The 240450-nt window shown below is 50.4% G+C and overlaps 11 protein-coding genes and 1 non-coding gene across 30 annotated transcripts; 7 read left to right on the forward strand and 5 right to left on the reverse strand.

Annotated features, from left to right (window-relative positions):
- Positions 1-21987: 21987 nt before the first annotated feature.
- On the forward strand, positions 21988-31870 carry CYP2A24 (cytochrome P450 family 2 subfamily A member 24). The gene is made up of 9 exons (XM_073016429.1): positions 21988-25106; positions 25385-25547; positions 26514-26663; positions 26902-27062; positions 28230-28406; positions 29191-29332; positions 29802-29989; positions 30512-30653; positions 31316-31870. Exons 1-9 carry the CDS (start codon positions 24927-24929, stop codon positions 31495-31497), a joined length of 1485 nt encoding a protein of 494 aa, XP_072872530.1. The 5' UTR covers positions 21988-24926; the 3' UTR covers positions 31498-31870.
- Positions 31871-54273: 22403 nt separating this feature from the next.
- Positions 54274-76011, forward strand: LOC103235509 (cytochrome P450 2F1). The gene is given in 11 exon segments (XM_073015735.1): positions 54274-54408; positions 57174-57323; positions 61725-61806; positions 63212-63372; positions 63720-63896; positions 64500-64638; positions 72189-72379; positions 72962-73046; positions 73049-73102; positions 75725-75763; positions 75766-76011. Coding segments are annotated over 11 exon segments (1350 nt in total). The 3' UTR covers positions 75903-76011.
- Positions 76012-83742: 7731 nt separating this feature from the next.
- On the reverse strand, positions 83743-97161 carry EGLN2 (egl-9 family hypoxia inducible factor 2). Of its 4 annotated transcripts, none has more exons than XR_497682.3 (7): positions 97071-97161; positions 94929-95996; positions 89673-89792; positions 89047-89183; positions 88770-88837; positions 88108-88509; positions 83743-85242 (listed from the first exon to the last, which is right to left on the reverse strand). XR_497682.3 is itself a non-coding variant. In XM_007996876.3 (6 exons), exons 2-6 carry the CDS (start codon positions 95763-95765, stop codon positions 88454-88456), a joined length of 1218 nt encoding a protein of 405 aa, XP_007995067.1. In that variant the 5' UTR covers positions 95766-95996; positions 97071-97161; the 3' UTR covers positions 87888-88453. The 4 variants fall into 4 exon arrangements, 2 of the variants coding, with proteins under 2 accessions (XP_007995067.1, XP_037847652.1); XR_497683.3 differs by lacking the exon at positions 83743-85242 and adding an exon at positions 85254-86034; XM_007996876.3 differs by lacking the exon at positions 83743-85242 and having other exon boundaries at positions 87888-88509.
- On the forward strand, positions 84196-86767 carry LOC140711768 (cytochrome P450 2F2-like). Its single transcript, XM_073015736.1, is given in 9 exon segments — positions 84196-84254; positions 84329-84413; positions 84910-85072; positions 85490-85639; positions 85805-85859; positions 85861-85963; positions 86181-86244; positions 86247-86344; positions 86552-86767. Coding segments are annotated over 9 exon segments (993 nt in total).
- A 2191-nt stretch (positions 97162-99352) lies between the features above and the next one.
- RAB4B (RAB4B, member RAS oncogene family) lies at positions 99353-117254 on the reverse strand. The gene is made up of 8 exons (XM_007996874.3): positions 117094-117254; positions 115432-115512; positions 115033-115147; positions 111576-111638; positions 111342-111496; positions 108372-108467; positions 108154-108284; positions 99353-99727 (listed from the first exon to the last, which is right to left on the reverse strand). Exons 1-7 carry the CDS (start codon positions 117107-117109, stop codon positions 108169-108171), a joined length of 642 nt encoding a protein of 213 aa, XP_007995065.2. The 5' UTR covers positions 117110-117254; the 3' UTR covers positions 99353-99727; positions 108154-108168.
- A 739-nt stretch (positions 117255-117993) lies between these two features.
- Positions 117994-128793, reverse strand: MIA (MIA SH3 domain containing). 2 transcript variants are annotated; one of them, XM_073016436.1, is made up of 5 exons: positions 120460-128793; positions 120100-120232; positions 119884-120017; positions 118397-118507; positions 117994-118087 (listed from the first exon to the last, which is right to left on the reverse strand). In XM_073016436.1, exons 2-5 carry the CDS (start codon positions 120224-120226, stop codon positions 118064-118066), a joined length of 396 nt encoding a protein of 131 aa, XP_072872537.1. In that variant the 5' UTR covers positions 120227-120232; positions 120460-128793; the 3' UTR covers positions 117994-118063. The 2 variants fall into 2 exon arrangements, with proteins under 2 accessions (XP_072872537.1, XP_007995060.3); XM_007996869.3 differs by having other exon boundaries at positions 120100-128793.
- Positions 128794-128903: 110 nt separating this feature from the next.
- SNRPA (small nuclear ribonucleoprotein polypeptide A) lies at positions 128904-145168 on the reverse strand. 5 transcript variants are annotated; one of them, XM_007996864.3, is made up of 7 exons: positions 144932-145168; positions 144387-144481; positions 138686-138858; positions 135680-135859; positions 131843-132016; positions 131249-131337; positions 128904-129285 (listed from the first exon to the last, which is right to left on the reverse strand). In XM_007996864.3, the coding sequence occupies exons 2-7, from the start codon at positions 144457-144459 to the stop codon at positions 129126-129128; spliced, it is 849 nt and encodes a 282-aa protein (XP_007995055.1). In that variant the 5' UTR covers positions 144460-144481; positions 144932-145168; the 3' UTR covers positions 128904-129125. The 5 variants fall into 5 exon arrangements, with proteins under 5 accessions (XP_007995055.1, XP_072872534.1, XP_007995056.1 ...); XM_073016433.1 differs by having other exon boundaries at positions 138686-138823; positions 144932-145108; XM_007996865.3 differs by having other exon boundaries at positions 144892-145107.
- Positions 145169-145339: 171 nt separating this feature from the next.
- Positions 145340-155464, forward strand: ACTMAP (actin maturation protease). 4 transcript variants are annotated; one of them, XM_073016431.1, is made up of 6 exons: positions 145340-146394; positions 151076-151144; positions 151586-151710; positions 152073-152202; positions 152294-152364; positions 152468-153048. In XM_073016431.1, exons 1-6 carry the CDS (start codon positions 146072-146074, stop codon positions 152671-152673), a joined length of 924 nt encoding a protein of 307 aa, XP_072872532.1. In that variant the 5' UTR covers positions 145340-146071; the 3' UTR covers positions 152674-153048. The 4 variants fall into 4 exon arrangements, with proteins under 4 accessions (XP_072872532.1, XP_072872533.1, XP_007995059.2 ...); XM_007996868.3 differs by lacking the exon at positions 152468-153048 and adding an exon at positions 153491-155464 and having other exon boundaries at positions 145342-146394; XM_073016432.1 differs by lacking the exon at positions 152073-152202 and having other exon boundaries at positions 145341-146394; positions 152288-152364; positions 152468-152487.
- A 2-nt stretch (positions 155465-155466) lies between these two features.
- On the reverse strand, positions 155467-181268 carry ITPKC (inositol-trisphosphate 3-kinase C). 2 transcript variants are annotated; one of them, XR_012093168.1, is made up of 8 exons: positions 180004-181268; positions 172740-172839; positions 169226-169439; positions 164878-165082; positions 160342-160443; positions 159657-159728; positions 155825-156958; positions 155467-155620 (listed from the first exon to the last, which is right to left on the reverse strand). XR_012093168.1 is itself a non-coding variant. In XM_073016430.1 (7 exons), exons 1-7 carry the CDS (start codon positions 181156-181158, stop codon positions 156755-156757), a joined length of 2052 nt encoding a protein of 683 aa, XP_072872531.1. In that variant the 5' UTR covers positions 181159-181268; the 3' UTR covers positions 155467-156754. The 2 variants fall into 2 exon arrangements, 1 of the variants encoding a protein (XP_072872531.1); XM_073016430.1 differs by having other exon boundaries at positions 155467-156958.
- Positions 181269-181328: 60 nt separating this feature from the next.
- COQ8B (coenzyme Q8B) lies at positions 181329-207406 on the forward strand. Of its 6 annotated transcripts, none has more exons than XM_037991711.2 (15): positions 181329-181432; positions 183659-183763; positions 183897-184016; positions 184159-184225; positions 188480-188557; positions 193262-193384; positions 193528-193613; positions 194853-194993; positions 195086-195167; positions 196025-196118; positions 198261-198402; positions 198538-198645; positions 203353-203418; positions 206384-206470; positions 207059-207406. In XM_037991711.2, exons 2-15 carry the CDS (start codon positions 183662-183664, stop codon positions 207395-207397), a joined length of 1635 nt encoding a protein of 544 aa, XP_037847639.2. In that variant the 5' UTR covers positions 181329-181432; positions 183659-183661; the 3' UTR covers positions 207398-207406. The 6 variants fall into 6 exon arrangements, with proteins under 6 accessions (XP_037847639.2, XP_037847641.2, XP_037847643.2 ...); XM_037991713.2 differs by lacking the exon at positions 181329-181432 and adding an exon at positions 182169-182372; XM_037991715.2 differs by lacking the exon at positions 181329-181432 and adding an exon at positions 183161-183262.
- LOC119621807 (U6 spliceosomal RNA) lies at positions 190578-190686 on the forward strand. Its single transcript, XR_005238410.1, has one exon. It is a non-coding gene; the product is annotated as a U6 spliceosomal RNA (small nuclear RNA).
- A 235-nt stretch (positions 207407-207641) lies between the features above and the next one.
- Positions 207642-233375, forward strand: NUMBL (NUMB like endocytic adaptor protein). 2 transcript variants are annotated; one of them, XM_037991719.2, is made up of 10 exons: positions 207642-207746; positions 212503-212587; positions 214897-215036; positions 216601-216675; positions 216767-216841; positions 218527-218667; positions 221219-221408; positions 225529-225834; positions 229496-229618; positions 231699-233375. In XM_037991719.2, the coding sequence occupies exons 1-10, from the start codon at positions 207681-207683 to the stop codon at positions 232355-232357; spliced, it is 1860 nt and encodes a 619-aa protein (XP_037847647.2). In that variant the 5' UTR covers positions 207642-207680; the 3' UTR covers positions 232358-233375. The 2 variants fall into 2 exon arrangements, with proteins under 2 accessions (XP_037847647.2, XP_037847648.2); XM_037991720.2 differs by lacking the exon at positions 207642-207746 and adding an exon at positions 208716-209009.
- The last annotated feature ends 7075 nt before the right edge of the window (positions 233376-240450 follow it).

Below are 240450 nucleotides of genomic sequence, written 5' to 3' on the forward strand. Positions count from 1 at the left end.
TAACAATATGACAAGAATAAAGCCTAGCATACCAATATTAACCTTGAATAAATGGATTAAATGTTCCACTTACAAGATATGTATTGGCAGAATACTTTAAACAACATGATGCTCAGCACTTTAGGTGGCCGAGGCGATTGGATCACCTGAGGTTGGGAGCTCGAGAGCAGCCTGACCTACATGGAGAAACCCTGTCTCTACTAAAAATACAAAAATTCGCCGGGCATAATGGCATATGCCTATGATCCCAGCTACCTGGGAGGCTGAGGCAGGAGACTTGCTTGAACCTGGGAGGCAGAAGTTGCAGTGAGTCGAGATCATGCCATTGCACTCCAGCCTGGGCAACAAGAGCAAAACTCCATCTCAAAACAAATAAACACACACACACACACACACACACACACACACACACCCCATGATGCAACTATATGCTGCCTATAAGAAACTCACTTTACCTGTAAAGACACATATAGACTGAAAGTACATAGTTGGAAAAAGATATTCCATGCAAACAAAAACCAAACAAGCAGGAATAGCTATATCTTATACCAGTTAAAACAGATTTTTAAATCAAAAACATTAAAAACAAAACAAAGAAGGTCATTATGTAATGATAAAGGGATCAATTTAGCAAGCGAATATAACAATGCTGAATATATATGCACCTAACATCACAGCCCCTAAATTTACAAACAAATATAACTAGACCTAAAGAATGAGACAGACAGAATACAATAATAGTGGGGAACTTCAACATCCCACTCATACACTAGACAGATCATTGAGAGACAAAATTAGCAAAGAATCATTAGAGTTTCATATGCTTTGGATGTGTGTCCCCTCCATATCTTATGTTTACATGTGATCCCCAATGTTGGAGGAAGGGCCTAGAGGGAGGTATCAGATCATAGGGGTAGATCCCTCATGAATGGCTCAGTGCCGTCCCCTTCGTGATGAGTGAGTTCTTACTCAGTTTAAATGAGATCTGGTTGTTTAAAAGAGTCTGGGACCACCCCCTTCCATCTCTTGCCAATGTGATACACTGGCTCCTCCATTGCCTTCCACCATGATTGTAAGCTTCCTGAGACACATATCAGTAGCAGATGCCAGTACTGTGCTTCGTGTTCTGCCTGCAGAACTGTGAGCTAATTAAACCACTTCTCTTTATAAATTATGCAGCCTTGGGTGTTCCTTTAGAGTGATGCAAAAATGGACAAATGCAGACTTAAATTGGACTTTAACCCAATGGACTCAACAAACACTTACAAAACATTTTACCCAACAACTACAGAATATACATTCTTTTCATCAGCATATGGTATATTCTCCAAGATAGACCATATATTAAGACCACGAAACATGTCTTAACAAATTTTTTTAAAATCAAAATTATATCAAGTATCATCCCAGATCACAGTGGATAAAGTCAGAAAAGGATTCCATTCCATCAATACTAGGAGGAACTTTGAAATGGTATAAATACATGGGCACTAAACAGCATGCTCCTGAAAGATCACCAGGTCAACAAAGAAATTAAGGTGGAAATTAAAAAAAAAAAATTTAAATGAGTAAAAATGAAAATACAACATACAAAAGCCTGTGAGATACAGCAAAAGCAGTACTAATAGGGAAGTTTATAGCACTGAATGCCCACATCAAAAAAGTAGAAAGGGCCAGGCATGGTGGCTCACTGCTGTAATCCCAGCACTTTGGGAGGTTGAGGTGGGTAGATCACTTGAGGTCAGGAGTTTGAGGCCAGGCTGGCCATATGAAGAAACCCTGTCTCTACTAAAAAATATAAAAATTAGCAAGGCATGTTGGTGCATGTCTGTAATCTCAGCTACTCAGGAGGCTGAGGTGGGAGAATGACTTGAACCCGGGAGGCAGAGTTTGCAGTGAGCCGAGATCACGCCCCTGCACTCCTGCCTGGGTGACAGAGTGAGACTCCATCTCAAAAAACAGTAGAAAGATCACAAATTAACAACCAATGTCACACCTCAAGGAACTAGAAAAAGAACAAACCAAACCCAAAGTTAGCCAAAGAAGTAACAAAGATCAGAGCAGAACTAAATGAAATAGAAACCACAAAAACAAAAAAAATCAACAAAACAAAACTTGGTTCTTCAAAATGTTAAACAAAACTAATAAACCACTAGCTAGACTAACCTAGAAAAGAAGAGAAAATGAAAATAAAAACAATCAGAAATGAAGAATGGGACATTACAACTGACTGAATAGAAACACAAAACATCACGAGAGACTATTATGAACAGCTTTACCCTCACAAACTAGAAAACCTAGAGGAAATGGATAAATTCTTGGACAGTTACAATCTATCAAGATTGAACCAGGAAGTGGAACTCTTGAACAGATCAATAATGAATAGCAAGATTGAATCAGTAATTAAATGTCTCCCAAGAAGGCCAGGCATGGTGACTCATGCCTGTAATCCCAGCACTTTGAGAAGCCAAGGAGGGTGGATCACTTGAGCTCAGGAATTTGATACCAGCCTGCTCAACACAGTGAAACCCCATCTCTACTAAAAATACAAAAATTAGCTGGGCGTGGTGGTGCACGCCTGTAATCCCAGCTACTCGGGAGGCTGAGGCAGCAGAATCGCTTCAACCCAGGAGGTGCAGGTTGCAATGAATCGAGATCATGCCACTGCACTCCAGCCTGGGTGACAGAGTGAAACTCCGTCTCAAAAAAAAGTCTTTCAAGAAAATAAATTCCAGGACCAGATAGATTCACAGATTAATCCTACCAAGCATACAAAGAAGAACTAATACAAATCCTTGTGAAACTATTCCAAAAATTGAGGAGGAGGGAATTCTCCCTAACTCATTCTACGAGGCCAGTATCATCCTGGTAACAAAATCAGACAAGAACACAACAAAAAACAAAACTATAGATCAATATCCCTGAATCACATAGATACAAAGAGCCTTAGCAAAATACTAGCAAATCAAGTAAAAAAGACCATACACCACAATTGGGTCAGATTTAACCTGGGGATCCAAGGATGGTTTGACATATGCAAATCCATAATGTGATACATTCCATCAACAGAATTAAGGACAAAAGTCATATGATCATCTCAATAGATGCAGAAAAATTATTCATTAAAAATCAGCATTTCTTCATGATAAAAATCCTCAACAAACTAGGCATAGAAGCAACATATCTCAATGTAATAAAGGCTACATATGACAAGCCCACAGCAAACATAACATTTAATGGTGAAAATTTGAAAGCGTTCCCTCTAAGAACCATAATAAGACAAGAATGCCACTTTCACCACTCTTATTCAACACAGTACTGGAAGTCCTAGCCAGAGTAGTTAGGCAAGAGAAACAAATGGAGGGCATCCATTTGTTGGGCTTAGATTGAAAATGAAGTCAATTATCCCTGAAAATGAAGTCAAATTATCCCTGTTTGCTGATGAGATGATCTTATGTCTAGAAAACTCTAAGGACTCTAAAAACAACTCTTAGATTTGAGAAAACAATTCAGTAAAGTTTTAGGATACAAAATTAACGTACAAAAATCAGTAGCATTTCCACACACCAGTAACGATCTAGCCGATCTAGCCAAGGACCAAATCAAGGAGGCAATCCATTTGCAATAGCTACAAAGAAAATAAAATACATAAGGATATATTTAACCAGGGAGATGAAAGATCTCTGTAAGGAGAGCTACAAAACACTGATGAAAGAGATTGTAGATGACATAAACAAATGGAAAAATATCCCATGCTCATGGATTTGAGGAATCAATATCATTCACATGAACATACTGTCCAAAGCAATCTATAGACTCAATGCAATCTCTATCAAAACACCAACGTCATTTTTCACAGAATTAGAAAAAGCCATCCTAAAATTCATATAGAATCAGAAAAGAGCCCAAATAGTTTAAGCAATTCTAAGCAAGTGGAACAAAGCTGGAGGCATTACATTACCTGACTTCAAATTATACTTCAAGCATATAGTAACAAAAACAGCATCATACTGGTATAAAAATAAACACATGTATCAATGGAACAGAACAGAAAACCCAAAAATAAAACCACCTACCTACAACCAACTAATCTTTGACAAAGTCAACAACAATATACACTGGGGAAAGGACATGCTATTCAAATATTTCTGGGAAGATTGGATAATCCTATGCAGAAGAATGAAACTGGAGCAGTATCTCTCATCAGAGACAAAGATTAACTCAAGATGGATTAAAGACCTAAATATAAGACCTGAAAGTATACAAATTTGAGAAGAAAACCTAGGGAAAATTCTTTTGGACACTGGCCTAGGCAAAGAATTTATGATGAAGTCTTCAAAAACATATGAAATAGGCCGGGCGCGGTGGCTCAAGCCTGTAATCCCAGCACTTTGGGAGGCCGAGACGGGCGGATCACAAGGTCAGGAGATCGAGACCATCCTGGCGAACACGGTGAAACCCCGTCTCTACTAAAAAATACAAAAATCTAGCCGGGCGTGGTGGCGGCGCCTGTAGTCCCAGCTACTCGGGAGGCTGAGGCAGGAGAATGGCGTGAACCCGGGAGGCGGAGCTTGCAGTGAGCTGAGATCCGGCCACTGCACTCCAGCCTGGGCGACAGAGCGAGACTCCGTCTCAAAAAAAAAAAAAAACAAAAAAAAAAACATATGAAATAAAACAAAAAATACACAGATGGAACTTAAAGAGCTTATTCACAGCAAAAGAAATAAATCATTTTAGGCGAGGCGTGGTGCTCATGCCTGTAATCCCAGCACTTTGGGATGTTGAGGAGGGCAGATCACCTGAGGTCAGGAGTTCGAGAACACACTGGGCAACATGGTGAAATCCCGCCTCTACTAAAAATACAAAAAATTAGCCCGGCATGGTGGCACACACCTGTAGTCCCAGCTACTCGGGAGGGTGAGGCAGGAGAATCACTTGAACTGGGGAGGCAGAGGTTGCAGTGAGCTGAGATCGTGCTGTTGCACACTCCAGCTTAGGCGAGAAAGTAAGACTCCACTGCAGAAAAAAAGAAAGAAAGAAAGAAAAAAAGAAAACAAACAAAAAAAAAAAAGAAAGAAATCATTTTATAAAACGGATACCTACACTTGTATTTCATTGTAGCAGTATTGATAATAGCAAAGCTATGGAATCAATCTAAGCCCAACAATAGAGGTTTGGATAAAGAAAATGCGGTATATGTATAACATAGAATACTATTCAGCCATAAAAAGGAATAAAATCACGCCTTTTGTAGCTACATGGATGGAACTAGATACCATTACCCTAAGGAATGGGTAATGCTTGGTAGATCTTCCTCCATTCCTTTAGTTTGAGCCTATGTGTGTCTCTGCATGTGAGATGGGTCTCCTGAATACAGCACACTGATGGGTCTTGACCCTTTATCCAATTTGCCAGTCTGTGTCTTTTAACTGGGGCATTTAGCCCATTTACATTTAAGGTTAATATAGTTATGTATGAATTTGATCCTGTTATTGTGATGTTAGCTGGTTATTTTGACCATTACTTGATGCAGTTTCTACCTAGCATTGATATTCTTTTCAATTTGGCATGTTTTTGCAGTGGCTGGTACCAGTTGTTCCTTTCCATGTTTAGTGCTTCCTTCAGGAACTCTTGGAAGGCAGGCTTGGTGGTGACAAAATCTCTCAGCATTTGCTTGTCTGTAAAGGACTTTATTTCTCATTCACTTACAAAGCTTAGTTTGGCTGAATATGAAATTCTTGGTTGAAAATTCTTTTCTTTAAGAATGTTGAATATTGGCCCCCATCACCTGGCTTTTTTCAAGGTTTTTAGCTTCCTTGAGATGGGTTCAAACATGCTCCTTTAGCTTGGAGAAGTTTGTTGTTATTGATCTTCTGAAGCCTACTTCTGACAACTCATCAAAGTCATTCTCTGTCCAGCTTTGTTCTGTTTCTGGTGAGGAGCTGTGATCTTTTTGAGGAGAAAAGGCACTCTGGCTTTTAGAATTTTCACCTTTTCTGCTGCGGTTTCTACCCATCTTTGTGGTTTTATCTACCTTTAGTCTTTGATGTTGGTGACCTATAGATAGGGTTTTGGGGTGGATGTCCTTTTTGCTGATGTTGATACTGTTCCTTTCTGTTTGTTAGTTTTCCTTCTAACAGTCAGGTCCCTCAACTGCAAGTCTGTTGGAGTTTGCTGGAGGTCTACTTGTGACCCTGTTTGCTTTGGTATCACCAGCAGAGGCTGCAGAACAGCAAATATTGCAAAACAGCAAATATTGCTGCCTGATCCTTTCTCTGGAAGCTTCATCCCAGAAGAGCACCCACCTGTATGAGGTGCCTGTCAGCCCCTACTGGGAGGTGTCTCCCAGTTAGGCTACACAGGGGTCAGGGACGCACTTGGCAAGGCATTCTGTTCATTCTCAAAGTTCAAACACCATCCTTGCTGCTTTATTTACATACTGAAGTCTCAGCAATGGCTGACACCCCCATCCCCCACCAACGCCTTGCTAATTTTTGTATTTTTAGTAGAGGCAGGGTTTCACCATGTTGGACAGGCTGGTCTCAAACTCCTGACCTCAAGTGATCCATCTGTCTTGGCCTCCCAAAGTGCTGGGATTACAGCCATGAGCCACTGTGCCTGGCCTGCCATCTTAAACATTTTCAAGGCTGGGCATGATGATTCATGCCTATAATACCAGCAGTTTGGGAGGCCAAGGTGGGAGAATTGCTTGAGCTCATGAGTTCAAGACTAGCCTGGCCAACCTAATGAGACCCCATCTCTACAAAAAATAAAAATAAAAAATTGTTGCCCTGGCTGTAGTGCAATGATGCAATCTCGGCTCACCACAACCTCTGCCTCCCAGGTTCAAGTGTTTCTCCTGTCTCAGCCTCCCACGTAGCTGGGATTACAGACATGCACCACCACACCCAGCTAATTTTGTATTTTTAGTAGAGAGGGGATTTCTCCATGTCGATCAGGATGGTCTCGAACTCCTGACCTCAGGTGATCCGCTGATCTCAGCCTCCTAAAGTGCTGGGATTACAGGCGTGAGTCACCTTGCCCAGCCAATATTTTTACTGTTTAAAGAACCTCTATATTGTTTTCTATAGTGGTTGCACCAATTTACATTTCCACTCTCTTCCCAATAGAGCACAAAGCTTTTGATTTCTTTGCATGCTCACCAACACTTGTTTTCTATGTTTTCTTAATAGTGCCCATCCAAATGGTTTGTGAGATGATGTCATATTGTAGTGATATTACATTTCTCTAATAATTAATGATGTTAAGTTTAATATACTTATTGGCCATTTATATATCTTCTCTGGAGAATTTTCATTTCAAGTCCTTTGCTCATTTTCAAGTCAGGTTATTTATTTTTGGGGGGTTGAGTTATAGGACTTCTTTATATATCCTGATATTAACTGATTATCAGGTGTATGATTTGCACTTATTTTCTTCGATTTCATAGGTTGCCTTTTCTCTGTCTTGATTATTTTCTTTGATGTGCAGCAGTTTTAAAGTTTGAGGTAATCCTATTTGTCTATTTTTGGTGTTATGTTCAAGAAATCATTGCCAAACCCAATGTCTTGAAGCTTTCCCTCTACGTTTTCTTCTAGGAGTTTTATATTTCTAGTTCTTACTTTTAGGTCTTTATGGTTAATTTTTGTATATAGTATATTGTAAGGGTCCAACTTTGTTCTTTTGCAGGTGGATATCCAATTTTCTTAACATCATTTGTTAAAGACACTCTCCTTTTCCCCTGTGTTTGGTCTTGCCACCCCTTGTTGAAGGTCATTTGATAACATACATGAGGATTTATTTTGAGGATCTTTATTTTTTTCTTCCAATTTTGGTGTGTTTTATTTATTTTTATTTTCTAATTTCTCTGGCTAGGACTTCCAGTACTATGTTGAATAGAAGTGGTAAGAGTGGGCATCTTTGCCTTTCTCTTGATCTGAGAAGAAAAGGTTTCACTCTTTCACCCTTAGCGTGATATTACCTGTGGGATTTTCATAAATGACCTTTATTATGCTGGGGAACATTTCTTCTATTCCACTTCATTGAGTGTATTTTTAATCATGAAAATATACTGAATCTTGTCAATTCCTTTTTCTGCATCAATTGAGATGATGATGTAGTTTTGTTCTTCATTCTGTTAATGTTGCGTTTCACATTGATTACTTTTTGTTCAATCATACTTGCATTCTAGATGTAAATTCAACTTGGTCACCATATTATAATTATAATCCTTGTAATGGGCTGTTGAATTTGGTTTGCTAGTATTTTATTGATAATTTTTGCATCAATATTCATCAGGGATATTGGTCTATATTTTTCTTTTCTTTTTGCATCATTGTCTGGCATTGGTATTGGGGTAATTCTGACCTCATAAGAATGAATTCAGAAGTGCCTCCTCCTTGTCAATTCTGAGGAAGAGTTTGAGGCTTGGTGTTAATTCTTCTTTAAATGTTTTGTAGAATTCAGCAGTGAAGCCATCTTGCCCTGAGCTTTCCTTATTGAATGGTTTTTGATTACTATTTCAATATCCTTATTAGTTATAGATCTGTTCAAATTCTTAATTTCAACATAATTCAGTCTTAGTAAATTTTATGTTTCTGTAAATTTTTCTTTTTGTTCTGAGTTATCCAGCTTGTTGGCATAGAATTTTTCATAATACTTCCTTACAATCTGTCTTATTTCTGTAATTAATTGTAATGTCTCCTTTTTCAGTTCTAATTTTAATTATTTGTGTCTTCTCTCTTTTTTCTTAATCTAGCTAAGGATTTTTGAATTTTTTTTTAAACCCAAAATGTTAGTTTCACTGATGTTTGCTATTGTTTTTCTATTTTCTACTTCATTTAACTCCACTTTAAACTTTATTATTTTCTTTTGCTAACTTTTGATTTAGTTTGTTTTCTTTTTTCTAGTTCCTTGAGTTGTAAAGTAAATTTGTTGATTAGGGATATTTTCTTTACTAATGTCAGTGTTTATCATTGTAAACTTCCCTCTTGGTACGGCTTTCACTGTACCTCCATGGTACGGTATGTTGCATTTTCATTTTCATTTGTCTCCAGGTATTTCCTAATTCCCCTTGTGATTTCTTCTTTGATCTTTTCATTCTTTGGGAAGAAGTTAAATATTCCCACCTATTTGTGGATATTCTTGTCTTCCTTCTGCTATTGATTTCTAGTTTCATTTCATTGTGGTTGAAAAAGGTACTTTGTATTAGTTCAATCTTCTTATATTTGTAAAACTTATTTGTAACACGTGGTTTGTTTTGAAGCACATTCTATGTGCACTTAAGAAGATAATTTATTCTGCTGTTATTGGGTGGAGTTTTCTGTGTATGTCTCTTGGGTCCAATTGATCTATAGTGTTGTTTAAGTCCTCTGTTTCTTTATCCTCTGTCTGGTTATTCGGTCCATAAATGAAAGTGGGGCATTGAAGTCTTTCATGATTTTTTTTTTATTGTCTAGACCTCCCTTTAATTTTGTCAATATTTGCTTCATGTATTGGGGAGCTCTAATGTTGAGACCTCTAATATAATTGTTTTGTTGTTGAAATGATGCTTTTATTATTATAAAACGTCCTTCTTTATCATTTGTAGCAGTTTTTGTCTTAAAGTCTATTTCATCTGCTGTAAATATGGCCACCTCTTCTTTCTGTAGGCTCCTGTTTACATGGAATTTTTTTTTTCATCATTTCACTTTTAACCTATGTGTGTCCTTTAGATCTATAATAAGTTTCTTTCAGACAGCATATAGTTAAATCTTATTTTTATTTCAATCCATTCAGCCAATCTATGTCTTTAAAATTTTTTAAATGTATATTGATAATAATGCTATTATTATTTGTTTTTTTAAAGAATTCAACTTTTTTTGGACTCAGGGGGTACTTGTGCAGGTCTGTTACATGGGTATATTGCATGATGCAGAGGTTTGGGGTATGGATGATCCCATTTAGGTAGTAAGCATAGTGCCCATTAGGCATTTTTCAACCCTTGCTCCCTTGCTTTCTGTCCTTTCAGGTAGTCCCCAGTGTCTGTTGTTCTCATTTTTTGTGTCCATGTGTACCCAACATTTAGCTCTCACTTATAAATAAGAATATGTAGTATTTGGTTTTCTGTGCCTGCATTAATTTGCTTAGATATAATGGACTCCTGCTGCATCCATGTTGCTGCAAAGAACAAGATTTCCTTTTTTAATGGCTGTGTAGTATTCCATGGTGTATGTGTAGCACATTTGCTTAATCCAATCCACCACTGATGGGCACCTAGGTAGATTCCACATCCTTGCTATTATGAATGGTGCTGCAATGAACACAAATGCATGTGTCTTTTTGGTGGAAGAATTTGTTTTTCTCTGAATATATACCCAATAATAGGATTGCTGGGTTGATTCATAGTTCTATTTTTAATTCTTTGAGAAATGTCCAAACCAGAGTGGCTGAACTAATTCGCATTTCCACACACAGTATATAAACATTATCTTTTCTCTGCAGCCTCACCAACATCTGTGATTTTTTGATTTTCTAATGATAGCCATTCTAAAAACTGTGAGATGGTATTCTCATGGAGGCTTTGAATTGCATTTCTTTGATGATTAGTGATGTTGAGCATTTTTTCATACGTTTGTTGGCCGCTTATATGTCTCCTTTTAAGAAGTGTCTGTTCATGTCCTTTGCCCACTTTTTAGCATATGTGCTGCTGAAGCGAGCACCTTTGCCCACTTTTTAATGAGATTATATATTTTCTGCTGTTAAATTGTTTTAAGCCCTTTGTAGATTCTGGACATCATACCTGTGTCGGATGCATAGTTTGAGAATATTTTCTCCCATTCTGTAGGGCACCTATTTACTCTGTTGATAGTTTCTTTAGCTATGCAGAAGCTCTTTAGTTTAATAAGGTCCCACCTGTCAATTTTTGTTTTTCTTTTAACTACTTTTGAGGACTTAGTCATAAATTCTTTGCTAAAGCTGATATCTAGGAGAGTGCTCCCTTTGTTTTCTCCTAGGATTTTCATAGTTGTAGGTCTTAATTTTAAGTCTTTACTCCATCTTGATTTAATTTGTGTATGTGGTGATAGGTAGGGATCCAGTTTCAGTCTTCTGCATATGGACAGCCAGATATCCCAGCACCATTTATTGAATAGGTAGAACTTTCCCCATTGTTTGTCTTGTTGACTTTGTCAAAGATCAGATGGATGTAGGTGTGCAGCTTTATTTCTGGGTTCACTCTTCTGTTCCATTGGACTATGTGCTTTTGTACCAGTACCATGCCATTTTGGTTACTGTAGCCGTGTAGTATAGTTTGAAGTCTGATAGTGTGATGACTGGCTTTGTTCTCTTTGCTTAAAGATTGATTTGGCTATTCAGGCTCTTCTTTGGTTCCTTATGAATTTTAGAATTTTTTTTTCTAATCCTGTGAAAAATGATGTTGGTAGTTTGATGGGAATAGCATTGAATCTGTAGATTGCTTTGGGCAGTACGGCCATGTAAAAAAATTGATTATTCCAATACATGAACAAGAAATGTTTTCCATTAGTTTCTGTCATCTGTGATTTCTTTTAGCAGTGTTTTGTAGTTCTCCTTGTAGAGCTCTTTCACCTCCTTAGTTCGATGTATTTCTGGGTATTTCATGTTTTGTATTGGCCATTATAATGGAGATTGCATTCTTGATTTTCCTCTCAGCTTAAATGTTACATGCTATGATTTTCTACATACCAATGTACAATGGTATATAGAAAATCATAGCATTTCTTATCATTTGACCTAGTGATCCCATTTCTGGGTATATATGCAAAGATTTATAAATCATGCTACTATAAAGACACATGCACACATATGTTTATTGCAGCACTATTCACAATAGCAAAGACTTGGAACCAACACAAATGTCCATCAATGATAGACTGGATTAAGAAATGTGGCACATATACACCATGGAATGCTATGCAGCCATAAAAAAGGATGGGTTCATGTCCTTTGCAGGGACATGGATGAAGCTGGAAATCATCATTCTAAGCAAACTATCAGTTTATGGCTCACCTGTTATCCAACGTGGCAGTAAAGAAAGAAGTTGCCCCACCATTGGGCCCATGGGGATGGTGTTCATTGTGGTGCTGTTAGCTGGCTGGGTTGGCCTGACCTGAGGCCCTGGAAGAAGTGGTAAGGTGCCAGCAGAGTTGGGATGGACTAGGTAGTTCCCCAGTTCACAGGCCAGTAGATGGGCCACTGGCCAGAGTGTATCTGTTCTGAGGGGGCTGGACTGGGGTTGGACTGGCCCAGAGTCCAGGTGCTGGCTGTGATGGGGAGGGCAGATTGGTCCCTGGGTCACTGGCTGAGCTCTTAGGCAGGGGCAGGTAAAACACTTCGGTGGTGGATGCCCAAAGGAAGTTCACAAGCCTGTTGGGGTTACAGTTTTCAGAAGGGCACTGGGCTGCAGCCAAAATGCTCACACAGGGGTAGGATGGGTACACTGAATGCCAGAAGGTGGCAAACCACATTTGTCAGAGAACAGCAGACGTAGGGAGCTGTGGCATGCACAGTTCTGCTGGAAGTGCACAGAAGTGTCCAGCCTCCTTGTTCTCTCTTAGCCTCAGGGCAGAAGGAATGAGGACAGCTGCTGCCAGCAACTGCATAGGGCCTGTCAGTTACCTTTGGAGTTCCATTCCAGAGGAATGCAAGAGCCATGACCAACCAGAGTACCCAGGTAGGGGCAGGGTAGCTGTACTGGGAGCCCAAGCTGGTGAGCCCTGTCTGGCAAGGAGCAGCATAGGTGGGGGATCACGTGGTCCACAGTTTTTCCACTCCTCAGTGTCCTGTTGATACAGGAGGTAGAAAGAAATTATTTAAGCAGATAGTGAGGGCAACAGAGTCCTTGACAGAGCTTCCCTTCTAACACAAAGCAATCCCCAAAATAATTTCTTTTCTAACAAAGAGCAGCCTGAAAAATCCAGCTGCAAAGATAGATAAGTGAGCTGGAAGCTTGCACTGGGGAATGCTGACAGCTGTACCAATAGAAAAGGGCTACCTAGGAGCCAGGTATGTTCAGCATGGAGGCTCCATCTTCCCCCTTTTTTTCTGTTACCATGTGTACAATACAGGGATGGGCAACATGGTGCAGGCCAGGCAGAGGACCTGCCTGCACAATAAAAGATTAGGGTGGAAGCAGCCAGAAATTTGTGTCCTATGCAAATGGAACACCTAGTCTTAACCAGTTTTTCATGCCCTATGCAAACGGCACATATGGTCCAACAATCTTTCACACCCTATGTAAATCAGACACCACCTCCTCACCAGGCATCTATAAAATCTCCTGCATTTCACTGTGGATCCAGCCACCCATTTCTCTAGGATCCCTCTCTCCAGCAGAGAGCTATTCTCTTTCTTTCACCTATTAAACTTTCACTCTTAACCTCACTCTTTGTGTGTCCCCATCCTTGATTTCCTTCGCTGAGACAGCAAACCTTGAGTATCACCCCAGACAACGTGGTCACTTCACTGTGACACATATCCTGGGGTGTGTGAAGGAGTCTGTCCTCCCTTGGTGGGGCTATGGAACCTGGTGCAGGGCTGCTCCAGATTTAAGGCCCCTGGAGCTCTGTGTGGGCTTGAGCAGTGCCAGAGAATCATTCCTAGGTTTTATTACCTCCTTCACAGGAGAAAGGAGGGAGAAGAGGAGGATGATCTATCTTCCTGCTTCTGCTGTTTTCTCAAAGGCCAAATACTATATTTTGGGATAGTTGTGTCCTGAAGCCCATCAAGATCAACCTTTAATACATTTTTTCCTTCCTTCTTTTCTTCCTTCCCTTCTCCTTCTCCTTCTCTTTTCTTTCTTTCTTTCTTTCTTTCTTTCTTTCTTTCTTTCTTTCTTTCTTTCTTTCTTTCTTTCTATTGTGTGTTCTTTCATTCTTTCTTTTTTTACCTTTTTTTTTTTTTTTCTGACAGGGTCTTGCTCTGTCATCCAGGCTGGAATGCAGTAGTGTGATATTGGCTCACTGCAACATCCACCTCCTAGGCTCAAACAATCTCAAGCAATCCTTCCACCTGATCCTCCCACTTCGGCCTCCCAAAGTGCTGGGATTACAGGCATGAGCCACTGTGTTAGCCTAATACAAGTTTTTTGGTTTTTTTTTTTTTTTTTTTTTTAATATAAGAAAAAGTCACAGTGAGAGAGATCGGAGACAGAAAAGCAAAAGACACACACACACAAAAGATGAGGCAATGTGAATATGGAGGCAGAGACTGGAATGATGCAGTTCATAAACCATGGAATGCAAGAATTGCAGGCAATTCCCAAAGACTGGGAGAAAGACACGAAGCGACTTCTCCCTCCAAGCCTTGAGAGGGAGTATGGCCCTGCTGTTACGTTGATTTCAGATTTCTAGCCTCCAGAACTGTGGGAGAACAAATTTCTGTTGTTCTGAATGACCCAGTTTGTTGTAATTTGTTATGGAAGCTTTAGGGAAACTAATACGGTTTACTTTACCCAAAAACAAACCATTTAAAACCTGGGTAATAATAAAGATACACAAATACTCGGCAGCTCTGCCCTTTGGTTTGCAACCCAACATGGCTTTATTTTTTTGTCTGATGCTGGAATAATGCACACTTTATTAAAATAATTTAAACAATACAGAAAATGTAAAGAAGAAAGTAAAAATTACTCCTATGGTAGATAAATTATTGTTCTGAAATAGTTTTTCCTCTCCTTCCCTCCACATCTCTCCCCATCCCCATGTACAAGTATACATCCTCACACCTTGATTTTGGGGCATGACCCAGTCTCATGTGAAGTTGGAATTCTTATGCAACCCCTGTCAATTGTGCTAACTCTGACAGCAGTAGGGGTGAGGATGAGCAGTTTCATGATGACTCATCAGCCAATTTAAATACTTTTGAATTCATGGTTTATTGTGAGACTTTCACACACCAACGATCATGCAAATATTTTCTTTTTTTAGTTTCGATTTTAAGTTCTGGGTATGTGTGCAGGGTGCACAGGTTTGTTACATAGGTAAATGTGTGCCATAGTCGTTTGCTGCCCCCATCAACCCATCACCTAGGTATTAAGCCCAGCATCCACTAGCTATTTTCCCTAATGCTCTCCTCTCCTCTCACCCCACCCCTGACAGGCTCCAGTGTGTGTTGTTCTCCTCCCTGTATCCAGGTGTTCTCATTGTTCAACTCCCTTATAAGTGAGAATGTGCAGTGTTTGGTTTTCTGTTCCTGCATTAGTTTGCTGAGGATGGTGGCTTCCAGCTCCATTCATGTCCCCGTAAAGGATGTGATCTCGTTCCTTTTTATGGCTGTGTGGTATTCCATGGTGTATATGTACCACATTTTCTTTATCCAGTCTATCAATGATGGACATTTGTGTTGATTCCATGTCTTTGCTATTGTGAATAGTGCTGCAATGAACATATGTGTGCATTTATCTTTGTAATAGAATGATTCATTTTCCTTTGGGTTTATACCTAGTAATGGGATTGCTGGGTCAAATGGTATTTCTGGTTCTAAATCTTTGAGGAATTGCCACACCATCTTCCACAATGGTTGAATTAATTTACATTCTCACCAACCATGTAAAATTATTGCTATTTGTCTGCAACCTTGACAGTATCATGCAAATATTTTCAACACACACCTGCAGTAGTTGAGGAGACCAGGCTGACTGACAAACCAGGCAGTCAGGTTTTCCCTAGAAAGGCTAAAATGAGAGGGGGCAGTTAGGGGAGGATGTTGCTCTCTCCCAGCAGAGCTTCTGGCTGCTGCCTCCAAGAAAGAAGGGATCTGGCCAGGCGCAGTGGCTCATGCCTGTAATCCCAACACTTTGGGAGGCCAAGGCGGGTGGATCACCTGAGGTCAGGAGTTCACGACCAGCCTGGCCAACATGGTGAACCCCTTTCTCTACAAAAAATACTCTATATATATGTGTGTGTGTGTGTGTGTGTGTGTGTGTGTGTGTGTGTGTGTATGTATGTGTGTGTGTGTGTGTGTGTGTGTATATATATATATATATCTCCTGAGCAGGTGTGGTGGCAGGTGCCTGTAATCCCATCTACTGAGGAGGCTGAGGCAGGAGGATCACTTGAACCCCAGGAGACAGAGGTTGCAGTGAGGCGAGATGGTGCCTTTGGACTCTAGCCTGGGCGACAACAAAAAAAAAAAAAAGAAAAGAAAAGAAAAAAGAAAGAAAGGAGGCCGGGCGCGGTGGCTCAAGCCTGTAATCCCAGCACTTTGGGAGGCCGAGACGGGCGCATCACGAGGTCAAGAGATCGAGACCATCCTGGCTAACACGGTGAAACCCCGTCTCTACTAAAAAATACAAAAAAACTAGCCGGGCGAGGTGGCGGGCGCCTGTAGTCCCAGCTACTCGGGAGGCTGAGGCAGGAGAATGGCATAAACCCGGGAGGCGGAGCTTGCAGTGAGCTGAGATCTGGCCACTGCACTCCAGCCTGGGCGACAGAGCGAGACTCCGTCTCAAAAAAAAAAAAAAAAAAAAAAAAAAGAAAGAAAGGAAAGAAAGGAAAGAAAGAAAGAGAAAGAAAGAAAGAAAGAAAGAAAGAAAGAAAGAAAGAAAGAAAGAAAGAAAGAAAGAAAGAAAGAAAGAAAGAAAGAAAGATCTCCAGATTCGATGCACTCCCCATCAAAATTCCAATGTCATTTTTACAGAAATAGAAAAAAATCCTTGAATTCAAATGGAACCGTGAAAGACCCTGACTAGCCCAAACAATCTTGAGCAAAAAGAACAAAACTGGAGGTATTACACCACCTGATTTCAAAACCTATTATAAAGCAACTGTAATTCAAACATCATGTCCTGAAGGGGAGGCTTCAAAACAGCTGACTGGAGGCACCTGCCTGCACTCCTCCTCTTCCACAAAGAAGAACCTCAACAGCCAGCAGATCACCACATCTAAGAGGGACTAGGATTGAGCAGAGAAGTGACAGGTAACACCTGAGGAATGGAATGAGAGGGAGGGAATTGGCTGGTGGGGGCGGGGAGGGAAGGTGAGAGACTCCTAGAAGCCCATATTGCCACCATGGACTCCCACATTCCTGGCTCTGGGAGAGCCCCTTGACACTCTCAGGCCCTGAGACCAGTATAAAGAACTGCCTGGAGACCACGCAATGATATTTTTCCAGATAGGGAGCTCACGCTGGTCCCACAGGCACTGAGACCCAAGCAGCTGCAGTACGGTGCTGTTGTGAGAGCCCAGCCCCGACTCTACCACATCCTGCCATGGGCTGCAACAGCCCTGGGGTGGGGTGGGCATGGTGGCTCACACCTGCAATCCCAGGACTTTGGGAGGCTGAGGCGGGTGGATCACCTGAGGTCAGGAGTTCGAAACCAACCTGGCCAACATGGTGAAACCCAATCTCTACTAAAAATACAAAAATGTGCTGGGTACAGTGATGGGCACCTGTAATCCCAGCTACTTGGGAGACTGATGCAGGAGAATTACTTGAACCTGGGAGGTGGAGATTGCAGTGAGCCGAGATTGCGCCATTGCACTCCAGCCTGAGCAACAAGAGCAAAACTCTGTCTCAAAAACAAACGAACAAAAAACAGGCCTGGGGCGTCAACAGCCCTATCATCTCCAAATCCCTAGAGCCCCACTGACATCCCTCCGTTTGCCTAGAGGACTGTAGCAGGATACAGCAACATGGCTGGGTCCCCAGCACTCTAGCCCATGTAGTGGGCTTACACCCTGAGGGATGGGTGGTGCAGCATACTGGGAAGCTGCCTCAGAGACAAAGGGAGTCAAAGCACATGCTCCCCAGAGCCTGAGAGCTGCCTGTCTGGGGCCACTGCCACGAACCTTGCACCCCCAACAGCAAGGCTGCTGCACAATCGTTCATGTCCTGAGGACAAGCTCTCCCTGCCCACCATGCCACTGCCAATGCCACCAACACCACCTGAGCATGCTGCTTGGGCTGTGAGTTGGTACATAGTGTAGGATATAATAAATCCCTCATCAAAGGTTTTAGCCTGTAAATTGTTAAGTACAATGAGTTCTGAGATCCTCTCCAAAGGACCAACATGTCAGTATGTTCAGCTCCCCTGTTCTTTGTTCTTCATTTTAAAGTTTAACTTTCTCATTCTCTTTGTCTCCTTGCCCCTCGTTTCAGTAAACTACCCTCTCCTAGCCTCTATCACCTGCTCCATCCTGAGTCACCCCTCATCACCTGCTCTGACCTGAGTCATCCTGAGTCACCTGTTCTGTAACTGTCCTTCCCACCAAACTACTCACCCCGCCACTCCAACTCATACTCCTGCTCTCTTTAAAATCACCAATCAGAATTAGCTTAGACTGTGCGATCCAACCCTAGCCAGTCAGGGAATGATGTAGCAGTAGGGGTTACCTGCATCAGGAATAAGAGCCCCTTCCCCTCCCTTGTTCAGGTGTGCTCTTGCCCTTGCTCCATCCGTGAATCACACCCTTCTGTAGTAGTAAAAATTGCCTTGCTGAGAAAATTAAATTTGTGTTTGAGTGCTATTTCTTTTGCGGCACTGAAAATTTATTTCTAACAATAGCCTACTACACACCTAGGCTATATTGTAGAGCCTATTGCTCCTAGGCTACAAACTTGTACAACATGTTACTGTACTGAATACTGTGGGCAACTGTAACACAATGGTAAATATCTGTGTATGCAAACATATCTAAACATGGAAAAGGTACTGTAAAAATACAGCATGAAAGAACAAGTGGCACCCATCTAGGGCACTCACCATAAATGGAGGTTACAGGACTGGGAGTTACTCTGGGCGAGTCAATGAGGGATGAATGAATGTGATGGCCTAGGACACTATTGTACACTATTGTAGACTAAATTTATCTTTTTAATTATTTTAAATAAATTTATTTTTAAAAATATTTTAATAATAAATTAAATTTAGACTGGACACAGTGGCTCATGCCTGTAATCCCAGCACTTTGGCCGAGGTGGGTAGATCACTTAAGCCCAGGAGTCTGAGACCAGCCTGGGCAAAATGGCAAAACTCTGTCTGTAAAAAATACAAAAATTAACTGGGTGTGGTGGCACATGCCTGTGGTCCCAGCTACTCAGGAGGCTGAGGTGGGAGGATTGCTTGAGCCCAGGAGGTCAAGGCTTCAGTGAGTCATGATCTCACCACTGCACTCCAGCCTCAGTGACAGAGCAAGACCCTGTCTCAAAATTAAATAAATGAGTAAATATATTAACTTTAGTTGACTGTAACTGTTTTATTTTATAAGCTTTAAAAATTGTTTAAATTGTTGACTCTTTGGTAATAACACTTAGCTGAAAACACAAACGCACTGTACAGCTATAACAAAATATTTTCTGTCTTTATATGCTAATATATATCCTTTATATCCTACAGTTTTTTTTTTTCTATTTGTAGGATTATTTATTTGTTTATTTTACTATTTAAGCTTTCTTGTTAAAAACTAAGACATAGGCCAGGCATGGTGTGTTCATGTCTGTAATCCCAGCACTTTGGGAAGCTAAGGCAGGAGGATCACTTGAGACCAGGATTTCAAGACCAGCATGGGCAGCCCCATTTCTACAAAAAAAAATGAAGATAAAAAATTAGCCATATGCGGCCAGGTGCAGTGGCTCACACCTGTAATCCCAGCACTCTGGGAGGCCAAGGTGGGTGGATCATGAGGTCAGGAGATAGAGACCATCCTGGCTAACACGGTGAAACCCCATCTCTACTAAAAAATACAAAAAATTAGCTGGGCATGGTGGCAGGCACCCGTAGTCTAAGCTACTCAGTAGGCTGAGGCAGGAGAATGGTGTGAACCCAGGTGGCAGAGCTTGCAGTGAGCCAAAATCGCACCACTGCACTCCAGCCTGGGCAACAGAGTGAGACTCCGTCTGAAAAAAAAAAAAAAATTAGCCATATGCGGTGACATATGCCTGTAGTCCCAGCTACTCGGGAGACTGAGGTGGGAGGATCATTTGAGTCCAGGAGGTCAAGGCTGCAATGAACTAAGGTTGCACCGAACCAAGGTTGCACCACTGTACTTCAGCCTGGGTGACAGAGTGTGGCTGTGTCTCTAAAAATAAAAATAAGAAAACAAAGAAGCAAAAAAAAAAAAAAAAAATTAAAACATCTCTATCTGGGATTAAGCCACCCCACAAGGCACTTTCCAAGGTCTGCCTTTAGGCTGAAAGCATTAAAAAAAAAGAAACACCCAAAATAGGAAATCTCTTTCATCCAACCTCCTTCAGTATCTGCTGGTTTTGTTCACTCTCCAGTAATTTCAGAGAATTGGGTTCTTAAAAATGTTTTACTCAGAGTTAATAGCCGTTATTCACAGGATGCTTGATCCAGTAGAAGCTACTCAACAATTACCAGAAAAAACTCTCCAGAACACTTGGATACTGACACTTCACCCTGTTATTTAAAAAGTTGTTCATCTCTGTCATCTACCCAACTTCTTTCCTGCCTCTCTACTCTAAGCCCTGACATTCTACTGGTAGGGAAGCACTTTCTGGCCATGGATGTGAGCTATCCAAACACTCAGAAAGAAAGAATCTTGACTTTCTTCTTTTCTTTGACCTTCTTCACTCTATTTCAGCCAACACTTCCACAGGCCCACCTTCACCCTTGTCATCACTCTGAAATATGAAACACAGACATTTCACTCTCCACCCACAACGGCTAGTTCCCCAACCCCTGCACTGTCTCACTGCCAATGGCCTGAGGGGTATGCCAGCTGACCAGCTCTTTGGTTAATCTTCCAAAGAACACAAAAACTATAGAAGTTGAAGTCTCCCTCCTAACAAAAGACTTTTCTTCCCCCCTAACATTTTGAAATGTTTTGTTACAGGCTTACAGGGAAGTTTTTCAAGAACCACAGGAGATTAGGGGTAATTTTCTGATGTTTCATAAAGAAAACAGGTGGAACTTGGCAGTCCAGAGTGGTAGTTCACAGCATGGACTTGACAGTCACACAAGGCCATACACCGGCTCTACCTTCATTTGCTGTAGAATCCAAAGCAAGGAACTTCCAATTTTGGAAGACTTATCCAACTCATTTGCAAAATGAAGATGATAAAACCAACGTCACAGGCTTGCAGTGCAGAGTGTAATTAAGATCATACTCATAAAAAGCTTCACACGGTGTTTGGTTGTTGTTGTTGCTTTGTTTTGTTTTGAAGAGAAATGGGTCTGGGCTAAGGCTATTTTTGAATCCAAACACAGACAGGTACACATAAATACCAGATGTTCATGCGTACACAACAGGGCCCACGTGCCTGCATACAGACACCAGAATGTGTGCACAAAAACATCCACACACGTATATGTAGTCACCCAGTTGTGCATGCATCCACACAAATGTGAACATGCAGCCATATATCAGGTTGGACAAAGAAATGCACATCATAGATACCCCCCAAGGGATAAAACCCAAAGCATGCACTCGGACTACATGCACAGACAGACAGAGACTGGCAACATTCAGGAAGAGTGGCATGGACATACATCAGGTACTCACACAAATGTGCATGTGCAGACATAAGTTGGAATGGATGCCCACTTATCCAGCACAAACACACACCCCACAAAGCCTGGTGCGTGCATAAATTCATTATCAACAGGGACATGCTGAAACATACATGCACACAGAAACCTCAGGCATGCACCCAGAGTGACACACACACAGACAGACATGTAAATAAGGATAAACATGGCAGAGGCATCTAGGAGAAACCACTGGATAAAATGACTCAAACTTGCAAAGTTGCAGGAGCACACAGGGTGTTTGAGGAGAAAGGTGACTTGCAGGGAAGGAGAAAGAGAAAGACAGAAAGACAAGATCAGAGACAAAGGGAGAGAGACAGGTGGGTGAAGTCCTGGCCAGGGTTCCAGGCCCATCCAGAGTAATCTGAGGGCCTAACACTGGCCTTTCTTCCTGCGAATATTACTTAACTCAGCGCCATGCTCTAGGAGGCAGCCTAAGGTCAATTTCCTATTCACAGCTTCACGGGGTAAGGCTTGGCTATGCTAAGGAAGGGATGGGGAGAGAGGTTCCCAAAAAACTCTGTCTCCCTTCCCCCTTCTCAAAGGAAAAGCTTTGGGAACATTAGACCAGAGAATTGCAAAAGCCAGGAGGGGGCTTAGAGAACATCTCATCCATTCTGTTCATCCTTAATAAGAACAGCCAATATTCATTGCACACTTACATGTAACTCCCCTGCATTGACCCATATGCTTCTCACCTAAACAGCTGAAGAGCTAGGAGCTGTTTTTGGCTCCATAAGGTTCAGAGAGATGAAGTCAGCTTTTCAAGGTCGCACAACAAAGAAGGGATAAGGTTTGGATTCCAATCCATGCCTTAACCTTGCTCTTAACCACTGTACCATCCATCCAGAAAGGGAAACACAGGCCCAACAATGGAAAGGGATTTTCCTGGGTTCGCCACTAACTCACTCTGAAAGCCTGTACCCAAGTCACTGCCAATGGGACAAGTCCCTCCCACGTAATTTCAGACACCATTCTCTTACTCCATGCTCCAGAGTAATCAACAGGGCCAAAATTGCCAGACCTCTATGTCCCCAAATACTAGAATTCTCCCAACCTGAGTCCCCACGCCCTCCCTGGCCAGGTCATGGCAGCCTGTCTGAACACTCAGTGCCCTTCCTAGTGCCAACCTCATTGAGAAACAAACTCCCCACATTTCTACCTCTCTCCTTTTTAAGAAATGAGGGAGAAGAGGAAGGACCCAGGCTTGTGGCCAGCCTGAGTGTAGGTTGGTGACCAGGATTAAAGGGATTGATGTCTGTCCCACAGGTGCTAATCCTTCTTCCCACCTCTTCCCCCACAAAATCAATAAATGACTTCCCTCTCCCTGCTTTGTTCTCTGCTCTTTGATCCCTCCACATAAGTCTCAAAGCTCAACAGCTAATTTGAGCCAGTTAGAGCCAGTCCTGGGAGTGTCAACCTCACCTACCTCCACTTGTCCAAAGTTGGTGACCCAGAGGACACGTGCAACCCTGGAAGGACCAACCATCAGAGCCCGTCCTGCGGCCATCTGGGGCCCCTCTCAGGATCTGGCTGAGGCTTATCTCAGACCCACCTAGGACCAGTCTCAGCACCTGCCTAATGCTCATGTCAGAGCCCACTGGAACCAACCTCAGACCATAGATGGTGCCACTCTTATGCCCTCCTGAAGCAGGACACTCTTATGCCCTCCTGAAGCAGGACACTCTTATGCCCTCAATGACACCTGAGATAACACACAGAGTCCTCTTGGCACCAAACGTGACTTTAATATTCTCCTGCTGTCAAGTTCAGTGCCAACTTGTTTCCCATCCTCATGTACACCTGGGGGCAGTCCCAAAGCCAACACGATGCCTCCCCTCCCTGGCCATATCTGATGCTGATATCAGAGCCCACCAGTGTCATCCCTGTGTCCACTGCCGATGTCAGTCTCGGCACTCACCTCCTGCTAAGCCTGGCCCGCACTTGACTCCCAGGGTGATCTAGGCCAGACACTGAAGGGGAAGGAGGAGAGAGTTCATATCCCCGCTCCCTCACTTACTCCCTGTGTGACCTCACTCAAGTGGATTTATGGAGTCTAGATCTGCTCATCTTCAAAATGAGGATGATGATGAACCAACCTCATTGTTACAAAGATTCGACCAGGTCATACACACCTAGACTTGATCTTCCCATATACGATCGTGCTCACCAAAGGGTAACTGTCCTGTTTACTAAGGAAGAATTTCCCTGAGGGAAGGAGAAGAGGGCTACTCATCGCTTCTCCACTCCCACCCACCCCAGGCTCTGTCTCTGTGCCTAACACTAGAGTTTACCCCAATCTCTTCTGCTATTGTTCCCTCTGCCTGCTAATAGTAGTAGCCCCTGACAAAGCAGGAATCACCCTTAAAGGAGACTTAACTCACCCTCAAATATGATCTTCTCTTCCTAAATACACCCTTTCCACTGGCGGGAAAACCAAACCCACAAAGTGGAACTAGTGGGTTTCCCTAAGGATCTGGGTTGGAAACCAGTGGAGGTCTTTGTAAATTCCAACCCTTGGGACACTTGAGATTTTTCCACCATTTGGGGGTTGTTATTACTATTTCTCCAGACCTGGCCAATCCCTCTGCTAATGGATAACTCGAGGTACTCTCCTCCAGGTGTGGGGAAAGTTCCCCTGAAATACGACTCTGGTCTTCCACCCCTTTCCCAACCAGAGATGTGCAGTGGAGATTCTATGGCACCCATCCTGGCCTCACTCTGAGGTTCCAGTGAGGATTCTGGGCATCAAGAGACAGCTCTGGGCCAAAGCAAAATCGAGTCAGTCCCTGGGCCCAGTGCTGAGCTGCGGGCTTTCTGGGAGGAGCTGCTGGGCTTGCTACACACTCCTCCTCCCAGAAACTCCACACCCACACCCTGGGTCTTCCTAGCCCCAAGACTCTCAAGTCCATATGGCTGGAATCCCCCCTCCTGAGACCCTTAACCCTGCATCCTCCTCACCAGAAGACCCTCAAAGACACAGCCACACTTCTGTCTCACATTAATAAAACCTAGACCTTTGGATTCCTCTCCCCTGGAACCCCCAAATTCACAACTTTGGGGTACATTCTCATTCTCAGACCAAAAATTCAAAGCCCAGGTGCTCCCCTGTGCAAATATTCCAAACTCCTCAGTTCTACAGTTTATCTGTTGCCCCCTCCTAAATCCACAGCCCTGGGGCACCCCTCCTGAAGTACCACAGACTTAGTCTGGAGGCCCCCTCTCTGTTCAGCTGCCCTGGGGTCCCCCTCCTCCTCCCTTGCTGACTGTGTCCCAAGCTAGGCGGGATTCATGGTGGGGGGTGTAGCGGGGAGGTGAAATGAGGTGATTATGTAATCAGCCAAAGTCCACCCCTCTTTTTCAGGCAGTATAAAGGCAAACCACCCCAGCCATCACCATCTATCATCCCACTGCCACCATGCTAGCCTCAGGGCTGCTCCTGGTGGCCTTGCTGGCCTGCCTGACTGTGATGGTCTTGATGTCTGTCTGGCAGCAGAGGAACAGCAAGGGAAAGCTGCCTCCAGGACCCACCCCATTGCCCTTCATTGGAAACTACCTGCAGCTGAACACAGAGCAGATGTACAACTCCATCATGAAGGTGTCCCAAGGCAGGGAGATGGGTGGCACGGGGTGGCGGCTGCCCAGCTGGCTGGGGCTTTGTGATAGGGGATTGACCAGTGTGGACCAGAGGCTTAGGAAAGGGAGTTTTGGAGGTTAAGCGTCAGGGTCCTAGCCAGGAAAGACAGGATCTTGGGATGTCCAGCTCCCTGACTGTGAGAACCTGGGGATGAAGGATCCCAGTAATTGACATCTCCGTGCTGGGCCCATTCAGAGTGGGGGCTGCTCCCTCTAACCACTCCCACCCGCCTCCATCAGATCAGTGAGCGCTATGGCCCGGTGTTCACCATTCACCTGGGGCCCCGGCGGGTCGTGGTGCTGTGCGGATATGATGCTGTCAAGGAGGCTCTGGTGGACCAGGCTGAGGAGTTCAGCGGGCGAGGCGAGCAGGCCACCTTCAACTGGGTCTTCAAAGGCTATGGTGAGGGGGTGTCCAAGACGGGGAAGGCGGCCAAGAGAACTCAATAGTCTCAGTGTCCCCAGCCCTCTCCCTGATTCTCCTGCCCACTGGAGGCTATGGCAGAGCTCCCGGTCTGGTCTTCTCTCCCCATCTCCCTTCATTGTGGCCTCTCCCTGTGTGTCCCTCACCTGTCTCCAGCGTCCCTGTCCTGATTCCTCCCTGCCTCTCTCTGCCCCTTATTCTCTCTCCTCCTCTCTCACTGGAGTCTCCTCTTTCCCCTCTCTCCATCTCTGAGGACATCCCGGGTTTCTGTTTTCCAACCCTGGTCCTCTGTCTTCATTTGTCTTTTTGTCACTCTCTGCTTCTGTGCTTCTTAGTGTTTCTCCTCTCTCCGCTTCCCTCTCCCACTTCCTCCTCTGTCTTAGGATTTCATGGTATTCCGACTTCCACACCTCCAGCCTCCATCTCCTGGTAACAGTTTCCCTTCCTTCCAGACCCTCTCTGTTTCTGTCTCTGTATTTTTCTCTCTTCTTTAGCTCAGCTTAAGAATCTTTCACCATTTTTATTTCCTCCTCCCAGATCTCCCCATATCTCACTTCCCCTCCCTCCATCCTCTTCCTCCATCTCTCTTTCTCTTTCTCTCCCCCCTTCCTTCCCTTCCTCCACGGAGTGTCCCCCTATTCCTCTGTTTCTCTGGGCATCTGTCTGTCTCGACTTTCTGCTTCTCTTCTCATTCTCTTTTCTTCCTACCCGGTCTCTCTCTCTCTCTCTCTCTCTCTCTCTCTCTCTCTCTCTCTATTTCTCCCTCTCTCCCTCTCCCTCACTCTCTCGTTTCTCTGAGTTTGCAGCTCTCCTGGGCACTCTCGCTGAATTCATCTCTCTCCCACCCCACTCCCTCTCTGCTCCACCCTTGGGGAGCACGCTGGGACTGGTCTGCTCCTGCCCCCGCCGCCCCCTGACCTCTCTCCACCCCCACGTTCACCTTAGGCGTGGCGTTCAGCAACGGGGAGCGCGCCAAGCAGCTCCGGCGCTTCTCCATCGCCACCTTGCGGGACTTCGGGGTGGGCAAGCGCGGCATCGAGGAGCGCATCCAGGAGGAGGCGGGCTTCCTCATCGAGGCCCTCCGGGGCACGCATGGTGAGCAGGGGACCCTGAGTGCGGGGGCAAGAGCAGGAAAACGCCCAGGGCTAGGGACCCGCGCGCGCGCGTTCTGCCTGAGGATGGGGACTCGGTGGGGAAAGGCCCCGGCACTTCCAGCCCTGGAGTCTGGCGCTGGGAATTTGGTTCAACAGGGCCCCGCCTCCCGGAATTCTGCCTCTCCCCAGGCCTCTGAGTTGACTCTCTCCCCAACCCTCTTCTCCGGCCACATCTGCAGGCGCCAATATCGATCCCACCTTCTTCCTGAGCCGCACCGTCTCTAATGTCATCAGCTCCATTGTCTTTGGGGACCGCTTTGACTATGAGGACAAAGAGTTCCTGTCACTGCTGCGCATGATGCTGGGAAGCTTCCAGTTCACGTCAACCTCCATGGGGCAGGTAACCGGCTGCAGCCCGGCCTGTGACGCCCCTACTACAACCTGTCAACTGCTCCCCTACCTGGAGACAGGTGCCCCAAACTCCCACCCCCCTCCAGACAGTGTCCCCTCAAAATCAGCCCCCAATATTGGACAACTGGGCAGTTGCAACAGAACCCAAGATGGGTGCCCAATACCCAGTCTCCAGGAGCACCTGGATAGCTCAACAGATGCTCCCCAGAACAGAGCCTGCCGGCAGGATGCAAGCCCTCAGCTCAGCTCTCTCACCTGGGCACGTGTTCCCATCCCCAACTTACTGTAATTTGTAACAGGTGCTCCCTACCCTGTTCTTCTGAATATTTTAACACCTGGACAAGTGATTGCCTCAACCCGCCTCCTGCATACCTGAACACCTGGTGCTGCAAAATCCAGCCCATCATAATCATTTCACATCTACACAAATGTCCCAAATTATCCCACTGGAATATCTGGCCAAGCGCCCTCTACTTCACCCACTGAAATACCTGAAAACATGGACAGCTGCCCTAACCAACACCCTAAACACATAAATATCTAGACAGATTATTCCCCAAACACCCAAATAAGTGTTCCCCAACACTTTCCTATCACACACCTTACAGAGGAGCTCCCAATGCATCCCACTTGGCTAGGTAAAGACCTGAACAGGTATCCCCTCCACTTCAACATCTTCACCAGCCCCACTTTAATACCTGAACACCTGAACAAAAGCCCCCAATCCAGACCCAATAAGTACCTGGGTAATTGTCTCCAGCCAAGCCCACCTGAATGCCTAAATACCCGGACAGGTGACACTCCCCTCACACCAGCCCCACCTGAGTAGCTAAACACCTGGGCAGGTGACTTCCAACTCAACTTCACTTGAATATCTGAACACCTAGATGTGTGCTCCAATCCAGCCTCATTTGCATACCTGAAACCTGGATATATGCCTCAGTTCTTCTCACCTAAATTACTAGACCGTGGCCCTGGCACCTAACCCACGTGAAAACTAGATATAGCTTCCCATCCAACCCCACTGAAATACCTAAACACCTGGACAGATGCCTTTAACTCAGTTCCTTCCTTGCTATGAAACAAGTCCCATTCCCATCAGCTCCTGCCCCCTGACAACGGTCCTTCCCTTCCCATCCTCTCTCTGCAACCCCAGCTCTATGAGATGTTCTCTTCGGTGATGAGACACCTGCCAGGACCACAGCAACAGGCCTTTAAGGAGCTGCAAGGGCTGGAGGACTTCATAGCCAAGAAGGTGGAGCACAACCAGCACACGCTGGATCCCAACTCCCCACGGGACTTCATCGACTCCTTTCTCATCCGCATGCAGGAGGTACACCCCAGCAGCCAGTGCGGGGAGGTGCAAAGCGAGGCAGAGGGAAATCAGGCTGGGAGTGGGGCAGGCAGACAACAAAGGCCCATTCAAATTAGCCCTCATCATAATAATCCTCACAATTGGCCAGGCACAGTAGCTCACACCTGTAATCCCAACAATTTGGGAGGCCGAGGCAGGTGGATCAGCTGAGGTCAGGAATTCAAGACCAGCCTGGCCAACATGGTGAAACCTCCTCTCTACTAAAAATCCAAAAATTAGCTGCGTATGGTAGCGTCCAGTGGGGCAGAGGTTGCAGTGAGCCAAGATCACAGCACTGCACTCCAGCCTGGGTGACAGAATGAGACCCTGTCTCAAAAAAAAAAAAAAAATTAATTATTTTTTAAAAAGTAACAAGTGAGCCTGCATGGTCATGTGCATGTGTAGTTCCAGCTCTTCAGTGAGGCTCAGGAGGCTGAGGCTGGAGGATTCCTTGAGCCCAGGAGTTCGAGTCCGGCCTGTGCAACTTAGCAACACCAAGTCAGTATAAGAAAAAAAAATTGACAGCTAAGTTGATAATTAAAGGAAAGATGGTCAGCAAGGTAAAGAAGGTGAGAAGGAAGAGCATTTTGGGCAAAGCCAGCAGCCAGGGCAAGGGCTGGAACCTGGAGCGAGTCTGGTAGATCTAGGGTCCCTCTTTCCACCTTTCACCTGGACCAAAGAGAGGTAGATCCAAAGGAAAAGCCCTAGAAGGGCCCTGAAGGCAAGAGGAGTGAGGTTGGCCTAAAGCTCCCTCTCCCTGCAGGAGGAGAAGAACCCCAACACAGAGTTCTACATGCAGAACCTGTTGATGACCGCGCTGAACCTCTTCATTGCAGGCACCGAGACCGTCAGCACCACCCTGCGCTATGGCTTCCTGCTGCTCATGAAGCACCCAGAGGTGGAGGGTAAGGCTGGAGGGGGAGGGAAGTGGAGAGCCCCAGACCCTCAAAACTCCACTGACCCTGGTGCAATGTCCCCACCTGTCCCAGATCCCAGGACCCTGAGACGTGCTTTGCTGTCCAGAGACAGGGCAATATTCAGCTGATAGGAATCAGCTGAGTCTCACTAGTTGGTAAAATGTTGAAAATGTCTGCAGTGATTGGTCAGTCACTCCTGTCCCAAGCCCACTGAGTGCCCTGCTACCTGCTCCTCCGGATCATCCCCTAAGTTCCTCTCTGTGCCTCCCCTGTGATTCTGGCACAGTCTGGTTAACAGGATTCTACTCCAACAATGAGAATGGCTGAGGTCTGTTATGAATGGTCTACCTCTGTATCATATGTAGAGCCCTGTCATCCACCCCGTTTTACCTATTCGGACTATCATCCCTGCCCTGAGACCTCTAGACACCCAAACGCTTTCCCCATCCTCCCCCAGCCAAGGTCCATGAGGAGATTGACAGAGTGATCGGCAAGAACCAGCAGCCCAAGTTTGAGGACCGGGTCAAGATGCCCTACATGGAGGCAGTGATCCATGAGATCCAAAGATTTGGAAACGTGATCCCCATGAGTTTGGCCCGCAGGGTCAACAAGGACACCAAGTTTCGGGATTTCTTCCTCCCTAAGGTGCTACCTTCCCCATCCTCCCAGACTATGGGGACTTCCAGCCTCTCTCTGTGTCCCCAACATCCCACCCCCATTAGAAGCTTCCTAGACCCTGTCCCACTCCCTCAATCAGTCAAAAAGGACTTCCCCCACCACCACATCCGTTCCACCTTCCCACTTAGAGACTCCTGAGTTCTGCATCTCCCCAGATTCTTTGTATCAGGAGAATCAACCCCATGTTCCCAAACTTCCTGTCTTAAGAAACAGGAGCCCCCTTTCCATTAGGCCTTTTGCTTTAGGGACACAAGTCTCAGGTCCCCCAAACACCCGGCCTAGCAGGACATGGACCCCATGTCTCCCAAACTTCCTGTTTCAGAGACATGAACCTTCTATCCCCCAAATCTCCTCCCTCAGAGGACCCCAACTCCTCCATGCCTGCCACTTCCCCTTACCTGGGGCACCCTAGTTCCCCCTCTAGCCCCTGTGTACTTTCACCAGTCCCCCAACCTGCCTCCTCACACACACCTTCCTCCTCCCTCCCAGGGCACCGAAGTGTTCCCTATGCTGGGCTCTGTGCTGAAAGACCCCAAGTTCTTCTCCAACCCCCAGGACTTCAATCCCCAGCACTTCCTGGATGAGAAGGGGCAGTTTAAGAAGAGTGACGCTTTTGTGCCCTTTTCCATCGGTAAGAGACTAACTACTGTTTGCCGCCAGGCCACTGCTCACACCAGCAGGCGCCTCCCTCACCCAGCTCCCCTCTGTGTGGTGTAGCCTGGTATTTCTCCAGCTTGGAAGTTCCTGTTAGAATCTACCCTTGAGCCACCAGCTGATACTTCCTTAACTACCAAGCACCCACTACCTACGCCCAGATAAAAGGAAAGGAAACATCTTTCCCCGTAGATTTATTTGTCTAGGGTCACACAGCAGATGCTTCAGATCCCTGAAAAGGAGATGACGGCACAGCACAGCAGTCATATTTGCAAGTGTATCCTGCAGGAAGGGACACCTAAACCTCCCATTGCTACACCTGGCATGGATCACCCCATCTATGATGGATGCGTGACACTATGCCTTTTTCAAAACCCATAGAAATGTACAACACAGATAAACCCTAATGTAAACTATGGACTTTGGTTAATAATAATATATCAATATTGGTTCACCATTGTTATATCTCTTATAGAAATAAACTGAGGCTCAGGGAGGATCACAGCCTCCTCTGAAAGTCTCTCAAGCCATAATATTCCATCCCTCCTCCCTGGGAGAGCCGCAGCTGGAGGTCGGTAGTGGGGCGAGGCTGCACTGAGAGTGGGCTTCACCTCCACCCCTCCCGCCTCTCCTCCTCAGGAAAGCGGAACTGTTTCGGAGAAGGCCTAGCCAGAATGGAGCTCTTTCTCTTCTTCACCACCATCATGCAGAACTTTCGCTTCAAGTCCCCCCAGTCGCCCAAGGACATCGACGTGTCCCCCAAACACGTGGGCTTTGCCACGATCCCACGAAACTACACCATGAGCTTCCTGCCCCGCTGAGTGAGGGCTTCGTTGGTGCAGGTCTGGTGGGCGGGGCCGTGGAAAGGGCGGGGCTAGGGGCAGGGCTCGTGGGAGGGGCGGGGCTAAGAATGGGGACGGCATGGGGGAAAGGAAGCGGCGAGGTGGTTAGAGGGAAGAGAAGAAACAGAAGGGGCTTAGTTGACCTTGATAAGGTGCTTCCGAGCTGGGATGAGAGGAAGGGAAACCTTACATTATGCTATGAAGAGTAGTAATAATAGCAGCTCTTATTTCCTGAACAAGTACCCCCATGTCAGCTTTGTACAAAAAGCGTTTGTTCACAAAGCGTTGCACGCTCACCTCACTTAATTGCCACAAACCTCTGCAAAAGAGAAAAACGTTCATGCCCATTTTACACGTGACAAAGCTGAGGCTTAGAAGTTGTCTGTCTGATGTCTCACAAAACGTAAGTGCCCAGAAAATCTTTGAACACAGATCTGTGCCCATAGCCCTCTAGAAAGATTCTTAAAAAGCACCCCTTCCTCACGTAAAACAGCTTCGTATAGCATCACATGGCCTGAACATCCCTGTCCTGGGGGTTTTTCCAGAGACCTGGTGAGTGGCTGTCCTGCCTTCACCGCCCACATGCCCACACTCTCACCTACTCAACATGCTTTGAATACCAGGGTGTAATCTGTGCTCACTACCAGGTAAGGCCACTGTGGCCCATTCAGAGTCAGTCCGGGGACACAACGAGACATGAATCGACATACAAAGTCAGTCCATTAACAATTCTTTCGCAGAGCAGAAGTTTTTAATTTTAATGACATTCTGTCAATATATCCCCTAATGAAGAAGTTGAAGGAGAGAACCACTTACAGAGAGTGATGAGAGAACTCTGGATCAGGACATACCATATGCATGTGTGTGATCACGTGCAGGTGTGCATGTGAGCATATGACTACATATTCTCTTCTGTGTATCCATGAAACACATTCCACTATGGGTTTCTGAAGGTTGGGCTCTCCGGATGGATCTGGAGTCATTGTAAGACTCAGCTAAGAGTTTCACAATCACTGCCCACTCTCAAAGAAGTTAGTGTATGTCCCCCTTAGAAACTCCCTTACAGCCTTCATGAAAATTAACTCCAAGTTTATTGTAGACCTAAATGAAAAATGAGTATCTATAAAACTCATAGAAGATAATGTAGGAGAAAATCTAGATGACCTTAAGTTTGGTGATGACTTCTTAGATACAACACCAAAAGAACAATGCTTGAAAGAAGCACTTGATAAGTTCTGTGTCGTTAAAATTAAAAACTTCTGCTCTGCAAAAGATTTGTCAGGAGAATGACAATACAAGCTACAGACTGGGAGAACATATTTGCAGAGGACATACCTGATAAAGGACTTACATTCAAAATACAGAAAGAACTGTTAAAACTCAACAATAGAAAAGAACCCAATTAAAGAATGGGCAAGCGATCTGAGCAGACACCTCACCAAAGAAAATATACACATGGCAAATAAGCATAAGAAAAGATGCTCCATATCATATGTCAGTAGCCATTTCAAATTGAAACAATAATGATGTACCACTACCCACCTATTAGAGTGGCTAAAATCCAAAGCTGACAACACCAAATGCTAACAAGGAGGTGGCTCAACAGAACTGTCATTCATTGATGGTGGGAATGCAAAATGGCATAGCTACTTTGGAAGACAAATTGGCGGTTTCTTGCAAAGCTAAACATATTCTTACCATGTGCTACAGCAATCATGCTCTTCGGTATTAACCTAAATGAGTTGAAAACAAATAGCCACACAAAAACTTCTGCACAGATGTTTATAGCAGCTTTACTCGTAATTCAAATCTTGTAAGCAACCAAGCTGTTCTTCAACAAGTGAATGGATAAATGAACTGTGATATGTTCATACAATGAAATATGGCAGGGCGTGATGGCTCACACCTGTAATTATAGCACTATGGGAGGCAGAGGCGGGCAGATCACTTGAGGTCAGGAATTCGAGACCAGCCTGGCCAACATGGTGAAACCCCATCTCTACCAAAAATACAAAAATTAGCCAGGCACGGTGGCATGCGCCTGCACTTCCAGCTACTTGGGAGACTGAGGTGGGAGAATTGCCTGAACCCATGAGTCAGAGGTTACAGTGAGCTGAGATGGAGCCACTGCACTCCAGTCTGGGAGACACAGTGAGATTTTGTCTCAAAAAAAAGGAAAAAAGAAAAGAAATATGATTCGACAATAAAAAGAAATCAGGCTACAGAAAGACATGGAAGAACCTGAAATGTGTGTAGCTAAGTGAAAGAAGCCCATCTGAAAAGGTCACATACTATATGATTCCAACTATATGACAGTCTGGAGAAATGAAACTGTGGAGACAGTACAAAGATAGTAGTTTCCAGGAGTTTAGGGAGGAGGGAGGTGTTTGTTCTTCCCTTTGCTGTGGTGAGTTCCTCCAGGCCCCAGGCAGGAAGAGAGATGCTGTCCAGGAGCCAAGGCCTTAGCAATCTACCTGGTGCTCTAGTCTATTGCAACTGAGCTGCACCTCAAATCAATCCGTGTGATACATCATATCAACAGAATGAAGAAGAAAAACCATATGATCATCTCAATTGATGCTGAAAATGCATTTGATGGAATTCAACATCCCTTCATAATAAAAGCCGTCAAAAAACTAGGTATAGCAGGAACATAGCTCAACATAATAATAGCCATGAATGACAGACCCACAGCTAGTATCGTATTGAATGGGGAATAACTGAAATTCCTCCTCTAAGATCTGGAATATGACAAAGATGCCCACTTTCACCACTGTTATTTGATATAGTACCAGAAGTCCTAGCTAGAGCAATTAGACAAGAGAAGGGAAAAAAAGGGCATCCAAATTGGAAAGGAAGAAGTCAAATTATCCTTGTCTGTAGATGATATGATCCTCTATTTTGGAAAAACCTAAAGGCTCCACAAAAAAAACTATTAGAACTGATAAACAAATTCAGTAAAATTGCAGAATACAAAATCAACATACAAAAATCAGTAGCATTTCTATCTGCCAACAGCAAACAATTTGGAAAAGAAATTTTTAAAAATCCAGCCTGGGCAACATGTCGAAACCCCATCTCTACTAAAAATATTTTTTTAATTAGCTGGACCTGGTGGTGTGCACCTGTAATCCCAGCCACCTGGGAAGCTGAAGTAGGAGAATCTCTTGAGCCCAGGAGGTCTAGGCTGCTGTTAGCCAAGATCACATCACTGCACTCCAGCTCTGCATGACAGAGCAAGGCCTTATCTCAAAAAAAGGTAATCCCATTTACAATAGCTACAATACAATGAAATACCTAGGAATTAACTAAGAAGTAAAGGATCTCTATAATGAAAACTATAAAACACTGATAAAAGAAATTGAAGAGGACACCAAAAATTGAAAAGATATTCTGTGTTCATGGACTGGAAGAAGCAATATTGTCAAAATGTTCATACTACTCAAAGCAATCTACAGATTCAATGCAATTCCCATCAAAATACCAATGACATTCTTCACAGAAATAGAAAAAAAAATTTTTTTAATTTAAACAGAACCACAAAAGATCTAGAGTAGCCACAGCTACCCTAAGCAAAAAGAACAAAATTGGAGGAATCACATTATCTGACCTCAAATCATATTATAGAGCTATAGTAACCAAAACAGCAAGATACTACCATAATAAGTTATGTAGACCAATGGAACATAATAAAGAGCCCAAAAACAACTTCATACATCTACAGTGAACTCACTTGCAACAAAGGTGCCAAGAATATTCATACATTGGGGAAATAACAGTCCCTTCAATAAATGATGCCAAGAAAACTGGACATCCATATGCAGAAGAATGAAACTAGACCCATATTTTTGACATACACAAAAATCAAATCAAAATGGATCATAGACTTAAATCTATGACCTCAAACATGAAACTACTAAAAGAAAACATTGAGAAAGCTCTCCAGGACATTGCGCTGGGCAAAGATTTCTCGAGTAATACCCAACAAGCATAGGCAACCAAAGCAAAAACGGAAAAATGGGATCACATCAAGTTAAAAAGCTTCTGCACAGCAAAGGAAACAATCAACAAAGGGAAGAGGCAATCTACAGAATGGGAGAAAATATCTGCAAGTTATCTGACAGAGAATTATTGACAAAAATATATAAGAAGCTCAAACAACTTAATAGGAAAAAATCTAATAATCCAATTTAAAAATGAGTAAAAGATCTGAATAGACATTTCTCAAAAGAAGACATACTAATGGCAAACAGGTATATGAGAAGGTGCTTGTATTAATCCATTCTCACACAGCTATAAAAAATACCTGATGACGTGGTGGCTCATGCCTGTAATCCCAGCACTGTGGGAGGCCAAAGCGGGCAGATCGCCTGAGGTCAGGAGTTCGAGACCAGCCTGGCCAACATGGTGAACCTTGTCTCGACTAAAAATACAAAAAAATTAGCCAAGCGTGGTGGTGGGCGCCTATAGTCCCAGCTACTTGGGAGGTTGAGGCAGGAGAATTGCTTGGACCTGGGAGGTGGAGGTTGCAGTGAGCCGAGATCGCACCACTGCACTCCAGCCTGGGGGACAGAGTGAGACTCCATCTCAAACAAAAGAAAAGAAATACCTGAGACTTGTATTAATCCGTTCTCACACTGCTATAAAGAAATACCTGAGACTGGGTAATTTATAAAGAAAAGAGTTTTAATTGGCTTACAGTTTTGTAGGCGGTATAGAAAGCATTCTGGGGAGGCCTCAAGAAACTGCCAATCATGGCAGAAAGCAAAGGGGAAGTGAGGCATCTTAGATGGCGGGAGCAGGAGCAAGAGAGAGTGAGGAGGGAAGTGCTGTACACTTTTAAACAACCAAATCTCATGAGAACTCACTCACTATCACAAGAACAGCACCAAGAGGACAGTATGAAACCATTCATGAGAAATCCAGCCACCCTCCACCAGAGCCCACCTCCAACATTGGGAGCTACAATTCAACACGAGATTTGGTGGGGACACAGATCCAAACCATATCACTGCTCATCATAATTATCACCAGAGAAATGCAAATCAAAACTACAATGAGATATCATCTCACCCTAGTTAAAATGGCTTTTATCCAAAAGACAGGCAACAACAAATGCTGGCAAGAATGTGGATAACAGGGAACTCTCATACATATCTGCTGGTGGAAATGTAAATCAGTACAACCACTATGGAGAACAGTTCGGAGGTTCCCCATAAAACTAAAACCAGAATTACCATATGATCCAGCAACCCCAGTGTATATATCCATATTACCATATAATCCAGCAATCCCACTATATATATCCAAAGAAAAGAAATCAGTATATCCAAGATATATCCACACTCCCATGTTCACTGCAGCACTATTCACAGTAGCCAAGATTTGGAAATAACCTAAGTGTCCATCAACAGATGAACGGATGAAGAAAATGTGGTACATTCACACAATGGAGTACTATTCAGTCATAAAAAAGAATGAGATCCTGCATTTACAACACAGATGCAACTGGAGGACATTATCTTAAGTGAAACAAGCCAGGCACAGGAAGACAAATGTCACATGTTCTCACTCTTACAGGGGAGCTAAAAAAAAAAAAAAAAATTGACATCTGGGAAGTGAGGAGTGCCTCTGCCTGGGCAGCCCCTCTGGGATGTGAGGAGGGCCCCTGCTCAGTTGACCATCATCTGGGAAGTGAGGATCCCCACTGCCAGGCTGCCCAACTCACTAGGAAGTGAGAAGCCCCTTTGCCCGGCTGCCCACCCTCTGGCAAGTGAGGAGCGCCTCTGCCCAGCCTCCGCCCCGTCTGGGAAGTGAGGAGCACCTCTGCCCAGCTGCCCCCAGTCCCGGAAGTGAGGAGCGCCTCTGCCTGGCCTCCACCCCGTCTGGGAAGTGAGGAGCACCTCTGCCCAGCTGCCCACAGTCCCGGAAGTGAGGAGCGCCTCTGCCCGGCCTCCGCCCCGTCTGGGAAGTGAGGAGCACCTCTGCCTGGCCTCCACCCCGTCTGGGAAGTGAGGAGCACCTCTGCCCAGCTGCCCACAGTCCCGGAAGTGAGGAGCACCTCTGTCCAGCTGCCCACAGTCCCGGAAGTGAGGAGCACCTCTGCCCAGCTGCCCACAGTCCCGGAAGTGAGGAGCACCTCTGCCCAGCTGCCCACAGTCCCGGAAGTGAAGAGCACCTCTGCCCAGCTGCCCACAGTCCCGGAAGTGAGGAGCACCTCTGCCCAGCTGCCCACAGTCCCGGAAGTGAGGAGCACCTCTGCCTAGCTGCCCACAGTCCCGGAAGTGAAGAGCACCTCTGCCCAGCTGCCCACAGTCCCGGAAGTGAGGAGCACCTCTGCCCAGCTGCCCACAGTCCCGGAAGTGAGGAGCACCTCTGCCCAGCTGCCCACAGTCCCGGAAGTGAGGAGCACCTCTGCCCAGCTGCCCACAGTCCCGGAAGTGAGGAGCACCTCTGCCCAGCTGCCCACAGTCCCGGAAGTGAGGAGCACCTCTGCCCAGCTGCCCACAGTCCCGGAAGTGACGAGGCCTCTGCCCGGCCACCAATTGTCTGGGAAGTGAGGAACACCTCTGCCCAGCCACCAATTGTCTGGGAAGTGAGGAGCACCTCTGCCCGGCCACCAGTTGTCTGGGAAGTGAGGAACTCCTCTGCTCGGCCGCCAACGGTCTGGGAAGTGAAGAGCGCCTCTGCCCCGCTGCCCACCTTCTGGCAAGTGAGGAGCGCCTCTGCCCGGCTGCCGTTCCCAGGAGCACCTGTGCCTGGCCGCCGCCCCATCTGGGAAGTGAGGAGGCCTCTGCCCAGCTGCCCACAGTCCGGGAAGTGAGGAGCGCCTCTGCCTGGCCGCAAACCATTTGGGAAGTGAGGAGCGCCTCTGCCTGGCCGCAAACCATTTGGGAAGTGAGGAGCGCCCCTGCCTAGCCACTAACCATCTGGGAAGTGAGGAGCGCCTCTGCCTGGCCGCAAACCGTCTGGGAAAGGAGGAGCGCTTCTGCCAGGCAAGCACCATCTGGGATGTGAGGGGCGCCTCTGCCCAGCTGCCTACAGTCCCGGAAGTGAGGAACGCCTCTGCCCAGCTGCCTACAGTCCCGGAAGTGAGGAACGCCTCTGCCTGGCCGCTGAGCCCGGCCGCTGAGCCCGGCCGCTATGCAACCTTCCAAGTGTGAAGTGACGGCCTTGTGTGTGATCTTTAAAAGTTTTAAAAAATTGAACTCTTGGAGGTAGAGAGTACAATGATGGTTAGCAGAAGCTGAAAAGGGTAGTGGAAGGGAGGATAAAAAGGAGATGGTTAATGGGTACAAAAATACAGCTATATAGAAAGAATAAGATCTAGTGTTTGGTAGCACAATAGAATGAATGTAGTTAACAATGATTTATAGTATATTTCAAAATAACTGAGAGTGGAATTGGAATGTTCCCAATACAAAGAAATGATAAATCCTTGAAGTTATGGTTATCCCAATTTCTTTGATTCGATCATTGCAAATTGTGTGTATGTGTCAAAATATCACATGTACTCCATAAATAGTACAACTTTTATGAAAGAAAAAGAAAAGATTGACCAGGTGCGGTGACTCACCCCTGTAATCCCAGCACTTTGGGAGGCCAAGGCAGGTAGGACCACTTGAGCTCAGGAGTTCAAGACAAGCCTTGGCAAAATGGTGAAACCCTGTCTTTACAAAAAATACAAAAATTAGCTGGGCATGGTGATGTGCACCTGTAGGCCCAACTACTTGGGAGGCTGAGGGGGGAGGATGACTTGAGCCTGGGAGGACAAGGCTGCAGTGAGCTGTGATCGTGCCACTGCACTCCAGCCTAAATGACCGAGCGAGACTCTGTTTTTAAAAAAAAAAAAAGAGAGAGGGAAGGAAGGAAGGAAAGAAGGAAGGAAGGGAGGGAGGGAAGGAAGGAAGGGGAGGGGAGGGGAGGGGAGGGGAGGGAAGGGAAGGGAAGGGAAGGGAAGGGAAGGGAAGGGAAGAAGGAGGGAGGGAGGAAGCAAGGAAGAAAGGGAAAGAAGGAAAAAATTCCTCAACATGATACAGCAATGTTTAGTGGGTTTTACTGTGTAGGTCTTACACTAAATGGAAGCCAAATATAATGCTAGGTATGGCATTTTTTGTGTTATTGCTTATGTCATTTTTATTTTAATTTCCAAATAAAGAAGTATGATCGATTTTTCCATTTTAAAAATCTTTGTCTACCCCAAGGTCACACAGATTTTCTCCTATGCTTTCTTTTGAAGAATTCACAGTTACAGCTTTTACTTTTAAGTCTGAGTCATTATGAGTAAATTTTTAAATATAGTGTGAGATAAGAGCAAAAGCATATTTTTTCCTTAAGGAAATTCAGTTATTCCAACACTTTTGTTGAAAGACTTTCCTTTCTCCCATTGAATATCTTTGGCACCTTAATCAAAAATCAGTTGATTATATAAGTGTCCCGTTTCTAGACATTCTTTTCTATTTCATTGATCAGTATATGCCTACACTACTTTATTGTAAAATAAGGTGAGCCCTCTGAATTTGTTACTCTTTTATAATTACTTTGACTAGTAGTTGTAAAAGATATACATCTTAGAATTTTTTTTTTTTTTTTTTTTGAGACAGAGTCTCGCTCTGTTGCCCAGGCTGGACTGCAGTGGCACGAACTCGGCTCACTGTAATCTCTGCCTCCCAGGTTCAAATGATTCTCCTGCCTCAGCCTCCCAAGTAGCTGGGGTTGCAAGTGCCCGCCACCATGCCCAGCTAATTTTTGTACTTTTAGTAAAGACAGGGTTTTGCCATGTTGGCCAGGCTGGTCTCAAACTCCTGACCTCAGGTGATCCAGCCCTGCCTCGGCCTCCCAAAGTGCTGAGATTATAGGCATGAGACACTGTGCCCGGCCACAGCTTAGAATTTTAAAATCAGCTCATTAGTTTATACCAAAACAAAAACGGCCTACCGAAATTTTGGTTGGGATTACAAATAATCTATCAATCAATTTCAGAAGAACTGACATCTTAACAATATTAAGTCTTCTAATTCGTGGGCATGATATATCTCTTTTTTAGATATTTAATTTCTCTCGTCAATGATTTGTAGTTATGCTATTGCATAACTTTTGTTAATTTTACCTTTAAGTATTTTATGTTTTCAATGATATTATAATAAAAGGCCCTCAATATCTCTTAAAATCTTAAATCTTGGCCGTGCGCAGTGACTCACACCTGTAATCCCAACACTTTGAGAGGCCAAGGTGGGTAGATCGCTTGAGCTCAGAAGTTTGAGCCTAACCTGGGCAACTTGGCAAAATACAAAAATACGTAAAAACTAGCCGGGCATGGTAGTGCACACCTGTGGTCCCAGCTACTCAGGAGGATGAGGTGGGAGGATCGCTTGAGCCTGGGAGGTGGAGGCTGCAGTGAGCCGAGATCGTGCCACTGCACTCCAGCCTGAGTGACAGAGAGAGACCATGTCTAAAAATAAAAAATAACAAAATCTTAAATCCAGAGTCATACAGAATTTTATAATAAGAGATTCTTCTGTATTCTGTTTTTAAGAACTACATTCCCCAGTGGCTACAAATTTCTGTTCTAAGAAGCTATCATTTATTTTGTTACCTATTGATCACGACAGGGAATGAAAATGGGTCCAGTGTGGTCTTGTCAATCCAGGAATTTTTCAGAGGAAGGATTTAATATTCGTTGAATGCCCAAGAATCCAGCTTACATGGGAGGAACAAAGGGAGTGTGGGTTAATCATCATAATCCCAAAACTAGCACAGAAAGTGGGTATGGCCTCAGACATCACCCAAGGTGCTGAAAGGAATCGCCTCCCAGCCACAACACACCTGCTCTTTCCTCTCCAAACCACTAATGCCCATCCCAACTCCAGATTTTTGAAAGGGTCAACTCCCACTTTTCAAAATCCTGTTTAAAAGATACTTCTAGCTGGGTGTGGTGGCTCATGCCTGTAATCGTAGCACTTTGGGAAGCCGAAGAGGGTGGATCACTTGACGTCAGGAGTTCAAAACCAGCATGGCCAACATGGTGAAACTCCATCTCTACTAAAAATACAAAAAATTAGCCGGGCATGGTGGTGCACATCTGTAATCCCAGCTACTTGGGAGGCTGAGGCAGGAGAATCGCTTGAATCCGGGAGGCAGAGGTTGCAGTGAACTGAGATGGTGACACTGCACTCCAGCCTGGGCAACACAGCAAGACTCTGTCTCAAAATAAAATGTACTTCTGAGTGTGTTGCTTGTATCTGTGTGTATGGGGAGGTGTGTGTGCATGTGTATGTCTGTTTCTGGGATCCTTCTAATCTTATTAGTAGTAGCTTTTGTCTCCTTGGGATTTTATATATATGATAATATCAGCTATGAATAAAAGTTTTTTTTCCTCCTTTTCAATTTGTACTGATTTCTCTTTTGTACTTTACAGCAATGGCTATACTGTTTAATATAAATGGTGAGAGCTAATATCACTGTGTTTGTTGTGTATGGAGAACCAGTCAGCCAAGAAAGTACCTGTTAAGTACGATACTTTAGACAGTTAAGAATACAAAGTATTTTTTTCATTTATTTAGCATCCTTTTGGTATGTTTTTGAGGGAGTGGTAAGTGGGTATGGGAGCTAGTATAGAGGATTAAATGTGTAGGAAGTTATGACTTTTTATCCACTCATATATATATGGGAGAGAAAAGGCTATATTTTATTATAGAGTAATGTAATTCTTATTTTCAATTGTTTGTTTTGCATAGAAAATTTCAAAATATTAAAATAATACTCTCCATAAACTAACATTCTTCTGCACTTTTTTTTTTTTTTTTTTTTTTGAGACAGAGTCTGCTCTGTTGCCCAGGCTGGAATGCAGTGGTATGATCATGGCTCCCCGCATCCTTGAACTCCTAGGCTCAAGTGATCCTCCCACCTCAGCCTTCTGAGTGGCTGACTGTAGGCACATGCCACCACATCCAGCTAATTTTTTTTTTTTTTTTTTTTTGAGATGGAATTTCACTCTTATCACCCAGGCTGGAGTGCAATGGCCTGATTTCAGCTCACTGCAACCTCCACCTCCCGGGTTCAAGTGATTCTCCTGCCTCAGCCTCCCAAGTAGATGGGATTACAGGTACCCCACCACCACACCCAGCTAAATTTTTGTATTTTTAGTAGAGATGAGGTTTTACTATGTTGCCCAGGCCGGTCTCAAACTCCTAACCTCAGGCAATCCACTGCCCACCTTAGCCCCCCAAAGTACTGGGATTACAGATGTGAGCCGCCACACCAGGCCTAATGTTGCTGATTGTTTCATTTTGGTTTGTTTCATTTTGTTTTGTTTGGTTTTGGTAGAGACAAGATCTCACCATTTGCCCACGCTAGTCTCAAACTCCTGGCCTCAAGCCATAAGCAATCCTCCCACCTCAGCCTTCCAAAGTGCTGGGATTACAGGTGCGAGCCACCGTGCCCAGCCTGCACTCTTAATTTATAGAAAGAGATAAGATAAATGAACATGTATCAGAGAATCATTGAGAAATAAGTATCTCTATGCCATATGGATCAAACCAATATATTAAACATCTTCTATTTGCATTATAAAATTACTAAATATAACTATTCAAGGTGGTTATGAAAATATGATTATTCTAAAAGGCTACACCTTTTTCTTAAATATTTATAGATAAAATTATTGTAACACTAGGACTGGGGAGGAATTTCTGTTGTTTTTTTGTGTGTGTGGGTTTTGTTTTGTTCTTGTTTTTGTTTTACTATATCTGTAATGTTTTTAAAAGGTGATTTCTCCCCTAATTTTGAGCTGTGCAATTAATTTTTTGTTTGTTTGTTTGAGATGGAGTCTTGCTCTCTCACCCAGGCTGGAGTGCAGTGGCATGATCTCAGTTCACTGCCTCCACCTCCTGGGTTCAAGCGATTCTCCTGCCTCAGCCTCCTGAATAGCTGGGGTTACAGGCACGCGCCACCATGCCCAGCTAGTTTTTTGTGTGTGTATTTTTAGTAGAGACGGGGTTTCACTATGTTGGCCAGGATGGTCTCAAACCCCTGATCTCTGGTGATCTGCCCCCCTCAGCCTCCCAAAGTGCTGGGATTACAGGCATGAGCCACCGTGCCTGGCCTAAAATCTTTTTTTTTTTTTTTTTTTTTTTTGAGACGGAGTCTCGCTCTGTCACCCAGGCTGGAGTGCAGTGGCCGGATCTCAGCTCACTGCAAGCTCCGCCTCCCGGGTTTACGCCGTTCTCCTGCCTCAGCCTCCCGAGTAGCTGGGACTACAGGCGCCCACCACCACGCCCGGCTAGTTTTTTGTGTTTTTTAGTAGAGACGGGGTTTCACCATGTTAGCCAGGATGGTCTCGATCTCCTGACCTTGTGATCTGCCCGTCTCGGCCTCCCAAAGTGCTGGGATTACAGGCTTGAGCCACCGCGCCCGGCCGCCTGGCCTAAAATCTTAAAAACAGTAAAAGAAATGTTTAAATGCTATTTGTGACATTAATTGAAATCCAATCAGAGCCTGTGATGTAAGATATAAATACAACCTGCTCCACTCCTAAAAATAACAACAAAGTAATACTAATAACTAGCAACTCTGGTGAGTGCTTACGTAGCAGGATTTGGAATTCTAGCCTAGTTTTGCCAAAACTCCTTATTTAATCCTAGGCCTGTCTGTGAACAACAGTTTCCTATTTTGTGATCTGGGGGGTGGTGATAATTACTGCCCTCTCCATCAAAAATGAGATCAGATCACAGAGGTGTGAAGAACTATCAGTGGCCACAGGGAAACCAACAGTTAACATGAGCTGAATGCCTACAATGTGTCACACACTGTTTTAAGCAATTTATACTTTTCTTTTCTTTTCTTTTGAGATGGAGTCTCGCTCTGTCACCTAGGCTGGAGTGTAGTGGCACAATCTTGGCTCACTGCAACCTCTGCCTCCTGGGTTCAAGCAATTCTCCCTGCCTCAGCCTCCCAAGTAGCTGGAATTACAGGCACCTGCCACCACGCCCAGCTAATTCTTGTATTTTTTAGTAGAGACGAGGTTTCGTCATGCTGGCCAGGCTGGTCTTGACCTCCTGACCTCAGGTGATCCGCCCACCTCAGCCTCCCAAAGTGCTGGGATTACAGGTGTGAGCCACCACACTCAGCTGCAATTTATACTTTTCATTTAGGATTTTTTTTTACTTAATCCTGACAAAACTACCAAGTGGCTGGTGGTCTTCTCACCTTCACTTTAAAAATGGCAGTCTGGCTCCAAGACACTTCCTCCCAGCCATGTGAGGCTGGAAGGCTGGCGTAGGCTATTTGTGGAATCACATGTCTCATCCACCGAGGTCTGTCCCACCACAGTCTGTGACATAAGAGAAATACTACCTGTTCCAGCTCTAAAAATAACCAATTAATAGGTTCTAATAACAAACAACTTTGTTGAGTGCCTATTTTGTGCCCAATCTGAATAAGAAAGATAATAATTACTTTTTTTTTTTTTTTTGAGATGGAGTCTCACTCTGTCACCTAGGCTGGAGTGTAGTGGCACAATCTTGGCTCACTGCAACCTCTGCCTCCTGGGTTCAAGCAATTCTCCCTGCCTCAGCCTCCCAGGTAACTGGGATTACAGGCACCTGCCACCAGGCCCAGCTAATTCTTGTATTTTTTAGTAGAGACAAGGTTTCGTCATGCTGGCCAGGCTGGTCTTGACCTCCTGACCTCAGGTGATCCGCCCACCTCAGCCCCCCAAAGTGCTGGGATTACAGGCGTGCACCACCGCACCCAGCTGCAATTTATACTTTTCATTTAGGATTTTTTTACTTAATCCTAACAAAACTACCAAGTGGCTGCTGGTCTTCTCACCTTCACTTTAAAAATGGCAGTCTGGCTCCAAGACACTTCCTTTCAGCCACGTGAGGCTGGAAGGCTGGCGTAGGCTATTTGTTGAATCACATGTCTCATCAACCGAGGTCCCTCCCAGCAGAGTCTGTGATGTAAGAGAAATACTACCTGCTCCAGCTCTAAAAATAACAAAGTAATAGGTTCTAATAACAAACAACTTTGTTGAGTGCCTATTTTGTGCCCAATCTGAATAAGAAAGACAATAATTAACTTTTTTTTTTTTTGAGATGGAGTCTCACTCTGTCACCCCAGGCTGGAGTGCAATGGCGTGATCTCGGCTCACTGTAACCTCCACCTCCTTGGTTCAAGCAATTCTCCTGTCTCAGCCTCCCGAGTAGCTGAGACTACAGGTATACACCACCACACCTGGCTAATTTTTGTATTTTTTAGTAGAGACAGGGTATCACCATATTGGTCTGGCTGGTCTTGAACTCCTGACCTTAGGTGATCCACCCGCCTCGGCCTCCCAAAGCTTTGGGATTACAGGTGTGAGCCACTACACCCAGCCCAACTTTTTTTTTTTTTTTTTTTTTTGGAGACAAGGTCTTGCTTTGTCACCCAGGCTGGAAGGCAGTGGCATGATCATAGCTCACTATAGCCAGGACATCTTGGGCTCAAGCAATCCTTCCACCTCAGCCTCCCAAGTAGCTGAGACCACAGGCTAATTTTTTTAATCTTTTATAGAGACAGGGTCTCACTACATTGCCCAGATTGGTCTTAGACTCCTGGGCTCAAGCAATTCTCCTGCCTTTGCAGCAGGATAATTTAGGAATCAGAGAGACCGAAGGGTTGAGGAGGATTTCTTATTATTATTTAGGTGCACCGGCCCAGTCAGATTAATATTCAAAAAGACTGAGCCCCGAACAAAGAGTCCGGTTACCTTTTTTTTTTTTTTTTTTTTTTTGAGACGGAGTCTCACTGTCTCCCAGGCTGGAGTGCAGTGGCCGGATCTCAGCTCACTGCAAGCTCCGCCTCCCGGGTTTACGCCATTCTCCTGCCTCAGCCTCCCGAGTAGCTGGGACTACAGGCACCCGCCACCTCGCCTGGCTAATTTTTTGTATTTTTAGTAGAGACGGGGTTTCACCGTGTTCGCCAGGATGGTCTCGATCTCCTGACCTCGTGATCCGCCCGTCTCGGCCTCCCAAAGTGCTGGGATTACAGGCTTGAGCCACCGCGCCCGGCCCGGTTACCTTTTAAGCATTTCATGGGGCGGGGGGAGATCTGTGCAGGGGGAAGCATATCACAGAAGTGAGAAACAAAGACAGTTATTCAATTGAGACATGCATTATATCATTTCTTACTTTTCAAGGAACAACATGTTTTATGACTTCAGATTATCTGTCTAGTGACCTTGCAGCTGCACAGCTAGAGAAACAGAGTCTTCACAATGCCTGGGAAAGGCAGAGATAAGGCTCACTAACCACAGAAAAACAGGCAGTTAATTTTAAAGGACTCTAGGTCTTTCTCTTCCTCAGGGGGAATTGGGTTTTCTTACATACAACTGAGTTTTTGCTTACACATTCTTTAATTTGTTTTAATTCCTGTTCCACCTTGGCCTCCCAAAATGCTGGGGTTACAGGCATGAGCAACCATACCTGGCAATAGTTAACTTTTTTTAAAGTAAAAATTTTTTTTCTTAAAGTTCAAACTATCTTTAATTTTGATGTATTTATTTTGGAAAAATAAATTCTGACATTAAAACATTGTAAATGTTTCATGAATAACTTGTACAGTGTATTTTTTAAATGCTTATCTGAAACTAGAGCTGCTTGCCCTTCCTCTAGTCTCTTATTTATCATGATCACTCAAAAAATAAAATAAATAATTGAGAATTGACATGTTGGTTTTTTGGTATCAGTTACTGTGAAAGTTACTCTTGGGGGTAATATTTCATCTTTGAATCAAGCCATAAATCACAGATAAGACAAATGGAAACTGTCTTTATCTTGAACTGGAAAGTGGAAAATCGGCCCTGCCACTCATCAGCATGAGTGAATAGTTACAGGTGGATCCAGATGTAAAGTCAACAGGAAGCAATATTTCTCCCAAAAACATGCTGCAGCTGTAAACTGTCACAGCAATCTTCTTTGTTGTATGACTCTTATTTTATTACTCACTGAGAAATTTTGGTCTCTAAAATCATAGACTATCAGAAACTTGGATGTTTGAAATTATAAAGATCAGAATGAAATATCCCACTCTTGATCAAGATCCTGAAGCAGTTCTTCAAAGAATTGTAAAAGGTGGCCAGGTGTGGTGGCTCATGCCTGTAATCCCAGCACCTTGGGAGTCAGGAGTGGGTGGATCACTTGAGGCCAGGAGTTTGAGATCACCCTGGCCAACACAGTGAGACCCCATCTCTACTAAAAATACAAAAATTAGTCAGGCATGGTGGCAGGCACCTGTAATCTCAGCTACTCAGGAGGTTGAGGCAGGAAAATCACTTGAACCCAGGAGGCAGAAGTTGCTGTGAGCCAAGATGGTGACACTGCACTCCAGCCTGGGTGACAGAGTGAGACTTCGTCTCAAAAAAAAAAAAAAAGGAAGAAGAAGAAGAATTACAAAAGGAGATGAAACGTGGCTTTACCAGTACAATCCTAAAGATAAAGCACAATCAAAGCAATGACTACCAAGAGGGAGAAGTGGACCAGTCAAAGCAAAAGTGGACCAGTTAAGGGCAAAGGTTAAGAGCAACTGTTTTGGGGGATGATCAAAGCATTTTGCTTATTGACTTTCTGGAGAGCCAAAGAACAGTAACATCTGCTTATTATGAGAATGTTTTGAGAAAGTTAGCCAAAGCTTTAACAGGAAAGTGCCCAGGAAAGCTTTACCATCAAGTCCTTCTCCACCATAACAATGGTCCTGCTCATTCCTCTCATCAAATGAGGGCAATTTTACAAGAGTTTCCATGGGACATCGTGAGGCATCCACCTTACAGTCCTAATTTGACTCCTTATGACTTCTGTTTCCCAATCTAAAAAAAAAAAAACTATAAAGACATCCATTTGTCTTCAGTTAATAATGTAAAAAAGACTGCATTTATATGATTAAATTCAAAGGACTGTCAGCTCTTTATTTTCTCAGTTTTGCTCTTTATTTTCTCAGTTTTGCACTTGCTGCCTCACCTCTCATGATTGCCTCACCAGCCACCTGCTGTCAGTTGACCAAGTCCTCTTCCTTATCCCTCCCTAATGCGTGTTTTCCCACACGTAATTACTTTTGTTCTCTGCTGTTTAAGCCGGGAATTCAGGAGAGAGATTTCTTCCCTAATTTTAATTGATTGGGGAGATGTATATGAGACTGATCTCCTGTTCTCCTTGGCTGTAGTACCTGAATAAGGCCTTCTACCCTGGCAATAGTTGTTTATTATTTTTTTAAGTAAACAAGAAATTGACCATCCCAGTTTTAAAACTTGAGAAACTTAGATTCGTCTTATCTGAGTTCCTTTCTCAGGAAACCAATCATCAGGCCTCCCAGGTAATACCAAGGAACTGAAACTGACCAGATCACTGCTTCTGGACAAGGAGATGCCAGACAGCTCTCATGTGAACTAATAGAGCAAGAACTCACTCACTGTACCATGGGGATGACACCAAGCCATTCATGAGGCGTCTGTCCCCATGACCTGAACACCTCCCACACTAGGCCTCACCTCCAACATTCGGGATCAAATTTCAACATGGAGACTTGGAGGGGACAAACACCCAAACAATATCACTATCAACACAGCCTTTCCAACCCAAAACACCTGCTGGCTCAGAAAACACCACCTAGTTTGGTATAATTCCACCCCACTCCCATATAAATTGTGGCACCATCCTTACCCACCCATTGGAACATTGCCCTTGTCACATCCTTTCAACCCTTGCATGGGCTCTTTCTCCTCCCAATCTGACTGAACAGTTCTTCCGTTATTCATTCAATAAGTATTTAACATGCTGTGTGTACTGCCAACTTTAATACTTCCAACAAATTTGTGAGGCAAGGATTGTTTACCCTATTTCAGAGAAAAAGAAGGCTGTCAGAGGAGGACATGAGAAGAATGTATTCAACTAGTCAGCCAGTCCACAAACACAAATGCATGCCTCTCTTGTGTCTGTGGAAGACTAGGCAATGCTGGTCACATATCACTGACCAAGATAGGACTAGCCTCTCCATCTGAGTTTATTTAACCAGAGAGTGACAGCAGGCTAGGGTGGAGGAAGAACAGGGGGGCCAGAGTAAGCCCTTAACCAAACCTGCCAGATCATTAGCTTTCTGTAATGGATAACTTCTTTTTTTAGTTTAATTTTACTTTTTTATTTTATTTTATTTTATTTTATTTTATTTTATTTTATTTTATTTTATTTTATTGAGACAGGGCTGGCTCTGTCACCCAGGCTGGGGTGTAGTGGCATGATCTCAGCTCACTGCAACCTGTCTCCTGGGCTCAAGCTCTCCTCCCACTACAGCCTCCCGAGTAGCTGAGACTACAGGCATGTGCCACCATGTCCAGCTAGTTTTTGTATTTTTGGTAGAGAAAGAGTTCCGCCACGTTGCCCAGGCTAGTCTCAAACTCCTGGGCTCAAAGCCTCCCTGGGATTATAGGTGTGAGCCACTATGCCCGGCCCCTTCCTCCATCTTCAAAACCTGAAAACACAAATTGGCCGGGTGGCTCACGCCTGTAATCCCAGCACTTTGGGAGGCTGAAGTGGGCACGTCACGAGGTCAGGAGATGGAGAACATCCTGGCCAACACAGTGAAACCCCGTCTCTACTAAAACAGCAAAAATTAGCTGAGCTTGGTGGCGTGTGCCTGTGGTTCCAGCTACTCGGGAGTCTGAGGAAGGAGAATCGCTTGAACCCAGGAGGTAGAGATTGCAGTGAGCCGAGATTGTGCCACTGCACTCCAGCCTGGCAACAGAATGAGATTCTGTCTCAAAAAAAAAAAAAGAAAGAAAGAAAGAAAGAAAAAAGAAAAAGGAAAGGAAAAGAAAACGCAAATCTTTTTTCTGAACCTTTTCTATCATTACATTATTCTTTTCATTTTCTCTCTCTCTCTCTCTGTCTCTCTCTCTTTTCCTTCTCTCTCTTTCCATGGCTTGAGAAAGTTTCTGCACTTCTTAGGAATTATGATTGACTTCCTGGATGAACTGCAATAATCTTCTCATCTCAAGATTCATACCTTAGTAACATCTCCTAAGTCCCCTTTGCCATGCAAGGTAACCCATTCCCGAGATTGGGATGTGTACATCTTTAAGGGTGGGGCGTTATTCTCCCCACCACATCATACAACCAAGAAATACCATTATTGGTCCCATTTGTTTCTATTTCTTCAGATTCATTCTTAGTAAATTGCATGTTTCTAAGAATGTACCCATTTCTTCTAGGTTATTCAATCTGCTGGTATGTAACTGTAGACATTTTAAGTAAAGTATGCTTATTAATGTGAAACATAATTTTCAGAAATTCTACTTGATGTGGTTTGGATCTGGGCCCCTGCCCAAATCTCATGTTGCATTGTAATCTCTAATGTTGGAAGAGGGGCCTGATGGGAGGTGATTGGCTCATGGGGGCGGATTTCCCCCTTGCCGTTCTTACAACAGTGAGTCCTCATGAGATCTGGTTGTTTAAAAGTGTGTAGCAACTCCCCCTTCGCTCTCCTTCCTCCTTCTCTAGCCATATAAGATGTGCCTGCTTCCCCTTCACCTTCCACCATGATTGTAAGTTTCCTGAGGCCTCCTCAGCCATGCTTCCTGTACAGCCTGCAGAACTGTGAATCAACTAAACCTCTTTTCTTATAAATCACCCAGTCTCAGGTAGTTCTTTACAGCAATGTGAGAACAGATTAATACACTACTCCTAGGCTGGGGGCAATGGCTCACGCCTGTAATCCCAACACTTTGGGAGGCAAAGCGGGGTGGATCGCCTGAGGTCAGGAGTTCAAGACCAGCCTAGGAAACGTGGTGAAACCCTGTCTCTACTAAAAATACAAAAATAAGCCAGGTGTGGTGGCGTGCACCTGTAATCTCAGCAACTCGGGAGGCTGAGACAGGAGAATTGCTTGAACTCAGCAGAGGTGGAGGTTGCAGTGAGCAGAGATCATGCCACTGTACTCCAGCCTAGGCAACAGAGTGAGACTCCATCTCAAAAAAAAAAAAAAAGTCATGTCTGTTGGCCAGAAATACGAACATCCACAGTAGAAAGTTACTGTCTCTCCCTCAGTTTCCAGGCCTATAACAGTTCACAGTTTTGGAGTCTCTTGACTGAAGTGGAGGTTGGGTCCCCTTGTTCTTGCTTCAGACACCAAAGACTATCAAAGCCCTCAGAATCCAGCTGCCATAGAAGTTTGACTGTTAGTGTGCCCTCAAAATTTGTACGTTGAAGTCCTAATCCATAATGTGATGGTATTTGGAGCTGGAGCATTTGGGAAGTAATTTGGTCATGACGGTGGTGACTTCATGAACGGAATTAGTGCCCTTGTAAGAAGAGATGGGAGCCCGGCACAGTGGCTCATGCCTTTAATCCCAACACTTTGGGAGGCTGAGGCAGGAGAATCACTTGAGCCCAGGAGTTCGAGACCAACCTGAACAATTCCAATGGTGAGACGCTGTGTCTACAAAAATTTAAAAATTAGCCAGATGTGGTGGGATGTGCCTGTAGTTCCAGGTACTCAGAAGGCTGAAACAAGAGGATTGCTTGAGCCTAGGAATTCGAGTTGGCCGTGAGCTATGATTGTGCCAGTGCACTCCAGCCTGGGGTGACAAGGAGAAATCCCATCTCTAAAAAAGACAGAGAGAGAGACATGAGAGAGAAGATCTCTCCCTCTACCTCTCGGCCATGTGAGGATACAGCAAGAAGGTGGCTGTCTGCAAACCAGGAAGTGTGCTTTCACCAGGAACCAAATTGGCTGGCACTTTGATCTTGGTGCCCCCAAAATTGTAAGAAATAAATTTCTGGCCAGGCAAGGTGGCTCATGCCTGTAATCCTAGCACTTTGGGAGGCTGAGGCAGGTGGATCACCTGAAGCCAAGAGTTCAAGACCAGCCTGGCCAACATGGTGAAACCGCAACTCTACTAAAAATACAAAAATTAGCCAGGTGTAGTGTTGGAGGCCTGTAATACCAACTACTCAGAAGGCTGAGGCAGGAGAATCTCTTGAACCCAGCGGGTAGAGGTTGCAGTGAGCCAAGATTGCGCCACTGCACTCCAGCCTGGGTGACAGAGCAAGACTCCATCTGAAACAAAAAAGAAGGAAGAAATTTCTGTTGTTTAAGTCACTCATCTATGGTATGTGTTATAGCAGCAGGAGCTCACTAAGACACTAACCTTTCCAAGATCCCCAGATTCCTAGGACTCTTGGAAGACCAAGAGACCTTCAGAGCACAATAAAAGTGTCCATGACTTTAAGTCCTTTAATTCTTTCCACTATAGCAAAGAAATGGAAAAATATTGGCATTTTCTGATACCCTTGGATTTCAGTTAGCTTCTTCAAGACTGCACAGAGTTCTTCTCCTCCCTTATAGCAGGTGGTCCACAGATTCTGTAGATTCCTTACCTCTGAAATTCCAGAGATAATCCAATATCCATCAGAATGTCTTGAGACCCTTGGATTCCTGTGGGACCATCCAGCCTCTCCAAGATCTGTGGATCCCTAGTAACTGCTCAGACTCACAAAATCTGTGAAATCCCAGAAGTTTCAGGACTTGCCTTCATTCGAGATTCCTGAGAATCCCCAGGCACACTTAGATAGCTACAATCCCTTCTGCATATTTCTCCAATATGCAGCTTCTACTAGGGCCCTGGATCCTAGCTTCTACTCGGTCCCTGGATCCTTCAGATATTGTAATTTCCACATAAACCCGGTTCCAGGTCTTCCTCCTCTCTTTCTCCAACTAAAGTCTATAAGGAGATTGCTGAATTTATAGGGCCCAGAACACAAACTTGAGGATCAACCAAGATTTCCATGAAGTCTGTTATCTAAGAAGTTCAGGGATTTTAGGACAATGAATTGCAGTGCAGAGTCTGCAAGAACACTAAAGCTGAAGATTGGCCAGGCACAGTGGCTCACATCTGTAATCCCAGCACTTTGGGAGGATGAAGTGGGTGGATCACCTGACATCAGGACTTCAAGACCAGCCTGACCAATAGGGTGAAACCCTGTTTCTACTAAAAACACAAAAATTAGCCGGATGTGGTGGCTCGCACGCTTGTAGTCCCAGCTAATCGGGAGGCTAAGACAGGAGAATTGCTTGAATCCAGGAGGAAGAGGTTGCAGTGAGCTGAAATCGCGCCACTGCACTTGAGCCTGGGTGACAGTGAGACCCTGTCTCAAAAAAAAAGTAAATAAATAAATAAAAATGAAGCTAAAGATTTCCTCATTACCAACGTACCAAGGGAAGGTCCCAGAATCTTCCAATAGCCATGTTGCATCTTCCTTCACAGCCTAGAATCTCCATGTTCATCCCAAACTTCCTCCCTCAGGACCTCGCAACAATACGCATTTCCAAAGCCTCCTACACCAGAGGCGACCAAATATACACCAAATACCCACTCCCATGTACACCAAATACCCACGTCCTGACCTCAAAACCCTTTCCTAATGGACCCAAATAGCCATGTTCCCCTACACAGTCTCCCTCAAGACAGAATTAGTGTGCAGGTGTCAGCCCCTTGTGATAGACAAGCAGAGGAAGAGCAGCAGTGGATCTAAGAACGGGTGAATGTCCGCCACATGTCCCAATAGTGTGGGTTTGGCCTCCAGGATATCCTCTTCTTCCTGGACCCTTGACTTTCAAGAAAGGAATAAACATGGAGGATCAAGAGGGAGCAATAAGGAGGACAAGGAATATCTTAGGGACCTAGAAATAAAAACAGCAGCTTCAAGGTGTTGAGCTTCCCTGTGCCTGATGCTGTGCAAAGCAGAACTTTTCTTGGAATATGCTATGCAGTCTTTAGAAATCCGTGATAAAAGTTCTATGATCGTCCACATTTTACATGTGAGCAAACCGAGAGTCAGCACCATTAAGGTTCAACCACCGAAAGTACCTAGCACAGATGTAGTAGTCAGATCTGTTTGACTCTAGAGGCTATGCTTTTATTTTATTTTATTTTATTTTATTTTTTTTGAGACAGTCTCACTCTGTCACCCAGGCTGAGAGTGCAGTGGCACAATCTCGGCTCACTGCAACCTCTGCCTCCCAGGTTCAAGTGACTCTCCTGCCTCAGCCTCCCGAGTAGCTAGGATTATAGGCACCTACCACCACACCTGGCTAACTTTTGCATTTTTAGTAGACATGGGGGTTTCACCATGTTGACCAGGCTGGTCTTGAACTTGTGACCTCAAGCGATCCACCCACCTCGGCCTCCCAATGTGCTGGGATTACAGGCGTAAACCACCACGCCCGGCCGAGGCTATGCTCTTAATTACACTTACTCTGCTTCCTGCCCTTTCCCCTCAATCTGCAGACAGGGTACTAAGACCAACCGGGAAGAAATTCAAACTCCAGGGCACTTCATGTTTCATAATAAACCACAGAGCTCAAGTTTCAAACATTTTCCAATATGTGTTGGCAGCTTAGATGTCATTTGTTGACTCTTCTACCAAGGACGAGTTGGGGGAAGGTAATAAGAAGCCCTAAAGCTGTGTCTGGTTTTGTAACAAGCACGTGAGTCCATAAAACCATAAAACCAAATGCCTGCATGAGATGGTAATCGTCCACGTGCTCTCTCCCCTGGAAAGAGGCTGAAACCTTTGACTCAGCGATTCTTCAACATCAGGAATTTAGCAGATGTTCAAACCACAGTCTCTAAATCAAAACTTGAGCTGTTAAGATGACTGGGTGTGAAATCATGGCCTCTTGTTTTGTTCATTGTTTGGGGTGGGTTTTTTGGTCTTTTTGAGACAGTGTCTTCCTCTGTCACCCAGGCTGGAATGCAGTGGCACAATCGAAATTCACTGTAGCCTTGATCCCCTGGCTCAGGCAATCCTCCCACCTCAGCCTCCCAAGCAGCTGGGACCACAAGTGCGTTCTGCCACACCCTAGTAGTAGAAAAATTTTAAAATTTTTTTGTAGAGATGATGTCTCACTATATGGCCCAGGCTGGTATCCATTCCCGCCTCAGCCTCCCAGAGCAATCCTTACTCTCAGTTACGGTCCATGGAACTGTAAATTGGTACGGCTTCAGAGGAGAGTAATGTGAACGCTTTTGTCTAAATTAAAAAAGAGCATACTCTTGGATTCAGTTAACTCCACTTGTAGTAATGTCTCCTACGATGTACATGAAAGTGTGCAAAATCACCCAGATTCATCAAATAACTGTTTACGTAATGCAAAACGGGAAATCAAAATGTGCACCAAGATATTGGTTAAACAAATTATGATGCATTCATTTGATAAACTTTGTCCATCAGAATCCCAGCAGAAAAACATGAGCGCCTAATGGAGGGACGGTTTTTTTTTTTTTTTTTTTTTGAGACGGAGTCTCGCTCTGTCACCCAGGCTGGAGTGCAGTGGCACGATCTTGGCTCACTGCAAGCTCCACCTCCCGGGTTCACGCCATTCTCCTGCCTCAGCCTCCCAAGTAGCTGGAACTCCAGGCACCCGCCGCCACACCCGGCTAATTTTTTGTATTTTTAGTAGAGACGGGGTTTCATCGTGTTAGCCAGGAAGGTCTCGATCTCCTGACCTCGTGATCTGCCCACCTCGGCCTCCCAAAGTGCTGGGATTACAGGTGTGAGCCACAGCGCCTGGCCAATGGAGGGACATTTTACAAAGTGGAGGGCAGTGTGAGGGAAACCTATAAGATGTTGAAGCATTTTATGGCTTACAATAAGGAAAAGCCATCATCGTCCCTAGGTTGAAAAGTGCAGTGAGAGGGAGCGGTATCTGAAACCGAGACTGACTGTATCGGGGTAACAGAGAACCCCCAGCACGAGGCCATGGTTCTGGCAGAGGAATACAACCGCTGCTATCACACGGCCAAGCAAAATAATCTGACATTGCTCTTCTCTCAACCTTCCCTTGGCCCAACCCAACAATTTTTTTAATGTAGAGGTGAAGGGAGCACGGGTGGTACAGTTTATAGAGGCCGCCCTTCTAAAAGACAGGTCGGCCAGGCACGGTGGCTCAAGCCTGTAATCCCTTACAGGCCGAGACAGGCAGATCACGAGGTCAGGAGATCGAGACCATCCTGGCTAACACGGTGAAACCCCGTCTCTACTAAAAAATACAAAAAACTAGCCGGGCGAGGTGACGGGCGCCTGTAGTCCCAGCTACTCGGGAGGCTGAGGCAGGAGAACGGCATAAACCCGGGAGGCGGAGCTTGCAGTGAGCTGAGATCTGGCCACTGCACTCCAGCCTGGGCGACACAGCGAGACTCCGTCTCAAAAAAAAAAAAAAAAACAGGCCATGGTGGAGAGTAGAGATGGTAGTGCAAATAGAATACCCACCCACCTCGGCCTCCCAAAGTGCTGGGATTACAAGCATGAGCCACCACGCCCGGCCTCATTATGCTCCTCTTAACCAAGTTCTAGGGTAAGGGAAAAGTTGCTTACAGGGTTGGTGTGGATCCAACACTGCACCCTCCCTTTAGAAGTAGGGGGTAGATGCCAAGGGAAACTGGAGCTATATAATGATATAATGCCATCATCAAGCCTTCAGCCCTCTTCCAGGCCTGCCCCAACCGGCCTTTCCAGAACTGAAACAACAGCATGGGTGCCACCTCCATCCCACCATAATCCTGGGACTTAGGGTGTCAAATTCCCCAGGACCTCCAAACACTTCCTCCTCTGCCCCTCTGGGAACAGCAATCCTGGTGCACACCCACGAACCTGCAGGGGTACCCACACCTCCACCTGGCCTCCCAGACCCTTGACCTCAGGGGCTTTCCACCCAGCCTAGCCCCTGGCACCAGAGCCCTGGCCCAGCTCAATATGCCCTTGCGACCTGGCCAGGAGGTAGGTACCTAGGGCCAGTTTCTTTTTTTTTCTTTTTGAGACCGAGTCTCACTCTGTTGCCCAGGCTGGAGTGCAGTGGCATGATCTCAGCTCACTACAACCTCCGCCTCCTGGGTTCAAGCGATTCTAGTGCCTTAGCCTCCTGAGTAGCTGGGACTACAGGGAGTGAAAACATGACACAGCCACTTTGGAAGCAAGTTTGGAAGTTTCTTATAAATATACACTTATCATAGGACCCAGTAGTCACACTCACAGATATATCCAGATACATGAAACATAGATCCCTATAAAGACATATGCATATACACCAAGAATAATACATATTATTATTTATAATAGCCAGACCTTGGAAACAATCCACACTTCCATCAACTGGTGAAAAGCAAATTGTGTCACATCCATATGCAGTGACATGCTACTCCATAATGAATAGGAATGAGCTTCTGATGTATGTAACACATGGCTGACTCTCAAAAGCATTACATATGCTTCCCAGAAGCAGCCTTAGCATACAGAAGAAATGCTGTATATTTTCTTTCTTTCTTTTTTTTTTTTTTTTTTTTTTTTTGAGATGGAGTCTGTTGCCCAGGCTGGAGTGCAGTGGTGTGATCTCAGCTCATTGCAACCTCCGCCTCCCAGGTTCAAGCGATTCTCTTGCCTCGGCCTCCCAAGAAGCTGGGATTTCAGGTGCCCGCCACCACACCTGGCTAATTTTTGTATTTTTAGTAGAGATGGGAGTTTTGCCATGTTGGCCAGCCTCGTCTTGAACCCCTGACCTCAGGTGATCCACCTGCCTTGGCCTCCCAAAGCGTTAGGATTACAGGCGTGAGCCACCGCACCCTGCCCTCTCTGTGGTGTTCTGAGCCCAGCTGCTGTAACTGTGGTGGATGATGATGATGACGTTCTTGGGACCACACCCTGTGTGTGGATCTGTGCTAAGCACATTTTCACACGTAAGCCCCTAAGCCTCAGAACAATCCATTTTGCAGAGGAGGAAATGGAGACAGAGAGATTAAGCAAGTGCCTTGAAGCAACAGAGCTAGTAAGCAGAGGGGCTAGGATTAAATTTATGTCTAACACCAAAGTCCAGTCCACAACCGAATGCCCATTTATTGAGCACTTACTGGATACCAGGCATTATGCTAAAGTCTTGACATGTGTGAACCCGTTTCACCCTCCAGTAATCCTAGGAAGTGGGTGTTGTTACAGGGGAGGGAACTGAGGCCCAGAAAGGTTATATCACATGCCCAAGAAGTGGCAGAGCTGGGATATTTATATTTATATATGCTTACGCATGGGGAAAAAAAAAAGTTAATAAAAATATTCAGGCCAGGTATGGTGGCTCACGCCTGTAATCCCAACACTTTGGGAGGCCAAGGCAGGAGGATTCCTTGAGCCCAGGAGTTTGAGAGCAGCCTGGGCAACAAAGTGAGACCCTGGTATCTATAAAACTTAAAAACTACCTGGGCACAGTGGCATGCACCTGTTGTCCCAGCAACATGGGAGGCTGAGGCAGGAGGATTGCTTGAGCCCAGGAGGTTAAGGCTGCAGTGAGCTATGATTGTGCCACTGCACTCCAGCCTGGGTGACACAGCAAGACTCCATCCAAAAAAAAAAAAATCACATTGACATGATGCCTCCATATGCCAACACTGTTCCAGCACTTTGTGTAAACTGCCTCCTTGAACAAAATCACCCAAATCTAGGAAGTAGGTCCTACTATCAGCGTCATTTTACAGGAGAGGAAATTGAGGCAAAGAATGCTAAACAGCCCTCTTCTCTGATCTCCAAATCATGGTGGCTTTGGGCAAAAAATAATAATAATGTGGGCCAAGCATGGTGACTCATGCCTGTAATCCCAGCACTTTGGAAGGCCAAGGCAGGAGGATCACATGAAGCCAGGAATTCAAGACCAGCCTGGGCAACACAGTGGGACCTCATCTCTACAAAAACTGTTTTTTTTTTTTTTTGAGACGGAGTTTTGCTCTTGTTGCCCAGGCTGGAGTGCAGTTGCACCAGCTAGGCTCACTGCAACTTCCGCTCCCCAGGTTCAAGCGATTCTCCTGCCTCAGCCTCCTGAGTAGCTGGGATTACAGGTGCATGCCACCACGCCTGGCTAATTTTTTACAAAAACTTTTTTTTTTTTGAGACGGAGTATCGCTGTGTCTCCCAGACTGGAGTGCAGTGGCACGATCTCGGCTCACTGTAAGCTCCACCTCCCAGGTTCACGCCATTCTCCTGCCTCAGCCTCCCGTGTAGCTGGGACTACAGGCGCCCGCCACCACGCCTGGCTAATTTTTTGTATTTTTTGTAGAGACAGGGTTTCACCGTGTTAGCCAGGATGGTCTCGATCTCCTGACCTCGTGATCCACCCGCCTCAGCCTCCCAAAATGCTGGGATTACAGGCGTGAGCCACCACGCCCGGCCACAAAATCCAGATTAGCCTGGTGTATGACCAGGCACAGTGGCTCATGCCTGTAATCCTAGCACTTTGGGAGGCCAAGGCAGGTGGATCACGAGGTCAAGAGATCAAGAGCATCCTGGCCAACATGGTGAAACCCCATCTCTACTACAAATACAAAAATTAGCTGGGCATGATGGTGGGCGCCTGTAGTGCCAGCTACTTGGGAGGAGGAGGCAGGAGAATAACTTGAACCCCAGAGGTGGAGGTTGCAGTGAGCTAAGATCATGCCACTGCACTCCAGCCTGGAGACACAGCAAGACTCCATCCCAAAAAACAAACAAAAGAAAAAGATTGGCCATGTGTGGTGGCATGCACCTGTAGTCCCAGCTGCTTGGGAGGCTGAGGCAGGAGGATCGTCTGAGCCCAGGAGTTGGAGGCTACAGAGGCTATGATCATGCCACAACACTCCAGCCTGGGTGACAGAGCAAGGCCCTGTCTCTTAAAAAAAAAAATAATAATAATAATAATAATAATAATGTGGCAAGTGATACGGAAGGGATTAAATGACATAAGTGAAATAATAACTGCCTGTATTAGTTTCTTATTGCTGTTGTAACAGATTACCGCAAATTTAGCAGCTTAAAACAATGCAAATTTAGTTTGTCATGGTTCTAGAGGTCCAAATTCTAAAGTGGGTCAGTAGGTCTGTTTTCCTTTTAGAATCTTTAGGGGAGAATTCATTTCTTTTTGTTTGTTTGTTTTGTTTTTCTAGATGGAGTCTCACACAGTCGCCCAGGCTGGAGTGCTGTGGCTCCATCTTGGTTCACTGCAAGCTCCACCTCCCAGGTTCACGCCGCTCTCCGGCCTCACCTTCCTGAGTAGCTGGGACTACAGGTGCCTGCCACCATGCCCGGCTAAATTTTTTTTTTTTTTTTTTTTTTTTGTACTTTTAGTAGAGACGGGGTTTCACCGTGTTAGCCATGATGGTCTCGATCTCCTGACCTCATGATCCGCCCGCCTCGGCCCCTCAAAGTGCTGGGATTACAGGTGTGAGCCATAGCGCCTGGCATTTTTTTTTTTTTAGAGGGAGTCTCGCTCTTGTTGCCCAGGCTAGAGTGCAGTGGTGCAATCTCAGCTCACTGCAACCTCCACCTCCCAGGGATTCAAGCGATTCTCCTGTGCCCACCACCACGCCTGGCTAATTTTTGTACTTTTAGTAGAGACGGGGTTTCACCATGTTGGCCAGGCTGACCTCGAACCTCTGACCTCAGGTACTCCACCCTCCTCGGCTCCCCAAAGTGCTAGGATTACAGGCATGAGCCACCACGCTTGGCCAGGGGAGAATTCATTTCTGCACCTTCTCTAGTTTCTAGAGGCTGCCTGTATCACTGGGCTTGGGGCCCCTTCCTCCATCTGCAAAGCCAAAAAAATAGCATTTTCAATCTCTCTGTCCTTCTATCACCACATCACCCATCACCTTTTCTTTTCCCTCCCTCCCTTCCTTTCTTTCTTTCTTTTTTTCTTTTTTTCTTTTTTTTTTTTTTTTTTTGCCAGGATCTCACTCTGGCACCCAGGCTGCAGTGCAGTGGCATGGTCTGGGCTCACTGCAGCCTCGACCTCCTGAGCTCAACTGATTCTCCCACCTTGGCCTCCCAAGTAGCTGGGACTACAGGCATATGCCACCACATTCAGCTCATTCTTTTTAATCTTTTGTAGAGAGGGAGTCTTGCTGTGTTGCCCAGGCTTGTCTCAAACTCCTGGGCTCAAGCAATCCTCCTACCTCAGCCTCCCAATATATTCTGGGATTACAGGTGTGAGCCACCGCACCCAGCCTACATTACCTTTTCTTACTTGGTCCCTCCTGCCTGTCTCTAAAAAGGATCGCTGTGATTACATTAGGCCCAGCCAGATAGTCTAGAGTAAACTTCTCATTTAATTAATTCAACTTAATCCCACCTGCAAAGTCCTTTTTACCATATAAGGGAACGAATTCACAGGTTGTAAGGATAAGGACACGGACATCTTTGGGGGCCATCACAGCCTGCCACGACACCGTGATCTGTGACAGCCCCGCACTGGGTCAGGCCCTTCACTGACTCCCAGTCACACACTCACTGACTCCTTATAGCAGCCCCATAACGAGAGAAGTGCCATCAGACCCATTTTACAGATGAGAAAACTGACACTCAGAGAAAGGAAGTCAGTTTGCCAAGTCACACCAAGACTAAGAGACCAATGAGGATTCAAACCGCGTCCATCTAACTCCAGATCTGGTTTTCTGGGCTGTGCTATTGTGTCCTGGGTGCTGTGTTGAAATGTGTTGTTTTGGCCAGGCATGGTGGCTCACGCCTGTAATCCTAGCACTTTGGGAGGCCAAGGTGGTGGATCACTTGAGCTTGGGAATTCGAAACCAGCCTGGGCAACATGATGAAACCCTGTCTCTACAAAAAATACAAAAACTGGGTCTGGCACGGTGGCTCATGAGTGTAATCTTAGCACTTTGGGAAGCCAAGGCGGGCGGATCACTTGAGGTCAGGAGTTCGAGACTAGCCTGGACAACATGGTGAAACCCCATCTCTACTAAAAATACAAAAAAAAAAAAAAAAATAGCCGGGTGTGATCTCAGCTCCTTGTGAGCCTGAGGCAGGAGAATTGAACCCAGGAGGCAGAGGTTGCAGTGAACCGAGATCGTGCCACTGCACTCCAGCATGGGTGACGCAGCGAGATTTCGTCTCAAAAAAAAAGAAAGAAAGAAATGTTCTGTTCGGTATTTAGTATGGTCTGTTCAGCTGTTGGACGGCCAGATGCTAGGTGTTGTGTTATTTCTGGGTGAGATTGTAGAGTTGTCAGGCGCTGCATGTGGTTTTGCATTGTGTCATCTGCTGGCTGCCAACGTTGTTGCGTTGCTGCATAGTGTGTCCTTTGTTCTGCTGCCTTGATTGTACGTGTTGTGATGTCACATCGTGTGTTGGGTGCTGTCTGCTGGGTTGCTGTGTACTAGTGTGTGTTGTGTGACAGGATTATGGAGCTGTATGCTGGCATTATGTGTTGGTGTGTGCTTACTGTGTCTTGGGATGTTTCCGGGCTGGTTGTTAGGTCACCGAGTGTCCTGTGTTGGCATCTACTGTGATCCTATTTGCTGGGTGTTCTGTTGCCCTGTGTTGTTGTGTTCCGTGATGCCTGATGATTGCCTTGTGCTATGTTGCGTGCTGTGTGTTGTGTCGCCACGAATAGCCGGTTCTGTGGTTGGTATTGTTGCTGTGGATGTGCTGCAGGAAGTTGTGGGTTCTGTGCTGTCTGTGGCACTGACAGATGCTTTTGGGGCGTTGTTAAGCAGCATGTTGTGACCATGTGCCTGTATTCTGCACCGCAAAATACATTGCCATGGTTGAGTCGGATGTTGTGCAAATTAATGGTGTTGCTGCATGAGGTCTGGTGTGCTGCACATCGCGTCTTCCTGATCCATTCCATTCCCCACCCTCAGGCGAGCCCTTTGACCCCACGTTTGTGCTGAGTCGCGCAGTGTCCAACATTATCTGTTCCGTGCTCTTCGGCAGCTGCTTCCACTACGATGATGAGCGTCTGCTCACCGTTATCCGCCTTATCAATGACAACTTCCAAATCATGAGCAGCCCCTGGGGCGAGGCCAGCCAACTGAGTCCAGCAGGCACGGGGTGTGGGGTCCGCAGGACCTAGGAATGAAGAGGAAACAGTGGGCGGGGAAAGGGCTGCGAATGGCTCTCCCAGGGCCCGCCCCTCCCATCTGACCCCACCCAGAGTTACACGGCCACGCCCACTCCCCTCCGCTGAGCATTTATGGCCGCCATTCCCTCCTTCCCACTCCCCCTCAGCCCCAACCCCAACCCCGACCTCTTCAGAACCTGGCTACCCTTCGAGACCCAGTCCTTGCCTACCTAATCCACACAGAACCCGTTCGCCCCTGAACACCCTTCGTGCTCCTCCAAAACCCTCCCACTCTGTCTGGTCCCCAGTTGTACAACATCTTCCCGAGCCTCCTGGACTGGGTGCCCGGGCCGCACCAACGCATCTTCCAGAACTTCAAGCGCCTGAGAGACCTCATCGCCCACAGCGTCCACGACCACCAGGCCTCTCTAGACCCCAGATCTCCCCGGGACTTCATCGACTGCTTCCTCACCAAGATGGCAGAGGTAATCCCTACCTGGAAATCCCACCTCTAGTCTGACCTGAAATTCTCCTGCTGCCCCTGCCTCAAACCCACAGGGACCCCAGATGGGGCAGGGTTGGGGGACCTTTTCCCTGGAGAAGCTGAATCATCTGGCCCAGCTGGGCTGGAGCCAGGAGCCACTCGCAGCCACAGCCAATTTACAGCTCGTTAAGAAGTCATCAAAGGCTGTGGGGCGGGGCAGGGGAGGGCGCGAGAGGGCGCAGTTGCTCACCCTTGTAATCCCAGCACTTTGGGCTGCCTAGGCAGGAGAATGGCTTGAGTCCAGGAGTTCGAGACCAGCCTGGACAATATAGTAAGACTCAGTCTCTACAATACATACATACATACATAAAACGTATTTTAAAAAAAACAAAAAACAAGAAGTCATTCAAGCTCTATCCAAGAAGTTAATTATAGGCCCTACAGCTGAGATTTTCCCAGCCCTGCCCTTCTGCTTCCCCAGCTCTCCTAGGGAAAGAAAGTTAAACCCAGCTGGGACTGAATGGGCCCCCAGCAGCAGTCCTACTGGTCTAGAGGGAAGGGGTCTCCATCCCTGGCTTACGTCCCCACCCCTCCACCCCGGCAGGAGGAGGACCCGCTGAGCCACTTCCACATGGATACCCTATTGATGACCACACATAACCTGCTCTTTGGCAGCACCGAGACGGTGGGCACCACGCTGCGCCACGCCTTCCTGGCACTCATGAAGTACCCGAAAGTTCAAGGTGAGGCCCACCCACACAGCAGCGCGGAGGTGCCCATGTGTTCCAGCCTCAGCCCAGAGCAGGGAGCCACGGCCCGCCTCCAGCCCTGCCTCCCAGGTCTGAGATAGCCTCCTGCTGACACCAGGAGTCCACAGCCAAACCCACAAACCCACACGGAGGCCGATCCCACCCACACAGACCATGAGGTCCACGCAGCCTGCCCGAATCTCGACCCAGATCCCACCCGCTTAGTTGTTTTTGTTTTTGTTTTTGTTTTGTGTTTTGGAGACGGAGTCTCGCTCTGTCACCCAGGCTGGAGTGCAGCGGTGTGATCTTGGTCGGCTCACTGCAACCTCTGCCTCCCGAGTTCAAGGGGTTCTCCTGCCTCAGCCTCCCAAGTAACTGGGATTACAGGTGCACACCACCACATCCAGCTAATTTTTGTATGTTTAGTAGAGACAGGGTTTCACCAATTGGCCAGGCTGGTCTTGAACTCCTGGCCTCAAGTGATCCACTCGCCTCAGCCTCCCAAAGTGCTGGGATTACAGGCGTGAGCCATTGCACCCAGCTCTGCTTAATTTTTTGTTTGTTTTTGAGACAGAGTCACTCTGTCGCCCAGGCTGGAGTACAATGGTGCAATCACAGTTCACTGCAGCCCCTCAGGCTCAAGAGATTTTCCCACCTCAGCCTTATCAATAGCTGGGAGGACAGGCGTGCACCACCACACTCAATACACTCAGCTAACTTTTTATTTTTTGTACAGACAGGGTCTAGCTGTGTTGCCCTGGTGGGTCTCCAACTCCTGGGCTCAACCAATCCTCTCACCTCGGCCTCCCAAAGTGCTGAGGTTACAGGTGTCAGCCTCCGCTCCCCACCTCCACCCGCTTAGTCTTGCCTTGTTCCAACCGTGTCCACCACTGCATATGTCCACCTCCGGCTTCAGAGCCCAGCTACCAGTCCTCCCGGAGCCCAGCCACACACCTGCCAGGGACCCCTACCTCTCCCACACAGCCTGGCCCACACACACAGCTCTGTCTGCTATTCCACCTCCCCAAGCTCCACCTCTGGGTATATCCCCTGCTCTGCCCCTGATCTCCAGCCCTCCTGCACAGTTCACCCACTCGATCTACTGTCCAGCCAGTAGGGTCCCAAAACTGCTCCTGAAATCCCATCAGGTCCTGGATTCCAGGCCTCCCGGAAGCCCCGCCCACACAACCCAATGCCCAGGGCCTTGCACAAGCCAACCTTTTGCCCTCACTGACGCACTTCCTCCCAGGCCCTGGCTAATTATTATCTTCCCCCCCCCCTTTTTTTTTTTTTTTTTTTTTTTTTTTTTAAAGACAGAGTCTCCCTCTGTTGCCCAGGCTGGAGTGCAGTGGCCCGATCCCGGCTCACTGCAACCTCTGCCTCCCGGGTTCAAGCGATTCTCCTGCCTCCACCTCCCAAGTAGCTGGGACCATAGGTGTGCGCCACCATGCCCAGCTAATTTTTCTGTTTTGTTTTAGAGACGGGGTTTCACCATGTTGCCTGGGCTGGTCTCTAACAGGGGCCAGCCCCTCCACACCTGTGGGTATTTCGCGTCAGGCAGGATGAGAGGTGGAGAAAAGAAATAAGGCACAAAGACAAAGTATAGAGAAAGAACAGTGGGCCCAGGGGACTGGCACTCAGCATACGGAGGACCCGCACCGGCCCCAGTCTCTGAATTCCCCCCGTATTTATTGATTACTATTTTCACTATCTCAGCTAAGGGAATGCGGCAAGAGAACAGGGTGATAGTGGGGAGGTCAGCAGGAAAACGTGAGCAAAGGCATCTGAGTTACATATAAGTTCAAGGGAAGGTACTGTGCCCAGATGTGTGCCTAAGCCAGGTTTATGCTTCTCTCCACCCAGACGTCTCAGTGTAGCAAAGAGTAACCAAGCAGCATTGCCACTAGCATATCTCGCCTCCAGCCACAGGGCTTCATTCTATTCTCCTATCTCAGAATAGAATGAATGCACGATCAGGTTTTACACCGAGACATTCTGTTCCCAGGGACATGCAGGAGTCAGAGGCCTTCCTCTTATCTCAACTGCAAGAGGCTTCCTCAGCACAAACCCTTCATGTGTGTCAGGCTGGGGGACAGTCAGGTCTTTCCCTTCACATGAGGCCATATTTCAAGCTGTCTTAGTTGGGGGAAACCTTGGACAATACCCAGGCTTTCTTGGGCAGAGGTCCCTGCGGCTTTCCGCAGTGCATTGTGCACCCTGTTAATCAAGAATGGAGAATGGCGATGACTTCCAAGCATACTGCCTGCAAACATATTGTTAACAAGGCACATCCTGCACAGTCCTAGATCCCTTAAACCTTGATTCTATACAGCACATGTTTCTGTGAGCACAGAGTTGAAGTTAAAGTTACAGATCAACAGCATCTCAAGGCAAAACAATTTTCTTAGTACAGATCAAAATGGAACTTCTTATGGCTTCCTTTTCTACATAGACACAGTAACAGTCTGATCTCTCTTTCTTTTCCCTACATATCCCCCTTTTCTTTTTGACAAAACCGCCATCGTCATTATGGCCCGTTCTCGCTGGTCACTGTCTCTTCGGAGCTGCTGGATACACCTGTAGACTAACAATAGACAGAACAGGCATAGAAGGATTAATATGAAATTTACAATAGTGGAACTTCTAATGATTTTAACCCAACTGACCGGGTTAAGATTGGCGAGGCCATCAGCAGCGTTCGCGGTTGCCTCAGTTCCTGGCACCACATTTAAATGGGCTTTTGATGCCTCAAAAATGTGTTCTTTTAATTTTGAAAAGTCTAAAGTAAGATTATCTTCTCTTCCTTGTAGGTGGTGTCTAACCATGTCCCGGTAATGCTCAGACTCATTATAGGCTTGGGGTGTAATACAAAAATCTGACGTATTCCAGTCACACTGTGACTGAAAATGATGTTCCAAGCTCATGAGCCTATCTTTCATCCAAATGACAGTTTGTCTAAGATCATTAATTTGGTTTGCCGATTTTTGATCTATTTGGGTCTGAGATTTTCACAATTTTGAGAAATTCTTTTGCCAATCATGGACATATTTTGCAGTTTGAACAGAGGATTGTAAAGCAATTCCAGCAGCCGCAGCAGTAGCTGTCACTGCAATAAGGCCCATAATCACTGCAATCAAAGTAAAAATGAATCTTTTGGATCAAGTTAGAATTCCTTTTAATACTTCCATTAATGGCCGGGCGCGGTGGCTCAAGCCTGTAATCCCAGCACTTTGGGAGGCCGAGATGGGTGGATCACGAGGTCAGGAGATCGAGACCATCCTGGCTAACACGGTGAAACCCCGTCTCTAGTGAAAAATACAAAAAATTAGCCGGGCGAAGTGGCGGGTGCCTGTAGTCCCAGCTACTCGGGAGGCTGAGGCAGGAGAATGGTGTGAACCCGGGAGGCGGAGCTTGCAGTGAGCTGAGATCCGGCCACTGCACTCCAGCCTGGGCGACAGAGCCAGACTCCGTCTCAAAAAAAAAAAAAAAAAAAAAAAAAACTTCCATTAAAATATGGATGAATGGCGAGGCCTCCCACGGTTGGTCCATGGACACAGGATCCACACGCCCTCTCTTGCTCTCACTAGTAGAATATGGTGCTGCAATTAAAAGTTGAATCAATGCAAGGAAAAAAATCTACAATTTTCACAGGTTATAGTTTGGGAATCTGGTTGAGAACTATGTTTCCTACAACTAGCATATAAGGGGGTTTTACACTACTTTGCAAAGAAATTGTCAGACTGGAATTTAGGTTGATAGTATAATATGGCTTATAATCTCTTGTTCCTGTGGCTTGATTTCCAGACCAAATTCTAATGTGGTGCAAGGCCACAGTAAACTTCCATAATTCTGGATGTTCAGGACCAGTAACAGGACTAACTAACTTTGGTCGAGGTGATGAAATTCCCTTTTCACCCCATTTCCATGGATAGGATGATTCGAACCTTCTATAAATCTGGTCCAGTGTTTCAGTTAAATCACTATCATAGGCCGGATTAATGGGCAAGATGGATGGGGCCTGTGAATATGAGTGAGTCTGGCCCGTACAATTATGATATAATTGGCCTCGAGGGGCCATCAGTAAACACCGTCAGAGCATTTTCTAAAATTTGGTAATTTTAGGTAAAATCCAAGTAGTCAATTTTAAAAACTGGAAGATTTTTGTTTTTGGGTATTGATTGTCAATAATTCCCACAAAATCAGTAAGACCAATCTGCCAAGCACCAGAATGGATAAAGGCTTGTCTAAACTGTTCCTTGTTTAAAGGAACGATGATTTTGTCTGGGTCACTTGGACACAATTTTATTATTTGTAGTTTTGCCTGACCAATTAATGTAGCCATTTGATCCAAGTACAATGTAAAAGTCTTAATTGTACTGTGAGGAAGGAACAAGCACTCCACAGGATCAGTATTTTGAACAATGATGCCTGTTGGAGAATGTGCAGTAGCAAAAATCAAAAGTTGGAGTGGGGCCAAGAGATTTACTTGTGCTGATTGAATTTTTTCTTCCACTAATTTAATTTCTTTAGTTGCCTCTGGAGTTAATGTTCTTTTGCTGTTTAATTCCGGGTCCTCTCTTAAGATAGAGAACAAATTTGACATGGCGTAAGTAGGGATGCCTAGAGTTGGCCGAATCCAATTAATATCTCCTAGCAACTTTTGAAGTCATTTAATGTTTTTAATGTGTCTTTTCTTATTTATATTTTTGGTGGTTTAATTTTCTTTTCCTCTACCTGCATTCCCAAGTAATGGAAAAGAGTAGAGGCTTGAATCTTATCAGATGCTATTGTCAGTTCTGCATTGGCAACCTCTGTCTGCAGAAAAGTGTAATAGTTAATTAATTTGTCTCTCGTTTCTGCAGCACACAAAATATCATCAAAATTATCAATGATATAACAGTCTGAAAATTTATCTCTAACTGGTTGAAGAGCTTGAGCTACAAAAGTCTGACAAATAGTTGGACTATTAAGTATTCCCTGAGGTAACACTTTCCACTGAAACCTGGTGGCTGGTTCTTTATTATTTATGGCCGGTATAGTAAAGGCAAATTTTTCAAAATCATGTTTTGCCAGAGGAATGGTAAAAAAGCAATCCTTCAGATCAATCTTTTTTTTTTTTTTTTTTTGAGATGGAGTTTCACTCTGTTGCCCCAGCTGGAGTGCAGTGGCACAATCTCGGCTCACTGCAAGCTCCACCTCCCAGGTTCACGCCATTCTCCTGCCTCAGCCTCCCAAGTAGCTGGGACTACAGGCGCCTGCCACCACATCCGGCTAATTTTTTGTATTTTTAGTAGAGATGGGGTTTCACCGTGTTAGCCAGAATGATCTAGATCTCCTGACCTCGTGATTTGCCCGCCTCAGCCTCCCAAAGTGCTGGGATTACAGATGTGAGCCACCACAGCCAGCCTCAGATCAATTATAATTAAAGACCAGTCTTTGGGGATCATGGCCAGAGAGGGCAACCCGGGTTGGAGAGCCCCCATGAGTTGAACTGCGGCATTAACAGCTCTTAAGTCGGTCCGCATGCGCCATGTGCTGGATTTGTTTTGAATTTCAAACACTGGAGAATTTTAAGGAGAGAAAGTGGGTGAAACATGCCCTTTTTAAAGTAGTTCTTTTAATTATTTTATGTAGCGCCCCCAACTTTTTCTTAGGGAGCAGCCACTGTTCAACCCAGACAGGACACTGCGGGGTGAGTCTGAATTGCTCTTTTACCATAATGAACTGCAGGTTGCGCAATAATGGGCGCAGTGAGCCAAGTCGCAGTGAGCGGGGTTTCGGGCTCCCTCCCCCAGCATTCACTCCACTGCGGAGGAGGTGGCTGTTGTGGTTTTAGCACTGATGGCCCCAGTGGTTCTGGATCTTCTCCTCTCAATTTTAATGTTTCAGGATATTACCTCCTGTAATTGATTGTAGTCAACATTTTGAGTTGACCCAGCCTTTACAGACTTTGCTACATATTTACAATGTGAACTTTCCGGGATTTTGTCCCTGCCTTTTCTTCGGAATCTATTACACAGCTTTCAGGGGCATCAGAAATTGAAATGCTATCTTCTCTTCTTTGAAATAGTGTAATTAGATTTTCTGTAGAAGCTCTAATTCCCCCTCTTCTTAAAAGAATTTTAATAAAGCTGAGATAAGAGGCATATTCACTTTCAGTTTGTCCCATTGTTACCCTGGGTTCCTCCAAGCGCACAAGCTTACTGCAAGGCTGACCACGGACGTACTCGGGAATCTCTCATCCACTTGTCCTCAGCGCTCATGTTCTTAGCGTACCCTCGCCTTAGAGAAAGGCACCCATGTTGGGCGTCAGATGAAGGGGGCCAGCCCCTCCACACCTGTGGGTATTTTTCGTCAGGCAGGATGAGAGACGGAGAAAAGAAATAAGGCACAGATACAAAGTATAGAGAAAGAACAGTGGGATCCAGGGGACCGGTGCCATACAGAGGACCCGCACCGGCCCCAGTCTCTGAGTTCCCTCAGTATTTATTGATTAGTAATTTCACTATCTTGGCTAAGGGAATGTGGCAGGAGAGCAGGGTCATAGTGGGGAGAAGGTCAGCAGGAAAACATGTGAGCAAAGGAATCTGGGTTACAAATAAGTTCAAGGTAAGGTACTGTGCCCGGATGTGTGCCTAAGCCAGATTTATGCTTCTCTCCGCCCTACGTCTCAGTGTAGCAAACAGTAACAGAGTAGCATTGCCGCCAGCATATCTCGCCTCCAGCCACAGGGCAGTTTTCTCTTATCTGGGAATATAATGAATGTACGATTGGGTTTTACACTGAGACATTGCGTTCCCAGGGACATGCAGGAGATAGAAGCCTTCCTCTTATCTCAACCACAAGAAGCCTCCCTCTTTTACTAATCCTCCTCAGCACAGACCCTTTACGGGTGTCGGACTGGGGGAGAGTCAGGTCTTTCCCTTTCCACGAGGCCATATCTCAGGCTGTCTCAATGAGGGGAAACCTTGGACAATACCCAGGCTTTCTTGGGCAGAGGTCCCTGTGGCTTTCCACCATTCATTGTGGCCCTGGTTAATCGAAAATGGAGAATGGCGATGACTTTTACCAAGCATACTGCCTGTAAACACATTGCTAACAAGGCACATCCTGCACAGCCCTAGATCACCTAAACCTTGATTCCATACAGCACATGTTTCTGTGAGCACAGGGTTGGGGCTAAAGTTACAGGTTAACAGCATCTCAAGGCAAAACAATTTTCTTAGTACAGATCAAAATGGAACTTCTTATGTCTTCCTTTTCTACATAGACACAGTAACATTCTAATTTCTCTTTCTTTTCCCTACAGTCTCAAACTCCTGGGCTCAAGGGATCCGTCCGCCTGGGCCTCCCAAGTTCTGGGATTACAGGCATGAGCCACCCAGCGGGCCAGCTCTAGCTAATTCTCACGTGCACCCCAAGTGGCGCCCTGCGCTCGGAGGCTTTGACTAGACCCCTCCCCACACAAGCACACACCTCTTCCCAGCCTGGTTGCCCTGTGGCGCCTCTGATATCCTTGACCCCTCCTCCCCCACCCCTTCCAGCCCGCGTGCAGGAGGAGATCGACCTCGCAGTGGGACTCCCGCGACTGCCAGCAGCGCTGGAAGACGGCACCACCATGCCTTACACAGACCCGGTGATCCACCAGGTGCAGCGCTTTGCAGACATCATCCCCATGAACTTGCCGCACCGCCTCACTCAGGACACAGCCTTTCGCGGCTTCCTGATACCCAAGGTGCGCTAGGCCTGGCAAACGACATCAGGCAACCTAAGAGGAGGCATCGCAGGCTCTTGCAACTCGCAAGGAGTATCCCAGGCACTAGCAATCAACACCTCAGGCCTTAGCAACTGGCATCCCAAGCCCGAGCTACAGACATCTCAGACCCTCAAATCCAGAAGCTCAGGCCTTTCCCAGGACCCCATCTCATATCATAGTGGACTAGACCCTTCACCATGACAAATCCCCTTCCTAGAACCCCTTCCCTGGAAGCCCTGGGGTCTGGAACTTCATCTTGAGGATCCCCTGTGGCTAAACGCTATTCTCAGGGACCCCTCCTTTTTCCCAGAAACCCCATATCTGCTCCCACAAAGGATGGGGGTTTCCCACATCCCGGCCAAAGTCCCCAATAACACAGCATATAGCACCCATCGCTTGGAACCCTAGACACCCACACTTCCCTGGCCCCTGATTGAGTCCTATACCCCACCCACCCACCCCTTATCAAGTCCCCGGGACACCCAGCCCGATAAAATGGAAACTAGTTTGGGAACCTCCCAGCCCTCCTGCACTGCTAACTCCACCTCCTCACCCACACAGGGCACCGATATCATCACCCTCCTTAACACCGTCCACTACAACCCCAGCCAGTTCCTGACGCCCCAGGAGTTCAACCCCGAGCATTTTTGGATGCCAATCAGTCCTTCAAGAAGAGCCCAGCCTTTATGCCCTTCTCAGCTGGTGAGGGCAGGAATCAGAGTCTTTCTGGCCCAATTTCTGCCTACATTCCTCATCCTAATTCCACTTGCCAAATCTTCTCACTCCTTCCTTCCACTCATTCTCAGCTTTGGATGTACAGAGACATTTATTCCTCCTCTCAACTCTGCTCCTATAGGCAAGTAGTGACTAAAATCCTCATGAAGCGAGGTGGGGAAGTTGATTAATAATTTAACTTGGGGCTGGGCACGGTGGCTTACACCTGTAATCCCAGCACTTTGGGAGGCTGAGGTGGGCGGATCACCTGAGGTCAGGAGTTCAAGACCAGCCTGACCAATATGGTGAAACCCCGTCTCTACTTAAAATACAAAAATTAGCTAGGTGTGGTGGCGGGCACCTGCAGTCCCAGCTACTCTGGAGGCTGAGACAGGAAAATCGCTTGAACCCGGGAGGCGGAGGTTGCAGTGAGCCGAGATTGCACTATTGTACTTCAGCCTGGGTGACAGAGCGAGACTCTGTCTCAAAAAAAATAATGATAATAATTTAACAGCCAGGAGCGGTTGCTCACGCCTATAATCCCAGCACTTTGGGAGATCTAGACGGGCAGGTCACCTGAGGTCAGGAGTTCAAGATTAGCCTGACCAACATGGTGAAACCCTGTCTCTACTAAAAATACAAAATTCACCAGGAAGGCACACCTGTAATCCCAGCATTTTGGGAGGCCAAGGCAGGCAGACCACGAGGTCAGAAGATTGAGACCATCCTGCTTAACATGGTGAAACACCGTCTCTACTAAAAATACAAAAAACATTAGCCAGATGTGGTGGCGGACGCCTGTAGTCACAGCTACTCGGGAGGGTGAGGCAGGAGAATGGCGTGAACTCAGGAGGCAGAGCTTGCAGTGAGGGGAGATAGTGCCACTGCACTCCAGCCTGAGCGACAGAGCGAGACTCCATCTCAAAACAAAAACAAAAACAAAAACAAATTAGCCAGGAAATGGTGGCACATGCCTGTAATCCCAGATATTCTGGAGGCTGAGACAGGAGAATCACTTCAACCCAGGAGGCAGAGGTTGCTGTGGGCCAAGATTGCGCCATTGCACTCCAGCCTGGGCAACAAGAGCAAAACTCCATCTCAAAAAAATAAATAATTATTATAAGAATTATTTAACTTGGGCCAGGCACATCAGCTCACACCTGTAATCCCAGTACTTTGGGAGGCTGAGGCGGGAGGATCACTTGAGGCCAGGAGTTCAAGACCAGCCTGGACAACATAGCAAGATCCTTTGTCTACTGAAAATGTTAAAATTACCTGGGTGTGGTGGCGGGCATCTGCAGTCCCAGCTACTTGGGAGGCTGAGGTGGGATTATCGCTTGAGCTCAGGAGGTTGAGGTTACACTGAGTATGATCACGCCACTGCACTCCAGTCTGGGTAACAGAGCGAGATCCTTTCTCTACAATAAAAAATACTGACTAGCCAAAACTAAAAAATATATAAAATGTTTAAAAGAAAAAAAATAAATAATTGAACTTGGGAGTGGTCATTGTCTACCTCTCCACTGGGTGGCGCAGTTGAGGTGGTTCTAGGGGGTTTTTTTGTTTGTTTTTTGTTTTTTGGGTTTTTTCTGGCTTTTCTCTTTACCCTGCTGAAAAATACTTCCCTCTTTACTCAGTGGCAGGAAAAGAAAAAACAAAAAACTGGCGTAATAATAGGCAACTTACCATGTTGCCCACTGTGCATCAAGTGCTGGCTGTACAAGAGCCCAGCTAAGAACTTGTGTTTTCCTCTGGGAATGTGCAGCCCTGATTCCAGCAGGGTTTGCATCCCATCTGTCACCCCCTAGCTGTGTTGCCTTGGGTATGTTACTTCACTTCTCTGTGCCTCAATGTCCACATCTATAAAATGGAGATATACTAAGGCCTGCCTCTTGGAGTTGTTAGAATTAATGGTGATCTAACGCTTAGAGTAGTGCATGGTAAGCTACTTATAACCTCACTGCTTTCCCTGTGTTTACCATTCACAGCAGCCTCATGAGGCACTATTACTATCCCTCCTTTTATTTTCATTTCTGAGACAGGGTCTTGCTGTCATCCAGGCTGGAGGGCAGTGGTGCAATCATGGCTCACTGCAGCCTTGATCTCCTGGGCTCAGGTGATCCTCTCGCCTCAGCCTCCCAAGCAGCTGGGACTGCACACATGTGCCACCTTGCACATTTAAAAAATATATATTTTATTTATATATATATATATATATTTATATTTAGAGATGGGATCTTGCTGTGTTGCCCAGGCTGCTCTCAAACTCCTGGGCTCAAGAGATCCTCTTCCCTCGACCTCCGAAAGTGCTGGGATTACAGGCCTAAGCCAGCGTGCCCAGCCTTCATAGCCCCATTTTAAATACCCAGAAAGTGTGGTTTGTCCAGGATCACAAAACTAGTAGTGACAGGGCCGGGATTCGAACCCAAGCAGCCCGGGTCATTCCACTCCACAGTTTAAAGCATCTTTCCCAGATCTTCAGATGGGTGAATCTGTGACGTCCCCAGCTGTTGTCTTCCTTTCCTCTTCTGTTTTCCTCTGGGAATGTGGGGTTGCAGCCTCTAACTTCATCTTATCTCACCGCCACTCCCCACCCTGCCACCCCCGCAGGGCGCTGTCTGTGCCTGGGCGAGTCGCTGGCGCGCATGGAGCTCTTTACCTCACCGCCATCCTGCAGAGCTTCTCGCTGCAGCCGCTGGGTGCGCCCGAGGACATCGACCTGACCCCGCTCAGCTCAGGTCCTGGCAATTTGCCAAGGCCTTTCCAGCTGTGCCTGCTCCCATGCTAATGCCCCGGCCTTTCCAGATTAGCCTGTGGGTGATGAGGCCCATCCATGTGGGTTGCTCCGTCTCCTTCTTGGTCCACAGTCTGCCCCCGTCCCTCTGGCAGTCACGCTGTCTTCCCTACACGCTGTGCCTGCCACGTGCCCATCCCCCATCTCTCCAATCTGTACCCGGTCTGCAGGGCAGAGGGAGATGTGTGGAAGATGTGTACCCACAGAGCTTGTTCTATGGCACGCCCTTTTCTAGGCTTTTCATATCATTTCTTAGTACATTTGTAATAGATTCAAACCAGTCTTGGCTGAATTAAAGGGAGGATGACAGTCATTTAGGATGGGGAGAAGGGAGCTGGCTGCAGAGAGGGAGACACTGGCTAGTTCTGTGAAGGGGTGGCCTGCCCCTCCACACCTGTGGGCGTTTCTCGTTAGGTGAACGAGAGACTTGAGAAAAGAAATGAGACACAGAGACAAAGTATAGAGAAAGAAATAGTGGGCCCAGGGGATTGGCGCTCAGCTTACAGAGGACCCACGCCGGCACCGGTCTCTGAGTTCCCTCAGTATTTATTGATCATTATCTTTACCATCTTAGAAAAAAGGAAGTGGCAGGATAATAGGATCATCGTAGGGAGAAGGTCAGCAGTAAGACATATGAATAAAGATCTCTGTGACATGAGTAAGTTTAAGGAAAAGTTCTGTGCCTTGATATGCATATGCAAACATCTCCATAAACCTTTTTAGTGCATAAAGAGCAGCATTGCTGCTAGTACGTCCCACCTCCAGCCCTAAGGTGGTTTTCTCCTTTCTCAGTAAACAGAACATACAATCAAGTTTTACAGTTTTACACGGAGATGTTCCATTGCCCAGGGACAGGCAGGAGACAGATGGATTTCTGTATCTCAACTGCCAAGAGACCTTCTTTCCTCTTATACTAGTCCTCTTCAGCACAGACCCTTCATGGGTGTCAGGCTGGGGGACGATCAGATCTTTCCCTTCCCACAAGGCCATATTTCAGACTATCACATGAGGAGAAACCTTGGACAATACCTAGCTTTCCTAGGCAGAGGTCCCTGCGACCTTCTGCAGTGTATGTGTCCCTGGGTACTTGAGATTAAGAGAATGGTGATGACTTTTAACCAGCAAGCTGCCTTCAGGCACTTTTTTAACAAAGCACACCCTGCACAGCCCCAAATCCATTAAACCTTGAATCACCACAGCACATGTCTCTTGCAAGGACAAGGTTGGGGATAGGGTCACAGATTAACAGCATCTCAAATACAGAACAAAATGGAGTCTCTTATGTCTACTTCTTTCTATATAGACACAGTAACAGTCTGATCTCTCTTTCTTTTCCCCACAGTTCTGCCCTCACCTTTAGGGTGGCTAGGGTGGGAGAAATTGTATCCTGGTGACAGACTTGAAGGTAAAGGCTGTGAGGACCTGAAACCAGAGAGGCAGAGAGACCAAGACAGAGAAAAAGACAGCAGGACCAGGCGAGGTGGCTCACACCTGTAATCCCAGCCCTTTGGGAGGCTGAGGCAGGAGGATCGCTTGAACCCAGGAGTTCGAAACCAGCCTGGGCAACAGAGTGAGACCTGATTCTACAAAAAGTGGGGCAGGAGGATTGCTTGAGCCTGGGAGGTCGAGGCTGCAATGGGCTATCATTGCACCATTGCATTCCCGCCTGGGAGACCGGAGTGAGACCCTGTCTCAAAAAAAAAAAAAAGAGGAAGAAGAAAAAGCAGAGATAAGAAGAAGGAAGAAGGAAGAAGAGGAAGAAGAGGAAGAGGAAGAAGGAAGAAGGAGGAAGAAGAAGAAGAAGAAGAAGAAGAGGAGGAGGAGGAGGAGAAGAAGAAGAAGAAGGAGGAGGGAGGGGGAAGGAGGAGGGGAGGAGGAGGAGGAAGAGGAGGAGGAGGAGGAGGAGGAGGAGGAGAAGAAGGAGGAGGAGGGAGGGGGAAGGAGGAGGGGAGGAGGAGGAGGAGGAGGAGGAGCCAGCAGAGAGAGATCAGAGAGAACATGCAAGAGCTGCAGGGCACTGTAGAGAGATGGAAGCAGGGGAAAGTGAGGCTAAGAAGGAACAAATACTGACACTAAATGACACTCCCTATTTGCACACTGTCTGAATGCCTCATTTAGGTCTCCCTATGAGGCAAAGCCGTATTTTTTGCTTTGGTTTGATTTGGCGGCTTTTTTTTTTTAAGACAGAGTCTTGCTCTGTCACCCAGGCTGGAGTGCAGTGGCGTGATCTCGGCTCACTGCAACCTCTGCCTCCCTTGTTCAAGTGATTCTCCTGCCTCAGCCATCCAAGTAGCTGGGACTACAGGCGCCTGCCACCACACCCGGCTAATTTTTTATATTTTTAGTAGAGACAGGATTTCACCGTGTTAGCCAGGATGGTCTCGATCTCCTGACTTCATGATCTGCCCATCTCGGTATCCCAAAGTGCTGGGATTACAGGCGTGAGCCACTGCGCCTGGCCTGCTTGTTTCTTTTAAAGGCAGGGTCTCCCTCTGTTGCCCAAGCTGGAGTGCAATGGCACAATTCAAGGCTCACTGCAACCTTGAACTTCTGGGTTCAACTGATCCTCCTGCTTCTGCTTCAGCCCACCAAGTAGCTGGAACTACAGTCACTGTGCCTGGCTAATTTTTTTTTTTTTTTTTAATCTTTTTTTTTTTTTTTTTTTTTTTTTTTTGAGACGGAGTCTCGCTTTGTCACCCAGGCTGGAGTGCAGTGGCGCGATCTCGGCTCACTGCAAGCTCCGCCTCCCGGGTTCCCGCCATTCTCCGGCCTCAGCCTCCGAGTAGCTGGGACTACAGGCGCCCGCCACTACGCCCGGCTAGTTTTTTGTATTTTTAGTAGAAACGGGGTTTCACCGTGTTAGCCAGGATGGTCTCGATCTCCTGACCTCGTGATCCGCCCGTCTCGGCCTCCCAAAGTGCTGGGATTACAGGCTTGAGCCACCGCGCCCGGCTTTTTTAATCTTTAGTAGAGACAGAGTCTTGCAGTGTTGCCTAGGCTGGTCTTGAACTCCTGGTCTAAAGCGATCCTCCCACCTCATCCTCCCAAAGCACTGGGATTTACAGGCATGAGCCACCACACCTGGCCACAAAGCAGTATTATTATCACGTTTTTACAGATGAGCAAACTGAGGCTCAGAGAGGTGAAGTGAGTTGCCCAAGATCATACAGACACAGGCAGAGCTGGGATCTAAATTCAGACTCCGAGGTTACAAACACTGCTCTTCTTCTTCTTTCTTCTTCTTCTCCTCTTCTCCTCTTCTCTTCTCTTTTCTTCTTCTTCTTCTTCTTCTTCTTCTTCTTCTTCTTCTCCTCTTCTCCTCTTCTCTTCTCTTCTTTCTTCTTCTTCTTCTTCTTCTTCTCTTCTTTTTCTTCTTCTTCCTCTTCCTCTTCCTCTTCCTCTTCCTCTTCTTCTTCTTCTTCTTCTTCTTCTTCTTCTTCTTCTTCTTCTTCTTCTTCTTTCTTCTTCTTCCTCTCTCTCTCTCTCCACAAGCTCTCACTCTGTCTCTCATGCTGGAATGCAATGGCTTAATCACAGCTTACTGAAGTTTCAACCTCCTAGGCTCAAGCAATCCTCCCACCTTAGCCTCCTGAGTAGCTGGGACTACAGGTTGCACCACGACCACAGCTGGCTAAATTACTTTTATGTTTATTTTTTGAGTTGTTTTTTTTTTTTTTTTTTTTTTTTGAGACGGAGTCTTGCTCTGTGCCCCAGGCTGGAGTGCAGTGGCGCGATCTCGGCTCACTGCAAACTCCGCCCCCCCCGGGTTCCCGCCATTCTCCTGCCTCAGCCTCCCGAGTCGCTGGGACTACAGGCGCCCGCCACCTCGCCCGGCTAATTTTCTTGTATTTTTAGTAGAGACGGGGTTTCACCATGTTAGCCAGGATGGTCTCGATCTCCTGACCTCGTGATCCGCCCGTCTCGGCCTCCCAAAGTGCTGGGATTACAGGCTTGAGCCACCGCGCCCGGCCTATTTTTTGAGTTATTTTTTGAGACAGGGAGGGTCTTGCTCTGTCACCCAGGCCAGAGTGCAGTGGCTTGATCTCAGCTCACTGCAACCTCTACCTCCTGGGTTCAAGCAATTTTCGTGTCTCAGCCTCCCGAGCAGCTGGGATTACAGGTGCCTGCCACCACACCCATCTCTCTCTGTGTGTGTGTGTGTGTGTGTGTGTGTGTGTGTATTTTTAGTAGAGACAGGGTTTCACCATGTTGGCCAGGCTGGTCTCGAACTCTTGGCCTCAGGTGATCCACCCGCCTCAGCCTCCCAAAGTGCTGGGATTACAGGCGTAAGCCACTGCACCCAGCCGATAATTTTTTTATTTTTATTTTTTGTAGAGGAAGTCTCACTATGTTGTCCAGGCTGGTCTCGAACTCCTGGCCTCAAGTGATCCTCCAGCCTCAGCCTCCCAAAATTCTGGACAACCCGTGCACACCACCATGCCCTACTCAGACACTGTACTTCTAACTACTACCTTTTAATTCACAAGTAAGAGACCCAGAAAGAAAGAGGAAGACACCATTAAATACAGAGAAAAGCAGAAAAACACAGACACTAAGAAATGGGAGGCAGGGGGAATCCAGAGAGAGAGAATGGAAAGAAACAGAGAAATGACCAGAGAAAGACAGATGAGCAACGACAGTGGGAGTTCCGAGGACTGAGGCTCTCTCCCTCAATCCCCACCCCCTCTTTTCTTTTCTGTTTTTTCTTTTTTTTTTTTTTTTTTTGGACAGTCTTGCTCTGTTGCCCAGGCTGGAGTGCAGTGGCACGATCTTAGCTCACTGCAACCTCCACCTTCAAGGCTCAAGTGATTCTTATGCCTCAGCCTCCTGAGTAGCTGGAATTACAGGCACACACCACTGTGCCTGGCTAATTTTTGTATTTTTAGTAGAGATGGGGTTTCACCATGTTGGCCAGGCTTGTCTTGAACTACTGGCCCCAAGTGATCTGCCCACCTCAGCCTCCCAAAGTGCTGGGATTACATGCGTGAACCACTGCACTCGGCCCTCCCACCCGCTCACTGAAACTCTCCCCTTTGGGGTGAGGATAGCAACCCCAGGCATGTACCCTCCCAACCTGGGACCCGACCTAATACCCTAACATCCTGCTGGCAGTGGCTGTTCTTGCTGGGCAGGCGTCCCAAAGCACATCGAGCCAGATTCAGGCAAAGTGGAACTGGCCCCTCAGCCATCAGTGGAGGTGGCCTGGGAGGCCCTACCCTGAATGGGGTCTCCCCAAGGCGATGCAGAAACTGGGACACGCTCTGCTGAGCATGGGGCTGGCTGGAGTGAGGCTTGTAGGTGGTCCCCATGTGGGGATTAAGATGTCAGCTCTTTAATCCCAATGCTGTTCCCATCACAGGCTGACCAGGGTCGGTCCCAGGGCCCAGTCAGGGACACAGAGGTGGGAGAAGAGAGGGAGAAATAGACTCAGAGGTCCTGAGAAAGACAGGCAGAGAGAGATGATGGAGAAAAACACGTGGAGACACTGAAAAGAGTTGGAGAGGAAGAGGAAGAGACAGATACGCAGGGAGGGCAGAGAGATCCTGGAAAACAGAGACAGGGAGGAGAAAGAGAGCCACTGTGAAAAGGGGAAGACAGCGATGTCCAGAGAGAGGAAGGACAGAGACCCTAAAACAAAGATAAATAAAGAGAACAGAAATGAAGAGAGATAGAGAGACCTGAGAGAAAAAGAAAAAGGGAAGAAAAGGAAAACAGAGAGAAACAAAGAAATCCAGTCTAATTACAAAGAGATAGAAACACCAAGGCAGGAGGATCACTTGAGCCCAGCAGTTTGAGACCAGCCTGGGCAACGTAATGAGACCTGGTCTCTACAAATATTTTTAAAATTAGGTAGGCATGGTGGCACGCACCTCTAGTCCCAGCTACTTGGGAGGCTCAGGTGGGAGGATCACTTGAGCCCAGGCGGTCGAGGCTGCAGTGAGCTGTGGTGTCACTGCACTCCAGCCTGGGCAACAGAACAAGACAGATGAAAGGGGAGAGAAGAAGAAAGGGAAAAGAGGGGAGGGGAGGGAAGAAAGAGGCTGGGCACAGTGGCTCACGCCTGTGATCCTAGCACTTTAGGAGGCTGAGGCAGGAGGATTGCTTGAGACCGAGAGTTGAAGACCAACCTGGCCAACCTAACAAGACCCTGTCTCTATAAAAAAACAAAGAGAAGTAGGGAGGAAGAAAAATTGGACATTCTTTCAACAAATACGTACTAAGCGCCTACTGCTGTACTGAGCACTATTTTAAGCGCTGGGATACAGAAGCGAACCAGACAAAATCCCTGCTCTAGAAGAGCTGACGTTCTGGAGGACAGCCCACCCAAGCAAAACAGAGGAAGAGTCAGGAGCTGGGGAGAGAGCCAGAGGCCCTCTCCGATAAAGAGGATCCATTAAAGCCTGTCACAGAGGGTGGGGTAGGGCTGGGGGAGGATGCTGCTTACCGTGCCCCGCCACTCCCCACTGTCCGTGGAGTCAGCAGCTCTGAGCAGGGGCCCTGCCCCACAACCCCTGTCAGTCACCAGGTTCCAGAAAGGCTGACAGGTAGGAAGACCCAGGACAGGGCAGGACAGAATATGGAGGTACAAGGGGGTCAACATGCAGAAAGACACCCTGAAGACATAAGGAGAGGCGCAGAAGTGCCAGGCTGAGACAAAGGGAAGCACAGACTGGGGGAGATACAGAGAGAGGAAGACACGGACATACTGAAAAGAGAGACAGAAAACAGACACAAACAGGCAGAGACTGAGAGAAGAGAGAGATGGGAAGAGACAGAAAGAGGAGAGAGAGAGATGAACACAGAAACACAGAGACTGAGAGTGAGGGAGGCTGCGTGCGCTGGTTCACACCCATACTCCCAGCACTTTGGGAGACCAAGGCAGAAGATTGCTTGAGCCCAGGAGTTGGAGACCAGCCTGGGCAACACAATGAGATCCTGTCTCCTCAAAAAATACAAAAATTGGCCGGACGTGGTGGTGTGCACCTATGGTCCCAGCTACTTGGGAGGCTGAGGTGGGAGGCTTGTTTGATCCCAGGAGGTAGAGGCTACAGTGAGCCATGACTGTATCACTGGACTCCAGCCTGGGGGACACAAGCCAGACTCTGAGAGAGACAGAAAAGAGGGAAGGGAAAGGGGGGGGAGGGGGAGAGCAAGTGAGACTGAGATGAAACAGAGATACACAAGAGAGACCCTCCCAGAGACAATGCCAGTCCTAGGCTCTGCACAGTCCCCCCACCTCCCCAGGTCTGGGCCCTGTGCCAGACACTCGGAGGAAGGCTGGATTTGGCCAAGCAGGGGCAGGCAGGAGGGTGGACCACATTCCTGAACAGTCTGTTCCAAATACAGCCCCAACCTCACTGCTCCCACCACCCCAGCCCTGGCCCATCCAGGCCTGAGTCTGCCCCCTCTTGGGGAACAAGCGTAGCACACAGGGTCCCGAGAACAATGGAAGTGACAAGGGCTCAGGTGTCAGCTCCTAGGAATCACAGGCACAGAGCACAGGAGTGTCAGGGGTGTCTTTAGAAGTGTATTTGAGCCAGGCACAGTGGCCTGTAATCCCGACACTTCAGGAGGCCGAGGCAGGCGGATCACCTGAGGCCAGGAGTTTGAGATCTGCCTGGCCAACATGGTGAAACTCCGTCTCTACTAAAAATACAAAAAGTAGCCAGGCCTGGTGGTGCATGTCTGTAATCCCAAGTACTCGGGAGGCTGAGGCAGGAGAATCTTGAACCTGGGAGGTGGAGGTTGCAGTGAGTCAAGATCGCACCGCTGCACTCCAGCCTGGGCAACAAGAGTGAAACTCTAAGAAAAAGAAAAAAAACAGAAGAAGAAGTGTATTTGAGAGTCAGTGTGTATTTAGGAATCAGAGGTCCAGGGTACAGCATTCAGGGGGCCCAGAGGTGGCCTGGAGATTGAGGAATACACACCTGCAGGCCAAGTAAATTGGACTCAGAGGTGCTAGGGACTCAGGAGGCTGCACCTGCTGGCCAGGTGTGTTGACATGAAAATGCTAGTGCACGAAAGTTGCTAAGTAGGGCAGGCTGAGGCAGGCACACACAAAAAAAGCCAGGGGGAGCCAGGGCACAGTTCCACTAGGGCTGGGGGCCGGAGATGGGGAGCCAGGGCACAGTTCCACTAGGGCTGGAGGCAGGGTGGAGATGTCTGGTTGGGGAATCCACGGAATGAGCAGCCCAGAGACGCCCACTCTTCCCACGTCGGGTCTCCGCCCCTGCTCCACCCAAGACCTTTTGGAAATCAAATAGAGGTCCAGGCGTGAATTGTAGCCATGATGATCACGGGTATTGCAGCGCTGCTGTTGTGGCTTCTGGTGCTGGCGCTGGCGCGGTGGGGGTAGGGTGGGTGCCGCGCTCAGATGCGAGGATCCCTACCTCCCCGGCCCAGGCCATTCCCATTGCTAGGGAACTTGCAGCTGCAGTCCGGAGGCACGGACCACGCACTCCATTCCCTACAAGAATCGGGGAACGGAATTTTGGATCCGTGGAGGTGGGGCTGGGGACTAGAACTCCTCCTGAATGAAGACAGCTAAGGGCTTGTACTCTGAGACCCTGAGGAAGGACAGGAAGGATGAGTGCTCCGGACTCCTGAGTTCTAGGAAAGGAGACTAGGGAGTGGAGAGCTTGGGGTCGGGACACTGGGTGGTAAGGAAGGAGCCCAGAGCAGGAAATCAGGTTGTGGGAAGAGGGGAGCAGAGCGTCTGTTCCCCTGGTTCAAGGTGGGGAGGCTGAGTACTGAGGGCCCAAAAGCCCGACTCTGAGGGTGCAGGAGGCTGGGAAGTTGGACTTCTAGGTCCCAAGGGAAAAAGGAAGTGGGGGCCTGGTCTCCTGGATCTCAGGGAGGAAGGAGCTGGGGATCTGAACTCCTGGGCCTGAAGAATGAGGGCCCGAGACGAGGACTCCTGAGTCTGAAGGAAGAGAGAGCTGGGGGCGAGGGCTCCGATGAGAAACCCGATGGGCACCAGCTGAGCACCGGCTCCCTGTAGCTCTCCGGCCGCTGGGGCCCGGTGTTCACAGTGCAGCTGGGCCCGCGCCCTGCAGTGGTGCTGTGCGGCTACGCAGCGCTGCGGGACGCGTTAGTGCTACAGGCGGAGGCCTTCTCCCGCCGCGGGTCCATGGCAGTCTTCGAACGCTTCACACGCGGACACGGTGAGGCCCGGGCGCTGGCCGTGCCGGCCTGCACACCTCAGGCTGGGCCCGTAAACGGTAGAGACGGGCAAATGGGGGCGGGGCCTAATAGAGACTCCAGCTAATGAGGTGCAAACGGCCGAGAGAGGGCGCGGCGGCGCTAAAGCGTAAGGTTCGAATCGAGGTTCATCCTGCAGCCAAGAGGAGAGAAGAGCCTAAGAGTCAAAGCCCGAGAGCCAGCCTGGGTCAGCAATCGAGCCCAGCAAACGCGGGGCCAATGTGTGGATAGGGCACTTAGAGGTCTGGTAAAGAAGCAAAGCGCAGGAAGTCGGCCGCAGGAGTCGGAGGCCCCGAAAGGGATGTAGCCAGTGACCTGGCGCTTCCTGGATGGGGCGTGGCCAACTCCCGGGCCCGCCTCCTTTCCTGTCCCTACCACAGGAATCTTGTTTTCTAACGGGCCGCGCTGGTGGACACCGCGCAATTTTGCAGTTGGAGCGCTGAAGGAGTTGGGGTTAGGTACACGGACCATCCAGGCGCATGTCCTGGAGGCAGCGTCTTGTCTGCTAGACGAAATTCAAGCCACCATTGGTGCGGCCTGGCCGGGAGGGCAGAAGGGCCTGGTGTGGGAGTGACCCTTGGACTGCCAAGATGCGGCCACGGGAAGGTATTTGGGTGGAAGGAAGCCAGTAAGCCCATGGGGCTGGCTGGGGGCAGGACCATGCGTTATGACCACTGTCCTGTTCCTACCCCCAGGAGCCCCGTTTGACCCCGTGCCACTACTAGATAATGCTGTATCCAATGTTATCTGTTCTTGTCTTCGGGAACTGCTATGGCTACGGGGACCCGGAGTTCCTGAGGCTCCTGAACCTCTTCAGTGACAACTTCCGCATCACGAGCTCCAGATGGGGCGAGGTGAGAGGGCCGGCCACAGTCTCTCCCTTGTGCGTCCAGCCTTATGCCAAATCCCGAGTACACAGACCTACCTACAGTGGATCATTAGAATGGGGCAGTTAGATTCTTGGAAGAGTTCTAGAACCCCCAATATCAATGTCCTGGTCCAATCTCCCTGAAGGGAAACTAAGACCTAGTGGCCTTGTCCAGGGCCCTTGTTGAGACCCTGTCTCTCCAGATGTACATTTCCCCGTCCCTCATGGACTGGCTCCCAAGCCGGCACCGCCGAATCTTCCGAAACTTTCGGAGCTGTGGGTCTTCATCTCTGAGCAAATCCAACAACACTGGCAGATGCGGCAGCCGGCGGAGCCCCGCGATTTCATCAATTGCTTGACCAGATGGGTAAGGCGTGGTTCCCAGCTCCCTAAACTCTATCCATGCCTCCCACTAACAGGTGCCTGGTACGCGGCAGCGCGTCTCCTCTGCCCACAGTAACAGCAGGACCCAGAGAGCCACTTCCAGGAGACGTCAGTAATGATGACGCACCTTTTTTTTGGTGGCACCGAAACGAGCACCACCCTGTGCTATGGACTCCTCGTTCTGCTTAAGTACCCAGAGGTGGCAGGTCTGCGAGCTGGAGAGACCCAGAACGGGAGGCTGCGGTCTGGGGATGGCTGGAGGGTCCTGGAAGTGCGCAGCTCACAGCCTACCCCGGCCCCGGCCAAGGTGCAGGAGCTGGACCCTGTAGTAGGGTGGAGGCGCGCCCCAAGCCCAGACGACCACCAACGACTGCCCTACACCAACGCAGTGCTGCTCCAGATCTAGTGCTTCATCAGCGTGGTGCCGCTGGGGCTACCGCGCTCACCCTCGACACCCACTTGCACAGCCACTGTCTGCCCAAAGGTGCCCACTGAGTTTGGGAATCCTGTGCGGGGCCCGGGTGCATGAGGTGTATTCCGAGATCAGCCAGAATCGATGGGTGTGCGCTGTGCAAACTGAAGCACAATCAGTTACTCCTAGAGCAGGATAGCAGGCCTGCCTTCCCTTCGGTTTTTGTTTTTGTTTTTTGATTTTATTTATTTTTTAAGATAGCCTCGCCTTGTCGCTCAGGCTGGAGTGCAATGGCATGATCTCCACTCACTGCAACCTCCGCCTCCTGGGTTCAAGCAATTCTCCCACTTCAGCCTCCTAAATACCTGGTATTACAGGCACCTGCCACCACACCTGGCTAATTTTTGTATTTTTAGCAGAGACAGGTTTCGCTGTGTTGGCCAGGCTGGTCTCGAACTTCTTGACCTCAAGTGATCCATGCTCCTCGGCCTCCCAGAGTGCTGGGATTACAGGTGTGAGCTACCTGCCTGGCCTATTCCCTTGGGCTTTTAAAAAGGGCCTTGAATGGAGGAGGTACACATGCTCACCAAGCCCACAGGTAAACCTAGTTGCACGTACCCCCAGGGCACCTTTGTGATTCCCCTGCTTGTGACTGCACACTGACCCCACTCAATTCAAAGACCCAGAATGCTTCAACCCTACCAACTTCCTGGACAAGGGCAAGTTCCAGGGCAATGACCCTTTCATGCCCTTTGCCTCAGGTGCGGGCAGGGGAGGAAGGGGACCAGCCTGGACCAGCTCTGGGGTGCATGGTGCTCACTAAGCACCCGTGTACCCGGGAAAGCAGATGTGCCTGGGCGCAGGCCTGGCCCACTTGGAGATCTTCCTATTCCTTACAGCCACCCTACAGAGGTTCCGCCTGCTCCCTGTGGTAAACCCTGGCATGATCAACCTCACCTGCAGTGCACTGGCCTGGGCAGTGTCCCCCCAGCCTTCCAGCTCCAGCTAGTGGCCTGCTAAGGTCAGGTTCCACTGTAGTGGGCTCACTGGCCCTCAAACCTCCATACCCTCCTTGGTCAATAAAGGCCCTAAATTGCAGATGGAGTCAGGTATGTGCAGCTCTGAGGTAAACTTTTATTTCTTGGCTGACAGGACTTCCATACCCATGCTCCTCCTGGCACCTTTTACTCTGCCCAAGCAGTGGCAGCCCAGTCCAAAAAGGTGCCTGCCATGGCCAAAGGGGCTGGGGAGTCACTTCACATTCCAGGCTGGAGGAGTGAGAAGGTTTGGGGGTACTCCTCCCACCCCATTGCCAGCAAGAGGCCATGACTCACCTCAACCCCAAGTCCTGCATCCTGGTGGGAAGTGACAATGCCTCCTCCCAGCTCTCCACACCTAATGGGGTCATGACCAGACAGGGCAGGACCCAGGCCCCAGCTTCAGTTGGTAACGGTTGCCTCCAAGGCTGCCCCCTGTCCAGGTCACAACCCCAACCCCCATCATGGGGCAGCAAAGGTCTCTTCTCCTTGGTCCTCAGCAACAGACAGAGCCCTCCACGCCAGGCAGGACAGAGGCAAAGTCAGAAGCAGCAGCGGTGGCAGGGAAGGAGCAGCCAATACAGGCCCAGGGCTCTCCTGAAGTCAGGGCAAGCTGTCTGCCATGCGGCTCTGGGACTGGCCACTAGGTGGGCGTAGGCGGCTGTGATACAGGTACTTGGACACCTTTCTGTCCTGATGCTGGGGGTGAGAGGGGACAGGAGACAGTGAGTCATCAGGAGAGGGACAAAAAAGCCAAGGGAAACCTGGGGAAATGGGGAGAGGACCAGGAAGAAATGGGGCTCCTGTTGGGGTACCAGAAGAGTGGGCTAAGGAAGGTGGGCAGAGATGAAGAAAAATGAGTGGTGAGATTTAACAAGAGGCTGATGAGGGGGATGGGGTGGCGTGAGGCCCAACAGGGCCCACGGAATACGAAGGACTGGAGGGAGGGAAGCAGGTACCTAGCTGATACTTGTCTTTGGCTGCTGCCCGCTCCTTGGCATCAAAATACCAGACAGTGATGGCGTACCTGGGGACCAGGATGGTTGGACATCAGTTTTCTGCAATTCCAGCTACCATATCCACACATGCTAGGAGGCCATCCTTTTCAGCCACCCGGTTCTGCTCCCCCCTAGGCCCCCTCTCAGTACTTGGTTGCTCCCTAGTCACTCTGAGGCTCTGACAGGACATTGTCACGGGGGGAGCACCTGGGTGCATCCCCAGAAGTACAGGTCATACCTGGTGGCATAGGCTGGCTTCACCTCGTGGGGGTTCCGCCGGTCAGACCAGAAAATGAGCAACCGGTCAAAGAGTGGTTCGATGTTGGCTACCACCGGCCGGCCCTCAGGGAAGATCTGCAGCAGGCCGCCATGCACCTGGGGGCAGGCCACAGGATGAGGTTGGCCAGTCCAGCCAGGAGCCGCTGCCTCCCACGGCACCCGGGAGCCCACTAGGGGGCGCAGCGTCCGCCCGCATCACTCCCTCCCACCCCTCGGGCTCTCAAAATGAATGACAACCCAGAGTCTGCATCACCATGGAGATGGGCAGGAAGCTACTAAAGACAGGAAAAGGGGGAAAGTGTTCATTACAAGGCCGGGTGGGGCTGGGCAGACAGCACCATTCCCGGAAAGAGGGGAGTTCCCATCACACAGTCAGATAGAGAGGAGGAGGTGCCATTTCCCAGGAAGAGCCAGCAGATTGCACCCCTGGCTGTGTGCTGAGAAGAGGAACAGGAGAATGCCAGAATCTGGGCTGAGAGTGGAAAATGGAGTGGATGCACGCCCCATCTACCCCGGTTCCAGCCCCACCTGCCCCGGCCCCAGCCCTAGCCCTGACCCCAGCCCCACCCTCGCCCTCACCCCTACCTTAACGTCCCAGTTCTGATTCAGGTAATAGATACAGGTGATGCAGCGCCCATCGCCGTGGGGATTGTCAACGTGCCTTACGTACCCGAGCCCGTTGCCTGGGTAACACGCCACCATGGCCTGGCAGGAATGGAGGGAGGTAGGTTTACTGGGGCTAGGCAGGCACATCTTAGAGAAGCAGCCATGAATTACCTATTTTCCCACCCCTCCTTGCCCTGTATTCCTTGGGTCAAGGGTTCCAAGTGCCTGCCCCAAAAGAATTTCTCCATTTTCAGCCAAAATCCCATCTCCAAGTCCATCAGAAACCTCAGCTCCTGGGTCTCAAGAGCCCACTCCCTCCCACACACATACCTGGGGCCTGGCACCAGCTAGGGCTCAATTAGTAACAGACGGTTTGATTTGTTTCAAGATGTCCCAAACCCTACCTCAGCTATTTCAGAATAATATCAATTTAAACATTTTCAGGTGTGCAAGGAGGTGGCCTCACAGCCCTAGACCAGGAATTCTTACCCTTGGCTGTGGAGTGGAACCCCCTGGGGAGCTCTGAGGCTCTGAGGCTCTGATGTACCTGGTCTAAGGAAGGGCCTGAAATTGGTAAAGGTTCCCTGGTAATTCTACCATGCAGCAATGTGAGAACTGCTGCCCTGGATTACAAAGAATCCCCACTAAATTATCTGTCCCATAGACATCCGAACAGGAGCCAAAACCTACAGTCTGAATAGAAAGTGAGACCTAATTCCAACGCCAAGGATAATCTGCTGGATAACCCTAGCCAGATCCATCACCTGAATGGGCCTCAACTGCCTGATGTGTACAACAGGGGTAATAAACACCTGCTCTGTTTACAGCAGTAGCAATTAACCCCTCTGAGAACATAACTTGGGAGGTTCTGGACCCCCATCCCCCGGAGACCTAACAGGGCTTGGTTTCTCTGTCTACAGGGTTCTTTCCTCTGTCTGACAGTTGCCACTCCCCAGACCCAGCCCTACCATGCTGCAGCCAGGGCCCCGGGATGTTTGTCATCAGGGAGCTGGCAGAAAGGTGGCTGAGAGGTAAAGGAAATGGCCCAGCCACCTCTGCAGACCCAATTCCCTGGTTCAAGTCTCAGTGCTGCCACGGGAGCTGTGGCATCAGGCAGGTGACTTCCTGGTCTCAGGTTCCTCGTTCATGGATCCAATGGAGCTGACGGCTATTTCACAGGTTGTTGTGGAACAAGTGAACAAGATAACAAGTGTCTGGGAAGACAGCCAGCACAGTGCCTGCCACATGGAGCACAGGCTGAAATGCCATTTAAAAATTTAAACAGGTCCCTGTCTTACCACTGCCCAAAGTCACTGCAGTAGCAGACAAAAAGGGGAGGACTGGCACAAAGACCCTTCAGCTTCTCCCCAGCCTGGACCATCTGTCTGGACCTCTCCGCCCTGGTACAACTCTGCTGGCATCTGCTCCCCATGAATGCTCAGCTACACCTATGGGCCCAGCCCAGCAAGACAGCCCCAAGATAAACATTCATGATCAAACATCAGTGGCTTCTGCCACAACAGGATGCTTGCCAAGCACGCACACCACGGCAGGCTGGGCTGCTTCAATCCTCACTCTCCCCAGGACGCCTCCCAACACATTATCCCAGGGCTCACCCTCTGTGGTGGATGTTAAGCTGCTCTGCATTAACCATGTGCACCCTCGTCCACCAGACCTTGCCCTGGAAAGAGACGGTTGCCACCATCTACGGCCACCTAGCAGTGGGAAGCTGACAACCTTCTCTCTGGCAGCACCAGAGTACAATTAGTGAGAAGGCCCCCAGGAAAAACCTTACACCTCAAGATTCAGGAAGGGGCACCTTCTTTGCACTGCTCACTCCCTGTAGATGGGTCGACACTCTGAGCAACCACCTCACTGGGAGAAGAATTTGGCCATGGCCCAGGAGGCTTGGAATCAGTGAGTTACTGACTAGAGATGGGCAAGGCCTCCCCAGTTAGGAATCCAATCAGAGATTACACTGATGATGCACGTGGATGGGTGACAGGGAAGGGGTCCAGTGCTGCACCCTCTTCCACCACAATCCTTCCCCACACAGCAGCCAGAGCCCCTCTTCTCCAGGTCTTCGCTGCATCCCAAGAAAATACGAATTCCCAGCCACAGCCTCAAAGGCCCCCAACCTCATGTGCCACTCCCATCACTCCGCTCCGTGCCTCAACAGGCTGAGCTCATCACCACCACAAGGCCTCTGCACCGGCCTGGGACACTCTCCCTTCTGACCCTCCTTGTTATTCAGGATTCAGAGGCCAAGGGTCACCTTGAGTACTCCAGCTGATTTTGTCCATTCCACTCCTAGCAACATGGCATCAGCACAGGCACCTGTTTACCTAGTACTGGCCTGGAAGGCAGCCACAGCGAAGCCCCTGGGGCCACGTCAGTCTCCCCAGTGCCCAGTGCCATCAGTACCTGCTAACTGAGCGCACTGCTCTGGGCCTCCTCTGCACCCCAGCCCTGCTGTGTTCCCTCCTGTCCTGCACATTCTCACACAGCACCTCCCACCAAGCACACAGGACACATGCAGAAACAGGAACCTGCTCTTTAGGGCCCCACCCTTCCCCCACATATACACACCTTGGGGGTGAAAGCATCCTCTGGCCCCAAGGAAAGTATCTACTTCCTGCCCTCACGGGAAGGCCTCAGGAAACTTGCTCTCAACCCCTCCCACCTAGGGGAGGGGCAGGTGGGACCAGGGCCAGGAGACTAAAGACTTAAAGGCTATTGGTGACAATGGGCCTGCCAAGAGACCCAACACCACTACACACACACCCCAGTCAGAAGCCTGTGACTGTCCCACCTCCAAGTTGCTCTTCAAGGAGTAAACCAAGCAAGGTGGACCCTCCCTGGGGTCCCCTCTGGTGGCCCTTGCTGCCAGTGGGAGTCAACTCTCTCCCAACTACAGGTCAACTGAGCACCTGTCCCCAGTCAAGGAGTTGGGGGAAGGTAGAACACAGGAGCTCCACTAAGAACGACTAAGAAGCAGATTCCCACTGGCTCTAGCCCGCCACACTGGTGATCCATGTCCCCACGGCAACTGCTGTGGCCCACCTCAGCACCCTACAGCCTTACCCTGGAGTCCAGCAGAGTCCAGATGGCGCCCTCTAAAAGCAGAAAAGCCTGGAGTTGTTTCTCACTGGGGAGGGGACGGCTCCTCCCCTATGTTCCCAGTCCAGCCTGGCCTATCCTTACCTCCCTAGGACAATTAGGGTCACCTAGGGCTAAAAAGGTCCAAACACTTCCCCTCTCTAATCCTCGCTGGGGCCCCGTCCCCAACCCCCTGGAAGGTGGGCACCAGAGGCGCCAAAAGACAAGAGATCCGGCCGGGCACAGTGGCTCACATCTGTAATCCCAGCGCTTTGGGAGGCCGAGGCGGGCGGATCACGAGGTCAGGAGATAGAGACCATCCTGGCTACCACGGTGAAACCCTGTCTCTACTAAAAATACAAAAAATTAGCCGGGCGAGGTGGTGGGCGCCTGTAGTCCCAGCTACTCGGGAGGCTGAGGCAGGAGAATGGCATGAACCTGGGAGGCGGAGCTTGCAGTGAGCCGAGATCTCGCCACTGCACTCCAGCCTGGACAACAGAGCAAGACTCTGTCTTCAAAAAAAAAAGACAAGAGATCTTCTCCTTCTACTCTCCCCACCCCAAACTGCCACAGACTCGCTGGAGATGTAACCTGGTTTTCCTGTTCCGTGGATCAGCAAACTGAGGCTCAGAGCAGTGTCCCATCTGGGCCACTCAGCCCTTCTGGTCTCCCCCTGACGAGGACAACAGCCAACCTGGTGTGAAGATGCTGAGCCAGGGAGGCCACTGATCCTGCCCGCAGGAGCCAAGCCCAGGGAGGGGCCGGCTCTGGCTCAGCTATCAAGTAACGGGAGGGAGAGGGAAGTAGAACAAGTTCCAGCTGGGGTGGGGAGGAAACAGGCCTTGGCCCCAGGGGAGCCCTGGTCCCTGAGCCAGCTCCAGCCTGAGAGGAAAGCCACACAGAGGCAGAACCCAAGATGGGATCTGCAGGAGGAGGCAGGGGACATCAGGAGCTCAGTCTCATGCCTGCAGGGCACAACACAGCCCGTGCCATCGGCCAGCCAGGCATCGCTGTGTTGAGCAGTGGGCACTCCCCACAGGGCCCTGTCCAAAGGACACCAAGCCCTGTACTCAAGGCCAGGCCCCCACACCACCTATGAAGACAGTGATCCTGTCAGCACGCCGGAAGGGCCCTGTGGACCACTGTCCTGTGCTGGGCTCCTGACCCCAGGTTCCTGAACAGGCAGCTGGAGGCCATGAGGCCTTGACAACTGCCCGGAAACTCCAAGCAAATGAGTATTTGTCTTAAGAGAGGATCTGTGGCCTCTGACAGATTCTCAAAAAGACCCAGACTCCAAAATACAATTAAGAACTACTGTTCTAAAACAAAAAGAAAAAGAGACTAAGAACAAACACATAAAGGCAGAGAGAAGAGACAAACATGGGTAGGGAGGAAGTGACACACAGGACAGGGGGAATGGATGGCAGGGACTGGGACGGGGAAGGGTGGGAGACATGGGGATGAGAGCTCCACAGGGGTCAGCAGGCAGCGACCCAGTACCAGCCCCAGGAGACTGTCCTCGATGCAGATGCCACAGTAGGGACCCAGGGCACAATGCAGTCCAGGGCCAGGCACTGGGCCTAGCGGGCAGCACCCCTTTCCCTCCCTCAGCCCAGGGCTCACTCATCACACCCTACCCGTTCTGCTTCTCCTGCCTGGGAGACAGGATGAATGAACTAGAGACACGGGCCAGCAAACAGGGATGGACAACAGGAGCACAGGGAAGGATGCGGACAGGGACAGACAGCAACAGAGGACGGACAAGTGAACTGTGTGCCTGTCTACACCACCGCACTTGGTCTGGGGCCCCCGACAGACACCAGGAGGCCATGAACCCCACCAAGGCCCATGCTGTGAATGTCAGCAACTCTCATGAGTTTCTTCAAGAGGGTTCCTGGCAAAGTCAAGAACCACTGTGGCTCCAGGACAAACTCCTAGCTTACAGGTGCACACATTAAGGCCCACAGGGAGGACAAAGACCCCCCGAGTCCCCACAAGTGAGCAACCCACTCCACTGAACTGCCTAAACCCAGAAGCCCCCCAGAAGCCTGTCTCCAAACCCACTGTGCTCAGAGCACTGAATGCCAAACTGGGATGCTGCAAAGCCCCTCGAGAGAGGCCCCCACCTAGCCTTACCTTGGTGCGCCCGTTGATGACATAGCTGCCCAGCCGCCCTGCGCAGTGGCGGATGACGGCGTCCACGTGGGCCATGAGGGCACCAATGCTTCGGCAGCCTGCTTCATGGCCTTCCACCCAGGCAATCTGGTCCCCACGGATGCTGCGCGGCGGGATCGCCCGCTGGCTCACTAGCTGCCCGTCTCGCAGGCGCCCACCCCGTTTGAGGGCCTCCACCTCGGCCAGCACGCGGCCACCCAGCGCTGCCCCCAGGAAGCTGTCCTTGACGCAGATGCCGTAGTACCGCATGCAGGGCACGATATAGTCCAGGGCCAGGCGCTCAGGTGCAGAGGGCAGCACCTCCTCCATCAGCCCAGCACTGGCCTCACCACTGCCACTGCTGCAGCCGCAGCTCATGCCACCCTCCCGCTCTGCCTCCTGGTTCTCTTGCCTGGCCCAGGGCCGCTTGCTGGGTGAAGGGGCATCCCCACCATCCTCGGCCCATTTCCGTTTGGGGGCCTCAGGCCGGGCGCCCTGGGCTGCCAGTCGCTGGCACCCCTTGGTGACCAGCGCTGCAGCGCCTTCACTCTGCAGCGGCCGCAGCTCACCACCATCCTGCCCGCCAAAACCGTCCCGAAGGGGGCTGGCAGTGGTAGAGGTGGCTGTAGCTCTGGGAGTCCCACTCCCCGCCGAGGCCTCACTAGGCACTCCTGGGCAGTGGTAGGAGGGGAGCAGGGGACAGGGCAGGTAACTCTCCACCCCCATCCTGGCCCGGCCAGGCTCCAAGGGCTCTGACGAAGACCCTGGTAACTGAGGGAGAGCCTGACTTAGGGGCTGCGACTGGCACGGGCTGTCCATGGCAGCAGTGTCTTCATCCCCCGGGCATGGAGGGCACCGCCCGGGCCCATGGTGCCACCCTCCTCCGCCTCCTCCTCTGCCTCTTGATGCAGCTGGGGGCCACCAGGCCTGGCGTGGGGCAGGGTGAGGCAGGGCAGACAGCAAGAGCTCTTCTCGTGCCCTGGGGGTTGCTTGCTGGTCCCCAAGTCCTCTGCCGTCCCTAAGGGCTTGGGAAGGGACCCTTCAGGGTGGCTAGAAAAAGGAAAAAGAAAAGGGATGTGAGAGGAGCTAGAGACAGGCAGGGTAGGGAAAGAGGGGATGGTATGGGCAGGAGTGGGGAAGACGACCAGTACAGACTTGACTATAGAGGTCCCCCAAAACCTGAGGCCAAGTCGGGGAGAAGACCCTGAGAATCTGGAGGTGTGAGAGTCCGCTGACAGACAAGGGACAGTGATAGGGAAAGGCTGGAGACCAGAGGCTGGGTAGATGACCCTAAGACAGAGGACTGTGGTGCGGGTTGTGGGACGCGGTAACCAAAGACAGAGAAAGGAGGGCTGGAGTAGAAAAGGGTGATGTGGAGGGGTGGGAAGGAGGGAGTTTGGAAAATAGGAGGGATCTGCCTCGGCGTTCCAGAGAGAGACAGAGAAATGTGGGGGATTCTGAGAGAATCAGAGTTGGGGGCGGGGGGGTCAAAAGACAGAGGAAACTGGGGAGTCCAAAGACAAAGAGAATGAGGGGCCCAGAGACAGAGAAACAGACCGGAGGGAAGCTGGGAGGGAGGGCCCGGGACGGAGCGGGGCGGTAGGGTCGACCCGAGCCCGACGGGAGGAAGCCGGCCGGGGGCGGACACACGCCCAGGCGGAAGGGAGGTCCCGAGACTGACCGAAGGGAGGGGCCCTCGGGGAGAGGGTCCGCGGCGGCAGAGGGAAGGACGGAGGAGGGTGCACGCACCCGGAGACAGGACGAGGGAAAAAGGCACCCTCCTCCAGGGCACCCCCACGCCCCCAACCCGGGCGGGCCCTGAGGCCACTTTGGAGAGCAGTAGCGACAGGGACAGGGCCTAGGGGCCGCTCGGACCCCCTCCTCTCCCCCTCCCCTCGGCCTCCGCCCGGCGCGCGCTCCCCGCCCCCACCCCCAACCCCCCCAACGGCCGGCACCCAACGTCCCCGGCGCGCGTCCCCTCCCCCGCGCCGCACCCACATCCCCCTTACCGGGGTCGCCCCGGCAGGCCCCGGCGGGCGCCCCCACACCCCGCCCTGTTCGCGTCGGCGCCCCGGCTCCGACTCAGTCTCCTCCCGCTCCCTTCTCGCCCCGCGACCTCCTCACCAAGCTTTTTCCTCCGGCCCCGGCGCCGCCGTTTGTGCCAGCCGCCCTGCGCCGCACAGCGCGCCATACCCCGCCCCCACCGCGCGCGACGCCCCGCCCCGCCTCGCCCGTTGGGCACGTGACCGCGCCCCCGCGGAGGCAACGGCGCCTGCGCAGACCTGAGCCGCGCTGGGCGAAGAAGTTCGGGACAAGCCCCCAGCCAAGGAGAAAGGAAACAGGGCTCCGTGGCCGACACGAGGTTCATTTGCATCATCCTCCGCCCCGCCCCCTTTGCGCGGGAGGGGGATCGCAGTGTGAGGGGCCGGGTCTGGGAGGGGGCGTTTCCTGCATGTTGGAATCAAGTGGCGTTGGCGGGGCGGAGCACGCAAATGATGTGATTTACATGAACAGGCCCACCCCGCGTTCCCCCTCAGCGCGGGCACCGGGTTCGGCAGCGCGGTGCGCGTGACTTCATTTACAGGGTCAGCTCCTCCTCCTCCTCGCTGCCCAGGAACGGGGGTGAGATGGATAAATGGCTGCGCAGTTAGTTGGCAAATGTATGTAAATTCGCACGTCAGTAAGTAATTTACATAAGTATCTTTTATAACGGAGGAGAAAAAGTGCGGGATGCCCTTGAGAAAAGGGAACGCGGACTAGAAGGGATGTTGTGCCAATGTGTATTTTCAAGACCCGCTCCGCCCTGCCCCCTCGGGACAATCGTGGGAATCAGAATAAAGAACCAGGGAAAGTCTGGGCAACAGAGTGAGACCTTATCTTTACACAAAATTAAAAAATGAAATAAAAAAAAAATCCACGGAACGCTACAGAGCTGGGAACATTTTGGGGGACTAAGGTATAAGGTCATTTTGAATGCCCCGCCCCCTCCACCGTAACTCTGGAGAGCTGGGACTCAAGGCTCCCGCGGGGTCGGTAAGGCGGACGCGGAGGTGGGAGGGCGACGAGCAACTGGGAGTGTCTTCAGGGGGCTGCACCAGTCCCCAGCAGGCCACCTGAGGGCGTAGGGCAGTTCGCGTGAGCACAAGGACATGCATACTGGTATCTACACATGCGTGAGAATTGCACAAAAACCCGCAGTCCTCAGGGCACACACAGGGTTCATGGCCACACAAGGGTGTTTCTTGTTTAGTTTTGTTTTTGAGATGGGGTCTTACCCTTCTGCCCAGGCTGAAGTGCTGTGGCACGATCACAGTTCACTGCAGGCCCAACCTCCCAACTAAAGTGATCCTCACCACTCAGCTTCCGGTGTAGCTGGGACTTCAGGTGTGTACCATGACACCTGGCTAACTTTTTCTGTTTTTTATTTTTGTAGATAGGGTCTCTCTGTGTTGCCCAGGCTAGTCTCCAACTCCTGGGCTCAAGTGATCCATCTGCCTTGGCCTCCCAAAGTGCTGGGATTACAGGCGTGAGCCACCACACCTGGCCACACATGGGTGTTTAAAAGGAGCCAAATTCACACCGAAACACACACAGACCTCAGGGGCACACATGCACAGGCACACAAGCAGTAGTGAGCCACTGCCTCTGATTCTCAGGCATCAGGCATGCACAGACCGGAGGCCCACCGATAGGTTCAAATTCCCAAACAATACCAGCCTCACCAATACACTCACCAATACAATCACCAAGGCCACAGAGCAGTTACAGCTATCAGCATCACACACAACCAGCACACATTCCTATAGACATCATCCCATACGCAGGTACTGGAAACATGTACACGTCACAAACACAGGGACATCAGCATGTTTACACACTTGAGCTTAGAACACAGATTGTCACAAACTGTCCACACAGTAACAAATTCCCTCCCTCCGCAACAGGCACCTGAGTCATCATGCTTGGCATACCCCACACCATGTCCAATCAGGAAACAAGGCCCCCAAGGCCATGCTGGTGGCTCACACCTGTAATTCCAGCACTTTGACAGGCCGAGGCGAGTGGACCACCTGAGGTCGGGAGTTTGAGACCAGCCTGACCAACATGGAGAAACCCCATCTCTACTAAAAATACAACATTAGCCGAGCATGGTGGCGCATGCCTGTAATCCCAGCTACTCGGGAGGCTGAGGCAGGAGAATCTCTTGAACCCGGGAAGTGGAGGTTGTGGTGAGCCAAGATCGCGCCATTGCACTCCAGCCTGGGCAACAAGAAGGAAACTCCCATCTCAAAACAAACGAACAAACAAAAAACAGAAACAAGGCCCCCAAACACCATGATATTTGATTCTTCCATCAGGGACCTCTTCCATCTCCCTGCCATCTCAGAATAATGGAGGCCAAGACACAGGTGTAAACAATGCTTTATGGGGGTAGGGTGGGTGCTGGACGGGCCTCCAGGTAATAAATAACAGGTACTAGCAACAGCAGGGCCAGGCAGGGAGGTAGGGACAAATGACCCTGGTCTCAGGCTTTGGGAGCTCTGGGGTATGGTTAGGGGTTCAGGGGGACAGAGGTTAGCCAAGACAGAGGAAGCAGCAGCAGGTACGGGATCCCCCTTCCCCTGTGGCTCAGTCTTGCCCCAAAGCCAGGCCCCACCAAGGAAGGGGGACAGGTGGCGGCACAGCTTCTCCGGGGCCAGGGCAGGTTGGGACACGGCCTCTCGGAGCCTGGGCCTGGGCCCCAGCCGGAAGGGCAGGGCTGGTCCTGAAGAACAGGTGAGCTGAAAGAGAAGGGTGTGGTGACCTGCAGGGTCCCTGGGGTCTGTCCAGCTAGTCTCTATCTCATTTCCAGGTATTTCCCTGCCCTCCTATCTGCATTGGTCTGTCCATACCTTTCTTCTCCCAATTTCTACATTGTCTGATTTTCCGTCTCTCCCCTGCAGGTAATTTGGGGCTTGCGCTGAGGGTACCTGCATCTCCCTGTTTGTTTGCCTCAGAAAGCTAAGTCTGTAAAGCCACATTTCAACATCTAAATATCATGAATCTGGCTGGACGCAGTGGCTCACGCCCGTAATCCCAGCACTGTGGGAAGCCAAGGCAGGAGGATTGCTTGAGCCCAGAAGTTTAAGACCAGCCTAGGCGGCACCACGAAACCCCATCTCTACAAAAAAATACAAACATTAGCCAGGCGTAGTGGCATGCACCAGCAGTCCCAGCTACCTGGGGGGCTGAGGTGGGAAGATGGCTTGAGCCTGAGAGGTGGAGGTTGCAGTGAGCCAAGATTGTGCCACTGCACTCCAGCCTAGGCAACAGAGTGAGACTGTCTCAAAAAAATAAATAGGCTGGGCACAGTGGCTCACACCTGTAATCCCAGCACTTTGGGAGGCCAAGACGGGCAGACCACAAGGTCAGAAGTTCAAGACCAGCATGGCCAATGGTGAAACCCCGTCTCTACTAAAAATACAAAAATTAACCAGGCATGGTGGCAGGCGCTTGTAGTCCCAGCTGCTTGGCAGGCTGAGGCAGGAGAATCGCTTGAACCCAGGAGGCGGAGGTTGTAGTGAGCCAAGATCACACCACTGCACTCCAGCCTGGGTAGCAGAGGGAGACTCTGTATCTCAAAAAAAAACTAAATAAATAAATAAATAAAATGAACCTGCCTTTGTATCTTTCTGAGTCCCTCTATGTTCCTGGATCACCCTGGCTCTAAGTCTCATTTCAGTGTTCCCCAAACTGGGGAGACGTTAGGTTAGTGTTTCTCGCTTTGGTTGTATATAGCATTAACTGAGAGCTTCCAGAAATGCTGAAACTGGCTGGCTCATGTCTTTAATCCCAGCATTTTGGGAGGCCAAGGCGGGAGAATCGCTTGAGGCCAGGAGTTTGAGACCAGCCTGGGCAACATAGTGAGACCCCATCTCTATTTATGTTTTAATTAAGAAAAAAAAAGTCCTGAAACCACTTCAGAATCTCTGGGCATCAGTATATTTTAAAGTTCTCCAGGTAATTCTAACGTGTGTCACTACCTTGGTGGGGAAATCAGTTTGGTGGGCCTTGACCAATTTTTAAATTCAAATAGAATAGCATAGAACAGCAAATATCAGAGTGCATCCCATATAATAAGAATATTCTATTGGTTAGGCGGGTGCAGTGGCTCAAACCTATAATCCTAGCACTTTGGGAGGTAAAGGCAGGAGAGGATCACTTAGGCCCAGGAGTTCGAGACCAGCCTGGGCAACACAGACACTGTCTCTACAAAATTAAAACATTATTTAAAAAAAAATTTTTTTTTTTTTTTAAATGCAGGTGCATCACCTGAGGTCAGGAGTTTGAGACCAGCCTGGACAACATGTTGAAACCCTGTCTCGGCCGGGCGCGGTGGCTCAAGCCTGTAATCCCAGCACTTTGGGAGGCCGAGGCGGGTGGATCATGAGGTCAGGAGATCGAGACCATCCTGGCTAACACGGTGAAACCCCGTCTCTACTAAAAATACAAAAAACTAGCCAGGCGTGGTGGCGGGCGCCTGTGGTCCCAGCTACTCGGGAGGCTGAGGCAGGAGAATGGCGTGAACCCAGGAGGCGGAGCTTGTAGTGAGCTGAGATCGCGCCACTGCACTCCAGCCTGGGCGACAGAGCGAGACTCCGTCTCAAAAAAAAAAAAAAAAAGAAACCCTGTCTCTACTAAAAATACAAAGAAATTAGCTGGGCATGGTGGTGGACACTTGTAATCCCAGCTACTAGGGAGGCTGAGGCAGGAAAATCACTTGAACTTGGGAGGCGGAGGTTTCAGTGAACCGAGATCACACCATTGCACTCCAGCATGGGCAACATGAGCGAAACTCCATCTCAAATAATAATAATAATTTAAAAAGATATATTATATTGGTTGGCTGGGCTCGGTGGCTTATGTCTGTAATCCTAGCACTTTAGGAGGCTGAGGTAGAGGATTGCTTGAGGCCAGGAGTTTTTTTGTTTTGTTTTGGTTTGGGTCTTTTTTTTTTTTTTGAGACGGAGTCTCGCTCTGTCACCCATGCTGGACTGCAGTGGCGCGATCTCGGCTCACTACAACCTCCACTTCCAGGGATCAAACGATTCCTCTGCCTCAGCCCCCTGAGTAGCTGGGATTACAGGCGCATGCCACCACGCCCAGCTAATTTTTGTATTTTTAGTAGAGATGGGGTTTTACCATGTTGGTCACCCTGGTCTCGAACTCCTGACCTCGTGATCTGTCTGCCTCAGTCTCCCGAAGTGCTGGGATTACAGGCGTGAGCAACCACACCCGGCAAGGCCAGGAGTTTAAGACCAACCTGGCTAACATAGTGAGACCGTATCTCAAAAAAAAAAAAAAGAAAAAAAGAAAAGAAAAAAGGAAAAGAGGCCAGGCATGGTGGCTCCCACCTGTAATTCCAGCACTTACAGGAATGCTGAGGTGGGTGAATCACGTGAGTTCAGGAGTTTGAGACCAGCCTGAGCAACATAGTGAAACCCCATCTCTTCAAAAAACAAAAATACAAAAATTAGCCGGGCGTGGCGGTGCACACCAGAAGTCCCAGTTACTTGGAGGGCTGAGATGGGAAGATGACTTGAGCCCAGGAGGTCAAGGCTGCAGTGAGCTGAGATGGTGCCACTGCACTCGAGCCTGGGTGACAAAGTGAGAACCTTCTCAAAAAAAAAGATAAAGGAAAATAATATTATATTGGCCAACAGAGACAGAAAACAAATTGGTAGTTGCCAGGGGCTGGGGGAATGGAGAATGACTGCTTAATAAGTATGGGGTTTCCTTTTAGTGTAATGAAAACATTCTGAGGCCGGGCACAGTGGCTCACGCCTGTAATCCCAGCACTTTGGGAGGCCGAGGCGGGTGGATCACCTGAGGTCAGGAGTTCGAACCAGCCTGGCTAACATGGTCAAACCCCGACTCTACTAAAAATACAAAAATTAGGTGGGTGTGGTGGTGCATGCCTGTAATTCCAGCTACTCCAGAGGCTGAGGCAGGAGAATCGCTTGAACCAGGGAGGCGGAGGTTGCGGTGAGCCAAGATCGCTCCACTGCACTCTAGCTGGGTAACAGAGCGAGACTCTGTCTCAAAAAAAAAAAAAAGGAAAACATTCTGGAACAGCACAGAGGTGGTGATTGCACAACCCTGTGAATGTCCTGAATGCCATTGCATTGTACACTTTGAAAAGTCACGTAAATGTATGTTATGTGACTTTCACTTCAGTGCCAAAAAACGAAAGAATACTGGTGGTAGGAAAATGTGTCTGAGTTTTATATGTGGGTGGGATCTTCTACAGTCAGTCCTAGATCAACACGTAAAATATATTTCTTCCTGCAGATTGCAGTCCACAAAGTGTGAAAAAGGCTTGCCTTGTTACATTTGACCTACTGAGGGCGAACTCTAGGACAGAGTCTCTGCTTCGCCCTGAGGTGAAGAGGGCACACCCATTCCTTTGAGCTCAGCCCAAAGATGGCTAAGAAGAAAACTTTAAAAACAGCCCTCATCGATCAAGTCTTGACCACAAGGCGCCATTCTGAGCACTTTCGTGAATTAACTTATTTCTTCTCAACACCTATAGAAGCAGGTGCTATTATTAGCCTCATTTTACAGATAAGCAAACTTCTTGCCCAGGCACAGCAGGTGCAAAGTGCTGGAAGGACAAGAGAGCACTTTCTGAAGACATCATCCTTGATTCCTCTCTCTCTTTCAGATTACACATCCATTCCATCAGGAAATCATGTTGGCTCTGCCTTCCAAGTAGATCCAAGGTCTAACCACCTGTTCCCCACCTGTCCCACCCTGGAGCTGCCAAGGGCTGGGAGGGGATTGAGCATGAAGTATAGAAGGGAGAATTGGCAAGACATACACATCCCCCAGAGAGGGGGTATGGGACCAAATCCTGCAGGGTTTTGAAAGCCTGTCAAGAAGTTTGGGTCCGGGTGCAGTGGCTCACGCCTATAATCCCAGCACTTTGGATGCGGAGGTGGGTGGATCACTTGAGGCCAGGAGTTTGTGAGCAGCTGGCCAACATGGTGAAACCCTGTCTCTACTAAAAATACACAAAATTAGCAGGCATTGGTGGCCGGTGCCAATAGTCCCAGCTACTCAGGAGGCTGAGGCACCAGAATTGCTTGAACCCAGGAGCGAAGGTTGCAGTGAGCTGAGATCACGCCATTGCACTCCAGCCTGGGTGACAGAGTGAGACTCTATCTCAAAAAAAAAAAAAAAAAAAGTTTGGACCAAGCATGGAGGAACAAGTAGTGCTTCCTGGAGGAGGGAAGGAGGTTGCCAGGGAAAATAGGGTAGGAATGGTGTTGCAGGCAGAGGCCCAGCATGATGAGCAAGGGCCCAGAGGAATGGGAAGAACTTCAGTGTGGCTGGAGTGGCCTGAGAGGTAGGGAGACGGACAAGTGGCTGAGGCCGGTGAGGCTGGGCTGGCAGGGGCCAGTCCCTGCAGAGGGTCAAACACCAGGCTGAGGAGTTCTGCTGGGTCCTGGGACCCTGAGAGGCATGGATGGTTTTGAACAAGGGAGCGAGAGGAGCAGATGTGTGTGTTAGAAAGACCCAGGGGCCGCATCAAAAGGAGACAGGATTGGTCGGGCGCAGTGGCTCAGGCCTGTAACCCCAGCACTTTGGGAGGCCAAGGCGGGTGAATCACCTGAGGTCAGGAGTTTGACACCAGCCTCACAAACATGGCAAAACCCATCTGTATTTAAAATACAAAAATTGACCAGGTCCAGTGGCTCACGCCTGTAATCCCAGCACTTTGGGGGGCCAAGGCGGGTGGATCATGAGGTCAGGAGATCAAGACCATCCTGGCTAACACGGTGAAACCCCGTCTCTACTAAAAATACAAAAAATTAGCCAGACATGGTGGCACGCGCCTGTAGTCCCAGCTACTCGGGAGGCTGAGGCAGAAGACTTGCTTGAACCCAGGAGGCGGAGGTTGCAATGAGCCGAGACCATGCCACTGCACTCCAGCCCAGGTAACAGAGTGAGACTCCGTCTCAAAAAAAAAAAAAAAAAAAATTAGCTGGCCATGGTGGTACACACCTGTAATCCCAGCTACTTGGGAGGCTGAGGCAGGAAATTCACTTGAACCCAGGAGGCGGAGGTCACAGTGAGCCAAGATGGTGCCACTGCACTACAGCCTGGGTGACAGAGTGAGATTCTAAAACAAAACAAAACAAAAAATGGCTCACGCCTGTAATCTCAACACTTTAGGAGCCCGAGGCAGGCGGATCACGAGGTCAGGAGATCGAGACCAACCTGGCTAACACGGTGAAACCCCGTCTCTACTAAACAAAATACAAAAAATTAGCTGAGCGTGGTGGTGGGCGCCTGTAGTCCCAGCTACTTGGGAGGCTGAGGCAGGAGAATGGCGTGAACCTGGGAGGCAGAGCTTGCAGTGAGCTGAGATCACGCCACTGCACTCCAGCCTGGGTAACAAAGCGAGACTCTGTCTCAAAAAAATAATAATAAAAAAGGACTGAAGAAAAAAATATATATATTGGCCAAAACTGGAAGACAAAGAGTCTAGGGAGGACATGGACCCTATTCCTTTCTCAGCCATTCCTCTACCTGCCCCTTCGTCCTGTCCTCCACCATTTCTTCCCTGGACTTGGCAGCAGCTTCCTCTCTGGTGTCCTGGTGACCCCCTCTGCCCCTCACAGTCTCTTCTCTTTATGCAGGCAGAGGAACTCTGTGAACCCCTGAATCGGATCCTGTCCCTCCTCTGTTCAGAAGCTTCCCGTGGCTCCCACACAGGGTATAAGCCAGAGGCTTCCCCAGGGCCTACAGGCCCTAACTGATCTGCTTCCTCCAACCCCTGACCCCATCTCATGTTGTACCCGCAACACACACACAGGTCCTCCATGACGCCCACACTGGCTGCTTCGGTCACCCTCACCCACGCCAGGCATGCCCCTCACTAGCAGCGTTGCACTTGCTGTGCTCTCAGGCAACGCTCTTGCCCCAGATCTCCACAGGCCTCCCTGTCTCCCCTCCTTTACTCAAATTCATCTTCTCAGTGAGGCTTCCATCATCTTGTTTAAAAGTACACTCTAGGCCAGGTGCGGTGGCTGACACCTGTAATCCCAGCACTTTGGGAGGCTGAGGTGGGTGGATCACGAGGTCAAGAGATCGAGACCAACCCGGCCAACATGGTGAAACCATCTCTACTAAAAACACAAAAATTAGCTGGGCATGGTGGCACACACCTGTAGTCCTACCTACTCGGGAGGCTGAGGCAGGAGAATCGCTTGAACCCAGGAGGCAGAGGTTGCAGTGATGCCACTGCACTCCAGCATGGTGACAGAGCGAGATTCCATCTCAAAAAAAAAAAAAAGAAAAGAAAAAAAGGACGGGTGCAGTGGCTCACGCCTGTAATCCCATTACTTTGGAAGGCCAAGGCGGGCAGATACAAAAAATTAGCCAGGCGTGGTGGTAGTCACCTGTAATCTCAGCTACTCATGAGGCTGAGGCGGGAGAATCACTTGAACCCCAGAAGCAGAGGTTACAGGGAGCCGAGATCGTGCCACAGCACTCCATCCGGGGTGACAGAGCGATACCCTGTCTCAAAGGGAAAAAAAAGTACACTCCTCCACCCTATCCACCCGTTTGTGCTTGTTTTATTTTTCTCCATAGTTCTTACCTTTCTCACTACTATCTACTTTACTTATGTATTTCTTTTCTTTCTTTCTTTCTTTTTTTTTGGAGACAGTCTCGTTCTGTCACCCAGGCTGGAGTGCAGTGGTGCATGGTCACAGCTCACTGCAGCCTCGAACTCCTGGGCTCAAGTCATCCTCCCACCTCAGCCTCCTGAGCAGCTGGGACTCCAGGTGCACACTACCACGCCTAACTAATTTTAAAAAACTTTTTGTGGAGATAAGGTTGCTTTGTTGCCCAGCCTGGTCTCAAAGTGATCTTCCCATCTCACCCTGCCAAAGTGCTGGGATTACAGGTGTGAGCCACTGCACCCAGCCGACTCACATCTCGTTTATCACCTGTCTCCTCCAAAGAGAATGTCAGCACCATGAGGATGGGAGTCTGTTTTACTCCCTGCTATATCCCCAGTGCCTTGAGCAGGGCCTGGCACACAGCAGGCGCTCAATGAATTGTTGCAGAACTATGAATGGAAGGGTCAAGGTCTAGGGCAGGAAGCTGGCCTGGAGCTGCAGGGGACAGGTGGATTCCCTGTGGCCTGGAAGATGTCTCCTTTTTTTTTTTTTTGAGACAGAGTCTTGCTCTGTGGCCCAGTTTGGAATGCAGTGGCTAAATCTCGGCTTACTGCAACCTCCACCTCCCAGGTTCAAGTGATTCTCCCGCCTCAGCCTCCCGAGTAGCTGAGAATATAGGCATGTACCACCACGCCTGGCTAATTTTTGTATTTTTAGTAGAGAAGGGGTTTCACCATGTTGGCCAGGCTGGTCTCGAACTCCTGACCTTATGTATTCCCCCGCACCACATGCAACCCCTCTGCCTGTGTCCCCTCATCCCACCCTGACCCCTCTGCCTGCCCTATCCCACCCCCGATCCCTCTGCCTGTGCCCCGACCCTCGCCCTGACCCCCCTGGGCCTCTCCCCTGCTGGCTCTGACCCATCTCCCCCAGTCTCCCAGTGCTTCCCCATCTGGTCCTGACCTTTCTTTTTTTTTTTTTGAGACGAAGTCTCGCTCTTGTCACCCAGGCTAGAGTGCAATGGCGTGACCTCAGCTCACTGCAACCTCCACCTCCTGGGTTCAAGCGATTCTCCTGCCTCAACTTCCCAAGTAGCTGGGATTACAGGCGCCTGCCACCACACCCGGCTAATTTTTGTATTTTTAGTAGAGAGGGGGGGTTTCACCATGTTGGCCAGACTGGTCTCGAACTCCTGACCTCAGGTGATCTACCCGCCTCAGCCTTCCAGAGTGCAGGGATTACAGGTGTGAGCCACTGTGCCCAGCCTGGCCCTGACGTTTCTGAGCTGTCACTGTCTGGAAGTGGGTCCGTCCCTCCACCCCCACCCAATGAACTGCCTCCGCCCACCTGGGCCTCCCAAAGCGCTGAGATTACAGGCCACTGCACCCAGCCAGATGCCTGCTTTAGCTTGTGTGCTTTTGCATCTTTCTCTCTCACTCTGTTTCTCTTGCCATGACATGTTCAGTGTCTTTCTCCACACCACCTCCCCCATTCCCAGGAGACCACCCTGCCTCTCTGAGCCCCCAGTGTCCCACCTGGCTCCGCAAGGCTCAGCAGCCACACGGCTGAGGGGCCACGGCCTGGGCACTCCGAGGCTGCCGAAGCTGGCGGAGGGACGCGTCCCCGTACTGGATGCCGGATCCCATCCTCTCGGGGTCTAGCTCGCCTGTCGGGGAAGGGGAGAGGTCAGCACTGTGGCCTGGAGACCCCCAGGCCTGCCCTCCGCTCCCACTCGGGCCGGTCGGGGCCTCACCTGAGTCAATCTTGTTGAGGATGGTGCGGGCACACTTGAGGAACGCCTCTTCCACGTTCTCACCTGTGAGAGCGCTGGTCTCCAGAAACATCAACTCTGCAGGGGCACACACTCTGAGGTCAAGGCCCCAGTCAGTCCCCACCCTTCACTGAGCTCTCACCTGCTGACTCTCATCCTGTTCCTCCAATGTTCCATCTCTGCTTACCCTTACCTCAGGCCTCCGCGCATGCCATTTCCCTGCAACTGATGTCCACTTCCCCGCCACTGATGTCCACTTCCCCATATGCCCACCCAGCTCTTCCTTCAGAGCTCAGCTCACACAGCTCCTCCTCCAGGAAGTCCTCCCTGACTGCCTAGGCTGGGTAAGGTGCCTACTTAGGGCTCCCATAGCTTCTTGTGGCCCCCTATCCTGGCCCTGACCCCTCTACTTGTGCCTCCTCATTCTGGCCCCAACTCTCTGCCTGGGTCCCCGTTGTACCCCCCAGACCCTTCTGCCTGGGCCTGCCCCATTCCACCCCTGGCCCCTCTGCCCATGCTCCCCCATCCCATGCAAACACTCTGCCTGTGCCCCCCAAACTTGGCCTTGACCCCTCTACCTGGGCTCCCCATCCCACCCCAACCCTCTGCTCATGCTCCCCATTCCATGTAACTCCTCTCCCTGTGCCCCCTTATCCCACCTGACCCCTCTGCCTGTGCCTGCCTTATCCGAGCCCTGACCCCTCTACCTGTGCCTGCCCTATCGCAGCCCTGACCCCTCTGCTTGTGTTCTCCATCCCACCCCAATCCCTCTGCCTGCTTCCCCAATCCTGGCCCTGGCCCCTCTGGGGCCCTCCCCTGCTGGCTCTCACCCCTCTCTCCCGGTGCTTCGCCATCAAGCCCTGGCCTTTCTGGGCTGTCACTGTCTGGCAAGCGGGTCTGTCCTTCCACCCCCACCCACTGAACTGTGAGCTCCAGGCAGGTTGGGCCTAGGGCTGTCTCCAACACTGTGTCCCTAGCACCATCTAGGACAGGCACAGGCCAACCAGAGTTACCCATCAGCCTCGTGACAAGGTCCCACAGTCAGAAAATCAGAGCTGGATTCACACCCACACCTCTCTGATGGTAAAACCTCCTTTAAAACCTGGAGGTTGCAAACCAGGGGAACATAAGCAGATCTCAAGCCACCAGATGTGGGTGGTTTGGCCAACACAATGTTTTCAAACGAGTTTATACTTGCAAACCTTTTTTCTTTGTATTTTTCTTTGAGACAAAGTATCTCTCTGTCCCCTAGGCTGGAGTGCAGTGGTGTGATGATAGATCACTGCAGCCTCGAACTTCTGGGCTCAAGTGATCCTCCTGCCTCAACCTCCTGAGTAGCCCGGACCACAGGCCTATACCACCACACCCAGCTATTTTTTTTTTCTTTTTTTGTAGAGGTGGGGTCTCCTTCTGTTACACAGGCTGGTCTCAAACTCCTGACCTCAAGTGATCCTCCTACCTTGGCCTCCCAAAATGCTGGGATTACAGGTGTGAGCCATTGTGGTTGGCCCTTGCAAGTCTTTTGGTGTGGGTTGTCAGTATGCTGCACTCCCCTTAACACTAGTGCCTGTTACTCTAGGATCTACCCCATCCCATCTCCTATATTCAAAAATGTGCCTTTTGTCGGGTGTGGTGGCTCACACCTGTAATCCCAGCACTTTGAGGGGCTGAGGCGGGCGGATCACAAGGTCAGGAGTTCAAGATCAGCCTGGCCAATATGGTGAAACCCCGTCTCTACTAAAAATACAAAAATGTGTGGTGGCGTGTGCCTGTAGTCCCAGATACTCGGGAGGCTGAGGCAGAAGAATCACTTGAGGCCGGGCGCCGTGGCTCACGCCTATAATCCCAGCACTTTGGGAGGCCGAGGCGGGCGGATCACGAGGTCAGGAGATGGAGACCAGAGTGAAACCCCATCCCTACTAAAAATACAAAAAAGTAGCTGGGCGCGGTGGTGGGCGCCTGTAGTCCCAGCTGCTCAGGAGGCTGAGGCAAGAGAATGGTGTGAACCCGGGAGGCGGAGCTTGCAGTGAGCCGAGATTGCGCCACTGCACTCCAGCCTGGGCGACAGAGCTAGACTCCGTCTCAAAAAAAAAAAAAAAAAAAAAGAGGTTGCAGTGAGCCGAGATTGCACCACTGTACTCCAGTCTGGGTGACAGAGCAAGACTCCGTCTCAAAAAAAAAAAAAACTGCCTTTCACCTAGGGCCATCGGGGGTTGCAATCTCTACATTAAACCAATACCCGGGAAGGTGTGGTAGGAGGGAAAAATAGATAAAATAAAATATAATAAAATAATTAAACCAATACCCTGTGCTGCCTCCCCACTGTAGGCGAAACCTTAGCAGCCAATATTAATCTAGCACCCGCTCTGTGGCAGGTGCTGAGGACTTTCCACAGACAATCTCCCTTAATCATCACAGCACACTGTGAGGCGGAAACACTGTGATCCCACTTTCCAGATGAGGAAACTGAGAACCAGCATAATCACACAGCTCACTGGTGGCAACACTTAGGGTTTTTTTTGTTTGTTTTTTGTTTTTTTTTTTGGAGACAGGGTCTTGCTCTGTCTCCCAGATTAGAGTACGATGTCGTGATCACGGCTTACTGAAGTCTTAAACTCTCAGGCTCAGGTGATCTTCCTGCCTCAGCCTCCACTGTAGCTGGGACTACAGGTATAAGCCACCTAATTTTTAAAATTTTTTGTAGAGATAGGATCTCACTATGTTGTCCAGGCTGGTCTCAAACTCCTGGGCTCACGCAATCCTCCCACTTTGGCCTCCCAAACTGCTGGGATTACAGGTGTGAGCCACCATATCCAGCCAACACTCAATTTTGAACCCAGACCTCTGAACCTCCACGTTCCCCTGCCAGGCACACCACTCAGAGCCAGTAAACCCACGGTCCCTGTGGACTGTCCACCCCCACCACCACCTGGTCCACGACACAGCCCTCACCATTCTCCTGGGCAAAGCGGGAGGCCTCCAGGAAAGTGACCTCCCGCTCAGGGTCCAGGTCCTTCTTGTTGCCACAGAGGATGACCACGATGTTGGGGCTGGCCAGGGTGCGGGCATCCGTCAGCCAGGCAGCCAGTGAGTTGTACGTCTCCCGGCTGTGGAGAAGGGAGAGGGGAGGGAGGCAGTGCAGAGAGGAGCCACCCATGCCCTGCCCCACCCACCCCGGGCACCCACCTGGTGATGTCGTACACCAGCAGGGCTCCAGCTGCCCCTCGGTAATAACTCCGCGTCACCGACCTGTGGGGCCAGGGGGACCCAGTCACCCCCAAGGCTGGGGCCTGCCCCGAGAATGCCCCCCTCTGCAGAGAGACTGGTGGTTCGGAGGTCCCCCTTCACTGCTGGCCCATCCCCCAAAACCTGGCCTTGGTCGGGTTGCCATGCAATTCCTCTCTGTTCTTGCATCCTTGCAGTCCCTCTCTCTTTGCCTCTCTCAGCTTCTATCTCACTTAGCTGGCCAGCTGCCTCTGTCTGTAAGTCTCCCGTCTTTGTCTCTCTCTATGTCCCTGTCTTTCCATTGGTCTCTTTTTCTCTCTATGTCTCGTACATGTGTGTCTTTTTTTAAGTTTAATTTTAATTTTTTTGATGGTCTTGCTCTGTAGCCCAGGTTGGAGTGAGTGGCACAATCTTGGCTCACTGCATCCTCAAACTCCTGGGCTCAGTCTCCCAGGGGAGGGATCCTCCCACCTCAGCCTCTGGAGTATCTGGGACTACCAGTGTGCACCACCACACCTGGCTAATTTCTTTTTTTTTTTTTTTTTTTTTTTTTGAGACGGAATCTTGCTCTGTCGCCCGGGCTGGAGTGCAGTGGCCGGATCTCAGCTCACTGCAAGCTCCGCCTCCCGGGTTTACGCCATTCTCCTGCCTCAGCCTCCCAAGTAGCTGGGACTACAGGCGCCCGCCACTTCGCCCGGCTAGTTTTTTGTGTTTTTAGTAGAGACGGGGTTTCACCGTGTTAGCCAGGATGGTCTCGATCTCCTGACCTTGTGATCCGCCCATCTCGGCCTCCCAAAGTGCTGGGATTACAGGCTTGAGCCACCGCGCCCGGCCGGCTAATTTCTTAATATTTTTTGTAAAGATGGGGCTTTGCTAGGTTGCCCAGGCTGGTCTCCAACTCCTGGGCTCAAGTGATTCTCCTGCCTTAACCTATGGGCCTTTTTTTTTTTTTTTTTTTTTTTTAGTAAGAGTCTCACTCTGTCTCCCAGGCTGCAGTGCGCCATGATCTCGGCTCACTGCAACCACTGCAACCGCCACTTCCTGGGTTCAAGCGATTCTCCCACCTCAGCCTCTTGAGTAGCCAGGATTACGGATGCATGCCACCACATCGGCTAATTTTTGTATTTTTCGTAGAGATGGGATTTTGCCATGTTGGCCAGTCTGATCTCAAACTCCTGACCTCAAGTGATCCGTCCACCTTGGCCTCCCAAAGTGCTAGGATTACAGGCGTGAGCCACTGTGCCCAGCCCTACGTGTCTTTTATTGATTGATTGATTGATTGAGATGGAGTTTTGCTCTTTCACCCAGGCTGAAGTGCAATGGCGTGATCTCGGCTCACTGCAACCTCTGCCCCCCGGATTCAAGTGATTCTCCTGCCTTAGCCTCCCAAGTAGCTGGGATTATAGGCATGCACTGCCACGTCCAGTTAATTTTTGCATTTTTAGTAGAGATGGGGTTTCGCCATGCTGGCCAGTGTGGTATTGAACTCCTGACCTCAAGTGATCCACCCGCCTAGGTCTCCCAAAGTGCAGGGATTACAGGTGTGAGCCACCGTGGCTGGCCCTATTTAATTTCCTATTTCTCCCTGTCTTTTTTGTTTGTTTCATCTCTCTGGCTCTCTCATGCTTACTTTTGCCTTCCCATGCATTTGTGCATTTATTCATTTAACATTTTCTGAGCAAATCTGCCCTTTGCCTGGCCCTGCCCAAGCGCTATGCAACATCTGCTTATCATTGTCCTGCTGTGTCAGGTGGAGGCTCCTTCCCAGTGTAGCCAACTCTGCATTCTCAGTCTCACCAGTCTGGGTCCTTCTGGAACTCATGCAATCATTCCACAAGCATTTACTGAGCACTCACCGTAAACCTAGCCCATGCCACACACCTGTCTATCCTTCAGCCCCTCTCTCTGCCTCTGGGCTCTGTGCACCTCAGGCAGTGAATCCATACACGAGTATTAACTCAGCAGCTACTAAGTGCTGCCACAGATCACACTTTTCCACGGACTGAATTCCCTCTATTTCTCTCCCTGCTCTCTGTCTCTGTTTCTCAGACTTGCCTAAGGTTTCTATGTGTCGATCCACTTTTCTGCCGTCATTTCCTGAAGACCTACCATGTGTTGAGCCCTATGCATTTCCCTCTCCCTCTCCCACAACACGTCCATTTCTCCATTTCTCTTTTGGAAAGATGGGATTTCACAATGTTGCCCGGGCTGCTCTCAAACTCCTGGACTCAAGCGGTTCTCCTGCCTTGGCCTGTGTGTTGTCTTCAGTTCCCTATTTCTCACTGTCTCTCTTTCTGTTCCATCTCTGTGGCTCTCATGCTCACCCTTGCCTTTCCATAAATCTATGCATTCATTCATTCAATGTCCAACTACACCTGTCCGACTTGCCCTGTCTCCCTCTCTGCCTCTGACCTCTGTTTCTCTGTGTCTCCTCACCTCCCTTATTTATTTATTTATTTATTTATTTATTTATTTATTTATTTTTGAGACGGAGTCTTGCTCTGTGGCCCAGGCTGGAGTGCAGTGGCCGGATCTCAGCTCACTGCAAGCTCCGCCTCCCGGGTTTACGCCATTCTCCTGCCTCAGCCTCCTGAGTAGCTGGGACTACAGGCGCCCGCCACCTCGCCCTATTTATTTATTTTTAAGACAGAGTCTCACTGTGTCACGCCAGCTGGGGAGAACTGGGGCAATCTTGACTCACTGCAACCTGTGCCTCCCAGGTTCAAGCAATTCTCCTGCCTCAACCTCCCGAGTAACTGGCATCCACCACCACACCCTAGCTAATTTTTTTTTATATTTTTAGTAGAGACAGGGTTTCACCGTGGTGGCAGGCTGGTCTTGAACTCCTGACCTCAAGTGGTCCACCCACCTCAGCCTCCAGAAGTGCTGGGATTATAGGTGTGAGCCACTGTGCCAGGCCTCCTTACCTCCCTTATCATTCTCTTCAACTCTCTTAGTCTTTGTCTCTCTTGCTCTTTTCCTTTCTGGGTGTGTGTCTCTCAAGTTTCCCCTTCTCTTTCTGTTTCAGTGTCTCTCAGTCTCTATCCCTCACCCCCTCCCCAAGCCACTTTCTCTCTCTCTTTTTCTTTGTTTGAGATGGGGTCTCGCTATGTTGCCTAGGCTGGTCTTGAACTCCTGGGCTCAGGCAATCTTCCCACCTTGGCCTCCCAAAGCACGGGGATTACTGGCATGAGCCACTGCACCTGGCCCCTACCTCTTTTTCTCCGCCATCTCTTTCTCTCTCCAGTATTCCCTCTCTCCTTGGATATATATACCTGCTAACTACGGTGTCTCTTCTCTCTCTCTCTGCCTTGTCTGCCCTCTCAGTGTCTCCAAGAGACTCTACACACACGTCTGTCTCTCTCTTTCCTTCTCTCTCTCTCTCTCCTCATCACCCTTGGGAGCCCAGCCCACCTACCGAAACCGCTCCTGGCCAGCCGTGTCCCAAATCTGTAGCTTCACAGTCTTCCCACCCACGTTGACCACCCGGGATCCAAACTCCACGCCGATCGTGTGGTTGGAGTCCTGTTTGACTGGGAGTGGGAGGAACAGAAGGGGCAGTGCAGGGAGAGAGGAGGCAGCTCAGAGGATCCCCCATCCTCCAAGGCCTTCTCAGTCTCTACAAACCCATTCTCATTGCTGGAGTGACTGAGGTCAAGGAGAACCTAGTAAAGGACATAGGACAAAGCAAGGACCAAAAAGCCAGGACTGGACTTGTACCTATGGCCAGCCCTGCCCTCCCCACCAGCTGCCCACCAGCCCACACCATGCCCATAACCACAGCTCAGGGTTCCCAGGACCACTGCGGGAAACTCACACTTATTCTCAATGAACTGATGAAGGAGACATGATTTGCCAGTTCCTGCACTGCCAATCACCAGGAATTTGAAGAGGAAGTCTGACCAGATGGAGCCAAAATCAGGGATACCCACAGGGAGAGAAAGATACAGGGAAAAAGATGGATTCCAATCCAATCTGTCTCTCTAACCATCACAGTTAGAGGGAGAGAAACAGACATAGGCAGAAACAAACCAATAGGTAACAGTAACAGATAACTCTTACGTAGTACTTGCCATGTGCCAGGCACATTCTATATATTTTTTTCAACTTTTATTTTAGGTTCAGGGGATACATTTGCAGGTTTTTTTTGTCCTTGTTTTTGTTTTTTCCAGACAAGAGTTTCACTCTTTGTTGCCCAGGCTGGAGTGCAATGGCGCAATCTTGGCTCACTGCAACCTCCACCTCCCAGGTTCAAGCAATTCTCCTGCCTCAGCCTCCCGAGCAGCTGGGACTACAAGCATGCGCCACCACGCTCAGCTAATTTTGTATTGTTAGTAGAGACGAGGTTTCTCCATGTTGGTCAGGCTGGTCTCAAACTCCCGACCTTAGGTGATCCGCCCGCCTTGGCCTCCCAAAGTGCTGAGATTACAGGCATGAGCCACCGTGCCCAGCCCACACGTGCAGGTTTGTTACTGTGGGCCAGGAACAGCTCTAAAGGTCTTTACTCACATCAACAGCTCACATCATCCTCAGGAAAACTCTATGAGGGAGGTAGCCTAAAAATTATTCCCATTTTCCAGATGAGGAAACAGGCCAGAGAGGTTAACTGACTTACCCCAAGTGACAGAGCTAGGCAGAAGTGAGATTCAAACTTAGGCCAAGGGCTCCAGAGTCCATCGCTAAAGTCTCTTGAAAGCTATTTAAACAAGGACTACCATCTAGCCCTTGTTCCTCTTCACCTCCTACCACCCTCTGACTCATTCACTCCACTATAGCTCCTGACCTTCAGTCTATTCCCTGAAAACGACAAGCTGGTTCTCACCTCAGGGTCTTTGCACTCTTCTCTTCCGTATTTGTTGAACGAATGCGGCTCCCTCTGACTCCTAAACCTGCGCTTCCCCCGCCTCCAATCACCACCTCCTGTGCTGCATCCCTACTGATTTTCCACTTCCCCACCTCTCCTTCCCTCCCACTGCCCAGACCCTGGCTCCATTCTCACGCATAAGCCCCACCCCTTGCCACTAAGTCCTGCCCCTAACTCAAGGACAGCCCATACCCAAACCCATTCCAGAGCTCACTCCAGCCAGATCAGCCCCAGGGTCCCGAGCTTCCATCCATGTTCCCTCTAGCCCATAAGCCCGACTCCTGCCATTCAGGCAGTCAGCCCCGCCCCTTCACTCAGGCTCCGCCCAGATCCATTAAGGCCCACCTCTTCCCTCAGGGCCTCCCTGAACCCCTAAGGACCAGCTCCCTCAAATCCCGCCCCAGATCTATTTAACCCACTCACCAGACCCTCAGGCTCCACCTAAATCAATTAAGCTCAGCCTCAGACCCACTAAACCCCTCCCAGCATCCACTTAGGCCCTGCCTCCATAACACCAGACCCCGCCCCCTGATCTACAAAGCCCCGCCCATTCCCACAGGCCGCATCCTCCCTGGGCCCAGACCCAGGACCCCGGCTTCGGCCCACCACCCTCACCGTAGGTCTCGGCCATGACTCGGTCGCGGCCGCTGAGGGCCGCAATATGGCGCCGCGGCCGCGCCTGCTCCTCGGCTGGCAGCCGCTCCACTCCGGCTACAGCCCCGGCTTCTTCCTACTCCCCGGGCCCGGCACCGCCACTTCCGCCTCCGCCCCCCTCCAGCGCGACCCGCTCCAGCAGCTGGATACCAGACCACGCTTTCCGAAGGGCGGGATTGGCGGACTCGCGGGCAGGGGGCGGGACAAAAGGCGCGGATTGGTGGCATGAGAGGGGCCAAGCCCAAAGGGGAGGGGCCGAGGCCAGCGATTGGCTGAGCAAGTGAGAAGGGACGTGCAGAGCTGCTTTGCCGAGCCGAGGAACGGATTTAGTCTGGAGTCCGGGGGCAGAGTCGAGTCTCCGGATTGGATTGGAGCGGACTTGGGGGAGGGGATACGAATGCAAAGAAGGGAGCACGGGCAGGATTGACAGAAAGAGGCTAGAAGAGGAGCTGATCTTGAGCTGGCGGGAGCGATTACTGGTCTCAAAGGCAAAAAGAAGGAAAACTCGGAAGATAGGCGCAGGTTACTTCCCGCCTCCCTTTGCAGATAATCTTCCAAGAAAACCTTTGCTGTGCGATTTATATTCTCCGCGTAGTCCCATTGGCTCCCTCCCACTGGTCTAGAGAGGACACTACAACCCCCTAGTTGGACTGCTTAGGTTTTCCTTTGCTTGTGTCCGAAACCTAAGCTTAGGAGCCCTCCTACCGCACAGGGCTTTCATCAGTGAAACACGGCCTAGCAACCACTGACGTTACCATATGCAGCGGGTTAATTGGTTAGATTCAGGAACCCAGAGAAACATTTCATTTGTATAGTCCCCACCCCACCCGACCCCACCCCAAAGACCACATAGACAGGTCGTTTGCACTGGGCTGACTGTATTTGCATAAAGCCAAGGAGGGGAAACGGCAGGGCCAGCGGTAGGCTGAGCTCACTGGCAGTAGAAATCCCATTTCTGAAAAAGAGAAAGGGGAAACAGTGAAGAGAAAACCAGCGGTCACACCACAAAGGATCTAGTGGTTTTAGCAAAGGCTGCAGCTGCAGGGCCCAGGTCTGGCCACACAAGTGCTACGCAAATTAGCCTAGAGCCCTCTAATCTTTGCACCTCCCAACTGGACCCATTTTACTGGTGAGAAAATTGAGGCAGGGAAAGAATTTCTCCCAGCGCACACACCTAGGGAGCCAAGGGTGGGAGCATGTTTGCCCATCCCCACAACCTAAGGGTCCTCCCCCCAGATTTTTTGCCAGCCCCCATGACACTCACGTCTGTCTTCACATCGACTTTGCCAGGTTTCAGGGTCTGGTCCTCCCGGACAATGCTACTGGGGAAATAGCCCAGGCGAGCGGCCAGATCTCCATAGTAATCTCCCTGAACCTAGGGAAGAGGAGTTAAAAGCTAGGGTCTGGAAAGATGGCAAGCTTATGCCTGCTGAAGGCCTTTGCATCCTCCCTTGTCCCTGATCTCCACACAACTGGCTCCATCCTTGTCATACGAATCTCAGCTTAAATGTCACCTGTTCAGAAGCCTTTTCTGACCACCCAAGTCGGTCTCTGTTAACTCTCACAGCAGCGCATATTTGCTTTTATTATTATTATTATTTTGGAGACAGGGTCTCACTGTGTCGCCCAGGTTGGGGTGCAGTAGCATGATCACAGCTCACTGCAGCCTCAACTTCTGGGCTCAAGCAATCCTCCCACCTCAGCCTCCCGAGTAGCCGGGACCACAGATACACGCCATGATGCCCAGTTAATTTTTAATTTTTTTTTTTTGTAGAGATGGGGGGGTCTTGCTGTGTTGCCCAGGCTGGTCTCGAACTCCTGGGCTCAAGCTATCTTCCCAACTTGGCCTTACTTGGGATTACAGGTGTGAACTACCGTGTCCAGCTGCTATTTTTTATGACTTGCTTTTTGCTCATTTCCCTCCATTAGAATAAAAAGGATCATTTGTTGTTGTATCTTGGTGTCTAGAACAGAATGTGGGACCATAGCAGGTGCCCTAAAATTGGTAAATAAAGTGAAAATAGGCTGGGGGGGCAGTGGCTCACACCTAGAATCCCAGCACTCTGGGAGGCCAAGGTGGGCAGATCATGAGGTCAAGAGTTCAAGACCAACCTGGCCAGTATGGTGAAACCCTGTCTCTACTAAAAATACAAAAATTAGCCAGGTGTGGTGGTGCATGCCTGTAATCCCAGGTACTCGGGAGGCTGAGGCAGGAGAATCGCTTGAACCCAAGAGGTGGAGGTTACAGTGAGCCGAGATCGCACCATTGCATTCCGGCCTGAGTGACAGAGCAAGTCTCTATCTTCGAAAAAATTAAAAATAAATAAATAAGGGCCGGGCGCAGTGGCTCACGCCTGTAATCCCAGCACTTTGGGAGGCTGAGGTGGGCGGATCATGAGGTCAGGAGTTCGAGACCAGCCTGGCCAATATGGTGAAACCCTATCTCTACTATAAATACAAAAATTAGCCGGGCGTGGTGGCGCATGCCTATAGTCCCAGCTACTCAAGCACGAGAACTGCTTGAACCCGCGAGGCGGAGGTTGCAGTGAGCCGAGATCGCGCCACCGCACTCTAGCCAGGGCAACAGAGTGACACGCTGTCTCAAAAATAAATAAAGTAAGTAAGTAAGTAAGTAACAATATCTCCCCACAATGTCTATTTCAGTTCATCCCCCTCAAATCTTCTCTTCATGGGGATAATGAGTCTACCCCAGCCCTGTACCCTTCCCTCTTTCACTCTCCCAAGACTCACGCTGCCTCCCCAGAAGAGCCGCCCACGGCCCTTCAGCTTGGAGAAGACATACACCACTTGGCCCTGGTGAATGGTCAGGAATCGGCAGTCGGGGGCCATGTAGTCCTGAAGGGCCACAGCCATGGAGATAGGGTCTAGGGAAGGAATAGAAGGGAATGCAACACCCTCCACACAGGCTAACACCCCAAGCCCCCAGTTCTCCCTCCCCACTCTTACGGCTGCACTCCTGGTCTGCACACAGCTTCCGGTCAGCTAGCTTGGGCATGGGGCCACCCCCAACACCTGGTCCGGAGAAGGCAGACAGCAAGACGATGACACCGAGGAACACCAGGGACCAGGCCATCGTGGACTGTGAGCAAGAGAGTGAGCAAAGGGGTGCTGAGGTCTCCAATTTCCTCCCCTCCCTCTCTCCCATAGCTCAAGGAAACTTGTGTTCTTGGTCTTATCCCCGCCCTAAACCAGTCCCAAATTTCGCCCACACCACCTAGAAGTTGCTACCCAGCCAGAACCATTTCAAGGATAGGGTAAAGGCTGCAAGCCCAAGGAAATTCCCAGATAAGGTCCAAAGCAGCTCACAGCTTTCCCAGTGACAGCCCCCTCCTCAACAATCACAGAGGCCCAGACAAGGTGGTTGAGATATTCAATTCCATCTTCTCTTGAGTTGGCTTAGGTACCTGGGCTCCTCTGCTGTCCCCTCTGGCGACAGAAGCAGGAGGAGCCTGTAAGGAAAACCACCTTGGAATTTCCTGTGCTGTGGGGCAGGAGAACAAGGCAGCCCTTTGATGACCAGAAACAGCTCAGCCCTGGAGTACTGACTGAATATTGTATGCTGAACCTTAGGCTAGGCAATGTCCCACCACGATCACTGTTTATCTGCACCAGCCGCTTCCCACTGGATGACCTGGGCTAAGCTATTTCTCCTCACAAAGCCTCAGCATCCTTATATGTAAAATGGGAACAATAAAAAAAGCCAGTAGTTACAGAGCATTCACCAAGTACGTATTTATGTTATGAACTCAAATGGATACTCTGTATCATGTCAGGAGGAGTGATTATAAACCCTCCCTTTCTTTTTTGAGACAGGGTCTCACCCTGTTGCCCAGGTGGAGTGCAATGGTGCCATTGTGGCTCACCGCAGCCTCAACCTCCTAGACTCAGGCAATCCTCCCACCTCAGCCTCCTGAGTAACTGGGACTACAGGCACAAGCCACCTATGCCCGATTAATCCATTTTTTTAAAATAGTTATTTTGAGGTAGGGTCTTGCTCTGTTGCCCAGGTTGGAGTACAGTGGCATGATCCTGGTTCACTGTAGCCCCTATTTCCTGGGCTCAAGCAGTCCTCCCACCTCAGCCTACCGAGTAGCTAGGACCACAGACATGCACTATTATGCCCAGTTAATTTTTTGTATCTTTTGGTAGAGACAGGGTTTCCTCATGTTGCCCAACCTCGTCTCAAACTCCTGGGCTCAAGCAATCTGCCCACCGTGGCTTTCCAAAGTGCTGGGATTACAGGCATGAGCCACCAAGCCCAGCCTAATTTAATTTTTTGAGACAGGATCTTGCTGTTGCTCAGGCTGAAGTACAGTGATGTGATCATGGCTCACGAAATCCTCCCCCCTCAGCCTCCTGAGTAGAATAGTAGGCGGGTCACCATTCTTGGATGATTTATTTTTATTTTTATTTTTCTAGAGCCAGTGCCTTACTATACTGCCTGGGCTGGTCTTGAGCTCATGTCCCGAAGTGATCCTCCCGCCTCAGCCTCCCAAAGCACTGGGATTACAGGCATGAGCCACCAATGCCTGGCCTATGACCCCTTGTTACATGGAAATGGAAGTGTGGAGTTAAGGAACTTGTCTAAGGCTTACAGAGCCAGGAAGTGGAGAAGTGGAGGGGCTAAGACTTGTATCCAGGCCCACAGCCATTGCTATGTTTTTTTTTTTTTTTTTTTTTTGAGATGGAGTCTCATATTGCAGTGGTACTATCTCGGTTCACTGCAACCTCCGCCCCGGCTTCAAGCAATTCTCCTGCCTCAGCCTCCTGAGTAGCTGGGATTACAGGCATGCACCACCATGCCCAGCTATTTTTGTATTTTTAGTAGAGACAGGGTTTCTCCATGTTGGCCAGGCTGGTCTCAAACTCCCAACCTCAGGTGATCCACCTGCCTCGGCGTCCCAAAATGCTGGGATTACAGGCGTGAGTCACCACCCCCGGCCTGAAAGATTTTTTTTTACAGACAGGGTCTCACTCTGTCGCCCAGACTGGAGTACAGTGCCACAATCACAGCTCACTCAGCCTTGAATGACTGGGCTCAAGCTATCCTCCCACCACGGCCTCCTAAGTAGCCGTGACTATAAGTGTGAGCCACTGCACCTGGCTTCGAAATGCATTTTTTTTTTTTTTTTTTTTTTTTTGAGACGTTGTTTCGCTTTTGTTGCCCAGGCTGGAGTGCAATGGCGCGATCTTAGCTCCCTGCAACCTCCCCTTCCCGGGTTCAGGTGATTCTCCTGCCTCAGCCTCCCAAGTAGCTGGGATTACAGGCGTGCGCCACCACGCCCAGCTAATTTTATATTTTTAGTGGAGATGGGGTTTCACCATGTTGGTCAGGCTGGTGTCTAACTCCTGACATCAAGTGACCCACCCGCCTTGGCCTCCAAAAGTGTTGGGATTACATGTGTGAGCCACTGCACCCGGCCCCACTTTAAAACCCTCTTTAAAAAATTATTTCTTGGCCTGGCACAGTGGCTCATGCCTGTAATTCCAGCACTTTGAGAGGCCGAGGCGGGTGGATCACCTGAGGTCAGGAGTTTGAGACCAGCCTGACCAACATGGAGAAACCCCGTCTCTACTAAAAATACAAAAAAAATTAGCTGGGCGTGGTGGCACATGCCTATAATCCCAGCTACTAGGGAGGCTGTGGCAGGAGAATTGCTTGAACCTGGGAGGCAGAGGTTGTGGTGAGCCGAGATAGTGCCATTGCACTCCAGCCTGGGCAACAAGAGTGAAAACTCTGCCTAAAAAAAAAAAAAAAAAAAAAAATTATTTCTTCATTCAGGCCAGGCATGGTGGCTTACTCTTGTAATCCCACCACTTTGGGAGGCTAAGGCAGGCGGATCACTTGAGGTCAGGAGTCTTGAGACCAACCTGGCCAACATGGTGAAAATACAAAAATTAGACAGGTGTGGTGGTGCACATCTGTAGTCCCAGCTACTTGGGAGGCCGAACCAGAATCACTTGAAACTGGGAGGTGGAGGCTGCAGTGAGCCATGCCACTGCACTCCAGCCTGGACAAGATCCTGTCTCAAAAAAAAAAAAAAAAAAAATCAGCTGGGCGCGGTGGCTCACACCTATAATCTCAGCACTTTGGGAGGCCGAGGCGGTCAGGTCACAAGGTCAGAAGCTTGAGACCAGCCTGGTCAATCTGGTGAAACCCTGTCTCTACTTAAAAATACAAAAATGAGTCAGGCGTAGTGGCACGTGCCTGTAGTCCCAGCTACTCGGGAGGCTGAGGCAGGAGAACTGCTTGAACCTGGGAGGTGGAGGTTGCAATGAGCCAAGATCATGCCACTGCACTCCAGCCTGGGTGACAGAGTGAGACTCCTGTCTCAAAAAAAAAAAAAAAAAATCATTTCTTCATTCATTAAAGATTTCATGAGTACATAAAGTATGCTAGGCCTTGATCCAGACCCTGGAGATTCATCAAGGAATGAAAAATAAAGGGGAGATAATCAATGAACAAAGTTCAGATATATGATAGTGTGTGAAGTATTAAGGATACTCAGAAAGAACACTCAAGAATCAGCTGTGGGGACTGTGCCCCCTGCCCCATATTACTGATGAAGCCACAAAGAAGTAGAAGTGACTTCAATTCCCAAAGCCCAATGCAGGTATCTCCTGTTGCATACTTAGCCTAAGGCCAACATTGGCCCAGTGCAGTGGCTCATGCCTGTAATCCCAGCACTTTGGGAGGTTGAGACAGGAGGATTGCTAGAGCCTAAAAATTTGAGACCAGCCTGGGTAACACAGCGAGACCCTCATACCTACAAAAAGAAAAAAAAAGAAAAACTAGCTGGGCATGGTGGTACACACCTATAGTCCCAGCCACTCAGGAGGTGGAGGTGGGAGGACCACTTGAACCCAAGCGGTAGAGGCTGCAGTGAGCCATGATCATGCCACTGCACTCCAGAGCTAGACCCTGTTTAGAAAAAAAAGAACAAAATTATCAACTTTTCTATGGGTCGAATATCTCAGGCTCAAGGTCTGCTATAAGGCTGCAATCAGCCTGTCAGCCAGGGGTACAGTTTCATCTGAAGGCTGAACTGTAGGAGGACTGCTTCCAAGCCCATTCAGGCAGCTGTTGTAGAGATTCAGTTGTTTGTGGGAACTGGACTGAGGGCCTCTGTCCTCAGTTTTCTTGACACATGGACCTCTACAGACAGCTCACAACACAGCAGCTGGAAGTACCCCCACTTTGTACTCTCCCTCCATATTGCAGCCACAGGAACAGGGTCACTGAGAAGCACAAATTTTTAAAAATTTTTTTAGACTTTTGAGACAGAATCTCGCTCTGTCACCCAGGCTGGAGTGCAGTGGTGCAATCTTGGCTTAGTGCAACCTCTGCCTTCCAGGTTCAAGCAATTCTTCTGCTTCAGCCTCCATGTAGCTGAGACTACAGGCACATGCCACCATGCCCAGCTAATTTTTGAATATTTAGTAGAGATGAGGTTTCACCATATTGGCCACACTGGTCTCGATCTCCTGACCTCAAGTGATCCACCCACCTCAGCCTCCCAAAGTGCTGGGATTACAGAGGTGAGGCACCGCGCCCGGCCTCTTTTTTTTCATCTCTCACCTCCAAAGTGTGCTTCGGAGATCCACAGGCTGAGCATCCTTCTCCAGAGGGTCTGCCTTGCTCCCAGGGCCCCTCACCTCTAAACTGGCAAGTCCAAGCGTTTTTTAGAAAAGAATGGACACACACAGGCTTGGGGCCAGTGAGGAGTTTGTCAGGGATGAAGACTAGGTCTGTGCCATGTCTATAAACCCAACACCAAGCACCATGAGCTCAGCTCAAACGCACCTTCTCAGAGGGGTTTTGTGGACCACTCATTACTGTTCCCAGCCCCACCACCCACTTCACATCAGGATTTTTTTTTTTTTTTTTTGGACAGATTCTTGGCCTGTCACCCAGGCTGGGGTGCAGTGGTGAGATCTCGGCTCACTGCAACCTCCATCTCCCAGGTTCAAGCGATTCTCCTGCCTTATCCTCCCGAGTAGCTGCGATTACAAGCACACACCACCACGTCTAACTAATTTTGTTGTTGTTGTTGTATTTTTAGTAGAGATAGGGTTTCAGCATGTTGGCCAGGATGGTCTCAAACTCCTGATCTCAAGTGTTCCACCTACCTCAGCCTCCCAAAGTGCTGGGATTACAGGCGTGAGCCACCATGCCCGGCCCAGCCAAGGTTGTTTTTTGTTTTGAGATGGGGTCTCGCTCTGTCACCCAGGCTGGAGTACAGTGGTGCCATCATAGCTCACTGCAGCCTTGAACTGGGCTCCAGTGAACCTCCTGGTTCAGGCTCCCAAGTAGCTTGAGACTATAGGCATGTGCCACCACGCATAGCTAATTTTTAATTTTTTTTTGTAGAGATGAAGTCTCGCTTTGTTGCCCAGGGTGGTCTCCTTGCCTCAAGCGACCATCCCACCTCGGCCTCTCAGTGTGCTGGCCCCACCACATCAGTTTTGTTTTCATCACAATACGATATTGGAAATTGTCCATTTTATTCATCACTGCGTATCTTATCCCTACAAAGGTATGTAGCACACAACAGGTACTCAGCAAATATTTGCTGAACTTATTGTTTGCCAAGTGCCTGAAAGGGGGAGAGTGTGTGTTGGGGGGTGGGTAATAACTACAAACATCATCATGGTATTAATATAGAGGGACTACTCTTTACACAGGAAGTAAACAAAACTCAGACAGGGGACATCAACTGCCCATAGGCTAACAGCTAGGAAGTCCCCAGAAAGCAGAAACCAGGACCGGCTGACCATGGAACCCACATACTTAATAGCCAGTAGGCCTGTGGTTGCCAGTGTGGTGGGCGAGACATTTCCCCTTGCCTATTGGCAATAAACGTCATTTACTGCAGACGGCAATTCCTCTCTTGTTCCCACCTTTCCCATCACACGAGGTCTGCATGGGGTGCCTTGTATCTTCACTGCTTCTAATACTGACATTCCTTGTGAACGGGAAGAGCAGAGCATGAGCAGGATTGGGTTTTGAGCCTTGACAGGAAAATAAGAATTTAGTATGTTTAGCCAGGTTCATTAGTGGCTCACACCTGTAATCCCAGCACGTTGGGAGGCCGAGGTGGGTGAATCATTTGAGGTCAGGAGTTTAAGACTGGGAAGCGGAGGTTGCAGTCAGCAGAAATTGCACCACTATACTCCAGCCTGGGCAACAAGAGCAAAATTCCATCTCAAAAAAAAATTAAATAAAAATAAAAATTAGCCAGGCATGGTGGCAGGTGCCTGGAGTCCCAGCTACTTGGGAGGCTGAGGCAGGAGAATCACAAGAACCTGAGAGGTGGAGGTTCCAGTGAGCTGAGATCATGCCACTGCACTCCAGCCTGGGCGACAAGAGTAGCTGGGATTACAGGCATGTGCCTCCACACTCAACTAATTCTTGTATTTTTAGTAGAGATAGGGTTTCACCATCTTGGCCAGGATGGTCTCAATTTCCTGACCTTGTCATCCACCCGCCTTGGCTCCCAGAGTGCTGGGATTACAGGCGTAAGCCACCGCACCAGGCCTACTGTATTTAGTGGTAGATCTCCTACTTTTTGCCAAAAGATTGCCTTTTTCCTTGTACCTGGTGTGAGAAAGGGTTTTAATGTGTGCATGCGTATACACACACACACACACATATATACACAATTTTTTTTTTTTTTGAGATGGAGTCTCGCTTTTTGTCGCCGAGGCTGGAGTGCAGTGGTGCGATCTCAGCTCACTGCAACCTCTGCCTCCCAAGTTCAAGCAATTCTTGTGCCTCAGCCTCCCGAGTAGCTGGGACTATAAGCATGTACCACCATGCCCAGCTAATTTTTTGTACTTTTTTTTTGAGACAGATTCTCGCTCTGTTGCCCAGGCTTCAGTGCAAGCCTGGATCACTGCAACCTCCACCTCCCAGGGGCAAGTAATTCTCCCACCTCAGCCTCATGAGTAGCTGGGATTGGCACCTACCATCATGCCAGGCTTTCTGTATTTTTGTAGACAGTTTCACCATATTGGCCAGGCGAGTCTTGAACTCCTGACCTCAGATGAGTCGCCCACCTTGGCTTCCCAAAGTGCTGAGATTACAGGCATGAGCCACCACGCCTGGCCAATTTTTTATGTATTTTTGATAGAGATGGGGTTTCACCATGTTGCCCAGGCTGGTCTTGAACTCCTGAGCTGAGATAATCTATCCACTTTGGCCTCCCAAAGTGCTAGGATTATAGGCGTGAGCCACAGCACCGGGCCATGCGCATGTTATTTTTGGTCAATTTAAAATTCCCCAGGACAGGAGTGTGACAACCTGCTAAGGACAGCCTCCCCCCCCAGCCAATCTCCCTTTTTTTTTTTTTGAGACAGAGTCTTGCTGTTGCCCAGGCTGGAGTGCAATGGCACGATCTTGGTTCACTGCACCCTCCGCCTCCCGGGTTCAAATTATTCTTCTGCCTCAGCCTCCTAAGTAGCTGAGATTACAGGCGCGCACCACCACGCCTGGCTAATTTTGTATTTTCAGTAGAGATGGGTTTTTTTTCCATGTTGGCCAGGCTGGTCTTGAACTCCTGACCTCGTGATCTGCCCACCTCGGCCTCCCAAGGTGCTGGGATTACAGGAGTGAGCCATCACACCCGACTCAAATCTCCCTTTCTTTTTTTGTTTTTGAGACAGTCTCGCTCTGTGGCCCAGGCTGGAGTGGAGTGGCTTGATCTTGATTCACTGCAACCTCCACCTCCTGGGATCAAGCAATTCTCCTGCCTCAGCCTCCTGAGTAGCTGGGATTACAGGCACGCACCCCCATGCTTGGCTTATTTTTTTCATACTTTTAGTAGAGACAGGGTTTCACCATGTTGGTCAGGCTGGTCTTGAACTCCTGACCTCGTGATCTGCCCACCTCAGCCTCCCAAGGGGCTGGGATTACAGGCATGAGCCACTGTGCCCGGCCCTAATGTGCCTTTCTTATCCAGAGTTGCAGCTGGGTATGTGGCCGTACAGCCAAAAGTCACATATCCTAGACTTCCCCGCAGCTACACACTGCAGGGGAATTGGGGTCAGGCACCTGCCCAAGGATCCTGGCTGGCCACTGGCTAGGAAGGTAGATCACCTGTGTGTGAGGCGGCCATACCCCTCATACCAGCATCAAGTCAGTAGCTTCCCAGGAGTGATCAAATGAGTCCAGGCGCTGCCAGAAGTCAGAGTAGCATCCCGCTAAACTCTAGCTAGGAGTTCATTCAGGGGTTTCAAACTCGAACTCAAGAGTCTCAAACCCAGACTGCCACTCCTACCAATCACCCTCTGCATGATTTCAGCAGCACCAAGTTTCCTGTATTAAATTCCTTTCTGCTTGAACTACCTACTGTGGTTTCTGTGGGGCCATTGCTACAACAGGCTGCACTTTTGTGAAGAGTAGAAAAAGGTGAAGAAACACCTCTTCCTTAACACTCTTGTCATCTGTTAGAAAACTGGTGGCGTAAACATGTAACATTCTTGTGCAGTACCCAACCTGCCTAACTGTACGTGGCAGCCCTGACTTTCCATTTCCTGACCTAGGATTCCATTTCCTGCTGTGAATCGGGATAATATACAAAACTGCCAAAGCAGTAGTTGTAACCCAAGTTTGAACAATATTACTACACTATCCTGTGCTTCCCCAAGGTTGCAAACCTCAAAATGCCAAGAGGTTAAAAAACCCAGGATGGGCTGCTCAAGTGGAGGAAAGGAACCATGAAGAGCAAGAAAATCAAACAGACAAATGATTGTGAAAAACCAAACCTCAAAAAACCACTTTAATTCCGGCCTAACAGCGCCAGGTGCAATGTCTGGGGACAGACTCTGGGTACAATGCTGTGTGGCGACCACTCACTCACACACGGCTCCAAGAAGGCCCCCAAGGGGGGACTTACCTTCAGGGGGCTGAGCCAAGGGGGAAAGGGGTGGCCCCAGAACGGGGGAAGGGGCAGGCATGGGGGGAAAAGGTGCTACTTCTTGGCAAAGGAGATCTTCATGGCGTTGTTCTGCGTGATCTTAAAGCCCTGCAGGGCATCACGAGCTGCCCCTGCCTGTACCTCATTGTCAAACTCCACGAAGGCGATGTCATGCCGCCCAGGGACCAGGCGGACCTCCTTGAAGCCAGGGAATCTATAAGAGAATGACAGACCTCAGGGACTCGGCATTTCTCCCTAACATAATGACATCAAGTGGACACAGGCCAGAAATGATGCCAAGTAGCCTCCAATGCACAGGACAGGGCCCCATTACTCAGAATTATCCAACCCAAAATGCAGATAGTACTAAGTTGAAAAACTCTGGCCGGGCGCGGTGGCTCAAGCCTGTAATCCCAGCACTTTGGGAGGCCGAGACGGGCGGATCACGAGGTCAGGAGATCGAGACCATCCTGGCGAACACGGTGAAACCCCGTCTCTGCTAAAAAAATTACAAAAAACTAGCCGGGCGAGGTGGCGGGTGCCTGTAGTCCCAGCTACTCGGGAGGCTGAGGCAGGAGAATGGCGTGAACCCGGGAGGCGGAGCTTGCAGTGAGCCGAGATCTGGCCACTGCACTCCAGCCTGGGTGACAGAGCAAGACTCCGTCTCAAAAAAAAAAAAAAAAAAAAAAAAAAAAAGGAAAAACTCTAATGTAAACATAGCATTTCATGAAAAATTTAAACACAAACACCCATGCAACTACAACCTAAATCAAGAAACAGTACACCGCAGTCCCCTAGGTCCTTCCTAAATCATAACCCACCCGCCATACCAATAATAACTGATATCCTCACTTTTTCCATTTTTATTCTTGTATTTTTAGGAGAGAAAGGGTTTCACCATGTTGCCCACGTTGGTCTCGAACTCCTGACCTCAAGTAATCCAACTGCCTCAGCCTCCAAAGATACTGGGATTACAGGCATGAGCCACCGCGCCCGGCCTTACCCTCACTTTTCTGATCTGCTGTTTCTAATTTCCCTCTTCTCATTCCATACTTCTTTCTCCATTAAGCAAACATCCTCATGTTTACTGGGGATCCTTTTTTCCATTGGCATTCTCACAAAATATACAGCTTTGTGGACATGCTGCACATGTGGTACTGTTCTTCTATATTTTTCAGGTTCTCACAATCTCCTCTTGGCACTATTATAAAGTTGCGCTCTCCGTTCTTCCAAGTGCCATGCAGTGCAGCATGGTGAGACGCTGCATGTAGCCCATCCCTTCTCCCAGACAGCCTTCCACTCCCCACCACAAACACTGTGACGAATGCTCCACTCACAGCCTCTGAAACAGAACCACCAGACGCACTCACCCACACGCACAACTTCACTCAACACCGGTGAACAGCCCCTCTACACATTGGCTGCACTGGACTCCACTGTGACGCCAGGCACAACAATTCACAAATCCCCATCTCCCACACTTGCTGTTTTTGAGCACGCTGACTTCTGCCAGTCTTTTTTTTTTTTTGAGACGGAGTCTCGCTCTGTCGCCCAGGTTGGAGTGCTGTGGCCGGATCTCAGCTCACTGCAAGCTCCGCCTCCCGGGTTCACGCCATTCTCCTGCCTCAGCCTCCCGAGTAGCTGGGACTACAGGCGCCCGCCACGGCGCCCGGCTAGTTTTTTGTATTTTTTTAGTAGAGACGGGGTTTCACCATGTTAGCCAGGATGGTCTCGATCTCCTGACCTTGTGATCCACCCGTCTTGGCCTCCCAAAGTGCTGGGATTACAGGCTTGAGCCACCGCGCCCGGCCTCTTTCTGCCAGTCTTAACTAGTGTTCAAGGACATCTCAATGTAGTTTTACGTGTACCTTACCTTGCATGCCCCCATTTTCAGGGCTGGGAAAATGAGGCCCAGAGCTGGACTCCCTCAGCCCTCAATTAAGGCTGAAAAAAGCCGGCAAGCCCTGGCCATGGAGACCTTTCCAGCCTCATCCCCACGTCCCCCACAGGCCATGGGCCCAGCCACAGCCTCCTCCTTTCACATCTTTGGTCGCTGTCCCTCCTGCAAAGCCTCACTTGGCTCAGAGCTCTGCTGGCAGAGTTCTGAGGCCTGTTTCCATGGAGATGCCTCCTGGCCATCACCCTCCAGGGACCACCCAGCCACAGGCCCCACTTACTGATTGAAAAGCATGGACAGCATGAGCTCGTTGGTCTCCTCTGGCAGGTTGGTGAGGAACAAGATGTGATTCGGTGGATTCTCGGAAAGCTGCAAGGGTGTAGGGGAGTCGGTGAGCACAGGAGCCCTGAATCCAGTGGGAGACCCCTAGTGCTGCCCCTTCCTCCATCCCTCACACTGCTTGAATTCATTCTGGTACGTTCTCCCAACATACCACATATTGTTGCCTGTCTGCCTCCCACCTCTTTGGCCCTACAGACTGTGGGCCACAGGACAGCAGAGGTTTCTGCATGTCCCTCCTGCAGCCCTACAGTGCAGAACGGGGCCTGGCACATAAGCAGGCGCTCAATAGCTCGTGGAACCAATCTAGGTGCTGGCACCACTCCAGCCTACCCTAACCTTCCGGACCGTCCAACCAGATGCCAATTCCTCTCTGCCCAGGGCCCACCCCCACTGCTACTTCCTCATTCAGTACCACCTCCTCAGGGGGCCTGCCCAGACCACCCAACCTACAACAGCCCCCAGATTGGTCCCTCTCTAGTTGTGTATTCTGACTATTTACATGAGACCTGGTGGGGTGGGACTAGATACTCACAGGCTGGGCAGGCGGCATCTGTCCCGGCATAAGCTGCTGCGGGGGCATGGCCCCTGGTGGGATCTGGCCAGGTGCAAGGCCTGGCGGTGGGATCATGCCAGGGGGCGGCATGTAGGGCGGCTGGCCCGGCATGTGGTGCATAATGCGGGGCGCCTGAGTCATCGGTGGCATGCCCTGTGGAGAGAGGGAGGACACAGTGTGGTTACAGCAGCCCCAGGAGGCACAGAAGAGGCCATATCAGAGCAAACCCAGCAGGTGAGAGATATAAGGAAAAACAACCAGAAAGAGGTGAAAAAGGCACCAGAGAGGGCTGGACAGAACAAAACAAACCCAGGGTCTAGTGGGACATTAAATCAGAAAGAGTTCAATGCTATTTGGGAGCTAAATGCTGGCAGAGTTCTGAGGTCTGTTTCCATGGAGATGCCTCCTGGCCATCACCCTCCAGGGACCACCCAGCCACAGGATGGGAGGAGGGAGGCTGAGGTAGGAGGATCTCGCTTGAGCACAGGTGGTCAAGACTGTGTGCAGTGAGCCCTGATTGTGCCACAGCACTCCAGCCTGGGAGGCAGAGCAAGACCCTGTCTCTTAAGAAACAAAATCAAAATAGGGGAGAGATGGAAAGGGACAGTCAGGGCAGGTGCAGAAAGAAATGTATGGTAGGCCGGGCGCGGTGGCTCACTCCTATAATCCTAACACTTTGGGAGGCCGAGGCAGGCAGATCACCTAAGGTCAGGAGTTTGAGACCAGCCTGGGCAACATGATGAAACCCCATCCCTACTAAAAATACAAATATTAGCCAGGTGTGGTGGTGGGCACCTGTAATCCCAGCTACTAGAGCGGCTGAGGCAGGAGAATCACTTGAACCTGGCAGGAGGAGGTTGGAGTGAGCCAAGAGTACACCACTGCAGTCCAGCCTGGGCAACAAAGTCTCTGTCTCAAAGAAACAAAAACAAAAACAAAAACAAAGGAGGGCAGAAATGGAAAGGGACACTCAGGGCAGGTGCAGAACGAAACGCATGGCAGCAAGGGGAAGAGGGAAGACAACAGATGGCAGGCAGCACACTCCGGCTGGAAACACAATCTGAAGTCAAAAGTAGACAGAAAACTAGGTGCAGTGAAGAGGAGAGAAGTTAATAACAGGAGTCTACAGTAATCCAGACACCATCACCAACTTGGAGAAAGTGTGAGTGGCATCGAATAGAGCATGACCCAGAGCCACGAGACTCATGAAAGCCAGAGAGACACGGAGGCTCAGAGACCTAAGGAGTGGGCCTGATTCGTCCATCTTTTTTTTGTACCCAGTGCTTTTTGTATCCTGTTTGGAAAACAGGATGTTTCCACTTTTCATGCCCTCATCAAGGTCATGAAGACATTTTCCTGTTTTCTTCTAGAAACTTTATTGTGTGAGGGCCGGGTGCAGTGGCTCATGCCTGTAATCCCAACACTTCAGGAGGCTAAGGAGGGCGGATCACTTGAGGTCAGGAGTTCGAGACCAGCCTGGCCAACATGGTGAAACTCCGTCTCTACTAAAAATACAAAACTTAGTTGGGTGTGGTGGCACGCGCCTGTAGTTCCAGCTACTCGGGAGGCAGGGGCAGGAGAATCGCTTGAACCCAGGAGGCGGAGGTTGCAGAGAGCTGAGATTGCACCACTGCACTCCAGCCTGGACTACAGAGAGAGACTGTCTCAAAAAAAAAAAAAAAAGAAAAAAAGAAAAAAGAGAAAAAAGAAGCTATATTTTGTGAGTTGTCACATTTGGATCTGCAATTCACTTCAAGTTATATTTTGCATATAGTATGAAATAGGGCTAATTTTTTCTCCTTGCAGATATCCAACTGCCCCGCATCATGAAGTAGGGGAAAAAATTCCTTTCCTTAGTCAAGTGCAGTGGTACCTCCATCACACATCAAGTAATTGTACAAGTGTGGCTGTGCCTAGACTCTTCACATCCTTTCCCCTTGGTCTGTCTTCCTACCCTTCTGCCAACTGTATATCATCCTGGTTGGTTGCTGCAGATTTTTTTTTTTTTTTGTGCACATAGACATGGTGGCATATGCCTGTGATCCAGCTACTTGGGAGGCCAAGGCAGAAGATCACTTGAACTCAAGAGGCAGAGGTTGCAGTGAGCCAAGATAGCACCACTGCATTCCAACCTGGGGAGACAGATTGACTGAGACTCTCTCTCAAAAAAAGAAAAGAAAAAGAAAAAAAAGAGACAAGCTTTCACTCTTTTACTCAGGCTGGAGTGCAGTGGCAAAACCATTGTTCACTGCAGCCTCGACCTCCGGTCCTCAAGTGATCCTCCCACCTCAGCCTCCTGAGCCACTGGGACTACAGGAATGAGTCACCACACCCGGTTCTCTATTTTATTTTTTGTAGAGATGAGGTCTTGCTATTTTATGGAGGCTGGTCTTGAACTCCTGACCTAAAGAAATCCTCCTGCCGGGCGTGGTGGCTCACGCCTATAATCCCAGCACTTTGGGAGGCCGAGGAGGGCAGATCACGAGGTCAGGAGATCGAGACCATCCTGGCTAACAGTGAAACAGGAGATTGAGACAGTGAAACCCCGTCTCTACTAAAAATACAAAAAAATTAGCCGTGCGTGGTGGCGGGCACCTGTAGTCCCAGTTGCTGGGGAGGCTGAGGCAGGAGAAGGGCGTGAACCCGGGAGGTGGAGCTTGCAGTGAGCCAAGATTACACCACTGCACTCCAGCCTGGGCAACAGAGCAAGACTGTCTCAAAAAAAAAAAAAAAGAAAAAGAAATCCTCCTATTTTGGCCTCCCAAAGTGGTGGGATTACAGCCATGAGCCACTGGGTCTGGCCTGGTTGCTGGAGCTTCCCCTGGTCATGCAGGTCCGGGTGCTTTATTATCCTCGCCTGGCTTAGCCTTGTCTTTCCACACATTTACAAAGAGCCAATCAGTGTCCAGTGTTTACCAAAATACCTGTTGGGATTTTGACTGTAATCACGTTGAATATTCATTAATTTGGATGGAACTGACCTCTTGACAAGACTGAGTCCTTCTATCCATTGCTGAGTCTCTGATTTCTCCCAGCTACGTTCTGTGATTTCAGTGTAGTCATTCTGCAAACCTTTTGTTGGATTTACCCCTCAGTGCTACTTCTCAATGTGAAGTCTACTTGTCTGTTACTGGCATATAAAAATAAAACTGGGGGTCGGCCATGGTGACTCATGCATGTAATCCTGGCACTTTGGGAGGCTGAGACAGTGAGTTTGAGATTAGCCTGGATGATATAGCTAAGCCCCGTCTCTACAAAAAATGCAAAAGTGAGCTGGGTGGGGTGGCATACACCAGCAGCTCCAGCTGCTAGGGAGGCTGAGGCGGAGGTTGCAGTGAGCTGTGATGGCACCACTGCACTCCAACCTGGGTGACAGTGAGACCATGTCTCAAAAATAATATTAATAAATAATAAAACTAATTTTTTCCATATTGCCCTTATATCCAGCAACTTTTCTAAATGAAGTTCACTTATTAATCCTAACAGTTGCTTAGTAGACACTTGGACTTTCTACATGCACAATGAGTTACAAGACACAGGCGACAAAATCAAGGCCATGGAGAGAGCGAAACCAAGTCACAGCCATGAAGAAAGACCTTGAGAAACATTCACAAGGAGGGAACAAGCGTTTCAAGAGGATATAGCATCATCTAGGTGCTCAACACCCCAAAAGAGAGACACACATCTCTATAAGGAAACAGAAAGGAGGGGTCTGAAGCTCCAAGTGGAGAACTCTCCCCACCCTGTCCCAAAGCCAGTCCATGTGGCTGAGGAAGGCCTGGCAGTGGGAGGGCTGGTCTCCAGGGCCTGGCTTACCGGGACAGGCCCCTGGACAGCCCCCACCACAGGGGCAGCTCCCCCGCCTTGCACAGCCTTCTTGGTGGCTGGGGTCTCCTGGCTCTTGGGCTTCCTCTTCTCCCGCTTGCGGTCCCGCTCCACGAAGGTGCCTTTCATCTTGGCAATGATATCTGAGTCAGTCTTGGCGTACTGGATACGCTACCAAAACAGAGAGCAGAACGGGTTAAGAGTGTGGATTCAGAGCCCAATTGCCAAGATTCAAAACTGGACCTTTATCAGGGGCCAGGTGTTGTGGCTCATGCCTGTAATCCCAGGCCTTTGGGAGACTAAAGGGAGCAGGTCACTTGAGGTCAGGAGGTGGAGACCAGTTTGGCCATTGCAGCGAAACCCCATTTCTTTGTCTGTCTCTCTCTCTTTTTCTTTGTTTCTTTTTTTGAGACATTGTCTTGCTCAGTCACCCAGGCTAAAGTGCAGTGATGAGATCTCAGTTCACTGCAACCTCCACCTCCCAGGTTCAAACAATTCTGCCTCAGTCTCACTACTAGCTGGGATTACAGGTGTCCACCACCACGCCCAGCTAATTTTTGTATTGTTAGTAGAGACAGGGTTTCACCATCTTGGCCAGGCTGGTCTCGAACTCCGGACCTCGTGATCCATCCACCTCAGCCTCCCAAAGTGCTGGGATTACAGGCACCAGCCACGGCGCCTGGCCGGGAAACCCCATTTCTACCAAAAATACAAAAATTAGCTGGGCATGGTGGCATGCACCTGTAGTCCCAGCTACTCAAGAGGCTGAGGCAGGAGGCAGGAGGCAGGAGAATCGCTTGAACCCGGGAGGCGAAGGTTGCAGTGAGCTGAGATCACGCCTGTGCACTCCAACCCAGGCGACAGGGCAAGTCACTGTCTCAAAAAACAAAACAAAACAAAAACAAAAAACAAAAAAATCAGATCTCATCAGGAGCTTACTGAGAAACACAGAAATATAAATATCTTGGCTTTAACCTCCTTGTCTGAAAAACGGGGATTATGATACCTCCCACTTCAAAGGACTGTTATGAGGACTAAATGAGTTAAAGTGCTTGGAACAGTACCTGACACACAGTAAGTAAGTGTTCAGTAGAAAGGCTGTTGGTATTTTCAAGGGAAGCTGGAACAGCAATAAACGTCAGGCCAAAGGCCCGAGGAGACAATGCTAGGAGAGCAGTGCAGTGCACGGAGATTTCCTATCACACAAGAATACACCTCAGTCTTCCAGGTTCAATCTCATTCACTTAGCTGTTTAAGAAGAACCTGCCAGATGCCAGGCACAATTCGAGGCTCTGGGAATAAAGCAATGAACAAAATAGACAAAAACCCCTCTTTCATGGTGCTTATTCAGTAGGGGAAGGTATGTTAAACATTCTTAGTGTGGCACAGTAGCTCACGCCTGTAATCCTAGCACTTTGGGAGGTTGAGGCCGGCAGATGACTGGAGCTCAGGAATTCGAGACCAACCTGGGCAACATGGCGAGACCCTATCTCTACTAAAAATACAAAAATCAGCGTTTCCAGGGGAGATAGCATCGTCTAGCTCATCAAAAATAAATAAATAAATAAATAAATAAATAAATTTAAAATTTTTTTTTAAGATTTTTTATTTTTTTTTTTATTTTTATTTTTTTTTTTGAGACGGAGTCTTGCTCTGTCGCCCAGGCTGGAGTGCAGTGGCTGGATCTCAGCTCACTGCAAGCTCCGCCTCCCAGGTTCACGCCATTCTCCTGCCTCAGCCTCCCAAGTAGCTGGGACTACAGGCGCCCGCCACCTCGCCCGGCTAGTTTTTTTGTGTTTTTAGTAGAGACGGGGTTTCACCGTGTTAGCCAGGATGGTCTCGATCTCCTGACCTCGTGATCCGCCCGTCTCGGCCTCCCAAAGTGCTGGGATTACAGGCTTGAGCCACCGCGCCCGGCCTAAGATTTTTTAAAATTTATTTTTTTTTATTTTTATTTTATTTATTTATTTTTTTTGAGACGGAGTCTCGCTGTTGCCCAGGCTGGAGTGCAGTGGCGCAATCTCGGCTCACTGCAAGCTCCGCCTCCCGGGTTCACGCCATTCTCCTGCCTCAGCCTCCCGAGAGGCTGGGACTACAGGCGCCCGCCACTGCGCCCGGCTAATTTTTTTCTATTTTTAGTAGAGACGGGGGGTTTCACCATGGTCTCGATCTCCTGACCTTGTGATCCGCCCGCCTCGGCCTCCCAAAGTGCTGGGATTACAGGCGTGAGCCACCGCGCCCGGCTTATTTTTATTTTTTGAGATATAGTCCTGCTCTATCACCCAGGCTAGAGTGCAGTGGTGCGCTTTGGCTCACTGCAACCTCCGCCTCCCGAGTTCAAGCAATTCTCCTGCCTCAGCCTCCCAAGTAGCTGGGATTACAGGTGCCAGCCATCATGCCTGGCTGATTTTTGTATTTTTGTAGAGACAGGGTTTCGCCACATTGGCCAGGCTGGTCTCGAACTCCTGACCTCAGGTGATCCACTCGCCTCAGCCTCCCAAAGTGCTGGGATTATAGGCATGAGCCACCATGTCCAGCCAAATATACATATATATACGTATTCTGAGACAGTCTCACTCTGTCAGCCAGGCTGGAGAGCAGTGGCAGGATCTCGGCTCACTGCAACCTCTGCCTCCCAGGTTCAAGCAATTCTCCTTCCTCAGCCTCCCGAGTAGCTGGGACTACAGGCGCATGCTGCCACACCCAGCTAATTTTTGTATTTTAGTAGACGGGGTTTCACAGTGTTGCCCAGGCTAGTCGCAAACTCCTGAGCTCAGGTAAACTGCCTGCCTCGGCCTCCGAAAGTGCTGGGATTACAGGCATGAGCCACCGCACTCCGCCAAAAAAAAGATTTTTAAAGGAGGCAAGGTGCAGTGGGAGCCTGGTCCAGTCTCACCTTGGCGAATGAACCCTAATATCCCCTCCTCTAATCCAGGCCCGCTCAGTCTCCTATAACATTTCACACACCCACACAGCCTCCGTACCCACAATGCTCACCATGGGCTTGTCATAGAAGGGGAAACCCTGCATGGAGCGCAGGGCGTTGGTGGCGCTGCTGACCTCCTTGAAGATGACAAAGGCCTGGCCCCTCATCTTTAGGCTCCGTGATACCAGGATATCCAGGATCTGGCCAAACTGGGAGAAGATGGCATACAGGGACTTTTTTAGCTCTGCAGTGGGGAAAGAAAAGACCTCTGAGCTCCCCTTGTTAGAAGAAGCGCAGCCCAGATAGAAGACCATCAGCCAATTGACAGGGTACCCAGAATGCCCCAGGTCCATAATCTCTCAAGACCTAACAATCACAGAAGCGGCCAGGAACCACTCAAGTAGCCAAGTACACTCTTCTGTAAGATGTGCTTACAGAGAGCTGCTATATAACAAACATGTGCACATACATGCAAAGTGCTCAGGACAGCATCCGGTACATAGTAAAGACTCAGTAAATATGAGTGATTCTTTTCATTGCCACCAGCACCCTGACACAGGCCTGCATGACGTGGCCCTGGCAGATTTCCCCCAACTCACTCCTGCCCACATTCCACTGTGCTCCTGAGTCCCCAACCACACTGGCCCCTAGGTCTGACACACCAATTCTGCCCCAGGGCCTTTGCACTGGCTGCTCCCTTTACCTGGAACATCCCTCCCCTGAGGTTTACATGGCGGCCACCTTCTAGTCACCCAAGTCTCAGAGGAAACGTTGCCACCTCTGACCACCATGTCTAAATGTCTTCCCATGTCATTCTTATTCTACTTCCTTTTCTTTCATGACTATTTCCCACCTCCTGTCATGGTACGTTAACTTGTCTATCTTGCCTGAGGAGCAAGAAGCCTGTCCCATTTGTTTACTGCAATATCTCCATGCCTAGCACAGACTCCACCACACATTTTTATTTTTTTTTTTATTTGGCAACAAAGTCTCACTTTGTCACCCATGCTGGAGTGCAGTGGTATGATCATGATTCACTGTAGCCTCAACCTCCCGGACTCAAGCGATCCTCCCAGCTCAGCCTCCTGAGTAGCTGGGACCACAGGTATATGCCACCATGCCCAGCTAACTTCTGGATTTTGTGCAGAGACAGGGTCTTGCTATGTTGCCCAGGCTGGTCTTGAACTCCTGAGCTTAAGGAATTAGCCCACCTTGGCCTCCCAAAGTGCTGGGATTACAGGAGTGTGCCACCACACTTGGCTACAAACATTTGACTACAGATACCATCAAGTGCTTTTTTTAGACAGGGTCTCCTTCTGTTGCTCAGGCTGGAGTTCAGTGGCATGATAATAGCTTACTGCAGCCTTGACCTCCCAGGCTCAAGCAATGTTCTCACCTCAGCCTCTCAAGGAGCTGGGACTATAGGCACGCAACACGACGCATGGTTAATTTTTTATTTTTTTGTAGATACAATCTCCTATGTTGCCCAGGTTGGTCTTGAACTCCTGGGCTCCAGTGATCCTCCTGCCTTGGCTTCCCAAAGTGCTGGGATTACAGGCATGAGTCATCGCACCCCCATCAAATGCTTTATAGAGGTAACTTCCTCACAGCAACCCCACGAAGTGGCAACTATGACTGTCCCAGTTTTACTCAAATGGAAACAGGTTCTCAGAGGATTCCTCACTGGACCAGGGCAACAATCTGGAGGGCACAAGGGCATGGCAGAGCCCAGTCCACGAATTCCATCTGAATCCGGTACCACCACATCTCACCAGCAAAGGGCATCACTTGACAGCAAGTGGGGTTCAAGCTCAACAAGGATGGATTCCCTCTCACCACTCAGGTCTGCAAAGGGTACCAATGTCTTATGCAAAGTTGATGGCTGAGATGGCCAAGCATGGTGGCTCACACTTTAATCCCAGCACTTTGGGAGGCCGAGGTGGGCAGATCCTTTGCGCTCAAGAGTTCAAGACCAGCCTGGGCAATATGGTGAAACCCTGTCTCTACAAAAGATACAAAAATTAGCCAGGCATGGTGACGCATGCCTTATGGTCACAGCTACTTGGGAGGCTGAAGTGGGAGGATCACTCTAGCCTGGGAGGCAGAGATTGAAGTGAGCCATGATCCCACCACTGGACTCCAACCTTCGTAAAAACTGGCCAGGCATGGTGGCTCATGCCTGTAATTCCAGCACTTTGGGAGGCTGGGGCAGATCACTTGAGGTCAGGAGTTCAAGACTAGCCTGGCCAAGACGGAAACTCCATCTCGACTAAAACGACCAAAAAAAAAAAAAAAAAAAAAAAAAAAAAAAAAAAAAAAAAAAGAAAGAAAGAAAGAAAAAATTAGCTAGTCGTGGTGGAGTGCGCCTGTAATCCCAGCTACTTGGGAGGCTGAGGCAGGAGAATAGCTTGAACCAGGGAGGCAAAAGTTGCATTGAGCAGAGATTATGCCGCTGCACTCCAGCCTGGGCAACAGATCGAACGTCCATCTCAAAAAAAATACGTTGAGCTGAAGCAGAAGCCACTTGGTAAAATAGATACTAGGCTAGGAAAGAAGCAAGAAAATGTGTGTAGGCTGGGTGGGGGCAGGGACAGCAGTCAAACTTGTTTTTAACCAATTAGTCAAAAATTCTCCTGGGGGTAACATCTCTGGTTTTCTTCTCTATACTCCATCCCCATGAATCTCATTCAGACTTCACTCATTCCACTGGACTCTGGGCCTCTCTCTACTCTCCAGCCTCCTCTTGCCCATTCGCATTTACCCTCCACAGCTGGGAGGATGGTCCTTCAGGGAGGCAACCAGGACACGGAAGCAAGCTGGCTCCCCAACACCCTCAGGGCAAAGTCTGACACCTCATAGCCATAGCCACGAGCCACCAGTGCACAGCTCGCTGGAAGCTTCTCCATGATTTACAGGACTCTAGGCCTCAGGCCCACAAAACTACTTATAATATCCAGAATGTGCCAGGCTTTTACCCCTAAACATCTACACAAGCTGGCCCAAGTTAATAACACTCTTCTCCCTCAATGTAACATAAGTACTGCTTCCTCTACCTAGCAGGCTCTCCAAAATGTCTCCTTTGCCAGGAAGCTGAATGGATCCCTCTGTCTTTCTAAGGTCCCAATCCCAGCCCTCAACACTCTGCCTAAGCTTCCTGCACGATGGCCCTGACTACTCTGGGCTGTCACTGCCCTAAAGAACCAGGGTTCCGGCCGGGGGCGGTGGCTCACGCCTATAATCCCAGCACTTTGGGAGGCTGAGGCAGGTGGATCACAAGGTCAGGAGTTCGAGACCAGCGTAGCCAAGATGGTGAAACCCTGTCTCTGCTAAAAATACAAACATTAGCCGGGCGTGGTGGCAGGTGCCTGGAATCCAAGCTACTCAGGAGGCTGAGGCAGAGAACTGCTTGAATCTGGCAGGCAGAGGTTGCAGTGAGCTGAGATTGTGCCACTGCATTCCAGCCTGGACAACAGAGCGACACTCCATCTCATCTTAAAAAAAAAAAAAAAAAAAAGAACCAGCGTTCTGTCACCAGTGTGTCCCCAGCACTGCCCAATAATGGTTGGGCACCACACCCTAAAAGCATATGCAAAATTTACATTCCTGGTTTTGTTTTCCTTTTTTTTTTGAAAGTCTATCACCCAAGCTGGAGTACAGTGGTGCAGTCTCAGCTCACTGCAACCTCTACTTCCCAGGGTTCAAGTGATTCTCCTGCCTCAGCCTCCCGAGTAGCTGGGACTATAGGTGTGCGCCGCCACACCCAACTGATTTTTGCATTTTTAGTAGACACGGGGTTTCACCATCTTGGCCAGGCTGGTCTTGAACTCCTGACCTCAAATAATCTGCCCACCTCACCCTCCCAAAGTGCTGGGATTACAGGCGTGAGCCAGTGCCCCGGCTGCTGGTTTTGCTTTCTTCAAGAGCAACTTCACTGGTAATCTCAAACTGAATCCCAGTAAGCTCCTTCGGTTCTCCTGATAATTTTCTTGAAGTGATAAGAGCTAACATTTATCCAGCCCTTACTAGCTGCCAGTTACCATAAAAAAGAAATACCGCAAAGTTTAGCTAATTTAATCTTGCCCAACATCCATGCAAAAAAGGTATTATGATTCTGCTCAGTTTTTAGATGTAGAAAATGAGATTCAATAAAGGTGATAATTTACTTGAGAACATGAGAGGGTCTTTCCGATTTCAATAACTGAGTTCTTTTTTTTTTTTTTCCTTTTTTCAGATAGGTTCTTGCTCTGCCCAGGCTGCAGTGCAGTGGTGCAATCACAGCTCACTGCAGCCTCAACCTCTCTAGCTCAAGCGATCCTCCCACCTCAGCCTCCTGAGTAGCTGGGACCACAGACATACCCCACCCACGCCCAGCCTTTTTTTTTTTTTTGTAGAGACAAGGTCTCACTTTGTTGCCCAGGCTGATCTTGAACTCCTGTGTTTAAGTGATCCTCCTGCCTCTGCCACCCAGAGTGTTAGGCTTACAGGTCTGGGCCACCATGCCCGGCCAAAAATTGGGTTCTTAAGCAAAATTCTATACCGGTGGCTTCAACCACTTTACCTGCTATGTGACCCTGGGCAAGTCACATCACCCTGTTTCTTTTTCCTTTCTTTTTTGAGACGGAGTTTCACTCTTGTTGCCCAGGCTGTAGTGCAATGGTGTGATCTCGGCTCACTGCAACCTCTGTCTCCCGGGTTCAAGCGATTCTCCTGCCTTAGCCTCCAGAGTAGCTGGGATTACAGGCATGCGCCACCACCACGCCTGGCTAACTTGTTTTTTTTTTTTGGAGACGGAGTCTTGCTCTGTCGCCTAGGCTGGAGTGCAGTGGCCGGATCTCAGCTCACTGCAAGCTCCGCCTCCCGAGTTTACGCCATTCTCCTGCCTCAGCCTCCCGAGTAGCTGGGACTACAGGCGCCCGCCACCTCACCCGGCTAGTTTTTTGTATTTTTTAGTAGAGACGGGATTTCACCGGGTTAGCCAGGATGGTCTCGATCTCCTGACCTTGTGATCCGCCCGTCTCGGCCTCCCAAAGTGCTGGGATTACAGGCTTGAGCCACCGCGCCCGGCCTAACTTTGTATTTTCAGTAGAGACAGGGTTTCTCCATGTTGGTCAGACTGGTCTCGAACTCCCGACCTCAGGTGATCCGCCCGCCTCGGCCTCCTAAAGTGCTGGGATTACAGGGGTGAGCCACCGCGCCCTGCCTCAATTTGTTAGTTGAGGAATGGGAATAACAATAGCCTTCTTCCTACAAGCTTGTTGTGAGAATTAAATGTCATCAACATTTATATAAAAGCACACAGATCAGCCCATGATACAGAGCGTTAGCCACCATTATGGTACATTTTCATTGTGAGCTGATCACTGAAAAAGCCGGTGACCAAGAAAGCCCCAGTCCTTGCCCTCACAGAGCTCAAAGGCCACTGGGAGGAGAGAGAGCCCCACGACAGCTCAGAGGAATCAGGACGTGATGGGAGATGGTCTCAGCGTATGGGAGGTCTGCGGCAGCCACGTGAAGGGACAAGGGAAGGCTTCCTGGAGGAAGGGTCCTGTGACCTCAAACCTTGTAAGATGAGCAACAGTGACCAGGTTAAAGGGCAGAGTGTAAGATGAACTAATGGAGTGTTGAAGACAGGAAGTAGTTTGTGTAAAGGCCAAGGGGTTAACTCGAAGTTTGGCTGGAGGAACACTTAAGAAAGAGAAGCGGATGCAAGGGGTGGAAGAGGGACCAGCCCGTGCGGGACAGTCTGGAGTCCGGACTATCCCGAGAACTCACCATCCTTCTTGATCTTCTCATTGAGGTTGTTGATATAAATAGTGTGGTTAGGGCGGGTCTCGGGAACTGCCATGGAGTGAAGTGTTGAGGTAAGGCTTAAAGGAGGAAAAACGTGACTTTAGCCCTGGGTTTCGCCAAATCCTTTGTCCCACCGTTGGCTGCTCAAGGATCTTCCTCCCAAAAGGAAGTCAGGTAAGGCTGGAGTACGGGGAAGGACCGAGAGAAAGCGCGGGCAACAAAGCGTGCGTAGGACCCGCTTCTACAGCCCGCGTGCAGAGGGAACTCTCGAGAGATTTACTACGACTTCCAGGATGCTCTACGCGACCCCGTGGGCGGAGCGCCCTAAATGGCGATTCCCATTGGCCCACGCATCCGAAGGGCCGACCCGGAGAAAAACCCGGATGTGGGAGCCAGTATAGAAAAAAGGGGACAGGTCTTGGGCAGCCTGGCCTCAAGCAGCAAGTTTCCTCAGACGGGCCCAGGAAGGCCCGGACGCCAAGCGTACCGCTCGCCCGCCGCCGATGGTCGTTTGCACCCAAGGTTACCTTCCGACAGGACCGCAGTTCTCTCAAGCTCCGCCTGCTATTTTCCTGAGACCAAACCACGAAGCTTTCTCTCTTGGCACCGCCACTGCCTTTCTGCCAGGCAATCTCCGCGCGGAAACGCAGTAGCTTGACCAATCAGAGCAAGTCTCGTTTCTGGCCTCAGCTGTTGCCAATCAAAATGATATTTGAGTTCCCGCCTAGGTAGAAAAACCCCGCCCGACTCTGAAAGCCCACCTCCTTCCGTGACTCCCGGGTCTACGGACCAATCAGTGAAGGTCACTAGTATTTTTGCCAATCGGGGCGCGTCTGGCGCTATGGTGTCTTCCGGAGGCAATCCTTTTTGAAGTCCCGCCTCTTCCCCCCAGAGCTGCGTTTTCTGTCACGTGATCGCCAAATGGGCGGGCACTGTTGCGTGTAATACCCCGTGATATGGGAAAAGCAGTGTGCGGGGGCCGCCATTTTCCGGGAGTGGGAGGTGTACCTTACTTCCTGACTCCCTTCCCTTTTCCACCGGTTATCACGGCGCCCACCGGCCTCTCATCTCTGAGTCTTCTCCAACCCACAGACGTTTTTGTTGCTCTGGTTCCGGGACCTTCTCCACAACTAGGCCATTTTTCCTGCCAGGTGTCTATTTTGACCTCTTGACCTCTGACTCAAAGGTCAGCCCAAAGGTTCCAAACTCGGGCCTGGGATGTGAGGGGGTAGTGAACCTAAGTTCTCCGAATCTTTAGCCCTGGGCTCCTAAGTCGCACCCTTAAGGCACCTCACTTTAGGTCTGAGCCTTCATATCCCAAACTTACTCATGTGTTTCCACATCTAGCCCCAAAGAATGAGTTAACTCCTACTAACTGTCCACCTAAGACTCCCGAGGTAACCCAACCGGTACCACAGATCCGGTTCCGGATTTAAGGACCCCACCCTGTTAACTGTCAGGTGCCTTATGACTTGAGTCACCCTCACAATTCCTGCTCCCATGGTTTCAAATATTAGCTGTGGTCCTGTCACACCCACTGCTCAGCCCCCAGATTCTGGAATTCAGCTCGTAAATTTTTAAAATTTCCATCCCTGAGACCGTTCTCTGTTGGAGGATCCTTCTCTCCCCACTTTCTGAACCTCTCAGCCCCTCCTGTAGACCCCAAAATGACTTCTCCATGCTCTCCTCCCCTAAAGCCACCAATCCCTCCTCCAAGAACCCCTGTACCCCAAGCCAGCAGCATTCCATCTCCTCCTCTACCCCCAAGTCCCCTGGACTTTTTAGCTATACCGTCCCCTCCCTGGAGTCAGCAGACCGCTGTTCCCCCGCCGCCCCCACTGCCTCCTCCACCCGCTGCCATGGGGCCTGCTCCCCCTCATGTCTTCGGCCTGGAGAAGAGCCAGCTCCTGAAGGAGGCTTTGGAGAAGGCTGGCCCGGTCCCCAAGGGCAGAGAAGATGTGAAGAGGCTCCTGAAACTGCACAAGGACCGGTAGGGTCTCCATGCCCCACCCACCACCCAGGCTCTGCCCTAGTCGCTTCTCCACAGATCACTTCAGCCATTTCCTTTTTTTGGGGGGGGGGGGGGGGCGGTTCCCGTGTCCTCACGATCAAACAGCCTGACTACTTAGGTCCCCCGCCTAGATCCCGTCCATGGTGGTGTGCCTCCAGCAATGAAGAAAGCTGTCCTCACAAGTGCCCAGTCCATGCTGGGTGCGTTGGCTCATGCCTGTAATCCCAGCACTTTGGGAGGCCGAGGCAGGTGGATCACCTGAGATCAGAGACCTGCCTGACCAATATGGTGAAACCCCATCTCTACTAAAAATACAAAAATTAGCCGGGTGTGGTGTCATGCGACTGTAGTCCCAGCTACTTGGGAGACTGAGGCAGGAGAATCGCTTGAACCCCGGAGGCAGAGGTTGCAGTGAGCCAAGCTTGTGCCACTGCACTCCAGCCTGGAAGACAGAGCGATACTCTGTCTCAAAAAAAAAAAAGCAAGTGCCCAGATTAGTGGGGGAAACAGATCCCTCCACCCCTCCAGACAGTGACAACCCAGAGTGGACAGGGCTGTCATGACGAAGCCCAGAGGGGTGTATGACCCAGGCTGGGGAGTCAGGGGGAGCTTCTTGGAGAAGGGGAACCCTGAGTGCTGTTGAGCAAGTCGTGCAAATGCTGTGTGATGAGAGTAACCAGCTGTGCAGGGGCCTGGAGTGAAATGAGGACATGTTCTATTCAAGGAACTGCAAATATATCCTTAACTTGCCGGGAAAAGTGGCAAACATGAGGCTGTGAAAGCGGCAGAGCCAGCCCACGCAGGACAGAGCGGGCTCTGCGAAGGGACTGGGACTTTCCTGAGGGCATGGGGGAGCCCTGGAGAGGCTCTGTGCAGGGAAGGAGGCGTCCTGTGGAAGTGGTACTTAGGAGCCTTGAGAAAACTGGGACATCCAGGGACCCAGGTGGTAGGGGAAAGGAGAGCGCCAGACCTGGGCTGGGGCTGTGAGGCTGAGGTTTAATGATTGCCTGGCTGAAAAGAGGGGGAAAAGACTTGCCCAGACTCACATTGGAACTCTAAGATCTCTAGACACGTTTTTTTTTTTTTTTTTTTAAATGGGGTTTCTCTCTTTCATCCAGGCTGGAGTGAACTGGCGTCATCTCAGCTGACTGCAGCCTCCGCCTGCCCGCCCCCCTTCTCCCCGTTCAAGCTATTCTCCTGCTTCAGCCTCCCTAGTAGCTAGGATTACAGGTGCCCACCACCATGCCCAGCTAATTTTTGTATTTTTAGTAGAAACAGGGTTTGTCATGTTGGCCAGGCTGGTCTCGAACTCCCAACCTCAGGTGATCCACCTGCCTCAGCCTCCCAAAGTGCTGAGATTACAGGCGTGAGCTACCGCACCCAGCCTGCGGACACATTTATAATCTTCCCTAAATGCCCACACTGAGATGAGGCAAATTTAATACAAATTATAGCCACCCTTTACTGAGTGCCTACCCTATGTCAGGCGCTGTTCCAAATGTTTAAATATTAATTTATTGAATCCTCTCAACAACCCCATGAGGTAGAAACTGTTTTTGTCTCATATTCCTGATGAGAAAACTGAGGCTCATAGAAGTGAAGCCCTTTAGCTATAGTGCAAAAGAGAGAAAGAGTCCAACCTGAACTCTGGTGGCAGGGCTCCAGGCTGTTTGTTTGTTTGTTTGTTTGTTTGTTTTGGGGACAGGATCTTGCTCTGTTGCCCAGGATGGAATGCAGTAGCTGTATCACAACTCACTGCAACCTCAACCTCCCAGGCTCAAGTGATCCTCCCATCTCAGTCTCCAAAATATCTGGGACCACAGGTATGCACCACCATCCCCGGCTAATTTTTTGTACATATATATATTTTTTGTAGATACAGAGTCTCGCTGTGTTGCCCAGGCTGGGTCTTGAATTCTTGGGCCCAAGCGATCTTCTTATCTTGGCCTCCCAAAGTGCTAGAAGTACAGGCGTGAGCCACCGCACCCAGCCTGGCTCCATGCTTATTTTTTTTATTTATTTAGAGACGGAGTTTCGCTCTTGTTGCCCAGGCTGGAGTGCAGTGGCGTGATCTTGGCTCACTGCAACCTCTGCCTCCCGGGTTCAAGTGATTCTCCTGCCTCGGCCTCCTGAGTAGCTGGGATTGCAGGCACCCGCCACCATGCCTGGCTAATTTTTTGTGTTTTTAGTAGAGAAGGGGTGTCGTCATGTTGGCCAGGCTGGTCTCAAACTCCTGACCTCAGGTGATCCACCTGCTTCGGCCTCCCAAAGTGCTGGGATTACAGGCATGAGCCGCCACGCCCATCCTCCATGCTTTTAATCATACTTATGTGGTATCATCTTTCATCGGGAGGGTACCCTAAACTGGGAACCATGAGCTCTGAGTCTGTACCACCCCCACAACCGAACCGAACCTTGCCCTCTTACCAGCCTTGGGATAGGAATAATAAGCATGGGCCGGACACAGTGGCTTACATCTCTAATCCCAGCACTTTGGGAGGCCAAGGCAGGCAGATCACCTGAGGCCAGGAGTTCGAGACTAGCCTGGCCAACATTGCAAAACCCCATCTCTACTAAAAATACAAAAATTAGCCAGACATGGTGGCACACACCTGTAATCCTAGCTACTCGGGAGGCTGAAGCAGGAGAATTGCTTGAACCTGGGAGGTGGAGGTGGCGGTGACCCAAGATCACACCACTGTACTCCAGCCCGGGTGACAGAGCAAGACTCCATCTCAAAAAAAAAAAGGAGGCCAGGCACGGTGGCTCATGCCTGTAATCCTGGCACTTCGGGAGGCTGAGGCGGGTGGATCACCTGAGGTCAGCAGTTTGAGACCAGCCTGACCAACATGAAGAAACCCCATGTCTACTAAAAATACAAAAAATGGCCAGGTGCGGTGGCTCACGCCTGTAATCCCAGCACTTTGGGAGGCTGAGGTGGGCAGATCATGAAATCAGGAGATCGAGACCATCCTGGCTAACACGGTGAAACCCCATCTCTACTAAAAATACAAAAAATTGGCCGGGCGTGGTGGCTCAAGCCTGTAATCCCAGCACTTTGGGAGGCCGAGACGGGTGGATCACGAGGTCAGGAGATCGAGACCATCCTGGCTAACACAGTGAAACCCCGTCTCTACTAAAAAAATACAAAAAACTAGCCGGGCGAGGTGGCGGGCGCCTGTAGCCCCAGCTAGTCGGGAGGCTGAGGCGGGAGAATGGCGTAAACCCAGGAGGCGGAGCTTGCAGTGAGCTGAGATCCGGCCACTGCACTCCAGCCTGGGCGACAGAGCGAGACTCCGTCTCAAAAAAAAAAAAAAATACAAAAAATTAGCCGGGCATGGTGGTGGGCGCCTATAGTCCCAGCTATTCAGGAGGCTGAGGCAGGAGAATGGCGTGAACCCAGGAGGCAGAGCTTGCAGTGAGCCAAGATCGGACCACTGCACTCCAGTCGTCTCAAAAAAAAAAAAAACACACAGAAAAAGTACAAAAAATTAGCGGGGTATGGTGGTGCATGCCTATAATCCCAACTACTCGGGAGGCTGAGGCACGAGAATCGCTTGAACCCAGGAGGTGGAGGTTGTGGTAAGCCGAGATCACGCCATTGCACTCCAGCTGGAGCAACAAAAGGGAAACCCTGTCTTAAAAAAAAAAAAAAGGAATGAATCCCCCAGGGCCAAACTATCGGAGTGGCCTACCCCAGGGTACAAAGATTCACTATCAAGGTGATGTCTTAGGCCTTAAGCATGTTGTTACCTGGTTTTATTCAAAGTTTAGTTAAGGGATTTTTACTGTTGAACAGCCCAAGAAACAGACTTGAAGGGAAAAACAAATCACAGAGTTTGGAGCCTGGGCAACATAGCATGACCTCATCTCTACTAAAAATAAAAAGAGTCAGGCATGGTGGTTCACGCCTGTAATCCCAGCACTTTGGGAGGCCAAGGTGGGTGGATAACCTGAGGTCAGAAGTTCGAGACCAGCCTGGCCAACATGGTGAAACCCCATTTCTTCTAAAAATACAAAATTAGCTGGGCGTTGTGGCATGCACATGTAAGCCCAGCTACTTGGGAGGCTGAGGCAGGAGAATCGCTTGAACCCAGAAGGCAGTGAGCTGAGATTGCGCTGTTGCACTCCAGTCTGGGCAAAACGAGCAAAACCCTGTCTCAAAAAAATAAAATAAAATAAAATAAAAAGAACTAGCTGGACGTGGTGGTACATGCCTATACTCCCAGCTACTCAGGAGGCCGAGGCAGGAGGAATCACTTGACCCTGGGAGGTCAAGGCTGCAGTGAGTTTTGATTGCATCATTGCATTCCATCCCGGGCAACAGTGCAAGAAAAAAAGAGTTGGAGATGGAGATACCACTTTGAGAAATTTCCTCAGATACACCTGGTTGCAAAGTGGTGCCCTTTACTCCTCACCCTTCAATAACAGAGAGAGAGCAGGGCGCAGGCAAGCAGAAGGACCATTCCCATGAACCAGATGAGGAAACTGAAGCTTAGGAAGGGGAAGTCAGTGACTGAACCAGGAGCCTCCTTCAGCCTTAGGACAGCCAGGCCTGTGTTCCCTTCATCGTCCCTGGATACCCCACTCCCAGCCAGACCTCAAGGTCGGGGGTGCTTCAGAGCTGGCTCCCTGGTGACTGAGTGCGGCTCTGCTTCAGGTTCCGAGGTGACCTGCGGTGGATCCTCTTCTGTGCAGACCTGCCATCCCTCATCCAAGAAGGCCCTCAGTATGTGCCCTGATGCGGGACCCCCCCCAGCCCCTTTGCTGCCCTTACTCTGCCCTTGCTGGGTTTCTTAAGGACTGATCTGGAAAAGAGGAGTGGATTGTCCCTGCCGGGAGGAGGAGGAAAGGAAAGGGGGAACTTTCCACTCGGGTTTCTGGGTATCTGCATAGTAAACATAGTTGGAACATCCGAGGAATGAACGAATGAACCTGGTCCAACTCCACCTTGGCTCCTCCTCCCAGGAAGCTCAGGTGACCTCTCCCCACCCTTCTACCCCCAGCCCTTCAGCCTTGGGCTCTCCCCTGGAGGGGAGTCAGGTCTCCCTCGCTGGCCTGGGAGAGGGGAGGGGAACTCCTCCAGGGCAGCAAACCTGTTCCCCAACTCCAGCTTCCAGGTAAGGAGGCTGTGACATAGGATTGACAGGCTGGGCCTCTCTGTCCCCAGATGCGGGCTGGTGGCCTTGTGGATGGCAGGTACTCTCCTGTCGCCCCCCAGTGGTGTCCCCCTGGAGAGACTCGTGCAGGTGGCCATGGAAAGAGGCTACACGGCCCAGGGAGAGATGTTCTCAGGTGAGCTGGGGGACTGCGTGCTCCATCACCTCTTCATGAGGCTGGGACCGGAGAGGCTGGGTGGGGTGCTGGCAGCCGTGTGTCAGGGTGTCTTGTTCCATTCTTCGGGCCCTTCCCACTGCCCAGTAGAGCAGAGAGGTTACAAGATGGACTCGAGCTGGCTGCACGGGTTGCATACCCAGCTCTGCCACCTCTTCGCTGTGGCCATGGACAAGCCCCTGACGCTTTTAGTGCCTCATTTTCTTCATTTGTACCAATGGGTGGAAGGTCATGGTGAGGGTCGGAAGCATCGCCCACTGTGAACCCTGGGCATGGTGCTGGGCACACGCAACAAGCCCCCTCTGTGTGCTGTCACCATGCAGTGGCCGATATGGGCAGCCTGGCCCAGGAGGTGCTGGGCTGCCAGGCCAAGCTGCTCTCTGGCGGCCTGGGCAGTCCCAACAGAGACCTCGTCCTGCGGCACCTGGTCACTGGACATCCCCTGCTCATCCCGTATCCCAGGGCCTTGGAGGGAGGAGGACAGGGGTGGTGAAGGGTGGGTCCCAGGGCCACGCTATCGTTTTTACCTTAATGCCAGCACCAGCTACGACGAAGACTTCAACCATGAGCCATGTCAGAGGAAGGGCCACAAGGCCCACTGGGCGGTGAGCGCAGGTGGGTTCCCCCTCCTTTGTCTGCACCCCTCATCCTGGGTCTCCCTGGCCTCCATGAACCCTCCTGACATTCTCACTCCTTGTGCTGGTGTCTTCCCAGCCAGGCTGGGCACTTAGCATAGCACCGGGCAGGCTGGGCCCCAGGTGTCCGCCAGTTGGAGCTTCTACAAACGGAAGCTCAGAGCATGGATTTCAGGATCAGAACATCTGCGCTCCAGGCCTGGCGCAGCCTCTTCTAGGCTCTGTGACTCTGGGCAGGTATCATCGCCTCTCTGGGCCGTTCCTTTCCCCATCTGGAAATCAGGGGTAACAGTAGCACCCTCCTCATAAAGCTGCCTTGTAGGCATAGCACGCAGCACTCAGAACAGGGCTTGCAGACGCAGTGGCTCACGCCTGTAATCCCAACAGTTCGGGAGGCCGAGGCGGGTGGATCACTTGAGGTCAGGAGTTTGAGACCAACCTGGCCAACATGGTGATACCCTGTTTCTACTAAAACTATAAAAATTAGCCGGGCGTGGTGGTGTGTGTCTGAAATCCCAGCTACTTGGGAGGCTAAAGCAGGAAAATCGCTTGGATGTGGGAGGTGGAGGTTGCAGTGAGCTGAGATGGCGCTACTGCACTCTAGCCTGGGTGACAGAGCAAGACTCCGTCTCAAAAAAAAAAAAAAAAAAAGAACAGGGCTTGGCATGTGACACGTCTCTGTAAGCATTACCAGCACCGTCTTCATCATTCCCCCGCCTGAAAGAAGACCAGGTTGGTCCGCATCAGGAGGTCCGGGGGAGGCTCCATTCAGCTTCTTCATGGCTGTGTGGTCTTGACAGCTCCTCTTGGATCCTCTTCCCTAGACAGCTGGAGATGACCGGGTGACGGCATTTGCTCCATCTCATGCTGCCTCCCCACCTCCCCCGTGCTATCAGGCCAGGGGAGGCAAGACTTAAAACGCCTACAGCTTTGGAGCCGGATGCTGTGGTGGGACCAAATCCCAACCCACTGGTCACCAGTAACGTCACTGTAACCTAGGAATGGCAGCTGCACCCACCCTGGAGGGATGGGAGGGGGCGGAACTTAGCCCTAGCACCTGGTCCTGGCTCAGTCACTGCCACTCACCACTTTCTCCTCTCCCCCAGGGGTCCTGCTGGGTGTTCGGGCTGTGCCCAGTCTCGGCTACACTGAGGACCCTGAGCTGCCGGGTCTGTTCCACCCAGTGCTGGGCACGCCCTGCCAGCCACCATCCCTGCCGGAGGAGGGCTCCCCGGGAGCTGTCTACCTGCTGTCCAAGCAGGGCAAGAGTTGGCACTATCAGCTGTGGGACTACGATCAAGTCCGGGACAGCAACCTGCAGCTGACGGACTTCTCACCCTCGCGGGCCACTGACGGCCGGGTGTACGTGGTGCCCGTGGGTGGGGTGCGGGCTGGCCTCTGTGGCCAGGCCCTGCTCCTCACACCGCAAGACTACAGTCATTAGCTGGGGCTGCGGTCCCAGGCTGTAGCCTAGCTCAATCACCATTTCAAGTGTGCCCCCACTTCTCCCTCTGTGTGATGGCCCCAAGGTTTAAGCTGGGTCTCAAGGGCCTCCAGCCCAGGGATCCTTCATCAGGGCCACCCCTACTCCATCTCTCCCAGGCCTGGGCATCGTCCCAACCCCAGGCCCACCCCCTGCAGTATTGAGCACCAGCTGGTCCCTCTAGGGAGAGACTGACGACAGCGCAGACCCTGCGGCCTGCCTCTCCCATCTGAATGTTGCATCCGTCCGTTTCTTACTAGGGACCGCCTCTGTCACCTCACGAGACATCTAAGGAGCCTGGGCCCTCTGCTGCTCACAGGACAGGGACACTGAACTGCGCCAGCCTCAGCTCACCCCCCTTAGCCCAGGCTCTTCCTCACACTTGCCACCTACCAGTCATACTGACCTTTCAGATCCCTGAAGTGTTGTTCAAATCCCCGGAGCATTGAGGCCCACCCCAACCCTCTGCTGAGGATCATTCCGTAACTTCTCCATCGAGGCTCAGGTATCACTACCTCAGGGAAGAGTCCCCAGCCCCAGTCAAGACACCCCCTGCCCCCGGAACCTCATATCTTCACAGTTTTAAAGCCCATCTGGGAGCAGTTACCTGTGCCAGCCCCTCTACCTGTGTTAACAGGTCTGACAACCTTGTAAGGGGGGTGCTAGATGGACCCAATTTGACAGATGGCAAGACAGGCCTGGAGAAGTGGAATCGCTGGCCTGAGGTCACATGACTAGCACGTGGCAGGGTCAGGATTCAAGCTAGGTAGTTAGTGTCTCTCAGCCAGGCTGTCTCCTGGCTCCCTGAACATTATGGTGCTGACCACAGACTTTCCTATCCACCCATATAAACATCTAGTGAGTGTGTGTGATTACTAGCTTTGTGAATACCTGACCCCTCCACTCTGAAGTAGGAGGAACAGGCCTGTCTGGATCACTTCTCTGTCCCTAACTGAGCCTGTGTCATTTAGGGAAACTGTACAGAGCAGTATTGCCTTTTTTTTTTTTTTCTGAGATGGAGTCTCATTCTGTCATCCAGGCTGGAGTGCAGTGGCGTGATCTCGGCTCACTCCAGCCTCCACTTCCCAGGTTCAAGTGATTCTCCTGCCTCAGCCCCCCAAGTAGCTGGGATTATAGGCATGCAACACCATGCCTCGCTAACTTTTTGTATTTTTAGTAGAGACAGGGCTTTGCCATGTTGGCCAGGCTGGTCTCGAACTCCTGACCTCAACTGATCTACCCGCCTTGGCCTCCCAAAGTGCTGGGATTACAGGTGTAAGCCACTGCGCCAGGCCACAGTGCAATATTTCTAACCAGTGATCAGGGTAAAGAGGATACGTGTCCACCATCCCAGCCCTGAGCAGCCTGCCTGTGCATCCCCCATCCCAGCCAGGGCTTGGAGCAGCCTTGGGCACTACTGTGTCCCCTGCATTGTAACACATCCAGGCACAAGAATAGCCGCCCAGTGAGTGCCAAGTGAGTGAAACAGCCTGCTCGGAGCCTGCCTCTTTCCCAAACTGCTCATTATCCTGTTACCCCACCCAGCCCAAGTGCCCAAATACACTCCAGATGCAAAATAAAAAGCTCTACAACATTGGCTCTGAATGTCCTGTTTATTGGGGTGTTGTCACAGGCAGGAGGCTCAGCAGAGCCATTCTGCCCCCTGCTTCCCAGTACTACCCCGTGCAGCAACTGCCTCTCGTATAAATAAGTATCAAGATGGTCAGTAGAAAAGGAGAGCGTCTCCTCAGCCCTGGAAGAAAGTGTGGGAGCTTCAGCTTAGGGAAGAGGTAGGTGCCTGTCCGCCAGCCCAGCCTCAAGGGCCAGGAAGACCTGGCTCTGCATGCTGGAGGGGCCATTAGCCACACCCCAGGGTTCTATAGTCTTTGGTTTGAATCAGGCTGCAGGCCAGGGTCGTGGCTGGCAGCCCCACCCACCCTGCGCCTCTGACACACACCCAGTGCTTTTCCCTGCAGCGGCCCGGGATTGGATGGGGCCCTCCTGAGTGCAGCAGCTCTTGAGTCGCAGGGGAAGGCCCACTTTCCCAGCCTCTGAACTTCCTTTCTGCCACTGCAGTTTGCTAGGAGAAAGGAGAGAGAAGCCTGGGGGTCAGGCAGGAGGTGGAAGTCCTGAGGCCGGATCTAGTGCACAGAGGATCGAAGTACTGTCACAGTGCTGGCACAGATGTGGCTGTGGTTTGGGTCTGCAGGAGGTCAGCAGACTCCTCTGAGGGACATGGAGGATCCCACAGGGCCACAGCAGGGCAGGATACCGCCCAGTGGTATCAGCCCTCAGGCTGCGTCCAGTCCATGGGGTCATGCCCTCTGAGCCTCTTGTCGCTCAGCACTCAAATGGCTCCCCGGTGGAGACGTGGACTGTCACTCTCCCTAGATGGTCCAGCAGCGCCTGCATCTGTTCACCAACGATGCCTGACCCGCTGAGGCGCCACAGATGAGCCCGACCCAGTCCCAGACCTCAGCCAGCTGGCAGCCTGGAGGCTGACAGGGAGGCCGGTTAGGAGTGATTCATGTGTCCACAGGCACCCTGTCATGCCATACCCTGTGACATCTGAACTGAATGCTCTCAGGGCAGCCCCTCAGAAGCCTTCCCAGCAGATCGGGGGACCCCATTCTGGCTTTTCTGACTCACTGCCTCATCATGTTCCTTCCAGGTCCCCATAGCCCCTGCATCATGATGGGGCCAGGTGCCACCTGATCTCCCGGGGCCTTCAGACCTTTCCACGTTGGTCTCATGTGGCACATGACACAATCTCTCCCGTCCCTGGAGGCCAGCTCCCCCATGGCCAACCTCAGGCCCCCCATGGCATCTCAGGGCTCCTCCAGCCAGACTGGCACCATCCAATTAAACCTAGCGGTGGCTGAGCAGCTCAGCTCTGTGCCAGCCCCTGCAGGAGGCAGATCATGTTGTCCAGGCCCCAGAGGTAGCCGTCCTCACGGTTGCCCTCAGCCCAGGGCAGCCTGTGGCTGAGCGTCTGGTGGTCGGGCAAGGCCACTGTCTTGCCGAAGTCGATCATCCAGACCTTGGCCAGGCCGGTGTGGTCGTGCACGAAGAGGAGGGAGCTGCCTACCACCTGCCGGGAGAGACAGGAGGTTAAGGAAGGAGCAGGCACTGGCCAAGGTCCCTTCCTGACAGGCAGCAGAGCCGGGTGGCTGACAGCATGAACCCTGGAGCCTGGCTACCTGATTCAGATCCTGGCTGTGCCACCTCCTGGCTGTGCAGCCTTGGGCAGGTGTCTTAACCTCTCTGTAGTTCTGCGTCCTCATATACAAAGTGAGAGTAATACAGTTAGTCCCCAGTCAGTGGTTTCATTTTCTTTGGTTTTAGTTACTCTCAGTCAACTGTGATCCAAAAATATTAAATGGAAAATTCCAGAATTTTCCAGAAATTTTTCCAGAAAATTCCAGAAATCAACAATGCGTAAGTTTTAAGTTGCATACCGTCCTAAGTACTGTGATGAAATCTCGTGCCATCCTGCTCTATACCACCTGGGATGCGAATCATCCCTTTGTCCAGCGTGTCCATGCTGTATCTGCCACCCACCCACGAGTCACCTAGGAGCCACCTTGGTTATCAGACTAAGAAAACACAGTCTATAGTTCAGTACTATCCACAGTTCGTGGCATCTGCTGGGGGACTGGAAGAGATCATCTGAGGATAAGGGGTTGACTGTAGGATCATTTACCTCAGAGGTTGCTGGGCATGTTATATGTATGAATTAATCTACATTAAGTGCTTAAGACAGTGCCTGGTACATAGCAAATACACAGCAAATGTTCAGTGTGAGGCATGATCAAAATGCACTGCAGCCTTGACCTCCTGGACTCAAGCCCTCCTCCTGCCTCAGCCTCCTGAGTAGCTGGGGCTACAGGCATGCATCACCATGCCTTTGGGTTTTTTTCTTTTTTTTTTTTGAGACAGAGTCTCACTCTGTTGCCCAGGCTGGAGTGCAGTGGCACGATCTCAGCTCACTGCAACCTCCATCTGCTGGGTTCAAGTGATTTCCGGCTAATTTTTTTTGTTGTTGTTAAGATGGAGTCTCGCTCTGTCACCCAGGCTGGAGTACAGTGGCGCGATCTCAGCTCACTGCAAGCTCCGCCTCCCGGGTTCACGCCATTCTCCTGCCTCAGCCTTCCAAGCAGCTGGGACTATAGGCGCCCGCCACTAAGCCCGGCTAATTTTTTGTATGTTTTAGTAGAGATGGGGTTTCACCATGTCAGCCAGGATGGTCTCGATCTCCTGACCTCGTGATCTGCCCGCCTCAGCCTCCCAAAGTGTTGGGATTACAGGCGTGAGCCACTGCTCCTGGCAGCTTTTTTTCTTTTTTTTTAAATATAAGGCCAGGCAGAGTGGCTCACGCCTGTAATCTCAGCACTTTAGGAGGCTGAGGAGGGCAGATCATGAGGTCAGGAGATTGAGACCATGCTAGTCAACATGGTGAAACCCTGTCTCTACTAAAAATACAAAAATTAGCCGGGCATGGTGGTGGGCACCTGCAGTCCCAGCTACTCGGGAGGCTGAGGCAGGAGAATGGCATGAACCCGGGAGGTGGAGCTTGTAGTGGGCCAAGAGTGCACCACTGCACTCCAGCCTGGGTGACAGAGCGAGACTCCGTCTCAAAAGAAAAAAACAGAGACAAAGTCTCACTGTATCGCCCAGGCTGGTCTCGAACTCCTGAGCTCAAGTGATCCTCCCGCCTCAACTGCCCCAAAGTGCTGGAATTACAGGCATGAGCCACTGTGCCTGGCCTTTGCTAAGCCACAGTGCAAACTCAAATGCCTTCAGGATCCAGAATGAGTGAGGAGAGCCTGGCAGAGACTAAAGAATTGGATCATGCGCTGGTCATGGTAGTGCACACTTGTACTTCCAGTGACAGGTGGTCCAGGCAGGAGGATCACTTGAGCCCAGGAGATCGACACTATAGTGACCTATGATTGCGCCACTGCACTCCTGCCTGGGCAACACAGTGAGACCCTGACTCTGACCAAAAAAAATTTTAAAAACTAGAATTGGATAATGCCTTCACTTAGAAAGAGACAGTGACTTCTCAGGCCTCGTGGACTGCTACTGATGACTGGTTTCCTCCTCTGTAGAATCGGGATGATGGTACCAGCCCCTACTCATTAGGTGCCTCCCAGTGGTTGGCAGAGTCAGCTCTTAGTAGACATTTATTTTATTTTATTTTATTTTATTTTATTTTATTTTATTTTATTTTTTTATTTATTTTATTTATTTTATTTTATTTTATTTTGGCAGAATTTTGCTCGTTGCCCAGGCTGGAGTGCAATGGCATGATCTCGGCTCACCGCAACCTCCACCTCCCGGGTTCAAGAGATTCTCCTGCCTCAGCCTCCCGAGTAGCTGGGATTACAGGTATGCGCCACAACAACTGACTAATTTTGTATTTTTAGTAGAGACGGGGTTTCCCCATGTTAGTCAAGCTGGCCTCGAACTCCCGACCTCAGGTGAGCTGCCCACCTTGGCTTCCCAAAGTGCTGGGATTACAGGTGTGAGCCCCTGCACCCGGCATTTTTTTTTTTTTTTTTTTTAAATAGAGACAGGGTCTTGCTATGTTGCCCAGGCTGGTCTTGGCACTCCTGGGCTCCAGTAATCCTCCCACCTCAGCCTCCCAAAGTGCTGGTATTACAGGTGTGGGCCACCACACCCAGCCCCTTTTTATATCTTTTGACCTGTAACTCATCAATGGTTTTCCGTCCATGTACCTGGACCCCGACACCCCTATATCCACCCACGGCAGCAAGGGCTCGCACCTCGTGGGTCTTGAAGAAGGGGGAGATCTCCAGGGCTTCACGAAGTTCTTCTAGGCGTGCCACGTACTTTTGCTGTGTGACAGGGAGGGTTCCTTGGTTAGCATGGGAACTTTGTGGGGCCTTGACCACCTTGAGCTCTGACCTCACCCCATTCCCCCAAAGGAGTAGGCAGGCTCTAGCCAGGATGGAATACGGGAGCCATGGGGAAAACAGGGCGGAGGAGTGAAGGCTTGGATTCATCAAGGTGGCATGGAGAAAAGTGCTGGATTCCATGAATCTCCACTCCCATCCAGAGGCGGAGTCTGTCTCCCGACCCCCTTCGATCCAGGCTGGGTCACATGACTTGCTGAACGGCAGAAATGATGGCGGCCATTCTGAGCCCAGGCAACAAGAGGCCTTGCACTTTTACTTGTTCTCTTGGCCCCCTGCCTCCACTGTGAGAACAAGCCCAGGCCATCCTGATATCAAGAGACATGCGGCCAAGTCATGAGCCAACCGGCAGAGCTGGGACTAGGGCCACCCTGGACCAGCCAGCCTTGCCAAGCCACCAGCTGACCTCAGACAGAGCAAAGCCAGCCAGTATCAGTCCAGCCCCACCCAAAGCAGAAGACCACTGACTTTGGAGCAAGAATAAATAGAGGCTGTCTTCAGCTGCTACTTTCTGGGACACAGGTGTCCCACTCACCAGGATGATGTGGTCTCCGTCCACGAAGTCCTCCAGCACCTTTGTCACCTGCTCCAGTGCCTGTGTCTTCTTGAAGTTGGTGTTGCAGGTCCCATCTGCCTTCTGTAGGGCAGGGTGTGGAGGGGCAGGGTCATGGCCTTTTCCTTCCCACGCCCAATACCCAGCAACCTCAAATACCTCCCAGGAGGCCAGGCACAGTGGCCAAGACCAGCCTGGGCAACATAGCAAGACCCCATCTCTATTAAAAAAAAAAAAAAAGCCTGGTGTGGTAGTATGCACCTGTGGTCCCAGGTTTGGGATCATGCCTGTAATCCTAGCGCTTTGGGAGGCCGAGGCGGGAGGATCACTTGAGGTCAGGAGTTCACTACCAGCCTGGCTAACAGGGTGAAACCCCATCTCTACTAAAAATACAAAAAATTAGCCAAGTGTGGTGGCAGGCACCTGTAATCCCAGGTAGTCGGGAGGCTGAGACAGGAAAATCACTTGAACCCAGGAGGCAGAGGTTGCAGTGAGCAGAGATTGCACCACTACATTCAAGCCTGGGTGACAGAATAAGACTCCGTCTCAAAAAAGGCAACTTTCCAGGGCCACCCACCTGCCTGCACGCTTGCTGCCAGAGGAGGAAGCCAGCCTACCTGCCCAGCCCCAGCTCGACCCAGCCCCAGGTCACATGCCTGAGCCCAGTCCTTCCACACCCTTCCAACCTTGAACCTCCTGGTTGAACCCGTCTAGCAAAGTGGGCTTTGGAGCAGGGTGGAGCTGGCTTTGAATCGTGACTCCGCTCTTTTTTTTTTTTTGAGATGGAGTCTTACTCTGTCACCCAGGCTGGAGTACAGTGGTGAAATCTCGGCTTACTGCAAGCTCTGCCTCCCGGGTTCACACCATTCTCCTGTCTCAGCCTCCTGAGTAGCTGGGACCACAGGTGCCTGCCACCACACCCAGCTAATTTTTTTGTATTTTTAGTAGAGGCAGGGTTTCACCATATTAGCCAGGATGGTCTCATCTCCTGACCTCATGATCCACCTGCCTCAGCCTTCCAAAGTGCTGGGATTACAGGCGTGAGCCACTGCGCACGGCCGTGACTCTGCTCTTTTCTAGCTGGAGGGTCTTAAGTAATTTCACCTGCCTCAGCCTCAGTTTCCTCATCTGGAAAATGGGAATTGTGTTGGTGTCTACTTGCTAAGGCTGGTGTAAGGATTTGAGGAGACCAGGTGTGTAGGATGCACAGCACAGTGCCTGGCACATAGTTATGTGAGACTAATGAGACTAATGTTATCTGTTATGTGTGAGTGGGACTCAGAGAACCACACTGCCACACTGTGCCAGGTGCTATGTGGGCACTTGGCAATAGGGGGTAACAGGACAGACGCGGTCAGATGAGGGGGGAGACACTGATTCAGATGATCAGAAAGGAAGAAAATAATAATGAAAGAATATAAGGAGCTATGAGGAGGTGAAGGGGGGACCCTGATCTAGTAGAATAGAAATCAGGGAGGGCTTCCCTGAGGAAGTAAAATTTGAAAGGAGACAGAAAAATGACTGAGAATCAACCAGACCAGGAGACACAGGCGGAAGAGACCAGGGTGTGGTGGCATGTGCCTGTGTCCCAGCTACTCAGGAGGCTGAGGTGGGGGGATTGCTTGAGTTTAAGAGATTGAGGCTGCAGTAAGCTGTGATCACGCCACTGTACTCCAGCCTGGGTGACGACAGAGTGAGACCCTGTCTCAAAAATAATAACATAACATAACATAACATAACATAAGATAAAATAAGATAAATAAAATAAAATAAAATAGAATAGAATAGAATAGAATAGAATAGAATAAAAAGAATAAAATAGAATAAAATAAAATAAATAAAATAAAATAAATAAAATAAAATAAAATAAAATAAAATAAAATAAAATAAAATAGAGGGAAGAGCATTCCTGGCAAAGGGGTGCAGAGGTCTTGTGGCAGGAAAAAGCAAGCCTATTTCAAGTAAATGAAAGTGCTTCACTGTGCCTGAAGGTACACGAAAAGAGAGGAATGAGAGGCTGGGCGTGGTGGCTCACGCCTATAATCCCGGCACTTTGGGAGGTTAAGGCAGGCAGATCACTTGAGGCCAGGAGTTCAAGATCAGCCTGGTCAACATGGTGAAACCCCAGCTCTCTTACAAATACAAACAATAGGCCCGGCGCAGTGGCTCACGCCTGTTATCTCAGCCCTTTGGGAGGCCGAGGCGGGCGGATCACAAAGTTAGGAGTTCAAGACCAGCCTGGCCAATATGGTCAAACCCTGTCTCTACTAAAAATACAAAAATTAACCAGGAGCAGTGGCACACACCTGTAATCCCAGCTACTTGGGAGGCTGAGGCAGAAGAATCGCTTGAACCCGGGAGGTGGAGGTTTGCAGTGACCTAAGACCCTACCACTGCACTCTAGCCTGGGTGACAGAGTGAGACTCTGTCCCAAAAAAACAAAAACAAAAACAAAAAAACAATTAGCCAGGCATGTAGTGCACGCCAGTAATCACATCGAGTTGGGAAGCTGAGGTGGGAGAATCACCTGAACCCAAGAGGTGGAGGTTGCAGTAAGTTGAGATTGTGCCATGGCACTCTAGCCTGGGTGACAGAGTGAGACTCTTTCTCAAAAAAAAAAAAAAAGAAAAGAGAAGAATGAGAGAGACAGATGAGGCTAGATCCTAGAGGGCCCTACAGGCTATGGAACTTTGCTTCAAGGTACTAGGGAGCCACAGAAGGGTTCTGAACAGGAGACTGGCATGGTCGGATCTGCAACAGGCATTCTCATACACTGCTGGTGGGATGTGCGGTGGCATAACACCAATAGCGGAAATTTGGTCATCTCTAGCAAATTACCCACGCCTTTAATCTTTGACCCAGGAGTCCAGCTTCTGGAAATCTACAGCTCAGTCTGAATACTTGCAAAATGTCTTATGTCCAAAGTGATTCTTTGAGGCCTGCTAATGGCAAAAAATGGAAACAACCCAGGTGTCTGTCTATAGGGGACCAGGCACAGTCACAAAAACAGTGCAGGCCAGGCGCGGTGGCTCACGCCTGTAATCCCAGCACTTTGGGAGGCCAACGCGGGTGGATCACGAGGTCAGGAGGTCAAGACCATCCTGGCTAACACGGTGAAACCCCGTCTCTACTAAAAATACAAAAAATTAGCTGGGCGTGGTGGTGAGCACCTGTAGTACCAGCTACTTGGGAGGCTGAGGCAGCAGAATGGTGTGAACCTGGGAGGCGGAGCTTGCAGTAAGCTGAGATCGCACCACTGCACTACGGCCTGGGCGACAGAGCGAGACTCCGACTCCAAAGAAAAACAAACAAACAAAAAAAACAGTGTTACATAGCTGTAGGGGGAAGAAAAACAGTAAGAAAGAGGAGGCTTTCTTTTTTTTTTTTTTTTTTTTGAGGCAGAGTCTCGCTCTGTCGCCCAGGCTGGAGTGCAGTGGCCAGATCTCGGCTCACTGCAAGCTCCGCCTCCCGGATTTACTCCATTCTCCTGCCTCAGCCTCCCGAGTAACTGGGACTACAGGCGCCCGCCACCTCACCCGGCTAGTTTTTTGTATTTTTTAGTAGAGACGGGGTTTCACTGTGTTAGCCAGGATGGTCTCGATCTCCTGACCTCGTGATCCGCCCGTCTCCGCCTCCCAAAGTGCTGGGATTACAGGCTTGAGCCACCGCGCCCGGCCAAGAGGAGGCTTTCTATGGAATGATGTGGAAAACTCTCCAGGATGTTTCACTATTAAGTGTTTCACTATTAAGTGAAAATAGCCAAGTACCAGTCAGTATGCGTACTGAGGAACATTTTGGATCTACAACTCTGTTTACTTGCACTAACAGGAAGAAATGCAAGAAACTGATAAAGTGGTTCCCCACGAGCAGGTAGACGGGTAGAGGGACAGAATGGGAAGGACAGCAGCAGAGTTGGGAGAGAAATTCCTCCACATTTACCTTTTTATAATATTATTTTGACTTTTGAACTGTGTGACTAGCTATTCAAACAATTTTTTTTTTTCTTCTAGAAACAGAGGCTCCCTATGTTGGCCAGCTTAGTCCTGAACTACTCCCGGCCTCAAGCAATCCTCCTGCCTTGGTCTCCCAAAGTGCTGGGATTACAGGCATGAGTCACCATGCCTGGTCTATTCAAACAATTATATTTAATTTGCCAAAGAAAAAGGAATGCAAGAAAGAAAAAGAGAAACCTTCTCCATAACTGGGGGAAAGGGATGCCTCCAGTTCTTGTGCTGCAGGAAGACCAGGGCCGGGACGCCCAGGGAGATGAAGGCAGGAGAAGATGGGGCTGGACTAGGACATGACCATGGAGAAGGAGAGGAGGAAAAGATGGACTCAGGAGATGCTCAGGCAGACGGATAAACAGAACATGGGCTCTGATGAGTGCAGGGGTAAGAAAGAGGCTGCCTTTCATCCCCCACCATCTCCTGCACTCTCTCCCAGCTTTGCTCAAGAAGCCCTGCCTGGGATCTGGCTGTAGGCCTTCCCGGGACAGGACAGGCGGTTCCTGGTCCTCACCTTGATGCCCTCGATCCGGAAGCCCAGGGTGGAGGTGGAGCTCATGGTTTCCCTCCACTGCATGTAGCGGGGCTTGGTGACCGCACCCTGGGCATGCTCCTCAGGGGTAGGGGCCCCAGGGTCCACAGCCACCATCTTCTCATACATGTCCTTCCGGGGACGGGGACGTTCCCGTGCCTTCACTAGCTCCTCTTCCAGGTAGGTCCTGAGCACACAGAGGATGTGACAAAGGAAATTACGTAGAACAAACTGGAGGGCTTACCCTTCCAGATAATAAGACATAAAGCCACAGTGAGACACAAGAATGGGCAAATCAACACACGGAATACAACAGAGTCCACAGAGACACACATGTAGAGTTGTGCAGTTTATGACAAGGCACTGCAATTCAGTGGGGAAAGGGAAGTCTTTTCAATAAGCAGTGCTGGGTCAACAGGATATCCATATGGAAAAAAGTGAACCTGATCCCTACCTCCCACACACACAAATATTAATTCTAGCTGGAACGTAGGTCTAAATGTGATAGCTAAAACAATAAAGCTTGTAGAAGAAAACATAACATTTGCATGATCTTGGAATAGGAAAAGATTTCTTAAACACAATGAAAAAAACCAACAAACTGGACTAAATTAAAGGTCGGGCCAAGTGCAGTGGTTCAAACTTATAATCCCAACACTTTGGGAGGCCAAGGTAGGAGGTTCATTTGAGCCCAGAAAGTCAAGATCAGCCTAGGCAACACAGCTAGACCCTATGTGGTGTTAGTTACAATGTATATTGGTTTCCGTACATGGTTCCTGGCTTGTAACTCCCATAGTCCTTGTTACAATCTTTTTTTTTTTTTTTTTTTTGACGCCCAGCTACAGTGCAATGGCGATGATCTCTGCTCACTGCAACCTCCGCCTCCCAGGTTCAAGTGATTCTCCTGCCTCAGCCTCCCGAGTAGCTTGGACTACAGGTGCCCGCCACCACAGCCAGGTAATTTTATTTTTAGTAGAGATGGGATTTCACAATGTTGGCCAGGCTGGTCTCGAACTCCTGACCTCGTGATCCGCCTGCCTCAGTCTTTCATTTACAAGTGTGAGCCTCTGCGCCCAGGCTTTTTTTTTTGAGACAGAGTCTTGCTCTGTCACCCAGGCTGGAGTACAGTGGCGTGAACTTGGCTCACTGCTACTTCCACCTCCTGGGTTCAAGTGATCCTCCCACCTCAGCCTCCTCAAGTAGCTGGGATTATAAGAGTGCACCACTACACCTGACAAATTTTTGTATTTTTTTAGTAGAGTCAGGGTTTCACCATGTTGTCCAGGCTTGTCTTTAATTGCTGGCCTCAAGTGATCTGTCTGCCTAGGCCTCCCAAGGTGCTGGGATTACAGGCATGAGCCACTGCGCCCGGCCACAGTCTTTTGTTATAATTTTGGGTGTGTTAGATCTCAGGAGCTGGCCTCAAGAAATCGAATCTCTCTGCCCTATTCCTGCCCTCCTTTCACCTGCCCCAAGGCAGGACTCTAATCTTTCCCCATCTTCCTGACTGTGGGTCTTGGACCCTCCCCAGAGAGGATCCCACCCTATACCCTGGGGGAAGGAACGCTGGTGTCATTAAAGCCTCCATAAAAACCCAAGGATTGGGCCGGGCGTGGTGGCTCACAGTAATCCCAGCACTTTGGGAGGCCACGGTGGGTGGATCACAAGGTCAGGAAGTCAATACTATCCTGGCTACAAGGTGAAACCCCATCTCTACTAAAAACACAAAAAAATGGTGGCGGCACCTGTAGTCCTAGCTACTCGGGAGGCTGAGGCAGGAGAATGGCGGGAACCCAGGAGGCGGAGCTTGCAGTGAGGGGAGCTTGCGCCACTGCACTCCAGCCTGGGCAATAGAGCGAGACTCCATCTCAAAAAAAAAAAAAAAAACCTCCACACCCCTTTCCCATACCTTGCTCTACACATCTCTTCATCTTTTGCAGTATCCTTTGTAGTAGCACCCAACCTTTTTGGCACCAGGGGCTGGTTTTGTAGAAGACAATTTTTCCCATAGACTGTGAGGGGGATGGTTTCTGGATGAAACCGTTCTACCTCAGCTCATCGAGCATCAGTTAGATTCTCACAGGAGCATACAATCTAGATCCCTTGCAGGCACAGTTCACAACAGGGTTAGCCCTCCAGAGAATCTCCTGCCGCAGCTGGTCTGACAGGAGGTGGAGTTCAGGCAGTAACGCTCACTGGCCTCCTACGGTGGGGCGATAGGGCCCTGTTCCTAAGAGGTCATGGACAGGGACTGGGCCGCGACCCAGGGGTTGGGGACCCCTGCATTATATTAAACCAGTAAAGGTAAGTAAGTGTTCCCCTGAGTTCTTTGAGCCACTCCAGCAAATTATTTGAACCCAAAGAGGAGGACATGGGAACTCCGACTTGGAGCCAATCAGTCAGAAGTTCCGAAGGCCTGGACTTATGACTGGTGTCTACAGCTGGCGGGCAGTCTTGGGGACTGAGTCCCCAACCTGTGGAATCTGACACTATTTCCAGGTAGATGGTGTTGGAATTGAATTGGAGGACATCCAGCTGGTGTCTGTTGCTTGGTGAGTGGGGTTAAAAAACCGACACATTTGGTCACAGAAGTCTTCTGTGCTGTCATTGTTGTGGCAGTGGTGTGAGAACAGAAAAGCAGGGTTTCAGAGCTTTTCTAAACAGCCTGTCTCTACAAAAAATTGAAAATTAGCTAGGTGTGACAGTATGCACCTACAGTCCCAGCTACTCAGGGGGCAGAAAAAGGAGGATCAGTTGAGCTCAGGAGTTCAAGACCAGCCTGGGCAGTACAGGGAGACCATGTCTCTATAAAAAATAAAACATAGCCAAACCTGGTGGGACATACCTATAGTCCCAGCTACTCTGGAGGCTAAGGTGAGAGGACCGCCTGAGCCCAGGAGTTCAAGGCTACAGCGAGCTATGAGCATGCTACTGCACTTCAGCTGGGGCAACAGAGCGAGACTCTGTCTCAAAAAATAATAATAATACAAATACTATTTTGTTTATCAAAATATGTTTATCAAGAGACTACTAAAAGAGTGAAATGGGAGATTTGAAGACTGTGTGTGTATCTGTGCGTGTGTGTATCTGTGTGTGTGTGTGTGTATATATATAGCCTCCAAGAACGTTGGGATTATAGGTAAGAGCCACTGGGCCCAGCTTGAGAAAGCAATTAGAGTTCACTTCTTGCAGACCAGACTCAGTGGCTCAGGCCTGTAATCCCAGCACTCTGGGAGGCCGAGGTGGGTGGATCATCTGAAGTCAGGAACTCCAGACCAGCCTGGCCAACATGGTGACATTCCATCTCTACTAATAATACAAAAATTAGCCAGGTGTGGTGGCGGGCACCTGGAATCCCAGCTACTTGGGGGGTTTACATGGGTGAATCACTTGAACCCGGGAGGTGGAGATTGAAGTGAGATCATGTCACTGCACTCCAGCCTGGGCGACAGAGTAAGACTCTGTCTCAAAGAGAAAAAAAAAAGGGATCCTATTCCAAACCCATTGGAATGGTTTAAGTTAATAAAACAGACAGTACCAAGCACTGGTGAGAATCTGGGATGACTGTAACACTCATACATGGTGGTGGGAAGGTACACTGGTACAACCACTTTGAAAATGAACTTGGCACTGTTTTCTTTCTTTCTTCCTTTTTTTTGAGACAGGGTTTCACTCTTGTTGCCTAGGCTGGAGTGCAATGGCTCGATCTCAGCTCACTGCAACCTTCACCTCCCAGGTTCAAGCAACTCTCCTGCCTCAGCCTCCTGAGTAGCTGGCATTACAGGCGTGCACCACCACACTGGGCTAATTTTTTTGCATTTTTAGTAGAGAGATAGGGTTTCACTATGTTGGCCAGGCTGGTTTGGAACTCCAGACCTCAGGTGATCCACCCGCCTCAGCCTCCGAAAGTGCTGGGATTAAAGGTATGAGCCACCACACCTGGCCAATATTTTCTTTTTTTTCTTCTTTTTTTTTTTTTTTTTTGAGACGGAGTCTTGCTCTGTCTCCCGGGCTGGAGTGCAGTGGCCGGATCTCAGCTCACTGCAAGCTCCGCCTCCCGGGTTCACGCCATTCTCCTGCCTCAGTCTCCCGAGTAGCTGGGACTACAGGCGCCCGCCACCTCGCCCAGCTAGTTTTTTGTATTTTTTAGTAGAGACGGGGTTTCACCGTGTTAGCCAGGATGGTCTCAATCTCTTGACCTCGTGATCCGCCCGTCTCGGCCTCCCAAAGTGCTGGGATTACAGGCTCGAGCCACCGCGCCCGGCCCAATATTTTCAATAATGCCCACCCCCTGCCCTCCACCCCTGCCTCAGGGCTGCCCCAGCCCCACCTGCTGCCCATCTTGCAGTCCATAATGGAGGGGCCCTCGAAATCAGCCAGGAGGTCTTCCATCTGGTTGAAGGTCTGGCCATCCTGCAGCACCATGCCATAGTACGCAGGCACGAAAGGTCGCAGCGGGTCTTTCATCAGCTGCTCCAGGCTGCGCTGCTCACACTGACAGAAACGTTTCAGAATCCGACCATCCTCTCCTGCCTGGAAGTTCCCTAAAGATGGTAGAATAAATGAGAGGATCAGGAACTGGATCAGGAAGAGAACCTCCCCCCAGCTCCCTGTTCAGGTCAGATTCTAGTCACCATTATCTTGCCCGACCCTCCTGCAATGCTCTCTCTCCTTGCAACCTTTTTTTTTTTTAATGATTTTAAGATTTTATTTTATTTTTGAGATGGAGTCTTGCTCTGTTGCCCAGGCTGCAGTGCAGTGGTGTGATCTTGGCTCACTGCAAGCTCCGCCTCCCGGGTTTACTGCATTCTCCTGCCTCAGCCTCCCAAGTAGCTAAGACTATAGGTGCCTGCCACCACACCCGGCTAATTTTTTTTGTATTTTTAGTAGAGACGGGGTTTCACCGCGTTAGCCAGGATGGTCTTGATCTCCTGACCTCGTGATCAACCTGCCTTGGCTTCCCAAAGTGCTGGGATTACAGGCGTGAGCCACCGTGCCCGGCCGATTTTATTTTATTTTATTGAAATGGAGTCCCACTCTGTTGCCCAGGCTGGAGTGCAGTGGTGCGATCTCAGCTCACTGCAACCTCCGTCTCCCAGGTTCAAGCAATTCTCTGGCCTCAGCCCCCCAAGTAGCTGGGATTACAGGCGCACACCACCAAGCCCACCTAATTTTTGTATTTTTAGTAGAGATGGGGTTTCACCTTGCTGGTCAGGCTGGTCTTGAACTCCTGACCTCAGGTGATCCACCCGCCTCGGCCTCCCAAAGTGCTGGGATTACAGGCGTGAGCCACTGCGCCCAGCCTGCAACTCTTAAAAGTCTTGGCCAAGGGCCGGTAAGGAAAGGGTCAATTTTTGTTCTCTGTTGCTTAAACCAAGTCCTGTTCCCAGCACAGGATGTCCTCATGTGTTTTGTAATTTTTGATTGTACACATGTGATCATCTGTGATTGGAATCCTGTGAGATCTAAGTCCAGAGCATCACTCTCGAGTGGATTTGCTTTTGCTACTGCCTGAAGTCCCAAGGTGCTAACAACCAGGGCCTATTTAAGTTAATTTAGAGATCAAGCATTTCCTGGACCATGCAGAGAGTATAGATTATAATAATTCTAACTTCTTCTTGTGGCAAGCTGTATTTTCAGATTATATTTTCTTTTACTTTTTTTATTTGAGAGGATCTTACTCTGTCACCCAGGCTGAAATGCAGTGGTGCAATCATAGCTCACTGAAGCCTCAAGCTCCTAGACTCAGGTGATCCTCCCACCTCCACCTCCAGAGTAGCTGGGAGTACAGATGTGCACCCCCAGCACACCCAGCTAATTTTTTTTTTTTTTTTAATTGTAATGTCGGGTGAGGGGAGTGTTGCTATGTTGCCCAGGCTGGTCTCAAATTCCTGGCCTCAAATGATCCTCCCATCTCAGCCTCCCAAAGTGCTGTGATTATGTCCAGCCTGGATTACATTTTCCAAAGTTGGCTGTAACAGTATCTCCTGATCTCAGTGGGTCTCAGACCCACTCCTGATCCTGCTCTTCTAGAATTTTCCCATCAAGGAGTATACTCTTTTTTTTTTTTTTGAGACAAGAGTCTCGCTCTGTCGCCCAGGCTAGAGTGCAGTGGCCGGATCTCAGCTCACTGCAAGCTCCGCCTCCTGGGTTCACGCCATTCTCCTGCCTCAGCCTCCCGAGTAGCTGGGACTACAGGCGCTTGCCACCTCGCCCGGCTAGGTTTTTTTTTGTATTTTTTAGTAGAGACGGGGTTTCACCGTGTTCGCCAGGATGGTCTCGATCTCCTAACCTCGTGATCCACCCGTCTCGGCCTCCCAAAGTGCTGGAATTACAGGCTTGAGCCACCGTGCCCGGCCAAGGAGTACACTCTTAATTGCTCTCCCAAACTGGGTGCAGTGGCTCATGCCTATAATCCCAACACTCTGGGAGGCTGAAGTGGGAGGATCCTCTGAGGCCAGGAGTTCAAATCTACAATGAGCTATGATTACAACACTGCACCCCAGCCTGGGCAACAGTGAGATCCTATCTCAAAATTAAATGAATAAATAAAAAATATATTGCTCTCCCATTAAATATGGGAGGGTTTATGGCAGAAGTGCTACTGTATGACTTCTGTTGGCAGAGACACTTACCTTCAAGGCAGTCCTGAGCTGTCTTGTTAGAAATCTGAGTACTCTGAGGCCACCATACTGTGAGGAAGCTCAAGTAGCTACATGGCGAAGCCATGTATAGGCTTCCCAGGTGGCAGCTTCATCTGAGACCCCAGCCAATAGCCAGCATCAATTGCCAGGCATGTAAGTGAATGAACCTCTCAAAAGTTTTCAGCTTGTAGCCTCCAGGTGTCTGTAGCAGAGTTCCCAGATATTGTGGAGCATTGAAAAGCCATCCCTGCCATCCTGTCTGAATTGCTGACCCAAAACTTGTAAGGTTAATAAAATTGTTGTTTTATTCTACAAAGTTTTTTTTTTTTTTTAACCATCACTAAGTTTTGGGGTTTTGGGGTTTCTTTATTTTATTTATTTTTTATTTTTTGAGACAGAGCCTTGCTCTGTCACCCAGGCTGGAGTGCAGTGGCGCTATCTCCACTCACTGCAAGCTCCGCCTCCTGGGTTCATGCCATTCTCCTGCCTCAGCCGCCCAAGTAGCTGGGACTACAGGCACCCACCACCACACCTGGCTAATTTTTTGTATTTTTAGTAAAGATGGGGTTTCACTGTGTTAGCCAAGATGGTCTCAATCGCCTGACCTCGTGATCCACCCGCCTTGGCCTCCCAAAGTGCTGGGATTACAGGCATGAGCCACCGTGCCCAGCCAGTCTTTTTTTTTAAATTGAAACGGGGTCTCACTATATTGCCCAGGTTGGTCTTGAACTCCTGGGCTCAAGCGATCCTCCTGTCTTGGCCTGCCAAAGTGCTGGGATTACAGACGTAAGCCAGCGTGCCTGGCCTCAATCTTTATATACATTTTGATTTTAACTCTTCAGTTAACCCTGCAAGGGACATAACATTATCTCCACATTAACAGATGGGGCAGCTGAGGCCCAGTAAAGCAAAGTAACTTGCCCAAAGTCACCCATGAATACAGAGCAGAACTAGGGTTTGAGCCCAGGCCCATCTGTCTCCACAGTTGAAGCTCCCTCTCTCCACCAGAATAACAGGGAATAGCCCTCTGCCCTGACATACAAAGGGCCAGGCCCAGGCCTAAGCACTGCCCATAACAGTCCCATAAGGCAGGGACTGTCACCAAGCCCATCACTAGGTGGGGGAACTAAACTACAGAGAACATCCCGTTCCCTGGCCCAGGAGACTCTGCCCAGCCCCGTCCACCACCGCCCCACTCACCAGCATGTCCAGAAAGCTGGACCCAAGGGTAGTGTTTTCGGAAGGAGACCATGAAGGGCGAATACTTCAGAACTGTCTTCAGCTTCTTCCAGGGTTTGCTCTGTAGGGGGCAGAGCAGGGTGGGGTCAGGGCCAAGGCCAGGGAAGGCAGGGGCTAGGGGTGCTGCCATGAGCAGGAATGAAGGGGTACCTGCAGTCTTTCCAGGGCTGGCGGCTTCCTGGGATCACTGTTCCCAGGCTTGTTGGGGTAAGTGAGCCCCACTCAGTTCATCTATCACAAGATCGCCCAAAGCCCTCAGCAAAATATGGGAAATTCTTTGTCCATTTCTCCCTCTCTGTCATCACTTTCTTTGTCACTATGTCTCTCTGTCTTTCTCTTATGAGTAAGGATCTTATGAGTAAGAATAGACTAGGTTTTGTTGTGATAACGACCAACCCCTGTATCTTCCACTGCACATACACAGTCCCAAATCTTTTTTTTTTTAATTGAGACAGGGTCTCGCTCTGTCACCTAGTCTGGAGTACAGTGATGCGATCTTGGCTAACTGCAACCTCTGCCTCCCAGGCTCAAGTGATCCTCCTGCCTCACCCTCCCGGGTAGCTGGGACTACAGGTGCATGCCACCACACCTGGCTAATTTTTGTACTTTTAGTAGAGACAGGGATTCACCATGTTGCCCAAGCTACTCTCAAACTCCTGACCTCAAGCAATCTGCCTGCCTCAGTCTCCCAAAGTGTTGGGGTTACAGGTGTGAGCCATTATGTCGGGCCTAGTCCCAAATCTTGAAAGCCCCATCTCTCTCCCTAAACCAGGTCAGATCTTCTGGGGAAAACGACAGACGCAGGAGTTGATGGATGGAGATGGACCACAGAGAGAGACAGAAACAGAGACAAATGACACAGTGATGACAGACAGAGAGACATGGACAGCGACAGAGACTGTGGCAGTCGTGGGAGACGTTTACCACATAGCTCCAGCTACTAGTCCAGGGACTCCCCTGCCCTCCTGAACTGGGGATTGTTGTTTTTTTTTTGTTTTGTTTTCATTTTTAGAGACTGGGTGTCACTCTGTCACCCAGACTGCAGTACAATGGCGCCATCACAGCTCACTGTAACCTCCAGCTCCTGGACTCAAGCGATCCTCCCATTCCAGCCTCCTGAGTAGCCAGGACTACAGGCATGTACCACCAGGCCCGTCTATTTTACGACATCTTGCTATGTTGCCCAGGCTGGTCTTGATCTCCTGGCCTCATGCAATCCTCCTATCTTGGTCTCCAAAGTGCAGGGATTATAGGTGTGAGCCACCACACCTGGCCTTGCTTTGGCCAATAAACTGTGAGCAGGTGTGTCACTTTTGGGTAGGAGCCTTAAGAACCAGTTTATGACTCTCCACGTTTGTTCCCCTGTGGGTGAGGGAGTAAGAAGAGAAATGGAAGCTCCCTCAGCCTGGGCCCAAGTGAAGACAGCATGAAGCAGAGCCCCTGACCCACCACTGACCTGTGACCAATGTGTAATATAAACCAAAATAATCCTTTGCTGTTCTAAGTCACTAAGATTTGGGGGCTGTTTGTTACTACAGAAAATCCTGACCTACCCTGACTAATGCAGAAACAGGTATAGAATTGCTAAAAGAGAAAGAAATAGGCCTGGTGTGGTGGCTCATGCCTGTAATCCCAGCACTTTGGGAGGCTAAGGCAGGCAGATCACCTGAGGTCAGGAGTTTGAGACCTGCCTGGCCAACATGGTGAAACCCCATCTCTACTAAAAACACAAAAATTAGCCGGGTGTGGTGGTACACACCTGTAGTCCCAGCTACTCGGGAGGCTGAGGCACGAGAGTCGTTTGAACCCGGGAGGTGGAGGTTGCGGTGAGCCAAGAACACACCACTGCACTCCAGCCTGGGCAACAGAGCAAGACTGTCTCAAAAACAAAGAAACAAACAAACAAAGAAAAACAAATATAGGAAGACTAAAAGAGAAAGATACAAAGTAATGATAAAAAGAAAAAGATGAATAGAAGTAGAGAAAGAAAGAGACAGAGAACAAAGGAAACCACAGAAGCAGTGGGTACGGTGACTTACGCCTGTAAATCTCAACACTGGGAAACCAAGGTGGGAGGATCACTGAGCCCAGGAGATTGAGGCCAGCCTGGGCAACACAGTAAGACCCCATCTCTGCAAAATATTTAAAAATTAGCCAGGCGTGGTGGTGTGCACATGTAGTCCCAACTACTTGGGAGGCTGAGGTGGGAGGATCACTTGAGCCCAGGAGGGCGAGGCTGCAGTGAGCAGTGATTGTGCCACTGCACTCCAACCTGGGTGACAGAGTGAGACCCTGACTCAAAAAAATAAGAAAGAAAGAAAACTAGAGAAGCAAACAGAAAACAGGGATTTTGTTGTATCATGCTGACTAAATTATGAGCTTTTTTTTTTTAAATTTTTTGAGATGGAGTTTCGCTCTGTCGCCCGGGCTGGAGTGCAGTGGCGCGATCTCCGCTCACTGCAAGCTCTGCCGCCTCCTGGGTTCATGCCATTCTCCTGCCTCAGCCTCCCGAGAAGCTGGGACAACAGATGCCTGCCACCACACCCGGCTAATTTTTTTTTTTGTATTTTTAGTATAGATGGGGTTTCACCATGTTTGCCAGGATGGTCTTAATCTCCTGACCTTGTGATCTGCCCGCCTCAGCCTCCCAAAGTGCTGGGATTACCGGCGTGAGCCACCGCGCCCGGCCACTATGAGCTTCTTGAGACGGGGTAGTGTCTGATTCATGAACACATACACACACAGGAATACCTTCTGCGCCCCACAAGCACGTCAAGTCCCTTAGCAAGTACTGGAAGAGTAGGTCACCTCCAGAGAAGGAAGTTGTATGGCTCATCCCCCTCCTACCCCAGGATCAGGGGCGTGTTCATCTCTCCAGCCCCCTCAGAGCCCAGCTACCTCACAGACATCTCTGGGACAGTGGGAAGCTTAAGAGGGAGTCAGGGTGTTGGACTTCAGGGTTCAGGAAGGGCTAGTCCCTCCCCAATCCAGCTGCCAGCCCTGGGGAAAAGATGATTAATAAAGGTTCCTGTTTACTAAGTACCTGGAACATTCCAGGCACAATGACAAAGACTTAGTGTGCCACAACCTACTTAATTTCTAAAAACAAAACCCCAGGGAGATTATGGTCTCAGTGTGACAGAGGAGGAAACAGAGGGTCTGAGAGGTGACGCCACTTACCTAGCATCACCCCATACAGCGCTGGGGTTCTAGCTCTGGTTGGATCCCAGTGCCTTGGAGCTTATCCCCTATACTCTCGCTGCACTACAAGCTCATGAGGGCACAGGCTGCGGTTGTCATGGTTATGATTATGTCCCCACCCAGCACATGGCCTGGCACACAAAAGATGCTCCAGAAACATTCTTTGATGCTTGGACTGAAGGATGTTAGTCGAGACTTTTTTAATCGTAATTTTTTTTTTTTTTTTGAGACGGGATCTCACTCTGTTGCCCAGGCTGGAGTGCAGAGGTGTGATCGTGGCTCACTGCAACCTCTGCCTCCCAGGCTCAAGTGATCCTCCTGCTTTAGCCTCCCGACTAGCTGGAAAACAGGCATATACCACCACACCTGGCTAATTCTTTTTTCCTTTTAGTAGAGACGAGGTCTCACTATGTTGCCCAGGGTGGTCTCAAATTTCTGGGCTCAAGCAATCTTCCCGCCTCAGCCTCCCCAAGTGCTGGGATTACAGGCATGAGCCTATAATCTACTCAAAATACAGAAATGAGCCAGGCGTGATGGTGGGCGCCTGGTGTCTCAGCTACTCAGGAGGTTGAGGCAGGAGAATCACTTGAACCCAGGAAGCAAAGGCTGCAGTGAACCTGGCCCCTTAGTCATAAATTTAATATCTTCTCTCTCTGTTTTATGCTAGCTCTGGGCCAGGCACAGTGGCTCATGCTTGTAATCCCAGCACTTTGGGAGGCTGAAGTGAGCGGATCACCTCAGGTCAGGAGCTCAGAACCAGCCTGGCCAACGTAGTGAAACCCTGTCTCTACTAAAAATACAAAAATTAGCCAGGTGTGGTGCCGTGCACTTGTAGTCCCAGCTACTTGGGAGGCCGAGGCAGGAGAATCACTTGAATCTGGGAAGCCGAGGCTGCAGTGAGCCAAGATCTCGCCACTGCACTCCAGCCTGGGCAACAGAGCGAAACTCCGGTCCCTCACCACCACCCCCACAAAAAAAAGTTAGATCTGATGGCTTCTCTGGGCTTTCTCAGACTTTCTTCACGATGGCCTCAGCTTATATGCCCCATCCTCCAGGAAGCCCTCTCTGATACCCTATGTCTGGCCAGTGACCTCCTCTGGGCTCACACATCCTCCTGACCACTCTGAACTGTGACTGTCTGCTGATAGGTCTGTCTCTCATGGGCCTGGGAGCTCCATGAGTGTCTTGGTCACTGCTGTTTCCCCAGCAAAGTTAACATAGGACAAAACACATAGTAGGGGCTTAGGGAGTGATTTTTGTCTGAGTAGAACAGGATAGCACACCTGTAATTCGAGCACTTTGGGAGGCCGAGGCAGGAGGATCGCTTGAGCCCAGGAGTTCAAGGCCAGCCTGGGCAAGATAGCGAGACCCCGTCCCTAGCAAAAAAAAGAAAAAGGAACATAATTTAAAAAAAAAAGAAAGACAGCATAGTGAGAAGGAAGGAAGGAGGAAAGAGAGAAAGGAAGCTGAGCCTTTACGGTCAGATGGGATTTCAAAATTAAGGGAGAAGGAAGCAGGAGTATGCTGGGCAGTGGGAATGGCTTGAGCAATGCATGGAGGCAGGATGACAGCAGGGTGTTCAAGGAACAGCGTGTACTCAGGCCTAGTTACAGCAGAGGGGGTCAGGAGGAGGGAAGGAAGCCGATTCTGGGAAGGCACCTAGAGACCGGAGACCGGAGGTTCTGAACGCAGCACTGAGCCCCTGACTGCTCTCAGAGAGGGTACCTGAGCAGACAGAGCTGGGCCATAGAGGCAGATTCTGGAAGGATGAGAAAAAAACTGAAGATAGGGAGGCCTGGGAGGGAGACAAGTTAGGAACAGATCCACACACTGCAGAGTTTAAATGACGGGTTTGAAACTCAGTCAGAACTGAGTTAGAATCCTGGCTCTGACTTGATGTGGCCCACCCTAAGCAAAAAGAATCTCACCTCTCTATGCCTCAGCTTCCCCATCTGTTTTTTTGAGACCGAGTCTTGCTCTATCACCCAGGTTGGAGGGCAGTGGTGCAATCTCAGCTACTGCAACCTCTGCCTCCCACATTCAAGCAATTCTCCTGCCTCAGCCTCCGAGTAGCTGGGATTACAGGTACACACCATCACACACCTGGCTAATTTTTGTATTTTAGTAGAGACAGGGTTTACCATGTTGGCCAGGCTAGTCTTGAACTCCTGACCTTAGGTGAGCCCCCTGCCTCGGCCTCCCAAAGTGCTGGGATTACCGGTTTGGACCACTGAGCCTGGCCCCCATCTGTTGAATGGAGACAATCTCACTGCTGTCGTAAGGATTCAAAGTTAACACATACAAAGCCCTTAATTAAGACAGATGCTATTTTGAGATAAAAAATGACAGAAAAAAGTTTAACAACAAAAAAGACCAAAAAAAAAAAAAAGGAAGAAGAAAAAACTTAAAACAGTGCCTGGTGTACAGTAAGGATTAGAATCCAATCTGCATTTTCCAAGGTGTATATCCTTGGACAAGTGACTTGACCCCTCTGTGCCTCAATTTCCTCATCCGTAAAAGGGGATAATAATAGTATCTACCTCAGCCAGGCGCAGTGGCACATGCCGGTAATTCCAGCACTCTGGGAGGCCGGGGCAGGTGGATAACTTGAGGTCAGGAGTTTTGAGGCCAGCCTGGCCAACATGATGAAACCCCGTCTCTACTCAAAATACAGAAATGAGCCAGGAGTGATGGCGGGTGCCTGGTGTCTCAGCTACTCAGGAGGCTGAGGCAGGAGAATCACTTGAACCCGGGAAGCAAAGGCTGCAGGGAGCCGGGATCGCACCACTGCACTCCAGCCTGGGCAACAGAGGGAGACTGTCTCAGATTTAAAAAAAAAAAGCATCTACCTCATTAGCACTGCTGTGAGGAGTGAGTTAATAAAAGCACAACACTTAGCACAGGGCTAAACATGAGTGAGTGCTAGTTGTTGTTGTTGTTGTTATTATTATTATTATTATTCACCCACTTCCAGCCCAGCTGTTCTGAGATGCCAAGGAAGTGAGAGGGCAGGCAGAGAGAAAAAAGCAATGGGGCCCAGGAGTGTCAGCCTCTGCGCACGGGCACAGGCAGGTTAAGGCAGGTCTGTCTCTCACAGCTAGGGCCACATGTGTGAACACGTCCCCAAGGAAGGCATGTGGGGTGAGGGGGGCTCAGAGCAGACTCCAGCCAGAGGCCCCAGAGCAATGAGAGGCCTCAGCTGGCAAGCTGGCAAGCTGATGGACTCCCAACTTCGCTCCCAGCCCCACGTGAAGCTCTCCAGTTTCACACCGGCCTCTGCTCTGTCCCGCCCTCCCTCAACCTGCCCGGCCAGCCCTCCTGATTCACCAGGGGAGAGCCACACCCAAGCTGGGGGTGAGGGTGGATGAAGTAAACAAGAGTGTGCAGGGGGCTCCTTGGGGACCTAGGGTCACAGGGGACACCAGGTGAGCTCCCGGCTAGGCCAAGGATCGTTTGGCGTTTGGAGTTCACACAGCCCTTTTGCTAATCTGATGAAAGCTGGGGGAATCGCTTTGCTCCCTAGAAAAATGTACATACAAATGGGCTAAGGGGTGGTGTAGGTCAGTGACCCTTTAAGGCAGCCACAGGCCCCAGATTAAGAAATGTAGGGTAGAAAGTGCACCCTGCCTGTCTCCCTATTCCAGTGTTCTTCAGATTCCAGAGGATGAGACAGATGTCAGACCCTCGCTGCAACAATGTATGTGAACACGCACAGCAGTCTCCTTAGTCCTACAATTTCAGGGGCTCGTGGGCCCCTTGAAGTCGGTCAGTGGCCCTCCATTGTAGACCCCCAGGAGTGGAGACAGTGCAGGCAGAGGAAAGGCGAGAATGAAGAGGGGGTGCCTGTAATGAATTAGTAACCTGGCTGTCAGAGAGAGGAGGTCAGTGGATGGAAGAGGTTTCTGGAGATGAAATTGCTGGTGGGCAACTAAGAGTAAATGGGTAGAGAACTTCCTAAGCAAAGGCAGGGGAATAAGGAGTTTTGGGGGATGTGGCTCAAAAGGGCAGGATGGGTCCCACTCACCCCAGACCTGTCCTCGGGATCGCTGGCACCTCCGCCCCCGGCCACCACGTCATCCTCAGACTCGTCGAAAGAAGAGGCAGAGGAGAAGCCGCCACTGCTCCCCTCAACCCGGGAGGGGGGTCCCACTGATTGGGCCTCAGGCTCTGGGGTCTCAGGGGTGATGATGAGGCGGGGCACAGGGCACAGAGGGCTACACTTCAGGTCAGAGTACAGGTGAGTCACCAATTCCCCAGGTTCTGGTTCCTCTAATGGGCCATCCTCAGGCTCTCCCAAGAGGCAGTCTGTCCCAGGTGCTGTCTGGGAACCATCAGTGCTAGGTTGTGTCCAGGAGCCATCAGTATCCTGTTGTGTTTGGAAACCACCAGTGCCAGGCTGTTTCCTGGCTGTTTCAGTATCCTGTTTTTTCTGGGAGCCATCAGTGTACGGCTCTGTCCAGGGACCTTCAATATCCTGTTGTGTCCTGGAGTCATCAGTGTACAATTCTCTCCAGGAGCCATCAGCACTTGGCTCTTTTGAGGGACAGGCTCCTTCTGGGTGAGTCTGGAGGTTGGAACTGTTCTGGTGGGTCCAGAGGTTATCAGCCCAGGACTTGACCCTCTCTGGCTGAGTCTGTGACCCATGTGTTTCCAGCTCTGTCCAGGGCCTATCAATCCCTGGCTGTGTCCAGGGGCTGGCCTCCTCGGGCTGAAACTGGAGGTCGGACCTGCGCGGATCAGTCCAAAGGCCATCTGTCCCGGCCTCCGTCCAAGGACAGGTCGTCTCCAGCTCTGACCAGCTCCTTTCTGGATGCGTCTGGAGGCTGGACCTGTCTGGCTCCGTCTTTTGCTTGGGCCTCTCGGTCTCTACTCCAAGGCCAGCTGCCGAGGGCTCAGTCTGTCCGTCTGTCCAGAATTCTGTCTGCGAACTCTCTGTCCCGGGCGCAGGCCCGAGGCCGGCCCTCTCAGGCTCGCTGTGGAGGCTGGACCCCTCAGTCCGGGCCCAGGGCCCGCCCCCCTCCGGCCGCCCCGCCGGGGCCCCTGCGCCGGGCCCAGGTCGCTGCTGTCCCGGCTGCCGCCGCCGCCCTCCTCGCGGCGCCTCTAGTCCCATGCGGGCCGCCACGGGCAGCGCCCCAGCCTCCGCCTCGCTCAGGCTCCCACGGCACGGGCAGCGCCTCATGCCCGCTCCTTCGGTTCGGGTTTCGGCCGACCCGGCCACTCCTATCCCTTTAAATCCCGCGAGGGGTGTGGCTGGGGAGCCCCGACTCTCGGGTTCCGGCCCGCGGAGCTCCAGCCCGCCCCGCTGCGTAAGGGTTAACCGATACTCCCCTTACAGGGGAAAGCCCCGAAGCCCCGCCCCACCGGACGTGGCGCAATGGAACGAGACGGAGCCTCGTCTGACGCCGCCTCCCAAGAGGAGGGGGTTTGCCTCTGAGCGTCCGAAGCGCGACCAGGTATGCATCTAGGGCACTGGGGTCCTGGTGGCGCGCCAGTGGGCCCCTTCCCTCCACCCCTGTGACTAATCCACCCTCCCTACACGGTTGAATGACAAGTTCAACCTTCCCTAAAACCCCTGGTGACGAGTTCAGCCCTGCGCCCATTCTTCACGCAGGGGCGGGACAGACTTTCAAGACTTGGAGATCCCACGGTTGTGGGTTCGAGACCTTCCTCTGCCAGTTCCCAGCTCCGCTACCCTGAGCAAATGACTTACCCTCCATTTAATTTTCCGTAAGAAATCTCTCTCATGTATAGAGCACTTGTTCTGTATCAGACCCTGACACGATTTCAGGTCATTCTCCAAGACTGAACAATAGGGATGCCAGGGCTCCATTTTACACATGAGGACGGAGGCTCAGAGATCCGCCGGCCTCTACCCTTTGTTTGCAGCTACGGGGCTACCTGATATGATCTCATATATGTGAAGCATGTGGCCCCAGGCCTGGCACTGTCAGTTGTAGCCCAGTGGGATTATTTATTGTCCTAGGTGATTTTGATATATTTTGCCCCTGAGGCTGAGCTGCCAGCCAGCTCCTGAGTCAGCCCTTCACGTCTGAAGGGGGACAGGAGGTGAATTGTCTTGAAATTGAATCAGCTGGGGGAGACACTGGGTACAGGTCCAAGGCTCTAAAATGAGTCACCTCTTCACAGACCAATGAGAAGTCAAAGGCAGGAGCCCACCCAGTACATCATACAGGTTGGGAAGGAGAAGTTCAGAGAGGGATGAGGGCTTTTCTGAGGTTACACAGTACGGGAGTAGAGACAAAGAGGCCTGATTCCCGACAACAGGGGTTGGGACAGCTGGGTTCTGTGGGGGAAGCATCGGCATCCCTACCTCTCCCAGTGGTGGGAAAGATGCCCCAACCAGCTGCTTCTATTCCAGACTGTGAGAAGTGGGTGAGTCAGCCTGTTGTGGGGATAGCAGACTTTCCAAGGCGCGCGCGCGCGCGCACACACACACACACACACACACACACACACACACACGATGGGAGCTGGTTTTCTGGGATGCCAAGGTTCCTGACTCAGCACTGGGAATCTTGGCTGAGTGTGTTCTGGGAAATGTCAGGCCTACAGGAAGCAGAGGGCTCCCAGTCGCACCATCCCGCAAGTGGGCGGGGAGCGGAGAGAGCAGGGTGTGTGAGGGAACAGAGCCTCAGTGTGCAAGTGTGTGTGGGGGGGTATGTACACGAAAGAGTTGAAGGCGTGAGCGGGAAACAGTTGGCAAGCAAGGCAAGGGGTTTATATGCGCAAGGAAGGAGGTTGGGTGCCAGAATGTGGGTGTTTGTGCAAAGTGGAGGGGCTCCATGTGCAAGGGAAATGTTTGCTGGGAAGAATGTGTATTCATAGGAGATGTGTTGAGCCTGCCAAGGGTAAAAATAAGAAGGGGGGTTGGCAAGATAAGCGTGCAGAAGAGAGGCGTCAGGTTTGTAAGGGAGACTTTGCAAGAGTGTAGGGAACAGACGGGTCTGTCGCGTACAAGGCACTTTGAGGTGAGTGGAAGGGCAGACAGGGCACTCTTGCGCTCCCGAGATGCCTCAGCAATCCCCAAAGGTGGGCCCCCGGACGCCCACCCTAATTCCCGACTCCAACGCTCGGGCCTCGCTCCTGGCCCGTTCCCGCGCGCACAGATGGGGAAACTCCATGCCAGTCAGCGAGTTGCTGCCGCGCCATTGGTTGGCTGGCCGAAGGGGGCGGGCATGCTGAGGCTCCCGGAAGCACAGGAGGCCCCCAGCAAGTTGCGGAATCGGAGGCTGACAGCAGTGGGTGCTTAGCAACGGGTGGAGGTGCCCAGTAAGGGGGTGGGGATCGGGCGGGGGGACACCGGAGGAATTGCGGGTGCCTACAAGGCCAACAGAGGGGAAGGCGGTGCATAGCAACGAAGGGGGTTTCAGAGAAGTGGAGAGGTAGCCCCTGAGGAACTGTGGGTGTCTAGAAACGGGGGAGGACCCTAGCAACGGCGAGGGTTGGGAGAGGGGGAAAGTGGGTTTTGGGAGGCGCGCAGGAAGAGCTAAGGGTTCTTAGCAACCAGGGGAGAACCAGCAGAAACTGTGGGAATCTATTAATAGTGGAGGAAGTATTTGGTGGGTGGAAATCAGAAAGGGTGGACACAGAGGAACATGGGGGCCTGGCCAAGAAGCCAGGCAACTCCCACCTGAATAATCCCTCCTCTTCTCCTCCAGGCAATGTGGCTGAAGGTGGGGGGCCTACTTCGGGGGACCGGTGGACAGCTGGGCCAGACTGTTGGTCGGCCTTGTGGGGCCCTGGGGCCTGGGCCCCACCACTGGGTAAGAGGCTGGGGAGCAGGTCCCCAAGGGGAAGAGGCTGAGGGAGACTTCGTGGAGTAAAAGGACAGGAGGGGCCCAGAAGGGCCAGGTGATCCCATGTCCTCCCCTCCTAATCAAAGTATGTCTCTTGCAGGGGCCATGTGGAGGTTCTTGGGCCCAAAAGTTTTACCAGGGTGGGCCTGGGAGAGGCCTGGGTGAGGAGGACATTCGCAGGGCACGGGAGGCCCGTCCCAGGAAGACACCCCGGCTCCAGGTATCATTACCCCCACCCACCCAGCAACACCCCACGAAAACTGCTGGCCCCGTGAACTTGGGGAAGGGTGTGGTGGCAGGGTGGCTGCACTCTGGGCAGGATGTCCACTTTCCCACACTCAGACCTTGTCCCCATTTCCCAGCTGAGTGACCGCTCTCGAGAACGCAAGGTGCCTGCCTCCCGCATCAGCCGCTTGGCCAACTTTGGGGGTAGGTGTGACTTTGGGGGATCTTTGTGTGACCTCGATTAGAAGAGGCAACATTTACAGATTGAAGCAAGGGAGAGGATGAATCAGAGACAGGAAAGGGAGAGAGACAGAGAAAGAGAGACAAAGGCAGGGGCCTGCAAAGCCAAGAGAAATTGAGAGGAATGTAAATGATGATTTCTTTTTTTTTCTGAGACAGAGTCTCATTTTGTCACCCAAGCTGGAGTGCAGTGGCGCAATCACTGCAGCCTCAAACTCCTGGGTTCAAGCAATTATCTCGCCTCAGCCTCCTGAGTAGCTGGGACCACACTTGTGCACCATCACGCCCGGGTACTTTTTTTTTTCTTTGAGACAGTCTCGCTCTGTTGCCCAGGCTGGAGTGCAGTGGCACCATCTTGGCTCACTGCAACCTCTGCCTCCCACATTCAAGCAATTCTCCTGCCACAGCCTCCTGAGTAGCTGGAATTACAGGTGCCTGCCACCATGCCTGGTTATTTGTTTTTTGTTTTTTGTTTTTGAGATGGAGTCTCCCTCTGTCACCCAGGCTGGAGTGCAGTGGCGCCATCTCGGCTCATTGCAACCTCCACCTCCCAGGTTCAAGCCGATTCTCTTGCCTCAGCCTCCTGAGTGGCTGGGATTACAGGCACGCGTCCACCACTCCCCACTAATTTTTGTATTTTTAGTAGAGATGGGGTTTCACCATGTTGGTCAGGCAGTGGTAGAGCTTTGGCACCAGGCTGCCCAGGGATCAGGGGATGACTCTGCTATGTCCTCACTTTGTGATCTGCCTGCCTCGGCCTCCCCAAGTGCTGGGATTACAGGCGTGAGCCACCACGCCCGGCCGCCTGGCTAATTTTTGTACTTTTAGTAGAGATGGGATTTCACCGTGTTGGCCAGGCTGGTCTCGAACTCCTGACCTCAAGTGATCCACCCACCTCAGCCTTCCAAAGTGTTGGGATTACAGGCGTGAGCCACCCTGCCCGGCAAGCCACTGTGCCTGGCCCGGGTAATTAAAAAAAAATTTTTTTTTGTAGAGATTGGGTTTCCTGATGTTGCCCAAGTTGGTCTCAAACTCCTGGTCTCAAGCGATCCTCCTGCCTCGGCCACCCCAAGTGCTGGGGTTCTATACATGAACCACTGCTCCCGGCCATAACAACATTTACTGAGAACCTGTAAGGTGCAGTGCCCCATATACACACATGCTGCACTGAATCAATGAGTGTTTATTTCTATTCTGTAGATGAGGACATTGAGGCTAACAGAGGGGAGGTAACTTGACTTTGGGTTACATAGCCGGGTGTCATGCAGGTCACATGAAATAATTTAGTGGGTTGCAACCAGCATTTAAAAAGAAGAATAGGACAGAAAATATGCGTGCACCTGTAGAGCACGGGAAAGTCTTGTTTCATGAAACATATACCTTGGTCTGCACTGGTTATAATGTAAATGTCTTCTTTACTGCTGATCATGGTTCAAGTTTTTGTTTTTTGAGACAGCCTTGCTCTGTCACCCAGGCTGGAGTGCAGTGGTGCGATCTCAGCTCACTGCAACCTCCACCTCCTGGGTTCAAGCAATTCTCCTGGCGCAGCCTCCCAAGTAGCGGGGGTTACAGGTGCATGCCACCACTCCAAACTTGTTTTTTGTTTTTTTGTTTTTTGTTTTTTTGTATTTTAGTACAGACGGGGTTTCACCATGTTGGCCAGGATGTTCTCGATCTCCTGACCTCGTGATCCGCCCACCTTGGCCTCCCAAAGTGCCAGGATTACAGACATGAGCCACTGCACCTGGCTGCTAATTTCTGTATTTTTAGTAGAGATGGGGTTTCACCATGTTGGTCAGGCTGGTCTCAAACTCTTGATCTCGGGATCCACCTGCCTAAGCCTCCCAAAGTGCTGGGATTATAGGTGTGAGCTACCGCGGCCGGCCTGGTTCAGGTTTTAAAAATATAGATTCACTCGCTTGAACCCAGGAGGTGGACATTGCGGTGAGTCAAGATCGTGCCATTGCACTCCAGTCTGGGCAGCAAGAGTGAAACTCCATCTCAAAAAAATATATATATATATGCATAGATAAATAGATAGATAGATTGATTCACAGTCTGCAGAGGTAGTCGAAGGCACTGGTTAGAGCTTTGGCACCAGGCTGCCCAGGGATCAAGGGATGACTCTGCTATGTCCTTGCTTTGTGACGTGACTCTCGACAAATTATTTCACTTATCTGAACCTCAATTTCCTTTTCTGTAAAATGAAAGTTTTTCTGTAAAATATATTTTATGAAGGTGGAGACCTCATGTAAGGACAAAAATTAGTAAGTGCACAGAAGGCACTGGGAACAGCCTCTGACATGTAGAAAGGACACAGAAAATGCCAGGTATGGTAATTGACAGAGATGGTGACAACAAAAGGAGAGAGACCTGAGATGTCTTTAGGGGCAAGAGGAGAGGTAGCAGAGGAAATCAGAGATGGGCAGATAACATCGAAGGGAGGAAAAGAGAAAAAGAGACCTAGATAGGACAAATGGGGAGAAGGGAAGAGAGGCAGAAATAACTGGCTTGGAAAAGGAGAGGCTGGCCGGGCGCGGTGGCTCAAGCCTGTAATCCCAGCACTTTGGGAGGCCGAGGCGGGCGGATCACGAGGTCAGGAGATCGAGACCATCCTGGCTAACAGGGTGAAACCCCGTCTCTACTAAAAAATACAAAAAACTAGCCGGGCGAGGTGGCGGGCGCCTGTAGTCCCAGCTACTCGGGAGGCTGAGGCAGGAGAATGACCGGAACCCGGGAGGCGGAGCTTGCAGTGAGCTGAGATCCGGCCACTGCGCTCCAGCCTGGGCGACAGAGCGAGACTCCGTCTCAAAAAAAAAAAAAAAAAAAAAAAAAGAAAAGGAGAGGCTAAGCCTGGTAGCCCACACCTGTAATCGCAGCATTTTGGGAGGCCAAGGCAGGAGGATCACATGAGTTCAGGAATTCCAGACTAGCCTGGGCAACATAGTGAGACCACGTCTCAATATAAAATTGGGTGAACGTGGTGGTATGCACGTGTGGTCACAGCTACTCGGGAGGCTGAGGCAAGAGGATCACTTGAGCCCAGGAATTTGAGGCTGCAGTGAGCTATGATGGTGCCCCTGCACTCCAGCCTGGGCGACAGAGTGAGACCCTGTCTTTAAAAAGAAAAAGAGAGATAAGCATAAAGAAGAGGAGGTGTGGACAGAGAAAGAAGAGTCACCAGAAGACAAAGGGACCTGGGACAGTTGTTTTGGGGCCTTCTTTTTTTTGAGATGGAGTTTTGCTCTTGTTGCCCAGGCTGGAGTGCAATGGTGTGATCTCGGCTCACTGCAACCTCCACCTCCCGGGTTCAAGTGATTCTCCTGCCTCAGCCTCCTAAGTAGCTGGGATTATGGGCATGCGCCACTGTGCCCAGCTGATTTTGTATATTTAGTAGAGACAGGGTTTCTCCATGTTGGCCAGGCTGGTCTCGAACTCCCGACCTCAGGTAACCTGTCCGCCTTGGCCTCCCAAAGTGCTGGGATTACAGGCATGAGCCACCGTGCCTGGCCGAGGGGCCTTCTTAACCTTGGCTGCACATTAGAATTATCTGAGGTGCTTTTTAACAAAGCACAAATTCCCACGTCTCAGGCCAATTTAATCAGAATTTCGGGAGTGGAGTCTGGGCATTATATTTACTGGAGCTCCTCTGGTAATTGGAATGTGCAGCCAGGCCTAAGAACTGCTGGGAGGGAGACAGAGACGTGGAAAAAGGGTTAAAGAGGAAGCTGTGCCTTAAAGGGAGCCCCGTGCAGGAAGAAGAGTCAGAGACTGATTTGGAGACAGAGATACAAAGAATTGGGAGACAAGGCCGGGTGCGGTGGCTCAGGCCTGTAATCCCAGCACTTTGGGAGGCCAAGGCGGCAGGATCACCTGAGGTCAGGAGTTCGAGACCAGCCTGGCCAACATGGTGAAACCCCGTCTCTACTAAAAATACCAAAAAATTTAGCCAGGTATGGTGGTGCATGCCTGTAATCCCAGCTAGTAGGGAGGCTGAGGCAGGAGAATCGCTTAAACCTGGGAGGGGAGGTTGCAGTGAGCCAAGATTGTGCAACTGCACTCAAGCCTGGGAGACAGAGCGAGACTCCATCTCTAATAAAAGAAAAAAAAAAAAAGTTGGGAGACAAGCATTCTTGGAGAAAAACCAGGAAAGGAGAGTGGGTTAGGTGCGGGGCAGCCCAGGCAAATGGTCTCTCATGTTTTTCTCTTTCCCTCCAGGACTGGCTGTGGGCTTGGGGCTGGGAGCGCTGGCCGAGATGGCTAAGAAATCCCTGCCAGGAGGTCATCTGCAATCAGGTGAGTGAGCCACACTGCCTGGGTTCAGATCCTGGCTTTGCTGTGTGACGGGGGGCAAGTGACTTCACCCCTCTGAGCTCCAGTTTCCTCATCCGGAAGATGGAAGTGATGATAATTTACCCACCTCTTAGAGTCATTGTGAAGTGCTTTGAACAACCCTAAACCACTATCAGGGCCATGATTAAGAGAAGCATATTAGATTTCTTTTCTTTTCTTTTTTTTTTTTTTTGAGATGGAGTCTCGCTCTGTCGCTCAGGCTGGAGTGCGATGGCACAGTCTCAGCTCACTGCTACCTCCACCTCCTGGGTTCAAGTGATTCTCCTGCCTCAGCCTCCCGAGTAGCTGGGATTATAGGCCCATGCCACCACGCCTGGTTAATTTTTGTATTTTTAGTAGAGACGGTTTCGACATGTTGGCCAGGCTGGTCTCAAACTCCTGACCTCGTGATCCACCTCGGCCTCCCAAAGTGCTGGGATTATCACATGCGCCACTGCGCCTGGCCACATACTAGATTTTCTGAGAAAAAATTTAAGCCATTGGGAGTTCCTAACTCGGAGCAGGAGTGGAAAGCTGAAAATAGAAGTGTCAGCAAGGGTCTGTGTACTTCAGAGATGGAACTAGATGTGTAGCATTTGCGGTTATAAAAAATAAAATAAAAAGCTGAGGGTAGGTGGAGGATCCCTCAACAAGTCAATGTCTTGAACGAGTGGGGGTGGATATTCTAGATTACAAAGAGACGAAAGAGACATTATTTGACAAATGGAGCATCTGAACCATGATTGGATATCATTTTGGAAAATACAGCCGGGGCAAATGGAAAATCTGAATATGGACTGGATGGCAAACTTTAGGGAATCGGTGTTAATTTTCTTACATGTGATTATGGTACTGTGATTGTGTAGGGGAATATCCTTATTCTTAGCAAAGCTTAAGTGCAACTACATGTAAGTGGGTCAGCAAAAAATAATAATAGTAAGTGTGTGGGTACACGCACAGATGAAGCAGAATGGTACCATGTTGAATCGAGGTGGAGGGTGTGCGGGTGTGCAGGTGTTCACGATATCATACATGTGACTTTTCTGTTTGGATTTTTTTGTTTCTCTTTTTTTTTTTTTTTTTGAGACAGGGTCTTGCTGTGTCACCCAGGCTGGAATTCAGTGGTACGATCACGGCTCACTGCAGCCATGACTTCCCTGGGCTCAGGTGATCCTCCCACCTCAGCCTCCTGAGTAGCTGGGATTATAGACACGTGCCACCACGCCTGGCTAATTTTTTGTATTTTTTGTAGAGAGAGGGTTTTGCCGTGTTGCCCAGGCCGGTCTGGAACTCCTAGCCTCAAGTGATCCTCCCTGCTCGGCCTCCCAAAGTGCTGGGATTACAGGCATGAGCCACCACACCCAGCCTGGATATTTTTTTCAAAATAAAAAGTTGAGGGTAGGTGGAGGATTAGGGTTTGGGTAGGACCAGCCTGAGTCTACACCCAACTCTGCCACTTCCATGCTGTGTGACCCAGGGCTAGGTGCTGCACTTCTCTGAGTCTCTTGCTTTCTCACCTTGAAAATTAAAGGATTGATAGTTCTTACTTCCTGGTGTGATTGTGGGCATTCAGACAGAGAATCCACAAAGACACTTAGGATTTTGCCTGGAACAGGGCTAGATGCTGCACCTCTCTGAGTCTCTTGCTTTCTCACCTTGAAAATTAAAGGATTGATAATTCTTACTTCCTGGTGTGATTGTGGGCATTCAGACAGAGAATCCACAAAGATACTTAGGAGTCTGCCTGGAACAGCTCAATAATGACCTCAATAAAATTTTATTTTATTTCAAATTTTAAGAGATAAGAGTCTTGCTGTCACCCAGGCTGGAGTGCAGTGGTGCAATCATGGCTCACTGAAGCTTTGAACTTCTGGGCTCAAGAGGTCCTCTTACCTTGGCCTCCTAAAGTGCTGGGATTATAGCTGTGAGCCCCCACAACTGGCCTTCAAAATTAATAAAAGCCTAAGAATTGCTTTGTTGTGCTGTGCTTGCTTCAGCATCACATATAAATAAAAATTGAAATGAGACAGAGAAGATTAGCATGGCCTCTGTGCAAAGGTGACACACAAGTTCATAAAGTGTTCACATTAAAAAAAGAAAAAACGCTTTGCCAAAGCTGAAATGTAATTTGCATAGAAACCCAGGTACACATACTTGTAAGTGTATGGCTTGGTGCATTTTCAGCAAGTAGATATGTCCGTACCCACAGCAAGAAACCCTAGAACAGCAGCTCTCAAACTGCTTGGACTCAGGATCCCTGCATACCCTTAAAACTGATGAATGGATGAATAAAATGTGATATGCATACGATGGACTGTTATCCAGCCATGAAAAGGAATGAAGGGCTGACACATGCTCCAGTGTATGTGTGAAACACTAAGTGAGGCCGGGCGCGGTGGTTCACGCCTGTAATCCCAGCACTTTGGGAGGCCGAGGCGGTTGGATCACCTAAGGTCAGTAGTTCAAGACCAGCCTGGCCAATATGGCGAAATCCTGACTCTACTAAAATTACAAAAAGTTAGCTGAGTGTGGTGGCGGGCGCCTGTAACCCCAGCTACTTGGGGGACTGAGGCAGGAGAATTGCTTGAACCTGGGAGGCGGAGGTCGCAGTGAACCGAGATCGTGCCATTGTACTCCAGCCTTGGAGACAGAGCGAGACACTGTTTCAAAAAAGAAAAAAGAAGCAACAGTGAAAGCAGCCACACACAGAAAAACCATATATTGAATGATTCCATTAATATGAAATGTACAAAATAGGAAAATCTGTAGGGACATAAAGTAGATTAGTGGTTGTCAAGGCCTGGGGAGATTGGGGAAAATGAGGAGTGACTGCTAATGGGTATAGGGTTTCTTTCTTTTTTTTTTTTTCTTTTTTTGAGACAAGGTCTCACTCTATCACCCAGGCTAGAGTGCAGTGGCGGGATCACGGCTCACTGTAACCTCTACCTCCTGGGTCCAAGTGATCCTCCTGCCTCAGCCTCCTGAGTAGCTGGGACTATAGGCGTGCACCACCATGTCCGGCTGATTTTTGTATTTTTTATAGAGACAGAGTTTTACCACTTTGCCCAGGCTGGTCTCAAACTCATGAGCTCAAGTGATCTTCCCGCTTCAACATCCCAAAGTGCTGGGATTACAGGCATGAGCCACCACACCCAGCCAGGTTCCTTTTTTGGGTGGTGTGACTGTCCTAAAATTGATTCTGGTGATGCTTGCACAACTCTATGAATATACTACTAATCATTGAATTATATAATTTAAATGATAAATTATATAGTATGTGAATTATTTCTCAAACTGTTAAAATTAGAATGAGCCCCCAAAGAGCTTGTTTATGTGGGTTATAGTTATTGATGTTTACCATATTAGAGATTAAAACTGAGAAATTTTTAGGTCAAGTGCAGTGGCTTATGCCTATAATCCCAACACTTTGGGAAGCTGGGGCAGGAGGATCTCTTGAGGTCAGGAATTTGAGACCAGTCTGAGTGACATAGCGAGGCCCCATTTTTACAGAAAGTAAAAATATTAGCCAGGCATGGTGGTGCACACCTATAGTCCCAGCTACTCAAGAGGTTGAGGCAGGAGGATCACCTGGGCCCAGGAGGCTACAATGAGCCATGATTGCACCGCTGCACTCCAGCCTGGGTGATAGCATGAGACACTGTCTCAAAAACACAAAAGAATACAGAGATATTTTTAAAATACAAGAGTACACACGTACACATTCCATCAGCTGTCAGCCTGATGATGTCCTCACATGTCCTGAAGCCTCTGGAGAACTCCAGTGAATGTTCTTAGAGACATGAGAGCAGAAAAGGGAAAATAACATCTTAATGTTATGATGAAAATAGTTTGATCTCTGAGACCCCTCTGAACGGTCTCAGGGACCCTCATGGGCCCCTGGCCCACATTTTGAGAATTGTTGCCCTTCTCATGTCCCTACCTGGTCACTCCCCTCACCAAGGGTGACCTCTGTCTTGGTTTCTGGACCCTGGATTTGTTTGACCTTGTTTTGCTCTTTATATCAGCCTAACTGGGTGATGATTTCACGCACCTGGCTGCTTTCACTCAGCATTACATTTTTGAGACCGCCTGGGCTATTGTATGTAGTGGTAGCTCACCGATTCAATACCGTAATAGTTACTCTTTGACTCTCCTGCAATTTGTTTTAATTTACGTTTATTTCTCTTTCTTTTTTTTTTTTTTGTTCGAGACAGGGTCTTGCTTGGTTGCCCAGGCTGGAGTGCAGTGGTGGCTCACTGCAGCCTCAACCTCCTGGGCTCAAGCAATCCTCCTGCCTCAGCCTCCTGAGTAGCTAGGACTACAGGCACATGCCACCATACACCCAGAGACAGGGTCTTGCTTTGTTGTCCAGGCTGGTCTGGAACTCCTGGACTCAAGCTATCCTCCTGCGTTGGCCTTCCAAAGTGTTGGGATTACAGGCGTGAGCCAACAAGCCTGGCCTCTGTATTTCATTTTAGCCATTCCTGTTGGTGTGCAGATGATATATATATATTTTTTTTTTAATAGAAAAAGGATGTCATTGTTGCCCAGGCTGGTCTCAAACTCCTGCATTCATCCTGCCTTGGTCTCCCAATGTGCTGGGACTACAGGCGTGGGCCACAGTGATGATATTTGTGGTTGTAATTCTAATGGTTGTTCTCTCCCCAGAGGGTGGTTCTGGGCCGGACTCCAGCCCCTTCCTGTCGGAGGCCAATGCCGAGCGGATCGTGCAGACCTTATGTACAGTTCGAGGGGCTGCCCTCAAGGTTGGCCAGATGCTCAGCATCCAGGGTACAGCATGATCCTCGACCCCGACCCCTGACCTCACTTCCACCCCAGCCCTACCCACCGACAGGCCCCAACTTCAGATACTCACATGGGGGTCCCTCCTCACCTCTTCGCTTACTGCCCTCCTTGTTCCACTGTCTCCCAAGACAACAGCTTCATCAGCCCTCAGCTGCAGCGCATCTTCGAGCGGGTCCGCCAGAGCGCCGACTTCATGCCCCGCTGGCAGATGCTGGTGAGTGCCTGGTGGGGGAGGGCGGTGAGGGAGGCAGGCTCCATCTCCTCCGACCTGCCTGACTCTCCTGGCTTCACTGCCTCACTCCCTCCCTCTGAGCCTCACTTTCTCCAACTGTAAAATGGGGATAACCAAAGTACACACCTCCTAGCATTGCTGTGGTGATTAAAGGAGAGAACAGCAGCCTGACCTCTCGTCATCAGTTCCCTTCCCTGGGAAATGGTGATAGTGACAACCACACCCACATCATAGGGTCACATAAATCAGTTTACACAGAGCGCTGAGAATGGCGCGATTCACCATGAGTGACATGCAGGTGTTAGCTGTGATTATTACTGTTTTTTTAATTAAAGGAGATTGTGTCTGTAAATAGGTTGGCACAGTGCCTGGCACCGAGTAAGTGCCCAGGACATGAGCTGTTCTAATAACTGGGTAAGGCATGGAATCCAGGATTCTGCCACCCACCTGCCCTCCCATCCCTGTTCTGCTTACTCACCATGTGGCCCCAGGCAGGTACTGACTCTCTCTGGGCCACTTTGAATAGGATCTGGCCCACAGGAAGCCCACTGTGAATTTTAGCTCTTCTTGATCACATTAACTGTGAGTTAATAATACCACATAAGAGCATAATAAAGAATGGTTGACCACGTGTGATGGCTCATGCCTGTAATCCCAGCACTTTGGGAGGCTGAGGTTGGAGGATCGCTTGAGCTCAGGACTTCCAGACCACCCTGGGCAACATAGTGAGACCTTGTCTCTACTAAATATAATAACACTAATAATTAACTGGGCACAGTGGCACGTATCTGTAGTCCCAGCTACTCAGGAGGCAGGAAGATGACTTGAGCTGGGGAGGTTGATGCTGCAGTGAGCCGTGAGGGTGCCACTGCGCTCCAGCCTGGGCTACAGAGCGAGACCCTGTCTCAAAAAAAAAAAAAAAAAAAACGGATTGTTACGAGTCTTAACTATAAATAATAGCAATCCCCACAACAGCCCAGGGAGTCCAGGTTCAGGGGACACAGGCTGGGCTGAGCCTCACAGTCTGCCAGCGCGGGCCTAGTCGCTTGCACAAGGAAATTCTCTCTGAGCCTCAGTTTCCTCATCTGTAAAGGGGGTGGCAGCTAAGAGCTTAGCCCAGGGCCCTGCGTGTGGTGAGTGCTGGGGTTATCAACACGTAAAGCACTCAGCCTGGGGAATGAACTCTGCCGCAATGATGACGGCTGTGACCACTCCCTGCAGAGAGTTCTTGAAGAGGAGCTTGGCAGGGACTGGCAGGCCAAGGTGGCCTTCTTGGAGGAGGTGCCCTTTGCTGCTGCCTCAATTGGGCAGGTGCACCAGGGCCTGCTGAAGGACGGGACGGAGGTGGCCGTGAAGATCCAGGTGAGAGGGGAGGCCGGGCAGGGTCGAGGCGGGCACCCTGCTAGCCCAGAGGTGTGACTTCCACCTTCCCTCCCTCCCCTCTCCCTTTACAGTACCCCGGCGTAGCCCAGAGCATTCAGAGCGATGTCCAGAACCTTCTGGCGGTACTCAAGATGAGCACAGCCCTGCCCGCGGGTGAGGCGCCCACTCACTCCTCTGCTGACCTCCGGAAGGGGCTATGCCCACAGAGAGCAAGCAGGAGGGGGAGCCCAGAGGAGAGCACAGGCAGGGTGTGCTGGTGCCGTGAGTGGGAGTGTGAGAGACAGAAAGGACACCAAGGCAGGGAGAGCCCAGGGAGCATGAGCAGGTGTGAGAAAAGCCTCACGGATTTTAACAGAGCCCTAGAGAGACGGGAGCCCAGGGCCAAGATCCAGCAGCAGACTCGCAGAGGGTGTGCATGCAGCGAGCGGGGTTGTAGGTGCGGCAGAGCAGAAAAGGACAGTCCTGGGGATGGCACATGAGGAGGCGCCTGAAGAAAGGAGGGCGGGTTGTGTTTGTGTAAGAGATGGAGAGGGACAGGGAAAGCCAGGCCCAGAAGCAAGATTCAAAGGCAGTGAGCAACGTGAGAGTGAGTATGAAGAGGAGACAGAATAGGGGCGAGCGGGTGAGCGTGACTCTGAAAGAGCTGCCAGGGACTGCGGTGCAGGCACACGCAAGAGACAGAGCCCAGGAAAGGCTTCAGAAGACCCCGGGAACCCCGCAGTGCTGTGAAGGACGAGGGAAATGTGTAGACAGATGATACGATGCAGGTCAGAGGCCTGGAGCAGGAGCTGCAGGGGACAGCGGGGGAGACAGGAGAGGGACAGATGCAGGTCAGAGGCCTGGAGCAGGAGCTGCGCGGGAGACAGGAGAGGGACAGATGTGGGTTACAGGCCTGGAGCAGGAGCTGCAAGGGACAGTGCGGGAGGCAGAAGAGGGAGGGTTGGCAGGAGAAGGCATCCACCAATGGGCGCGCCCCGGGCCCTTCCCCGGCTGACACGCCTCCCCCACAGGCCTATTTGCCGAGCAGAGCCTGCAGGCCTTGCAGCAGGAGCTGGCTTGGGAGTGTGACTACCGTCGTGAGGCAGCTTGTGCCCAGAATTTCAGGTGAGCTGAGTCCCCTGGGCTTCCCTCCTTCCTTCCCTCCCAGGCTAGTTGGGAAGTAGCTGCCCCCTCAGCTTCTGGCAGCTGGAGCTGTGGGGTGGGGCAAACTCTCTCTTTCAATCATTGGTCATCCATCCGTCCACTCATCCATCACTTCGCTTACTCCCTTTGTCCTCTGTGAGCTTGGGCAGGTCACTTCCCAAGCGGCAGTCTTCTTCTCTGTGAGATGGGCCACGTACCCACTGTGGTCCGACACAGGCACTTAATTACGCGATGACACACTCTTACCTCCGCTGGACTGACGGAGACCAAGGAGCCCATAGCACTGGGAGGTGGAGAGAGTGGGCTCCACAGCATCCCTTTTGCACCACGGGTTGGGGGAGAAGGTGGTAGAAGCATTTTGAGAATAGGTCGGCATCATCACATAAGCCCTTATATTCACGAACTCTGCAAGCCAACGATTGCCCTCCCTGCTGAACACTCTAGGGACCCTTATGCCAGTATACACCATCAGACTATTCTAGAATGCTCACAGCAGCTCTGTCTGCAACAGCCCCAAACTGGAAACAACCCATATCCATCAAGTTTATCCAGCAGGGTGGACAAATAAACAATGCTGTATTCATCTGTGGAATATTTCATAGCAGTGAAAATGTAGGAACCATGGCTATGTGGAATAATGTGGTTATATCTTGGAGACATCCTGATGTGTAGCAATTAATGGCACCTCAGTGGGATCCTCCACAGTGTGGCTCACACATTTATTGACAGCCTAAAACGTGCCAAGCTCTGTAGACAGAGTGAAAGATCAGTAGAAGGCAGTGGTTAGAAGCACATACTCTAGACTCAGATGCGGAATGAAATCCTGGGTCAGCCCTTACTGGGTTGCATGGCCTGCATCCATACAATCTGTACAGTACAGTAGTCTCCAGAGAGCATCCACTCACTGTGGAGTGGGGATGAAAGGGGAGTGTGCCAATTAAATGCCCAGCATGGCTCTGGTTCATGAGGAGCAGTTCAGAGATTTTTATCAACAAGGACAAAAACACAAACCCCAAAGGAGGAGTTTGAGGAGGAGAGTGTGAAGTGGGGTGATGGGCCAGAGACCCCCCATCCCCACAGGATTACCCGGTGCCCTTAGGGTAAAACCCCACACCACCCTCCTGTTCCCCCTCACTTTCCTCCAGCCATCCCATGGGTCGTCAACCAGAGGCCTCGCTCATATTCTCTGCCTCCCAAATCTTACATGGACATACTTATTTTATTTCTTTTGAGACAGAGTCTCGCTCTGTTTTCCAGGAATATAGTGGTGAGATCACGGCTCACTCCAGCCTCGACCTTCCAGGCTCAAGTGATTCTCCCGCCTCAGCCTCCTGAGTAGCTGGGACCACAGGTGCAGGCCACCATGCCCAGCTGATTTTTGTAGTTTTTCGTAAAGACGTGGTTTCACCATGTTGCCCAGGCTGATCTTGAATCCTGGGCTCAAGCGATTTTCCCACCTCAGTGTCTGAAACTGCTGGGATTACAGGTGTAAGCCACCGCACCCAGCTAACACACTTACCTCAATCTATAATCCGTCTGTTTGTGAGAATGTGGTCTCAGGGTTGGGGGCCAGGTCCAGGGACTGGTTCATTCACTGCTCTGTCCCCAGCATCATTTAGCACAGGGATGGACACAGAGGATTCTTTCCTGTTATTTACCTGTGTTCAGAGTAGTGATTGCAAGGAGTGACCCATGGGTATCACTGTAGACTTCACAGATTTTGATACCAGTGACTACTATGGGGATGAATGAATTAATAAATTAATGAAAAAAGTAATGCAAAGGCTGAAATACACCTGAACTCATCCTTCTGGGGCAACCAGAAGTCATAGAAGGGTTTCAGGTAGGGAAGTGGTAACTGGGTTTCCAACAGCACCCAGTTTAGGGACAGGTGCAGAGTAGGCACCTTGGAGATACTTGTTAAATCTCAGTCCAGCCAGGTGTTGGTCATCACCCAGGGCAGACAGTGGCAAGAGATGGGCAGGAGGGAGGGCATGGCCCCTACTGTTCATGGAGGACTTCTGAGAGCACAAGGAGGAGGCCTCAAGCTGGGTCACAAGCCTGAAGCACGAAGTTCCCTTCCTCCCTTCCCTCCTGCCCCAGGCAGCTGCTGGCAAATGACCCCTTCTTCCGGGTGCCAGCTGTGGTTAAGGAGTTGTGCACGACACGGGTACTGGGCATGGAGCTGGCCGGAGGAGTCCCCCTGGACCAGTGCCAGGGCCTGAGCCAGGACCTGCGGAACCAGGTATGCCATCTGGTAGCACAGTGGGAAGGGCATGGCCCCAGGGCGGGTGGGCCAGGCTCATGGTCCCTCTCCAGGCCAGCGAGGGTGCCACAGGGGAGATCACACTAAGATGCCTGCTACTCCTCCCCACCCCAGATTTGCTTCCAGCTCCTGACGCTGTGTCTGCGGGAGCTGTTTGAGTTCCGATTCATGCAGACGGACCCCAACTGGGCCAACTTCCTGTATGACGCCTCCAGCCACCAGGTTGGTTCCTAGTGATGTGTGTCAGGGTACATTTGCTGTTGTAACGACTATTCCTTGATATTTCGGTAGCTCAACACAATAGCAGTTGATTACCCCCACAACAGGCAGGGGTGGCCCTTTTCCAAGTGGTGATTCAGGGACCTGGCTCCTTCCCTTTTGTGGTTTTGCCATCCCTAGAGCCTCGCAATGCTCTGCTTCCCAAGGAGAGGGTAAGAGAGATTGAGAGGGTAGCCCCCTGCCTAACTGCTTTGGCCAGAAGTAGAAAAAGTAATGCCGAGGCTAAATACACTAAGCTCATCCTAGGGCAATGGACATACCACTTCCGTTGCCATTCCATCAGTGAGAGCTAGACACATGGCCTGCCTAGGTGCAAGGCATGCTAGAAAATGGAGTCCCTGGCTAGGCAGTGGTTCCCGGTGGCAATGTGACAGCACAGAGGGGAGGTACAGCTTTTGGAAGGCAGTTAGCCATCACTACCACACTCGTCATCCGTACAGAACACGCCATCACCTGCCCCTGCCTCTTGATAGCAATAAAAAGACATCCCTGACCCTTGCCTTCTCAGAGTGCCCAGTCCAGTGCGGGGGGCCTGGCACCACACAGTGATGACCTAGAGTGGTTCGTACCAACCACAATGAGGAGCACAGGCCAGATGGGTCAGGACCTGGATGGGGGAGGCACAGGCAGAGGGGTGGGGGCTGGAGTTGGGGGAGGCACAGCAAGCTATGGGATCCCAGGGAACGTGCCTGACTCACTGTGGGCTGAGCAGGGATTAAGGGAGGCTTCTTAAAGCAAGTGCCATGAAAGCTGGGACCACTGGGAGGCTGAGGTGGGAGGAATGCTTGAGCCCAGGAGGTCGAGGCTGCAGTGAGCCAAGATCGTGCCACTGCACTCCAACCTGGGTGACAGAGCGAGACTGTCTCACAAAAAAAAAAAAAAAAAAAAAAAAAAGTGAGCATGGTGGCTCATGCCTGTAATTCCAGCACTTTGGAAGGCTGAGGCAGGAGGATCCCTTGAGGCCAGGAATTTAAAACCAGCCTGGGCAACAAAGGGAGACCCCCGACTCTATTTAAGAAAAAAAAAAGCTGAGACGGGACAGGGGAGAAGGAGACAACCATCCAGAGAGCAGAGTGTTCCCAGCAGAGGGCAGGGGGCGTTCAAAGACCTGGAGGGAAGGTTTGGACCTGCAGACTTGAGTGTTGGTGGATACATCATTACCTTTATCAGGGGTTGCCAACTGGTTTTCCAAAGTGGTCTATCTCCATTTTGTCCCCAGAGGGGTCTTTCTAAAGCACAAATCTGGTCAAGATATCCCTCCCACAGCTTCACAGCCCCCTCAGAATCAAGTCTGAACCCTTTGCCGAGCATCTTGTGGCTCCACTGGGTCTCCTGCCCCAGGCCTTTGCCCCTTCTTTCTCCACAATGTGCATACACCGTGTCCCAACTCCAAGTGATAGGAGTCCTGACATCAATTTATTGGTTTTCAACAGCACTTTTTTTTTTTTTTGGGACAGAGTTTGTCTCTTGTTGCCCAGGCTGGAGTGCAATGGTGCAACCTCCGCCTCCCAGGTTCAAGCGATTCTCCCACCTCAGCCTCCCAAGTAGCTGGGATTACAGGTGCCTGCCACCACGCCTAGCTAATTTTTTGTATTTCTAGTAGAGATGAGGTTTCACCATCTTGGCCATGCTAGTCTTGAACTCCTGACCTCATGATCCACCAGCACTTTTTTTTTTAATGAAATAGATGATGTCAGTATGTCACAGATGGGAGGGATCCATATTATTTTGGGACACTTTTTTTTGAGACGAAGTCTCGCTCTTGTCACCCAGGCTGGAGTGCAATGGTGCAATCTCGGCTCACTGCAACCTCCGCCTCCCAGGTTCAAGCAATTCTCCTGCCTCAGCCTCCCAAGTAGCTGGGATTACAGGCACGTGCCTCCATGCCTGGCTAATTTTTGTATTTTTAGTAGAGACAGGGTTTCACCATGTTGGTGAGGCTGGTCTTGAACTCCTGACCTTAGGTGATCTGCCTGCCTTGGACTCCTAAAGTGCTGGGATTACAGGCGTGAGCCACTGTGCCTGGCCTTGGGACACTTTTGTTTGACATTTATTTGTGCATTTGCATGAACGCCCAGTAGAAACTATAGATATATAAACACACATATATATATACATACATATACTCATATATATATATATAAAATTATATTTATTTATTTATTTTGAGATAGAGTTTTGCTCTTGTTGCCAATGGAGCCTGAAGTGCAATGGCATGATCTCAACTCACTGCAACCTCCACCTCCCAGCTTCAAGCAATTCTCCCGCCTCAGCCTCCCAACTAGCTGGGACTACAGGTGTGCGCCACCACACCCGGCTAATTTTGTATTTTTAGTAGAGGTGGGGTTTCACCATGTTGGCCTGGGTGATCTTGAACTCCTGACCTCACGTGATCCGCCCCCCTTGGCCTCCCAAAGTGCTGGGATTACAGGTGTGAGCCACTACACCTAGCCACCAGTAGAAACAGTTTCTCACTGTGGGTTGTGGTCAAGTTGTTCAAACCCTACTGCCCTAGAAACATTCTTACATGTGTTCATTGAGCACAAAAATTAGAAACAGGCCAGGTGAGATGACTCACTAATGTAATCTCTGCACTTTGGGAGGCTGAGGTGGGAGGATCACTGGAGCCCAGTAGTTTGAGACCAGTCTGGGCAACATAGTGAAACCCTATCTCTACAAAAAATTTTGCAAACTTAGCCAGGTGTGGTCGGGTGCACCTGTGGTCCCAGCTACCCAGTAGGCTGAGGTGGGAGGATCACTTGAGTGTGACAGTTTGAGGCTGTAGTGAGCCATGGTTGTGCCACTGCATTCCAGCCTGGACAACAGATCAAGACCATGTCTCAAAAAAAAAAAAAAAAAATCAGAAACAGAGTGTATAACTAATAAACATATTTAAAAAGAAGGAAAAAAGGCCGGGTGCGGTGGCTCAAGCCTGTAATCCCAGCACTTTGGGAGGCGGAGACGGGTGGATCACGAGGTCAGGAGATCGAGACCATCCTGGCTAACACGGTGAAACCCCGTCTCTACTAAAAAATACAAAAAACTAGCCGGGCGAGGTGGCGGGTGCCTGTAGTCCCAGCTACTCGGGAGGCTGAGGCAGGAGAATGGCGTGAACCCGGGAGGCGGAGCTTGCAGTGAGCCGAGATCTGGCCACTGCACTCCAGCCTGGGCGACAGAGCAAGACTCCATCTCAAAAAAAAAAAAAAAAAAAAAAAAGAAGGAAAAAAAAATCAGAAACAGCCACAGTATTCCTCAGCCAGATAAATGCACTATGATAGATTCACACAACGAAGTCCTTACACAGCAATGTGAAATGAGTGACTGAGCTGGAGCAACACATGGCAACAAAGATAAATCGCAAAATCATGCTGGGCAAAAAGCGCAAGTTGCAGGAGAACAATAGTAAATACCACTTTAGTGAAGTTTGAAAATATGCACACCATTACTGTAGATTGTTCACGGCTGTACACATACACAGAAAATACAGAAATGCATAAATGAGAATTTCAGGAAATAATTTAATAATGATTGCAGGAAAGTGGTAGCCCTGGGGACCTAGGGAAGGTGTGATCAGTGGAGGTGTGATTGGGGGAGGTGTGATCAGGGGAGGTGTGATCAGGGGAGGTGTGATGGGGGAGGTGTGGTCGGAGGAGGTGTGATTGGGGGAGGTGTGATCGGGGGAGGTGTGATTGGGGGAGGTGTGGTCAGAGGATGTGTGATTGGGGGAGGTGTGATTGGGGGAGGTGTGATCGGGGGAGGTGTGATTGGGGGAGGTGTGATGGGGGGAGGTGTGATGGGGGAGGTGTGGTCAGAGGAGGTGTGATCGGGGGAGGTGTGATCGGGGGAGGTGTGATCGGGGGAGGTGTGATCGGGGGAGGTGTGATGGGGGGAGGTGTGATCGGGGGAGGTGTGATCAGAGGAGGTGTGATCGGGGGAGGTGTGATCGGGGGAGGTGTGATCAGGGGAGGTGTGATGAGGGCAGGATACACAGGAGGCTCCACATGGATGGGAAGTATTTTTTTTTTTGAGACGGGGTCTCACTCTGTTGCCCAGGCTGGAATGCAGTGGTGCAATCCAGGCTCACTGCAACCTCCACCTCCCAGGTTCAAGTGATTCTCCTGCCGCAGCCTCTCGAGTAGCTGGGATTACAGGCACGCACCACCACACCCGGCTAATTTCTGTATTTTTAGTAGAGACAGGGTTTCACCATGTTAGCCAGGCTGGTCTTGAATCTCCTGACTTCATGATCCACCCACCTCGGCCTCCCAAAATGCTGGGATTATAGGCGTGAGCCACCACGCCCAGACGGATGGGGAGAATTTTATATTTTAGGCTGGGTGCTGGGTGGTGGGATTTGTGGGTATTCATTTTACTTTTCTGTATATTTTATTACACTCTCGATTTTTTTTCTGGGTCTAAAATTTGTTATTGCATAAACAATTAGAACTAAAAAAATAAAAGCCTTCAGCTACCTTCTGGGGGTGGGTTGGAAATGTGGAGATGAGGCCAGGAGCCCAGTCAGGCAGCCAGGCAGGGACTCTGGCAGGAGCGGGCAAGGTCATGGGGAGGAAGACAGATCCTGGCTGCCCCAATAGACGGTGGGCGTGTGACTGGGATCCCAGCATTCCTTTCACCATTCCTTGCTTCCAGGTGACCCTGCTGGACTTTGGTGCAAGCCGGGAGTTTGAGACAGAGTTCACAGACCATTACATCGAGGTGAGTCTCCCCCAGACCCCAGAGCCTCTGAAAGGCTGAGGCTCAGGCCATATACTGAGGCAGAGGAGTAAGAAGGAGAAATGCAGTTTCTGGAATTAAGAAATAACAAATAATAGTAATACTTGTAGCAACTAGCACACACCACGCACTTAATATGTCAGGCTCCATCTTTAGTGCTTACGTATAGTAACCGATTTAAACCACACAGCAACACAATGCGGTAAGGACCATTTTTAGGCCCATTTTACAGATGAAGTAACTAGGTCCTAGAGAGATTAAGTCACCTCCCCAAGATCACAGCAGACTTGGGATTCAAATTCAGGTAGTCCAGGTCCAGAGTCCAAGCTTCCAACCACTGCCCAGCTCCCTCCTAAGAGGAAGGCCCACAGTGACCATCTTGTCACCTCTCCAGACCCCACGCTGTCCAGGGCCCTGGTGTCCAGCCCAGGTGTGTGTCCCTGGGGGCAACTGTCTACAGGAGGTGCTTCCTCACGTACTTTGCTTGTCTCTCCCACCCACTGGGGTCAGTTTGTCTTGGAGGCTGCAGAGAACACCATTTCCTTAATTGTTGAGATTAGACATTTGCCCTGGGTCCTCTAATCATGTAGCCATCAATCTAAACGTTTTCTTTTCTTTTCTTTTCTTTTTTTAATTGAGACAGAGTCTTGCTCTGTCACGCAGGCTGGAGTACAGTGGTGCGATCTTGGCTCACCACAACCTCCACCTCCTGTGTTCAAGCAATTCTCCTGCCTCAGCTTCTCAAGTAGCTGCGATTACAGGCGCATGCCACCATGCCCGGCTAATTTTTGTATTTTTAGTAGAGATGGGGTTTCACCGTGTTGCCCAGGCTGGTCTCGAACTCCTGACCTCAGGTGATCCTCCTGCCTTGGCCTCCCACAGTGCTGGGATTACAGGCATGAGCCCCCCTGCCCAGCCAATCTAAATGTTTTCTGACCCCTCTCTGTGCCCAGCTGTATTCTAGACAAAGCTGGACACACAGCAGTGACCTGGGCCCAGCCTAGGCCCCTCCTCACAGAACTCATAGTCCAGTGAGGGGACAGTGAGGACCCAGCATGGATAAGGCTGGGATGGGGGAAGCACAGGGGACTGTGAACCCAGAGGAGGAGCCTGACCCAGCCTGGGGAGCCAGGGAGGGCTTCCTGGAGGAGGGATTGTCAGCGTCGAGACCTGAGGGATGAGGGGAGCCAATTGGGAAAAGGCTCAGAGGGTATTCCACGTAGACAACATGTGCCAAGGCCAGGCGGTAAGGGATATTCCCATTAGAGCAGCACTTCTCAGACTTGGATGTGCATGTGAAGCCTGGCGATCCCGTGCAGGTGAAGATTCTGGTCTGGAGGTGGGTGTAAGATGCTGTGTTCTGACACGCGCCCACGTGATGCCAAGGCTACCCGTATGGGGACCACACTTGTAGTAGTAAGGCCCTAGAGGACCCAAAGGAAGCTCCCATTCTCACTGGGAGGGCAAGTGGGGGAGCAGCACAGGAGCCAGTGACGAGGCTGCAGCAAATCACTGTGGGTTTTGGAGGCCGCGCTCTGCAGCTCGTACTGTATCCAGGTGCCCTGCAGAGCCGTGGAAAAAGATTTGAGCAGGGAAAGGATGCAGTTAGAATTTGAAAACTCCCTCTGAATAAGAAGTGGTCTCTAAACCTGGGGGCTGGGAGCCCGGGGCAGCTGTGGAGAGGGGCAGAGGGGTGGCTGGGAGATGTCCAGCTGGTAATCCATGGGAGCAGACAGGCTGGAAGTCAGCGATGGAGGTGTCCAGGGATTTGGCCTGGGGACTGGGGGGGCCACCTCTGAGATGGGAACAGGAAGAGGAGGTGATAACCCCTTACACACGGGCCCGTTGGGGCCCTCTCCGCAGGCCACTGAGGCACAAAGCCAAGGCCCTTCGGGTAGCTGGGACATTTTGCTCCCCACTGACACCCTCCCCTTCTACCCAGGCCTTCAGCCTTTGCCAGTTTATAAAAGCCCCATCACACCAGCTTCTGAGGACCACAGGCCTGACAGATGGCCAGACAGGCTCGGGCAGGGGGAACAGAGAGAGAATGGAATTAATCCCGAACCCCTCTCCTTACAAAAACGGGCAACCCAGTGGTGAGGGGTGTGACCCAGGTTCCAGTCCCTACTCCAGGTCTGCTTCCCCTTCTGTGAAATTGGGACCCCCGTGCCTACCTCTTAATAATGGTAGATTATAATATTTTCGGTGCTTCCTGCATGAGACACAGCGCCAGGCATGCCACAGGCATCACCTTCTTTATCCTCCCAACAGCCCCATGAGGAAGACACTTTTAGCATCCCCACTTCACAGATGAGAAAGTGGAGGCCCAACAGGCCGGCAGGTGGCAGAGCTGGGATGGAGCCCTAGCCAGCTGGCCCCAGCTGGGTGTCTGTCTATGCCCACAACTCCTGCCCTGTGTGTATGAGCTTATGGCTGGAGAGCTGCTCTGCTCCACACACTCATTTGCTAAAGCAAGGTTCACCCAGGGCCTCCTGAGCACCAGACCCTGTGCCCCATGCAACTACACCCAACTGGGATCCTTGCTCTCACAGGGCTTAAAGTCCAGTGCGGGAGACAGAGAGGTGGCCCCTGGCAACTTTGGATGCACTTCTGGGTCACGCTCACACCCGTCCAGTTGAGTGTTTGGACCCACCAGCAGCCCTGACACTTGTTCCTTGCACTGTTTCACTGTGGCAGTTCCCGGGCAGGCCCCACATTGCCAGCTAGGCGGGCAGGATCCCTGCCCACCTCCACTCCAGGCTCTGGAACAGTCTTTAAGGGAGTCACAGACCGGCAGAGTGGGGAGCAGGAAGCTTCCAGGTGAGGGAGGGCCCAGGCAGATGAGAATGGAGGTGGGTACACGGGAAGCCCAGGCTTCCAGCTCGTCTTCTTCAGAGCCCCCTTGAGCCCCGGCCTTTGTCCCTCTAACTCCCACCCGTCTCCCCAGGTGGTGAAGGCTGCAGCTGACGGAGACAGAGACCGTGTCCTACAGAAGTCCAGGGACCTCAAATTCCTCACAGGCTTTGAAACCAAGGTGGGGAGACACTGCAGGAGAAAGAGTCGGGTGTCTATTGGTGGGGTACAGTGGGGGGCTGCTTATCTCCACTGAGGAACTCGAGTGGGGTATGGGGCATGTCTATACCTGGGGACTGGGGGCTTTAGGAGGGACTTGTCTCTACTAGGGAGAATAGAGGCTCTCTGTCTATACCCAGGCAGTGGGGGACTCTAGGATGGATGCTTATTCATGCTGGGGGCTTTGGGGAGGAGTGGGAGGAGTGGGGGGAGGCGGCTGCCTGACTCCTCAGGAACCCTAGGAACATAGGCACTGTGGATCTGTTCAGGAGGGGCAGGGGCCGCTTCTCTATTGTAGAGAGAGTAGAGGGCGACTTGTCTGTTGGAGGCTCTGCGGGGAAGCGAGGGGTGCTTACTCGGGGAATAGGGAGCTGCTTGTCTAATCCAAGTTCTAGAAGGAGCGGAAGCTGCTCACTCTTGGGGGAGTCCGGGCTTGTGTTGATGGTGGAGACTGGAGGGAGTGGAGGCTACACGTTGCTTCTGGGTTATGCCGAGAGCTCTATGTCCACACTGGCTGCCTTTGCTGTCCCCCCCGCCACCCCACTCCCAGGCATTCTCCGACGCCCATGTGGAAGCAGTGATGATCCTGGGGGAGCCCTTCGCCACCCAGGGCCCTTATGACTTTGGGTCAGGGGAAACTGCCCGCCGCATCCAGGACCTCATCCCGGTGCTGCTGCGGCACCGGCTGCGCCCCCCACCCGAGGAGACCTATGCCCTGCACCGCAAGCTGGCAGGGGCTTTCCTGGCCTGTGCCCACCTCCAAGCCCACATCGCCTGCAGGGACCTCTTCCAGGACACCTACCACCGCTACTGGGCCAGTCGCCAGCCAGATGCAGCCACTGCCGGCAGCCTCCCCACCAAAGGAGACTCCTGGGCGGATCCCTCATGACAGCCTCCATGGGGGATTCAGTCCCCAAAGCAGGCCATACCCTGCTGTAGTGCCTCTTAGCCCTTCCCCATCTGCCCTGGGTCAGGGGAGCCCCCTGGGCTGCCCAGTCTTGCCTAGCTCTCCTCCTTGGCCCGGGAGCTCAGGATCCCTGGGGCTGGGGAACTCCCAACTTCGTGCCCTAGATCCTGCACCTCCCCACTCCAAAGTGGGCATCCGGGAACTCTAAGCCAGGGAAGCAGTTAACTTATCTGTGCCAACATTTGAGGGAGCCTTGGGCCCCTGCATGTCGTTTTCAGATCCGGACTCATCACGGGGAGCCCTCACCTCTGCCTCAAGTCTCCCGTGGAAGGTGAGATGGTGGTCCTGGAGGCAGTCCTCACCTCTGCCTCCCTGGCTCCTCCAACAGCTGCCTTCTCCCGGGTTCCAGCCTCTCAGTGTGTTGGAGAGGTAGGGGTGCGGGGGGAGGGGGGAGCTGAACCTTCAATCGGAATAAAAGCAACCCTCCCCTTCCCCCAGCTCTTTTCTCTGCGCTAGGGTTCCGAGGAGAAGGGGAGGAGCTCGCCAGCGGCCTCCAGGTGCAGATGGCCAGCCCCCCCCCCACCCCCTTGTCTGAAAGCCCCAGCCCAGCCTGTGCCATCTGTTGCCGGGAACCTCCTTCTCGCCTTCCCCACCCCCCCACGTGCTGACCACCTGCTCTAAGGGCTGTAGCAGCTGAGGCCTCCCCCACACACAGTGCCTCTTGGCTGGAGGCTCCCTCCCCTCGCTCCCGGCAACCTCGCCTTTACTAATGGGCTCTAATGTCCCTGCCAGCTGCTTTGCCAAACCCACAGGATTGGCGTAGGGCGCGGCGGGGGCGCCACAGCGGCCAGAACCGCGCCCTGGTCCCAGCCCGGCGCCCCCGTTCCCAAAGCCGAACCGATGGCGCACCAGGACGCCTTGGTCTGTTCACACCCCCTCCCCTTGCTTGCAAAAAGTGCCTCGTCACCGCTTCTGCCCGCCCCCGCCGGGCTGGGGAACCATGGGGTTAGCGGGAAGATTTGGGGGTGTGGGGCGGCAAGGCGCCTCCAGAAGCAACTCTTTCGGACGCGGAGCTGGAGGGGATCTGAGGTCAGGGGTCACGGAGGGGAAGGGAGTCCAGGCCAGGATGGACTGGGGGAACGACTCGGCGATGTTCATTGGCATGCTGAGCCCGGGACTGGCCAATGGGCGTGGCGGGGCGGTGGCCGCGCCGGGGAAGGCGGGGTGGTGTCTGCGTGGGGGCGGGGTCTGCAGGCCAAGGGGCGGGGCAGGGCCGGCAAGGCGCCGGGGCGGGGCGGGGCCTTTCTGCATATACGGCAGGCGGCGGGCCAATGGGCGGGGCCGGGGCGGGGAGCCGAGGCCGAGGGACGCTCCCCCGCCCCCGGAACGGAATCCTCCCGGGAGCCGAGCAGGCTCGCGCGCGTGCATCCCGCACCATCCCCCGGCCCCGGGCCCTGGCCCGCGTCAGACCGAGCTGCCGCCGCCGCCACCGCAGCAGCAGCAGCAGCAGCAGCAGTCGGGGAGCCGGGCCCAGCCAGGGCCGCGGGAGGCGGGGGCGCCCGGGCCCTGGATGTCCCGCAGCGCGGCGGCCAGCGTGAGAAGGGCGGGAGAGGGGGGCTCGGGTCGGGGGCGGCGCCGCTGCTGATGTGGCGGAGGGTGGGAGGCGGCCGCGGCGCCCGGATGGAGAGAGGGTGCCAAGGCTGGAGAGGGTGGTCCTGGGTGGGGGTCCAGGAACAGGCCCAACAAGCCAAAGCCCAGGAGACCAGGGTCTTGGGCACAGACCCCTGGGCCATCTCTTGCCAAGGCCCTGGAAATAGGGATCCTGGACACAGACCCCCCACAAAATCAAGGACAGGGGTACAGAGATTCTAGGTACAACTCCTAGAACTAGATGGGGATGGAGATGGGGTCGGGGATACAGCCCCCGTATCAAACCAAGGCCTCCAGGAGGTGATTCCAGACACAATCCCTACCTCTCCCTGCCTAAGGGGGTCTCAGCACAACTACTCCCTAGGCACGGTCTCAAGGATGGGGTCACTGCGTACAGCTTTCCCACCACGCCAGGGCATGGGGGGACTCCAAGCACAGCCTGCCCCCAGGCCTCAGAGGCACCCTGGGCACAGCATCCCCCCAATCCTTGGGCGGTGTCCCAGGCACAGCCCCTTCTCAAAACAAGGTCCCGTGCCTGGGACTCCACCCCACCCCAGCCTGAATAAAATAAGGACAATTTCAGGCAACCCCCAATCCCTCCACCCCCTGGCTTGGTCAAGGGTCCCAGGGCACAGAACCCCTGGGCCACCCCCTTTGTCCCCAGGGCTGCCCAGCTGTCCAAGAGTGGCCCCACCCGCAGACAATGCACCGCCTCCCCCTCCGGGACCTGGCCCCTCAGGCTCCAGCATACAGGCTGGGCTGGGGGCGGCTCCCCAGGGACCGGGTGCAGCCCTGTCTGTCTGCAGCGTCTGCGGTGACGGTGACGGCGGCTTTGTGTGTGGTACCTGGGGGGAAGGGGGGAAGCAAGCAATGGGGAGGTGGCTAGGAGTGTGCCCTGTGTTTGTGTGGCTGTGGCTGTGTATGTGTGTGTGTGCACGCGTACGCTGCGGCTGGTGACTGAGGAATCCTGTGTGTGTGCTTGTGGTGGTGTCTATGATTGTGTCTGTGTGTGACCCTAGTATTTGACTGTGTATGTGTGTGTGACAGCTGCTTACTATGCAGAATCCTGTACTTTTTAGTCTGACTGTGTTTGGAGGTGTGCATGGTTGTGACTGTGGTTGTCTGTGATTATGTCTTTTGTGACCCTGTGTTTGTATGCCTCGGTAACTATAACTGGGTATGTGACAGTATGTGTTGAGTCTGGGGGTGGGCATGCGTGTGACTGACAGGATGTGGGTGGAGTTGTGACTGTGTGTGTGAGTGGAGTTGTCTATGGCTCCATGTGCATGTGTGACCCTCCCAGTGACTGACAATGTTTATAGTTGTGTCTCTACCTGATTTTATATACATGAGTGACACACACCTGTCTGTGCAACTCTGCCTGTGTGACTGCCATTGTATCTGAAGTCACATTGTGTCTATGTGCCTGGGGTTGTGTGACAGTATTGTGTATGACAGTGGTTGCGTATGCAGAACCATGTCTGAGTGTGTGACTGGGGTTGTATTAATATAAATGACTGTATCTGGCTGTGTGTGTGATAATGAGTGATTATATGTATTTCTAGCCTTGTATGTGTGATTTGGGTTATGTATTTGACTGTCTGAAACCCTGGCTATTTAAAAGGATTATTTGTGTGTGACTAAAGCTATGGATGTGTCTCCGTATTGGTGCCAGGAAATTATGTTTGTAGGGGTGTTTATGTGACTGTGGCTTCCATATTACTGTGTATGACCTGCATGTCTGTGACCCTGGGTGACTATAGATGTTTGTGTCTATGTCATCACCTGTGAGAGTTTGGGGTCTGTAGTTGTGTGCCTGTTTTTGTCTCCGTATGTATGTGCTGGACTACCTGTGTTTGAATGTATGATTTGGTGATGAGATTGGCCCCTGACTGTGCACATGGCTCCATCAGGACCTGTGTCTTCTGTGGAAACCCAACTATAAATGCCACGTCCTGGTCACTGCATTTCTGTGCCTATGCTGGACTGTGTACTTGTGACGTGGAAAACTAAAACTGTGTGCTTTTGTCTCTATGTGTGAGACATGTGTATAGGTGGGGCTTATGACTTTGTGCACCTGTCCACACGGGGCTGTGATTCTGTGTGGCCACATACTTGTCTGTGTGACTTGTGTGCCTGCATGAAAAAAGGCTATATGTTTCACTGTGTTGGAGTGACATGGTACAGCTGTGTATGGGACACTGGGTGACGGGATTATGACCATGATAGGTGGCTGGGTCACGTGGACATTGATGCTGTGGCCATGCCTACAGGACCACCATGGCTGTGTCTTGAGGGTGGCCATTCTTGGGGATAGTTGTTTGTGGGTGGTTGCGTGCTGTGGCCATCAGTACCTCCGTGTGTGGTTGTGTATAGAGGACTGTCCCTATGAGTATGGCTGTCACAGTAGACTGTGTGACTGATGCTGTGACCAGATGTGAGCACCTATGACTGGGTATGTGTGATTATGTGACAGTGTGTGACCAAAAACAGAGTGTTGGTGTGACTGGTCTGGTTGAGGCTGCATGTCCACGTGCAGCTGTGCCTGCATGTGGTCTCCGTGGGACCAAATGTGTGCCTGTCCGTGTGCATCTGTGACCAGATGTCAGTGTGCAGCAGCGGAGATACATGTGACAAGTGTGTATAGCTGCAATTGTGTGTGCGGGACTGGGTCACCAAATGGGTGAACTCTGGGTGTGATTCTATCTGGGTGGGCCTGTGACATCAGTATCTTGGACGGGTGCCTGAGGAAACATAGCTGTCACTGGGTGTGGCTGTGCATGTGCGGCTCTAGTGGGTGTGTCTGGGCCCCGTTATTTGTATATGGCTGAGAATGTGGATGGAAGTGACCAGATTTCAGTGGGTGGTGTGAGCAGGTGTCTGTGGTGGGGACTAAGTGGGCTGGGACGTGCTACACGTATGTGGACAGATGTCTGTAGTAAAGACTATGTGTGTCTGAACATGAATATGTGGCCAGATGTTTACGGTAGCAGCTTTCTGGGGTTGTGACTGTTTCTGTGTATCTGCGATCTAAGGTATGTAGCTGTGATTCCATCTCTGTGTAACCAAGTATATAGGGCTATTGCCGGATGCTAGGGACACCTGTAGATACGTGGATACATACAGCTGGCTGCATACGTGTATAGCCCTGGACATGCATCTAGAGGGCAAGGCCACTCTCATAGCATTCCCTTGGGCAGTGAGGCTCTCCTGAGGCCAGCACATCCCCAACATATGCCCCCCAAACATACCTACTTCTTCCTGGGCCCTTGGAACCAGGTGGCTGATCTCCCTGGTAACAGTTGCTAGGACAACTAGGACTGTCATCAGGGAGCCCAAGTTGGAGGGGGCTGACTGAAGTCCCAAGTTGGGGTGAGGTATCAGACTGAGCCCCACCCCAGACAAACTTCTCACCTTGTCCTCCCCTACTCGGGCAGGGCGGACCCCGGAGGCCTGAGCGGCACCTGCCCCCAGCCCCGTGTGGGGCCCCGGGGCCCCCAGAAACCTGCAGGACGGAGCCAGGTGAGTGACCAGCCTGGGACATGGCAGGGCTGAATGGGTATGTGGTCTTGCCTAGCATGACCAGAGGAGCTGTCCCTGCGGTCACATGGGCTTAATCACATTCATGAGTGGACCCCCTCAGGCATCTTCCTCAGCGACTGCCAGAGTCCCACTCATGCACAGAGCCACACCCTGACACCCTTACAGCCTCAAGTGCAGGGCCACACTCAGCCACTCACCTCTGTAGACATACAGTTAGACACACACACACACAAACACAGATCTCTTTCAGATCACACACACTTGCTAATGCAGTGACACTCGAACACGTGCTTAAGTAGATGTTCATCACACTAATACACACACAAACATATATACACATACATAGACACACAGACACATTCCCAGACAACACCCAGATTCACAGGTGACCACAGACGCTCGCTGGATACAGACTCAGATACATACTCTCAAGAGACACACTGTTGGCTGGGCGCGGTGGCTCAACGCCTGTAATCCCAGCACTTTGGGAGGCTGAGGTGGGCAGATCACCTGAGGTTGGGAGTTCGAGACCAGCCGGACCAACATGGAGAAACTCCGTCTCTATTAAAAATACAAAATTATCCAGGGGTGGTGGCGCATGCCTGTAATCCCAGCTACTCGGGAGGCTGAGGCAGGAGAATCGCTTGAACGCGGGAGGCAGAGGTTGCTGTGACCCAAGATCGCGCCATTGCACTCCAGCCTCCATTCGCAACAAGAGCAAAACTCCGTCTCAAAAAAAAAAAAAAAAAGACCTACTCTTGCACAGTCTGACAACACACACAGACCCACATTTCTACAGATGACAGTCACACTTTCACAGACAGCACCCGCGGGCCCAGGCTCTCACAGGGAGCTACGGTTGTGCACAAACACGCACAAACACAGTCTCACAAAGAGCACCCAGCACTCTCTCAGGCAACAGTCGCACCCTTACAAATAACCCTCATGAACACACTCTCCCTAAAGACAACCTCATGTTCTCACACACCCTAACGGATGCACCACTGCACACAGATACAACCTCTGCGCAATACCCATGCACCCGCACTCTAAGACCACAGCCACAGCCACAGCCACACAGGCTCGCCGCCAACAGCTGCACTCTTGGACACAGACAGTCTCGTGGGTCCCTCAGACGCACTCTCAGAGGCAATATCATCACAGACTCACAGACAATAGCCACACCTTCACACGGAGACATAGCTACATGGATAACAGCCATGGGCACACCCTTTGAAAGACGACAGCCTCATGCTCAAACACAGACACACCCTCCCTCACAGGCAACAGGCACTGAGCCACAAGTTCTCATAGACAACAACGGCACTCTCGGATATAGACGGCAGACACACACAAGCACTCTCAGACGTCTATCGATGCCCTTCAGCAACAACCTTCAGGGACTCAGACCCGCAGACAACAACCACACTTTTGGATGCATCCCTCACAGACAGCACTCACAGATGCACACTATCATACACCATTCTCAGACATGCGTTCTTCCAAACAGCCTTCAGAAACACTCACAGACGTTACTTGCATGCTCAGATACAGATGCCCTCACAGACAGCTTTCCAGAACATACCATTGCACACTTGCTTACACACACTCGTCCCCCTCTGCTGTTGGTGCTCCCAGTCCTGGGACTGTCAGGATGGCTGATCAGTGAAGACTGTCCTAGTGGCTGCCACCTCCACGCCCACTCCACACACCCACAGCGCTGCCTCTGACAGTCGTGGGTGCAAGGCCCCAGAAGCCTTGCCTGGGGACTAGACACAGTTGTCACAGAATGGCTGCGTCTCAGAGTTCCAGAGTTCCAGAGGCAAGCCACCATCCCCCACACCCCATGCACCTGACTCCCGCACCTCTGACCCATGCAGTTCCCAACTCCTCTGCTGTCCTCTGATCACCCCACTGCCTGACTCTCATACCCCTAAAACCCCTGTGTGGCCCGTGACCCCTATGCCCTCCAACCCCCATGCCCTCCAACCGCCATGCCCTCCTATGTCTGACTTCCCACCCCTTGGATGCTCACGGCCTGGGAGTGAGGAAGCATCCACCACACGGACAAGAAGCCCTCCAACGCCCTGAAACCTGTGCCCCATGCCCCCACCCCAGACCTCCCACCCCTTAGCCCCGTGGTTCTGAATCCACAGTGCCCAGTGCTCGCACTCCCCTGGCTTCTGTTGGCTCCTTTCCTCATGCTTCTTGAGCACTGGTCCCTCCCCGTTGAGCTCCATACCTTCTGACCCCCGCCCTTGATTCACATCACTGTCCTGTGTCACCAGACGGGGCGGGCACCATGAACAAGTTACGGCAGAGCCTGCGGCGGAGGAAGCCAGCCTACGTGCCTGAGGCGTCGCGCCCGCACCAGTGGCAGGCGGACGAGGACGCAGTGCGGAAGGGCACATGCAGCTTCCCGGTCAGGGTGAGTGGGCGAGGCGCGGCGGGGCGGGGACGGGGGTGCTGTGCTGTGCGCATGCACGGCCTGACTGGGACACGCGCTCAAGTCATTTGAAGTTGGTATTAAAAAGCGTGAGGCCGGCCGGGCGCCGTGGCTTATGCCTGTAATCCCAGCACTTTGGGAGGCTGAGGCAGGTAGATCACCTGAGGTGAGGAGTTCGAGACCAGCCTGACCAATATGGTGAAACCCCATCTCTACTAAGAATACAAAACTTAGCTGGGCATGGTGCCATCTTGCCATCTCTACTAAAAATACAAAAATTAGCTGGGCGTGATGCAGGGCGCCTGTAGCTACTAGGGAGGCTGAGACAGGAGAATCGCTTGAACCCGGGAGGCAGAGGTTGCAGTGAGCCGAGGTAGCACCACTGCACTCCAGCCTGGGCGACAGAGCAGACTCTGTCTAGAAAAAAAAAAAAAAAAAGCGTGAAGCGTGGTGGCGGCTCACACCTGTAATTCCAGGACACTGGGAGGCTGTGGTGGGAGGATTGCTTGAGCCAAGGAGTTCAAGACCAGCCTGAGCAAACACAGAGAGACCCTGTCTCTACAAAAAATAGTCAGGCACAGTGGCACGCACCAGTAGTCCCAGCTATTCGCAAGGCTGAGGTAGGAGGCTCACTTGAGTCCAGGAAGGTCGAGGCTACAGTGAGCCTTAATTGTGCCGTTGCACTCCAGCCTAGGCAACAGAGTGATACCCAATCTTGAAAACAACCAACCAACCAAAACACATTTTCTTGTACCAGCAAACTATCACCTGGAAACTATGATGTCATGTGTAGCATTTGCAAAGCGCTCTACCGTTAAGGGCATTCTGGTTTAGCCATACCCTATACCTTTACATTCCTATGAGAGGGAGAGCAGGAATCATGGCATGGACTGTGGAGCTCAGCCCCTTCCTGGCTGAGTGATGACTGACCATGGTCACAGCCCCTCCACTACCTTATGTTCCCTTCCCCCGGAAGCAGACTCTGAGTGTGAGGGCTTCATTTGGGAGGTGCAGGAAATGGAGTTGGGAGTGAGGAAAGTAAGGCAGTCAGTAAAGGGTGTGTTATTAAAACTGCAGCTGTGTGCAACTGAGCTTTCCCCTGGGAAACTCGAGGCAACAGTCATCCCACCTGCAGGTGAGGGAGTTGGGGCTCAGGTACCCTAACTCCCGTCAATCATTGTGGGGACTGGCCCAGGCTCTTTCTAGCTGCTTTAGGGTGGGCAGAGCAGCTTTGCATGGCCTGGGGCCAGTCCTCATGCACAGAGATGCAAATAGTGGCTCTCGGGAGGACCATGGTGCCAGGTTAGGGCCCAGGGATATAGCTAGACCTGAATCACTACTGTATGCTGTGCTTCCGTTTCCCCATCTGCATGTCTAGACTAGGAATGGGGTCTCCACCTTGTAGAGTTGAGATGCAGAATAAATGATTGCATACGCGTCATGCATGTGTTTAGAATATTGTCTGCTGCATGGCAGATGCTCAGTGGGCACTGAGAATGAGTGATTACTGTGCTGTTTCATATCCCTCCATTCCCTCCAACCCAAGTACCTGGGCCACGTGGAGGTGGAGGAGTCCCGGGGAATGCACGTGTGTGAAGACGCGGTGAAGAAGCTGAAGGCGGTGAGTGAGGGGGCTGGCACAAGGGAGGGGGCAAGGTCAGACAGGGAGAGGCACCCTGACCCGGCTCCTTTGTCCCCTTGCCTCCCCCTAGATGGGCCGAAAGTCCGTGAAGTCTGTCCTGTGGGTGTCAGCCGATGGGCTCCGAGTGGTGGATGACAAAACCAAGGTAGGAGGCCTGTGGGGGTGGACGCCAGGGGGCCTGTCTGCTCACCCTGCTGGAATCAGAGCGGAGGATGCCTTCCCACCTCCTCTGCAAATCCCTCCCTCAGGGACCTTCTAGATGATGCCGTGTGCTCCCTCAGTCATCATAACTCAGGAATAAATGCTGTGATTATTTGGGAACTGGCATAGGCTGTGGGTGAGAGAGACTGGAGCAGCTGCCTCAACTCCGATCCCAGTTTAGGGCCCCTGGGCATGAGATTTAACCTCTCTGGGTCTCAGTTGTGTCATCTAAAAAATGGGGATTATAGGCTGGGAGCAGTGGCTCATGCCTGTAATCCCAGTATTTTGGGAGTCCAAGGAGGGAGGATCATCTGAGGTCAGGAGTTTAAGACCAGCCTGGCAATATGGTGAAACCTCATCTCTACTAAAAATACAAAAATTAACCAGATGTGGTGGTGCACGCCTGTAATCCCAGCTACTTGGGAGGCTGAGGCAGGAGAATCGCTTGCACCCGAAAGGTGGAGGTTGCAGTGAGCTGAGATCATGCCATTTTACTCCAGCCTGGGCAACAACAGCGAAACTCCGTCTCAAAAGAAAAAGGGGGGGGGGGGGGTGGGATTATCATAGACCCTACCATTAAGTGAGAAAGCATATGCAAGTTGTTTGAAATGGTGCCTGGCTGGGAGGGCCCCTTGAAGCCAGGAGTTCAAGATCAGCCTGTGAAAAGGAGCAAGGTTCCATCTATACAAAATAATTTTAAAAAATTTTTTTAATGCAGGCTGGGCACGGTGGCTTATACCTATAATCCCAGCACTTTGGGAGGCCGAGGAGGGTGGATCACCTGAGGTCAGGAGTTCGAGACTAGCCTGACCAAGATGGTGAAACCCCACCTCTACTAAAAATACAAAAATTAGCCGGATGTGGTGATGCGTGCCTGTAATCCCAGCTACTTGGGAGGCTGAGACAGGAGAATCGCTTGAACCCAGGAGGCAGAGGTTTCAGTAAGCCAAGATCATACCACTGCACTCTAGCCTGGGTGACAGAGCAAGACTTCTTCTGGGAAGAAAAAAATTATTTAAATAGGGTCTGGTACATCGCACATAACTGCTCAGATCAATGAATGTTAGCCGTTAAGTGTTTGTTGTCACCCTGCCCAGCCAGAAGGAAGCACTATGAGGCCACGATCTAGGTATCTGTTTGCTCACCTTGAATCCCCTGCCCCCAGCCCAGAGACTGCCCTAGGAGGTGCCCAGGACGTGCTGAGAGTTGGGTTAATGACAGAACAAGACCACCACCTTTGCAAGGCAGTTTCCTCAGCCCAAAATACTGTTCCTTGACTTTTTTTCCTAGTTAATACCTGCTTCAGGAAGCCCTGTCTGACTAACCCCAAGCCGGCTTCTGCCATGCTGGCCCTGACCCCTTTGCCTGTGCCTCCCCGGTCCTGGACCTGACCCCTCTGCCTGGGCCTCCTTCATCACATCCTGCCTATACTCTGGGCTGCCCATCTTGTGATGGGTCTGATCTTCCCTGTGACCTGGGAGCCCTCTGCAGGCAGGGCACAGGGTGTCTCAGTGACTGCTGGGTCCCTACCCTGTTCAGGACGGGATTTCAGCAGACACGGAGAGAGTGTTGAGTGAATACTCGAAAGACAGTTCACAGTCTTCTCCTGGCCTCCCCGGCCCCTCCTAGGATCTTCTAGTCGACCAGACCATCGAAAAGGTCTCCTTTTGTGCTCCTGACCGCAACCTGGACAAGGCTTTCTCCTATATCTGCCGTGATGGGACCACCCGCCGCTGGATCTGCCACTGTTTTCTGGCACTCAAGGACTCCGTGAGTATTGCCACAGCTGGCCGACTCTTCCCGCCCATGCCCTGGCATCCCAGCCCCACCCTGACAAGCTTCCTCCATTCAGGCACGTCACTCACCTCTGTGTGCCCAGTTTCCTCATCTGGAGAAGAGGGTATACTCAGTTCTCAATTGAGAGTATTCACGTGAGGGCCGGGTGCAGTGGCTCATACCTGTAATCCCAGCACTTTGGGATGCTGGGGCGGGTGGATTGCCTGAGCTCAGGCATTCAAGACCACCCTGGACAACATGGTAAAACCCCATCTCCACTGAAATACAAAAAATTAGCCAGGTGTGGTGGTGCACACCTGTAGTCCTAGCTACTCAGGAGGCTGAGGCAGGAGAATCACTTGAGCCCAGGAGGTGGAGGTTGCAGGGAGCCAGAATTGCACCACTGCACTCCAGCTTGGGTGACAGAGTGAGACTCCATCTCAAAAAAAAAAAAAAAAAAAGGAGTATTAGCTGGGTGCAGTGGCTCACACCTGTAATCCCAGCACTTTGAGATTACAAAGTGCTGGGATTACAGGTGTGAGCCACCCCACCCGGCAATATTTTTAATTTAATTAATTAATTTAATGAGACAAGGTCTCTCTCTGTCACCCAGGCTGGCGTGCAGTGGTGCAGTCTCACCTCACTGCAACCTGGGTTCAAGCGATTCTCCCACCTCAGCTTCCTGAGTAGCTGGGATTACAGGCACATGCCACCATGCCTGGCTAATTTTCTGTATTTTTTGTAGAGACAGGGTTTCACCATGTTGCCCAGGCTTGTCTGGAACTCCTGGACTCAAGTGAGCCACTCACCTTGGCCTCCCAAAGTGCTTGGATTACAGGCATGAGCCGCTTGGATCAGTAGTTCATTCCTTTTTTTTTTTTTTTTTTGAGACAGAGCGAGACTGGAGTACAGTGGCACGATCTTGGCTCACTGAAACCTCCATCTCCCGGGTTCAAGCAATTCTCTTGCCTCAGCCTCCATAGTAGCTGGGATTACAGGTGCGTGCCACCACGCCCGGCTAATTTTTGTATTTTTAGTAGAGACGGGGTTTCACCATGTTGGCCAGGCTGGTCTCAAACTCCTGGCCTCAAGTGATTCGCCTGCCTCAGCCTCCTAAAGTGCTGGGATTACAGGTGTGAGCCACTGTGCTTGGACCATCTGATACTTTTTGTATGTCAAATTTGTAGGCATCAGACTACTTCCCGCTCCATATTTCGGCATGCACACCATTAAGTAGAATTTGTATTTGTTTCCAGATTTTTTTTTTTTCCTTCAAAGCGAAAGATATAATTGTCTTAGTTCAGGCTGCTGTAACCAAATGGTGTAGACTGTGTGGCTTAAATGACAAACATTTGTTTCTTGCACTTCTAGAGGCTGGATGCCTGAGGTCAGGGTGTCAAATGGCTCATTTCTTGGTGAGGGCTCTTTTCCTGGTTTGCAGACGGATGCCTGCTTTCTGTATCTTCACCTGGCAAGGTGGAGGGGAGATCTCATGTCTTTTTCTCCTTTTTAAGGGCATTAATCCTAGCCGGACACAGTGGCTTACACCTGTAATCCCAACACTTTGGGAGGCGCAGGTGGGCAGATCACTTGAGGTCAGGAGTTCGGGTCCAGCCTCACCAACATCGTGAAATCCCATCTCTACTAAAAACACAAAACTTAGCCGGGCGTGGTGGTGCATGCCTATAATCCCAGCTACTGGGAGGCTGAGGCAGGGGAATCGCTTGAAGCTGGGAGGTGGAGGTTGCAGTGAGCTGAGGTTGTACCGCTGCACCCCAGCATGAGCGTCAGAGTGAGACCCTGTCCCAGAAAAAAAATAAATAAGGGCATTAATTCCATCACCTCGTGATCTAACATAACTCTCATTGTCTCCCAAAGGCCTACCCCCAAATACCAGCACATTGTGAATGAGGGCTTCAGTGTTTGAATTGGGAGAGAAACACACATTTAGTCCGTAGCAATGCACAAGCCTTCAGTGTACAGTCAACGAATTTTGACAACTGCATACACCCATGTAACCAAACCCCTATCAATATCTAGAACATTGCCACCACCCAATCATCCCTTCATACCCTTTCCAGTCATTCCCCACCCCACAGGAAACTACCACTATTCTGACTTTCTTTTTTTGAGACAGAATCTCGCTCTGTCACCCAAGCTGGAGTGCAGTGGTGCAATCATAGCTCCCTGCAGCCTTGACCTCCTGGGCTCAAGGGAACCTCCCGCCTCAGCCTCCCAAAATGCTAGCATTACAGGCGAGAGCCACCACTCCTGGCCTGTTCTGACTTTTTTCACCATAGATTAGTTTTGCCTCTTCTGGAATTTCCGGTAAGTGGAGCCACACAACAGGCTTATTGGTTTCTGGCTTCTCTCACTTGGAGCTGTCATTTCCAGCCCTTCCTCGTGGTGCAGATGAGCGCTGAGACCCAGAGAAGTGCAGGGACTCATCCAGCATGATCCAGTATCTAGCGGCTATAACCCAGTGCCCCTGGCCCCTGTCCACACTGCCCAGCACCTCTAACGCCTGCCCATCCTCTCCCCACAGGGCGAGAGGCTGAGCCACGCTGTGGGCTGTGCTTTTGCCGCCTGCCTGGAGCGAAAACAGCGACGGGAGAAGGAATGCGGGGTCACGGCCGCCTTCGATGCCAGCCGCACCAGCTTCGCCCGCGAGGGCTCCTTCCGCCTGTCTGGGGGTGGGCGGCCTGCTGAGCGAGAGGCCCCGGACAAGAAGAAAGGTGGGTGTTGCCCCGAGCACCAGCAGGGCACAGAGTGGGCACAGGGTACCCAAGATCGGGGGGCGGGGGGCTTCAGAGGTACAGGGACTCAACAGTTTACAAAGCAGGGGATGCTTCAGGCCAGGCGCCATGGCTCACGCCTGTAATCCCAGCACTTTGAGAGGCCAAGGTGGGCAGATCACTTGAGGTCAGAAGTTTGAGACCAGCCTGGGCAATATGGTGAAACCTCGTCTCTACTAAAAATACAAAAATTAACCAGGCATGGTGGCCTACACCTGTAATCCTAGCTACTCGGGAGGCTGAGGCAGGAGAATTGCTGGAACCCTGGAGGTGGAGGTTGAAGTGAGCCAAGATCACGCCACTGCATTCCGGTCTGGGCAATAGAGTAAGACTCTGTCTCTTTTTGTGACAGAGTCTCGCTCTGTCACCCAGGCTGGAGTGCAAGGGTGCGATCCCGGCTCACTGCAATCTCCACCTCCCGGGTTCCAGCAATTCTCCTGCCTCAGCCTCCCGAGTAGCTAGGATTACAGGCATGGCTAATTTTTGTATTTTTGTTAGAGACGGGGTTTCCCCATGTTGACCAGGCTGGTCTCGAACTCTTGACCTCAGGTGATCCACCTGCCTCGGCCTCCCAAAGTGCTGGGATTACAGGCATGAGCCATGGCGCCTGGCCTTCTCAGGACTTTTCTTTTCTTTTTTTTTTTTTTTTGAGACGGAGTCTCGCTCTGTCGCCCAGGCTGGAGTGCAGTGGCCGGATTTCAGCTTACTGCAAGCTCTGCCTTCCGGGTTTACGCCATTCTCCTGCCTCAGCCTCCCGAGTAGCTGGGACTACAGGCACCCGCCACCTCGCCCGGCTAGTTTTTTGTATATTTTTAGTAGAGATGGGGTTTCACCGGGTTAGCCAGGATGGTCTCAATCTCCTGACTTCGTGATCCGCCCGTCTCGGCCTCCCAAAGTGCTGAGATTACAGCTTGAGCCACCACACCTGGCCAAGGACTTTTCAACCTGTGTATCAAGACCTGTGAAGCCAATTTGCTGTACTGTAGCTGACATTTTTTGTTTTGTTTTGTTTTCTGAGTTGAGGTCTAATTCTGTTGCCCAGGCTGGAGTGCAGTGGCGTGATCACAGCTCCCTGCAGCCTCAAACTGCTGGGCTCAGGTAATTCTCCTGCCTCAGCCTCCAGGTAGCTGGGAATATGGGCACGCACCACAGCATCTGACTAGTTTTATTTTTAGTTTTTGTAGAACTGGGATCTTGCTGTGTTTCCCAGGCTGGTCTCAAACTCCTGGCCTCAAATGATCCTCCCACCTCAGCCTCCCAAAGCACTGGTGTTATAGGTGTGGACAACTGGGCCCAGCCCATGTGGCTGGCATTTTAAAAAATGAAATCAACCTGGGCAACATAGGGAAACCCTGTCTCTACAAATAATTAAAAAATTAGCCAGGCATGGTGGTGCAGCCTATGGTCCCAGCTATCAGGAGGCTGAGGCAGGAGGATCACCTGGGCCCAGGAGGTAGAGGCTGCAGACAGCTGCGATTGTGCCACCACACTCAAACCTGGGTGACAGACAGAGTGAGACCCTGTCTCAAAAAAAAAAATGAGGCCGGGTGCGGTGGCTCAAGCCTGTAATCCCAGCACTTTGGGAGGCTGAGACGGGTGGATCACGAGGTCAGGAGATCGAGACTATCCTAACATGGGCTAACATGGTGAAACCCCGTCTCCACTAAAAAATACAGAAAACTAGCCGGGCGAGGTGGCGGGTGCCTGTAGTCCCAGCTACTCGGGAGGCTGAGGCAGGAGAATGGCATAAACCCGGGAGGCGGAGCTTGCAGTGAACTGAGATCCGGCCACTGCACTCCAGCCTGGGTGAGAGAGTGAGACTCTGTCTCAAAAAAAAAAAAAAAAAATGAATTTAAAAACAATGACGTAGAGAATCATAGAAAGTATCAGAGTATATTGAATGGCATAAGGGTTAAATATAATTTAATGATACTTTTATTTGAGTGTGAGAGAGAATGTGTGTGTGTGTGTGTGTGTGTGTGCACGTGTGCATGTAAGAGGCTACCATATAAAAGATATCTCTTACTCTGGATTGCCATCAAGAAAGTTGGAAACATACTTGGTAAAACTAACTTTCTAGGTAAATGGTTACTTTGTAAGTTCTAAAACTGTGTGTGTGTGTGTATGTGTGTGTATGTGTGTGTGTGTTTAAATTATAATTGTATGTATGTCCTGAGTCACCATATCAATTAATTAATTAATTTATTTATTTTTTACTGTGAATTCTACTTTACGTTTTTTGGGAAAACACTACTTAGAATTTACAAAGAATTTACCATTGGAAACTGATCCTGATTAAGGGAGACTAATGAGATTTGACAGGTATTAATAGATGCAAGATGTGATCCTGAATTGGATCCTGGATTGTAAGGGGAAAAAAAAGAACATCTTTTTTTTGAGACAGAGTCTCTCTCTGTTACCCAGGCTGGAGCGCAGTGTCGCCATCTCAGCTCACTGCAACCTCCGCCTCCTGGTTTCAAGCAATTCGTGTGCCTCAGCCTCCTGAGTAGCTGGGCTTACAGGTGCCCACCACCACACCCAGCTAAGTTTGTTTGTTTTTTTTTTCTTTTTTGGAGACAGAGTCTCGCTCTGTTGCCCAGGCTGGAGTGCAATGGTGCGATCTCGGCTCACTGCAACCTCTGCCTCCCGGGTTCAAGCAATTCTCCTGCCTCAGCCTCTGGAGTAGCTGTAATCCCAGGCATGTGCCACTACACCCAACTAATCTTTTTTTGTATTTTTAGTAGAGATGGTATTTCACCATGTTGGCAAGGGTGGTCTTGAACTCCTGGCCTCAAGTGATCCTCCCACCTCGGCCTGTCAAAGTGCTGGGATTATAGGTGTGAGCCACTGTGTCCAGGCATGCTTTTGTTGGATTCCAAAACATTTAACATTCACCACCTAAACTGACCCTCTCGGAGGCTTGGGAAGTAGCATGAGATGTTTATCCCAGGTTTCTAGTTGGCAAACTGGAGCCCAGAGAGGGGAGGGGACTTCCTGAGGTCACACAGTGAGTGGGGGCAGAGGTGGTTTCCTGGTTCCAACCTGTCCTGGGCTGTTTCCACTGCCCTGGGCCAGACCTGCATGGGTGCCCCATTGTGTCACGATGGGAAAAGCAGCACTGGGCGACATCCTTCTGGGAGGGTCTCTCTGGGCCTGAGTTTAATCTCCATGGTATTCAGGCCGCAGCTCGGGGAGGCCCTGGTAGGAGGGTAGGTGTGTGTTCGTAGTTTGGCAGGGGTGAGGGGAGCCCTGCCCTTGAAGAGCCTGCCTCTCCTGCTGAGTAGGGAGGTCAGGCTTCCTCCCAGAGGACAGAGAACAGTCTCAGAGTGGAGGCAGCCAGGCTGAGAGACCAGAACAATCTGGTAAGCTTCTCAGAGGATGAAGCATCCAAGCCATGTCTAGAATGACTGGAGGAAAGGAGGAGCTCCTTGAGGTGGGAAGAAGGCTGGGAGGTGGGAGACAGAGGGGAACAGACAATGACAGAGAAAGACATGATACGGAGAGAGGCCAGAGGGAGACAGGGCGGGCAGTCATTTGGAGCATGGGCTCCAGAGTCAGCCTGTCCTTTCCTAGCAGTGTCATTTGGAGCATATCACACTGGGCCTTTGCTGGGTCTCAGTTTCCACATCTGTAAAATGAGGATCGTATCAACCCCATGCGTAGTCGTGTGGATTGAATGAGTTAATACTTGCAAAGCATCTGGAACAATGCCTCATACGTTATTCCGGCACCAAATAAATATTTGTTAAATGATCGGAGAGGGAGATAGAGGGTCTCTGAGGGAAGAACGGTGAGAGCAGCAGGGCAAGACAGAAAGGGGCAGGAAGCTGGCGAGACAGAGAGGGTGAGCCTGGGGGACGGTTTTCCAAGGGCCTCCTGGAGAAGGGGATCTTGACTTGGGTGGGAGTGAGGGATATCTCAAGGCTTTGACTAGCTTGTCTTAAGGGCAGGACTCACTGACAAGGAAGGCAGCCTTAGAGAATGACCCGGAGAACCAGGTGGGAGAGGCCTTGAATGCCATGGTGAGATACCTAACCATCCATCTCCCCCATGTCTCCAGCAGAGGCAGCAGCTGCCCCCACTGTGGCTCCTGGCCCTGCCCAGCCTGGGCACGTGTCCCCAACACCAGCCACCACATCCCCTGGTGAGAAGGGTGAGGCAGGCACCCCCGTGGCTGCAGGCACCACTGCGGCCGCCATCCCCCGGCGCCATGCCCCCCTGGAGCAGTTGGTTCGTCAGGGCTCCTTCCGTGGGTTCCCAGCACTCAGCCAGAAGAACTCACCTTTCAAACGGCAGCTGAGCCTACGGCTGAATGAGCTGCCATCCACGCTGCAGCGCCGCACTGACTTCCAGGTGAAGGGCACAGGTGAGCCCTGGGCCCAGTGGGAAAGGGCACTGGAATCAATTGGCACTATCTGATGTGGGCAAGGGATAGAGGCGAGATGGTTCACACTGTGATTGATTTGCACTGTCTGCCATGGGCAAAGGAGAGAGAGGTGGAACGTGTCATGATCGATTAGCAGTGGGCAAGGGAGAGGAAGGAGACAGCACAAATCAGGATTGATAAACCATGTCTGCTCTGAGTAAGGGATAGCAGAAAGGCATCACAAGTTATGATCAATTAGCAATGTCTGGTGTGGTTAAGGAAAGGGAGAAAGATGACGCACGTCATGATTAGTTAGCAAAGTCCGCTATGGACAAAGAAGTCGGGCATGGATAAGGAAGTTTGCCATGGGCCAGGGAAAGAAGAGAAGCAACATTGTTGGCCTGTTTTTGCTCAGAAGTAGACTGAAGCACTGTAAGTTAATGCGTGCTCTCTCCCTCCAAGCATTTGCCTATGAAATCTGGCTAGGTGAAGGATACAGGTATTCCTCAGGCTCTAAGGAAAGGAGGATTGCGATGGATTAGCAATGCCTGCCTAGGGCAGAGAGCATCAAGGGATGGCAAAAAAGACATCACAAATCATGATCAATTAGCAATGTCTGCTGTGGTTAAGGAAAACAAGAAGGATGGTACACATCATGATTGGTTAGCAATCATGATCTCCTTACAGTGTGTGTCATGGGCAAGGGAGAAGAGAGAGTAGCAAGAGTGTTATGTTTTTACCCAAAGGGGAGACTCCCAGAATTTGGTCAGTAGAAACATGACATGCAGGGCACCAGTGAGCTCAGAGATCCCAGGGGTCAGGGGCATAGTGATGGATCAGGGATATTTGTTGTGGGCACAGAGTTGAGCAGAGGCAGTACCCATCACGAAAAGGAGCAGCACATCATAATTGATTGGCATTGTCTGCCATGACTGGTGATAGGAGAGAGGAGATATAAAGGTCCTGTTTTACTTGGAGGGAAGATGGAGTTACAAGGATCTGTTTCTTCTAGCACTTGGCCAGGGGAGCCATGAAGTCTGGACAGGTGATGGGTAAGGTGAGCAAAGAGCTTCATGGAGTAAAAAATCGTGTTTGATTACTAATGTCTGCCGTGGGCCAGGGAAAGGAGATAGGTGGTATATGTCATGATCTAAAAGTGATGTCTAGCCAGGTGCAGTGGCTCATGCTTGTAGTCCCAGCACTTTGGGAGGCCAAGGCAGGCAGATCACTTGAGCCCAAGAGGGGTTCAAGGATCCCTTGAGGCAGATCACTTGGCTAAACCCTGTCTCTACAAAAAAATACAAAAACTAGTCTAGTGTGGTGGCGCATGCCTGTAGTCTCAGCTACTCAGGAGGATGAGAAAGGAGAATTGCTTGAGCCCAGCAGATTGAGGCTGCAGTGAGCTCAGATTGCACCACTTCACTCCAGCCTGGGCAACAGAGTGAGATCCTGTCTCAAAAATAAAAAAAAAAATAAAATAAATAAGAACAATGTCTGCCATGGGAAAGGAAGAAGATAGAAGTGGCATGCTACTGAGTTTTGCCTGAGGGAGGCAGGCAGAAGGGCTGTCTTCCCCACCAGCAGCCAGTGAAGCCATGTGGTCTGGCCCACTCTCTTGTTCCTGGATGCCAAATCTGCATCGCCTACCCGTTATGGCCTTGGGGATTGGTGTGGGAGGGTGTTGAGCTGTATCCAGGAGGCTGGGCTGCTCCAAAAGGTAACCGGTGAGCAGGTGCCCACCCTTGTTGAGAGTGACGCACACTCACTCCATGCCTGCAGCACTCCTGGGCCATCACACACCCTCACATTTGCTGTCCTTACGCAGCCTGACATCAGGCACACTCCCCAGGCTGTCACACGCGCTCCTGAGAGGTGGCAGGAGCTCCAGGCTTTATTTAGAAGCCTCATACTCCTGTGGCCAGCTGCACGCTCACTTGGATGTGACTTGCCACACAGAAATTTCACATACATAGACATCGTACCCTCACACACGTCACACATGCTCAGAAGTCACAAACTCAGAGTCAGGTATACTCTTAAGTCACGCACACTCCAAAATCACAGAGTCAGAAGTCACACATGGCCAGACGTGGTGACTCACACCTGTAATCCCAACACTTTGGGAGGCCAAGGAGGGAGGATCACTTGAGCTTAGGAGTTTGAGACCAGCCTGGGCAGCACAGCAAGATCTCATCTCTACAAAAAAATTTTAAAAATTAATCTTTGCCGGGCACGGTGGCTCAAGCCTGTAATCCCAGCACTTTGGGAGGCCGAGGTGGGCGGATCACAAGGTCAGGAGATCAAGACCATCCTGGCTAACATGGTGAAACCCCGTCTCTACTAAAAAAATACAAAAAACTAGCCAGGCGAGGTGGCGGGCACCTGTAGTCCCAGCTACTTGGGAGGCTGAGGCAGGAGAATGGCGTGAACCCGGGAGGCGGAGCTTGCAGTGAGCTGAGATCCAGCCACTGCACTCCAGCCTGGGCGAAAGAGCAAGACTCTGTCTCAAAAAAAAAAAAAAAAAATTAATCTTTATTGTTAACCAGGTGCAGTGGCATGCACCTGTAGTCACAGCTACTCAGGAAGATTGCTTGAGCCTGGGAGGCAGAGGTTGCAGTGAGCCAAGATTGTGCCACTACACTCCAGCCTAGGCAACAGAATGAGACCCTGTGTCAAAAATAAGTAAATATTTTTAAAAAAGAAACACCCTCAGATTTACACACCTTCACAGATCACACACCCAGATTTATGCAAACTCCAAAGCTACATGTGCAGATTCATGCACGCCTGCAAACACACTCGTACATCACACGGCAGATGCACTCACACCTGGGGGTCACGCATCAGGACGCCACACACCTGGACTCCAGTCACACTCAGATGCCACAACCTCAGAAGCTTCATGCCTGTTTGGATGAACATGCACAATCATTGTTGACATTGGCTGTCCCACCGGGGCGCCCCCGCCGCACACCTGCAGACTCCTCCGGCCAGTTCTGATGTTCACTAGAGCATCTACATGGGCCCTTGGAGATAGCCATTGGCTAAAACGTCACAGACGTGTGTCACACACCACACATGGCAGTCCTTAATTGTTTATTTGGATGGTACCTTTGCTCATCCCAAGCCCTCGCAGGGCCGCCATGCCTGCTCAGTGTCTCCTGCCTTGCTGGCACAGGCGCATCTCTGCTCTCATGATGTTGGCCATAGGTCAGGCTGGGTGGGGTGGACAGGGCCCCACCTCTCTGCCCAAAGCTGGACAAATGATCCCCAGCCAGTGAGCGGCCATGCCACAATCCGTTCAGACTGGGCCCATGTCCTTGCCATGCATGCACGTGGTTGGGCATATTTTTAAACTAATATATGTTGCTAAATGTTTTAGACATCTCTACTGGTTTGTGGCCACACACAAATCTTGAGGTCCTTGGTTTGGGGTCCCTATTACTGTCAACCATCAAATGTCACACACTAAGTTGATCATTCTGCCACTCAGATGTGACACACACATGTGCGCAGTTATTTGGCGGTCATGGCCACTTAGTTACTACAGCAGGAAAGGATACAGGTCACAAGAGAGGGCCACCAAGGGCGTGGGGTAAAGGGCGGGGCTGCGGCAGGGCCTGGGCCTGTTTGCTGACCTCCGTCCTGCCCTGCTTCCCAGTGCCTGAGATGGAGCCTCCTGGCGCCAGCGACAGTGACAGCATCAACGCTCTGTGCACACAGATCAGTTCATCTTTTGCCAGTGCTGGAGCGCCAGCACCAGGGCCACCACCTGCCACAACAGGTAAAGCCAGGCTTTCTACTGGGCAGACACCCTGCATGTCCTTCCTGTACCCCCTCCTCTATCCAGGGCTACCCAGACACTCCAGGGGTCTTGGGATCCTACAGGCTTAGAATCATGGATCACCTCAGAGCCAGGGGATCATCCTAGAACCATGGATCATCTTAGAGCCATGGGATTACCTGAGAATCATGTGATTATTTTAGAACCATGGACCATCTTAGAGCCAGGGGATCATCCTAGATCCATGAATCATCTTAGAGTCATGGGATTACCTCAGAATCATGCAATCACCTTGGAACCAGAGATCATCTTAGAGCCAGGGGATCAGCCTAGAACCAGAACCATGGGATTATCTGAGAATCATGTGATCATCTTAGAGCCATGGATCATCTTAGAGCCAGGGGATTATCCTAGATCCGTGGTTCATTTTAGAGCCATGGGATTACCTGAGAATCACACAATCACTTTAGAACCATGGATCATCTTAGAGTCAGGGGATTATCCTAGATCCATGGATCATCTTAGAGCCATGGGATTACCTCAGAATCATGCGATCACCTTAGACCCAGGGATCATCTTAGAGCCAGGGGATCAGCCTAGAACCCTGGGATTATCTGAGAATCATGTGATCATCTTAGAGTCATGGATCATCTTAGAGCTGGGGGATTATCCTAGATCTGTGGATCATCTTAGAGCCATGGGATTACCTGAGAATCATGCAATCACCTTAGACCCAGGGATCATCTTAGAGCCAGGGGATTATCCTAGAATCATGGATCATCTTAGAGCCAAAGGATTATCCTAGAACCATGGATTATCTTAGAGCCATGGGATTGTCTGAGAATCATGTGATCATCTTAGAGCCATGGATCATCTCAGAGCCCTTGATCATTTTAGAGCCATGGAATCCCCGTAGAACCATGGGATCCCCTTAGAACCAAGGGATCATCCTAGAACTATGGATCATCTTAGAGCCATAGGATCACCTTAGAAACACAGATCATCTTAGAGCCAGAGGATCGTCCTAGAACCATGGATCATCTTAGAGCCATGGGATTACCTGAGAATCAAGTGATCACCTTAGAACCATGATTTATCTTAGAGATACGGGATCATCTTAGAGCCATGGGGTCATCTCAGAGGCATGGGCTCATCCTAGAATCTTGGGATCACCTTAGAGCCCAGAGATGGTTTTGGAACCATGGAATCCTTGAGAACCGTGTATCATCTTAGAGCCATGGGCTTATCCTAGAACCACAGGAGCACCTTAGAATCTCAAATGCTGTAAATGTAGAACTCGAGAATCTTAGAAAGCCCCACCCTAAACTGTCGGACCTTACTATGTTAGGATAATATTATACATGTGGAGAAAGATCCATGCAATCTTAGAACCTTAACTCCTAAAACAATACATTCTGAAAGTATTAGAGAATCAAGGGTGATATTCAGAATAGTGAATACCAGCTGGGTGTGGTGGCTCATGCCTGTAATCCTAGTACTTTGGGTGGCCGAGGTGGGGGGATCACTTGAGATAGGAGTTTGAGTCCAGCCTGGGCAACATGTTGAAACCTCGCCTCTACTAAACATACAAAAAATCAGCTGGGTGTGATAGTGCGCGCCTGTAATCCCAGCTACTCAGGAGGCTGAGGCACGAGAATTGCTTGAACCTGGGAGGCAGAGGTTGCAGTGAGCCGAGATAGGGCCACTGCATCCCAGCCTGGGCAACAGAGTGAAACTCTCTCAAAACAGACAAACAAAACAAAATAGTGAATCCCAGGTTTGGCACTGACCAGTCAGGGCAGTGGAGCTAGGAGGATGTCAGTCCTACTTAGACTTTCCCATCATAGGACCTTAGAAGCTCAGAATTGTATGTTCTTAGCACTCCAGAGCCATTATGTGGTCCAGAATGGTGAAGTCACTTGCCTAAAGTCAGCAAGCTAGGGAGGTGCAGAGCTGGGATTCAGAGGCAGGCGGTCTGGCTCCAGAGTCTGTGCTCTGATCCCCACACCATGCCAGTTCCCAGCCTGAGGTTCTTCTGCTGAAGCCCTTGCCCCCTCACCTGTCCCTCTCCTCTCTCCAGGGACTTCTGCCTGGGGTGAGCCCTCCGTGCCCCCTGCAGCTGCCTTCCAGCCCGGGCACAAGCGGACACCTTCAGAGGCTGAGCGATGGCTGGAGGAGGTGTCACAGGTGGCCAAGGCCCAGCAGCAGCAGCAACAGCAGCAGCAGCAGCAGCAGCAGCAGCAGCAGACAGCGTCTGTGGCCCCGGTGCCCACCATGCCTCCTGCCCTGCAGCCTTTCCCTGCCCCTGTGGGGCCCTTTGACGCGGCATCTGCCCAAGTGGCCGTGTTCCTGCCACCCCCGCACATACAGCCCCCTTTTGTGCCCACCTACCCGGGCTTGGGCTACCCACCGATGCCCCGGGTGCCTGTGGTGGGCATCACACCCTCACAGATGGTGGCCAACGCCTTCTGCTCAGCCGCCCAGCTCCAGCCTCAGCCCGCCACCCTGCTTGGGAAAGCTGGGGCCTTCCCACCCCCTGCCATACCCAGTGCCCCTGGGAGCCAGGCCCGCCCTCGCCCCAATGGGGCCCCCTGGCCCCCGGAGCCAGCGCCTGCCCCAGCTCCAGAGTTGGACCCCTTTGAGGCCCAGTGGGCGGCATTAGAAGGCAAACCCACTGTAGAGAAACCCTCCAACCCCTTTTCTGGTGACCTGCAGAAGACATTCGAGATTGAACTGTAGCCCGAGCCGCCCCGCCCACTCCATCATCTCCAGGCGCCCCACGCCTGGGGGTGGAGGCACAACCTCTCCCCTAACCCTGCTCTCTGGGGCTGCGCCCCTCAGCACCCTCTCAACACCCCCCTCTCTCAACCACCCCAACAACCACTACGGAACCAACATTGTGACACCCAGGTTGGAACAGGATGGAATTCAGGGATGGACCCAGCCTGGCTAAGGGAACCATTTCACTGCCGGACTTAGGCTGGCAATGCCCCCTTCCCCCACCCCAGACACAGGGGTTGGCCACAATCCCACTGAATGCCCTTGGTTCACGCTCCATTTCCCAGTTTCTGTTGACCTCCCACCTTCCAGTGTTGGACAGGATGGGGGGGGACACTTGCTTAGGGGCTTTCCTGGGCCCTACACCAGTGCCCACCCCAAATCTGGTCGTCTCCTCCCCCCATACACAGCACAAGCTAAGGGCTGCCCTCTGCCCACACGCTGCGTTCACTGCCAATGCTGTACTCACCCCCATCGCCCTCCAACTCTGGAGCCCATGTGTTCCTTGGGCCAAGGTCTCATGGGGGCTGGGGCCAAGTTGGGGGCCCTGGAGGCGGGGAGGGGGGAGGAGGAGAAGATGCGCAGTTACCTCATGTCTGTGCCCGCTGGGGAGGGGTCCGGGAAGAAGGGGAAGGGGTGCCTGGCGGGTACTTTTCTATCTTTTATTTCCAGATTTTTTTTGTATCTAAACTTGAAGATTTGTATTATACAAGGACAGCCAATAAAGGAAGAATATAATGGTGCCCCTCGGGAAACGAGGGTGTGTGTAGGGCGCTGGTGAGGCCCCAGAACCTTTTCTCCTGAGTCATGGACTGAAACGGAGTCAGAAGCGTGTCCCTGAGTGAGAACCTCCGAGTCATCGCGTGGTACCACTGACTCAGCACCTGCCAGGCAGGTATTCAAGGAGCCAAAATTAATCACCCCATTTATGTTCCTTACAGGTTTAGAACCAAGGAATAAAAAACATTATAAACCGCTGGCCGGGCGCAGCAGCTCACGCCTGTAATCCCAGCACTTTGGGAGGCCGAGGCAGGCAGATCACTTGAGGTCAGGAGTTCAAGACCAGCCTGGCCAACACGGAGAAACCCCATCTCTACCAAAAATACAAAACTTAGCCAGGCATGGTGGCAGACACCTGTAATTCCAGCTACTCAGGAGGCTGAGGCACAAGAATCGCTTGAACCCGAGCAGCAGAGGTTGCAGTGACCTGAGGTCGTACCACTGCACTCCTGCCTGGGCAACAGAGCAAGACTGTCTCAAAAACAACAAACTACTTCGAATTAGTTCAATATTACTATTTTAATGAGTCGGGTTGGTAATAGTATATCTTTGCCCATGCTGGCAGATTCTTGTTTTGTCAGCATTTTCCGTAACTGGCCAAAGTGTCACCTGACGTGGCAGGGTTTTGCAGTCTTGCTATTGTTTCTTGAGTCCTTTAATCTACAAGATGTATTTTTAAAGTTATATATAAATTTTGTTTCGTTATAGCTCTTTAAAATGAGATTATTGATTATGTGCAATCCAATATTCTGTTCCCACTGGATAGATGGGGAAGTTGAGTCAGTGGCTCATGGTGATACATTTGATTCGTGTGGGCCAAAGTCAAAGGCAGTCGTGAAACCATCAGGTTGAGTCCGGCATGGTGGCTGTCACCTGTAAGCCCATCACTTCGGGAGACCAAGGTGGGAGGATCGCTTGAGCCCAGGAGTTCAAGGCCAGCCTGGGCAACTAATGAGACCCTGTCTCTACAAAGTAATTTTAAAATTAGGTGGGCGTGGTGGCACATGCCTGTAGTCCCAGCTACTTGAGAGGTTGAGATAGGAGGATTGCTTGAACCTGGGAGGTCCAGGCTGCAGTGGTCCGTGATGCAGTCACTGCACTCCAGCCTGGGTGACAGCGTGAGCATGAGACCCTGTCTAAAACAAACAAAACAAAAGGCTGGGCATGGTGGCTCATGCCTTTAATCCCAGTACTTTGGGAGGCCGAGGCAGGTGGATTACCTGAGGCTGGGAGTTAGAGACTAACCTGGTCAATATGGTGAAACTCCGTCTGTACTAAAAATACAAAAATTAGCCAGGCATGGTTGTGGGTGCCTGTCATCTCAGCTACTTGGGAAGCTAAGGCAGGAGAATCACTTGAACCCGGGAGGCCAAGGTTGCAGTGAGCCAAGATCACACCACTGCACACCAGCCTGGGCAACAGAGCGAGACTGTCTCAAAACAAACAAAAAAGCATCAGGCTGTGAGGGAACAAGCCTAGGGCCTGCCCTCTATAGTGTTTCCATTACAGCCCATTAACCTGTTGTGGACTCCAGGACTAGGAGACCTAAGGCAGCTCTGTCAGGGTATGATGTTGGGGGAATTCCCTGGGCAGGGAGTAGAGGACCCTGCCAGAGATGAGCCACACTCTCACCTCCAAGCTTTTGCATTTGTCATTCTCTCTGCCTAGAACACCCTTTCCTTCAGGGTGACACAGCACTTCTCAGAAGAGTGCTACTGATGCTTTAGGACTCAGTTCAAATACCTCTTGTTAGAAGCTGACCCTCTTCCAAGGCCCTGAGCCCCATTCTATCCTTTCATTAGGATTTTTTTTTTTTTTGAGACGCAGTCTCGCTCTGTCGCCCAGGCTGGAGTGCAGTGGCACGATCTAGGCTCACTACAAGCTCCGCCTCCCCGGTTCATGCCATTCTCCTGCCTCAGTCTCCCATGTAGCTGGGACTACAGGCGCCCGCCACCGCACCTGGCTAATTTTTTTTTTTTGTATTTTTAGTAGAGACGGGGTTTCACCGTGTTAGCCAGGATGGTCTTGATCTCCTGACCTCGTGATCCGCCCGTCTCGGCCTCCCAAAGTGCTGGGATTACAGGCGTGAAGGATTTATTTATTTTTTGAGACAGAGTCTCACTCTGTCGCCCGGGCTGGAGTGCAGTGGTGTGATCTCATTGCAGCCTCCACCTCCTGGGCTCAGGCGATTCTCCTGCCTCAGCCTCCCAAGCAGCTGGAACTACAGGCGCCTGCCACCACACCCAGCTAATTTTTTTATTTTTAGTGGAGACTGGGTTTCACCATGTTGGCCAGGCTGGTCTGGAACTCCTGACCTCAGCGATTTGCCCACCTCGGCTTCCCAAAATGTTGGGAGTACAGGCGTGAGCCACTGCACCCAGCCCAGTATTTTTGCTATTATTATTTTAAAGACAGGGGTCTCCCTCTATCACCCAGGCTGGAGTGCGGTGGGGCAATCATAGCTCATTGCAGCCTTGAATTTCTGGGCTCAACCAGTCTTCCCACCTCAGCCTCCTGAGTAGCTGGGACTACAGGCCTGCACCGCTATGCCCAACTGATTTTTAAATTATTTTGTAGAGATGTGGGTCTCGCTATGTTGTCCAATCTGGTCTGGAACTCCTGGCCTCAAGTGATCCTCCTGTCTCTGCCTCTCGAAGTGCTGGGATTACAGGCAGGAGCCAGGTGTCCGGGCCCCATCCTATCTTTTCCGTCTAAGTTTAGACAGCTCTTCAACCCCCGCAGACTGAGTCAGCAGTACCCACTTTCCCCTTGGATCCTACAGGCCCCTGTCCTCCCCTATCCCAGCCCTGACCCATCTGCCTGTGCCTCCCCCCCGCCGCCCCCGCTCCCCCCCCCCTCTCAATGACGCATTCGGGCTGTCACTACTGGTGTCAGGTCTATCTGCCTCACTGGGCTGTGAGGGAGAAGGGGGTCTGGGGCGTATCAGTCACTTCCCCGTGCCAACACAGGGCCAGGCACAGAAGAGGCAGCCTTAGTGGTTCCCCTCTGCAAACCACTAGGAAGTGAGAGGGGCAGAAATGGCCTAGGATGGGACAGAGAGGATTTGAGCAACTGGAAGGATGGAGAACTGAGGTCAGAAGCACACCGCAAATCTGGGACACAGTCAAGGCACCCCCACCCCGTCCCTGACTGATCTCTTCATTCAACCACCCTTCCCTGCGCCCAGATCAGCCTTTCTCAGAGCTGCCCCCACAACGGTCCCCGCGGATGTAGATGGAGGGGGCCGTCCCGGGGAGGACCTCCCACAGGCTCCTCTTGGCCCATTTCCCATCTTCCCTCCCACGTGCAGGCTGGAGATTCTGGCTCTCCATGGAGCTTTTCGCTCCAAAGAGGCCCTGGAACCCGGATCAACCGCCCACTCCCACTTCCCCACGTTTCGGCCCGCTCACAATAGACCCGGGACACCGCACTGAAAGCCCTGCCCTACCCGGGAACCCCATCCCACACAAACGCCTATCTAGGTCATTTTGGGGGAACGGGAGGACGCTCCCCTGGGGCCGGTTCTGCACTCCTCTATTCCGTTCTTTGGGAAGCTCCGCCCCCCGCTGAATCCCCGCCCCGTGCGGCCGCCCCCTCTCCCGGAACCGCCCTCGGCCGCGCGGGCTATTTTGATGCATTCCACGGGTGACAGGGCCGGGTGCCCCCACCACGCTTAATGTTGGTTTTTTGTTTTTTTTTTTAAGCTCCGCCCCCTGGAGACCGCAGTGTCTCCGGGAGCCGCCCGCGCGGGACCGAGGACAGCCCTGGCCCCTCGCTGCACAGCGCTGGGACCACCCCACGGAGAGCAGCGTCTCATGCTCCCTGGGGCCCGCCGCTTCCACTGCCCTGCGCAGGGCCACGCGCCACCCCGGGCTCCCTGGCTGTAACCTACCCCATCCACCCTCGAGGCTGGCTCGCCGACCTCCTGCACCTGCCGGGCCACGTGGTTGCCGGGGACGTTCCCCTAGGGTGGTGGAGCAGCGCCCCCTCGTGGCCCTGCGCTCGCGGCGCCTGGGCGGCAGCCCCGCCAAAGTTTTGCTAAGGCAGGAAAAGTGTTTAAGAAAAATTTAAATTGGGCTGGGCGCGGTGGCTCATGCCTGTAATCCCAGCAGTTTGGGAGGCCGAGGCAGGTGCATCACCTGAGGTCAGGGGTTCAAGACCAGCCTAGCCAACATGGCGAAACCCCGTCTCGACTAAAAATGCAAAAATTAGCCAGGCGTGGTGGCGGGCGCCTGTAGTCCCAGCTTGGGAGGCTGAGGCAGGAGAATCGCTTGAACCCGGGAGGTGGAAGTTGCAGGGAGCCAAAATCAAGCCACTGCACTCCAGTGATAGAGGGAGACTCGGTCCCAAAAAATAATAAAAAAAAGAAAGAAAAAGAAAAATTGCTGTCGCATTCATGAACATTGTACTTCAGGCCCTGGCTCAGCTGTTCCCCCTCTGGCAATTCCTCCCTGACTGGTCGGGCGCCTTCTTTGGGATCCTATGTTCCTTATGCTCCTCAACTCGGCCTGTATCTCCCTGCCCTGGCCCGGATCCGTCTGCCTGTGCCTCTCCCATCTGGACCCTGACCCCTTTGCCCTCCACCTGCACCTCCCTAGTCACCGCCCCGACCCCTCTGCCTGTGCCCCCCATTTCAGGCCAACCTCTCTGCCCGAGCTTCCCCCATCCTGGCCTCCCACCTCTGCCTGTTCCCGCCGCGATGGCTCTAGGTTGTCACTGTCTACAATGGGTCAGCTTCCCTGCCCTGCACAGAAAGCCTTATCAGGGCAGGGAAGAGGGCTGCCTTGATAACCACTGAGTCCTCAGTATTACCAAGGTAGCATTTATTTCCTCCCTTAACACAGGTTTTGTTTTAACAGCTTTACTGAGGTATAATCTACCTGTCATAAAGTTCACCTGTTGTGAGTGATTTACTGATTTTGGGTGATTTTACAGTTCTGCAGCCATCACAGCCACTTCAAAAACATTCCCATCACTCTAAAAATGTCCCTTCTGCCCATTTGCAGTTGCTCCCTATTCCCTGTCCCAGCCGCAGGCAACCACTGGTCTACTTCCTGCCCCATACATATTCTCTTCTTCATTTTACAAGTGTTTTCTGAATACTTATTTTTATCAGCTATTGAGGGCTGAGGGTACACAATGATACAGGCCCTGCCTTGGGGGAACTCAGAGTCTGGTTATTGTGATAGCTGATGGGAAAATATGTCCACGCACTAATTTCTTCATTCATTCAAAAAACATTTATTGGCCAGACCCTGTGGCTCATGCCTGTAATCCCAGCGCTACTTTGGGAGGCTGTTTGGGGAGGATCACTTGAGACCAGGAGTTCAAGACCAGCCTGGACAATATAATGAGACCGCCCCATCTCTACAAAAAAAAATATATTATTATTATTATTATCATCAAGGTGTGGTGGTGCACACCTATAGTCCCAGTAACTCAGGAAGCTGAGGTGGGAGGATTGCTTGAGCCGAGGAAGTCAAGGCTTCAGTGAGCCATGATTGTGCCGCTGCACTCCAGCCTGGGCGACAGAGCAAGACCGTCTCTATAGAAAAAAAAAAAAAAAAAAGAGAGAGAGAGAGAAAGAGGGGTCTTCCAAATATTCATGGAAAATGTGGATTATGAAAACTGCATGGAGTTCAATTTTTTTTTTTTTTTGCACCAAAATAAACTTGTACTAACTTGTTGTAACTTGTCTGAACACGATCTAGTGTGAGACACTAAAATAAAACATCAGATTGAAAAGAGCTCCTAGGCCGGGCGTGGTGGCTCAAGCCTGTAATCTCAGCACTTTGGGAGGCTGAGACGGGCGGATCACGAGGTCAGGAGATCGAGACCATCCTGGCTAACACGGTGAAACCCGGTCTCTACTAAAAAATACAAAAAACTAGCCGGGCGAGGTGGCGGGCACCTGTAGTCCCAGCTACTCGGGAGGCTGAGGCAGGAGAATGGCGTGAACCGGGGAGGCAGAGCTTGCAGTGAGCCGAGATCCAGCCACTGCACTCCAGCCTGGGCGACAGAGCGAGACTTTGTCTCAAAAAAAAAAAAAAAAAAAAAAAAGAGCTTCTATCAGAGCAACATGAATTCTAAAATTGAAGCAAGAACAAGCATCAAATTGATGGTGAAGCTTGGGTGGAAGAATGATGAAATCATTGATGTTTTACAAAAACTTGACAGTGCCCCAAAGAAATCAGCCATTTACAAATGGATAACTCGTTTTAAGAAGGGACAAGGTCAGGCGTGGTGGTTCACGCCTGTAATCCCAACACTGTAGGAGGCCGAGGCCAGCAGATCATTGGAGCTCAGGAATGTGAAACCAGCCTGAGCAACATGGTGAAACCCCATCTGTACAAAAAATAGATAAATTATCTGGGCATGGTGGTGCACACTTGTAGTTCCAGCTACTCAGGAGGCTGAGGTGGGAGGATCACTTGAGTCTGGGAGGTAGAGGCTGCAGTGAGCCGTGACTGCACCACCGCACTCCAGCCTGGGTCATGTTGAAGATGAAATCCACCATGGCGTACTATCCACATCAATTTTTCTGGAAAAAAATTAAATTTGTTCATGCCCTAATTAAAGAGGACTTAGTTGGCCGGGCGCGGTGGCTCAAGCCTGTAATCCCAGCACTTTGGGAGGCCGAGACGGGCGGATCACGAGGTCAGGAGATCGAGACCATCCTGGCTAACACGGTGAAACCCCGTCTCTACTAAAAAATACAAAAAACTAGCCGGGCGTGGTGGCGGCGCCTGTAGTCCCAGCTACTCGGGAGGCTGAGGCAGGAGAATGGCGTAAACCCGGGAGGCGGAGCTTGCAGTGAGCTGAGATCCGGCCACTGCACTCCAGCCTGGGCGACAGAGCCAGACTCCGTCTCAAAAAAAAAAAAAAAAAAAACAAAGAGGACTTAGTTAACAGCAGAAACAACAGCCAATACCATAGACATCTCAACTGGTTCAGCTTACACAAATCAATTTTCTTTCTTTCTTTCTTTCTTTCTTTCTTTCTTTCTTTCTTTCTTTCTTTCTTTCTTTCTCTCTCTTTCTCTCTGTCTCTTTCTCTCTGTCTCTTTCTCTCTCTCTCTCTCTCTCTCTCTCTCTTTCTTTCTTTCTTTTTTCTGAGACAGGGTTCTCGCACTGTCGCCCAGGCTGAGTACGGTGGCAAGATTGTGGCTCACTGCAGCCTCGACCTCCTGGGCTCAAGCAGTCCTCTCACCTCAGCCTCCGAAGTAGCTAGAACTACAGTTGCGCACCACCACGCTCAGCTAAGTTTTTGTATTT

Source organism: Chlorocebus sabaeus, chromosome 6, assembly GCF_047675955.1.
Source record: "Chlorocebus sabaeus isolate Y175 chromosome 6, mChlSab1.0.hap1, whole genome shotgun sequence".
Lineage (NCBI taxonomy): Eukaryota > Metazoa > Chordata > Mammalia > Primates > Cercopithecidae > Chlorocebus > Chlorocebus sabaeus.

Excerpts from the sequence above, each read along its gene's own strand:
- CYP2A24 (XM_073016429.1), top strand. The coding sequence starts at position 24,927 with ATGCTAGCCTCAGGGCTGCTCCTGGTGGCCTTGCTGGCCTGCCTGACT. Across the intron at positions 28,407-29,190 it reads TTCTCATCCGCATGCAGGAG|GAGGAGAAGAACCCCAACAC; the intron begins GTACACCCCAGC and ends CTCTCCCTGCAG. Across the intron at positions 30,654-31,315 it reads TTTTGTGCCCTTTTCCATCG|GAAAGCGGAACTGTTTCGGA; the intron begins GTAAGAGACTAA and ends TCTCCTCCTCAG.
- EGLN2 (XM_007996876.3), bottom strand. The coding sequence starts at position 95,765 with ATGGACAGCCCGTGCCAGTCGCAGCCCCTAAGTCAGGCTCTCCCTCAG. Across the intron at positions 89,184-89,672 it reads ATCAGAACTGGGACGTTAAG|GTGCATGGCGGCCTGCTGCA; the intron begins GTAGGGGTGAGG and ends GCCTGCCCCCAG. Across the intron at positions 88,510-88,769 it reads CAAAGACAAGTATCAGCTAG|CATCAGGACAGAAAGGTGTC; the intron begins GTACCTGCTTCC and ends TCTCACCCCCAG.
- RAB4B (XM_007996874.3), bottom strand. Across the intron at positions 111,497-111,575 it reads CTGGTGTACGACATCACCAG|CCGGGAGACGTACAACTCAC; the intron begins GTGGGTGCCCGG and ends CCTTCTCCACAG. Across the intron at positions 108,468-111,341 it reads CCGCTTTGCCCAGGAGAATG|AGTTGATGTTTCTGGAGACC; the intron begins GTGAGGGCTGTG and ends GTGCCCCTGCAG.
- MIA (XM_007996869.3), bottom strand. The coding sequence starts at position 120,298 with ATGGGAGAGAGGGAGGGGAGGAAATTGGAGACCTCAGCACCCCTTTGC. Across the intron at positions 120,018-120,099 it reads TGCAGACCAGGAGTGCAGCC|ACCCTATCTCCATGGCTGTG; the intron begins GTAAGAGTGGGG and ends TTCCTTCCCTAG. Across the intron at positions 118,508-119,883 it reads GGCTCTTCTGGGGAGGCAGC|GTTCAGGGAGATTACTATGG; the intron begins GTGAGTCTTGGG and ends CCTCTTCCCTAG.
- SNRPA (XM_007996864.3), bottom strand. The coding sequence starts at position 144,459 with ATGGCAGTTCCCGAGACCCGCCCTAACCACACTATTTATATCAACAAC. Across the intron at positions 131,338-131,842 it reads AGATGCCGCCTGCCCAGCCT|CTTTCCGAGAATCCACCGAA; the intron begins GTGAGTATCTAG and ends ACACCCTTGCAG. Across the intron at positions 129,286-131,248 it reads CTGTCCATGCTTTTCAATCA|ATTCCCTGGCTTCAAGGAGG; the intron begins GTAAGTGGGGCC and ends ATTCTCTTATAG.
- ACTMAP (XM_007996868.3), top strand. The coding sequence starts at position 146,072 with ATGACTTCTCCATGCTCTCCTCCCCTAAAGCCACCAATCCCTCCTCCA. Across the intron at positions 151,145-151,585 it reads CTCATCCAAGAAGGCCCTCA|ATGCGGGCTGGTGGCCTTGT; the intron begins GTATGTGCCCTG and ends CTCTGTCCCCAG. Across the intron at positions 152,203-152,293 it reads GGACATCCCCTGCTCATCCC|CTACGACGAAGACTTCAACC; the intron begins GTATCCCAGGGC and ends TGCCAGCACCAG.
- ITPKC (XM_073016430.1), bottom strand. The coding sequence starts at position 181,158 with ATGAGGCGCTGCCCGTGCCGTGGGAGCCTGAGCGAGGCGGAGGCTGGG. Across the intron at positions 169,440-172,739 it reads CCAGCTTTCTGGACATGCTG|GGAACTTCCAGGCAGGAGAG; the intron begins GTGAGTGGGGCG and ends TACCATCTTTAG. Across the intron at positions 159,729-160,341 it reads ACGGAGACCACATCATCCTG|CAAAAGTACGTGGCACGCCT; the intron begins GTGAGTGGGACA and ends CCTGTCACACAG.
- COQ8B (XM_037991713.2), top strand. The coding sequence starts at position 182,199 with ATGAGGGCTTTTCTGAGGTTACACAGTACGGGAGTAGAGACAAAGAGG. Across the intron at positions 194,994-195,085 it reads AGGTGGCCGTGAAGATCCAG|TACCCCGGCGTAGCCCAGAG; the intron begins GTGAGAGGGGAG and ends CTCCCTTTACAG. Across the intron at positions 198,646-203,352 it reads ATGACGCCTCCAGCCACCAG|GTGACCCTGCTGGACTTTGG; the intron begins GTTGGTTCCTAG and ends CCTTGCTTCCAG.
- NUMBL (XM_037991719.2), top strand. The coding sequence starts at position 207,681 with ATGTCGTTTTCAGATCCGGACTCATCACGGGGAGCCCTCACCTCTGCC. Across the intron at positions 207,747-212,502 it reads CCTCAAGTCTCCCGTGGAAG|GGCGGACCCCGGAGGCCTGA; the intron begins GTGAGATGGTGG and ends CTACTCGGGCAG. Across the intron at positions 221,409-225,528 it reads GGCCCCGGACAAGAAGAAAG|CAGAGGCAGCAGCTGCCCCC; the intron begins GTGGGTGTTGCC and ends CCATGTCTCCAG.